Raw genomic sequence first — 243,793 nt, forward strand, 5'->3', positions numbered from 1 at the left:
CTGAGAAGATAGCACAGGAGCTTTACAAAGTGCAAAATGGCAGCTCTGTTCATCAGTCAGAGCAGGAAGATGCAGTCAGCAATGGCACAAAAATTGAAGATGCTAGTTTTAAACGATAAGAACATGTAGCAACAAGCAGAATCAGAAGATTTGGGAGAGTGAATGCAACACCAAGGATTGAAGCAGGGTTTTACCGATTCCGGGGTAATACTCCTGTTATGGGCCAGGGTTTAGAGAACCCCAAAGTGTATCATGGAGTTCACCTGACCCGCAACTTTTAATAGATTGTTGTATGATGAGCACACAGCCCACTCTACAGGTGTGGAACAGCAGAAATGGAAAAGTAATTTTTAAAGCAAAACAATGTTTATTCTATGAACTCAAACTAACCTTTTTGAAACATACAGTGAACATCTTAGCAACCATCAATTCAAATACAACCCCCAAAGAATACAACACTAAGTAATCCTTAATAACTTCCCAAACAACATCCAGAAGACAGAAGAAACACCTTTTAACAGGAGCACATCAGGTTTACATTCACTACTGAAAACATTTATAATTCTGAATTCACCAAATGATCAAGAGATAGTCTTTTCATGGCAGAGAGATCAACAGTACACCTGCTCCAGCAGAGGGCAGTAGAGCAGAGCTGCTGATTGGCTGTTGCAAGGGAAATTTGCATACCTGTGTCGTGGTCACCCGAACTTGAAGGTGTACCTGAGCTAGAGAGCCTAGCTGTTCAAGTGAAGACAAGCATCCAGCAGAGGGCAGTAGAGCAGAGCTGCTGATTGGCTGTTGCAAGGGAAATTTGCATACCTCCGTTGTGGTCACCCGAACTTGAAGGTGTATCTGAGCTAAAGACCCTAGCTGTTCAAGTGAAGACAAGCATCCAGCAGAGGGCAGTAGAGCAGAGCTGCTGATTGGCTGTTGCAAGGGAAATTTGCATACCTCCGTCGTGGTCACCCGAACGTGAAGGTGTACCTGAGCTAGAGACCCTAGCTGGTCAAGTGAAGACAAGCATCCAGCAGAGGGCAGTAGAGCAGAGCTGCTGATTGGCTGTTGCAAGGGAAATTTGCATACCTCTGTCTTGGTCATCCGAACTTGAAGGTGTACCTGAGCTAGAGACCCTAGCTGGTCAAGTGAAGACAAGCATCCAGCAGAGGGCAGTAGAGCAGAGCTGCTGATTGGCTGTTGCAAGGGAAATTTGCCTACCGCCGTCGTGGTCACCCGAACTTGAAGGTATACCTGAGCTACAGACCCTAGCTGTTCAAGTGAAGACAAGCATCCAGCAGAGGGAATTGAGTGGAGCTGCTGATTGGCTGTTGCAAGGGAAATTTGCATACCTCCGTCGTGGTCACCCGAACTTGAAGGTGGTTTGTGAAGGAGCTGTTGTCAAGTGACACTTAAACCCGAAACACTTCTTCAGTGTTTCGCTCCCTACCCCCTCCTCTTACCAAAAAAACCCAACCGCTGTAAAGATCAAGAGGAAGGCTCGAGGGCACGTAGAAGTAGAAAGAAGTTGAACCGTGATGTCACAGCCTGCAGGTAAGGGATTGGCTGGTGACTGGTAAGTAGTTTTTATTTTATTTTCCCTCAGGTGTTATCGTGCAGGGTGCAGATGTCGCTGAGTGAATGCTTGCTGAGAAGGGGAGTGAATAACAGGTAAACTCTTTCTTTCTTTTTCTTCTTTTTATCTAGCGGGGATGGCAGGGAAGGTAGTGCAATGTTCCTCCTGCAGAATGTTTGAAGTGAAGGATGCCGTCAGTGTTCCTGCTGATTTCATCTGTGGGAAGTGCACCCATCTCCAGCTCCTCAGAAACCGCGTTGGGGAACTGGAGCTGGATGAACTTCGGATCATTCGGGAGGCAGAGGTGGTCATAGATAGAAGTTTCAGGGATGTAGTTACTCCGAAGAATAAAGATAGATGGGTGACGGTGAGAGGGGCTGGGAGGAAGCAGTCAGTACAGGGATCCCCTGTGGTCGTTCCCCTAAGTAACAAGTATACCGCTTTGGATACTGTTGGAGGGGGGACGTACCAGGGGTAAGTCATGGGGTGCAGGTCTCTGGCACAGAGTCTGTCCCTGTTGCTCAGAAGGGAAGGGGGGAGAGGAGTAGAGCATTAGTCATTGGAGACTCCATAGTTTGGGGGATAGATAGGAGATTCTGTGGGAACGAGAGAGACTTGCGGTTGGTGTGTTGCCTCCCAGGTGCCAGGGTGCGTGATGTCTCGGATCATGTTTTCGGGATTCTTAAGGGGGAGGGGGAGCAGCCCCAAGTCGTGGTCCACATAGGTACCAACGACATAGGTAGGAAAAGGGATAGGGATGTAAGGCAGGAATTCAGGGAGCTAGGGTGGAAACTTAGATTTAGGACAAACAGAGTTATTATCTCTGGGTTGTTACCCGTGCCACGTGATAGCGAGACGAGGAATAGGGAAAGAGGGGAGTTGAACACGTGGCGACAGGGATGGTTCAGGAGTGAAGGTTTCAGATTTCTGGATAATTGGGACTCGTTCTGGGGTCGGTGGGACCTCTACAAACGGGATGGTCTACACCTGGACCAGAGGGGTACCAATATCCTGGGGGGGGGGGGGAACATTTGCTAATGCTCTTCGGGAGGGTTTAAACTAGTTCAGCAAGGGCTTGGGAACCTGAATTGTAGCTCCAGTATACAGGAGGTTGAGAGTAGTGAGGTCATGAGCAAGGTTTCAAAGTTGCAGGAGTGTACCGGCAGGCAGGAAGGTGGTTTAAAGTGTGTCTTCAATGCCAGGAGCATCTGGAATAAGGTGGGTGAACTTGCGGCATGGGTTGGTACCCGGGACCTCGATGTTGTGGCCATTTCAGAGACATGGATAGAGCAGGGACAGGAATGGTTGTTGCAGGTGCCGGGGTTTAGATATTTTAGTAAGCTCAGGGAAGGTGGTAAAAGAGGGGGAGGGGTGGCATTGTAAGTCAAGGACAGTATTACGGTGGCAGAAAGGACGTTTGATGAGGACTCGTCTACTGAGGTAGTATGGGCTGAGGTTAGAAACAGGAAAGGAGAGGTCACCCTGTTAGGGGTTTTCTATAGGCCTCCGAAAAGTTCCAGAGATGTAGAGGAAAGGATTGCAAAGATGATTCTGGATAGGAGCAAAAGCAACAGGGTAGTTGTTATGAGGGACTTTAACTTTACAAATATTGACAGGAAACGCTATAGTTCGAGTACTTTAGATGGGTCTGTTTTGTCCAATATGTGCAGGAGGGTTTCCTGACACAGTATGTAGATAGGCCAACGAGAGGCGAGGCCGTATTGGATTTGGTACTGGGTAATGAACGAGGACAGGTGTTAGATTTGGAGGTAGGTGAGCACTTTGGTGATAGTGACCACAATTTGCTAACGTTTACTTTAGTGATGGAAAGGGATAGGTATATACCACAGGGCAAGAGTTATATCTGGGGGAAAGGCAATTATGATGCGATGAGGCAAGACTTAGGATGCATCGGATGGCGAGGAAAACTGCAGGGGATGGGCACAATGGTAATGTGGAGCTTGTTCAAGGAACAGCTACTGCGTGTCCTTGATAAGTATGTACCTGTCAGGCAGCGAGGAAGTGGTTGAGCAAGAGAACCGTGGTTTACTAAGGCAGTCGAAACACTTGTCAAGAGGAAGAAGGAGTCTTATGTAAAGATGAGACATGAAGGTTCAGTTAAGGCGCTCGAGAGTTACAAGTTAGCTTGGAAGGACCTAAAGAGAGAGCTAAGAAGAGCCAGGAGAGGACATTAGAAGTCTTTGGCAGGTAGGATCAAGGATAACCCTAAAGCTTTCTATAGATATGTCAGGAATAAAAGAATGACTAGGGTAAGAGTAGGGCCAGTCAAGGACAGTAGTGGGAAGTTGTGCTTGGAGTCTGAGGAGATAGGAGAGATGCTAAATGAATATTTTTTGTCAGGTTTCACACAGGAAAAAGCCAATGTTGTTGAGGAGAATACTGAGATTCAGGCTACTAGACTAGAAGGGCTTGAGGTTCACAAGGAGGAGGTGTTAACAATTCTGGAAAGTGTGAAAATAGATAAGTCCCCTGGGCCGGATGGGATTTATTCTAGGATTCTCTGTGAAGCTAGGAAGGATATTGCTGAGCCTTTGGCTTTGATCTTTAAGTCATCTTTGTCTACAGGAATAGTGCCAGAAGACTGGAGGATAGCAAATGTTGTCCCGTTGTTCAAGCAGGGGAGTAGAGACAACCCCGGTAACTATAGACCAGTGACCCTTACTTCTGTTGTGGGCAAAATCTTGGAAAGGTTTATCAGAGATAGGGTGTATAATTATCTTGAAAGGAATAATTTGATTAGACATAGTCAACACGGTTTTGTGAAGGGTAGGTCATGCCTCACACACCTTATTGAGTTATTTGAGAAGGTGACCAAACAGGTGGATGAGGGTAAAGCAGTTGATGTGGTGTATATGGATTTCAGTAAAGCATTTGATAAGGTTCCCCACGGTAGGCTACTACAGAAAATACGGAAGCATGGGATTCAGGGAGATTTAGCAGTTTGGATCAGAAATTGGCTAGCTGGAAGAAGACAAAGGGTGGTGGTTGATGGGAAATGTTCAGACTGGAGTCCAGTTACTAGTGGTGTACCACAAGGATCTGTTTTGGGGCCACTACTGTTTGTCATTTTTATAAATGACCTGGAGGAGGGCGCAGAAGGATGGGTGAGTAAATTTGCAGATGACACTAAAGTCGGTGGAGTTGTGGACAGTGCGGAAGGATATTACAAGTTACAGAGGGACATAGATAAGCTGCAGCGCTGGGCTGAGAGGTGGCAAATGGAGTTTAATGCAGAAAAGTGTGAGGTGATTCATTTATTAAAGGAATAACAGGAAGACAGACTACTGGGCTAATGGTAAGATTCTTGGCAGTGTGGATGAGCAGAGAGATCTCGGTGTCCATGTACATAGATCCCTGAAAGTTGCCACTCAGGTTGAGAGGGTTGTTAAGAAGGCGTACGGTGTGTTCGCTTTTATTGGTAGAGGGATTGAGTTTTGGAGCCATGGGGTCATGTTGCAGCTGTACAAAACTCTGGTGCGGCCGCATTTGGAGTATTGCGTGCAGTTCTGGTCGCCGCATTATAGGAAGGATGTGGAAGCATTGGAAAGGGTGGAGAGGAGATTTATGAGAATGTTGCCTGGTATGGAGGGACGATCTTATGAGGAAAGGCTGAGGGACTTGAGGTTGTTTTCGTTAGAGAGAAGAAGGTTAAGAGGTGACTTAATTGAGGCATACAAGATGATCAGAGGAATGGATAGGGTGGACAGTGAGAGCCTTTTTCCTCGGATGGTGATGTCTAGCATGAGGGGACATAGCTTTAAATTGAGGGGAGATAGATATAAGACAGATGTCAGAGGTAGGTTCTTTACTCAGAGAGTAGTGAGGGCGTGGAATGCCCTGCTTGCAACAGTAGTGGATTTCGCCAACACTAAGGGCATTCAAATGGTCATTGGATAGACATATGGACGATAAGGGAATAGTGTAGATGGGCTTTAGAGTGGTTTCACAGGTCGGCGCAACATCGAGGGCCGAAGGGCCTGTACTGCGCTGTAATGTTCTATGTTCTATGTTATATGCTCTGTCTGGCTTCAGCTCCAACACTGAAAACGAAACGAAAACACACCCTGCAGCAATCAGCCTAAAACGAAAATAACAAGCTGACAGACAGCCCAGCTCCACCCACACTCTGACATCACTGATAAACACCCTTTTCTTCAAGGTACATTTCTTAAACACCCATTTCTTAAAGGTACTCTCACATGACACTCCCTAGAAACTTGCAGGTTTAAGAAAGCAGAATACTATTCATGCCACAAGGGGCACTTGAGGAACTGGTGTAAGAGCAAGCTGAAGGCAATAGCACATTGCAAGTACACAGTGCAGAAGATTTCCCGACAAATGATTTGAGTGTTCATTCACTGAACAATGTGAAAGGTAGCCCCCATCTCAGTGGTGCTATTGAGGTGGAAGTAGATACGGGGGTATCTGCTACCGTAATAGTATTTGTGAGAAGGGGTTCAGCCTTTGAGTTTAAGGAATCCATCAGCAAAATTGGCAACCTAAATGAGAGAGACCATCAAGATGATGGATATAACCATCGTACCAGTGCAATTTCAGCAGCAATCTGACCAACTCCCACTGATAGCTGTATCAGGCCGAGGACCAAATCTCCTGGGCCACGACTCGCTCAAAAAATTAAATGAAATTGGACAGAAAATTTTAAAATAAAAAAGGAGGCTTCCTCGAATTAATAATGAAGTATGAAAATGTATTTTGCGATGAGCTAGGGAAAATCAAGGACTTGCAGGCAAAGATCCATGTAGATCCAGAGGCAGCCCCATGGCTTTTCAGGGCCAGACCTGTGCCCTATGCCTTGTTTGAAAAGATGTAAGCAAAGAATTAGAACTAGGAATCATCCGGCCAGTCCAATTTTCAGCATGGGCAGCCCTGTGATAAAACCAGACAAGACCATCCACATTTGTGCGGGCTACAAATTGACAGTGAATCAGGCTGCCATGCTAGGCAAGTACAGTATTCCCAAGATAAGAAGATAAGAAGATTTGTATGCAAAGCTGGCTGGAGGCCAATCTTATACGAAGGTAGACATGAGCTATGCTTATCAGCAGCCTGAAGTTCTGTTACAATACCAGGGACCCGGATTCAATTCAGGCCTAGGGTGACTGTGTGGAGTTTGCACTTTGTCCCCGAGTCTGCATGGGTTTCCTCTGGGTGCTCCAGTTTCCTCCCACAGTCCAAAGACGTGCAAGTTAGGTGGATTGGCCATTCCACTTTGTCCCTTTTGTCCAAAAGGGTAGATGGGGTTACTGGGTTACGGGGACAGGGTGGAGGCGTGGGCGTAAGTCAAGTGCTCTTTGCAAGGGCCGGTGCAGACCTGATGGGCTGAATGGCCTCCTTCTGCTCTGTAGGGATTCTATGAATTAAGCACAAGGGTTTGTTTCACGATACACGCCTGCCTTTTGGTGTTGTCAGCTTATGCCATATTCCACAGAACAATGGAAAGTTTGTTGCAAGTATTGCCATATTAATAGCATACCTGGATTGTATATTGATAATGGGATTGATGGAAACTGAGCACCTACCTAACCTGGAAGAAGTGCAAAGATGATTGCAAAAGGCTGGTGTTCACCCCACGAAGGAGAAATGTACTTTTCAGGCCAATGAAGGGGCTTATCTGGGTTGCCGGGTAGATGCACACGCTTTTCACCCCATGGAAGACAAGGTTAGTGCAATAAATGAGGCACCGGCCCATAGAAACCAGGATGAGCAGCATTGGAGCTCGCAAAAATACAGCTGCTCCTGTGCTCACATCACGTGATCCCGAGAGAGAAGCTTTTAACAATGTAAAGCAGTCATTACATTCATCTTGTTTATTGGTGCACTTCGACCCATCCAGAAAATTTGTTTTAACTTGTGATGCCTCTCCTTATGGCTTCGATTCAGTTTTGTCTCATATAATAATAATATTTATTGTCACAAATAGGCTTACATTAACACTGCAATAAAGATACTGTGAAAAGTCCCTCGTCGCTACATTCTGACGCCTGTTATGGTACACGGAGGAAGAATTCAGAATGCCAAATTACCTAACAGCATGTCTTTCGGGACTTGTGGGAGGAAACCGGAGCACCCGACGGAAACCAACGCAGACATGGGGAGAACATGCAGACTCCGCTCAGACAGTGACCCAAACCGGGAATCAAACCTGGGACCCTGGCGCTGTGAAGCAACAGTGCTAACCACTGTGCTACCGTGCCGCCCATGAATGATGGTCTGCAAGACCTATAGGATGTGTCTCCAGAACCTTCTCAGAAGCTGAAAATGTCTATTCTCAGTTTGATAAGGAAGGGTTGGCTGTTGTGTATGGAGTCAAGAAATTCCACCAGTATGTGTATGGAAGGAATTTTACTACTGCAATAGATAACAAGCCACTATTGCATCTTTTTAAGGAAGACAGGCCTATTCCAGTAGCAAGGATTCAGAGTTGAGCATTAATCTTATCAGCATTAATCTTATCAGCATACGAGTATACATTCCAATACTGGCCTGAATCTAAATAGCAAATGCGGTCGCCTACCATTGCCTGAGAGTGTAGCACCCCCTCAGTATCGCAGGAAATTGTGATGCCGCTAAACTTCTTGGATACATTGCCAGCTTTGGCGCAGCAAATCAAGATGTTCACAATGTCTTATGTTTGGTGGCCGAGAGGTTAGTGAAGCGCTGCGATCAGTGCCAATTGCGACACGTTTCCTGCCACGGCCCCATTGTACTTGTGGGAATGGCCTGGTCGGCCATGGGTGGATGTCCACATTGATTATCTGGAGCCAGTTTTGAGCACAATGTTTTTGCCCATTCGAAGTGGACGGAAGTGTTTGAAATGAAGCCTACGATGCCGCATGCTACAGTTGAGAAATTGCTTCAGTGTTTTGCATCCCATGGGATACCTGAACTAATTGTGTTGGATAATGGAACGGCCTTCACGAGTGCTGAATTTCAGAATTTCATCTCCACGAATGGTATAAAGCATATCCAAACTGCACCATACCACCCAGCATCCAATGCACTGGCTGAACGAGCAGTCCATTCCTTCGAAGCAGTCTTAAAAAGCAGGCAGATGCAACTCTGGAAACCAAAATGTCTTGACTTCTGCTAGGATAACTGACAATATGACATTCGACAGCAGAATTATTGACCGGCCCTATCTTAGGACCAGACTAAGTCCGGTGTTGCCGAATTTGCCGGGAAGGGTAGAGCCAGTCAGAGCAGTCAGAAGAAAAGACACCGTTCAAGCAAAGCAGCAAGATCATTTGCAATAGATGAACCAGTTATGTTAGAAATTTCAGCAGCGGATCCATCTGGGTGCCAGGAGTTGTTGTAGCCAAGATAGGACCGCTGTCTTACAAAGTGAATCATAGAATCATAGAATTTACAGTGCAGAAAGAGGTCATTCGGCTCATTGAGTCTGCACCGGTCCTTGGAAAAAGCACTCTAATTAAGCCCACACCTCCACCCTATCCCCTTAACCCAGTAACCCCACCTAACCTTTTTTTTGGACACTATGGGCAATTTAGCATGGCCAATCCATCTAACCTGCACATCTTTGACTGTGGGAGGAAACCGGAGCACCCGGAGGAAACCCACGCAGATACGGGGAGAACGTGCAAACTCGCACAGACAGTGACCCAAGCTGGGAATCTATACACCACTGTGCTACAATGTACAAGGTAGAATTGTCAGGAATCATGTGGACCACTTACGTGGACAAGAGTTGCCCCAGCAACCAGTCATATTACCAACAGGAACCGTTTTGATTGACGGAGTAGTGAAGTATCCAGTCAACCTGTGACAGGACAGCCGGCTGTCACCACAAGGCCGGGTTGCCAGCACCTGAGGAGATATCTGGTGCAGTAGTTTAACTGCTATCATTGCATCAAAGGACTTGCGGGGGTGGGGGGGGGGGGGGGGGGGGGGGGAGGAATGTGGTGTCTGGCCCCTTTAAAGGACGATCAGCTGATAGGGTCACATGACTGAAAAAAACAATCAGGGGACGAGGGTGGGGGAGGGGGTGCACCCTAGCAAGCATGGGCTTTTCACAGAATCACACAGTGCAGAGGAGGCCCTTCAGCCCATCGAGCCTGCACCGACACATGAAATCACCTGACCTACCGACTTAATCCCATTTGCAGGCACTTGGCCCATAGCCTGGAATGTTATGGTGTGCCAAGAGCTCATCCAGATACATTTTAAAGGATGTGAGACAACCCGCCTCTCCACCCTCCCAGGCAGTGCATTCCAGACCCTCATCACCCTCTGGGTAAAAAGGTTTTTCCTCATCCCCCTAATCTTCCTGCCCCTCACCTTGAACTTGTGTCCACTCGTGACTGACCTTTCAACTAAGGGGAACAGCTGCTCCCTATCCACCTTGTTCATGCCTCTCAATCTTGTACACCTCAATGAGGTCGCCCCTCAGTCTTCTCTGCTCCAGAGAAAACAACCCAAGGTTATCCAACCTCCCTTCATAACTTGTTCCATCCCAGTCAACATTCTGGTGAATCTCCTCTGCACCCAACCAGTGCAATCACATCCTTCCCACAATGTGACGATCAGAACTGCATGCAGTACTCCTTAGTTTGATTCCAGACACTGACTGGCAGCCACAAAGTTGCAAAACTCTGCAAGATAGTACAGTTGAGCATCTCTCATCCGAAATGCTTGGGGCCAAGTGTGTATTCTTGGAGGTCGATTTGCAGGATTGAAGGAGCTGGGAGCGAAGTATAGACTGGAGCAGGGGGAAATATTTAGATACATGCAGGTTCGAGACTTTGCCAGAAAGGAGATACAGAGCTTCCCAGTGGAGCCGGCTTCCACATAGCTGGAGGAGGTGCTGACGACAGGGGGACTGGTGGTATCAGTGATTTACGGGTCTATTTTGGAAGAGGAGAAGGTACCGCTGGAAGGGATCAAGGCAAAGTGGGTGTAAGAGTTGTGAGAGGGTATGCAGGAGGGGTTCTGGTGTGAGGTGCTCCGGAGGGTGAACGCCTCCACCTCGTGCGCGAGGTTGGCGTGATACAGCTGAAGGTGGTGTATAGAGTGCACCTTACAAGGGCAAGGATGAGCCTGCTCTTTGAGGGGGTAGAGGATGTGTGTGAACATTGTGGGGGGGGGGGGGGGGTTGCCCGCAAACCACATTCATATATTTTGGTCCTGTCCAAAGCTGGAGGATTACTGGAAGGAGGTTTTTAGGATAATCTCTAAAGTGGTGCACGTGAAACTGGACCCGGGCCCCCGGGAGACCATATTCGGGGTGTCGGACCAGCTGGGGTTGGAAAGGGCTGTGGAGGCAGATGCTGTAGCCTTCGCCTCGTTGATCGCCTGAAGGCGGATCCTGTTGGGATGGAGATCAACCTCTCCACCCTGTGCCCTGGCGTGGCGGGGGAACCTGCTGGAATTCTTGACGCTTGAGAAGGTCAAATTTGAACTGAGTGGAAGGATGGAGGGATTCTACAATTCATGGGCGTTATTCATTATGCACTTACGAGAATTGGATTACATCGAATATTAGGGCGTGGGTGCCGGGAGGGTTGGGGGGAGGGGGACTGTGTATGTGTTAATGGTGATTATATGTGATTCCTGGTTCCTTTTTGTCATTTGTTTATGTTAACATGCGGGCTAATGTTTGGGGGTTTGGTGGGAGGATGGGATCGTTGTTATTGATCTGGGGATTGACATTGTGTTCGTTACTGCTTATTGTTTATTGTTGGGTGTAAATTTGGGAGAAAATGTGAAAAAGGAGTAGAATGAAAATATTTAAAAGAAAAAGAAATGCAACAAGACTGTCGGAGGTCCGTCGCTGAGACTTCATGCATTGAACTTTCTATTCTCACTCCCTAGCCAATTCATAAATATGGGTGTCAGGCTGGAAGTCCAGTATGTTTAATTTAAACAAGGTCCTGCTAATCAGATTGACAAGCAGCAGACATTGTGATATTGAGCGTGGCTTCAGTGACTCTGTCAGTTTGATTTATGTTTTACTGAACAATTTAGTACCAGATGATTAATGACCATGACAGCAGTCCAAATTTGAGCTCACACATTTGTACATCTCTGTTTACCACTATGTTCCTCGTGAATATTTTGCAATATTTTCTTACAGAAGCTATTTGACATGGCAATCTTCGCTGCTTTGTAAACTATTCAATGTACTGCTCTTAGTCCCTGTTGCAATGCTTTTGTATGTGGAACTAATGCCCAGAAATTAGCTACCTTGTGCCTATTTTGCAGGCACTCGGTGATCTATTAAGTCTAGATTCTTATTTCTACCTTCTTTTGTTTTCTCCTCTTTGTTTCTTTGTTCTTGTGCTTGTGAACTTCATTTTACGCCAGTCTTTTTAATTAACTTGATTTATTTCCTGTTGTTCTTATTTTCTTATATTGACTGTTTATCTAAACATACCAGTTCCACCTAATCTAGTATCAATAAAGTAGATTACTCAGTTGGAGGATAGAGGACTCTTTTATCTGTTTAGGAGAGACAGCAAAATACTTAAAATGTCTGCTTTTGAAGATGATCAGTGTACACACTGGTGGTCTCATACCACATCAGGAAACACCCAGCATTAATCTTTGTCAAAATGGTGATGATTACCAGCAGACCACAAGCACACCACTGCTTGGCATTCTTGGCTTTGACCAAAAGTTACTGAGTATCTCTGTTCTAATCTTTTAGGCAGTCCATAAATAGACCAACACTTGTTGAAATATGGTTTTGAAATATGTTGGATTCCAAAGAGTGGAATAATATTTTTAATTAGGGATTTGAGTGTAAGAACGCTTATATATTTAACGATAGTTTGAAAAGTCAGAATAAAGTAGTCTCTTCAACCTTTCAAGATGAATGAAAAGTAGCACTGTAGAGATATGGAATGACTGGAATAGAAACATCAAGTTAAATCTAAGATGGAACACAGGAATGCCTAGGTATACACTAGGAAAATTTTCAAGTTTACATGAGGGAACTAGTCACTCCTTATAATCTGCATGTTTGATCAAGCTTTTGGTCCTATTGGGCACGAGTTAACCAAAAGGTTTCTAAGTGTGGTAGCGAGCAGTAACTGCCGTGAGCTTCCCGACGCTTGGCCCGCAAGGTCGACACCACTATAAAACGTTAATTGGTCCATTTAACGAGGCCCCATAGGCTTCATGCCGCAATTGATGGTCCTGCTGGCTGATTAGCCGGGTCCACACACTCCGGCCCCCTGCAGACAAGGGAGGGCAGCAATTAAACCGATCCTGCACAGTCAACCCCACACAGCTCGCAGCCGTGCCACCAAGAAAACCAGCCCCAAGATTCTGGGATGCTGACCTGGGCAGACTACTGGACGCGCTAGATGCCAGATGGGATGCCTTGTTCCCCCATGGGTCTCGGAGGGTCAGCCACAGGGTGGCCAGTGCCGCCTGGGAGGAAGTTGCAGTGGCCGTCAGCCCAGCAAGTTGGCCTGGAGGATCGGCACCCAGTGTTGCAAGAAAATCAATGACCTCCACTGGGCCGCATGGGTGAATTGGTACCAGATCCTGAGTAGGCACCATGCACGTCCCCTCCCAGCAATGTTCTGTGCCCCGGCCCACCCATGCTCAGCAGTGCTGCACACGCCACCCCCGCCCCCCTCCATATTCCCCATTCCATTCACCTGCATATGGGCCATCTCCCGACCTACCATAGCCTTGAATCCCCCTCCACCAAGCCAACCCCGTGCTGTACAACGCAAGCGCCTCACAATGCCACCTATGTGTACCCGCAAGAGAAGTTGGCCCACAACAGGCGGGAGAGGGCTCAGACGGGCGGCAGGGTGCCAGACAACAGAGTCCTCACCCTGTACGAGGAATGAGCCCCGGAGATTGCTGGGGTGGCCGAGGACAGATCTGTAACAAACGTAGAGGTTGGCGTACAGCACAGAGGTGAGGATCCACTGGCCCCTACCCAGATAACCTGAGTTGTTAATGCCATACGGGATTACCCATCCTTCCCACTGACCACATGTTCATTCTCCCGCAGGATCTCCATCCGACGGTGTCAGCCCATCTGGTCAACCCCCCACCTCCAATGAGAACACCTTGGAGGAGAGCTTTGAGGATACCACCATTGGGTTGGCATTGCGCACCCATGGGCGCTGAGACACCCATCTCCCCCCCTCCAGCCCAACCCAGCCAGGTCACTCCCTCACTGATGGTAACCCACTCCGACCGAGGCTGGCTCCCCCACCTCCCTTTGAGCACCGGGACAGCAACCCCAGTGCCCCCGGGCTCATTGCCTGAGCATGAAGATGGTTACTTACCTCCTCGGGCCCCCGCAGCGTCCCTTCCGCTAGCTTCACGTTTTTAAAAGGAGTGGTAATCGGCGCCTGTGTGACCACTTGCTGGGGAGACCGTTAGATCACTGCAGGCTGTTAGTTAGAGGGCCACTTTCATTAATTGTATGGAGAATGGGCGTAAGTGGTCATTATTGGTTTCTTGCCACGCCAAGGCGAGATCCTGGTTTTGCCAGTGGGATCGGGCCTGTTAGATTGCAAACGCATCGTCGTCCAGCACGTTTGTCGATTTTGGCCTCTCCCCCGATTTAACGGCCTCGCTGCGCTCTTGAATTGGATACTCAAAATTGTTTTTTTGTAAAATAAATTATCTATTTACCTATCTACGCAAGGCGGCACAGTGATTAGCACTGCTTCTTCACAGCGCTGAGGGCCCGGTTCGATTCCGACCTTGGGTGACTGTGTGGAGTTTATACGTTTTCTCCATTTCTGCATGGGTTTTCCCCGGGTGTCACGGTTTCCTCCACAGTCCAAATATGTGCAGGTTAGGTGGATTGGCCATGATAAATTGCCCCTGGAGTGTCCAAAATATTAGGGGGGTGGATACAGTGATAGGATGGGGGAGTGGGCCTATGTGGGGGTGCTCTTTCGGAGAGTAGGTGCAGTCTCTATGGCCCCCCTTCTGCACTGTAGGGATTCTAGGGTTCGATTATATAGTTTGGTGTTAAATTCTGTATGCTGATGTTCCTGGAAGGATGATTTTTTCTACAGTAACTACATTATATAAATGCAAGTTGTTGGTTGATGCATTCTTTTCCTGATAGCCGTCCTGGGTTTCAAAAAGCTGTTGAAAGGTTATGATCGAAGAGAATTAGTGGGTTTGCCTCTTCAACTGTTTTGAGTTGAAAGAGAGGAACTGAAAGCATTAATCCCAGAACTCAGTTATGAATATGTAAGAACCATAGCAGCACATGTGACCATGGGGGACATTTTGTTATGTGACATCCACTGTAGATTTTATTTGTGCAAGGTGAATAATAGATAAATATGCAGGGACACTGCATTTTCCTATCAGCGGGACGACGATGCCAGCGTCTTGGAAATTTGCCCCATCCAATCAAGTAAAGCAGTAATCATTGTTTAGCACCTTAACAGGCAGGAAACTAACCTCTTGACTTTGGGAAGGAACAAATTGTCTGCCAATCCAGATAAGAATGTTCACAGCTCTCTCTGAAACAGCAGCAAGTAAAGGCCTATTTCATTAACATAGGTGTATCACCGTTTCCCCTCTGCTTTTCTCTTCCCATCTGAAGATCATGGGTGGAATTTTACGGTCCAACCGTGGGAGGGTCTGGGTCGCAAAATGCGGCAAGCCACTTAAAAGCTCCACTGGCAGGAGTGGAATATCCTACCGGTGGGAGGGGCTGTAAAATTCCGGAGTAATTTCACACTGGTCCAAAACATGTCGGTGCCATTGTGTTTGTATGTGACCTGGATGAAGGCTTGGGGCAGCTTACAGAGAGTGTAAGAGATGGGGACCTCCAGTGACCTTAGACCCTGGAAGACCACATGCAGCAGTGTGTGGCTGGGTGGGGCATCTGTCACATGGACCCACAAGCTGCAGGGTGGTTCCAGGACGTGGATCCTGGAGCTGCAGGTGGACATTTGAATGAGGCACTGTTTGATGGGGATTATCTGTTTTGGGAGGGTGGGATTAGATGGCGGGGGGGAGAGCAGTAAAGAGGTGGATGGGTGGGTAGTCTAGGAGGGGGCGGGGAAAAGTTGCAGGTGGTAGGGAAAAGAGTGGGCTGCGGTGGGGGTTGTGGAATGGGTGTGGTGGTTTAAGGAGCAGGAAATAGAAAGGTGGGTTCGGCAATGGAGGGTGAAAGGGTTGGTAAAAAGCATATGGAAAAAGCGGATTCTGGGATCGTCAGAATGAGGAGGGGCAAATCTACTGTCATGGAGGTGGGCTCCTCGGGAAGGTAGGAGACATGGGAAGTCACCTGCATCAGATGGAGAGTGTTGGTGGGCTGCAGGCTTACTGTGGAAAGGTCAAATGTTATACCGAGGGGGGGAGGAGTCAATGGTTATGGGGGGCTAGGGTTATGGGGGGAGGTAAAGGTATTGGACTGCACTTCAAATGTAACACAAGCCATGGCCACTCGCAACTAGCCAGTGGACTCGAGGTGGAGATCTTGAGATGCTGGATGGGAGTTGGCGCATCAGAGGTGGGTGGAACTGCAGGTCATCCCAACTGGAGAGCTAAAGGGGAACCCCAGCACATACCATTTACAATGCTAGGCTGTTGGAACCGATGAGAGTGTGAGAGGCAAAGACTCAGCGAGCGCGGGAGGTTTCCTGCACACGGCTCACAAGGCCTCTGGCAAATATCTTTGTCTCCCTGAACATGTATAATTCTGGGGACATAGATGATGTGTGGGTGCTCTGCTACACAGACGAACCAACACGGTTGCGAATGGTACAACTCAGTTTTATTGCTAACATTTATTTACAGTGGTAAACTGGTTACTGAGGTTCGATCGTAACCCTTGAATCTGTGGACCTATTCCTAACACTATCTTGTAGTGGCACTCAGCACTTGGTGGATGTCTGAGTGGCTTGCTATGAGCTCTGTGCCCTGAGCTGTCTCCTGCTGGAATCCTCAGGAAGTGTCGTGTTCCCTGTTTTGTACTGTGTATGCTCTTGCCTGTGATTGGCTGTGGTGTTGTGTGTGTGTTGATTGGTCCGTTGATCTGTCCATCAGTATGTATGTGCTATGATGTTTACCCGAATATCATGACAATAGACACCCCCTGGGATGTCACCCTGAAGATGGAGAGGGGTGGGCGGGGCGCATCGACTTACTGAGTAAAAATCACAATGAAACCATATCAGACCAGGTTAAAGTGAAAGTGTAGTCTATTTAAAAAAACTATATGAACATTGAATAATTACAGTAAACCCGTGAAACCACGTTTGAAATCAGAATTTTGCAGAATTAGAATCTCAGAATTGTTAGGTTGCAGAAGGAAACCATTCAGCCCATCATGTATGCTCAGCCTCTCCAAATGAGCATTGTTTCCATTTAAATAATCATCTAATGGCCACTTGAATGTCTCGATTGAACCTGCCTCCACCACATTTCCAGTCAGAGCATTCCAAATCCCAAACCACTCGTGTGAAAAAATTGTTTTCTCACATCACATTTTCTTCTTTTGTAAATCACTTTAAATCTGTGCCCTCTCGCTCTTGATCCTTTTACAAACAAGAACAGTTTATCTCTTTCGACTCTGTCCAGCCCCATCATGATTTTGAAAACCTCTATCAAATCTCCTCTTGGCATTCTCTCCCAGGAGAACAGTCCCAACTTCTCCAATCTATCCTCATAACTGAAGTTTCCCATCACTGAGCCATTCTTGTAAATCTCTTCTGCATTCTCTCCAATGCATTCGCATCCTTCCGATAGTGTGGTGCCCAGAATTGTACCCAATCATGGAATCATAGAGTCCTTCCAGTACAGAAGGAGGCCGTTCAGCCCAATCAGCCTGCACCGACCCTCCGAAAGGGCACCCTACCTAGGGCCACAAGGGGCAATTTAGCACGGCCAATCCACTTTATCTGCCCATTTTTGGATTGTGGGAGGAAGCCGGAGCACCCAGAGGAAACCCACGCAGACAGCCCCTATTCCAGCTGAGGTGTTATTAGTGTCTTGTATAAGTTCAGCATAACTTCCCTACTCTTGTACTCTATGCCACAATTGATAAAGCCAAGAATACTGTATACTTTATTAACTGGTCTCTCCACCTTTAATGATCTATGCACATATCTATCCAGGTCCTTCTGATCCTGAAGTCTCAAGAATTTTACCACTTATTTTATACTGTCTGCCTATGTTCTTCCTACCTCACACTTCTCCACATTGAACTTCCATCTACTACCTATCTGCCAACTCCATCAATTTGTCTACGCCCTTTTGCAGTTCTACACTATCCTCCTCACAGTTTACAATGCTTCTAAGATTTGTGTCATCCACAAACTTTGAAATTGTCCCCTGTGCACAATGATCTAGATCATTAATATGATATGGGGGTTTAAACTAATGCAGCAGGGGCATGGGAACCTGGATTGTAGTTTTAGGGTAAGGGAGAATGAGAGTATAGAGGTCAGGAGCTCAGATTTGACGTCGCAGGAGGTGGCCAGTGTTCAGGTAGGTGGTTTGAAGTGTGTCTACTTCAATGCCAGGAGTATACGAAATAAGGTAGGGGAACTGGCAGCATGGGTTGGTACCTGGGACTTCGATGTTGTGGCCATTTCGGAGACATGGATAGAGCAGGGACAGGAATGGATGTTGCAGGTTCCGGGGTTTAGGTGTTTTAGTAAGCTCAGAGAAGGAGGCAAAAGAGGGGGAGGTGTGGCGCTGCTAGTCAAGAGCAGTATTACGGTGGCGGAGAGGATGCTAGATGGGGACTCATCTTCCGAGGTAGTATGGGCTGAGGTTAGAAACATGAAAGGAGAGGTCACACTGTTGGGAGTCTTCTATAGGCCTCCAAATAGTTCTAGGGATGTAGAGGAAAGGATGGCGAGATGGATAAGAGCGAAAGTAACAGGGTAGTTATTATGGGAGACTTTAACTTTCCAAATATTGACTGGAAAAGATATAGTTCGAGTACATTAGATGGGTCGTTTTTTGTACAGTGTGTGCAGGAGGGTTTCCTGACACAATATGTTGACAGGCCAACAAGAGGCGAGGCCACATTGGATTTGGTTTTGGGTAATGAACCAGGCCAGGTGTTGGATTTGGAGGTAGGTGAGCACTTTGGGGACAGTGACCACAATTCGGTGACGTTTACGTTAATGATGGAAACGGATAAGTATACACCGCAGGGCAAGAGTTATAGCTGGGGGAAGGGAAATTATGATGCCATTAGACGTGACTTGGGGGGGATAAGGTGGAGAAGTAGGCTGCAAGTGTTGGACACACTGGATAAGTGGAGCTTGTTCAAGGATCAGCTACTGCGTGTTCTTGATAAGTATGTACCGGTCAGGCAGGGAGGAAGGTGCCGAGCGAGGGAACCGTGGTTTACCAAAGAAGTGGAATCTCTTGTTCAGAGGAAGAAGGAGGCCTATGTGAAGATGAGGTGTGAAGTTTCAGTTGGGGCGATGGATAGTTACAAGGTAGCGAGGAAGGATCTAAAGAGAGAGCTAAGACGAGCAAGGAGGGGACATGAGAAGTATTTGGCAGGAAGGATCAAGGAAAACCCAAAAGCTTTCTATAGGTATGTCAGGAATAAGCGAATGACTAGGGAAAGAGTAGGACCAGTCAAGGACAAGGATGGGAAGTTGTGTGTAGAGTCTGAAGAGATAGGCGAGATACTAAATGAATATCTTTCGTCAGTATTCACTCAGGAAAAAGATAATGTTGTGGAGGAGAATGCTGAGCTCCAGGTAAATAGATTAGATCGCATTGAGGTACGTAGGGAAGAGGTGTTGGCAATTCTGGACAGGCTGAAAATAGATAAGTCCCCGGGACCTGATGGGATTTATCCTAGGATTCTCTGGGAGGCCAGGGAAGAGATTGCTGGACCATTGGCTTTGATTTTTATGTCATCATTGGCTACAGGAATAGTGCCAGAGGACTGGAGGATAGCAAATGTGGTCCCTTTGTTCAAAAAGGGGAGCAGAGACAACCCCGGCAACTATAGACCGGTGAGCCTCATGACTGTAGTGGGTAAAGTCTTGGAGGGGATTATAAGAGACAAGATTTATAATCATCTAGATAGGAATAATATGATCAGGGATAGTCAGCATGGCTTTGTGAAGGGTAGGTCATGCCTCACAAACCTTATCTAGTTCTTTGAGAAGGTGACTGAACAGGTAGACGAGGGTAGAGCAGTTGATGTGGTGTATATGGATTTCAGCAAAGCGTTTGATAAGGTTCCCCACGGTAGGCTATTGCAGAAAATACGGAGGCTGGGGATTGAGGGTGATTTAGAGATGTGAATCAGAAATTGGCTAGCTGAAAGAAGACAGAGGGTGGTGGTTGATGGGAAATGTTCAGAATGGAGTTCTGTCACAAGTGGAGTACCACAAGGATCTGTTCTGGGGCCGTTGCTGTTTGTCATTTTTATCAATGACCTAGAGGAAGGCGCAGAAGGGTGGGTGAGTAAATTTGCAGACGATACTAAAGTCGGTGGTGTTGTCGATAGTGTGGAAGGAAGTAGCAGGTTACAGAGGGATATAGATAAGCTGCAGTGCTGGGCTGAGAGGTGGCAAATGGAGTTTAATGTAGAGAAGTGTGAGGTGATTCACTTTGGAAGGAATAACAGGAATGTGGAATATTTGGCTAATGGAAAAGTTCTTGAAAGTGTGGATGAGCAGAGGGATCTAGGTGTCCATGTACATAGATCCCTGAAAGTTGCCACCCAGGTTGATAGGGTTGTGAAGAAGGCCTATGGAGTGTTGGCCTTTATTGGTAGAGGGATTGAGTTCCGGAGTCAGGAGGTCATGTTGCAGCTGTACAGAACTCTGGTACGGCCGCATTTGGAGTATTGCGTACAGTTCTGGTCACCGCATTATAGGAAGGACGTGGAGGCTTTGGAGCGGGTGCAGAGGAGATTTACCAGGATGTTGCCTGGTATGGAGGGAAAATCTTATGAGGAAAGGCTGATGGACTTGAGGTTGTTTTCGTTGGAGAGAAGAAGGTTAAGAGGAGACTTAATAGAGGCATACAAAATAATCAGAGCGTTTGATAGGGTGGACAGTGAGAGCCTTCTCCCGCGGATGGAAATGGCTAGCACGAGAGGACATAGCCTTAAACTGAGGGGTAATAGATATAGGACAGAGGTCAGAGGTAGGTTCTTTACGCAAAGAGTAGTGAGGCCGTGGAATGCCCTACCTGCTACAGTAGTGAACTCGCCAACATTGAGGGCATTTAAAAGTTTATTGGATAAACATATGGATGATAATGGCATAGTGTAGGTTAGATGGCTTTTGTTTCGGTGCAACATCGTGGGCCGAAGGGCCTGTACTGCGCTGTATTGTTCTATGTTCTATGTTCTATATCAAGAAAAGCACGGGTCCCAATACTGACCCCTGGGAAACTCCAATACAAAACTTCCTCCAGCCCGAAAAATATCATTGACCTTTACTCGCTATTTTCCATTATTCTGCCAGTTCCTTATCCATGTTACCACTATCCCTTTTGTTTTATGAGCTATAACTTTTTTTCACAAGTCTGTTATGTGGCACTGTACAGTATGCCTTTTTAAAGTCCATGTACATCACATCAACAGCATTACCCTCATCAACCCTTCCTGTTACTTCTTTATAAACTCCAGCATTTTAGTTAATATGAAATCCATGCTGGCTCTTCCCAATTTCATAATTTTGCATACCCTTCCACTGCGTCTAGGTGCTCCTCCAACCTCCACAGCTGACCACTGTGCCCTGTTCTCCTTGATGATGTTGGTAGGTGTTCTCTGTGTCCTTGAGTCTTGGAAGGCCTTGGCTTACTTTGGGTCTCCTGCTCTGGTGCAGCTGCACCCGCTGCACTTGCAAACAGAGGCTGGGCTGCTGGGGTCACAGACATAGGGTCTTCTGAAGGGGCACAACCCTTGGAGTGTTCTGAGTGGAGATCCCAGGGGTATGTGTCTCTTCCTCTTCCTTCGGGTGCCCGATGACCCTTCCCTGACTCTTTGGGGAGAAGAAGTACCCGGATGGATGAGATGTTCTGCCACTCTCTTGCACAGCCACTGTAAAACCTTGCCCATGGATACCGAAATGGAGTGTATGTTTATGTGCAACTCTTGCAGAAACTGATCATTCTGCTGGACAAGGGTCTCCATGGCATCCGCCACCCTCCCCATGGAGACCTCAATGTTCACAAATGTCAATAACACTTCCTCAGAGAGCAGACGGACAGACTCATGCACCTCACGTGCCACTCTGTTGGGGGACTCCAACAATTCTCTCTGAAGCTGCCCCATCCTCCTTCTGCATCTCAAGCATCTTGTCTAGGACTGCTCCCAGAGGCTCGTCATCTGACTTGGACTTTGCAGGGGCCTCTTTCCCAGACATTTTCCTAGTGCTAGATAGCTTGGCTACCACTGCCTCCTCCTGCTGTGGAAATGTGCCTGTGCGGTGACCACCAGAGTGTCAGACCCTGCCTGAACTAACCAACCAAGGTGTGTGTCTCTGGGTTGGTAGAGGATGCAGGTGACTTTCATGATGGCTCGATAGGTGAAATGTCTTGTTTTCCCTCATCCTCCTTGCTCATCTGCGGGGCTGCCGGATGTGTTGGACTTGGCCTCAGGGTCTGGACTCACCCTCTTCTTGGTGAAACCTCCAATTGCAAGAGGAGAGAGTGAGTGATTGCAAGGGCTGCCTCCAATGTAGCACCGCACACAAGCCTTAGGTTGCCAAGTGCAGCCATAAAGCTTTGTTCCTCGCTGGATGTAGGCCGGATACCTACCTTGCCATCTCCACACACCTGCTCCTGATCCTCTCCTGCCAGCTTGGCAGCCCATTCATCATATGGCACCAGGAGGCATGGCATCTGCTGCGCTAGCTGGTGTTCTCTCGCCAGAACCACACACCCACTTCCACAATATCACCCTATGTGTGACAGGTGTTGCTCTCTTTGGTTGTTTCTAAATATGGCGGTCAATATGGTCACCTTCCTTAATTCTAATTACGTTTGCTTTAGAGTCGCCAGGTATCTTCTTTCGATACTGCCACAAGGTTCAAACCTGAATGCCGATCAAAGAGCCGATACACCAGTTAGTTAGTTCAAAGTCAATCCAATTTTATTTACACACACAGCAATAGCTACCCATGCACGAAATGCTACAGATTAAACTATCACTGCTGCTAAAGTCTATACTTAGCTTCGGGCGCCCACTCAGTCAGAGGAACAATGGCCGTTGTTCGGTTCTGAGGCTGCTGGGGTCGAAGTGGTGGAGGGGAACAGCTAAGGTCGTTCGTCTGGTCGCGAGCGTTGACCTTGGACTTACTTGCTTCTGGTGTAGCTGGTGGACGGGTCTCTCCGCTGTGAGAGCTGATTCCAAGAGAGCGATTCCCTCTTGGGGCCTTCTCCTTATACCCGAAGGGGGCTTCGCGCGCTTTTGGTCGGGCCTTGAACTTGGCCCCAATCAAGTGGGCCATTTCTTGATCATTCGCATTGATCCTGACCAATAAAGGGGCAGGTGCCCTGATGGCTGGGCATGTCCTAGGTGGCCATTGGCCTGCTTTGTTTTCTGTTTTCTGTTTGGGGAACTGGCACCGCGAGGTCTGGGGCCAGATCGGCTACTTAAGTATCTTCCTTTGTTCCCAGAGATGGGCCATCCGTATGCTAATTGGCATACAGTTTCGGACACGTCTGGGAGCTGTTTCTCCAATATGCAGACAGGCTCTGTGCCTGCTTGCTTTCTTAACATTGTCCATTTTTCCCTGCAATCTTTGCAAATGTCCATTTTGTATTCTGGAAGTGGCCATCCCAGATGGCTACACACCCTCCTTGTGATCCTCAACACAAAGCATGAAGGATCAAATTACTGCATCTTCTTCTTTCTCCTCCTAAGTCGGGCACCCATAAGCACTTGATAGGCTCTACACTGCTCTGTCCTATGAATTGCAACTTTTACCTAAATTATTTTATGTACATCCATCATTATAAAATTCTACAATAGCAGCAACATAGGTCTCTGGCTTGGTAGTCAAGCATAGAGTTTTACATTTCTTTATTCAAACGAAACGAACACCACAAAGAAACGGATGTACTTTAATTCACTTAAAGGGGTTGGGGGGTTTGTTGAAGTCCAAAAATAGGGGACCTGAGGGTGTATACTGGGGTGCGGGAAACTTTCCTCCACCATTTATTCAGTCTAAGGGTCTGAATGGCACTGCAGAGTATTGCCAGTACTAACTGTGCTTCCACAACGTAGGACAGGGAATACCAGGTAATGAACTTGTCACACCAGGTCGGTGTATCGGTAACTATCTCGGGGTTTAGTGTATGGCAGGGGTGGGAAACATTCACGGCCTGTGTAGTCGGGATCAGGGGGGTAGCGTCCCTGCGCAACTGGAGGGATCCCGCTAAGATCCAACTGTAGAGCATGATGGTTGTCTTCATCTTTCCTTCTCTGTCTTCTTCTTTTCTTCTTCTGAGGTTCCTGAGGTTCCCGAGTTCTATGGACACAAGCATAATTTCTGTTATTATCTTGTTTAAGATCTTGTCTTTCTGTCTGTCTGTCCTTTTTGCCAATCACCCATTATAATTGGTCACCATCTGTGACTCCCTCATTTTTTTTTTAAACCAAATACTTGGGACAAGACATCCGACAAAAATACTGACACAGTGCGAGCCGTCACGCAGCCTGTGTGATCTACCATCCTAGTGTTTGAGGATGTAAATAGCATCTGGAAGCAACCTAAGGGTTGTCATAAAGAAACAAAAGAGTTTTGAACTTAAAGAGCCAAAATGGGGTGCGTATGGGCCGCGGCGGGTAAGAATGGGTGGAATCCCCGGGTAGGACGGTGACCAGTGCCATATGTGCTATACCCGAGCGTAGCTGACCAGAGGGAGGTCCTCAGGCAGGGCGGGACCAGTGCCGTTTCTCCACTGCCTGAGCGACCGGCAAGAACGGTACGAATATGTGGTCGTCGTGGGGGCTGCCTCTTATGAATCAGAAGAGTAGCTATGATTGGTTGTTCACGGACAAACTTGTTCCATTAACTGCCAGTGGGCGTTAAAAGAGTGGTGGCGTGGGGCCATGAAAACTATAAATGAACAAACAACATTTAACATTCACAATAATGAACAAACATACATTACAAACATGGTGCAGGTTCCATCAGAAAGGACACCGTAACTCACATTTGGCTTGAGGTGTAACTATCATATGGGGTCAGTGCAGTGTGAGCAAAGAAGAGAGGAAGGAGGAGAGAAACAAAGATGAATTGGCATTGCTGAGGTGTTCTTGCCATGAGAAGTCGTGGGTAAGCGCTCACAGTTTGCATGGGGCAGCTGGGACCTTGCAGCTGCTGTGGGTGGTGTTCTGTTTCATATCTGGGGGCTAATCTAGCTGGTGGTGGGGGTCTCCTGCAATCTCGGGCGAAGTGTCCTGACTGCCCACAGATGTAACATGGCCCCTGAGGCATGTAAAGTGGAGCAAGCTCTCTGGAGTATTGCTCCCTTGGGTACGGTTCCCTGGGTGGGGTTTGGGGCTGTTGGTGTCGTTGCTGGTTCAGGGGGCATTTGTGGGCTGATTCCGTTGCTGTTTCAGGGGGGCTTGACATTCTCGTGCGTAATGTCCTAATTGGCCGCAATTATAACACTCCTGGGATTTAGTTTGCTGTGGGCTGTTTCTTCCCTCGTTTGCCCATGCGGGGTTCTGGTGTGTCCTGACTGGATGCATGTTCTCATCTGCCTGCTCTTCCTCTGCTTTGCCATAAGCTGTTTTACCTTGGATGGACTGTTCCCAAGTGTGGGACAATCTTTTCAAAACCCATTTCTCATTGTTGGCCTCGTTTGAGGGATCGTAATTTGCGCAAGCTCTCTGTCCTGCCTCTGTCGCATGAGAGACTAGGATATGGGTCCATTTGGCCATATTATCTGGGGTCAAATAGGCGCGGGCTAATTCTCCAAACACCGCTGTGAAATGTATCCACAAGCATCCAGCAAACGCTGTGGGGTGCTCTGTCTTCTTTTGCCTACACTTGTTTAGGCCTTCTACGGGGTCTCCTCTGTTATAGCCGATCACATCTAGGATCGCTGTGTGCATTTCTTGTAGGGTGCCTCCTCCTACATTCTGTGGGTCGGGAAGGGGTGCCACGACTGAAGGGTCGAGGCTTAAAACCGTGAGCCTCACTTGCTCCTTTTCATCCAGGCCGTACATGGTCGCCTGCTGTTTTACTCTAGCAAAGAACTGGTGGGGGTCCGATGTGGGTAGGAACGGTATAATCTTATCACACGCGTCTCGTAATTGGGTGACGGTTAACGGGGTAGTGTATAGGAAATCTGAGTCTCCTTCTGATGCGGCCCTGCGATTTGTGGTTACAGGGTTCATAGGGGTGCGTTCTGCTTGTGCAGTCGGGGGTTGGGGTGCTTTTCGTTTCTGGGGTTTTTCCTGTGTACATGTCCCATGTACATATCTATAGGCAGTCTCATTTAACTCCTGCCAATCGGGGCCATTTTCATGGTCTAATTGGGGTCCAAACGTACCCTGAAACCCAATCTGAAAAGAAAGCAGAGGTTGCAATTCTGCAATTTGCTTCCGGCACTTTGCGTGATCTACCGAGCTCTGCCTTTGTTCTGTTGTGGAAGTGTGGAGCGCTCGTAGGGCTGCTTTTAAATCGCTGCACTGTTTCTGCAACTGCTCGACCTGTTGTTCGGTTTCCTGTCTTACCAACACCGCACGTTGCGTGTCTTGGTAGGCTTTGTCAAGGCTTTTTACACGTACATAAAAAGCAAGAGGGTAGCCAGGGAAAGGATTGGCCCACTGAAGGGCAGGGGAGGGAATCTATGGAGCCAGAGGAAATGGGAGAGGTACTAAATGAATACTTTCCATCGGTATTCACCAAAGAGAAGGAATTGGTGGAATCGCCTCGGACACCAGAAAGATTGCTCTTCTTCTCTCCACGGCCGGGGACCATGCCATCCACATTTTCAACTCTCTCACCTTTGCAGATGACGACGACAAGACAAAGTTCAAGACGGTTCTCCTCAAATTTAACACTCACTGTAGCGTAGAGGTGAATGAAAGTTTCGAGCGCTACGTGTTCCAGCAGCGTTTTCAGGGTAAGGACGAACCTTTCCAATCCTTTCTAACGCACCTCCGCATCCTTGCGCAGTCTTGCAGCTACGGGCCCACCTCCAACTCCATGATACGCGACCAGATCGTTTTTGGTGTTCAGTCAGACCCCCTACGTCAGCAGCTCCTCAAAGTAAAGCAACTCACCCTAGCGACCGCCATCGAGACCTGTGTCCTACATGAAAATGCCACCAGTTGGTACTCCCATATACAAACGGGAAGGTCCACACGAGGCAGAACGGGTCCAAGTGATTGAGCACCTCCAGGGCCTCAGCCTGGATGAGAGCGGCCATTTCGCGCGTTTTTCGTGGACTCCCGCGCATGTACGCACCAAACGAGGGGACGACGACGTGGAGGAATGTAATGCACAGGTGCGCACCGCGCATGACCGCACTGCGCATGCGCAGTGGCGCAGCGAACGTGCTGACGTCACGACATGCGGCAACTGTGGCTCCGCCCATTTAAAGCGACAATGCCCTGCAAAATCTCGACAATGCCTACAATGTGGAAGACTTGGCCACTATGCTGCCTGCTGTCAAGCAGCTCAGCCTTCCAATTCATATCGCTTCAGCCAGCCTCGCAGGAATGTTCGGGCAATTCAACCCACGGTCACTGAGTCCGATTCCGACCTCCCATACAGCAGTGACACCGAGGACCCAAAGGCGCCTTTTTGAGTCGATGTCGTAACAAAAAACAGGCTGTCCCCGAAGCAAAGACACCAGCCGCTGTCAGTATACAGCATCGATCCAGACGATGAGTGGTGTGCCACCCTGACGGTCAACCGGTCCCAAATACGATTCCGCCTGGACACTGGTGCCTCCGCCAATCTCATGGCGTGGTCTGCTTTCCAAAGTCTTTGTGTCAAACCAACCATCTTCCATCGGCCTGCCAGCCATTGGACTACAATGGCAACATCATTCCTGCTACCGGCTCATGACAACTCGAAGTGACGCACAAGTCACGAAAAGCCATGCTTCCTTTCGAGATTGTGGGCTCCTCGAAGGACTCTCTGCTTGGCGCACAGGCGTGCAAGCTGCTAAACCTCGTTCAAAGAGTTCACTCTCTCCTGATGACACGTCTGCCTTCCAGGATGCTGACTTCAGGGCGCAACTCAACGCCATCATCGACCAGCATCGCGACGTCACGGCATCCCACTCACTGTGATGTTGGACAATGGCTCCTGCTTTGCAAGCCAGGAATGCTCCAACTTTGCCAGGAGGTACAACTTTGTGCATGTGACATCCAGTCCCCTGTACCCACAATCCAATGGCAAAGCGGAGAAGGGCGTCCACATAGTCAAACGGCTCCTCTGCAAGGCTGCCGATGCGGGATCCGACTTCTACCTCGCCCTGCCGTCTATTCACGTCCCAGACCTCGACCACGTTCCAGTCCTTCAACGAATGCAACTGTCTCGTGCACAGCACAAGGCGGCTCATGACTCCCGTGCAGCTGATCTCCTTGCTCTGGCTCCAGATGACAACGTCCGCATCCATCATCCGGATGGTGGCTGGTCTGCAACTGCAGTGGTTCTTCAGCAGGTAGCTCCCCGCTATTTCCTGGTTCGTCTACCAGATGGTTCCATTCTGCGTCATAATCGACGTGCCCTTCGTCTCGTTCCGCGCTCGCTACATGATCCTCCGCCAGTGCCACGCCCTCCTGTTGTCCCTGACCTGGACTATGCGGAGATTCCGGTTACTTTGCATCCTCCTCACTCTGACACAGTCCAGCCCGTTCCTCAGCCGGTGGCTCCTGACCCACCCTTGAGGCGGTCAACCAGAATTTGTCGCCCACCTCAGAGACTTAATTTGTGAACTTTGTGCACTAATGGACTCTCTGGTCTGTTCTGTTCTTCTGTTTAATCATTCAAGTGGTTTGTATATAGTGTTCATCTCGTTATTTGTGCGAGACACTATTTTTTCTGCACCAGGCACCTTCTCATGTAAATAGCTTAGTTTTATGTACATAGTCCTGTAAATATTTCACACACATGTAGTCAGGAACATTCACCACACACTATTTATTGTCACGCAGGCAATTTTTTTTTATATAAAAGGGGGGATGTCATAATATACACCAGTATATCATGGTGCATACACACACTGATGGACACGCAGTGGGACCAATCAACATACACAACACCGCAGCCAATCACCAGTGAGAGCACACGCACTATAAAGACAGGGGGCATCAGAGTTCCTGCTCATTCGAGTAGCAGCTAGCTAGGAGCACAGAGCTCACAGCCTGCAACACAGACATTCACCATGTGCTGAGTGCATTAACTGGTTAGGACAAGGCAAAGGTCTTTAGTTAAAGCTGGTATCGTATTTGTCCACAGTTCAAGTATGTTTAAATAGTTAACCTTTTAATAAAATAGTGTAGCACTACTTCCAGTGTTGGTGACCTGTATGTTATCCAGAACACCCAACACATCAGGGACGATAGTGACGTTTAAGCGGCATCTTGACAAATACATGAATAGGATGGGAATAGAAGGATACGGACCCCGGAAATGTAGAAGATTTTAGACGGGCAGCATGGTCGGCGCAGGCTTGGAGGGCTGAAGGGCCTATTCCGTGCTGTACTTTTCTTTGTTCTTTGTTGAAGGGCCTCCACCACCTAAAGCTCGATCACAGCAGCCAAATTGGGACTACCATGCTGAAGTAAAGGCCTTTGGTCAACGTCTTTGTTATACTTTCAACCTGGACCTTCTCAAAACAGCGTTCATCAATCCATGTTACATTACGTTTGAGGAAGTTCGCTGCCCGGAACTTAGACTGGAAAGAGAGGATATCACATTAAATCTCAAAGACAATCAGCAGTTACTTGAGAAAGGCTCATTGTTTGCAGACACTTACCTCCAAGACTGTTTCAGTAGTACCTATCCAAACTTACCTGTCGATGGAGTTGAAGCATTGACTAGTCACATCACAGGGTCACAGATTGTGTGCCATGTTGCCAGGAACTTAGCTGAGGAAGACTTGATACTAAGTGCAGAGTTCCCAGTACCAGAAGAAAATTTACAAAAGACATTATTTGCTATTGTTGGAGCATTGCTTGAGAGCAGTGGAACTGAAAGAGCCATCTTATTTATTTCATCGAATTTACAGTGCAGAAGGAGGTCATTCGGCCCATTGAGTCTGCACCGGCTCTTGGAAAGAGCACCCTACCCAAGCCCCCACCCCCACCCTATCCCCATAACCCAGTAACCCCACCCAACACTAAAGGCAATTTTGGACACTAAGGGCAATTTTAGCATGGCCAATCTACCTAACCTGCAAATCTTTGGACTGTGGGAGGAAACCGGAGTACCCGGAGGAAACCCACACACACACAGGGAGAACGTGCAGACTCCGCACAGACAGTGACCCAAGCCGGGAATGGAACCTGGGACCCTGGAGCTGTGAAGCAATTGTGCTGACCACTATGCTACCGTGCTGCCCTTTATCCGGGACTTCCTAATTACTTAACTTATTAGTAAGAATCTATTTGAAATCTGGCCTCTTGTTAATCCTATGGGACTATTGGTGGAAGAGCTGAAGAAACGGAATATGTCTTCCTGAATCCAGACTGACCAGGCAGTCTGGAGCCAGCACTCTGCTCCCGGTGTATTTCATTGGACTATATAGTGATGAGCAGCTAATTACAGAAGGACCTGGTGAAACTGTGCTGTCAGCTGAAGAAGAGGCGGTGCGAGCAGCGTTGCGTAAAATCTATGGCTGTACATAAACAGACAACATTGGGGTTATTCAAACTTCACAAAGCAACCTGTGGCGACCAAGGCTCTGAGCGTTTAATGGCTGGACTCGTCCTACGTTGTCATGATATTCAAACACACACATCATGATGGACACACCAACAGACAAATCAGAGCACACAACACCACAACCAATCACACACAAGGACACCAACCACATAAAAGCACGAGCACGACACCTAGTGGACAGTAGGTCTGGGGACAAAGACACGGACAAGACCTGTTACAAGATCACAAACAGGGAATCCCCACGTGCAGAGTATCAAGACAAAACTGTACATAGAAAGTTTAAATAAAATAGCGTTGTACCATATACAACCGTGTTGGCTCATCTGTGTGTCAGAACGCCCAACACCACATGGTACAGGAGTGGATCGATACCTGCCAACTAACCTGCCATTCTGGACATGGACTGCACCGACAAACCGCAGCCGTTGCAAGTCGCAAGAACCTAGGTACCAATTGGAAGCTCTTCAGGCAGCGATTTGACCTGTTTATCCGAGCCAACGAAAAACAGAGTGCCTCGGATGAAACGAATATTGCAATGCTCCTCTTCTACGCAGGTCAGCACGCCCTCGACGTCTTCAACTCACTGGTGTTCGAAGAAGGCGAAAACCAATCCAAGTATGACACGGTCATCCTCAAACTGGACCAGCACTTTAAGGTTGAAGTGAATGAAAGTTTTGAAAGATACCTCTTTCAGCAACGCCTGCAAGGTAAGGAGGAGCTTTTTCAACCCTTTTTGATGCACCTCCGAATTCTAGCGCAGTCCTGCAGTTACGGCAGCACCACAGAGTCCATGATCAGGGACCAGATTGTTTTTGGCGTTGCCTCTAGTGGCCTACGCCAGCAGCTTCTTAAAATAAAAAGCCTCACCTTAGCGTCTGCTGTGGAAGCCTGTGTCCTCCACGAGAATGCAACCTGCCGTTTTGCCCGATTTCAGGCGTCCGAGTTGGCACGGAGGGGGTCCCCAGCCGTCGAATCGGCAAGCCAGGCCGCCCACGACGCCGAACGCATCCAGGCCGTCGATTACTTCCCGACCCACGGCCCGGACGACAGCGGCCGCTTCCCGCGCTTTTCGCGGTCTCCCGCGCTGGTGCGCGCCAAAAATAACGGCCAAATTGAGGGACGCACTGCGCAGGCGCGCCCACCGCAAGATCGCACTGCGCATGCGCAGTGGCGCAACGAACGCCGTGACGTCATGACGTGCGGCAACTGTGGAGCTGCACACTTAAAAGGGCAATGTCCTGCTAAAAACCGACAGTGCCTCAGATGTGGCAAGATGGGCCACTATGCTGCCCACTGTCGTTCGGCTCAACCCATGGATCCTGCACATCCCCGACAATCTCGCAGACAAGTCAGGACCGTCCAGCCCACGCATCAAGACTTCCAGTTAAGTGATGCAGATGACCAGGATGCCGTCCGCGTTTCCGTCATCGATGTCAACAAGGTCAATGCCATCAATCCAGCCGATGAGTGGTGTGCCACCCTGACGGTCAACCCGAACTCGTCGCAAGCCCATTAGACTGGACTTATAATACCGTTCGTATGTCTAACAAGTTACACAATTTTATATGATAACCTGTTGTTGTTTATCGTTCCAGATATCGTCTGACTGGACCACTGTTCAAGTTTTTTTTCTCTTTCGCATTCATGTTCTGTTATGGTACAACCTTGTTCATGTGACGCACCCGACATCGCCCCATGTAAATAGTTACGTCATATGCACATGCTGTACACAACACACACACACTCTTAGATGCACTCACGACGCGATCATATTTATTACCATGTAGGCACATATCTTTGTAAAAAGGGGGGATGTCATGATATTCAAACACACACATCATGATGGACACACCAACAGACAAATCAGAGCACACAACACCACAACCAATCACACACAAGGACACCAACCACATAAAAGCACGAGCACGACACCTAGTGGACAGTAGGTCTGGGGACAAAGACACGGACAAGACCTGTTACAAGATCACAAACAGGGAATCCCCACATGCAGTGTATCAAGACAAAACTGTACATAGAAAGTTTAAATAAAATAGTGTTGTACCATATACAACCGTGTTGGCTCATCTGTGTGTCAGAACGCCCAACACCACATACGTGACATACATCATGCAAGTACTACTTCTGCTATGGGACCCTAACCATTGTGCAAATATTCATCATTTTTCAGCTGTAATAAAGACATTAAAATTCAAACAAAAAAGATTCTTTCTTTTTGGAGCTCATCATTTGACATTTGTTGGGCATGAACTTTTACTAAGCAAGGATTTACTGAATTAAACAGAAGTGCAAAATGGTCAGTCTTGCATTGGAGATATATGAAATTCCCTGTAGGATATTCAGTTTAATTGACCTTATTGGGGCTGAATGTTGGGCCGAGCCTGTAACAGGCAGTCAGTGCAATACCATCTGTTCCGCTGCACCATCCAAGATGAATTTCTACCACAATGAGTACAGCAAATAATCATTCAGATTGGTTATTAATCATTCCATTATGCAAATCTACTGGTATGAAGAGTAGTCTAGAGGGTGAAACCGACACAATAATGGAAAAGGGAGCAATGACTGATGGCAACTCTGTTGTTTATCACAGGTATGAGTCCCAGAACCTAACTGAGAACAAACATAAATTAAATGCCTGCCTGACGTCTTCACCTTCATGTGATCACGAGCAATGGGACTTGTGCTTTAAGCTGCTTATCACATTAGCGTTTCAACATGCGGAGCCAAAACAAGAAGACAATTTATCACTCAGCCCAGTGGCCGTTTAAACGAAAACTCTATTTTCCAAATTACAAGTCACTCCTGATATCTACCAAGCTTATTTCTATATAAACATACCAGATTACCAAGTAACAAGATCTACCGAAATATACTAGATCATTGAGCAACAGATTGGTTTAATTATTACCCAGTAATATCACAGGGCTTAGGTTCTTCTAATCAAGGTGGTTTTGAGCAGAGCTAATAAATGCACAAATATTTGCTGAGAGGAGTTGCTAAATTCACAGACCAAAAGTATCCGCTTTGGGTGCAATCAGTAATCTGGGCACAAATTATGCTCATTCTCAGAAGTTACGTTTTTGTTCAAGTGTCTGTTCAAATTCATTTGCATATTGGCAGTTGTAAAATTTGTCACAAACCAGCTCAAACAGGCAACGTTTTAAAAATTAATTTTTAAAAATGTCATTAAAGGTATTCCTTGTTGCATTTAAGAGTTGTAAGTAACCTAGTATAGTTTTATTGATACAGCTGGAAATGGGTTTAACAAGAATAAGTATTTTTACTCAGAATGTCTCGATCAGCATCTTTGGTAACTCAATTTTAATTAATTTAAAGACTTTAAGAAAACAATACTGGACCACTTATTAATTTCGTTGCTGTATGCTAGTTAGTTTTTGACCACATTTTAACATTTAAAAGCTTTTAAAAGATGCCATTTGGTGCCCTTGCACCAAAAAATATTTGCATTTACATGGGTGGCACGGTGACACAGTGGGTAGCACTGCTCCCTCACAGTGCCAGAGGCCCATGTTCAATTCCGACTGCCTATGCGGAGTTCGCACATTCTCCCAGTGTCTGCGTGGATTTTCTCCGAGTGCTCCGGTTTCCTCCCATAGTTCAAAGATGTGCCTGTTAGGTGGATTGGCCATGATAAATTGCTCCTAAGTGTCCAATGGTTTGCTGGCGTTACGGGGATGGGGTGGGGGATTGGGCCTGGTGCTCTTTCAGAGTGTCGGTGTAGAATGGCCTCCTTTAGTACTGCAGGAATTCTGTGAATTAATGAGTCTCTTCAAAGGGCTGTAAATGGGTGCTTTTAGCAGCAAGTGGCCACAGTAATTATTTTGATCTGGGATGTAGTTGGTTTTGTGAGTGGGGCCAGTTTCCATTGCTATGTTTTTTAAACTAGTGTAACAGGTCATGCGCACTGGGTGTAATTTCTGCTTGAAATTTCTCATTCGTTTGGGCTGATTTGGCCAGACTTGGGCAAATTGCATTGAAAAAAACAGGACCAAAGCACCTAATCACAGTTATCTTTCTAACATTGTCCATCCAGCCATGCAAAAAACATAATAGCCTGCTGGACACATTATTTCAGACTTTTCTAGGTTTTAATTTTAAACTTTTATAATTGAGTTTTAACTTTTATAATTTAGATCAGACCAGCCTATGTCACTGCTCTGAAACCGCACTGACTCTGAGGTGTGTGCCCCAATCATGCCGTCAATGGATCAAGCATCTGTCCCTATTATTCAAATAGACCCATCACCAGGATTAGGGACAGGGCCAAGGTGAGGGCAAACATCATGCCTCATTACACTTTCAGTGGCAAACTGGGGCCCAGTCATGCTGGGGAAAGGGTTTTCCGGATGGGTTTAGGGGGCTAGTTGGGTCAGAAGTTGGGGGGTGGAGAGGGGGAGGGATCCAGTCGGGTCAGGGGATCAGACCAGGTTAGCGATGAGAGTCGGGACTGCGGGTTGGGGGTGTCCTGAGCAGGGATTGGGCTGGGTATTTAAAATTGTTACTCAGAAAAAGTTAGAAGAGGTTTTATTTCTTCTAACTTTTTCTGAGTAACTATGAGCATAGCCCTGGCAGAACCCCCCATAGAAGTTTGTGATTTAAAATTGTTCAGTTGGATGGTTCCCAGCCCAGCACAATTGCCCAGGTGAAGTTAGCACTTCTGGACAATTGCCGCATAAACCCTTACCTGGGATGTTCCAAGAGGGATTCCCCAGAACATATTTGGGGTACCCCCTAAAACTGATGCTGGAGAACCAGGAGGATATGGCCCAAAATGTTTTACATAGACTTACTCAGACTCTACAGCTCAGAGATCGACTACTCAGTCCAAGTGACATTTGCCAGCATTTATGTTATATACAGGCCTCCTCCAACCCCTATTAATTTAATGTTACCGCTGTATCCTATTCCTTTCTCCTTTGTGTGCTAATCTAGCTTCCACTTAAATGCATTTGTGGTGATATGCATATGCACAGTAATGTATATAGTCATCTATTAATGTATATATTTATCTAAACGACCTCCAACCAGCAAGTGGCGACATGGATCCAGTGGTTGGTAGTAAGTCGTACTAGAGGACAGTCACATTAGAAGTAGCTCCAGGAGAATTAATTTATTTGTTACCGTTTGTATTATAGTTTGTTAGTTATCTTTCCGTGTGTTCATTCTGTTCATAAACTATCTTACTAGTCAAAGAACTAGATGTTTTGTGTGCATCTTTACCACGGCCACAACACAGAACACTCACATCTGCCTGTGCACCTAGAGCATCATTCTTGCTACTGGTCTCGACCAAGGGATTAGCTGTTTCTGGATCCCTTGCTGCAATGGCTGCTTCTGGATCTTTTGCTGTCGTAACTGCTTTCATATCGTCTGTTGTAGTAGCTGTCTATGGATATTCTGCTATAATAGCTGTCTCTGGATCATCTGCTGTGAAAGCTGTTTCTGGCTCTTCTGCCATAACAGCTGATTCTGGAGCCTTTGCTGGATTGAGACGTTTTGGTTGATTTATGGTGCTTGCGCTCGAACGCTGTACTGCATGCCCATCAACTGGTGAGGCATCTAATGTCAACCTACTTTTGGATGCTTTCAAAGTTGCAGGCAAGTTTGCGACTTCAGGAATTATCTGCAAACCCTCGCATTCCGCTTTTGTAGCTGGTCAATGTTCTCAACATCAGGCATTACTTCTTCACTTTGTGTTTTAGTCCCAATTAGTGGCTCATCCTCATCTGATATAACGATACATGTTTTGTCAGTTGTTGTAGAACTGCACAAAAATGTATCTATCTGAGCTTGCTGCAAGCCTTTCGATGGACTGGCCTCGAGTACTTGGGAATCCACTGCAGGAACCATTCCATGGGCATATGATAATTCATCGTACTTCTCTGGAGCCAATTTCTCCAAAATGGGGATTATTTCTTCAGTTACCAGTTGGCTGTTCGCAGTTGATTTGCTCTCCACTAATTTGTCTGCTGTTGCAATCTCACTTTCATCCTCTGCACACTCCATCTTCGAACTTTCACACTCATCGTTGTCCTGCCCAGATTGGACGCTACTTGTTATAACCCGTCACTAATTCCAAATAAACTTTCATAGTCTTCTTCTTCTGGATTCTTCACTTTCCTCATCATAATCATCATAATCACCATCATCGTAATCATCATCATCATCATCTGCAATAACTTCTCCTGCTGTGAAGTATACGACTGCTCATGGAATTACGCGTTCATGCAAGAAGAGACCAATTTCAAAGTGCTCCACTTCTCCAGCTTCCACCCTAAACACATTAAAGAAGCCATCCCCGATGGAAAAGCCCTCCGCATACACAGGATCTGCTCAGACGAGGAGGAGCGTAACAGACATCTACAGGCGCAGAAAGATGCCCTCGTACGAATGGGATATGGCACTCGACTCATTGATCGACAGTTCCAATGCGCCACAGCAAAAAACTGCACCGACCTCCTCAGAAGACAAACAGGGGACACAACCGACAGAGTACCCTTCGTCGTCCAGTACTTCCCTGGAGCGGAGAAACTACGACATCTTTTACACTTCCTTCAACACGTCATCGATGAAGATGAACATCTTGCCAAGGTCATCCCCACACCCCCACTACTTGCCTTCAAGCAACCGCGCAACCTCAAACAAATCATTGTTTGCAGCAAACTACCCAGTCTTCAGAATAGCGACCACGACACCACAGAACCCTGACATGGCAATCGCTGCAAGACGTGCCAGATCATCGACATGGGTACCACCATTACACGTGAGAACGCCACCCACCAGGTACGCGGTACATACTCGTGCGCCTTGGCAACGGATGACCGGACATCGCACAACAATCGGCAGGCAGGAATGTTCCCTTCCAGTCGGGGAACACTTCAGCAGTCAAGGGCATTCAGCCTCTGATCTCCGGGTAAGCGTTCTCCAAGGCGGCCTTTAGAACGTGCGACAACGCAAAATCGCCGAGCAGAAACTTATAGCCAAGTTCCGCACACATGAGTACGGCCTCAACCGGGACCTTGGATTCATGTCGCATTACATTCATCCCCCACCATCTGGCCAGGGCTAGCAAAATCCTACCAACTGTCCTGGCTTGAGACAATTCACACCTCTTTAACCTGGGGTTACCCCTATCTCTGGATCTGTAAAGACTTAATTAGCTGCAAATGCTCGCATTCAAAGCATTGTCTTGCATCTTTGACTTTGTCTATATATATGTTTCTGGAACATACCTCTTCATTCACCTGAGGAAGGAGCAGTGCTCCGAAAGTTGTCTTTGAAACAAACCTGTTGGACTTTAACCTGGTGTTGTAAGACTTCTTATTGAATTTCAAAGTCAGCAGTGAGTAAGATTTTAAATGAAGTACAAGAGCAAAGGGATCTTGATGTTCAGATTCACAAACCATGTAAAGGTGGCAGAACACGTAGATAAAAAGACAGAGGCCGGGATTTGGGGCGTGACCGGAAAATCCCAACCTATAAAATATACATTTCAGTCCAGATAGGTTCGGGAATCTGAGTATATGAATTATATAAATACAAATGAAAAGGTGCAGTATAGATTCACCAAGATGTTACCAGCGACCTGGCTTTACTGTTGTGGAGAGAAACATGAGAATTTAGGACATTTTCATGACAACTGAGAAGGCTACATGGTGAAGAATAGAAATCTTCATCACCATGAATGGTTATAATTGGGTAAATAGTGATGATCGGCAAGGGAAGGATGCTAAATCATTGATTTAAGGTAATCACAAATAAATATCTTTACATAGACGAGAGCTAGAATGAGGTATTTACTGCTGGGGCATGGAGCTGTCATTTGATGTCGATTAAATGTAAAGAGCTATCAGAGGCACTACTGGACTAATTTTCCTAATCCTGATCATAGAATCATTGAATCCCTGTAGTGCAGAAGGAGACCATTCGTACATCGAGTCTGCACCGACCCTCTGAAAGAGCACCGTACCCAGGCCCAACCCCCCCCCCCCCCCCCCCCCCAAACCCCGTAACCCCACTGAACCTTTGGACACTAAGGGCAATTTTAGCATGGCCAATCCCTCTAACCTGCACATCTTTAGACTGTGGGAGGAAACCGGAGCACCTGGAGGAAAAGCATGTAGACACATGGAGACACGGGGCAAACGCCACACAGTCACCAAGGCCAGAATTGAACCGGGTACCTGTCACTGTGAGGCAGCAGTACCAGCCACCATGCCGCCCCTTACTCTGTGTGAGGCTGATGCCTTACACATGGTAGTTCCTCGGATGTTTTGGACAACAAAATGGGAATGGATACCTCCTTGTGGGGTACATATTTTATTTCGCCAAATTTGTTAGGCGCATTAAAATTCCACTTAAATGATGTGGAAATGGTGTCAGAATGCCGACTGGATAATTTCCTCAGAATATTGCTGAGTGGACATTTGCCAGGAAAACTGCCCATGGAAATTGTGGATAAACCTTTGGGATCAGCAAAGTTGCAAACTTCAATTACCTCAACGAGGCCGTTGTTCAATTCTTCTTTGGAATAGTTGCACTGTGTGCCTGGGGGCAATTTGCCTGTTGTATCTCACAGCAGCAATCCGGTCAAAATTGTTTTTGGAATATATTTTAAGACCTGCATCTTGTCCCCTATTTGGGGCAAGCATTAAATCCGAGGCGGCAGTCAGTGAGCTGAAGCCAAGAAAAGCCAGTTTGACTGACCTGAGGTAAACCTGGGTGTGTACAGAAAGCCAGCGAGTAAACTTAGGCTTGATTCGGGGGGAAAGGAAATTGTTGCAATGTGTCACTGCTCTTCACCTGAACAATATATCATCGCAAGCTAGCAGATTACTTCTGTGAAACTGGGCTAATAACCAGTTTGGGATGAACCTTGTCTGAGCCAACAACGTTGAAGAGCTTGTCATTTCACAAGGCATGGAAGTTGGTTCAGGATAAAGTTGGGACAGCGCCCAGGACAGGGATTATGGTGACTTGGAGAATTTTAGAGGTAGTATCCCAAAAAAACGATCTTCAATTTAATTTTAAAGGATACAAATTTATTTTGCTAAGGAGGCCATTCAATATTTTGAATGGCTAACATTAACATTCCAATGTGACACTTCCCTTGCTGATCAAGCTTGAGGATTTTTGAAAGTGTAAAATATCAAAGCAAAGTCCAGAGACAATACCATCCAAAACATATATTGCGCTGACAGGGAATCTGTGAGAAGGGCCCAAGCTAATGAACGAATCGTCTGATCAAACTATCACATAATGGGCTGGATTCTCCGTTCTGGAGAGTAAATGTTCCTGCCACAGTAGAATCTCTCCTTCTCTCCGCTGGTGCTAGGTGCAGCACCCAGGAGCGATTTCCTCTCCTTTTCCATGCCTATTAAGCATGGAGCTCACGGGATAGTGTCGGAATTCCGGTATCGGGCCGCCATTTTGAGTCGGCGGCCCAATAGCAAGGTTTGGCGGCTGGCTCCTCTCCCCCTACAACACAAATTCTGTACATCACCACCACGGGCATAATGGGTCACCCACACAGCATGCATGCATGAGGGTGACCCAACATCCCACCCCCACTGACCACCCTCCCCAAGACTTCTCATGAGAACCCCCCATCAGATCCATCAAGCCCTCCACCAGACCACCCCAGCCCCTTTCGGATCCCCCCAACAGAGACTTCCAATAGAAACTCGCAACAGAAACCCACAAAAGAGACCCATCAGAAACCCCCAACAGAGACCCCCAACAGCGACCCTGCATCAGGGACCTCCATCAGAGACCCCTGTCTGAAAACTGAAGAGCAGTCCAGGCAGTAGAGTGAAAAATCACTGCATTTTCACTTACCCTTTCCTAACATCTACTGCCTCAAACAAAAATGTTTAAAGCAACAGTTGTTACAAGTGTTGCAGTTTCAGAGGCTACCTGGAAAACCCAGAGCACTTCAAAGGGCTTGAAATCCCTTGACAGACTTTGAGATGCAAAACTTCCATTCAATTTCACACAACAATGCATTGCATTAACCAGTGATTGTCAGTTTTATTACTCCAGAGACAGCTAAATTGTTTATTGACTTTTCCCTTCACGCTTGAATGCATCTCAATTTCAATGCTATGATGCTAACCACGATGTTTGTAAACACTCTTGCTATGATTGACAGCTCCTCACCACATCAAAAGCTGCTAAGTGTTGACTTCCTCTATTCCACAGCAGGAAGCTGTCATGAAAAAATGAAAATGAAATGAAAATCACTTATTGTCACAAGCAGGCTTCAAATGAAGTTACTGTGAAAAGCCCCTAGTCGCCACATTCTGGCGCCGGTTAGGGGAGGCTGTTACAGGAATCGAACCGTGCTGCTGGCCTGCCTTGGTCTGCTTTCAAAGCCAGTGATTGCAGGGGTGGACAGGATTTGCATTATGGAAGGTAGGGGGGGAGCCTTCTGATATACTTTGGGGAGCACCTCCATTACACACTGATACCCTTGACCCATTGCAGAGTCCACTGCATCAAGACCATGCTTGAAAATACCTGCACCAATCCACATCTGCGTGAATCCTGGCTGAGAGGGTTGGGGCAATACAGGGGCCTGAAAAAGAGGGCTTCCAGCCTGTTAATTGGATGTAAATGGGTGCTCATGACCCCTTTGCATGTTTCCGCTGACACTGGATGTGTAGTTCATTGCCAGTACTGACAGGGGACTGAAGTATCGGAACGGGATTGGCACCCAGCGCCGATTCCGTTTTCTGCCAATGCTCGATTCTCTGCCGGAAACGCAAATCACGATAGGGCAGAGAATCGCGGGTAATAAAAAAAAATCAAGGTTTGCGCCTGACGCTGATTCTGGTGCCATGCTCCGGTCCCTCACTGGCAGCAAAATTGATTTTTGCGTCCCGAGCCGGTGGACCCATGCAAAACCGTCATTTGCGTGGATTTTAATATCATTAGCGGTTTGGACACAGTATGCTCCACCCCTCCGTGATGCTCCACCCCTCTTTTCATCTCTTTTGTTTCGAATGCTATGTGTGTTTAGATACAGAGCCTTTAATTTTGTCCTTTTATTATTTTTGTAGCATCTAGCCTTTATCTATTGATTTACTCTTGGATTTGTACTGTGGTCATTTTAAAATCATACTGCAGTCAAACCTCAGGAAGTCTGTTATTTGTAGTTCAAATCGAGCCAGACTTTCCGACACTGAGAGTGTCTACTGTTGCCTTATATGGGAACATGTGCAGCCCACACCATCAGAGATGGGACACCTGGGGCGGGCTCAGGTGGCCTGTCAAACAATCATCAACCGGACCATTGGCTGCTGGGACCCTCTCCCAAGACCTCATTGGCCAGAAGCCAGAGAAGTTTCTGGAAAGGCGGGGAGGGGGATAAAAGCAGGCACCTCAGAGACACCAGAAGCAGAAGACTAGCAGCAAACACTCGAAGCAAAGACTCAAAGCAAAGACTCAGTGTGTGAGGTGACCCTGACCAGACCAAAAGGAAGCAAGCAAGCAAGAAACAGCCAGCGGGAATGCCTTTTGCAAAGAGGAACCAGAGGGACTCGGGGATCGGATCTACAACTTACCAAACCACCTTTGCGGGTAGTATAGTCAAACCCTGGGTGTTTCTTGTATGTACGGTGGGTAATTTACAAGTTAACTATATTTAATAAAGTGTGTTGCATTATATGCACGTCCATACTTTGATCTATTCATTTTTTAAAATAACGGACAGTGACCCAGAGCCGGGATCGAACCTGGGACCTCAGCGCCGTGAGGCAACGGGGCAATACTTTGTTCTATTCATAAATAAAGGCACCTGGGTAAACTTTAATTAAGGAGCTGTTTGAAGTATCTGAATTGGACAGATGCAACAGTACCCTGTCCCTTCCTTTCAGGGTCTGTTTATCATTTCCCATATTAGTACCTTTCTCACTTGCCTTATCTCTACTCTTTGGTTTACAACATCTTCCCAGATTTGATCCCTCGCCCCCACTGTCTAGTTGAAAACCCATACCACTTCCTTGGTTATGCAGCTTGCTAGAACACCAGCCCCAGCACGATTCAGGTGTAGATCATCCCAACAGTACAGATCCCTCTTTCTCCAATAGCAGTACCAGTGCTCCATGAACTGGAACCCACTTCTCCCATACATTCATTTATCTAATCTTATTTGTCCTGTGCCAATTTGCACATGGCTCAAGTAATAATCCAGATATTGCTACCTTTGAGGTCCTGCTTCTTAATTTAGTGCCTAGCTCCTCACACTGATCATGTAGAACCTCCTTCTACAACCTGCCTATATTGTTGGTACCTACATTGACCACGACCACAGGACCCACTCCCTCCCACTGCCTCGAGCAGGTGTCCGAAACCCTTGCACTGGGCAGGCAACACAGCTGTCTGGACACCATTCTTTGTTGTAGAGAACAGTGTCGATTTCCCCCTTACTCTGCTGTCCCCAACTACCAGGACATGCTCCCCGCTTGAATGGTTTCCTGTACCACAGTGCCATGGTAAGTCAGCTCATTAACCCTGCAGCCCCCACTCTCATCCAAACAAGTTGAAAGAACCTCAAGCCTGTTGGACAATAGCAGAGTCTGACACACGTAGCCCCTTACCTGCCTCTGCTGCAATCACACCCTTCTGCCCCTGACCACCTTCCAAATCAGATGATCCTACCCTAAGGATTGTGACCTCCTCTTGGAACAAAGCATCCAGGTATCACTCACCTTCCCTGATGTGTCGCAGTGTCTGCAGCTCAGCCCCCAATTCTTTTTTTTTTCTAAAATTTAGCGTACCCAATTATTTTTTATCCAATTAAGGGGCAATTTAGCGTGGCCAATCCACCTAACCTGCACATCTTTGGGTTGGGGCGGGGGGGGGGGGGGGGTGCGGGGAGGGGTGAAACCCACGCCAACATGGGGAGAATGTCCACACGGACAGTGACCCAGGGCCGGGATTTGAACCCTGGTCCTCAGCGCCGCAGTCCCAGTGCTAACCACTGCGCCATATGCCGCCCTGTCAGCCTCCAATTCAGTGACTCTGGGCTGAAGCTCCTCAAGCCACAGACACTTCCTGCAGATGTGCTTGCCCTGGATAACACTGGTATTCATGAGCTCCCACATGCTGCAGCCATGGTGCGTCACCTGTCCTGCCATACCTTTTTAAAAAATAGTTTTCATTCTCCTTTTTCACATTTTTTCCTACATTTACACCCACCAACAATAAGCAGTAACAAATATATGTCAATCCCCATATCAATAACAACAATCCCATCCTCCCACCAACCCCCAAACAACTGCCCACATGTTAACATAAACAAGTAACAAAAAGGAATCAGGAATCACCCATAGTCACCATTAACACACACAGTCCCCCTCCCAACCACCCCCCCCCTGCCATTAATGTCCGATGTTATCCAATTCTTGAAAGTGCTCAATGAACAACACCCATGAATTATCAAACCCCTCCATCCTTCCCCTCAGTTCAAACTTAACCTTCTCAAGAGTGAAGAATTCCAACAGGTCTCCCCGCCAAGCCAGGGGAAAGGGTGGAGAAGTTGCTCTCCATCCCAACAGGATCTGCCTTCGGCCGGATAACCACTTTAGAGATTACCCTAAAAACCTCCTTCCAGTAATCCTCCAGGACCAAAATATATGAACGTGATTCACGTGCACCCCCCACCCCCGCACCCCGCAATGTTCACACACATCTTCTACCCCCTCAAAGAGCCAGCTCATCCTCGCCCTCGTAAGGTGCGCTCTATACACCACCTTCAGCTGTATTAGCCCCAACCTCGCACACGGGGTGGAGGCGTTCACTCTCCGGAGCACCTCACACCAGAATCCCTCCTCCATACCCTATCCCAACTCTTCCTCCCACTTTGCTTGATCCCTTCCAGTGGTGCCTTCTCCTCGTCCAAAATAGCACCGTAAACCGCCGGCACTACCCCCTTCTCCAGTCCCCCTGTCGTCAGCACCTCCTCCAGCAATGTGGAGGCCGGCTCCACCGGGAAGCTCTGTATCTCCTTCCTGGCAAAATCTCGAACCTACATGTCACCTGTCCTGCCATATTTACGTGCTTAAATTACCTCATTAATTAATTAAAATATTTATTTTCATTTATATATTATGGGTAGAAGGTAGCGTAGTGGTATTGTCATTGGGCAAGTAATCCAGAGAGCCAGAGTACTCTGGGATCCCAGGTTCAAATCCCGTCACTGCAGATGATGAAATTTGAATTCAATAATAATCTGGAATTAAAAGCCTAGTGATGACCATGAAACCATTGTCGATTGTCGTAAAAGCCCATCTGGTTCACTCGTGTCCTTTAGGGAAGGAAATCTGTCGTCCTTACCTGGTCTGGCCTATATGTGACTCCAAACCCACAGCAACGTGATTGACTCTTACCTGCCCCTCGAGGGCAATTAGGGATGGACAATAAAGGCAGGCCCAGCCTGCGACGGCCACATCCCATGACTGAATTTTAAAAAAATTATTAATCTTATCACACATTCCTGTATTATTTTAAACCTGAGGAATGGAGCATTGCGTGACCACTTACTGGATACTCACCAAACATCTTACTCCACCCCTTGTATGCGAGCAAGAACCAATTCCTACAAGGTGAACAAGTGAGAAATAGCAAAGGAGTGTATCCCGCCCCCCCTCATCACTGAACTCCCTCAGCTCACCAAACTCTCGCACGCCATGGAGGTTGCACTCCATTCCTCTGGCCAAGTTTCCATTAACAGCAGGAGGCTCCCTAGTAATCTGTAAATACTGACACTGTACCAACCTGTGAACACTAACAAAAATTTATGGACTTGGAAATAATACCGAGTATTGACAGAACAGGTTATACCTTACAGAAAATAGAGATAACAAATATATTTCCCAGAATTCAATCCTCAAATACCCTCGTTCTTTAATTGCTGCTTGTTAAGAACAGTAAATTTACAGTTCACCATTGTTTGTACCCCCAGTTCAGTATTTTGAAAATGATACAAATCAGGCATGCAGTTTAAACTGATGCAACATAACATAGAGGCTCATTCACCCATTGAAATAATATTACTTTGAAAATAGATCTATCACTGCTGACTAATTGTAAGAAACTAACTATATCCACATTTTCTTACAGACTACTAGTTACTTGTCAGAAGACCTGAAAATGCTGGCAGTATTCAGTTTGCACATATTTGTGCCTGAAAGCATGCTCAAAGCTTATCTCGTCCACTTCCAAATGCTGTCACCGAATCTACTAAGTTTGCAATCATGGGAATTTGGTCCAAATGTTCCCAGCTAGTAGATCCGACTACGTGGGAACTTTTTGAAATCAATTTCACACTGAACTGCAATTAAACTGCACCCACCCAAACCAGAATGTGGCCCATTGCTTGATCAGCCAACTTTACTCTTGAGTTATACTTCTCGGGCTGAATTCTCCTCATCGCGATGGCAGAAACGCAAATCGTGATCGGGTGGAGAATCACGCGAAATTGAAAAAAACGGATTTGCGCCTGGCGCCGATTCCGATGCCATCCGTCAGACCCTCGCTAGTGGCGATATCGATGTTTATGCCCCACATCGATGGATCCATGCGAAACGGCCATTTGCATGGATTTCAATATCATTAGCGATGCTCCACCCCTCTTAGGTGGAAGTCTTGTGGGCTCAGGGCCTGGGCGCCATAGCTGGGGAGGAGGTGTGGGAGGCTAAAAAACTCTGAAAACCCATCAAAAATTGCTGGGCTTGCAGGGGGGTAGCTGCCCAGGCCGGGGCCAGTAGTGGGGAGCGAAGTATTTTTCCCGGGGTGTTTATGTGTTATAACCTGTTTTGATACATGTTGGTAATAAAAATAAATTTCAAAGAAAAGTAGTGGGGAGCGACTTGGTGCCAAAACCATGGCCTCAGGATGTCCCCCTCAGGGTTGGGGTCGCCTGGCTCAGACCGCGATTGCTGTTATAGTCTGACTTTTAAACACACTCTTTTGGTGCTCGTTACAGTCCCCTGGCTGTTCACTCTGCTGAGTGCTGCTTGTGTCCTTTGAATGGTCATCTGAGAGCCCACCCAGGCCATTCCTCTGGACACTCTCATACCCCAGCTTTTTCATCAAGGGGATGGGTATGGCCAAGCTCAATCAGGAGCCCAGCAGGTGTTGCCACTCCTCAGACGTGCTGCCCCACTGCAGAGGAAGCAGGGGATCAGCATAGCTCCCCTTAACCAGAGGAAAACTGCACCACAGCCTTTGGAGCCCTTTCCGTTCCTCTGTCCCTTTCAGGGCAGAGGCCTCAACAGTGCCCATCCATCACCATCACCAGCCGCTTCCTCCTCTTGAGGTTGGCAGTGCTGACTGCCTCTTCCATCACTTCCAGGTGCTGTTCAGTGGGGCAGGCTTGAGTCTGCGGCCTACCCTGGGTCGAGGATGTCCCTCCACTCCTCACTGGCATGGAGCTGTGGCTCCGCCTCGGACTCCCCACTTCGGGGGGGGGGGGGGGGGGGGGGAGGGGGAGGGGGGGGGGGGCAGGTCCTCTGTGAGCCATCTTCGTAGCTGCAGTGAATGTGTGGTAAATGGAGCACTTAAAACCAGCTCCAGCTGCCAGGCTCTTTAGCATTAACTCTGGCCCCAGCGGTTTGAATGCCCACTGGGACGGGAATTGCACCGAATTCGCGGCAGCAGAGTGGTGGCCAATTAGCATGCCCTGACTCGCTTTCCAAATCGTGCCCCCAACGGGAACGCGAATCGCACACAATTCAGTCCAAGCGTCAACACTTAGGCTCGCAAACAGAGAATCCTGCCCCTCATGCAACATTGCGTATCCAAGATCAATTTGCATTTTGTAAAACTGGAAGTATAACAGTGGTACAATTTGGTATTTATTAAGTTGTCATTTGTTTTATGACAAGCTTTCAATTTTACATGCACAGATTTGAACATTATAACTTCACGTTGCAATTTGCTGCACTTGTTGTTGAAATTATATTTACAACTTGAATTTGAAAACCAAATAAAATTGTTCAATCACTGTAGTTATTGAGCACTTCAGTTCTAATGTATGAATATGCAAAATCTGATTAAATGGACTAAAACTTTTCCACTCATTACACAGAGGAGATTACAGTATCTTGTTTCATTGAAAATACACAGAAATAATTATACCAGACAAGTTGAATTGAGTTCGGACTGATCGCAAGGGATTGAGCATCTCATCAGATTTCTACAAAGCCTCTAGCACCGCTCAGTGGAATGGTTCAGGAGTACACTATTCAGAGCTGGAAGAGCTGGAACACTATTCAGAACTGGAAGACAGTTCAAAGGAAGCAAAATGGTGCGAATGATGGTGATCTGAAATAAATACAGGAAGTGATGGTAAAGCTCAACAGCTCCTAGACCTGCCTGGCTCTGGGATCCATGGGCTTTTGCCTTGGGCCTGCTTGCAGTCCCAGCAGCGCCCACTAATACCCTCTTGGCGAGCCATCATGACCCCCGATTCAAGCCCAACATTTTGAGTCAGTGCTCCAGTTCCAAAGAAAGAGCTGTATTCGACTCAATGAGTTGGTCCTGAAGTTCCTCAGAGTGGCAGTCCCATTGGATTGCTGCTCTGTGCCCAATTATTTACCTCAAGTTTTTTTGATGCTATCTTGCCTGACATTCCAACTCAGGCCGGGTGAGATCCAGGCAGTGCTGAGCATCCCCGTAGCCTTGCATTGAAGTCCAGGAAAGTTGAAGTGAAGAGGCCATGATCCTTTTTTATCCACCAAAAGCTGCCATAAACCAGGTAAGTTTAAAAGCCCATTGAAACTTGACAAGGCAAGGAGAAGGTAAGTGGATAGGATTTGGGAGGTGAGGGCGATCGGAGGTCGGGGAGGTCAAAGATCATGGGAGATCAAAAGTCATGGGGGGTTGGACCGAGCCCAAGGGACTGGTGGGTGGGGGTTTTGGCCTTGGATGGATTATGGGGAGGAGGGTTATGAGCCTTGATGCAAAGAGTATGTTCCAGGAACAGCAGATAAAGCTGTTGGAGACCTTCATGAAAAATGAGAGAATGAAAATCGCTTATTGTCACAAGTAGGCTTCAATGAAGTTACTGTGAAAAGCACCTAGTCGCCACATTCCGCGCCTGTTCGGGGATGCTGGTACGGGAATTGAACCGTGCTGCTGGCCTGCTTTCAAAGCCAGCGATTTAGCCCTGTGCTAAACCAGCCCCTAAACCAGTTCATATCGACAACTCTACCAGCAACAAATCAGTGACTGAATTAAATCAGGAATGCACAGGAATCTGATGAAGAATGTTCTTTGGCCAGAGAGTACTGTGTCAAAGGATGGCCAACATACATGCCACACAATCCTATTCACAGGCTGTACTGTGAACAGAGAGGACAACTTCACGTAGGTTGTGGCTTATTCATCTATGAGGGGAGATTGGTCATTCCGAGAGTTGTGAGACTCGAAATACTACAACAATTACATCAAGGACGTTTGGACATTATAACTTGTTGGGCCAGAGCAAGATAAACTGTTTGGTGGCCAGGCCTCTTAAAGGAGGTGATATCAAACTCTATTACTTGTACTATGTGTCTTCAGGAGACAAGAGAACCATTGATATCATCTTCATGTCCATCAAGAAAATGGGAATGTCTTGGGATGTAGCTCTTTGAGCACAGAGGTAAGATGCTCTTGATGGCAGTCGACTATTACTCCCGATGGATAGAGCCATAGAGGTCCACAGCTCAGAAAATGCCCTTTGACCCATCGCATCTGGACTGGTCAAAAACAACCACCAAACTATTCAAATTCAATTTTCCAGCACTTGGCCCATAGTCTTGTATGCCTTGGAATTGTAAGTGCACCTTTAAATACTTCTTAGATGTTATGAGGGTCTCTACCTCCACCCCCCTTTCAGGCGGTGTGTCCCAGACTCCTACCACACTCTAGATAACGTTTTTCCTCATATCCTCTCTAAACCCCCAAGGGTGAAAAGTTTATCCTGTCTACCCCCCTCATAAATTTATACATAGGGCATATAAGTCAAGCTAGAAATCAAGTGACTGCAGGGTCACACAACTAAAGCAGAGTGTTTGGTGCGATTCGCCCGTAAAAATCGCTAAGTGTCATTTTGGGCGGGTTTCGTAGGGTAATTTGCACCAGCTGCAATAGCACAATCACAATTTGTGCAAAATATTTGCCACACTTAGTGTAAAAAACAAACCCCCATGAGAAACTCGCCGAGCCTGAGTCCCTGGGCATCTGATTCGCCCGACTGGGGGCTCAACAGTTTGCATCTAACAAGGGGGAGTAGCATTTAAATGGACCCTCAACAGTCACTCTCAGTCAAGCCAGGAGGATGGAAGTGCGGAGATCTGCTCCTTGATTTGCGAATGCTAACCTGGCCACCTTCTGGATGCCATGGAGGAGAGGCGGGCACCCTGTACCTCCGAGGGGGTAGGAGACCCAGCAGCACGGTGCCCAATGCCATCTGGGAGGCAGTGGCAGCTGCAATTAGTGCAGACGGCATGAGCAGGAGGACTGTTGTCCAATGTAGAAAGAAGGTGAGTCTCATTCAACATCTGGAGTCGCTTCCTGCTGCAGGTCCCCCAAGAAATGTGAGCATACGAAACCACAGTGACAGACATCATGAACTGCAAGCCCCATCACTCACTGGACACAGACCCAACCCCAATCCCCAACCCTCACCACCACAGAGGTCCAAACTAAATAGCCCCCAATGCAGACTCTTATGAGGATGAGTGTGAGGCGTTAGACAGAAAGACATGAGTCAGCCTTAACCAGAACCAAAGGAGCGCCAGAGTTTTTGACACAGCTAGTGGTCATCACCCTCCTGCTTGAATCATGATTCGCTGACACTGCCAACACAGACACATGGAGTGGGGGAGGGGGATATGGGACAGGGGAACAGGGAGATTGGGGAAGGGGCGATGTGATGGGGGGATGGTGTAGGTCTGATAGGCATACAGTCCCGCCTCAGGCAAATCTGGAGACTATGAGGGCCTCCCTAGCCCTTGCCAGTCGCACCCTTGCCGCTGCCTGTCCTCCATCCTCCGAATCCCCCTTGGGCTCATCCTCCAGCCCCAGGACCAGGAGGTCCTACTCCCCCTTCTCCTCAAATGAGGCCATATGTTCCTCCTCCTCCAGCATGTTACCCCGCTGCTGTGCTAGATTGTGGAGGGCAGAACAGACAACCATTAAACAGCAGACTCTCTCAGGGCTGTATGGCAAATCACCTCCAGAATGTTCCAGGCAGTGGAATCACATTTTCAGCAGCCAGATGCACCTCTCAGTGACAGAATGGGTGGCAGCATGGGCCTCATTATATGGGGTCACCACCTCGATCTCAGGCCTCCGCACTGGCATCATCAGCCAAGTCCTCAATGACATCCCTTGCCGCCCACAAGCCAATCTGTCATCCTGGGGTGGCCCTCGAAGACACCGTGGATCTCCGAGTATTCCAGGATGTAGCTGCCATGCGCTTCCCAGGATAAGGGGCACACACGTCCCTGATCCTGAGATGGTGGGTGCACAAGATTACCCGGTGTTCGCAGGGTGATATGCGTGTCATTGATGGCCCCCTGGACCTGCGGTATCCCAGCGATAGTGGCAAACCTTGCAGTCCAGGCATGTTGGTGGGCCTGATCCAGGTTGAAGGTGATGTCATCAGATGCTTGGGCATATGGAGCATCCATCACCACCCGATGCATCGGTAGACTAATGACTGCGACGTAACATCCAGTCCATAAATCATCCTCTCAGACAGGCCACGTGGTCTTTCGAGGAGGCACTTGAGGGTTCAGGGAGTGTGAAATGTGATCACAACTAACAAGGTTAATCCCTTTTTTGAGATAGCCTTCAGCTGTCAAGCTGAAGAGCTCAAAAGGTTGCTCACAGTCAAAGGGGTGTGAAATGAAATGTGCACACCCAAGTACAAAGGTTAAAAGAAGGCAGACTGCAACATTGAAACCACAGAGCCTACTGGAACCTCAAGGGGGGTGAAATGGACTTTCATAACAGAAGCTGCAGCAGGTGATAGTTTGACAGGACAGACAAGCTGCAGTTGCCATATCTCCACAATGTTTAAAGATGGCTTAAATGCTTCACATCCGCGAATCCACCCCTCCTCACCAAGTCCAGAGGTTACCCCCAACCTGGCCCCCTCCAGTCCCCTGAAAACCCCAACTCCCTTGATGGAGCATCAGCTACGGTGGGCTACTCACCTCCTTGCTTGCCCTCAGTATCCATGGCGCCAGGTCCCCGCTTTTATAGAGGAGTACTAAACAATGCCCGCCTGATCACACCATTGGGAGCATTCGGGTGAATGGCAAATTGTTTGGCGCCTGGCCCAAATCCCATTTGTGCCTGTAGCGCACAAAGACTCCATGAGACGAATATAGTGAAGTCGATGAGGCTTTATTAAGCGTGTCTGTTCCCCAGCAGCCCGATAGTAAACTGGCATGCGGGGGAAGACACCGGCTTCTTATACTTCGCCTTCAGGGCGGAGCTTGAGGTCAACGGCCAACCAGGACCCGGGATCTGTCAGCCAATGACATTAGGGATTCCAGTCCCACATGACCCCCAATACATACTACCACAGTGCCCTCTCCCCCTATTCACTTGACATAGCAGGATCGACGCTGGGCGCAACATGGCCGGAATATTGCACCCTACATCTCTGAATGAGCTATCTGCAACACATGGAATCCCAGAATCTTGAACAAATGACTGCTGTTTGCCAATAAATACTTTAACAAGTTCACGACATCGTATCGATTTGTACATACTACCAAGTCACCAAGCCAACAGTGAAGCTGCAAGGGGAATGCATACTGGGAAGAAGAACAATGACAAACAACTTGCACCTCTGAGCTATCATTCAATTCCACTCCAAAACAGCATGTGAACTCCTCCTGGGAAGATGACTGAGAACCCGACTCCTACAAGAGAGGATGAGTATGGCCCCAGGCAGATGTGAAACTATGACAACCATCACAAAGCATGAAATCTACCAGACCTCCAAACAGGAGAACTCATTTGAATTTGAGACCAAGCTCGCTATGGGCAAGTGGTTGAACGGAAACCACATCCACGGTCCTACTTCATCCAAGCAGATAATGATACATTGAGGCAGAACAGGCATGCACTAGTTTCCACACAGAAGAAATCTTCTACACAGTTGAAGCAGTCATTTACATATTGAACAGAGCAGACATGTTCAATTAATCTACTAATCCAGATAACTGCCTGACCGGTGAACCTGATACATCTATTACTTCTGCAGCTCAGCAAAGTCTGAGAGATCATCCACAGGATTTAAGGGCAGGGTTCTCTCAGCCCGGGGCCTGGCCGGAGAATCGCTCCAGCCTGCGCGAATCGCGCCACACCGCACCAACGCCAGGACTGGAGAATCGCAGAGTGGAGAATCGGCGCCATTGGCGGTTGGTGCGGTGCCGGCCGGGGGCCGCTCTACAGGGCCCCCTCCTGGCGATTTTTGGCCCAGGATGGGCCGAGCGGCCGTAACAAAAACCTGAGTCCCGCAGGCGCCGTTCTAACCTGCTCTTAGTCGGCGTGCAAGGGTCCGGGGGCTGGGGGCCTCCTTCTGCGCCGGCCCCTGTAGCCCTACGCCATGTTGCGTCGGGGCTGGCGCGGAGAAGGGAGCTACTGTGCATGCGCGTGTTGGTGCTGGTGCCACTGCACATGTGCGCGTTGGCGCTGGTACCACTGTGCATGCATGGGCCCTGCGCCGCCCAGTGTGGGTCACTCCAGTGCTGTGCTGGCCCCATGTAGGGGCCAGAATTACTGATACTGAGGCCATGTTGACGCCGTCGGGAAACACAACGGCGTTTACAATGGCGTCAACACTTAGCCTCAGGATCAGAGAATCCCGCCCTAAATCCCTATCTCTCCAAAGGAGCTGAGGACCCATCCAGCTAGACTTTGTGAAATTGTCAAAGGGGTGGTCTCAACAAGATAAAATGTTAGAGACTTGGGATAGATGTAGTATAAGAGGTTAATTCTAACTAAGTGATGTGCTGATGAGATACAGTATATATCATCACAAGAAGATGATCTTCAGTGTCTTATTCTCTCTTGTACAACCCGGTGGTTAAGATGTAGTCACTGTTAGAGATGTTCCAAGAAATGTAGGGCTGGATTTTCCGTCCTGGCAGCCGGCCAATGGGGTTTCCCATTGTGGGCACCCCCACGCCGTCAGGAAATCCGCGAGGTGAGTGCGCTGCCGGCGAAACAGAGGATCCCGCTGATGGAGAATCCAGCCCGTTGTGTTTTCCTTACTTCAGCAGATTCTGTAAATAGTCCATATTAGCACGATTCAATATTATAGTTCTCTCCTCATAAGTTCATAAGACCTAAGAGCAGAATTAGGTCATTCGGGCCATTGAGTCCGCTACGCCATCCGATCATGGCTGATCTCATCCTGGCTTCAACTTAACCATCCTGCCCATTCTCCATAACCCTTCAACCCATTACCAATTAAAAATCTGTCTTACTCCTCCTTAAATTCACTCACTGTCCCAGCATCCATCGCACTCTGGGGCAACAAATTCCACATATTCACAACCCTTTGGGAGAGGTCGTTTCTCCTCAACTCCTTTCTAAATTTGCTACCTCTCATCCTGAGACTAAGACCTCTTCTTCTAGAATTCCTCACACGAGGAAGTATCCACTTCATGTCTTCTTTATCCATACCTTTTATCATCTTGTATACCTCAATTTGATCTCCCCTCATTCTTCTAAACTCTAGAGTGTATAGGCCTAAACTGTTCAATCTCTCTTCATACGACAAACCCCTCATCTCTGGAATCAACCTAATGAATCTCCTCTGAACTGCCTCCAATGCCACTACATTTTTCCTCAAATAAGGGGACCAAAACTGTGCACAGTACTTCAGGTGTGGTCAACCAATGCCTTGTATAGTTGCAATAACACTTCCTTACCTTTATACTCTATTCCTTTAGTTATAAATGCCAACATTCCATTAGCTTTCTTTATTATCTGCTGTACCTGCATGCTAGTTTTCTGCGACTCATGAACGAGGACCCCCAGATCCCTCTGCAACGGAGCACCCCAAAGTCTCTCCCCATTTAGAGAATAAGTTGCCTTCCCATTTTTCTGACCAAAATGTATGACCTTCCACCTATCCACGTTAAACTTCATCTGCCACATTTTGGACCACTCTCCTAACCTAGCTATATCCATTTGTAAAGTTCTTATTTCCTTCTTGCAACTTACTGTCCCACCTATCTGTGTCGTATGCAAATTTGTCGATAGGATCTTCTATCCCTGTGTCCAAGTCATTTATATAGATTGTAAAAAGCTGGGGCCCCAAGTACCAAACTCTGTGACACCCCACTAGATACATCTTGCAATCCAGAAAAAGATCCATTTATCCTGACTCCCTGTCTTCTTTCCGTCAGCCAGTCTTCTATCCAAGCTAATAAATGGCCCCTCCTCCCATGTTGGTTAACCTTGAGTATTAACCTATGAGCGGTACTTTATGAAACGCCTTCCAGAAGTCCAGATATACTACATCTAATGGATCTCCATCATCCACTTTGCTTTTTACGTCTTCCAAAACTCGAGCAAATTAGTCAAACATGATTTTGTCTTCAGAAAAACATGCTGACTCTGATGCATAGCGTTTCCAAATGTCCTGATATTACTTCCTTGATAATTGATTCTAACAATTTCCCAACAACAGATGTTAAACTAACTGGTGTGTAATTTCCCACATTCTGCCTCCTTTTTGAATAAGGCCGTTACGTTAGCATTTTTCCAATCCATTGGCCCCTTTTCATAGGTCCAGATGTGACACAACCCATGACATCTGGCATCCCCAGGAATATTGAGCTTGATGATATGTTCCTACCTTGTGCCCCTCCTCAATTCTAACTTCATCTGAAATGTGACATGATGTGTAAACTGCAGATGGTGTGACCAAGGACCTCTTGTTTTCCACACTACTCTTCTTCCCTTTTCTGATTTTATACTCATAATGCTCATAAAATGTCACCTACCCTGGAACACCAGGAGGTAGCGACTGATGATGAGGTCCCTTCTCATGATTGAACACTTACAGCCAGCAGCTCAGACGCTGACACTGCATACTCAACTGTGTGGATGCTAGCGCAGAGTCAGGATCAGTACTTGGTGAGTCATCAGGCACAAGTAGGCTGCGGCCAGTTGGGTGGGGGTAGCGGGGGGTGGGGGGGGGGGGGGCGCTGGATGGATGCGAGCATGTGCACCCTCATTGGCAAGACCTGCTTCCCTTCACTGTCAAGGTGGAGGACTCTGGCTTGCAACTTGACAGAGGGGCATCATGCGGAGCCTGGAGCCCATTATTTCCACTGTGGATATGGCAGCCAATCCCTGACAGTACAAGCAAACCAAGATGCATCAGCTGGTGGCCCTGTCAAAGAACATGCAGAGGCTACCTAATACGGCAGTATTACATTGGAAGGTCAGACGAAGATCCTGAGATTTATTCTTGCCGCCATGCAGGCTCAAGACTGCAGCTATCAAGAATCCCAGTGCTCAGAGGAACATATAGGCTGTCATGGTGCTCCAGAAATCTGTGCTCCAGCAGATGACTAGGATTGCTGCGGTATTGCCTCAGGGAAGTAACTGACTCCATGCAGTGCAAACCTGCTGTCCTCTCCAAGGGTGTCAGCACTGTGTTCCCACACGACCAGTTCCCTTGCAATTGCAATTGCTAGCCAGCCAGCTCAGACTGCGGCTACCCGTGCTGAGATGATGCAAACTGAAGCTGGGCCCTCAAGGCTCCGCGTTGCTTGAGGGCTTCCTGTAAGATCATCTGCCATCTCCCCCAGTGGAAGCAAGCAGCATTTCACCAGTGCTGCTGCAGCCACTGGGGTAGAACTGTGCAGGACAGACAAACACACACACACAAGAATGACACTAAGGCAAAGCACAAAAGTGAGCAGGTCATTTTTGCTTATATCATTGGGTATGTTAGGTGATGGGGCAGCACGGTAGCACAAGTAGATAGCACTGTGTCTTCACGGCTCCAGGGTCCCAGGTTCGATTCCCGCTTGGGTCACTGTCTGTGCGGAGTCTGCACGTTCTCCCCGTGTCTGCGTGGGTTTCCTCCGGGTGCTCCGATTTCCTCCCACAGTCCAAAGATGTGCAGGTTAGGTGAATTAGCCATGATAAATTGCCTTTAGTGACCAAAAAAATGGTTGGGAGAGGTTATTGAGTTACAGGGATAGGGTGGAAGTGAGGGCTTAAGTGGATCGGTGCAGACTTGATGAGCCGAATGGCCTCCTTCTGCATTGTATGTTCTATGTAAAGCTTAGTTGGTGGCTTTTATTGAAGAATTCTTGCAGGATTGCAGAAAGAAGCTGAAAGAAAACATTTTATACTTCTGGCTTTTTGATCTGTATTCACTGAACAATTCCTGTGGAAAAAAAGGTTACACAATCAGAAAATACAGTGACGAGGTATTTCAGCTTCATCAAACCTTTTAGTTTGTATTTGCACTTTCTATTTGAAGTAATGGGTCAAGATATCTTGCTCCTTAATAACACAGAGCTGAGAAACTATGATAGGAACTATCACTGGTAGCCACCAGGAAGAGACATCAACACACGAGCTATAAAATGTGAATTAATTTGGAGCGTTCCTCACAAGATTGAGCCTCTCTGGATATAAGGTATGGTTTTGCCACCCCGTTGCATTGGGAGCATCGCAGGAGAAACCAAATCGGGCTTTGCGTCGGTCATCCGACCCATGGCACCCGACATGATCTGGATCATGGCCTCGTTGGGCGTGATACAAATAATCATGTTTTAATATGCGTGGCCTATTTGAAGGTACATTCTCCAAGGACGGCATATTTCTAATGTGTGGTCCTACCTTCTGGGAAACTCGCGAGGCGGCTGAGGACTCAGTCCGCGGCCGCCACGGTCGGGGGCGGGCTGTTAGGAGTTCAGGGGGGGGGGCTCATTCGGGAGTGGGCCTTTTTTGTGCGGGCGGCCCAGGTCGGGCGAGCGGCCGATTGGGGGCACTAGTTCCACGGCCCAGGTCCACCATGGAGCATGGCTCGGCCACCGCTGTGAATTTGTGCCCTTTTGACGTCAGTTTTCTTGGCGTAAAAGACAGCTTTCACGATGGCGAGGGGACATAGTCCCGAAAATGGAGAATCCAGCCCATTGTCTCTTGAGTATTTCCCTGCCAGAAGAACGTGTATCGTTTCTCTCCAAGGAATCCATTTGGAGCCAGCCTATTTTCATGTGTTACGATCCCAGTTGATGTTATTACTGGATGGGAAAATCCCAGAATGGAACCCTGGCTCAGAAGAACTTTTATTTTTATAAAACATGGAGGAATAGAGTCACAGGACCTATAATTAGGTTTAACAACAAGGAAAAAACATTTAATTGGATTATATTACAATACGCTTTTACTCCCCCCTTAGTTTAACAATTACACACAGGTTTTAGTATTAATATGGATTACAAAGTACATTTAATCTACAATGGTCTCATTAACAGAAAGCCCATTTTAAGCACACAAGATGACTGTGGAAAAATACACTCTCCACTCTGAATCCCAAGTGATTGGCTGTGGATGTCTCCTCAGAACCCCCAGATGGTTGTCATGTGAGAGTTTCCAAACTCAACTCCCAAAATCACGCTTTAAAATCTTCTCTCATAAGTCTGCTTTCCCTTAGTGGTTTGCATTCCGAATTCCAGACCAGGTTTTCCAAATGACATTTTGAAACAAAGATTCTGCTGCACTTTTAACAGTGAATCCAGTCCAGGATTTTATACCACCCCCTTTTAGGATTCCTTTGCCTTGGCTATCTTTACGCAAGCACTGAAATTCAGCTACCGATTTCCAAAGTTATTTTAATTCACGTTCCACAGGCTGTAGTAAAATCTCATAAACCTGAAAATCACTTCAAATCTTTCTGGCATCTCAGCCTTCTTCTCAGCTCTGTCTGTCTTTTTTACTGAGCAATTCTCTGTTCTAGCACCTTTGACCTTGGATGTATTGGAAACTTCTCCTCATTTCGCTAGTTTCCTTAACTAGCTGCTCTTCAGATCTCTGCATTTGCTTTCTTAACCATGTCTCCATGATATGGCTTTTCTTCTAGCAAAGTAGAGAGAGATATTCCATCTAGAAGCTTATCTACCAACTGCTGCTAGCAGAGTTGTGAGAGCTGTCCTCATTCTCACTACTTATCTTCAACTGCTATCAAATTAATTAAACTAAAACTTAAAAGCTTTTCTACCTTACAAGGGCTCAGTTGCTAAGCAACACCCACATGATTCTGCCTTTTATTTATTCTTCACACCATAGCCCTCTCTAAGCACAATAGAAACGTAGTTGGAACTTAACCAACGCCCACACATACAAACACCTTTGTCAAGTATGAATCTAACTATGGATTTTACCCCTCCAGACACAGAAACATTAAATTAAACCCACTTAAAACTATACTTTATTTCTAATGTTTACCAATGCAAATATAAATACCTTAAAACTACTTTTGTTTTCCTCACACTTGCTCCTAATGTCCACATTGAACTTTAGAAGTTCTTTGGCGATCACAACTGTCTCGCATGTGACATCAACCAGGTCATTGGTAAGACCAGGGTGCATGGTCCTTACATTCCATTGCGTGATTCGAAAAATTGCTGTCTCCTTTGTTGAGTTTGTCTTGCATGGTGCATAGGTTACCAACCCAGCTGCTGAGGGAGGCAGTGGCATAGTTGTATTGTCACTGGACCAATAAACCAGAGACCTAGAGTAATGGTTGGGACCCAGGTTCAAATCTCCACCACTGCAGATGGTGAAATTTGAATTCAATAAAAATTTGGAATCCCTGGTCATTGATCCCTCCACCAAGGGGAAACTGCCTACTCTATCTCTGCCCCATATAATTTTATAATCTCAATCATGTCCGCCCCTCATCCAAGGAAAGCAATCCAAGTCTATCCAATCTCGCTTCATAACTGGACAGGACTGGAACTAATGTCTTGGGGGGTTGTTTGCTAGCGCTGTTGGGGAGGGTTTAAACTAATGTGGCGGGGGATGGGAACCAATTCAGGAAATGGGAGGGTAGTAAAGAGGATAAAAACAAAAGTCAGTAAGGAGAAAAGTGGAAGGCAGAGAAACAGATTGAACTGCATTTATTTCAATGCAAGAGGCATAACGGGCAAGGCAAATGAACTCAGGGCATGGATAGGTACTTGGGACTGGGATATTCTAGCTATTACTGAAACATGGCTAAAGGAGGGGCAGGACTGGCAGCTCAAAGGGTACAGATACTATAGGAAAGATAGACCAGGAGATAGGAGAGGAGGGGGAGTTGCGTTTTTGATTAGGGACAGTATCACGGCAGTGCAGAGAGAGGATATATCTAAGGGTTCGCCCACTGAGTCTATATGGGTAGAACTGAAAAATAAGAAGGGTGAGATCACTTTGATAGGACTGTACTATAGGCCCCCAAATAGTCAGCGGGATATTGAGGAGCAAATATGTAAAGAGATTACAGATAGCTGCTGGAAAAATAGGGTGGTAATAGTTAGGGACTTTAACTTTCCCAACATTAACTGGGACAGGCCATAGCACTAGGGTTTTGGATGGGGAGAAATTTGTCAAGTGTATTCACGGTAAATTCCTCATTCAATATGTGGATGGCTCGACTAGAGAGGGGGCAAAACGTGACCTCTTGGGGAATAAGGAAGGGCAGGTGATGGAAGTGTTAGTGAGGGATCACTTTGGGACCAGTGACCATAATTCCATTAGTTTTAAGATAGCTATGGAGAATGATGGTTCTGGCCCAAAAGTTAAAATTCTAAATTGCGGCAAGTCCAATTTCGAGGGTATTAGGCGGGAACTTTCAGAAATTGATTGGGGATGCCTATTTGCAGGCAAGGGGACAAAGTGGGAGTCTTTCAAAAAGGTGTTAACTAGGGTTCAGGGTGAACACATTCCTCTTAGAGTGAAGGCTAAGGCTGGTAGAAGGAGGGAACCCTGAATGACTCGGGATATTGAGGCCATGGTCAAAATGACGAAGGAGGCATATGACATGCATAGGCAGCTGGGATCAAGTGGTTTCTTGAAGAGTATTGTGCTTGTCGGAGTAGAGTTAAGAGAGAAATCAGGAGGGCAAAAAGGGGACATGAGATTGTCTTGGCAGATAAGGCAAAGAAAAATCCAAAGAGCTTTTACAGATACATAAAGAGGAAAAGGGTGACTAGGGAGAGGATAGGGTCTCTTAAGGATAAATAAGATCATCTATGTGCAGATCCACAAGGGATGGGAGAGGTCCTAAATGAATGTTTCAATATTTACTGTTGAGAAAGGCACGAATGTTAGGGAAATTGGGGAAATAAGAAATGACGTCTTGAGGAGTGTACATATTACAGAGAAGGAGGTGCTGGAGGTATTAAAGCGCATCAAGATAGATAAATCCCCGGGACCTGGTGAAATGTATCTCAGGACGTTGTGGGAGGCTAGGGAGGAAATTGCCGGCCCCCGAGCTGAGATATTTGAATCATCGACAGCCACAGGAGAAGTGCCTGAAGATTGGAGGGTAGCAAATGTTGTGCCCTTGTTTAAGAAGGTCAGTAGGGATAAGCCTTACTTCTGCAGTGGGTAAATTGTTAGAAGGTCTTGTGGGGGACAGGCTCTACAGACATTTAGACAGGCAAGGGCTAATTAGTGAAAGTCAGCATGGCTTTGTAAGGGGAAAGACATGTCTTACCAGTTTTATTGAGTTTTTTGAAGGGGTAACCAAGAATGTAAATGAGGGCAGTGCAGTCAACATTGTCTACATGGACTTTAGCAAGGCCCTTGACTAGGTACCGCATGGTAAGTTGTTGCAAAAGGTTAAATGTCACGGAATCCAGGATGAGGTAGCCAATTAGGTACAAAATTGGCTTGGCAACTGAAGCAAAAGGATGGTTGTGGAGGGCTGGTTTTCAAACTGGGGGCCTGTGACCAGTGATATGCCTCAGGGATTGGTGCTGGGTCCACTGTTATTTGTTATATATATTAATGATTTGGATGAGAATGTAGGAGGCATGGTTAGTAAGTTTGCAGATGACACCACAATTGGTGGCAGAGTGGACAGTGAAAAAGGTTATATAAGATTGCAACAGGATCTTGACCAATTGGGCCAGTGGGCCAATGAATGGCAGATGGAGATTAATTTGGATAAATGTGAGATGATGCATTTTAATGGGTCAAATCAGGGCAGGAACTATTCAGTTAATGGTGTGGAGTTGGGGAGAGTTACTGAACAAAGAGATCTAGGGGTACAGGTTCATAGCTCTTTGAATGTGGAGTTGCAGGTGAACAGGGTGGTGAAGAAGGCATTCAGCATGCTAGGTTTCATTGGTCAGAATATTGAATACAGGAGTTGGAACGTCTTGTTGAAGTTGTACAAGACATTGGTAAGACCACACATGGAATACTGTATTCAGTTCTGGTCACCCTATTGTAGGAAGGATATTGTTAAACTAGAAAGAGTGCAGAAGAGATTTATGAGGATGCTACCAGGACCTGAGTTATAAGAAGAGGCTGGATAGGCTTGTTTTTTTCCCTGGAGCGTAGGAGGCTCAGGGGTGAGCTTATAGAGGTCTATAAAATAATGAGCAGCATAGATAAGGTAGATAGTCAACATCTTTCCCCAAAGGTAGAGGAGCCTAGAACTAGAGGGCATAGGTTTAAGGTGAGAGGGGAGAGATACAAAAGAGACCAGAGAGGAATTTATTTCACACAGAAGGTGGTGAGCATCTGGAGCAAGCTGCCAGAGGCTGTGGTAGAGGTGGGTACATTTTTTTCCTTTGAAAAACAGTGAGAAAATTACTTGGGCAGGGTGGGTTTAGAGGGACATGGGCCAAATACGGGCAAGTGAGACTAGCTTAGTGATAGAAACTGGGCGGCATGGACAAGCTGGGAGGAAGGGCCTGTTTCCATGCTGTAAACATCCATGACTCTATGATTCTATAACTAAAACACCCCAGCCCAGGCAACATTGTGGTAAATCTTCCCTGCACCCTTTCCAGTGCTATCACATCCTTCCTGTAATGTGAATGCCAGAACTGCACACAATTCGCTAGCTGTGGCCTAACCAACATTTTACACTGTTCCAGCATAACCTCCCTGCTCTTAAACTTTATGCCTCGGCTAATGAAAGCATGTACCTTCTTAACCAATGTATCCACCTGCTCTGTTCTTAAGGGAGCGATGTATATGCACACCAAGGTCCCTCTGATCCTCGGTGCTTCCCAGGCTCATGCCGTTTATCATGTATTCCCTTGCCTGGTTTGTCCTGCCCAAGTGCATCACCTCACACTTATCCAGATTGAATTCCATCTGCCACTGCTCAGCCCTTCTGACCAGCCCACCTATTTCCCCCTGTAATGTATGGCTATCCTCTTCACTATTTACACACCACCTATTTTCGTATCATTTGCAAACTTACTGATCAATCCTCCTACATTCATATCTTTTTCAGTTATGAAAACCACAAACAGAAAGGGCCCCAAAACTGGTCCCTCCGGGATTCCGCTGGACACTGGCTTCCAGTCAGAAAAATACCCCTTGCCCATCACCCTCTGCTTTCTGCCACTCAGCCAGTTTTGGATCCAATTCGCCTAATTTCCTTAGATGCCATGGGCTCTTACCTTTGCTATCAGTATCCCATGTGGGACCTTATCAAAAGCATTGTTGATGTTCAAGCAGACTACGTCAAATGTATTTCCCTCATCCACACATCTGATCACCTCTTTGAAAAATTCAATCAAGTTCATCAGACATGACTACCCCTTAACAAAACCATGCTGACTGTTTTTGATTAATCCCTGTCTCTTCAGATGCAGATTAATTCTCCGAATTGCTTCCAGTAATTTCCCCACCACTGAGGTTAGTCTAACTAGTCTGTCGTTTCCAGGTTTATCCCTTCCTCACCTCTTGAATAATGGTACCACAGTGGTTATCATCCCGTCCTCGGGCATCTCTCCTGGGGCCAGAGAGGAATTGAAAATTATTGCCAGCACCTCCGATATTTCCTCCCTTGCCTTGTTGAACAGTCTGGTGTGGCCACCTAAAATGGCTTCCTGCAAAGGATGCTGGGAAAAATGGCTAGGTTCAGGGGCAGACAGGTTGCAGCTTGCAAATAAACAAAGAAGCTGCAGCCCAGACCTTTCTAACAGCCCAGGAAAAAGGTAGTTGAAAGGCCATCCTGGGACAATGGGTTTAAATGGAAATCAACATAAAGTGGCAGACTTGGTGGCATCTGTTTCCTTATTTGGGATGGCCAACATGCCTCGGACACCAACGGACATGGCCCTTCGGGACCTGCCCCGCCATCAAGGTGGTGGATCTTAATTGGACATAACCAATCAGGGTGATCGAGTCCTGATCGATTCATTGGACACTCACCTGGGACTGCCCGAAAGAGCGCGAAGACCCCCAGGGAGAAAAGGTGCCACACAGCCTATCACTCGCTCTCTTGACTGCAGCTTTCGACAGCCACCAACAAAGGTGACCCTTCATCGGCCAAAGAGGAAGACCATCCATGCCATCGATGAAAGGACCAGAGCCAAGAACAAAGATGACCAGCAAGAGACTTCCAACACTGAACTACGGATCCCAGATGAGGCCATATCTGACTGCTACTTGCCAGTCACCTGGAAGTTAAGTTAAGGTCTTTCTTGTGTGCATTAGCTCTGAGTTCAACGTGCAAGTGTGTGTGATTGACTAACATTAACAATTGAGTGATAGTGAATAAAGTATTATTGTACCAAACAACTTGTGATCATTTGTCCATCGTATACGGGTTAAAGACACACTGTGGTTTAGGTACAACACTGGGATACATTTCATCTGACCCAGGATATTTGTCTACTTTTAAGTATGACAGACCACTCAGGATCTCCTCTCTGTCTATGTTAATCTCTTTAATTTTATTTCAGTCTTTCTCCCTGAATTCTATACCCATACTGTCCCTCTCACGAGTGAACGCTGACACAAAGTATTCATTTGAACCCTATCTACATTCTCCAGCTCCACACACAACTTACTACTGTCATCCTTAATGAGTCTTACTCTTTCTCTAGTTAGCCCTTTACCTTTAATGTACTTGTAAACAACTTTGGATTTTTCTTTATTTTATCTGCCAGTATCTTTTCATGTCCCCTTTTTTGTTCTCCTAATTTCCTTTTTAAGTTCCCTCTTTAACATTCTATAAGCCTCTAGGGCTTCTGCTATTTTGATTCCTGGATATCTGCCATAGGCCTCCCTTTTTCTTCTCATCCAATGCTGTATATCCCTCGATATCCAGGGTTCACTGGAGTTGTTGGTCCCACCCTTTTTCTTGATTGGAACATGTTGGCCCTGTACTCTCCCTATTTCTTTCTTGAATGCATCCCACTCTTCTGTCACTGATTTACCTAAAAGTGTCTGCTCCCAGTCCACTCTGGCCAAATCATATCTGATCTTATTAAAATCTGCCTTCCCCAAGTTTAGAACTTTAGACTTCTTGATATGGAGGATATGTACTGGCAGGAGGGGGGCTTACACACTCAGTTCTCTTTTCACAATAGTTTTACTGCTAGTCAATGGTGAGAGCTGAAAGCAAGAGGTGATAAGCAGAGTGACCACCACCAGTAGCCATTATGCTAACACACTTGAGGTATCACAACTGTACTATACATGCACCAGTAACAGAAAGCACCAATAGTCTCAACATCAGATAGACAGAACTAGTCCGGTTCAAATATTGTTTAATTTCCTTGGCACCCCTAATAGAGGAAACATTTTTACTCTGCCTGCCCTATCAAATCCTTTAATCATCTTAAGAAGCTCAATTAGATCATCATGTTCTACACTCAAGAGGATAAAAGCATCCTGCTTTCATAAGGTCTTTTAGATCTGATATAATTCTGGTGAATCTGAATTAATCTCTCAGAAGGTCAATACATTCTTTCTAAGGTGCAAGGTTCAGAGGTGAACAAGACTCTAAATGAGGTAAACCAGAGCTTTCTATAACTGTAACATAAGTTCCACCCTTTTATATTCCAGCCCTCTTGTGATAAAGGCCAACATTTCATTAGCCTTTAACATTATTCTTGTACCTGTCCACTGGCTTTTAGTTATTTTTATATATGGACCAGTAAATTTCTCTATTTCTCCACAGCCATTCACAATTTAGAAAATATTTTGTTCTATGTTTCTCAGGCCCAGAGGGGATAACAACACACTTTCCTGGATAGAACTCCATCTCCCACAATTTTGTTCACTTATTCTATCAATGTGCCTTTGCATCTTTCTGCTCCTATTTATTGTCCTCATTAAAAATCACGATTCAGGACCTGCAAACAGTCGAACACCTTAACTGTTAATTTATTGAGCCATCTGCCTGTTTTGGGTGAGAATGGGAAACATATATAAATGACTGAAAATTGAATTGGGCCCCCAAGGTGCCCAGCAGATTTCTCTTTGCCACTCGCTTGTTTTTTTGGACTTGGAACACAAGACCGATTTTTTTTTAATGATCCTTCCCACAAAGTGTCAGTTTTTCTCAATTGGTAGCAGACGTGCCTCTAAGTTAAAAGTGTGAAGGTTGAAGGTATTTAGCAGCAAATGTCCAGCTCTTGAACTGTTATAATCCCCATGAGGTCTACAGAGTAGAAGCAGTTAGCCTCCCTGTGAGCGTCTTTGAGTAGGTCCTCCTCCGCTGAGGGGCGGAGAGTCCGTGGGACTCTAATAACCAGTAATATAAAGGTCGGACAGGTTTGAAACCAAAACCACAGACCCGGCTGGGATCTGAAGAGTATTAAGAACTAGTTTCTCTTAACCACTCACTTCGGACTACTCTGTGGTCACTAAACTGGCGACGAGGATAAAAGCGGAGCTACTGTCGATGCGGTTGAAATTTATTTTTCCAAGTTGCCGTTATTCAGAAGATTGGGCACGTTTGATGTGGTCATTGAAGATTGAACGCAGTACGCTGAACGGATGCGTTACCTATTTTGGGCAAATGCTATCACCGGTGAAGACTGACAGATGGTAACTGCCTGTTGGGGCCCACACTTATAGGGTGATAAAAAGCTTGACGTATCCTGCCACGCCAGAAACCAAGACTTTTGAAGAACTGGTAATCCTGGTTGCACAACATTATAATCCCAGGCCGTCAGTCATTGTGCAGAGATACTGTTTTAACATTGGGAAGAGGATCCCAGTCGAGTCCGTGATCAAGTTCCTAACACGGTTGAGAAAACTAGCAAATTTTGTGAGTATGGCACTTCACTCTTGGAGATGCTATGAGATCACCTGGACTATGGCATTAATAATAAGGCAACCCAAAGCAAATTATTGGCTCTACAACACGCCGTACAGATTTCGCTACCATGCGAAAGTGCTGAAAAGGGGGTGCAAGATCTCCATGATGTGGAGGTGGGGTAATTACCTTAGAAGCTTTGTCTGTTGGTCTAGGACCGAGGCAACCAGGCATGACACGTCCCCGGAATCAGTAGAAGGGGAGCCCTGGCAATGTGGGATGTGCGGACCGAGGAACCGCAGGGAACATAAATCCCAAAGTAGCCAGCAGCCCCCCAACCCCAGCAGAGGCAGGCGGCAGCCCAGAGCCCGCGTCTTTCACATTGACCAACAAGATGTGGAATGTATGCACTTAAATTGCATAGTGGCTCCCATCAGGATCACCGTGCGAGTCAACGGCCACCCTTTAGAGATGGAACTCGATACAGGTGCTGCACTTTCTGTCATTGGGTGGCAGACATTCGATGGCATATAATCGGAATTCAATAATTACATTGACAAGACATTGAGGTGAGTTTGGCGACTTATAGATCATAGAGATCATAGATCATAGAATTTACAGTGCAGAAGGAGGCCATTCGGCCCATCAAGTCTGCGCCAGCTCCTGGAAAGAGCACACCACTTAAGCCCACACCTCTACCCTATGCCCGTAACCTAGTAACCCCATCTAACCTAAGGGCAATTTAGCATGGCCAATCCACCTATCCCTGCGCACCTTTGGACTGTGGGAGTAAACCAGAGCACCTGGAGGAAACCCACGCAGCCACGGGGAGAACGTACAGACTCCGCACACAGTGACCCAGCCGGGAATCGAACCTGGGACCCTGGAGCTGTGAAGCAACTGTGCTAGCCACTATGCTACCCTGCTGCTCACGGGTGAGCTTCTTGCCATTGCGGGGACCATGAAAACCCAGTGATTTACGGGCAACAGTCGGTAAGACTCCCACTGATTGTGGAAAGGGACTGGAGGCCTCTACGAGGTGCTGGGTAAGTATCCCGAGGTTTTCCAGCCAGGATTAGGGAAAATTAAGAGAACCATAATGAAGATACAGGTGGATCCGGACGCACAGCCGAAATATTTTGGGGCCCGCCCTGTCTCTTATGCGGTAATAGAAAAGGTCAGCACTGAATTACGCCTGCTAGAGGGCCTCAACATTATCCGGCCAGTATGATTCGCCAATTGGACAGTGTCAGTGGTTTCCCTGCTTAAACCGGAGAAGACATTGAAGCTCTGCGGCGACTACAAGCTGATGGTAAATAGGACTCCCAGGCTGGACAGATCCCCGATGCCTCGCATCGAAAAGTTACATACAATGTTGGCTGTCGGTCATTCATTCACAAAATTAGACAGGAGCCATGCTTAGCTACAGCTCAAATTGGACCCCACATCACAGAAATATGTCACTGTCAATATCCACAGGGCATTTATGAATTTAACAGGCTGCCCTTTGGCATATCGTCAGCTTGTGCAATTTTCCACAGGGTCATGGAGAATATACTGCAAGGATAGCCGCATGTGGAAATATATTGCAATGATGCCTTGGTCACTGGGATGTCAGAACAGGAACACCTGAGCAATTAGGATGATGTTCTCCACCGCTTCTCAGAGACAGATGTTTGCTTACAAAGGAAAAAAATGTGTGTTCCACGCAGAGGAAGTAGCTTATCTGGGCTACCGTGTGGACCGAGGTGGGTTGCAACCTGTTAAGAAAACGTGAAGGCTATCCAACAGGACCCTACACTCGAGAGCATGATTGAACTGCATTCCTTCCTCGGGTTACTAATCTACTGTGGATAGTTGATCCCCAGTCTCGCAACTCTGCTGGCACCCCCTCCTACACCTCTTGCGAAAAAACCCCAGGAGTGGGCATGGAGAGCACAACAGCAAGAGACGTTTACAAAAGTCAAGAAGCAGTTGGCCTCATTGGGCTTGCTGATGCATTACAACCCCGCCAAACCACTCATAGTCACATATGACACCTCGCCTTACAGCATTGAAACCGTTTTGTCCCATCACATGGACAATAGCGGACAGCAGCCGATCGCATATGCCCCAGGTGTTGGTCGCGGCAGAGGACAACTATGCGCAGATTGAGAAAGAGGTGTTGGCCGTCGTATTTTCCATTTAAATGTTTTACCAGTATGTGTATGGCCGTCGGTTCATGATCCTTACAGACCACAAGCTGCTATTGGGACTTTTTAAAGAGGACAAAGCAATCCCACCCATCACCTCCATCAGAATACAGAGGTGGGCTCTTCTACTGGCAGCATACGAGTACGCGTTCAAGCATCGACCAGGTACCCAAATCGTGAATGCGGATGCGTTAAGCCGACTGCCATTGCCGATGCACCCTTCATCTCCTCCTCACTCCGATGAAGTGGTAGCCATGTTAAACTTTATGGACACACTGCCGGTTCCGGCATTCCAGATACGGAATGGATGCATGCAGATCCCATTCTGTCCAAAGTCCGCCACATAGTTCTGTACATGGGCCAGCATCAGAAATACCTGAGGAGCTTCAGGCATTTTCAACCTAACTGTCCGAGTTCAGTGTTGAAGGCCGTATCCTGCTGTGGGGAGCGCCTGTCATCGTTCCGAGCAATGGCCAGGGCTCCATTTGCGGGACTTGCATAACGGACATCCAGGTGAGACGAAAATGAAGATGCTTGCCTGCAGCTATGTTTGGTGGCCAGGCCTGGACGCAGAGATAGAGAAGGTGGTCCAAAAATGCAGGGTTTATCAGGAGCAGGGGGCTGGGTTAGCTCAGTTAGCTGGACAGCTGGTTTTTGATGCAGAGCGAGGCCAACAGTGATGGTTCAAGGAAAGCCTTGCCTTATCAACCTTGCCTCTAGCCTGAGGTGTGGTGAGGAATTCACGGGATTTATGAAGGCAAATGGAATATCGCATATCCGTATGGCCCTGTATCACCCAGCTTCGAATAGGCGAGCGGAAAAGATGATGCAAACATTTAAACGGGGGTGAAAAAGCAAACTTCGGGATCGATGAACACTCTGCTGGCCAGATTCCTGTTCTGTTCCTGGACTACACCACATGCTGCAACCAGAATAGCACCGACAGAATGGCTGAAGGGTCTGCAACTACAGACCCATCTCAGTCTTACCTTCCCAGATATTGGCGGACAAGTACGCCGCAGCCAAGAGCAAGAGCCAAGAGCCAAGTGGATCTCAGGAACAGTTCTTCGCCAGACCGGGCCTGTATCGTACCAAGTTCAAACACAAGGTCGTGTCATGAAAAAACACGTCGATCATATCAGAAGCAGGAGGCCAGTGGTACACAGGCTCCTTGGGAGCAGTCAGTTGCTGACCAGCCTACGCCAACTCGTCGAGCCTTGAGAGCATTGCCCCAAGTGGGACAGGATAGAGAGATGTGCGAGGTCATTGATAGGGATTCCGGCTTGGAGATCCTGGCTTCGGAAATGTCCAAAGAGGAACAAGCCATTCAGCAGCCTTCAACAGTACCTCTACCACAGTGTTCGGTGCGGAAATGCCATTCACCATCCAGTCATACACCAGAGGGGCAGCCATGAGTGAAGAGGCACAGACATCCTCCTATTCCACCGTTGTTGGGAGAGTCTTCGGACTTTGTGGGGGGAGAGATGTTATAACCCACATGAGGCTTACAGGATAGGAGTAATTAGCCTCCCCATGAGCCACATTGAGCAGGAGCTCCCCTGCAGAGGGGTGGGGAACCCGAGGGTCTCTAATAACCTGAATGTAAAGGTCAGCCATATTTGACACCAACACCTGAGACCCGGCGGGGTACTGAAGAGTATTGTACATACTATTACTTAGAAATAAAAACTAGTTTCTCTTATCCACTCGCCTCAGACTCATCTGTGGTCATTAAATAAACAAAATAGTAGAAGTAAATTCGCCATGCCGACTTCTGGTGGCGGCCGTGGAGGAGTCGGTCGCACATTTGATAGCACCTGCCTGTGACGGACTTTTGGACCTTTTTCTCCCCGTTTTTTCCCCGGATTTTATGGGATAAATCGGTGAAGAGTGAGACAGTGAGGAGAAATCCCCCTCCGGTGTATGGCGAATTGGACCAGAAGTGACCGTGTGAGAAGACAAAGCCCTATAAGGAGGACGCGAGCAGACCGGTAGCGCGTGAAAGCATGGCGGAGAGCAAGGGCCGCAGGGAGACGGCACAGTGGTCGACGGAGCAGCTGGTGGAGTTTTTTGAAGATTGCTTCGCCAAGCTGAAGAAGGACACGCTGGACCCAATTAAGGCTTCGATTGATCGAGTTGTGCAGAATCAAGAGACCCACGGGAGAGCGATCCAGGAGGTGGAGAAAAAGGTGTCCGAGCACAAGGAGTACATAACCGTGCTGGAGACCAAGGTGGAGATAATGATCGTCCAACAGAAAAGAATGCAGGAGGAGCTGGAGGACCTGGAAAACAGGTCCAGGAGGCAGAATCTTAGAATTGTCGGCCTCCCTGAAGTCAGTGAGGGATTGGATGCGAGGACTTGTGTGACGGACATGTTGGAGAAGCTGCTGGGGGCTGAGGCGTTCCCTCAGCCCCTGGAAGTGGATAGAGCGCACAGAGCCCTCGCGAGGAAGCCCCGAGCGAACGAGCCGCCGAGGGCAATGATGGTACGCTTTCACTGATTCCTGGACAAGGAGCACGTTCTGCGGTGGGCCAATAAGGAACGGAGCAGCAAGTGGGAGAATTGTGAGCTGCGCATTCATCAGGACCTGGGCGCGGATCTGGCCAAGAGGCGAGCTGGGTTTAATCGGGCAAAAACGGCCCTCTTTAAGAAGGGGGTGAAGTTTGGGATGCTGTACCCAGCCCGTCTGTGGGTCACACATGAGGAACAGGACTTCTACTTTGAAACACCAGACGAAGTATGGACTTTTATTAAAGAAAAGAGGCTGGAGGCAAATTAAAAGACACTGAAGCCTTGGAGAAGTACTGTGGGGGCGATTTGTTGTGCTGGGTTGTATGTAGTTGTATGTATGTATAAGTAGTGCTATGTGTAATAAGGGGCTGTTTGGATGGCTAAAGGTAACTTTGTCTTGCAGGGAGCTGGTTAGAGGGGGGTGGGCTTTGGGGTTGGTTCTGTTTTTTGTGTGTTTTTTTTCTAAACTGGCTTTTCCTTCACTGTTTTTTTTCTGATGTTTGTTTAAGGGGGTGGGCAGGTGTTAAGCTGCAGATTGACTTGGGGGGTTGGGTTTCTAGTGTTGTTGCTGCGGGGGGGGGGGGGGGGGGAGCTGCTTTGCTGACAGGGGAGGAACTGTTACTAGGGGACAAATGGGATGTCGGGAACGGCGAGTGCCCGAGGGGGGGTTCGACGAGGCGGAGGGCGCAAGCTAGAGGCTGGCCTTAAAAGGGTGATGGCTAGTCGGCAGGGGGGCGACCAGGCTGATTACATGGAATCAGAGGGCTGAATGGGCCGGTCAAGAGGGCTCGCATGTTTGCGCATTTGAGGGAGCTGAGGCAGATGTGGCAATGCTGCAAGAGACACACCAAAAGGTTACAGACCAGACGAGATTGAGAAAGGGGTGGGTTAGCCAAGTATTCCACTCAGGGTTGGACTCAAAGACCAAGGGGGGTAGCGATCTTGATCAACAAACGAGAGGCATTCGAGGCAGGGAGAATCGTGTCAGGCAAGGGGGGTAGGTACATAATGGTGAGTGGGAAGCTGGAGGGGGTGCGGTTGGTACTCGTGAACATATATGCTCCGAATTGGGACGATGTGGAATTTATGAGGCGGGTTTTAGGTAAGATCCCAGACTTAGAGTCACATAACCTGATCATGGGAGGACACTTTAACACAATCATTGATCCGGAATTGGACCGGTCAAAATCCAGAACAGGGAGGAGGCCAGCTGCGGCAAAGGAATTGAAGGGATTTATGGAACAGATGGGGGGAGTAGGCCCATGGAGGTTTGCACGGCCAAGGGCGAAGGTGTTTTCCTTTTTCTCACATGCCCACAAGGTATACTCTTGCATCGACTTTTTTAATCTGAGCAGGGCGCTAATACCGGCGATGGATGCGGAGAAGGCTTTTGATCGGGTGGAGTGGAATTACCTCTGGGAGGCGCTGGGAAAGTTTGGGTTTGGTGAGGGCTTTATTGACTGGGTGCGGTTGCTCTATCAGGCGCCAGTAATGAGTGTGCGGCCGAACCGGCTGAGGTGGGATACTTTAAACTACACTGAGGGACGAGGCAAGGGTGCAGCCTTTCCCCGTTACTGTTTGCTCTGGCCATAGAGCCATTGGCCATGGCATTAAGAGCGTCTAGGAACTGGAAAGGGCTGGTTCGGGGGTGTGGAGCACTGGGTCTCGCTTTACGCAGATGACCTGCTCTTGTATATTTCAGACCTGTTGGAGGGGATGGGGGAAGTAATGCGAATCCTGGGGGAATTTGGCAATTTTTCAGGGCATAAATTGAACGTGGGGAAAAGCGAGATGTTTGTGATCTAGGCAATAGGACAGGAGAAAAGACCGGGAAAGCTGCTGCTTAGAATGGTAGGGAAGAGCTTTTGGATCTGGGAATCCAGGTGGCCCGGGAATGGGAGGCACTGTGCAAGTTAAACCTATCCCGGCTGGTAGAACAAATGGAAGGGGACTTTAAGAGATGGGACATGCTCCCGCTATCACTGGCAGGGAGGGTACAGACCGTGAAAATGACGGCCCTCCCCAGAGTTCTGTTTGTGCCTCCCCATCTTTATCCCAAGGGCATTTTTCAAGTGGGTGAATAAGGTTATTTTGGGCTTTGTGTGGGCGGGTGAAAACCCCACGAGTGAAGAAAGTGTTGCTGGAGCGCAGTCGGGGGAGGGTCGGTTGGCGCTGCCGAACTTCTACAAACTACTGGCGGCTAATATAGCCATGATCAGGAGGTGGGTAGTGGGGGAGGGGTTGGCATGGGAACTGAAGTTAAAAACTCACCACTATTCTTAGAATTCCCCCTATAACAAAGAAAGGGTCGCTATAATGGTGAACAGGAATTCTCACTCCCCGACTCCGATACAGGCTTCAGTGGGTGCTATTCAGGTCAAACTATATTTTCAAGTTATCCCCCGGTATAACCCATACCTTCACTGAAGAATTTTAGCTACTTACCCTTCAGTAGCATTGATATTCTCGGTCCTGCGTTGCTAAGTAAGTAAAGTAGGCTTATAACCACTGTTTCAGGTTAAAACTTTTAAGTTATTTTTTCTTTTCTTTTTTCTTTTTAAAAGATGCAATCACTATCTTTACAGAAAAGTAAAAAGATCTTGCTTCTGGATCCTTCTTGTTGGTTGAAGGGACCTTCAGACCCAACTTAACAATCAATCTTCTTTTTAAAATCTGGTCTTCTTTAGATGTATTCGCTGATGAGCTTGGTTGCTGTGTCCTATCTTTCCCATGTACCGATCTATGAGAGCTGGCTCTGCTGGCTAACTCTGAGCTGACTCTGAGCTGAATCTGGCTATGCTTTACATTCTAGTCTTCCTTAGATGTATTAGCTATTTTAGCTCGGCTGCTTTGACCTGTCTCTTTCCCATGACCGAGCTGACTGTAATCTGACTTTGCTTCTCCTCTCTCTCTCTCTCTGAGTTCTGCTTTTGGTTCTGGTTCTGTTTGCTACCCCCTTTCTTCGGGTTTATATTCTCTTTCTAACAATTACGTTTTTATGACGTTATTGTAAAGTAACTCTTGATTCTCTTTGATTGTAAAAAGTATCTTTGATCTAAACCTTCTAATCCAACTAAGTATTCATTTTGACATGACTTCATCTCATAGATCTGATTACATTGTTTCCTTTGTGATGTTCAAAATGCTTTGACTTCAAGAGGTGTTACTTTTAATTCTTGTCATTTCTATAGTTTTATTTTCCAATTGTGTCCACAGCTCATAATTTTGACTTTGATTTTGGCTTTGAATTATGTTTCTCGTAGACTGATAGTCTCCAGTTTTCTTTAATTTACCTGGTATTAGCAAATTTTCACACCGAGAATTGTCACTAAATTCAACTGAACCTCATCCATTCTTTTTCAGATGCTTACTAAGATAGTTACTTTCAATGAAGGTGTGAGCCATTGTTTTTGGCTTCATTCAAAATCCTGTTTGTCTTGTTTGCTAAGTCTGCTTGACCAAGGATATCTGCATTTTACACTCCTTCCCTGGCAGCTGCTGTTAACCCTGTGTGGGATCTTTCCCTGTATCCTCTCATGTTTCTCTCAGACCAGATATTGCCAGACTCCCATGTTTCAAATGACACATCTTTCCATATTTTCAATAACAGAACGGATGGAGGCGACGCATGCAAAGAGACCAGTTTGGGACCACTGATAACGGCACCTCTTCCGTTCTCGCCGGCCCGATACTCCACATGTCCGGTGGTGATGGTGGCACTGAGAATCTGGGGGCAATGGAGGAGATATAAGAGAGTGGAGGGAGCATCGGTTTGGGCCCTGATTTATAATAATCATCGGTTTGTACCGGGTAAGCTAGATGGTGGGTTCCGGGGATGGCAAAGGGCAGGAATTAGAAGGATGGGGGATCTATTTATAGATGGGAGCTTTCCCAGCTTGAAAGCTTTGGAGGATAAATTTAAATTGCCAGCAGGGGATGGTTTTAGGTATTTGCAGGTGCGCGACTTCCTGAGAAAACAGGTGCCGACCTTTCTGCTGCTGCCGCCACGGGGGATAGAGGATAGAGTCGTCTCCAGTACCTGGGTGGGAGAGGGGAAGGTTTCAGATATTTACCAGGAGCTTTCGGTGGCGGAGGAATCTTCAGTGGAGGAGCTTAAGGGCAAGTGGGAGGACGAGCTAGGAGGAGAGATAGTGGCGGATCTATGGGCGGATGTCCTAAGCAGGGTTAATACCTCCTTATCATGTGCCAGGCTTAGCCTGATACAATTTAATGTGGTCCACCGGGCACACATGACAGCGGCTAGGATGAATAAGTTCTTCGAGGTAGAGGATAGGTGTGCAAGGTGCGCGGGAAGCCCAGCAAATCATGTCTACATGTTTTGGGCATGTCCGAAGCTTAGAGGGTTTTGGCAGGGTTTTGCTAAGGCAATGTCCACGGTGGTAAAAACACGGGTGGTGCCGAGTCTGGAGGTAGCGATCTTTGGAGTGTTGGAAGAGCCGGGAGTTCAGGGGGCGAAAGAGGCTGACATCTTGGCCTTTGCCTCCCTGGTAGCCCGGAGACGGATCTTGTTAATGTGGAGGGACTCGAAGGCCCCGAGTGTAGAGACCTGGGTTAGTGACATGGTTGGGTTTCTCAGTCTCAAGAAAATAAAGTTCGTCTTAAGAGGGTCAATGGTCGGGTTCACCCGGAGGTGGCAGCCGTTCGTCGACTTTCTCTGGGAAAATTAAAATGTCAGCAGATGCAGTATTCCAAGAGGGTGGGGGGAGAGGGCCGGATTGTTGTTTTATGGTTGGGGTGTGTGAAGATTGGGATAGGGGGGGGAAATGTTTATTATACCATGTTGATGTCATTGTTAATGTTATTTTTATTAAAATTTTCAAATACCTGAATAAAATATTTTTAAAAAGCAAAAGAATTGCCATGCCATTGCCACCAATCAGTGGTGGGATTTGTAAGCAATGGGAAGAGCAGGGGCAAACATTGTTGTAAGAAAGAGGACCATAGAAAATAGGACTTGGGTTTTCATTGGGCCCTGTCTAACCATTAGGTTTTCACTCCCCAAATGTCCCCATTAGCCAGGTACCTCCATTATCACTTCCTGAAAAGTACTCTCACTACCATTTTCATCAGCCTGGTTTATGCTCAAGCATTTAAACATCAAGTTTCCTCATGTTTGCATTACTGAGCAGAAAGCCATAGATTGCAATTGAGTAATTTTCTAAAATGCACTAGATATCGCACATGCTGGTGGCCCTGGTGGTTGGCTAGGAAGCTGTTGGGGGAACTCTGGCCAGATTTTACGTCCATCTCACAACTAATGAGCTGACATCAGGGCTCCTGTCCCTTTAGGTGAGGCACCACCTCCTAAGTGCTGCTGGCTGGGTGATCTTTGTGAGGGCTTTCCAGGATGGAAGGTGTAGTGATCAAAAGATACACAAAGCTCTTTTGAAGAATTAAACTAATTTTATTAACACTACTAAATTTGAGTTTGACACTTATTCTGAAGAGCAAACATTCATGTAAGAATTAAACTACACTCACGAACAGTATCTCTATCTACTAATTATAATTATTATATCTTAACTAACTCTGCAATCTTATCTTCTTGAGCTCTAGTCTAAACTCCTCCCCTCAGCTTAAGCGCAATTCATAGTACTGTCCCTTAGCTCCCTCTAGTGGCTCGGCTTAACATAACATTAACTCTTCACATGCTGTGCATTTGTATAATGTCACACTGGCCAACCAGAGGACAGACATCTTCAGCATCAACCAAGCATTTGATCCACTGCTAGGCCTACACCCAGCTGGGAGATGCAGTGATTAATACAGCAGGATATGCAAGGAGTTGCCAGGGTCAGGCAGGCCCCCTGGGGGTTGGGGAGGGGATGCAGTCAGTGAGAGTGGGAGGTGTGTTGCCATGGGTGGTCATTGTTACAAAGTATTCTCTGTGGATCACAGAAAGCCTAATTAGGAGGGCCCGCTACTGGGTCTGTAGGGAGTCTGTCAAGCTTCACCAGGTGACTGATGTGTTATGTACTCTGGGATAACACAGGCTGCAACTGGATGCAGCTTTGACCAAAAGATACACCAGACCTTGAAGTTAGTTCAATCTGATTTATTGAACCAGTAGCACAGTTAGCACAGTTCTCGATGAGTTTGACTCTCTGCTAGCCTAAGTGGGGTTACTCTGTCTGACTGAACCAGACTAGCTCTTAGCCACTTGCTGGAGGTGTGATACTGTACATACAACCTGACTCACTCTGTAGATGTTCCTCAGTGGAATGAGGTGGAGTGTGAGTGCCTCGTGCCTTTTATAGTGAGATACCATCCCCGAGTGTCCTGCCTGCTCATTGGTCATGTCCTGTTCTCTGTGTTCATTAGCTGCCTGTCTGTATATCATTATCTGCATGTCTGCATATCATGACATCTCCCCTTTTAAAAAAATATTTTGTTGGCACATGGGAACGTACTTACATGTGGTGGCATATATTAACATATTTACAAGCGGTGGCGCATGTGAACATATTTCCCTGTGAAGACAGCTGTCTAATGTGAGAAAACAGAATATAGCAAACAAAACAAATGTTCATAAGTCCAGTCTCTGGGGCTTCCGTCTGATCCTTGTCGACCGCCGGAGAGGTGGTGTTGGAGACGATGGCGCCTTGACAGGCGGAATGGAAGCCTGACTGGTGGCCTCGTAGTTCGAGGTATCAGGAGGTGGCAAACTATTGGACGGAAACGGAGAAGAAAGCAATTGCGGGCAGGCAACTTTGCGCAGTGCCCGTCTGTTTCGTCGCACAACAGAACCATCAGCCATACGTACAACATATGAGTGGGGTGCAGCCTGTCGAACAACGACAGCTGGAGCAGACTAGCCACCATCCAGTATCTTGATCCTAACAGTGTCTGCCGGGGATAACACGGGCAAATCGGTGGCATGAGCATCATAGCCCTGCTTTTGCTGGTTTCGGAGCTGCTGCACCTTCTGCAGCACAGGGAGGTGATCCAGGTTGGGGAAGTGTATGGCTGGAAGTGTCGTCCGCAGGTCCCTGTTCATCAGTAGTTGAGGTGGCGACATGCCAGTGGACATGGGGTCGCCCAGTACGCAAGCAGCGCGAGGTAGATGTCAGAAGCAGAATCCGCGGCCTTGTAGATGAGCTGTTTCACAATGTGCACCCCTTTTTCAACCTTCCCATTGGACTGCGGATAGTGTGGGCTGGAAGTGACATGTTTGAAATGGTATGACTTGGCAAACATAGACCACTCATGGCTGTTGAAGCACGGGCCATTGTCACTCATGACAGTGAGTGGGATACCCTGCCTGGAGAACGTCTCCTTACAGGCCGTGATGATGGTCCGAGACGTGAGGTCTGAAAGCTTCACGACTTCAAGGTAATTGGAGAAATAGTCAATAATCAACACGTAGTCACGACCATTCGCACGAAAGAGGTCGATGCCAACCTTGGACCATGGGGAGGTCTCAATTTCATGCTGCTGGAGTGTCTCCTTGCTCTGCGCTGACTGGAAGCATTGACAGGTTGCACAATTCAGGACCATGTTCGAGATTTCCTGGCTAATACCGGGCCAGTAGATAGCCTGCCTGGCTCTGCGTCTGCACTTCTCGACACCCGGGTGTTCCTCATGGATTTGGCTGAGCACCAATCTCTGGAAACTGAGTGGAATGACAATCCGGTCCAGCTTGAGGAGGATACCATCAATCACCGTCAGGTCGTTCTTTACATTGTAAAATTGAGGGCACTGCCCTTTCTGCCAGCCATTGGCGAGGTGGTGCATGACATGCTGCAAGAGGGTGTCTTTGCCTGTCTCCTCGTGGATACAAACTACCTTCTCATCAGACGGCGGGAGGGTGCTAGCACACAGCTGCACCTGTGATTCAATCTGCCGGATGATTTCCAGCGGTTCACTCGGCAATGTGATGGAGCGGGACAATGCATCAGCGACGATGAGCTCCGTGCCAGGCGTGTACACTAAGTCAAAGTCGTACCTTCTGAGTTTGAGGAGGATGCGCTGCAACCGAGGCGTCATGTCGTTCAGGCCCTTGTGGATAATGTGGACCAGAGGCCTATGAGCCGTCTTGACAGTGAATGTCGGCAGGCCGTAGACATAGTCGTGAAACTTGAGAATTCTAGTGAGAAGACCCAGGCATTCCTTCTCTATTTGCGCATACCTTGTTTCGGGGGCGTCATGGCCCTCGTTGCGTAGGCTACCCGTGCCCAGGATGAAGTGTCATCGCGTTGAAGCAGCACCGCACCAATGCCATCCTGGATCGCATCTGTTGAGATCTTTGTCTCCCTGTCGGGGTCGAAAAATGCCAAGACGGGTGCCGTGGTGAGCTTGACTTTCAGCTCCATCCACTTTGCCTGATGTGCTGCCTTCCACTCAAAGGCAGTGGACTTTTTCACCAGGTTTCCTGGGGGCCATGGTGTGTGAGGCCAGGTTTGGAATGAACTTGCCCAGAAGATTAACCATGCCCAGGAAGTGCAACACCGCCTTCTTGTCTTCAGGGATCTTCATGGCTTCGATGGCCTTGACCTTGTCTGTGTCCGGGCGCACGCCCTGCTGAGAGATCTGGTCACCTAGGAACTTGAGTGTCGACATGCCAAAGCAACATTTGGACCTGTTCAGCTTCAGGCCATTGGCATGGACGCGGCGGAATACCTGCTAGAGACGGGAAACATGCTCTTCAGGGGTCGTGGACCATATGATGATGTCGTCCACGTACACACGAACCCCTTCAATGCCCTCCACCATCTGCTCCATGATGCAATGAAAGATCTCCGATGCCGAGACAATGCCAAACGACATGTGATTACAGCAGTATCTGCCAAACGGTGTGTTGAAGGTGCAGAGCCTTCTGCTGGACTCATCCAGCTGGATTTGCCAAAATCCATGTGATGCATCTAACTTGGTGAAAAACCGTGCATGTGCCATCTCACTGGTGAGTTCCTCCCGCTTTGGGATGGGATAGTGTACACGGATTATGTTCTTATTGAGATCCTTGGGATCAATGCAGATGTGCAGGTCTCCCGAAAGCTTTCTGACACATACCATCGAGCTGACCCAGTCAGTCAGTTCGGTTACCTTGGAAATGATACTCTGTTGCTGAAGATCCTCGAGCTGTGCCTTCAGGCGCTCCCTCAGCGGAGCCGGGACCCGGTTTGGTGCATGGACCACTGGCTTGGCATCCGGTCATAGCAGAATCTTGTATCGATATGGCAGCGTGCCCATCCCGTTGAACACATCCGGATACTGAGCGAGGATGTCGTCAATGCCGGCCTGAAGATCCACATTGGAGGATGTCGTTGTGTAAACCCGCTGCACGAGGTTCAGCTGCTTGCAGGCCTGCGTGCCAAGTAGGGATGGCCCGTCTGGCTTGACGATTTCAAACCGTAACCGAGCATGGGTGCTCCGGTTGGAGACGAGTAGATGGCAGGATCCCAGCGCCATGATGGCATTTCCATTGTAGTCCAGGAGCCTGAAGGCTGCTGGAAGGACCTTGTGGGGGCTTCTTGATGCGTTTGAAATCTGCCTGTGAGAGGAAGTTCGCAGAAGCACCTGTGTCCAGCTTAAACTGGACGGAGCAGTGGTTGACCTGCATCACCGTACGCCATTCGTCCGCAGAATCCACAGCGAGGATGGATTGAATTTGTGATGAGTTGGATGTGGCATATTCACATTTGGTAATGATGCCCACACAGTAGGCGGAGTCCAGGCATTCTTCCTCTGGATCCGTTGTGCTGCCAGGATCAGAATCCTGTAATTGTTGTTGCACACTCTGAACGCGCTGTCGTCGGAATTGGGATCGCTGGCCCCTGACTGGTGGTGCAGACCTGCACAAGGCTGCATAGTGTCCAGGCTTCCCGCAGTTTAAACATCATCTGCCTCTTGCAGGGCAGTGTCCCTTTAAGTGGGCATTGCTGCAGTTCAAGCACTTCATGACGCGGCGTCCTGATGCTCCGCGCCTCGTCGCACATGCGCAGTGCGGGTGTCGGCCGCTTCGCTATCCCGTTCGCATCGTGCATGTGTGGGTCCCCGGAAAAAGCGCGCGTAATGGCCGCTTTCATCAATGCTGAGGCGCTGCATCCGGGAGATGGCCTGCACACTCTCTGCCTCGTGGGAGGCAAGTTTCTAATTTTCAGCCGATTTGTACTGGGCATAGCGATTTTTGGCGTGCTCATGCACTGTGCATGTTTCAATCGCGACTGGCAGGGTCATATGCTTGATTTTCAGTAGCTGCTCTCTCAGAGGATCAGAACTCCAAAAACGATTTGGTCTCTGATCATGGAGTTAGCAATATCACCAAAGTTGCAGGACAGCACTAGCAGGCGGAGGTTAGTTAAGAAGGAGTTGAAAGATTCATCTTTACCTTGTAGACGCTGTTTGAATATGTAGCGCTCAAAGATTTCATTGGTGTCCATTTCACAGTGACTGTCAAACTTGTCCAGGATGGTCTGAAGCTTTGTTTTGCCCTGGCCTTCGGTGAAGTGAAAAGAGTTGAAGAGTTTGATGGCTTGATCACACGCTGATGAGAGGAGAAGCGCGATCCTCCTTGCATCAGACGCACCCACGAGGTCTGAAGCCTCGATGTACAGCAGAAACTTCTGCTTGAATGTCCGCCAGTTGGAACTGAGATTGCCGGAGGTCCTGAGCTGGTGAGGAGCCTGAATCTTCTCCATGTTGCCGGGATACATTCGCTGGTCGTCACGGAATGGACTGAGGTAAACCACCTAGATGAAGCAGTCTCCTGATGTCATGTTGTGTTATGTACTCTGAGATAACACAGGCTGCAACTGGATGCAGCTTTCACCAAAAGATACTCCAGACCTTGAAGCTAGTTCAATCTGATTTATTGAACCAGTAGCACAGTTAGCACAGTTCTCTATGAGTTCAACTCTCTGCTAACCTAAGTGGGGTTACTCTGTCTGACTGAACCAGACTAGCTCTTAGCCACGTGCTGGAGGTGTGATACTGTACATAAACCCTGACTCACTCTGTAGATGTTCATCAGTGGAAAGAGGCGGAGTGTGAGTGCCTCATGCCTTTTATCGTGAGATACCATCCTGAGTATCCTGCCTGCTCATTAGTCATGTCCTGTTCTCTGTGTTCATTAGCTGCCTGTCTGTATATCATTATCTGTATGTCTGCATATCATGACAGCGACCACATGGCAGAGGGTATACCCTCTGCTGAGAAAATACCAACGGTGGCAGGGCGAGGCTCTCAATTGGCACAATTTGCCTCTGGGCAGAAAGGCTGCCCTCCACCTTCACAGCCATTGGCTGAATGCCATGGCAACTGGAATACAATGGGAACTGCACCTCTGTCTTCTCTTGCCATTTATGGCACCGTCCCGCACACTACCTCCAGACCCATAAATTGCAGCCCCCTGTTTGCAGCTGGTGTTCACTTTAATGAGCTTTCTGACTTATATAATCCTTAATTGACACATTTTTAAAATAAACTAATGCATATTTCTTTATAAAACAGTGAAAATTCAACATTTATATAATTTCCATATTTTTATACAAAACAAATGGCTCATGATGATTGAAGAGTGAGTGTTTAAACTGTATATGCAAACACAGACCACATGGGAAAGAAAAACAATTAATTTTCTGCAAAGAAGGCTACGAACGGTTGCCACCTCTGGGCGAACCCTAACAGTGATCCTCTCAAGGTGAACTTGATTTTCTCCAAACAGAGAAAGCTAGCCATGTCGCCATGTCCGATAGCCAGCTCTCCGACTTCGGGGCTTTGAGTCCCTCCAAGCTAATAGTATCCGTCTCCGGGCTGCCAAGGAAGCAAAGGCCAGAACGTCTGCCTCTTTCTCCTCCTGGATTCCCGGGTCTTCTGACACCCCAAAAATCGCCACCTCTGGACTCAGCACCACCCTTGTTTTTAACACCGTGGACATGACGTCCGCAAACCCCTGCCAAAATCCCCTAAGCTTTGGACATGTCCAAAACATGTGGACATGGTTCGCTGGTCATCCCGCACATTTTGTACACCTGTCTTCCACCCCAAAGAATCTGCTCATCCGGGCCACTGTCATGTGAGCCCGGTGAACAACCTTAAATTGTATCAGGCTGAGCCTGGCACATATTGCAGACACATTGACTCTACTCAACGCGCCTGCCCATAGATCATCGTCTATCTCACCTCCCAGCTGCTCCTCCCACTTGCGCTTCAGCTCCTCGGTCTGCGTCTCCTCTGACCCATAAGTTCCTTGTAAATGTCCGAGACGCTCCCTGCTCCTACCCACCCTCTGGAAACTACCCTGTCCTGAATCCCCCTCAGCGGTAGGAGCAGGAAGCTTGAAACCTGTTTACGTAGGAAGTCCCGCACCTGCAGATACCTGAATTTGTTTCCGCTCGCCAACCCAAACTTCTCCTCCAGCGCCCTCAAATTCGGAAAGCTCCCCTCTATAAACATATCCCCCGCCCTCCACCATAACCGGAACCCCCCACCCATACTCCCCAGGGCGAACTGGTGATTATCACAGATTGGGGCCCAATCCGATGCTCCCACTGCTCCCACATGCCACCTCCACTGGCCCCAAACTCTCAGGGCTACTACAACCACTGGGCTGGTGGAGCACCATGCCGGTGGGAACGGTAGAGACGCAGTTAACATCGCCCCGAAACTGGTGCCCTCTCATGAAGCCACCTCCATGCGCACTCATGCCGACCCCTCCCCCACCACCCACTTCCTGATCATGGCTATATTAGCCGCCCAGTAATAATTGCTAAAATTTGGCAGCGCCACCCCGCCCCCACCCCGCTCAAGCATTACCTTCCTTACTCGTGGGGTCTTGCCCGCCCAGACAAAGCCCACGATCACTCTGTTGACCCGCTTAAAAAAGGACCGCGGAATAAAAATGGGGAGACACTGAAATACAAATAGGGGTTCGATTTCAGCCTTAGGTGACTGTCTGTGTGGAGTTCGCACTTTCTCCCCATGTCTGCGTGGATTCCTCCAGGTGCTCCGGTTTCCCCCCTCAGTCCCAAGATGTGCAGGTTAGGTGGATTGACCTTGCTATAAATTGGCCCTTAGTGTGCAGGTTAGATGTGGTTACTGGGTTACGGGGACAGGGCGTGGGAATTGGTCTGGGTAGGGTGCTCTTTCAGTGGTTCAGTACAGACTCGGTGGACCAAATGGCCACCTTCTGCACTGTAGAAATTCTATGATTCTATGAATTTCTGTGAGTAACAGAAAGGCACAATTGTAACATATTTATGTAAATGTATGATTTGCAAAAACTATTTACCAGGATGATACCAGAAATGCTGGGTGTACCTATCAGGAGAGGATGAACAAAACCGGGTCTCTGTCCTTTTGAAAAAGTCTTTAAAAATATGAAATTGTCGGGAGAGGATACGTGCAGAGAGAATGTTTCCACATGTGGGGAAGAGCATAATTAGGGGCTGGTTCAGCACACTGGGCTAAATCGCTGGCTTTTAAAGCAGACCAAGGCAGGCCAGCAGCACGGTTCATTTCCCGTACCAGCCTCCCCGAACAGGCGCTGGAATGTGGCGACTAGGGGCTTTTCACAGTAACCTCATTTGAAGCCTACTTGTGACAATAAGTGATTTTAGGGGCTGGTTTAGCACACAGGGCTAAATCGCTGGCTTTTAAAGCAGACCAAGGCAGGCCAGCAGCACGGTTCAATTCCCGTACCAGCCACCCCGAACAGGTGCCGGAATGTGTCGACTAGGGGCTTTTCACAGTAACTTCATTTGAAGCCTACTTGTGACAATAAGCCATTTTCATTTCAACTAGAGGCCATCAACATGGTAGTGGATCCCAAGAAATGGAATTTGTGGAAAGTCTAAGATGATTTTTTTGGAGCAGCTTGTGACAGAGCCTATTAGGGATCAGGCAATTCTGGTTTTGGTGATGTGTAATGAGGCAGACTTGGTTAGGGAACTTAAGGTGAAGGAACCCTTCGGGAGCAGTGACCATAATATGATAGAATTGACCCTGCAGTTTGAGCGGGAGAAGCTGCAATCAGATGTAACGGTATTACAATTAAATAAAGGTAACTACAAAGACATGAGGGAGGAGCTGGCCAGAGTTGATTGGAAAAGGAGACTAGCAGGGAAGACAATGGAACAGCAATGGCAGGGGGTTTTGGGGGTTATGAGGGAGGCACAACAGCAATTGATGCCAAGGAGGAGGAAACATGCTAAGGGGAGGACAAGGCATCCATGGTTGACGAGGGATGTCAAGGACAGCATAAAGGCTAAAGAAAAAGCATACAAAGTGGCGAGTATTAGCTGGAAACCAGAGGATTGGGAAGCCTTTAAAAGCGAGCAGAGGACTACTAAAAAAGCAATCAGGGGGGAGAAGATGAAGTATGGGTGCAAGCTAGCTAGTAATATAAAGGAAGATAGGAAGAGATTTTTTCAATACATAAAAAGTAAGAGAGAGGCAAAAATAGACATTGGACCACTGGAAAATGTGGTTGGAGAAGTAAGAATAGGAGATAAGGAAATGTCAGATGAACTGAATAGTTACTTTGCATCAGTTTTCATGGTGGACGATACCAGACGGCAGAGGTGTGTGCAGTGACTATTAGTAAGGAGACGATTCTGGGGAAACTGAAAGGTCTGAAGGTGGATAAGTCACCTGGACTGGATGGACTACACTCCAGGGTCCGAAAAGAGATAGCTGAGGAGATTGTGGAGGTATTAGTGATGATCTTTCAGGAATCACTGGAGGCAGGAAGGGTCCCAGAGGACTGGAAGGCGGCTAATGTAACACCAATGTTTAAGAAGGGTGGGAGGCAGAAGATATGAAATTACAGGCTGGTTAGCCTGAGTTTGGTCATTGAACAAAGAACAAAGAACAAAGAAAAGTACAGCACAAGAACAGGCCCTTCGGCCCTCCAAGCCCGTGCCAACTAAACGACAATCTTCTACACTTCTTGGTTCCATATCATAGAATTTACAGTGCAGAAGGAGGCCATTCGGCCCATCGAGTCTGCACCAGCTCTTGGAAAGAGCACCCTACCCAAGGTTAACACCTCCACCCTATCCCCATAACCCAGTAACCCCACCCAACACTAAGGGCAATTTTGGACACTAAGGGCAATTTATCATGGCCAATCCACCTAACATGCACATCTTTGGACTGTGGGAGGAAACCGGAGCACCCGGAGGAAACCCACGCACACACGGGGAGGATGTGCAGACTCCGCACAGGCAGTGACCCAAGCCGGAATCGAACCTGGGACACTGGAGCTGTGAAGCAATTGTGCTATCCACAATGCTACCGTGCTGCCCGGTATCCCTCTGTTCCCATCCTATTCATGTATTTGTCACGATGTCCCTTAAATGTCACTATCGTCCCTGCTTTCACCACCTCCTCCGGCAGCGAGTTCCAGGCACCCACTACCCTCTGTGTAAAAAACTTGCCTCGTACATCTACTTTAAAGCTTGCCCCTCGCACCTTAAATCTATGACCCCTAGTAATTGACCCCTCTACCCTGGGGAAAAGCCTCTGACTATCCACTCTGTCTATGCCCCTCATAATTTTGTAGACCTCTATCAGGTCGCCCCTCAACCTCCGTCATTCCAGTGAGAACAAACCGAGTTTATTCAACCGTTCCTCATAGCTAATACCCTCCATATCAGGCAACATTCTGGTAAATCTCTTCTGCACCCTCTCTAAAGCCTCCACATCCTTCTGGTAGTGTGGCGACCAGAATTGAACACTATACTCCAAGTGTGGCCTAACTAAGGTTCTATACAGCTGCAACATGACTTGCCAATTCTTATACTCAATGCTCCGGCCAATGAAGGCAAGCATGCCGTATGCCTTCTTGACTACCTTCTCCACCTGTGTTGCCCCTTTCAGTGACCTGTGGACCTGTACACCTAGATCTCTCTGACTTTCGATACTCTTGAGGGTTCTACCATTCACTGTATATTCCCTACCTGCATTAGACCTTCCAAAATGCATTACCTCACATTTGTCCGGATTAAACTCCATCTGCCATCTCTCCGCCCAAGTCTCCAAACAATCTAAATCCTGCTGTATCCTCTGACAGTCCTCATCGCTATCCGCAATTCCACCAACCTTTGTGTCGTCTGTAAACTTACTAACCAGACCAGTTACATTTTCCTCCAAATCATTTATATATACTACAAACAGCAAAGGTCCCAGCATTGATCCCTGCGGAACACCACTAGTCACAGCCCTCCAATTAGAAAAGCATCCTTCCATTGCTACTCTCTGCCTTCTATGACCGAGCCAGTTCTGCATCCACCTTGCCAGCTCACCCCTGATCCCGTGTGACTTCATCTTTTGTACTAGTCTACCATGAGGGACCTTGTCAAAGGCCTTACTGAAGTTCATATAGACAACATCCACTGCCCTACCTGCATCAATCATCTTTGTGACCTCTTCGAAAAACTCTATCAAGTTAGTGAGACACGACCTCCCCTTCACAAAACCGTGCTGACTCTCACTAATACGTCCATTTGCTTCCAAATGGGTGTAAATCCTGTCTCGAAGAATTCTCTCCAGTAATTTCCCTACCACTGACGTAAGGCTCACTGGCCTGTAGTTCCCTGGATTATCCTTGCTACCCTTCTTAAACAAAGGAACAACATTGGTTATTCTCCAGTCCTCCGGGACATCACCTGAAGACAGTGAGGATCCAAAGATTTCTGTCAAGGCCTCAGCAATTTCCTCTCTAGCCTCCTTCAGTATTCTGGGGTAGATCCCATCAGGCCCTGGGGACTTATCTACCTTAATATTTTTCAAGACGCCCAACACCTCGTCTTTTTGGATCTCAATGTGACCCAGGTTATCTACACACCCTTCTCCAGACTCAACATCCACCAATTCCTTCTCTTTGGTGAATACTGATGCAAAGTATTCATTTAGTACCTCACCCATTTCCTCTGGCTCCACACATAGATTCCCTTCCCTTATATATCCTTCAGTGGACCAACACTTTCCCTGGCTACCCTTTTGCTTTTTATGTACGTGTAAAAAGCCTTGATTTTCCTTAACCCTATTTGCCAATGACTTTTCGTGACCCCTTCTAGCCCTCCTGACTCCTTGCTTAAGTTCCTTCCTACTTTCCTTATATTCCACACAGGCTTCGTCTGTTCCCAGCCTTTTAGCCCTGACAAATGCCTCCTTTTTCTTTTTGACGAGGCCTACAATATCTCTCGTTATCCAAGGCTCCCGAAAATTGCCGTATTTATCCTTGTTCCTCACAGGAACATGCTGGTCCTGAATTCCTTTCAATTGACACTTGAAAGCCTCCCACATGTCAGATGTTGATTTACCCTCAAACATCCGCCCCTAATCTAGGTTCTTCAGTTCGCGCCTAATATTGTTATAATTAGCCTTCCCCCAATTTAGCACATTCACCCTAGAACCACTCTTATCCTTGTCCACCAGCACTTTAAAACTTACTGAATTGTGGTCACTGTTCCCGAAATGCTCCCCTACTGAAACTTCTACCACCTGGCCGGGCTCATTCCCCAATACCAGGTTCAGTACAGCCCCTTCCCTAGTTGGACTGTCTACGTATTGTTTTAAGAAGCCCTTCTGGATGCTCCTTACAAACTCTGCCCCGTCTAAGCCCCTGACACTAAGTGAGTCCCAGTCAATATTGGGGAAGTTGAAGTCTCCCATCACAACAACCCTGTTGTTTTTACTCTTTTCCAAAATCTGTCTACCTATCTGCTCCTCTATCTCCCGCTGGCTGCTGGGAGGCCTGTAGTAAACCCCCAACATTGTGACTGCACCCTTCTTGTTCCTGATCTCTACCCATATAGCCTCACTGCCCTCTGAGGTGTCCTCCCCTAGTACAGCTGTGATATTCTCCCTAACCAGTAGCGCAACTCTGCCACGCTTTTTACATCCCCCTCTATCCTGCCTGAAACATCTAAGTCCTGGAACGTTTAGCTGCCAATCCTGCCCTTCCCTCAACCAGGTCTCTGTAATGGCAACAACATCATAGTTCCAAGTACTAATGCAAGCTCTAAGTTCATCTGCCTTACCCGTAATACTTCTTGCATTAAAACATATGCACTTCAGGCCACCAGACCCGCTGTGTTCAGCAACTTCTCCCTGTCTGTTCTGCCTCAGAGCCATACTGGCCCTTTTCCCTAGTTCTCCCTCAATGCTCTCACCTTCTGGCTTATTGCTCCCATGCCCACCCCCCTGTCATACTAGTTTAAACCCTCCCATGTGACACTAGCAAACCTCGCGGCCAGAATATTTATGCCTCTCCAGTTTAGATGCAACCCGTCCTTCTTATACAGGTCACACCTGCCCCGGAAGAGCTCCCAGTGGTCCAGGTAATGGAATCCCTCCCTCCTACACCAGCTGTTTAGCCACGTGTTTAGCTGTTCTATCTTCCTATTTCTAGCCTCACTGGCACGTGGCACAGGGAGTAATCCTGAGATTACAACCCTCGAGGTCCTGTCTTTTAACTTTCTGCCTAGCTCCCTGAACTCCTGCTGCAGGACCTCATGCCCCTTCCAGCCTATGTCATTAGTACCAATATGTACAACGGCCTCTGCCTGTTTGCCCTCCCCCTTCAGGATGCCCGCTACCCGTTCGGAGACATCCTGGACCCTGGCACCAGGGAGGCAACATACCATCCTGTAGTCTCTGTCACGTCCACAGAAGCGCCTATCTGTGACCCTGACTATAGAGTCCCCTCTGACTATTGCTCTTCTGCGCTTTGACCCTCCCTTCTGAATATCAGAGCCAGCCGTGGTGCCACTGCTCTGGCTGCTGCTGTTTTCCCCTGATAGGGTATATCCCCCAACAGTATCCAAAGGAGTGTACCTGTTCGAGAGGGGGACAACCACTGGGGATTCCTGCACTGACTGCCTGCTTTTTCTGGTGGTCACCCATTTCTCTGCCTGCACCTTGGGTGTGACCACATTTATATAACTGCTATCTATGACGTTTTCCACCACCTGCTTGCTCCTAAGTGCATCCAACTGCTGCTCCAACCGAACGATGCGGTCTGTGAGGAGCTCCAGTTGGGTGCACTTTCTGCAGATGAAGCCATCCGGGACGCTGGAAGCCTCCCGGACCTGCCGCATCTCACAGTCAGAGCACTGCACCTCTCTAATTGACATTGCGTCAATTAATTAGTAAATTAAATTTAAAAGTTTTTTTTTAAAGTTACTGTTAACTATATGTTTCCTAGCACTAGATTTCTACTATAAATGTGAAAGCTAAATACAGTACTCTCCGATCTCTGGCTTAGATACCCCACTAAATTATAATTAAGTAATTATGTTTAATTAGTTTAACAATGCTTAATTTTTTAAATTTAGTGTAGATTCCCAACCAGCCAATCAAGTCACAGCTTTTCTGTGATGTCGGTTCAGTTTCCCCCCCCTCTCCCTCCCCCTCCCCCTCCCCCCCTCCTCCCCCCCCCCCCCCGACACACACACACACACACACACACAATTTGATAAGGTAATAAAAGTAAAAATGAATAAAAATCACTTACTTACCTTCCGAGGGTCTCAGATGCTCTCTGGTTCTCTCCCTGCAGATTAAAAGTTACAGGCCAGAAGAAAGAGAGAGAACAAAACAGTAGGGAAAAAACACCTTCTCCCACTCTGCACCGAATTACCTCACTGCACCAAATTACCAAGTTCCAAATTCCCACTCTGGATATGTCTCACTCCAGCTGTGTCTCCTTGACTTGCGCAAAGGGTGGTAAGACTTGGTAAGATTTTAGAGTCTGTTATTAAAGATGAGATCGTGAAGTACTTGGAAGTGCATGGTAAAATAGGACTGAGACAGCACAGCTTTGTCAAAGGGAGGTTGTGTCTGACAAATCCGCTAGAGTTCTTTGAGGAGGTAACAAGCAAGTTAGTCAAAGGAGAACCAGTGGACATGATTTATTTAGATTTCCAGAAGGCCTTTGACAGGCTGCCACATAGGAGACTGTTAAATAAGTTAAAAGCCCATGGTGTTAAGGGTAAGATCCTGGCATGATGGAGGATTGGCTGACTGGCCGAAGGCAGAGAGTGGGGATAAAAGGGTCTTTTTTAGGATGGCAGCTGGTGACTAGTGGTGTGCCTCAGGGGTCTGTGCTGGGACCACACCTTTTCACAATATATATTAATGATCTGGAAGAAGGTACTGAAGGCACTGTTGCTAAGTTTGCAGATGATACAAAGATCTGCAGAGGGACAGGTAGTATTGAGGAAGCAAGGGGGCTGAAGAAGGACTGCGGCAAGCTAGGAGAGTGGGCAATGAAGTGGCAAATGAAATACAATGTGGAAAAGTGAGGTTAAGCACTTTGGAAGGAAGAATTTGGGCATAACTATTTTCTAAATGGGGAAATGCTTCGGAAATCAGAAGCACAAAGTGATTTGGGAATCCTTGTTCACGATTCTCTTAAGGTTAATGTGCAGGTTCAGTCGGCAGTTAAGAAGGCAAATGCAATGTTAGCATTCATGTCAAGAGGGCTAGAATACAAGACCAGGGATGTGCTTCTGAGGCTGTATGAGGCTTTGGTCAGACCCCATTTGGAGTGTTGTGAGCAGTTTTGGGCCCCGTATCTAGGGTCCAGAGGAGGTTCACAAGAATGATCCCTGGAATGAAGAACTTATCGTATGAGGAACGGTTGAGGACTCATTGGGGTTTAGAAGGATGAGAGGGGATCTTATTGAAACTTACAAGATACTGCGAGGCCTGGATAGAGTGGACGTGGAGAGCATGTTTCCACTTGTAGGAAAAACTAGAACCAGAGGACACCATCTCAGACTAAAGGGACGATCCTTTAAAACAGAGATGAGGAGGAATTTCTTCAGCCAGAGGGTGGTGAATATGTGGAACTCTTTGCCACAGAAGGCTGTGGAGGCCAATTCACTCAGTGTCTTTAAAACAGAGATAGATAGGTTCATGATTAATAAGGGGATCAGGGGTTATGGGGAGAAGGCTGGAGAATGGGGATGAGAAAATATCAGCTATGATTGAATGGCGGAGCAGACTCGATGGGCTGTGTGGCCTAATTCTGCTCCTATGTCTTATGGTCTTATGGTCTAATATAATTTACCCAAGGGGCACTGTCAGAGTGCCAGGGGGCAATGCCCAGCCTTGTCCTTCAACCCATGGGGCCTTCAGGCACCGTTGCGGCCCCTGATGTGATCATCACAACTGGTTTTCACTTTTCAAAACCAGTAGTGATTCGCGCTGGCGTGATGTTACGCCACCAGGGCGGAGGACACATCATGGGCGGATGTTACGGCGTTAAGCCCATTAGTTATTCAAATTCATGGAAATCGGGTTCACGCCCTTGCTGGTTGTGAACTGACCACCAGAGGGGGTGGGAAAGATCGCAAGGCGAGATCTCACAGGCACAAATCGTGTTTTGGCCCTCTTGCCAGATTTAGTGGCCATAACTGGATTTGCGCCCACAGCGAGCGGGGCTGCCAGATCTCGCCCATTTTGATTCATGTATTTGAATATACTGTATATAATTTGTTATTCTACGTAATTTGCCTGAAATGAACACTTTGGTTTCAATGTCAAATATCTTTCCATTTTTTCTGGACATAGCGAAGGAGCTGTCAAATCCTGACAGGATGGGAAAACACACCTGTCTACTCTTCAGCTCTCATTTTGATGTACAGATTTCTAAGAAATTCTCTGAACTGCACTATGTCAGAATATGCAGATATGAATGTTAATTGTTGAGTTGCAAAAATATCCAGACTGAGCTCAATTTTTTGAGACAGACCAGGGCCTTCATGTAAAAACTTTAACCAAAACATTAAAAGATGTATTGTACATATGTAATCATGTCATTCTAAATTACGTTGGGCTGGATTCTCCGCTGGCGGGATTCTCTGTTGCGTCGGCAGCGCACCCATGCCCGGGGATTTCCCGGCGGTGTGTGGCTGCCCATAATGGGAAATCCCATTGGCCCGCTGCCGGATTGGAGAATCTTTAAAATTTTCTGCTGGGCAATTCTGCTTCAAAATGCCACCCAATGCTCTAAACAAGGAACTAGAGAGTCATCAACTGTCATAGCAGCCATAGAATCCCTACAGTGCACAAGAAGGCCATCCAGCCCATTGAGTCTGTACCAACTCTCTGAAAGAGCACTATTCCTAGACCCACTCCCCTGCCCCAATCCACCTAACCTGCCCATCTTTGGGATATTAATGGGAAAGTACTTACAAAAAAAAAGAACAGAAGAGGCACGACCAGGTGCAAATATAATTAATAAAGAAACACAGACACTGTTGACTCAACTTCTGAATAGAAAAGGCAGGGGACACCATTTTATTTGGCCAAGTATAGATGTTAATTCTTATTCAGCGTGATGCTGTGATGGGTCAGAGAATTGCCGGGGGGCGGCCTGAATCCCGCCCCCGCCGGCTGCCGAATTCTCAGGTGCTGGGGTTTTGGTGGGGGCGAGAATCGGGACTCGCCGGTCAGGGGCCGTTGGCAGCGCCCCCCCCGATGATTCTCCGGCCCGCGATGGGCCGAGTGGCCGCCCGCTTTCGGCCGGACCCGCCGGCGTAAATCACAACAGGTCCTTACCGGCAGGACCTGGCTCCACGGGCGGCCTGCAGAGTCCTTGGGGGGGCCGCAGGGGGATCTGGCCCCGGGGTGTGCCCCCACGGTGGCCTGGCCCGCGATCGGGGCCCACCGATCCACGGGCGGGCCTGTGCCGTGGGGGCACTCTTTCCCTCCGCAACGGCCACTGTCAACCTCCGCCATGGCCGGTGTGGAGAAGAAGCACATGTGCTGGGATGACGCCAGCATACGCTGGCGCTCCCGCGCATGCGCCAACTCGCGCCGCCGGCGGAGGCCCTTCGGTGCCAGTTGGAGTGGTGCCAAGCCCTTCCGCACCGGCTGGCACGGCGCCAAACATTCCGGCGCCAGCCTAGCCCCTGAAGGTGTGGAGGATTCCGGACCTTCGGGGCGGCCCGACGCCGGAGTGGTTCACGCATTCCTCGCCGCCGGATTGGCCCGCTCTGCCTGGTTGCGGAGAATCCCACCCCTGATCTTCAACATCTAATATGTGATGCTTTTAAAAAATAAATTTAGAGTACCCAATTCATTTTTTCCAATTAAGGGGCAATTTATCATGGCCAATCCACCTAGCTTGCATATTTTTGGGTTTTGTGGGCGAAACCCATGCAAACACGGGGAGAACATACAAACTCCACATGGCAGTGACCCAGAGCCGGGATCAAACATTGGACCTCAGCGCCTTGAGGCCGCAGTGCTAACCACTGTGCCACCATGCTGCCCATCTAATATGTGATGCTTGAGATGTGGTGGAATATGTTAGATTCAAAACTTGGATGGACAGAGATAAATGAATGGATGGATAGGTTAGGTAGTGTGCTCAGTAAAACTACTTCATATCTCGATCGTCCTCAACAGGGCAACAACTCTAGCCAAATACATGCCAGACCAGATTACATTCATCAGTTTAAAATTCTGCCGAATATAAGTGTACTAGTTCTGGCTTATGCTTTTGAGCAAGATGACAACATTTACCATAACAGTTTACATGCCTTGGTGGAAGCATTTTGTCTAATTTAGATTTATGTGAAATCTGACAAACAATTCCTTCCTCAATTAGCAAAACGGGGAAAGGATTTACTGGAGTATCAAAGACAACTGGAATTTTTACTTTTTGCCAGTTTCAACAGATCATTTGTTTGGATCTCCTAAAAAATTAGATAACCTACAGGCATGTACAGAGATGCCTAAACTCGAACATTAATTATAATGTTCAGCATTCTGCAGGATGATGTCAAAACATGTTTGTGCAATAGAAACAAATGAAGGACATGTTTTGAACACCAACAGTAAAAAGTATATTAGCCAGAAGTTTAATATGATTGGATTACCATGTTTTATTAATAAAAAGAGATGACGCATGATCCAAGTGTGTAGGGGTTGTTGTTTATTCTGAATTTTTATGCAAACACTCTATTCTTGTTCATGCCTGTCTTTCATTATGTGCTTTGCCTGAAATATTGTGCATGCCATTTAACATTTTCCAGTATATAGGCCAAAGATGATTAATGTGAAAATCTGAATGTGCTCCAAATTTTACACAAGGTACTAAGTTTTGACAATTTATTCTTGCTAACTTTATTGGATACTGCATCATGTTGTAATAGGCAATCCAGAAAAAAAGCAAGCAACAGCAGCCTATTAGAGAGTTAGGTCCGATTGTCAGAGTGTCACTTTTCAGTCAGCTTTTAACATCCCATCATTTGAATCCTGTCTTTTTACCACAACCACATCCTTTGCATGACTGGGATCAGGAGAAAAAAATGTGTGAAGGCAAGGCCAGTAAAATGTGAAAATAGAAGAGCCGTTCATTGAAATCTTGTTATTTAGTGTCCCCATGGTAGCTACCTGCATGCTGGTGCCAAAGATGAATTGTATAATTGTAATTCTTAATAACTTGTAAAGGGCGGGGGGGATTTCTCAACAGTGAATTGTGTGGAGTAGCATGTCAGTCACTGTATACATAAGCTCATGTTGGAGTTTGCGGGGTCCTATTGAGTCACTATGAACCAGATGAAGATTCCTTTTTCACTGCATATCGGTCAAAGCAAAAATAAATCCTATTGCTAACTTTGTGGAAGTCAAAAGTGACTTCATCCGTAACAGTAGATCATTGTCATAGTTAAATGTTTGACTAAGTAATTCCTACCACATCAAAGAGCTCAATATATAATATAAAACATTATCAGCTCGAAATGACTATTCGTTTTGATTCCATTACAGAAATTTAACACTTTCCATTTTAAATGAGCCAATGCCTCTGCCAAAATGACAAGCAAAGGAATATCATTTGAATTAATCATTCATTAAAATCAACATTCATTTCCAAGATTATACCAGTCATCAGCTTATATTTTCTGACGGATTCATAAGATGCACACAGGTTAAAGATCACAAGTTGAAGATGCTTTCACCAATAAAATTCTGTGAGTAAGCTATAACTTTATTCGTTTCCTCCAGATATCCTCTCAAAGTATGGGAATAGTACAGTAAAAAATCACAGCACATTAGTATCAGCTCATTGAATCAGATTTCTCAAGACCTCCTGTGAAACAACAAGGAATCTTTTAAAGACATTCCACTGATAGGTTATAAACATATTATTGAAGTTAGCTATAGATTCTTATAGATGCTATGGGAAGTGGGGAGGGGTGCCTTCTGAGAACTTCCCTCCTGCCTTTAATGCTGACTGCCTAGCAATCCCCTCCTGTGACATCCCCCCCCCACCCCCTCAACCCCCCCCCCCCCCCCCCCCCCCCTCACCCCCCAAGATGACTTACCTTCGCCTGTCCTTCCAGCAGCAATCATGGCCTCCTTGGTGGCACTGCTCAGTACAAGAGCTGCCAGCCTCAGATTGACTGACAGCTCTCGCTAGCAAGACTTCCATTCCGGGTGTCTTGATTTCAGGGGAGGCCTGCCACCAGCCTTTCCACTGCCTGATTTATGTGTGGTTCAGCAGGCCTTCCCAAAAAGAGGCAGCTCGGGTCTCTTTCTGACTCTCCTTCTGTCAGGCGAGGCACACGAGGCTTCGAGATTCAGCCCATCAGTGGGAAGTGCATTGAAATATATGGTGCTATACAAATTCTGTTGACGTCATATATGTTGTTGGTCTCAGCGAACTAGCTTTAAGAGATAAATCTTTTTTAAAAATCTATAACATACTTTATAACCTTGCAAGTCATGTGATTACTATCAATTACAATGAAGAATCTGAAATTTGGGAAACTATCACATAAAAGAAGCACCAATCTATCGACTGCCCTCAGGTAAGGGCATGGAAGTACAAACAGGTTTAAGCTATAATAGCATATGGGTCTATTAAACTGACATAATGTAAATGCATAAAGTATTATTTTGATAAGTACGTGAAGAGCTTTGAAAATACAGCAGAAATTCAATACATGTTATGTAACTGATTTCTTGATGCAATGTATTTCTATCAAAGGAAGCTTACTTAGGAATTAATCTGACCAAAATAATACACTACATGGTTTATTCTTTAATCTTTGGTTCACATTATTGCTTTACTTCCACAATTTCTGTATCGATGGCCTCACCAGCATCATTAGCTAGGAAGATAAGGTGGCTAAAGAAACAAACACCTGTGATTGCTGTTACCCCATAATGAACATCAAGGAATTGTGGAATTGAGGCAATTAGCACACAAATACTCAATACAGTTATACAAAATTCTGTAATTCCCTATTTTGAGGAGTCTTTTAAATAAATTGAGTTATATACTGGTGGATTTTACTCCTACCATTAACTGTTTCATTTAGCACCTCAGTTGAGAACTGCTTTTGTCCATTAAAATGAGACAGTGAGGTTAAGTATCAAGAGTATATGGCCTTTGTTTGTTCTGACTGGAAGTCAAATGCTCAGCTGCCTAAAGTACAATGTTACCATTAAGTGACATGTTTTAAACAATAGTAATATTTGCTGTTCTAGATTGCCATATAGTCATTTTAGATTAAGCAGACTCATGTCCTGAATGGAATTTTCAAGATGTTACATGCATGTTAGCCTTGAGGAATGCCACTGATGGCATTATACTTCATAGGTATAACAATGATAAACAGTAAATCATCGGGAATGAGCTCTCTTGCTGTAGAATCATATGTTAGACCAGAATTTGCTGGGAAAATAATGGCAAGTCAGTAGTATGTAAATTGTCCAGCAATTTGTTGTAAGGAAGAGATACCCCATGCACTGTTCCGTCGTCAGCCTCACAAAATGCGATCTCAAAATCAACTTTTAAGTGAGTTTCAAGAAGTTGCTGTATTTTCACATGAATTATTAATTAAACACAGCTCAGAAAGTTGCATCTGGTACTTAACAGCGTAAGGAGATTTTATAGAAGAGCTTTATGCAATGCCATTTAATCTCACCAGCCAATAAGGGAACAATTGAAATTGTGGATTATCATTTCTGCAGGTTGTAAATTATTAGATTTTTTTTTCAAATCAATCTATTTTAAATTATTTTATTTTGATGTTGTGTCCTTTTTCTTTCTCTCAAACTAATCTTTCTTGCCCACTCTTTTTCTTTCTGTGCCTGATTTGACTTTAATTTGCCATGTTTCCGCCTCCATCATTCCATTTTTCCCCCCTTCAATCCTTAAATATCATTGTTAAAGGAAATATACTGTTGGCCCCATCATTCACCAAGGCCACATGGCATGTGCCACTATCAACTGGCATATATGTCAGTTTTTGAGCTGAAGAGTGAGAGCAAAAGTCGAACATTAGGGCAAAGCTGCCAGATTCTCAATCCTGCAAATTCTGGACCATTGAGTCTCTAGATTGTCCCCTTGCCCGGCAGCTGATCACTGCACGAGTTACAGAAAATATGTTGACAGACGCAAACCTTTGTACAATATCTCACGCCAGAAAATATTACATTTTATAATTGATTTAATATGTGGACTGAAAATAGGGAGATCACGAACGGATGGAAAAGCAACACTGTTAAATGTTAGTCATGTTCGAGCCAAAGGAAAAACTGTTTGGTTTATTTTCATCCAATCCTGGCACAGCTCTGACAGGGTCCAACAAATAATTTTTCCCAACACAAATACAAATTTGAGATTATTCTCAGTTGCTCTTTGTTTCCTTTCCTTGCTTTTACTTTTCTGTGTTTCTTGCCTCTTTTCTTGTGGCTAGATTGATGAGTGCTACACCTTGTGCTTCTATTCAACTGCTATAAGATAAAAGGAAGATAACAAGTTATTCAGTATCTTTATGGGTAAAACAGGAATTACATTTATTCATGCTAGATGCAAAATACTGTAAGGCCATATAAACTTTGAATCTACAGTGTAGGAGTTGCCAGATGTTCAACCCAAAGTGCCGCGTGGATGATCCATCAGCATCACAGATGCCAGTCTTCAGCCAATTCAATTCACTCCACATGATATCAAGAAATGGCTGAAGGCACTGATACTGCAAATGCTATGGGCCCTGATGATATTCCGCCAATAGTCCTGTAGACTTGTGCTCTAGAACTTGCCGCACCCCTAGCCAAGCTGTTCCAGCACAGCTACAACACTGGCATCTACCCGGCAATGTGGAAAATTGCCAAGATAGGTCCTGTACACAATTACCGCCCTATCAGTCTACTCTTGATCATCAGTAAAGTAATGGAAGGGGTCATCAACAGTGCTATCAAGCAGCACATACTTAGTAATAGCCTGCTCATGGAAGCTCAGTTTGAGTTCCGCCAGGCTCATTCAACTCCTAATCTCATTACAAGCTGAATGCCAAAGGTGAGGTAAGAGTGACTCCATTTGACTGAGTATGCTTTAGAAAAGCTGGAGTCAATGGGAAAACAGGGGCGCAATTTAATGGCCTCGTCGCACCTGACTTGGTGTCAGGACAAGGCCTTCGACTCTTGCGAGAAGCCTCTTGCGAGATTTGCGTTGACTCAAAATGCCTCACCAGATTTAATGGAGTCTCACGAGACATCATTGGGCATGATCCAGATCAGCATATTTAAATGAACCATTAGGCTCATTTAAATATGTATTCGCAAGATTCCCTTGGCACTCTGGGACCTAAAGGCATGCCTGGGAGACCTCTCCAGGGCACCATTTAGTACTGTTTTCCACAACTGTTAACCAGTTGTAATGGCATTTGGGGGTGTCTACCAGACCATTAGAGACCACCGAGTGGTCGGGGAATGGCTGGGTGGCACTCTGGGAACTTCCTCTTGCACTCCAGCACCTTGGCACTACTAGTCTGGCACACTGGCATGCCAGTGTGGCACTGCCCAGGGTGCCTGGGTGACCCTGCCAGACTGGCAAGAGCACTGCAGTGTGCCGAGATGGCAGTGCCAGAGTGCCCAGGTGCCAGGTTGGCATTGCCAGGGATTGGGCTTTCGGGGGGGGGCCTTACCAGGTGGTGAAGGGACAAGAGGGTGTTCCTGGGGCCTCCTCATGGTTGGGAGGGGGTCGAAATGGGGGGTCTGAAAGGGGGTGGAAGATCGGGGAAACAAGACAAAAGGGTGCCCCGATCTGTGAGGAGACTTTCCTGCTGGGCTCACCAACAGAAAATGATTCTAAGTGCGACCTAGGTGGAGAGAAACTCCCCAAGGGCAAAAGAAATGGCAAAGTGCCGTTGAATAGCGGGATGTTTCATGGCACTGCAGCAGCCAAGAAGAACCATGCTAAATGCGCCGAAAACCAGAGATTCTCTCCGGTTAAATCGAGCCTCTCGAGTCAGGGGGAAAACTCTCCGCAGGTTGGAGTCATACCTGGCTCAAAGGAAGATGGTTGTGGTGGTTGGAGGTCAATCATCTCAACTCCAGGACATCACTGCAGGAGCTCCTTAGGGTAATGTCCTAGGCCCAACCATCTTCTGCTGCTTCATCAATTACCTCCCTTGCATCATAAGGTCAGAATTGGGGGTGTACGCTGATGATTGCACAATGTTCAGCACCATTTGCGACTCCTCAGATAATGAAGCAGTCCTTGTCCAAATGCAGCAAGACCTGGACAACATCCAGGCTTGCGCTGATAAGTGGCAAATGACATTAATGCTATACAAGTGCCAGACAATGACTATCTCAAAAATAGAGGATCTAACCATCACCCCATGACATTCAATAGCATTACCATCGCTGAATCCCCCACTATCAACATCCTGGGGGTTACCATGGACAAGAAATTGAACTGGACTAGCCATCTCAATACTGTGGCTACCAGAGCAGGTCAAAGGCTAGGAATCCTGCGGTGAGTAATTCACCTCCTGTCCCCCCCAAATCCTATCCACTATCTACAAGGCACAAATCAGGAACGTAATGGAATACTCTCCACTTGCCTGGATGAGTGCAACTCCAACAACACTCAAGAAGCTCGACATCATTCAGAACAAAGCAACCCACTTGATTGCAACCCTTTCCACAAATATTTAATCCCTCCACGACCAGCAAAATTTGGCAGTCATGTGTACTGACTACAAGATGCACTGCAGGAACTCACCAATGTTCCTTAGGCAGCATCTTCCAAACCTACAACCACTACCATCTAGAACGACAAGAGCAGCAGATCATAGAATCATAGAATGCAAATAATACAGTGCTGATGGAGGCCATTTGGCCCACTGATTCTGCACCGACCCCCTGAAAGAATGCTCCAGCCAAGCCCACTCCACCGCCCTATCCCAATAACCCCTTAAATTAACCTACACAACTTTCGACAGGAAGGGGCAATTTTAGCATGGCTAATCCACCTAACCTACATATCTTTGGACTGTGGGAGGAAACCGGAGCATCAAGAGGAAACCCATGCAGACACAGGGAAAATGTGCAAACTCCACACAGTCACCCAAGATCGGATTTGAACCTGGTCCCTGACGCTGTGAGGCAGCAGTGCCTCCCTCCAAGTCATTCACCGTCCTGACGTGGAAATATATCGTCGTTCTTTCACTGTCGCTGGGTCAAAATCCTGGAATTCCCTCGCTAACAGCACTGTGGATATACCTACATATCAGGGACTGCAATGGTTCAAGAAGGCAGCTCACCACCACCTTCTTAAGAAAAACTTGGGATGGACAATAAATGCTGGCCTATCCTCACATCCCGTAGAATATTACATCACAAATGTACAAATTAGGAGCAGGAGTAGGCCGTATGGACGTTTGAGCCTGCACTGCCATTCACCAACATCATGGTTCTTCTAATTATAACCTCAACTCCACATTCCTGCTGACCCCCCAATAGCCTATCACCCTCTGACTCATCAAGAATCTGTCTACCTCTGCTTTAAAAATATTCAAAGATTCCGCTTCCACCACATTTTGATGTGGAGATGCCGGCGTTGGACTGGGATGAGCACAGTACGCTGCAGGAAAGGATGTCCCGAAGCATGGTACATTGGCGAGACCATGCAGACGCTGCGACAACGAATGAACGGACATCGCGCGAAAATTACCAGGCAGGAATGTTCCCTTCCAGTCGGGGAACACTTCAGCAGTCAAGGGCATTCAGCCTCTGATCTCCGGGTAAGCGTTCTCCAAGGCGGCCTTCAGGACGCGCGACAACGCAGAATCGCCGAGCAGAAACTTATAGCCAAGTTCCGCACACATGAGTGCGGCCTCAACCGGGACCTGGGATTCATGTCGCATTACATTCATCCCCCACCATCTGGCTTGCGAAATCCTACCAACTGTCCTGGCTTGACACAATTCACACCTCTTTAACCTGGGGTTACCCCATCTCTGGATCTGTAAAGATTTAATCACCTGCTAATGGTCGCATTCCAAGCATTGTCTGGCATCTTTGAATTTGTCTATATATGTGTTTCTGGAACAGACCTCTTCATTCACCTGAGGAAGGAGCAGCGCTCCGAAAGCTAGTGATATCGAAACAAACCTGTTGGACTTTAACCTGGTGTTGTAAGACTTCGTACTGTGCTCACCACATTTTGAGAAAGAGTTCCATAGACTCACAACCCTCTGAGAGGAAACAAAATTCTCCTCATCTCTGTCCTAAATGGGCAACCTCTTGTTTTTAAACAGTGGTCCCTAGTACTAGATTCTCCCACAAGAGGAAACTCTGCACATTGACCCAGTCAAGACCCTTCATGATCTTATACTTTTCTAGCAAGTTGCCTCTTATTCTTCTAAGCTCCTTCAATTACATTTTTAAAATTCATTGAAATAGATGAGGAAAGTCATGCGTCTTAGTTTGTCCACTGAGAAAAGCCCTGATATCAGGACATTATATTTTGGTGTATTTGTGGCTCAACAGTATGGGTAAGTGTAATGGTGAATAATAGACTAATTTCACCTTGACATTGGCATTTCTCGATCAGAATGATCATAGCCAAGCAAAATAAAACTTGTTGGGTTATCTCTTTGCAAACAAAATGCTTATTCAAACACCTAAGACACACAATACTGCAATCTGTATTTCCACAGCAATCAATCCTCCAGTCAGACAAACAGAAGGGTAGGTTTTAACCCAGGCCTATTTTTGGGCCTTATTCATGTATTCAGGACAAGCTGCACAGCTCGTTCAGCATAAAAAGCACAATTTCCAGACTTCAGCCTCATCAACCGCAGCCTTCAGGTAAATCTCAGGAGGAGGGTTGGTGTGGATTCCATCGCGAGGAGTAAATCACGGTAACAGTGGAGTCTGGGTCGTGCAGCTGCTCTCTCTAGCTCCAGGGGGAAGTTATTTTAATCAAAATGGAAAGAAAATTGACAAAATCCTACGTTTCGTTGGTGGTCGTGTGAGCCTGCGAGCAGTGGGTGCAACATTAGACAGATTGGCGTGTGCTGTACTTTTTTATATGTCAGAAAATGGGAGCAATGTTCGTCAGTGTCAAATACTGCTGAACTCTGGCCAGTTTTTGTGCTGTATTCCCATCATTACTAAGAACTAAATTTAGAATGCTTCTGCTGATTGGGAACTAGTCACGGCAGGATTAAAGAGGAGATGGAATAAATTGACTGCATGAAAAGAGGGACGCTAGGGTGGGGAAGGGAGACTGGACCTGTCTATCCAACCTAGAAGTGCAATGACACATAGGTCTAATGGTACAGATCAGCCAATCAGTTCACTGTGGCAACATCGAAGAGGAGGCGTCTTCAATATATGCAGAATCAAAGACAAGTACTAGACTTATCAACTCAGCTTTAGTATTCTGGCACAGGCCTACTCATATTAGCACAGGAGCAATAAAAGCAGATTGTATGCTATCATGGAGTGTGAATGTGTCAAATCTGTCAGGACCTTTTTTAGTTGTCCTAGGCAACTGCCTAAAACAGGCTATATGCCTCTAATTTCTGTAAATTGAGTTATGGGGTTGGGGTGGTGGTGTGACCATCAATTTACACGAGACGATGAGTAGAAGTGAACAGTGGTTTTAATAAGCTAGATCTGTGCCTGCCTGCGACTGCTCTGTACTGAGTGCCGCCTACAGGCTTACAGGTTTATATACCACCCCCGAGGGGGTGGAGCCACAGGCGGAGCCCATAAGGGCATCAACATAATACAACACAGTACAGTGGTGAATTGTAATAGCATACGTTCACTACATTCACTCCCTGTTAAAAAAGTGAAGTCCAGCGGGGTGAAGTGGGCTCACAGAGCGAATCTGTCCGGTGCCTTGATCGTTCGCCGTGATTGCCTCAGCTCCGGTTTTGCTGCAGGCACGGTTATTGAACTCGTCGCTGCGGGCACGGGTGTTGGGCTCGTTGACTCCGGGAGCGTGTCGTCTGGAGCTTCATCACTGTAGGTCGGCGATGGGGGAAGGGGGGGTGTAGGCCATGTAGGGGCGGGGGCGGTGTTCGGTGTAGGGTGGGGTGGTAGGTGATGGTCACAGGGGAACCAGCGGGTGCCAGATCCCGGAGAGAGACTGTATCTTGTCGGCCGTCGTGGTGCGCCACGTAGGCATACTGAGGGTTGGCGTGAAGGAGCTGGACCCTCTCGACCAGGGGGTCGGACTTATGGCTCCTCATGTGCTTTTGGAGAAGGACAGGCCCCGGTGTTGTCAGCCAGGACGGAAGCGAGACCCCAGAGGTGGATTTCCTGGGGAAGACCAATAGATGGTCGTGAGGGGTTCGTGGCTGTGCAGAGGAATGGCCTAATGGAGTGGAGCGCGTCGGGGAGGACCTCCTGCCAGCGGTAAACTGGGAGACCTCTAGACCGTAGGGCCAGAAGGACGGCCTTCCATACCGTCGCGTTCTCCCTCTCCACCTGTCCGTTTCCCCGAGGGTTGTAGCTGGTAGTCCTGCTCGAGGCAATGCCCTTACCGAGCAGGTGCTGACGCAGCTCGTCGCTCATAAATGAGGAGCCCCGATCACTGTGGACGTAAGTGGGGAATCCGAACAGGGTGAAGATGCTGTGCAGGGCCTTAATGACAGTGGCCGCGGTCATGTCAGGGCATGGGATGGCAAAGGGGAAACAAGAGTACTCGTCAACAACGCTAAGGAAAAACAGGTTGCGGTCAGTGGAGGGGAGGGGCCCTTTGAAATCGACGCTGAGGCGTTCAAAGGGGCGGGATGCCTTCACCAGGTGAGCCTTGTCTGGCCGATAGAAGTGCGGCTTGCACTCCGTGCAGAATTGGCAGTCCCTGGTCATGGCCCTGACCTCCTCGGTGGAGTAGGGCAGGTTGCGGGCCTTGAGGAAGTGGAGAAGCCGGGTGACCCCCGGGTGACAGAGGTCATTGTGGATGGCCCGGAGTCGGTCATCTTGCGCGCTGGCGCATGTGCTGCGGGACAGGGCATCTGGCGGCTCGTTGAGCTTCCCCGGACGATACACAATATCGTAATTATAGGTGGAGAGTTTGATTCCCCACCTCAAGATTTTATAATTCTTGATCTTGCCCCGCTGTGTGTTGTTGAACATAAAGGCTACTGACCGTTGGTCGGTGACGAGGGTAAACCTCCTACTAGCCAGATAGTGCCTCCAATGTCGCACAGCTTCCACAATGGCTGGAGCTTCCTTTTCGACCGAGGAGTGTCGAATCTCCGAGGCGTTGAGGGTACGGGAAAAAAAGGCCACGGGCCTGCCTGCCTGGTTAAGGGTAGCGGCCAGGGCGACATCTGATGTGTCGCTCTCCACCTGGAAGGGGATGGGCTCATGCACCGCGTGCATCCCGGCCTTGGTAATGTCTGCCTTGATGCGGCTGAAGGCCAGGCGGGCCTCAGTCGTCAGGGGAAAGATGGTGGCTTTGATAAGTGTGCGGGCTTTGTCCGCATAGTTGGGGACCCACTGGGCATAATATGAAAAGAACCCGAGGCATCTTTTCAGGGCCTTGGGGCAGTGGGGAAGGGATAGTTGCAGGAGGGGCACATGCAGTCGGGTTCGGGCTCTAGGACTCTGTTTTCCAAGACATAGCCGAGGATGGCTGGTAGGGCTGTGCGGAAAACGCATTTCTCCTTGTTGTAGGTGAGATTAAGGGTTTGGGCGGTTTGGAGGAACTTCTGAAGGTTAGCGTCGTGGTCCTGCTGATCATGGCCGCAGATGGCGATGTTATCCAAGTACAGGAGCGTGGCCCGTAGCCCGTACGGTCCACCATTCGGTCCATCGTTCTTTGGAAGACCGAGACCCCGTTGGTGAAGCTGAAGGGGACCCTGAGGAAGTGGAAGAGGCGGCCGTCTGCCTCAAAGGCCGTGTAGTGGCGATCTTCCAGGCGGATTGGAAGCTGGTGGTATGCGGACTTCAGATCTACCGCGGAGAAAACCCGGTAGTGTGCAATCTGATTCACCATGTCCGCTATACGGGGAAGGGGGTACGCATTGAGTTGCGTGTACCGATTTATGGTCTGGCTGTAGTCTACAACCATCCGGTTCTTTTCCCCGGTCCTGACGACCACCACTTGGCTCTCCAGGCGCTATTACTGGCCTCAATGACCCCCTCCCTCAAGAGCCGCTGGACCTCTGACTTGATAAAAGTCCTGTCCTGGGCACTGTACTGCCTTATCCTGGGTTTACAGTCGGCAGTGAGGATCATGAAGAGCGAGGGTGGGGCGACCTTAAGGGTCGCGAGGCTACATAGGGTGAGGGGGGGTAGGGGCCCACCGAATTTCAGGGTCAGGCTCCTGAAGTTGCACTGGAAGTCCAGTCCTAACAGGAGAGGAGCGCAGAGATGGGGGAGGACATACAGTTTAAAATTGGCGTACTCGGCGCCCTGTATCGCGAGGTTCGCGACACAGTACCCCCGGATCTGCACTGAATGTGATCCGGAAGCAAGGCAGATTGTTTGGGATGCAGGGGAAATCTGGAGAGAACAGTGCCTTACCGTGTCTGGATGTATGAAGCTCTCCGTGCTCCCAGAGTCAAACAGGCAGGGCGTTTCGTGCCCATTGACCCGGACGGTCATCATTAGGTTCTTGAGGTGCTTGGGCCGTGACTGGTCGAGGGTGACAGCGCTAAGCTGCGGGTAGCCGGCGTGGTCGGAGGTAGCGGGGTGGTCCCAAGATGGCGGCCCCCGTCGGTCGCACGTGTCGGGCGGCGTTGAAGATGGCGGCCAAGATGGCGGCCCCCGTCGGTCGCACGTGTCGGGCGGCGTTGAAGATGGCGGCCAAGATGGCGACCCCCATGAGTCGCACGTGTCGGGTAGGGTTAAAGATGGCAGCCTCGACGGATAGCATGAGGCGGATGATGCCTCAGAAGGGGGCAGTACCGGCAGGCACGCAGCCACGCTGCGGGGTCTGCGGGCCTGTGAGTCTGGGAGTCGGGCCTGCGATTTAGAAGCTTTGGGTCGGGCCAAGCAGACTTTGGCAAAATGTCCTTTCTTGCCACAGTCGCTGCAGGTCGCGTTCCGAGCCGGGCAACGCTGCCTGAGGTGCTGGTCCTGACCGCAGAAATAGCAGGGCGGCCCCCCGGGTTGGGCAGGCAGCCTCGCGGCACAGGCCTGGGACACCCTCGGGTCGGGTAACCACGAGGGAATTGCGTGGTCGGAGGGGAAAGCATTTAGGCTCTGGAAAGCTACCTCTAACGAGGTGGATAGTTTTACCGTCTCTTCTAGGTCGAGGGCGCCCTTTTCGAGCAGGCGCTGTCTGACATAGTTGGACCGGACTCCAGCCACATCGGTGTCCCGGATGGCGAGTTCCATATGCTGCGAGGCCATGACGTCCTTATAATTACAGGTTCGAGCTAGTACCCTCAGGTTGCGTAGCTATTCTTCCAGCGATTCCCCGGGGCGTTGATGACGAGTGGTGAGGAGATGCCGCGCGAACACTTCATTTACCGGCCTCACGTAATGTCTCTTCAGGATTGCAACCGTGTCTGCATATGTGGTCGCTTCCTTGATTAGTACGGAGATTCTGTGGCTCACGCGGGCGTGGAGGAGACTCAGCTTCTGTGCTTCGGTGATGGCGGGCAAGGAGGAGGCGGCGAGGTAGGCCTCAAAGCAGCGGAGCCAGTGTGAAAAGATTCCCTTGGCTTCAGCTGCCTGTGGGTCGAGTTCCAGTCAGTCAGGTTTGAGGGCGGCTTCCATTGCGATATTTTAGCGTATTAAATTGATGCGACCATCAACTCACACGAGACGATGAGTAGAAGTGAACAGTGGTTTTAATACGCTAGATCTGTGCCTGCCTGCGACTTCTCTGTACTGAGTGCCGCCTACAGGCTTACAGGTTTATATACCACCCCTGAGGGGGCGGAGTCGCAGGCGGAGCCCACAAGGGCATTCAACATAATACAACACAGTACAGTGGTGAATTGTAATAGCTTACATTCACCACAGGTGGTGTGGGTGGAAGGGGACAATAGTTGTGCAAATAAATGCCTGCCAAAGGGCTCCTTGCCAAAATTACCTTTGTGGATCAGATATGCAGCCTTCCCACTCACAATTCATCAGTGGTCCCACATCCACCAATGAAAGGTATAAAACTTTCCTTTTGTTTTGTTGAAAAAAAACTTGCTTTGGAGCTAGGAAGTGCAGATGTGCTTCCCTGATTCTAGTCATTGTGATCAGCTTCTCTCGCTGGAATCCACACCAATCTCCCTCCTGGGACTTACTTGAGGGCTGTTGTTGGTGAGGCAGAATGCTGGAAATTGAAGAGCCCTGTTTAGTGAGCTGCAGCTTGTCTTCAATAGATATATAATACTAAACAAGGCCCAAACATAGCCCCGAATGAAAATCTACAAACCTCCTCACAAAACTTTGTTTTATTCTTTCCTGGAATGTGACAAGGGCAGCATTCATTGCCTATTCCTAACTGCCCTTGAGAAGGTGGTAGGCCACCTTTTTATACGACTGCAGTCCATCTTGTGCAGGTACATTTATAGTGCTGTAAGAAAGGGAGCCCCAGGATTTTGACCCAGTGACAATGGCAGAACAGCAAGATAGTTTCCGAGCCAGGATGGTGAGTGGGCTGGAAGTGGTGTCATTCCCATGCATCCACTGCCCTTGTCATTCTAGATGATAGAGGTCATGACTTTGGAAGATGCTGCTCAAGGGGGGGTGGTGAGTTGCTACTTGTAATTTTTAGTGCGCCTTAGATGGATTCATGGAGCACAATACCAACTATCTTAGAGCCGAGAGCTGAGGAGACTCAAAGCTAAGTGCACATGATAAGTTTAGATAGAGAGAAGTCAGGTGTGATTGGCAAACAATCATGTTCTATGTTCAGAGACAGGCCAGGAAAGCGTCATAAGGAATAAATGTGCTAATCAAAAGAAATGTGCGCATTCACAAGACTTTTAAGATATGATTATAGATAGAGAGTTGTTACCAACCTGGTGCACTTTGTTACAGTGACACTTTATTACAGATTCCATTTGGTTACTTATTTTGCACAAGGCTGAATCTATGTCAGTAGTTGCAGTGCAGTTGACTTGACTTTTTAGGAATAAAGTCATACAATAAATTGACTGAAGGATCTTTTGTTCCTAAAACACAAAAATAGAAAATATCCTTAGTTTAAAATTTGTTTGGTTTTAATAGCTTCGACACTATGAAACATTTCACTGTTTTCTAACACCTCTCCCTACTGGTCCAACTCCATGAACCCCAAATCTCTCAGTTACAGTCCTACTTGTCTCGATGCAGAAAAAGGGTAGAGTCAGGTGAGATGTCAAAATTTAAAAACATCTCAAACCCCACCTCCCAATCCGTCTGCTTGTGGGTTGAACCGAGGCAGGAGCAGGGGCTGGGCAGCCAACCCACTCCCAGGAGATGGGCTGGCTATTTACAAATTGTAATGAGGGACAGAGCCTAATCATGTTTAAATTGTCTTCCAGAGTGAACACTGGGAAATCAGACATCTGCGATGTGAGATGCCTTTTAGCTTAAGGGAGGCAATGGCCTCCGATGTAATCTCCGCTGCCTTTCCACCTCCAAAATTGGGGGTTAGTTGCCCTTGGATTTGGACATCGACACCCTCCAGGATCAGCAATTGGAACACAGGCCATTCAGAGATCAGAACCCACCTGTCCTTGGGTCAATTGTGGCCTAAGATGGCCAATTAAAGACCACTTAAGGGCCTCATCCCAGCCCTAACAGTATTTTACCTCGGGTAGGAGGAGGTTCATGTACCTGGCAAGCCTGGCAGCTTAGGTAGTATACTGGTGCAAGTGAAGGTAGCGGGAGCCCCATTTGCCGATCTTATAATCACATACAAGACATTCTCCAAAGGTTAACCCTCCCTTTTAACTCTTCCCCTGCCTCTTGAACCTGGCCCCACCCCTTCACCTCCATCACCCATTCACTCCCTCATCAGGATCGCTGAAACTGGGATTACCTGGGCTCCTTGGCGTGGTTGGACTGCCTGTAGGCTGGTGCTGGGATGATAGAACTTCTACAGCTACAGACCATCTGATTGGCCAGAAGCTCCCTAAGGCAGGACATCCTCCTGAGATAGGGCAGAGGTCTCACCTTAAAGCAATTAATGTTGCTCACAGTGTTGCAAATGTTGTGGTTGTGAGCAGGCTCCCCTCACCACTGTATTCATGTGTGTGAGTGTTTGTGGGGCGGGGCATGGAGGGGGGCGGTAGGTGCAGAGAGATTGGAGGCTTGGCAGCCTAGAAAATCCAGCTCTTAATATCCAAGGGCTAGGTTGTCATCTTCAAGGCAGGTAGCAGGAGTAAGGACATTTCCTGGTTTGGTGTGCCCACCTGGGGAATAGTGTCAGCAAAAGCAGAAATTTCATTGCCGTGCGTGGGTGGGGGGAGGGGAGGGTTTTGAATTGCAGTCAGGTCAGCTAACCATGAAAAGAGGTCGGAGCCAGCCGCAGGAGCTGCCGGGTGCCAAGGCAGGCTGTGAGAAAGGCCCCCTTCAGTGCCCTGGGACATGTTCCAGTTATAATAAAAACAGTTAGGCCCATACATGCCAACACATGTCCTTCCACACAACTCCATGATCGTTCATACCCTAATGCCAGGCTATGGCATTTCCATGCACATTCACCCACAGTATTGTACCAATTAACTCTATAGTGGCAATAGGATGTGTTAAACAAAGGTCATTCATAACCATCCACTTTCTTGAAGAAATTTTTTTTCCCGCTGCAGGCCAATATAAGTGTTATAATCCGAACCCTTTAAAGTATAATTAACTGAAATTGCAAGCACTTGGAAACTCTTTTTATTGTGTAAATATAAACATTATGCAATTGACAGAAGAGATCAGAGAGCCAAAGCTGTTAATCAATCAGTACTTTCTCTAGGATTTAGTTGTTTCAACAGTTTATTAGATGCCTGGGCTCTCAGGCTTAGAGAGGTATGGTATATTTTTGGATATTGTCCCAGGAATCCTTTGGAACAGGCCAGGTACTCTTTTGTAGATGTAATGTTCCCTTTGGGACCTCTAAAATTAGACATGAATGTGTGTAAAAAGTGCATATATAATTGGAACTATCAAACTCATTAGAACTGCCAAGAACTGTTATGTTATCAATCATTTTAAATATCTTGCTATCTTGTCCGTTATATATTAGGAGGGGAACAATATCTGCAATATTTTTTTATTTTTTTTAAAGTGCTTGCTTTTTCTCTCTGTTGACATAAGTCTGATGTCAGTCATTACAGGATCTGTGCTGCACGATTGATTTCACAACCTGTCAATATCAAACCTGGGGTACCTATTAGTTCACAGTTTGATTGACAGCTCCATGTGGATGTGAACTCTTTGAAGAGTGACTATGAATACATATGCTTGTTTACATATGGGATGGAGTGAAGTTAATATAGTGAATGGGTTTTTATCAGTGAGAATTTTTTTGTTTGAAATAGGGAACTCATTAATAGACACTTAAAGAACTTTATTTAAACTCAAAATGGACCTGCCGTAGGTGAATACTGGCATGGAAGGTTGAAGTGAAAAAGGTCATGGCTGGGGGTATGGTTGGCATGAATTGGCACTAAGTTGGCATGGGGCAAAAAGGGCCATGGGGTAGATGAAGGGTCATAGGTTGGCTTGGATGGGGCATGGGGAGTGTGTGAGAGGGCGAGAGGCGTGTGAGGGGTGAGGGCTGTTTCTTGCTTTATTCATTTTTTGATATCTTCGACAAAATGTTGAAGCACCATGCAGACTTTCCTCTCAACCTGCCTCTGTACCTGGCAGCCTCCGAACTCTTTCCAGGGTCACCCTAACCCCATTGCTGCATCCCTTCTGCCAATGGATGTGGATGTCTCTGGCAAGACCAGCATTTGTTACCCATCCCTAATTGCCATAGAACTGAATGGCTTGCTAGGGCCATTTCAGAGGACATTTAAGAGTCAACCACATTGTTGTGATTCCCAAAAGATATGTAGGCCTGAACAGCTGGCAGATTTTATTTCCTCAAGGACATTTATGAACTAGATGGGTTTTTTAACACCATTCAATGAGAATTCCATAGTCACCAGATAATATCAATTGAATTCAAATTCTACCATCTGCCATGGTGGGATTTGAACCTATGTCCCAGAGCATTAGTTTGGACTTCTGATTTGCCAGTTCAGTGTCATTACCATCTCCCTCTGACTCTCCGTCAAAGGCATGGGTTGACATGAAGGGAATGAGAAGCCATTGGGGTTGATGGAGGAGCATAGGTTGGCAAGGAGGTTTTGAAGGTTCGTGAGGGTATGGCTGGGAGGCATAGGTTGGATGTGGTTGAAATGATTGGGGCATGGAAAGTCTGAGGGGCGAGTACTGGAAGGCTGTTTTCCATTTCATTGTTTTCTCCACAGTTGAGACAAAATGACATAGCACTGAGTGAGGCCTTTCATCCCAGCCTACCTCCACACCTGATAACCACTGTGCTACCTTCATATTGTTTCCAGTTTCACCCACCACAACTCCTATTTCACCCGTTCCCCCTCGCTGCCCATGAATGAAAATGAATGAAAATCGCTTATTGTCTCAAGTAGGCTTCAAATGAAGTTACTGTGAAAAGCCCCTAGTCGCCACATTCTGGCGCCTGTTCGGGGAGGCTGGTACGGGAATTGAACCGTGCTGCTGGCCTGCCTTGGTCTGCTTTCAAAGCCAGCGAATTAGCCCTGTGCTAAACAGCTCCAGTGGGATGTACCAGGGCAATTTTCCTGGGTCAGGTTTACAGAGCCAGGAATTCTCCTGACTCTGCGCTCTGACCCTGGGTGAGAATTCATGTCTGTGTTCTTAATCAGTTGAATCTTCCTTCAGCTCAGTATCAAATACTGAGATAATTGAATTCAGCTCGTCAATAATGTCAAAGTCCCACCACCAACTACACCAACCTTTCTGGCTAATTCCTTGGACTGAGCCTGATGGCGCACAACCTCAGCTGTTTTCTTGACCCCGTGCTTCATTGTCATGGCAGTCTTTTCATAGCTCTGAAGCATCCCTCGCTTACACTCTACTGCACCCATTATATACCCAATACTCTCACTCATGCCATTAAATCAGTAATCAATTTCTAAATTGCTTTGTACACTAAGCTCTCCACTGCAATCTTTCATAAACTTCCGCTAACCTAATGGCCTAAATTCTCTCCCACATTAAGTCTCCCAACACCTCCATTGTCTCCCTAAGCTCCCATAAACTATTTTAAATCTCATTCTCATATTTAAGTCTCTCCATGGCCATGCCTCACCTATTTGGGAAATCTTCTTTAGCCATTAGGTGCCCAGATTATTGCTTGTCCTCCATCAGGCCCAGCTGTAGACTGATCTTTCGTTCATTGCCTTGGAGTTCTTTTCTTAAAGTACTTTGCCTTACAAACTGTCTCCCTGCCTTCTAAAGCCCTCTGAAATCTTCACTCTTGAACCATCATTTCAGTCTTCTCCCTTTAAAGCAATTTGAGACACTATTTTACAGAAGCAATACCATATCAATCCAAGTTGATCTTTTGGAAATAGAAGTATACATCTATTAAATATCCTAATGCAAATTCCCATGGATAGGTGGTGGAATAGGGTATTGTTACTGGACTAGTAATCCAGAGACCCAACATTACTAGGTTTGAATCCTTGATAATTATAGAATATTGAATTAAGAGTCAAATGATGACCATGACATTGTTAATTGGTTGATCTGGTTTACTAATGGCCTTCAGGGAAGGAATTCCTGCCATCCTTACCTGATCTGGCCTACGTGCGACTCCACATCCACAATCATAGAATAGAATCATAGAATCATAAAATCAGAGAATTTACAGTGCAGAAGGAGGTCATTCAGCTCATCGAGTCTGCACCGGCCCTTGGAAAGAGCTCTCAACATAAGCCCACACCTCCACCCTATCCCTGTAACTCAGTAACCCCACCTATCCTTTTTTGACACTAAGGGCAATTTAGCATGGCCAATCCACCTAACCTGCACATCTTTGGACTGTGGGAGGAAACCGGAGCACCTGGAGGAAACCCAGGCAGACACAGGGAGAATGTACAGACTCCGCTTCGACAGTGACCCAAGCCGGGAATCGAGCCTGGGACCCTGGAGCTGTGAAGCAACAGTGCTAACCACTGTGCTACCGTGCCACCCTGAACAACAGTGCGGTTGACTCTTAAATGCCCTCTGAAATGGCCAATCAGGACACTCAGTTCAAGAGCAATTAGGATGGGCTGTGCTGACCCGGCCCATGTGCACATCCAATGAATTAAAAAATGTTCTTTGCATTTGAAATAAATCACCTGTATGTTTTGATTACAGTATTCAAAAGAATGAATGGAGTTGATAAGTGAGCCAATGCAACGGAAAGCAACTGTTAAACTGTACCTTATTTGATCGACAACTAAACATTTTTGGGTGCTTCAGCATTTCATTCTTTTCAGAGATTCCGGTGATATTTTTCTGCAATCAATGATAGGACAGTGTAAATCTGGTTATTTAATTTAATATTTCATAATGTTCATAAAATCCAAAAACTATGTACATACTAAGCTTCTTAATTCATCAAACATGACTGCTTTATAATTCTCTAGGATGACACCAATCTTGCACTTCTTCCCTTTGCACTTGCATGTGACTGAAGGCATCAGCAGCAACAGCAGAGCAACACTGGTCACAAGCCTGGGACAAACTAGAGGAAAGTAACACAACAAGAAATGGTCATTTTCAAGACAGTACATAATTATCAAGGATTCTAATGCACATACACACACTTGACAGCACAGAAAGAGGCTATTTACCACGTCACGCCAGCGGTGGTGTTAATGCTTCAACTGGAGCTATTTATCCTACTCTCATGTCCCTGCTGTTGTCCTGTAAACTTTTACATTTTTCCTTTTCAAATATTTACCCAATTCCATTTGAAATCTGGCAACGGCTTGCATCCTTACAAAGAAGTTGTGTGGTTATTTTTTAACTTTATGTTGAAAATACAGAGCAGAAAATACGAAGTAGATTAACCACCTTGAAATCCAATCTTTGAACACTACCTTTGCAATGAGTAAAATGAGATTTGAAACCAGTAAACCGCGGTTCTTTTTCATAGGATCCACTTGGAATTTGGATGGTATGCTAACCACAAGATCATAAGGAATAGTAGCAGGAGTAGGCCATTTGGCCCAGCGTACCTGCTCCACCATTCAGTAAGATCATGGTTTATCTGTGGCCATAAATCTACTGTCCTGCACCCCGCACCCCCCCCCCCCCCCACGCCCCCCGGCCCCCAAGCCCCCTCCTCATCTCTGCCTTAAATAGGAGACTCCTTATTCTTAAAGTGTGCCCCCCTCCACCTCAGTTTTAGATTGCCCCACAAGTGGAAATGACCTCTTAGCATCTCCCTGTCAAGCCTTCTCAGAACCTGATGTGTTTTAATAAATGCAACTCTCATTCTTCTAAACTCCAATGAGTATTGACCCAACCTGCGTAACCTTTCCTCATAAGACAATCCCTTCATTGCAGGAATCAGTGCAGTGACCCTTCTCTGAACTGCTTCTCTAAAATAACCTAAGCTTTTTCACTGTATGTATCTGCTTCACTTCTTAATCAAGGCCTCTTCCCATTAATTGGAATAAGATTGTAGAGCCGAATTTCCTTCATGTCCTAAAAAGACCAAATACCTGATCTCATAAAAAGAAAATTACACTGTAACAAGAAAGAAATATTGCCAGTGACATTAGTCAGACTAACATGATCGTATCATAGAATTTACTGTGCAGAAGAAGGCCATTCAGCCCATCGAGTCTGCACCGGCCCTTCAGAAGAGCACCCTACCCAAGCCCATACCACCACCCTATCCCGCTAACACAGTAGCCCCAGCTAACCTTTTTGGATACTAAGGGTAATATAGCACAGCCAATCCACATAACCTGCACTTCTTTGGACTGTGGGAGGAAACCAGAGCACGCGGAGAAAACCCACGCAGACACAGGGAGAACGTGCAGACTCTGCACAGACATTGGCTCAAGCTGGGAATCAAACCTGGGACCCCGGAGATGTGAAGCAACAGTGCTAACCACTGTGCTAAGGTGCCGCCCTATTTATTCAGCTCAATATTCTCAGATAAGCATCAAACGTGTGGCTCAAACCCACGACCCTGGGATTAAGAGTCCCATGTTCTACTGACTGAGCTAGCCAGGCTGGTTTCTCTCCCTATATTAACATGGACATTAATCTAATTGGCTCAATTAAATAGCAGACAATGGAATGTTGTATGAGTGCTTTAAATATTTGCCCAGTAATGTCACAAGTAATAAATCCTCACACTGCTTAAAAAGGGTACATTATTAAAACAAAAAAGCAAGTTCTGTTGTAAACATTAATGTTTAAAACCTAAAGAAATAAAGAGTGTTAGGATCCTAACATGTCAGTAAACTATTTGATCTTTACTTGTCATATTCCATACGTGCTTAGCTATTTCTCATTGTAATACCCAATAAAGAAGAAGAAAACAAGTAAACAGTGTAATTTCCAGTTCATCGCTCCTCTATGAAACAACTTCTCTATGAATCAACTTCTCTATGAAACAACTTCTCTGTGCTCCGGCAGTTAGGGGAAAGCAACAATTGACAAACAGATACATATTGCTGTAAGTAGTTATCCTCCATGAATCAGTGGACATGCTAGATTATTAGAATAACTTGTGGTTTCTTCAATTAGCTCTCATCCTACTATAATATGAATACAATTTGATATATTTGACCAGCCCATCATTGCTTGGAATATGTGAGTGCCAAAGTTCCTTCCTGGGCATCTGAATGGCTGAGTAGATGGTTTGTTACTTCAAGTTCTAGTTGGTCACCCCAGCTCACATCTCCAAAGTTTATTGTGATGGTAATGTCAGAGCTGTGATCTGAGTAGGAAATTGCTGTCATAGCTTCCTGTGCTAGAAGCAGTTGGTACATCACACATTTGCTCCGAATCTCAGGATGTGTGTCAAACAGTCAATCTTCACATGCAAGGTGAAGGACCGAGAATAGCACGTGGTCACAAATTCAGTGAGTTGGGGTAAGATCAAAGAATGTGTCATCTTCTGTTGAGTTTTATAGCAACCATGGGCTTAAAAAGGGATATGTGTTTGTCTAATGCTTTTATTTCAGAATTATAAAAATGAAAAAAATGGCTGAAGATTCACAGTGTACTTTCCCAGGAATTTTCCATCATCATGGAAGTTGGAAAGTGGAAATGGTCGTCACATAAATCCTTCACAGAGCGGTACTTAAGTCCTATCAATGAAATGGATTCATCAAGCAGGCAATGCCAGATTCTGTTATCTATACATAGATCTGAGAATGGAATAGGAATCCTTTGCACCTGTAGTTGAACAGATTGTCTGTACAGCTTTGTGAAATGATAGTGCGGTTGGACACCTGAGGGGTTAACCTCTGGAAAATTGACCTTAATCATATCAATATTTTGGCCATGGTTTCCATTGGGAATCAACATGAAAAACTAATTTCTAAAGCCTTGCCTCGCAACAGCCAGTAAATGTTTATTATAAATATCCCAAATGCATGCAAGTGCTGTATTAAGCAGAAACACAGATTGGTATTCCCACAAGTTAACAGTTAAAATACTCGATTTTTGTTACTATTATTGCATTAATGATAAAAATTATTGAACAATGCAAATCATGCTTGACTATCCTTTTTAAAATGTATTTTATTTGCTCTCAAATTAAAAATGCATTATCCAAAGCTACATACAATTAATGCACCAGAAGTGATTTAAGTAAGTTTACATAAACATATTTGACTCAAGCTGAGTTTCTTACTAAGAAATAATAAGTTGTGCAGTCTGAAAGACATCTGTGTCGTGGATTGTATTTGCTTTCAACTAATGCCAAAAGGCAAAATTTGAATCAGGGAAATAACATTTTTCAACATCGTGCTAACTCTATCCCAATTTACTGTTCTGTTGTGTTATTTTGTTGCTCCAGTTTTGTGGTTTCCCAGTGTCTAGATACACTGTTTGATAAATTATTTGGATAAGCCCAATTTTTACTTGTACAGAGTTCAGTTATTGGGCAGTGTTTGCAAGAACAACTTGGATTGTGTTTATATAGCTGTGGTCAAAACAGACTTGCATTTTTGTCTCAGTGTACATACTGTTACACAGCAGTCAGTGCACAACATAAACACAGAACACTGAAAAAGGCGCAGCATGAAACAACTGAGATACCAAACTTCATTGGCTTCAATATGTTTTCCAATACTGTGAAATCTTTCTATAAAACAATTTATTTGACTTAGTACACAGGAACAGGAGTAGGCCATTCATCCTTTTAAGCCTATTCTGCTATTCGATCATACCATGGCTGATTTATACCTCAACTCCATTTACTCACCATTAATTCATATACTTTGATACACTTACCCAACAAATATCTTTCATTGTCGGTCTTGAAATTTTAATTAACCCAGCATCCAGTCTTTTGGGAGAGAGTTCCAGATATTTGCTACCCTTTCTGTGGAGAAAGTGTTCTAATTTAAAAATTGTGCTCCCGTTGTTCTAGATATCCCCAGAAGAGGAATTGATTTATCTATATCTACCCTATCGATTCCCTGTATAATGTTTAACACCTCAGTTAAATCGGCATTGTAGACTCAAGGGAATACAAGTCAGATTTATGCAACCTGTCTTCATAATTTTATTTTTTTATGCCCTGGTACAATTCTGATAAATCAAAGCTGTACCTTCCATGAGGTCAACATATCTTTCATGAAAAACTGAATGCGGTACTCTAGATGTGAACTAAACAAAGCTTCTCCCTTCCCCACTTTTTATTCCATTCCTTTTGAGATAAAGGCCATCTTTCCATCAGCTCTACTGATTACTTTTGTACCTCTGCACTTTTTATGATTTGGGTAGATGGACACCCAAATCCTTTTGCTCCTCCATAGCTCCTATTCTTACATGATTAAGAAACTTCTGATTTATTTCTCTTGGATTCAAATTGAACGGCCTCCGTTAACTTCACCTGCTACAGTTTGCCCCACTGACATAGTCTGTCTATGCCTCATTGAAACTTCTGCTCCCACTGATAAAACAAACTGCTCTTCCTAACTTAAAGTTATCTCCAACTTTGATATACAACCCTACTGTTTCACCCAAGTCATTAATACAAAAGATGAAAAGTTGAGGCTACGGTACATATTCCGGGGGAACATCAGTTGTCACGTTCTACTAATCAAAGTACATTCGATATATTCTATTATTTGGCTCTTAAATCCTAATTAATTACCAACACATATCACAAGGCTCCTTCAATTCCACATACTTTTAGTTTTGCTAACAATTTCATAGGGAACTTTATTAAATATTTATTTGATGTCTTTAAGTTCATAGCCAATAATAAGAAATAAAGTCAATTCTAGATTACAAGAATGACTTCCAAATCTTAGTGCATAGAAACTCAAGACATTATCAGTTAATCACATGATTTATTTGGCAATATACCCTCAAAATTAAGAACTGAATTGCAATTAAACCTGTAAGATGCAATCACGACATTAGCTCTTAACTCTTTGTTTAAGTTATCACAGAAACTCTAAATGGTTGTCCTCTGGAAAATATAGTAGTACTGTGCAACAATTAAACATATTTTTGAAGTTTTATTTGGAAACTAATGATGATTAACATACTTGATAATGGGGTCAATATGATAGCAATAGAATGTAGCACTGCAGGTGAATTAGATCATAGATCATAGAATTTACAGTGCATAATTTGCATAATTTGCATGTGGTGTAATAAGCAACAGATCACACATGGAGTTTGAGTTGCTGTGGCAGCATGTCCTTTTAACATGCCTGTTGTAATCTGAAGGTGGATGTACTTATACATTAGTTGAATGCCTGACCGGACCTGACTTTGTTCAGCAACTGTTCCGAGTTTGCAGCAACAAAATCTATTTCAGCACCAAGTTTTATACTCCCTGCATTGAGATCAAATTTTGACTGCCAGGATAATGTTCTGCACATCTGTACCTAGACATATCCATTTATATATCCATGCAGTTAAATGTGCACTGAGACTCGCTGTTCACTGATGAATTTTAAACGCGCAGATTTGCAGCAATACAAAATTAGCAGTATATCTGGACCCAAAAATGCCACTGTATCTTTAAATATATAGGGATGGTGTGGATAACACCCTCCCTATGTATAAAGATACTGTGGCATATTTGGATCCAGGTATACTTTTAAAGAGGGAAATTCCAACCATGTGCTTGAAGACAGCATAAAAGATCAGATAAAACAAAACTTTGAATAAACTAAAGCGGAAACTCACAATTAGAAATTAGCTTCATCTGCCTTTAATTTTATGTTGCAGTGTTGTAATTTCTTTGGCAAAAGGCCTTTTTAGTTTAGATTTTTAACTAGAAAGACATGTTTTCCAAACCTACTTTGATTTACATGGATTCCCACATCAAATGCAAACCTGAACTTGCAAGTTACTGATTGAGAGGTACAGGTAGCTCCCAGATTAAATTATCAATCTATAATAAATATACAAGCAAATCACATCCTTCCAAAGAAGAAACTCAATTTCTAAAAGTAAAATTAGACAGAAACTCAATTCCTTTGCTTACCATTTAGCATGGTATACTGAATAATCCACAATACCGTAAATCGAAGGTCAAGAAGTAATTACTGATCATTGTCAAGCTTCTCTGATGCAAAAGTTTCACTTCCACATATCCATGTCCCTTTCACACCAAACATGCAATTATGCAGATCATTGATACATTGATTAATTCTCTTTAGTAAACTTCATGCTGAAGCACCCTTGATCGCTGTTTCGCACTAAGTGCCATGACCAGAGAGACAGAATTGCCTGCTTACCCTCGATTTCATTCAGCTCAAGCTTGATTAACTTCAACAAACTTCCGTGACCGGTTGCCAGACTTTCACTTTCGTCAAATAAAAAAAACTTGCCACCACATTCTTCAACAATTCCTTGGCAAGCATTTAGAATAGTTTATCTGTACTGTAAAACCACCAGTCATGGGTACATTGAAAACTGCTTCTGTCAATTGATCTGATATTTTACCCATTAACTAATCAACACAATCTCACGATTTTAAAAGTTTTAAAAACTGAAAACAACAATATCACATTGGAGTTGAAAACAGGACTGAACATTTAACCATTCAAGTCAAAATATACTGTGTCTTTTTTGATTATGTTTGAGAAATACTGCATTGAACAATGAATTATGTTTGAATTATTGTATATAAAGATTCAAACTTTAAAGTGCAATTGTTATACAATGGCTACATTAAAACTTTTGCCAAACAGTGCAAATTGCTTTTGGGCTTGGACCACCACAGACCCAATACATGTGCACACTAGGATCAAACAGGGCTGCGTCATTGCACCAATGCTCTTCTCCATCTTCCTCACAGCAACACTCCACCCCGCTACCCTGAAGCTCCCCGCTGGAGTGGAGCTAACCTACCGGACAAGCGGGAAACTGTTCAACCTCCGACGCCTCCAGGCCAGAACCAAGATCACCCAGCCTCTGTCATTGAGCTGCAGTACACAGATGATGCCTGTGTGTGCCCGCACTCATAGGCCAAGTTACAAACCATCATCAATGCATTCACCGAGGCGTATGAGAGAATGGGTCTCAGACTAAACATCTGGAAAACAAAGCCCGTTCCTGTCCCCGACCATCAAGATCCACAGTGAGCCCTTGGACAATGTGGATCATTTCCCAAACCTCGGGAGCCTACTCTCAGCGCGAGCAGACATTGACGACGAAATCCAACATCGACTCCAATGCGCCAATGCAGTCTTCAGACGCCTGAGGAACAGAGTGTTTGAAGAAACATGGACAGTATACAGAAGACACCTCAAATCCCTGGGGAGATATCACCAACAAGGCCTCGGAAAACCCTGAAAGTCCACTGGCTGGATAGGCGTACCAATATGAGTGCCCTCTCCTAGGCCAATATCCTCAGTAGCGAGGCCCTGGTCACGCTTGACCAGCTGCAAAAGGCAGGCCACATTGCCCACATGCCCTACACAAGACTCCCAAAACAAGTGCTTTACTCCAAGCTCCACAATGGCAGGCGATCACTAGGAGCGCAGCGGAAAGGCTACAAGGACACTCTGAAAGCCTCCCTAAATAAATGCACTAGAACGCACAAGAAAAGGCGCCAATCACCTTGAGCGTCGTAGGGTGAAGCACATGGAGGCCAAGCGTAAACAGTGGAAGGAGAGTGCAAATGCCAGAGTGTCCCACCCATCCACCTCATCAAACACCACCTGCCAAACCTGTGGCGGAGCCTGCAGATCAAGGATTGGACTATTCACCCTCTGCAGAACCCACCTCCCCGGAGTGGAAGCAAGTTATCCTCGACGTTGAGGAACTGCCCAAGAAGAAAAGACACCTGAACAGAAATGGGATCTATCCCTGCAAGCAGCTCAACTAGTGTTGCGAGGGAGGGGTTAAACTAACTTGGCAGGAGTTGGGCACAAACATGTAGGGCTGGATTCTCCATTATTGGGACTATGCCGCCCTCGCCAGCGTCAAAACGGTGGAGTTTCACGCCAGAAAAAAACGTGTGAAAGGACCACTAATTCCCAGCCCTGCAAGGAGCTAGCAGGGACCTGGTGTAGATCTCGTAGCTTTTGCTGCAGATAAGGACCCCTGCACCTCCAGGTCGGAGGCTGCGCATGGACACGGCGGCCTCCAGCGGCCGCACCGTGCTCCATGGCGGACTCAGACCGCGGAGCTGGACCCAAAAAAGAAACCCCCGATCGGCCGCGTGCACGACTCTCAACGGCTGCACAAACATTTACCAGCCACGTATAAGCCCCCCCCCCCCCCCCCCCACCCTCCGACCAACCCACCCCCGACCAGGGCGGCCGCGGACTGAGTCTGCAGTCGCCACCCGAGTATCCCGACCGGCTGGAGCACATTAGTTCCACGCAGTCGGGACTTCGGCCGGTCATAGGCAGAGAATGACAGAGCGCACCTCTGGCAATGGCCCCAGGTAGGTCCTAGGCGGCCCGCAGATTCGGGGAACCGGCGTCGGTCCCGATTCCTTGCGGGAAAATGGATTCTCCGCCCTGTGCCGGCTGCGATTTCAGCATCGGGGTGCAGTGAATCCAGCCTGTAGTATTAAAACTAGGTGGAGGTAGGACGGGGAGAGAAGGTTATATGTAGAAATAGTAGAATTAGATGGGATTATTGAAAATACAAAGAGGTTAAAGTTAGATTTGGAGTGCATCAGGAATTATGTCATGCCTTGGAGTGGGTACAGAAGGGATTTACTGGAATGTTACTAGGCATGAGAAATTGTTGTTATGCAGAGAGTCTGGAGAAGCTGGGTTGACTCTCCTTCGAGCAGAGACTGTTAAAAGAGGATGTTATGAAGGTGTTCAAAATTATGAACATATTTTATGGAGTAAACAGAAAGAAACTGTTTCCAGTAGCACAAAAGTTGATAAGCAGACAACATAGATATAGAGTGGTTACTGAAAGTGGCAGAGATGGCATGAAGATTTCTCTTTCATGCCGTCGTGATCCAGAATCCAAAAGGGAGCGGAAGCAGATTCAATATTGTTGCAAAGTGGAATTGCAAAATTTTTTAACAGGATGCGTGAATAGAATAGGGGAGCGAGACTAATTTGATACCTCTACCAAAGAGGCAGCACAGGTGTCATGGGCCGAATGTCCTCCTTCTGTGTCAGATTGTTCTATGATATCTGAAAGTAGATAAGCAAATTTAGAACAAAACATTCATGCCATTTAAGCAGATTATGGCTATCTTTAATAAAAGCAAAATCTTCAAGTTTGCCTTCTCATATATTGGTGGTACATGAAAGTGTGCGGAATGAATGCAATTGTGCAACTGCATTTTTGTATTGATCGAGAAAAAAAAAATGCAAGTTTGCTATCCAAATGGCATCAAAAGTGGAAAAGCAACAGCATAACAAAATATTGCTTGGCATTGAAAATGGCAAAGGCTTATTACCTGCAGCACTGATCAACTTGGAGCAGCCCATGGAAATACCAGTTCTGAAGGGAAACATTAGGATGGGAATCTCACTCAGAGACTAGGTGGTGAATTTCTGAATCAATGCAGAAAGTACATATCTGCATATCTTGTGTGGATTTCATATTTTGCTCTGTTACATGAAGTTTTTTTCCAATTTGGAACATGTGGGCTCTCTATACACTTTCACATTTGTTTGGTGTTACATCATCAATCTTATTAATTGTGCATAAAATGTGCACTGCAATTGTTGAAGAGCTGCAATTATAATTCAAAGTGCCTCGGGAAGAACTAACTTATTTGACTTCAGAAGGAAAACTGGTTGTTCTCAAAAAGCCCATATTCCAATCCCAGGACCATATCTTTTTATTAAAACAGTAAAAAATATATACAAGGCTAAACGGTACAGACACTAATTTTGTGTTGGAGAAACAGGGTACCCTCCCTTCAGTATCAACGTACGGGGAGTGGGGGTGGGGTGGGGTTGGATACTCTGATTATTAAAACAGTTCACAACACAGTTGTACAAAAAACAAACAGTACAAGCACTGAACTTTGTGTTGGAGAGACCAGATACCCTCACCTCTGTACCAACAGAAGGGAAAGGAAGGGGGGGGTGGGGGGGAGAGCGGGGAAAGGACGGTAGTGGGGAGGGCCCAATAGGACACTGCCTGAACTATCTACAGAGGCAGAAAAACAAAAGAACCTTCAATTATGATGTGCCAGATTACAGGAGTCCCCCAGAGGGGGTGAGGGGCGACACAGTTTCAGGCACGAGTGAGCCCTGCACCCCACTGCAGAGAGCCTCATGTGCACCCTCCGCAAGAGTTCCAGATTTTGTTTTAGGAGGGCTGGCATTTTACAATCTTAACAGGCAATAATGAAGCATAATTGCTACTTGCTTTCGCATTCATGATGCTCCAGTACTGGCTTGCTCTCCAATAAATATCATGAGGTGGAACATCACTTAATACAAGCACTGTGCATTTAAATGCCAAAGAGGAGCTGGTTCACTTAGTTGGAGATGCAGCATGCTCATTCTGTACACAGCTGCTGGAATCATTTGCTGACAAAGCTGTCTTCCCCCACGGCAATAATATTCAATCACAAGCTGTGGAGTCACTATTGGTGATCGAGCAAGCTATTGGTAGACTGTAAGCATATTGGAAATGTTTCCGACAATGTAACTAGATCCATATTCCATTATTGCTCATAATAATTACATGCAATATTCCACATAACATATGCAGGCTGCATAGGTGAGTGTTCTCTGTATAAAGGTAAAATCACCATAGTCCCAATTGACCATAGGCTGCTTTCCCTTTTGAGGGGGAAGAGCTGACTGATGGTGGTTTAACCTGAGGGTCACCACACCTCAGGTGAGGGGAGAAGTTGAGAAGGTGGGACCTTCATGAATATCTCATCTGATACGGGAATAAGGGGAGGGATTTACTGGCTGATGACCCTGACGGGAAATTCTGGTTTCACGCCGGCGCAAGGGTTTCCCAGGGACGAGGGGCGCGGTCAACGGAAAATCCCATTGACAACGCCGGGACTGGTAAATCTCGTTGGCCAGCTGTCTCTGTCACCGAAAAACACGGGGCAGGCTGGTGGAAAAATCCCGCCCAACGAGTCTGAAGAAGTAACGAGTGGTGCATCAGCCAGGTATATTGCAAGCAGCTAATGTGGATGTATAGGTTGAACTGCAGTATGGTGTCAATATTGTGGTTTAGTTTTGTGACAGGGTAAGATGTGTCCAGTGATTTCTACAAACTGTCTGATATCCTAGTCAACTTTAGCCCATTACACATTGGCCTTCAATGGATCCTCTGATTTGTGACACCTGGGTCTTGGTCAACTTCTAGTGATCCCAAAACAAATTTGCTCTCTTATCTAAACACATATATGTTTTATTCAATTCATGGGATGTGAGTATTATTGGTTGGGCCCACTTTTATTGCCCATCCCTCATATTTGTGACTGAACTTACAGAATCTGGTAAGACAACTTTGGAGTTACTGCTGGATACATGAGAACTGAGCATCTGAAATTAGTAGGGAAGCATTTCTCATGCCAATGCTCTTCTCCATCTTCCTTGCAGCAACATTCCACCCCATCACCCTGAACCTCCCCGCTGGAGTGGAGCTAATCTACCGGACAAGCGGGAAACTGTTCAACCTCCGACGCTTCCAGGCCAGAACCAAGACCACCCCGACATCTGTCATTGAGCTGCAGTACACAGATGATGCCTGTGTGTGTGCACATTCAGAGGCCAAGTTACAAACCATTGTCAACGCATTCACAGAGGTATATGAGAGAATGGGTCTCTGACTAAATATCTGGAAAACAAAGGTTCTCTATCAGCCCTCTACCATGCGAATGCCAATTTAAAATCAATACCTGATATCTCGTAACCAAGTGGTCACCCATTCAACAACATAAAGAAAATCATATCTGTTAGCATAAGGCTATTAATAATAAAACATAAGTATAATATTATTGAGGTTTGCTTTTTTGCTGATCCATATTGCTCAACTTTTCAGTTGGTAGTTTGGTGTTCATTTGATTTGATTAGATTTAGATTTGTCATGTGGACCGAGGTACAGTGAAAAATATTGTTCTGCATACAGTCCAGACAGATCATTCCAATAATGAAAAACATAGGATATACGATAAATACACAATGTAAATACATAGAATTGGACATTGGGTGAAGCATACAGAGTACAGTGCCACTTTAATAGAGAAGATGTGTGGAGAGATCAGTTCAGTCTGCGTCTGGTAACAGCGGGAAGAAGCTGTTTTTGAATCTGTTAGTGGCTGTTCTTAAACTTTTGTAGCTCCTGACTGATGGAAGAGGTTGAAAGAGAGAATAACCTGGGTGGGAGGGGTCTTTAATTATGCTGCCCACTTTCCCAAGGCAGTGGGAGATACAGACAGAGTTGATGGATGGGAGGCGGGTTCGCATGATGGACTGGGCTGTGTTCATTACTCTCTGTAATTTCTTACGGTTTTGGGCCGAGCAGTTGCCATACCAGGCTGTGATACAGCCATATAGGATGCTTTCTATGGTGCATCTGTAAAAATTAGTATGAGTCCATGTGGACATGCCAAGTTTCCTAGCTTCCTGAGGAAGTGTTGTTGTTCTTTCTTGGTTGTAGCGTGGACCAGGACGGATTGGTGGTGACACCTAGGAATTTGAAGCTATCAATCATCTCCATCTCAGCACCATTGATGCAGACAGGGGTGTGTATGTTAATTCACTTCCTGAAGTCAATGACAGCTCCTTAGTTTTCCTGACGTTGAGGGAGAGATTTTTGTTGTTACACCACACAACTAGGTTCTCTATCTCCCTCAGCCTTGCGGGGTCCCGGAATTGAGGGCTATCGTGAAGGAGGTGTTGTTTATCCTTATTGATTCATTCTGAACGTTGCTTCGACACCCTGGGCAAGTGGGCGGTCAATTCCAGCCCCACTCAACACTGACTGCTTCTAGGACAAATACACCATCAGATTCAACTTCAAAGCTGTGTTAATCCTGATATCTAAAGGCACATTGTCCACCTCCTGTTGCAGGCATGGATAGAGGATGCTTCTTCTTTGTCCTTGCCCAATATGCCAGCCAATGCACTTCCAGTCCACCATTTTAGAGCTTTGAGTTTCAGCACTGCTCCCTTCTAGGCTTAAGAGGCTACCGTAATATGGATTTAGCATCATTATTGTCATGGACAGAGATAGAACAAGAGTAGAGTTCTAAATTGGGAGGGGGACACCAATATCACAAAGCTAAGAGGTGAGCTGGCAAGAGTGGACTGGATAAAGCTATTAGAAGGAGAAACTGTCAAAGTAGTGGGAGGCATTCAAAGGTGAAATTATATAGGCAGTGTGGACGTGCCCCCAACAAAAAAAGGTTAGCACTGCCAAATCTAGAGCTCCCTGGTTATCCAGAAGCACACAGGCCATAATAAAGCAGAAAAAAAGAAAGCGGAGGAGTCACAAAAGACTTAATATTGTAGAGAGCCTAGAGGAGTATAGAAAGTACTCGGGTGAAGAAGAAAATAGATATTAGGAAGGCAAAGAGAATACAAAAAACTATTGGCAGGTAAAATCCAAATAAATGCTCAAAGTTTTACCAATACATTATGTGCAAGAGGATAACATAAGGATAAGGTAGGGCCTATCAGAGATGTACATGGTAATTATGCATTGATTCAGAAGATATGGGTTGGGTTTTCAATGAATACTTTGTCTCAATCTTCACCAAGGAGAGGGATGATTCAGACATTCCTGTTAATGATGTGTGAAAAATAAGCATAGTGAGAAATGAAGGACTGGATCCCTAAATAACCAGGGCCAGATGAATTGCATCTCAGGCTGTTGAAGGAAGCCAGGGAGGAAATAGTGGATACTATCCCAATCCTCACTGTATACAGGTGAGGTACCAGAGGATTGGAGATCTACAAACATTATACCATTATTTAAAAAGGGTGCCAGGGATAGTCCAGAAAACTATAGGCCGGTCAGTCTGACTTCAGTGGTGAGCAGATTATGAGAATCAATTCTGAGACAGAATAAACTAGAATCACAGAATAGAAGCCCGACAGTGCAGTGCATTCGGCCCATCGTGTCTGCACCAACCCTCCGAGAGGGCACCCTACCTAGGTCCACTCCCCCATCTTATTCCCCTAACCCTACCAAACCTACACACCCCTGGACACTAAGGGTGAATTTAGCGTGGCCAATCTGCCTAAGCTGCACATCTTTGGACTGTGGGAGGAAACCAGAGCACCTAGAAGAAACCCACACAGACTCTGGGAGAACGTGCAAATTCCAGTCATCCAAGGCAGGAATTGAACCTGGATCCCTGGCAGTGAGGCAGCAGTGGGAACCACTGTGCCAACCCAAACTGTCATTTAGAAAGGCACAGATTGATCAGGGATAGTCAGCATGGTTGTGATTGCATCTTACTAACCTAATGAGCAAGATTGGCAAAGGCCAATGGCACGTGGGTAAAGTGGCACTGGGCCTACAACAGCAATGTTGGTTTTCCTTGCTGCATCATAGAATTTACAGTGCTGAAGGAGGCCATTTGGCCCATCGGATCTGCACTGGCCCTTGGAAAGAGGTATAGTGCAGCAATTAGTGCCAAAAACTTTCAGCCATGGGTTCTACGCCATATATTTAAAAAATATATATATTTTATTGAAGCACTTGTAATTTTCAGTTTACAGTTTAACACTTTAACATTCCTTAAACAACCGCTCGGGCCGACGCACGCAAAAAAACGAAAAACATCCCCTCCTACCCTCGCCCTATTTCCTAATTACCCGTGCACTAAGTTCCCTGTCCTTATCTTACACTACCATGCCTCCCATTTTCCTCCCCCCCCCCCCCCCCAGCCTTACCGCTGATGTTCAATTTTTCTTGAAGTTGATGAACGGCTGCCACCTCTGGGTGAACCCGTGAATTAATCCTCTCAAGGCTAACTTAATCTTTTCCAGCCTAAGAAACCCTGCCATGTTGCTGATCCACACTCCTGACTTTGGAGGTTCGGAGTCTCTCCATCCCAGCAAAATCCATCTCCGGGGGCCACTAGGGAGAACGCCAAAACATCAGCCTCCCCCCCCGGATTGTCCGATAGCCTAAATATTGCCAATTCTGGACTCGGAGACACCCTCCCTTCCAGGACCTCTGACATAACGTCCACAAATCCCTGCCAGAATCCCCTCAACTTCGGGCATGCCCAGAACGTCTGTACATGATTCGCCGGGCTTCCCCCAGTGTCCACACCTGTCCTCCACTTCCTCAAAAAACCTGCTCATCCGGGCTACCGTCATGTGAGCCCTATGAACCACCTTGAACTGGATCAGGCTAAGTCCGGCACAAGGCGAGGATGAATTAACTCTCTTCAAAGCCTTTTCCCATAATTCGATTTCCAACTCGCCTCCCAGCTCCTCTTCCCACTTCCCGATAGGGACTCCTTCAACTCCTTATATATTGCCGAGACCCTCCCCTCCCCAACCCCCATTTTTGACATCACCTTATCCTGTAGTCCCCTCAGGGGGAGGCGAGGAAAGCTTGGAACCTGCCTCCGGACAAGGTCCCTTACCTGTAGGTACCAAAACCCGTTCCCACCCGGCATCTCAAACTCCTCCTCTAATGCCTCCAGGCTCGGGAAACCCGCCTGAATGAGGAGATCCCCAAATCTCTCAATTCCTGCCCGCTGCCATCTCCTAAAACCCCCCCGTAACAAAACGGTGATTGTCACAGATCGGTGCCCCCTCCATTCTCATGTGCTGCCTCCATTGTCCCCACACCCTCAGGCCTGCCACGACTACTGGGCTTGTGGAGTACCGAGCCGGCGAGATGGGCAGGGGTGCCATCAATAAAGCCTCCCAAACTCGTACCCTTACAGGATGCCGCCTCTACTCGCCCCAAAACTGACCTCTCCCCCACTACCCACTTCCTGACCATCGAAATGTTGGCCGCCCAGTAATAATTAATAAAACTCAGGAGGGCCAAGCCCCCCTCCCCGCGGCCCCGTTCCCAGAGTGCCTCCTTCACCCTCGGAGTTTTACCAACCCCCACAAAACCCGAGATCGCCGCAGTTTCCTAAAAAAGGCCTTCGGGACAAAATCGGGAGACATTGAAAAAGAAACAGCAGTCTCGGGAGGACTGTCCTCTTCACCGTCTGCACACTCCCAGCCAGTGTCAGTGGGAGCATGTCCAACCTGCCGAAATCCCTTTTCATCTCCTCGACCGCTTTACCCAGATTTAACTTGTGGAGCTGTCCCCAATCCTTAACCACCTGGATCCCCAGATACCTAAAGCTCCTCCCCACCACCTTAAAAGATAACTCCCTCAGTCTCCTTTCCAGCCCCCGTGCCTGAATCGCAAACACCTCGCTCTTTCCCGTTTAACTTGTAGCCTGAGAACCGCTCAAATTCTTCGTGTCTCCATAATTCCAGCCACCCCCTCCCCCCCCCCCCCCCCACAGCGGGCCTGTGATATAAAGCAGTGAATCGTCCAAGTAGAGCGAGACCATGTGCTCCACCTCACCCCTCTATCCCTCACCAACCATTCAATGACCCAAGGGCCATTGCCAAGAGCTCTATGGCCAGGGTAAACAGTAGTGGGGAGAGTGGGCATCCCTCTCTTGTCGCCATACAGAGACTAAAATATTCTGACTGGACCCGGTGGTTCTTACATTCGCTACCGGAGCTTGGTATAGCAACCAGCCCTAATCCACAAATCTCTGCCCAAACCTGCCTAAAATATCACGATAGGTGTGGCCAACATCTTTGCCAGCAATTTGTTTCTACTCATTAGCTAGCAGGTGGCCCGATTCACCTGCCCCGCCATCACCTAAGCACTGCAATCATCGGGCACCACACTTGAAGGCTGTCCCAGCAACACACCAACCACATTTCGTAAGTCACTAGGAAGTGATGTCTGTCAAGAAATCCACCTCCAATTTTTCAGACACCTTCCTGGAGTGACTGCACAATCCTGGCCTATCACTCTGCAGATTTATCTTCAGAGGGAATAAGAGATGATTGTGCCCAAGCAGTGTTGACGTACTATTCAGATGGTTGTCCCGAATCTACATCGTTAGTGTTGTTGCTTCCCTCACTTTCATTAGATTGTTGTGGCTGATCCCTCCAGAAACAACATTGGATGCAGAATTCACTGTACAAAGACCTTCAAATGCATTTGAGCAAATAAACCAGTTCCATGCAATTCATCATAAAACTGGCATCTTAAGATTTCTGCACTCTCGCGCTTCGGAGCAGCTCAATAGCAACACACTCCTGCATCATTCTTTTAAATTATTACACTTGTATTTAGCTACAAATTTTAGCGTAAATGTGCATGCAATGACTATGTATGAAAATAACATTCTGAATTGCTAGCAGGCCCTTGATTCAGTCTTCATTTCAAATGGTTCCACAACCATTCACAGAAAATGATCTACCACGTAATTTAGGAAAAGTTAATTGCATATAGAAATCATGACTGCTGCAACTGGAAGGCAGCATCAAAATGCCTATCCTCAAATTCAATACAATTTGACTTCTACTTTGGATAGCATAATTTCATGTCAATATCCTGAATTAAATACTTGAAGTCAGAGATGAAATAATTTATATGGAGTCCCATTTTCGCTTTGAACTTTATTAAAAAGTATTCAGACTGAATAGGCTTACAAGTCCTTTTACAGGTAACATGGTAATTTAAACAACTTGCTCGGACAACAAATACATATATATGATTTTTTCTGGACATTTATACACATTTCCTATAGCAACCCATTTAATATCATACTTTCTATCCTCTCTAACAGTTAACAGCTATGACATTACAACCAGCATCAAATTATCAGTTTAAAAAAAATATAGTATTCACTGGTTAATAAAAGTAGGATCTTGCTCATTTTGTTTATGGTATTGTACACAACATAGAAATCATGCCACCCAGGAAAAAAATCTTGGATAAATTACATGTAACTAAAACAATGCAGATACAGATTTCTGCACTGAAGTACAAATCTATTCCAAAAAATAAAAAAAAATGTTTAGACACACCAAGATCTTCAAACAGAATTTCAAAATGTATTTTTGATTTGAGCAGCGACAAGCATAAGAATCTCTCCAATCTTTCTTTGCCAGTTCTTGATATCTTTTGATACTTCACACCATAACTCTCCGTGTCTTGGCTCTGCATTTTCACATCGCCGTTTCACATCCTCATGCTGTTCCTGTATAGGGAAAAGAAGTGCATTTGAACCTTTGATTTATTTTGTTGAAAAAGCCACTCAAATATGATACACGATACGTGCGGCCTTACTTGAAAGTTGTCATTGAATCACAGAACAGTTTTGACCCAACACTATGCAGCAGTAGGTATTTTGAGAGCTAGATTTTGGTTTGCTCTGAAAGGGGCGTTTTGGATTACAGCTATCCAACGTTAAACAGAAGAACATTGAAATGCAAAGTTATGCACCCTGTATCTCAAATTCACCAAAATCCATTTACAGAATCAGGGATCACTAGCTATTTAGAATTGGATTTTTATGTACACCATTCATATTTTACATTGTTACGATGCAGGATCATAAGACCATAAGGTATAGGAGCAGAATTAGGCCATTTAAGGTGGACCCAGACCCATTGGTGGCGGTATTTGGGGTTTCAGAGAAGCCGGAGCTCATGGAGAGGAGGAAGGCCGCTGTCCTGGCCTTTGGCTCTCTGATTGCACGGTGGTGAATTTTGCTGGAGTGGCGGTCGGCATCGCCACCGGGGGTAGCAGCTTGGTTGGATGACCTGTACGACTTCCTGTGATTAGAGAAGATAAAGTATGAGTTAAGGGGCTCTTCAGGGGGGTTTGAGGAAAGATGGGGGATGTTTGCGACTGTGTTTGAGGGGCTGTTCGTCGCAGAGGGGTGGGGCTAGGGTGAAAAGGGGAAAAATCTGTTGATAGTTGGGAACTATGTTGCCCGGGGTGATTGTTCACTGTAACCTGTTTTGATACATGTTTGTAATAAAATACATTAAAAAAAAAAGAATTTGGCCGTTTAGCCCAATGAGTGTTCTCCGCAATTCAATCATGGCTGATATGTTTCTCATCCGCATTCCCCAACCTCCACCCCTCATTAATGAAGAACCCACCTATCTTTGTCTTAAAGGCACTCAGTGATTTGGTCCCCTTCTGCCAGTCAACCAATCCTCCATCCATGCCAGTAACACCATGGGCTCTTATCTTATTTAGCAGCCTCCTGTATGGTACCTTGTTAAAGGCCTTCTGGAAATCCAAATAGATTATATCCACTGGTTCTCCTTTGGCTAACTTCCTTGTTACATCCTCAAAGAACAGATTTGTCAGACAGAACTCCGCCCTATTTTACCACGCACTTCCAAATATTCTGCAATCTCATCCTTAATAATGGACTCTAAAATCTTACCAATAACCAAAGACAGGTTAATCCGGCCCATAATTTCCCGTCTTCTGCCTCCCTTCCTTCTTAAACAGGGGTATTACATTAGCCATTTTCCAGTCCTCTGGGACCTTCCCCGACTCCAGTGATTCCTGAAAGATCACCACTAATGCCTCCACAATCTCCTCAGCTATCCCTTTCAGAACCCTGGAGTGTAGTCCATCTGGTCCAGGTGATTTATCCACCCGTCAGACCTTTCAGCTTCCCCAGCACCTTCTTCTTAGTGATCATCACTCAATTAACTCTGACCCTGACTATCGAAGCTCTGGTATGCCACTCGTGTCGCCCATCGTGAAGACTGATGCAAAGTACCTATTTAAGTTCCTCTGCCATTTCTTTGTTCCCCATTACTTCTCTAGTCTCATTTTCCAGTGATACACACTTCTCCAGCCTCATTTTCCAGTGGTCCAATGTCCATTCTTGCCTCTCTCTTACCTTTTATATATTGAAAAAAACCTCTTGGAACCTTCTTTTATATTACTAGATAGCTTACACTCATATTTCATCTTCTACCACCTTATTGCTTTTTTTAGTTGTCCTCTGCTTGCTTTTAAATCCTCTGGCTTCACACTAATCCTAGCTCTTTCTTTTATGCTGTCCCTGATTTCCCTCACCAGCCAAGGTTGCCTCGCCCTCCCCTCAGCATGTTCCTTCTCCTTGGGATGAATTTCTATTGCCCCTCCCATATATCGCCCCAAAACCCCTGCCATTGTTGTTACACTATCTTCCTTGCTAGGCTCCCCTTCCAATCAGCTCTGGCCAGCTCCTCCCTCATATCTAAAACCATTACATCGGATTCCAGCTTCACCCTCTTGATCTGCAGGGTGAATTCTATAATTTTGTGGTCACTGCCCCCTACCAGCTCCTTCACCTAAGATCCATAATCAACTCTGTCTCATTACACATCATCAAATCTAGAATTACCTGCTCCCTAGTGCTCCAAAAAGCCATATAAATAGACATTCCACAAACTCCCTTTCACTGCCAACCTGATTTCCCTAGACAACCTGCATATTGAAGTTCCCAATGAGTATTGTAATATCGCCTTTCTTACATGCCTTTTCTATCTCCTGATTTATTTTCTGCCCCACATCCGGACTACTGCCAAGAGGCCTGTACATAACTCCCATCAGGGTCCTTTTTCCTTTGCGATTCCTCAATTCTACCCACACACATTCTGCACCTTACCTACTTCTTGCTACCAATTTAATTTGTTACTAACTATGCAACCCCAAACCCTCTGCCCATCTGCCTGTCCCTTTGATAGGACACATATCCTCGGATATTTAGATCCCAGCCCTGATCCCCTTGCAACATCGCGGTGATGCCTACAACATCGTACCTGCCAATTTCAATGTGTGCTACAAGCTCATTTAGCTTGTTTTGTATACTGCGTGCATTTAGGTACAACACCTCAATCCTGCATTGACCGCTCCCCTTCTCATAGTTATCCCATTATCTGCTGTGCCTGAAGTTAGATATCTGATACTTTCCATACTCCGTTCCATTACTTGTTCTTGAAACTTTACTGACCTCTCCTGAGCCCTCCTCCCAACTAGTTTAAAGTCCTCATCATTAACCTACATTCCTACCTTCTACTTTCACTTTCATTTTCTAATTCTCCATTAAACTGAACCTGCCTCCGATCCCATTTAGTTTAAGCCCATCTATGACATGAACCCGGGTCCCCAGAGTGTTACCCTTGGTGTTTACTAGTCCAACAACTGCAATAAACTATTATGCAAAATTGTCCTTTTAATATTGTTATATTATTATATTGTTATAATATTTTTAGAATTGTATTGTTTTGGGGTTGGTTTTCATTGCCCCAAACAATCTCAAAGAAAGGAGGGACGCAAACTTTATTATAAATTTTCAAAGGGCCATTGTAAATCAAACACTCCCCTGCACCTTCACTGTTGCATGTTTCAAATTTATCAAACAAAAAGATTCAGGATTCAGTTCAGCCAAAGACTCAGCTTCATTGCAAGCCGATCTTTTAAAGAGAAGTTGCCAATATATCTTCTCAGTGTTTTTTAAAAAAAGGTACATTCTCTTGAATTTACGAGGTTCATTTCCTCAACCGTGAAACATTTGGGAATTGAGTAGTGAATCCAAAGAGAAATGACCCAAAACAACAACCTTTGTTGGTAAATACATCTCTACAAGTTTTTCCAGAAAATTAAACCCACCAACCTAGTCAGATCAATCTGACAGTAGAACCTCTCATTCCGTACAAACATTAACATTTAAAATAGGAATTGTTAAATTGGCATTGAACGACAGTACACAGGGCAGTCACCGAAGTTAAACATACCAAAGTGCTGCCACGTGACTCACGCGGCTCTCCGGAGGGCCAGTGGAAAGCTACAAAAGAAATCTTGCGACAGTTCTGGGACTAAATGTTGATCATCTTAAACCCCACCCCCCCATCTTTACCCTCTCCAGCACAGTCATGAGATCTCTTTTGTTGTTTCCCCAGGTGAAGCCGCGTGACGCTCAGTGGCTATTTTCTTTAGCTCCCTAACCCACTCGCTCACTTCCAACTTGCAGCTCCTGTCTGGAAAGGGAGGAAACAATTTAAAATGGAACAGGGGTCTACTGTATTGTTCAGTATCCTCATTGTTCAGTAGGTGGTTACAGCCTTTAAAAAAAAAAGTAACATCAATGTTTTCTAAATCTCTTGACTGATTTTTCATATTGGAAGAGCAACGGCTGCAAGTCAGTTAAGCAGTGAGCATTGCCAGCTCTGATGCGCGTCAGAGAAGCAGATTTGTTTTTGTCACAACGTGCATAATGTGTGAAGAAAGCCTGGATGAGCCGAAAAGGTTGTGCTAGGGACGCTGGAAGAGTTAAACAGGAAAGAAAATGAAGATTTAAGTGTTAACCCTGTTTACAGCCTTGACAAAATATTAGATGGATTTTAAAGACTTACACTAAGGATGGAGACCAACAAAGCTTCCACGAGCAGTAATTAGCCTGTGTAAAGTTTGTTCATCTCTTTCAGCTCTCGAACATCTGACGATTATCTTATGCGACTCTTGGATTTTCTAAGGCAGGCCACCCCTGCTTATACTGTTTATGCCAAATATACTATTTATTCTGCACACAGTTGACAATATGATTGCTGTGAATTTTCTAAAAGAAATGTTTTTCAGGTTTAATAAAAATGGTGAACATTGCATTGGTGCAATTACATAGATACATAGAACATAGTGCAGAAGGAGGCCATTCGGCCCATTGAGTCTGCACCGACCCACTTAAGTTCTCACTTCCATCCTATCCCCGTAACCCAATAACCCCTCCTAACCTTTTTGGCTACTATGGGCAATTTATCGTGGCCAATCCACCTAACCTGCACGTCTTTGGACTGTGCGAGAAAACCGGAGCACCCGGAGAAAACCCATGCAAACACGGGGAGAATGTGCAGACTCCGCACAGACAGTGACCCAGCGGGGAATCGAACCTGGCACCCTGGCGCTGTGAAGCCACAGTGCTATCCACTTGTGCTACCGTGCTGCATTACTAACCCTAACCCTAACAATTCCTGCTTAAGATTGAAGATTCCCGACTAATGTCTATTCCTGAATGTTTATGTTCAAACATATTATTTATTACATGGTTATAGATAAATATTAAAACCCCACTGGAGACCATATACTACCTTCATTTTTTAGTCCATTGCACCACTGCTATGTACTTTCACCTGCACTTCTGCAGTGCTTGAGAACCACTCCTTTTGCTATCAGATTAATGATCCCTGCCCCGCCCTTCTCTTAAACTTCCAAGAACTTTCTCTGGGGACTGGGGACTTCAGCACTTATTTAATTGTACGAAAACCTATTCTACGAAATTGTACCATGTATGCACAACATCTACCCTATCCACCCCGCACCTGCAAAACATCATACAGGAAAACATGCACAACTTACTAACATGGGAGTGTGTGCGCGCATGTGTGTAAGGAATGTTCAGTTAATTATTCTCAATTTGGTAAGCCATACTTTTGTACGAATACAAGTTTAGTGCATTTTCACCATACTTTCAAGCCTCTATCCTTAAGGCAAACTGATTTCCATATCCTATTTTCTCAGTATTACATAACCAAAAGGCTCTTTTGAATGGATAATATAGTAACTTATTGACAAGTTTTTGGACTTCCCCATTGGTTTATTTCCCCCATACATGCAATTTACCATGATCCAGTCCTGAAGACGGGCAAGTATCCAGTTTTAGCACATGGCTTGTGAAATCACTTAACAATCCACCAATGCAAGGCTCTCAAAAATATATAATGCTGACCCCTAATGAGATTCAAACATGATAATGAAAATATAAACTCAGGTATTTCTTTCTTTGTAATGCAGATTACAAAATTCTTCAGTTCACATGTTGATGACTACTTATCAGTTACCTCAGTACCATGCTGCAGCTCAAATTTGTAAAACAGAGCCCAAGCATCTCCAAGATCAGGATCAATTTTTACAGTTCTGTGGAACCACTCTCTGGCCTTGGTTATTTTGCGTTCACTCCAAAACAGCCTGAAATAAAAGGAAAGAAATATTGGAAAAGAGAAACGTATTGGTTGCCATAAAGAGAAGATTCTGCCTTTCTAAACATTTTGTATCCATCTTTCAAAAACAAGGTCATTAGTGAATACATACATGTATGAATACCTAAAAAAAACTGGGAATTGCGCAATTGATTTAGAAGTACTTAATGCACAGAAGCTGTATGAACTTCAAGGAATGCCAGAATTAATTATGAGAGCATTCCAAAGCAACGATACATGAAATGTGCACGTTTCAAATTGATGGATTTGTCTTCATTTAAATTATCTTATAATTAAAATTTTTGGCATCATGTTATTTTTATTCCTCTAAATTATTGGACAAGCCATTTTTTAACCCCCCCTCCCCGCTCAACCTTTCCTCCTAATGCATTGAATACACACTAGAAGTGATAAGTTTCAAGGAAACTTTTTTTTCTTTAAAACATTTTTTTTTTTTTTTTTTTTTTAAAAAAGAGTACCCAATTAATTTTTTCCAATTAAGGGGCAATTTAGCGTGGCCAATCCACCAAACCTGCACATCTTTGGATTGTGGGGGCGAAATCTACACAAACTCAGGGATAATGTGCAAATTCCACACGGCCAGTGACCCAGAGTTGGGATCGAACCTGGAAGCTTGGCGCTGTGAGGCAGCAATGCTAACCATTGCGCTGCCCATGTTTCAAGGAAACTTAACTGAAATAGTTATAATCAATTCAAAGAAAAATTATGCTGGATGTATTAAATGTTGATTTTACAATTCTTACCTCATACTACTCGAGTTCCATTTACACTACATGTTCAGAGACTGTGCTAATTTTACTTTGAAGTGTGCAAGCAGAAATGCAGTCCAACAAGACTCCAGATTGAAGTGCCTGCTGCAGGAATCATGCTCAATTTTATTCTGGGATCAAGTCAATCCCCACTTCCAGGTTTAGGCTATGTTTATGCAAGAAGCAACACTGAAGTGAATTGGTTCACTTTGCAGCAATGCTAACTGGGACAATTAGAAACTTCTATACGTCATTACTACTACATTCAAGCAAAATAATTAAAATGGTAACTTACTTTGCCACTGCTAGGAGGACATGAGGATCATGCTCACATTTCTTCAGCGCATCTACGCTTTTGGTCTTTCTTTGTGGTCTTGCTTCCAGGAAAACGGCCTCAGCCCAAAGAATACCTAAAATTAAAACACTTGCGATATTTATTGGAACAATGCAAATCCTTTATAACTAATAGAAACAAAATATATTCATATTACAGCTCAGTTTCCTATTGCACAACTCACTGGTATTCTAGGACCAGTGAGGTTTGAGGTGTTTATCATGGTCTTATTACTGTCTAAATGTGACTTGATACAGCCTTCACTGTATAAAAGAGTAAACTACCAAAGCAACCATTTGATCCAAGCCTGTAATATACTTACTTTTCAAATATTTAACAGAACATATAATTTAGTTTGCTTTGGAAACAGAAATCAAGCAGGTTGTATAATTGGATGGACAATCTGATGGCGTCTGTTTGGCAAGCTTGGAGGTGAAAATTTAGCCAACTGCTTACCTCCCCAAAACATCTGCAGTTACTCACATTTTAAACTAAGCAATGGTACGATCTCCTAATATAAATTCGCAGCTTCTGCTGGAGATGTTTCCATCCACTGTGCATGATTATAAAAGGGATTTTCCCCCTACCCCTTATTTACATTGCGAATTTGTAGTTTTTGCTGTAAACTATCCGTGCTAGGCGACATATTTATCGAGCTGTCATTCGCAATGTTTCAGGCTTGGCAGTGCCCTGAGCTCAAAAGCCCATTGTCAACATCAAGGTCGCTATAAAGCCTGCCTCCTCTGGTTCAATTTTAACATAATTGTTACAATAATTATGTAACATTTTACAAACATATACAATTTTTTCCACTTGTGCCTCAACCTAAAAAATTCTGCCTTATGGTATACATGTAATGGACTGTTACAATAAATTCTGTGTGCTGCTCTGTTCTGCATAAAATGCAAAGAAACTACCACTTCCATGAAGCATCATAAATACATAATGCTGGAATATATGTCAAGAGCAGGCAGAGGTTAAATTTCAGAGGTGGGCCCACCTCTGGCTTGCTGCACTTTAATTTTTTTCGGGAGATGGCCTTTTAATTAGGAGGTGGGAATTCAGTCTGGCTCCAGAAAGAAGTGCTGGATCAGAGCTGCCAGCCAACCAGCATAATGGTCAATGCCACTATTTCAGGAGGCCTGGGAGGAAAAGTAATCATGGATGCCTGCAGACATAGGATCTGAGGGTGTCTGGGTTACCAGGTCGCAGTGAGAGAAGACATGTTGGGAAGGGCAGTGAGACAAAGCTGCAGTGGATGCAAGGAGATAAAACTGTGGGACGGTATGGCTCGCAGGTGCTTTAATTGGCCCAGGGACACTTGGGAAGGAGGCACCGCACCTTTCACTGACCAATAGTCCATAGAATTAAATATGCCAAGCTACATATTGGGCACAGGTCTGTCCCACTGGCCATTAAATTGGAGCAGTGGTGGGATGATGTCCTTAACCGGGCAATTAATGTCCAGATAAATGGCCTAAATTGGGCCACGGGCAGGTCGTCCACCCGTCCCCCTTCCGCTAATGCTGAACCCCTGCTCGGGAGAGATTTTTCTTAGAGGTCTTATCAAGACCTCTAAGATAATTTGCACGGCTCTCGTAATTAAAATCTTTGGGACATCTATCAAGGACTACCTTGCAGGATTCCACAAGATCAATCCAAGCAATACATCAGTCAATTCACTGATGCAGGAATGAATCTCAATATAAGCAGTGTTCCATTTGTGCTCTGTACAAAGCATTAGAAGTCAAATTTGTGTCAATACACAGCCTTGAAGTTACTCTGTCAGTATGTAGAATGGAACATCAGTGGGGTAGCACCCCTACGTCGGAACCAGAAACTCTGGGTTTGAGTCGCACCCCAGGACTTGATGGCAAAGGAAGGTGCGTTCATAGAGCAGCCAACAGGTCGAGTACCAACCTGAAAATCCTTCCAGCACGCCAATGGCTGGTGGTACGAACAGGAGAGACTACTGGTGAAACTGAATGTACAGCATAGAAATATACAAACTGTCAAAGAATAACATGATCTGCATAATAGGTTAAATTTTGTGACTGAAACAATGGTGCATCAGTGTTCACACAATCATTTAAGTAAAAGTGGGCAGCAACTTCTGGTGAATGCATACATGAGGTTGAACACAAAAAAATTCAGAAGCTGCTTTCAAAAGTTACCATGCTGCGCCAGAAGCTAAGTGATACTAGTATGTCACTGAGAAGGTCAGCGTACAAACGCATGAAATGGCATCAGATTGCTGTACTTACATGAACTATACCCACTAAACGCCCCAGAAAAATATAAGGTTTTGTCTATTCCAGTGTAAGTGAACTCTTAATGGCAGGATAAACCTTAATTGCTGCCACTGAAAATTAACTTTTACAAATCTCAAGTTTCATTCTTTCAAATATTATTGCTTTTTTTTTTTAAATTAAGAAGCTTTTTCTCCATCTCTTATGTTCTCTCTCAATCCCATCTTTATTCATTTTGTAGTATAGAACATGAATATTGCTGAAAAAAAAAGATTAGTTTTTGAAGCTTTTTGAATTGCACTCCTAGGATAGGTGCAAGAATATCAAATGTTAAAGGGACCAAAAATGTATACTGTATGATAAAAGTGTGTTTTTTGGTTGGCAAGTCGACTCTGATTGATTGGTCGAGGCATTGCCCTGGAGAATGCGCCAGGAAACCATTGTCCCCCTACAGTTTTGTTTAATTTAAGAAAAAGCACAATGCCTGGATATGTTCCTCTTGTCTGCAAAGGGCAGGTCTCTGCATATGAATATACGTAACCTCTAGCATGCATAAGTGAGTTACATTGCAAGCCTAACTGATGATCTTAAATTGGCAGTTTGTGTAATTCTTAGCACACTTGAGATTGTTCAGCTAATGCTATCCTATTATGGAACCAGTTGAAAAGTTAGACATTATGTTCTGAGTTTTGCAAGCACAAGCTGGTTGAGTATGGTCAGTATTGTGTCTATTGTAAACAGCCAAAGGGACATGCTGTTTGGTAAGAATCACCAGCTTGGGAGAGGTACAGCCCATGTACCTGCATCGTACCAGCACTAAAATTCATATACCACATACTTATTTGTAGTACACATGGCAAACAACTTGAAAGGCACAAACTACAATATTATCTGAAAGATTTTGATGCCTCTGATGGAAGGCATGAGTTACTCTCATGAAATTGGAAATATTTTGGTTGGGCCCCTCCATCTTCCCATTTTAAGCTCTTCACCATCATGAACTTTTGAAGGCCCATTGACAACCTGAATCAGAAAGAACACAAAGTTGTGTGTTCATCAGCACCTCAGCTAAAAACACACAAAGTGACAAGCAGTTTGAATACATGTTACTGATAGGATTTTCTGCACTGTAGGCATGCTATGATTCAAATTCTGGGTTTAATCTTTTTTCAAAAATGTTTCCAAAGAAAGGGCAATTTAGCATGGCCAATCCACCTATCCTGCACATCTTTGGATTGTGGGGTGAGACCCACACAGACACAGGGAGAATGTGAAAACTCCACATGGACAGTGATCCAGGGCCAGGATCAAACCAGGGTCCTTGGTGCCATGAGGCCGCAGTGCTAACCACTGCTCTGCTCCACCGTGCCATCCCAGGGTTTAATCTTAATAAATTAATTCACCAACTAAACCTAAATTGCAACATACAGAGAAATCAATTTTAAACACGAACAAATGTTCAGCCACCAATTTAAAAAAAAAAACTAAATATTCACCCGTTGACAGGTTTTTGCTTCCCAAGCATCAAGTTAAATAAAAATTGGCCTCCGCCTTAGAAGCCCCAAATGGGTCGCTACCTGTACAACCTTTTGAATGTGACAGCGATTTTGATTGATCACCATAAATACCTTGCTTCACTCGTATTGAATTACACGCAGGAAAAGTAAACCAATTTCCCAGAGAAAAGGAAAGAAAACCATTTAGAATGCACTTGGGTGTAACCAGCCATACTACTTAATGACAAGGCAAAGTGGACATAATTACCAAACAGGGAAGCACAGGCCGAAATATAAACTAAATTAATTCATGAGGAACATTTTTTGTATTTTTCCAAAAAAATCTAATTATTGCAATGACTAAAACTCGAACCTTCATACTGTGTAAATTGTGCATTAATGCGTCTTTACTTAAAAACATGCTACCATTTCCTGCATGTAGAATCTCATTTTAACGGTCAATTAGCTCAGTAGGCTAATAGTTAGGGTACTGTGCAAAGTAATGCCAACACTGTGGGTTCAACCCCAGTACAGGCTGAGGCAATTCCTGCTGTGTACCTCTGTGCCTTGCCCCACAATGATATCATGGCATAAGCCATGACTAGCAACATCTGGTCAATGACGGTGCTCATGAAGGGAGAGAAAATGTAATTTGCTTTGCTGCAGTCAAATTCTGAAGTCTTTCTGCACATTGTGCAACCAGCTGGGACAGCTACTTTTAAACAGTTTTAAATGTGAGGCTTTTTGACAAGACATCATTTCAAATACTCAATGTTGAATGGAAATCAAAGATCACTGCAATTACTTACCAGTCCAAACTGGAGCACCACTGAAAAACTGCAAAACCCACCATTTTCTAAATACAAGGTGACTTCAATATACTCAATGATAGTGCACCCATATCTCTCTGGGACAAGGAATTCCAAAGGTTCACAAACTGTGATGGAGAAACCTCGTTCTAACCTCGCTCTATTCGGGCTGCACGGTAGCACAAGTAGATAGCACTGCGGCTTCACAGCGCCAGGGTCCCAGGTTCGATTCCCCGCTGGGTCAGTGTCTGTGTGGAGTCTGCATGTTCTCCCCGTGCCTGCGTGGGTTTCCTCCGGGTGCTCCGGTTTCCTCCCACAGTCCAAAGACGTGCAGGTTAGGTGGATTGGCCATGATGAATTGCCCTTAGTGTCCAAAAAGGTTAGGAGGGGTTATTGGGTTACGGGGATAGGGTGGAAGTGAGGGCTTAAGTGGGTCGGTGCAGACTCGATGGGCCGAATGGCCTCCTTCTGCACTGTATGTTCTATGCTCTAAATAGCTGATCACTTTTTCTGGAGACCGAGACCTCGAATTCTTGACACCCCATTCAATTCTCACAGCATCTAAACTGTCAAGCTGTTGAATTTTACGTCCTCTCCTCACAGGACAATGTCATGCTCTCAGAAACCAATCCAGTGAACCTTTGTTGCACTTTAAGGTAAATATATCTGTCCTGAAGTAAAGTGAGCAAAAATGCACACAAAGTTCTATACAATTGCAGCAAAGCCTCTTTGCTCTTATATTCCAATCCCGTTGAAATAAAAGTCAGTACATTATTTGCTAATTGCTTGCTCTGCCTGTATGTGAACTATGTATGTTGTGTAGAGGGATTCAGAGATCCTTCTGAATGACAGTTGCCAGTCTCTCACCATACAAAAAAAAATCTGCTTTTTACTTCTTGTACCAAAGTGCTTTTGAATCTGGGGACCTTCTGCATCTGAGGCGAACATGATAACCACAACTACAGACACACTGCCTTTTAATGTCACATTTTTTCACATCATCTGCCAGATTTTTGCCCACTCACTTAACCAATCTAAATGTTTTTGCAGCTGCTCTACTTCCACCTCACAGCTTATTTTCACACCTAAGTTTGTATCATCAATACACTTGGTTCCCTTATCCAAGTCATGAATGTAGATTATAAATAGCTGAGGCTCAAGCAATGAAACCAGCTTTACTCCACTAGTGTTTCTGTCCATTAAACAATTCTAAATCCAAGCTAATATCCCAATGCCATGAGCCCTATTAACCTCTTGTGCAGCAACATATCAAATGTTGTATGAAAATCTAAATACCGATCCACTGGTTCCCCTTGTTCGAACTACCAGCTACATGTACTAGTTACAAAAAAATGTATTGTAACCTTGATTAGTGTCACAAGTAGGCTTACATTAACACTGCAATGAAGTTGTGAAAATCTCCTCGTCGCCACACTCCTGCGCTTGTTCGGGTTACACGGAGGGAAACCAGAGCGCCCAGACGAAACCCACGCAGACACGGGGAGATCGTGCACACTTCGCACAGACAGTGACCCAAGCCAGGAATTGAACCAGAGTCCCTGGCGCTGTAAAGCAACAGTGCTAACCACTGTGTAACCATACGGCCGAACAAAATTCAACTGTCCTATAATTATAACAATAGATTTTAGCATTTTCCTATTAACGGTGTCAGGCTAATTAGTGTATAGTTCCCTATTTTCTCTCTTTCTCCATTCTTGAACACGGGGGTCGCATTTGCTACCTACCATTCCAGAAAGATCATTCTAGAATCTAGGGAATTCTGTGATTTAAAAAACAATGCATACAGTATCTCTGTTAAAACACCAAGGTGTAAGCCATCATGTCCAAGGAATTCCCAGCTTTTAGTCCCATTAATTTCTCCAGTAGTATTTCTTTACTAATACTAATGTCTACAAGTCCTTCTCACAGTGGAACATGAATTCAGCAGCAGGAAGGGCTCCCAACCAGTGCTATTTAAAGTGACTAACTACTTAAATGTTAGGGGCTGGTTGATTTATTTTAACAATTCTATCAATGCTTGGCTTTTTCTGATTGATGTTTCATGTTGCAAACATTACAGGGACTGGTGTGGCAGGTGAAAGACTTTTTGCTGACTTCAAAGCTTCTGCACAAACCACTTGCTCTCAGATATGGCTGCACAAACAGGCATTCCCTTGCAAAACATCATGGAAGAATGAACAGAAATCATACAGATTAGGACAAGTTCATGGAAGAGAGAGGTGGAGGAGGGAAGTGGGATTCTAAGCAGGTCTTATCTGCTCGAGGAACAAGTTTCTTACCTGAATCTCAACCAGGAACAAGGCATATGATGTCTGCACTTCAGCAAGGATGTCCACACTGATGTCTGCCACCTGCTGCAGCCACAATTGCAACCTCTTGCATAGAACATACAGTGCAGAAGGAGGCCATTCGGCCCATCGAGTCTGCACCGACCCACTTAAGGCCCGACTTCCACCCTGTCCCCGTAACCGAATAACCCCATCTAACCTTTTTGGTCACTAAGGGCAATTTATCATGGCCAATCCACCTAACGTGCAAGTCTCTGGACTGTGGGAGGAAACCGGAGCACTCAAAGGAAACCCACGCAGACACGGGGAGAACGTGCAGACTACACACAGACAGTGACCCAGCGGGGAATCGAACCTGGGACCCTGGCACGGTGAAGCCACAGTGCTATCCACTTGTGCAACCATGCTGCCTTAGTACATAGTATTCCAGTGACAGGCAATTAACTTTTGCACACTTGGTTCTTTAAAGGCTGAAAGTCATATGACCACACAAAATGTAACAAAACGGATAGCTGTATGCTATCCGGTACTACTGAGGTAGTAAAACAGGGACAGAAATAAAAGGCAGTAAGGGGGAAAGTGTAAGGCAGAGAAGCCATAGTCAAAAATCAAAAAGGATGACAGTACAAGGTACAGTGACTGAGGGGAGCTCAGTGAATAGGACCAGGAATACTAAAAGAAATAAAACGGGAAGTGAAAACATTAATGGTAAGCGACGCGGCAGGTTGTTACAGGAAGATATGGGTTCAACGACAAGGAAAATTAGGAGAAAGGTTAAGAGGAAATATAACTTAGGAGAGGTTACTGATCGAGGTGTTAAGATTCAGAAAAGAGGTAAAAAAGCCAACATAAGTGTACTTTACCTGAATGCTCGTAGTATTCGGAATAAGGTAAATGAGTTGATGGCGCAAATCATCGTGAATGACTATGATTTAGTGGCCATTACTGAAACATGGTTAAAGGATGGTCACGACTGGGAGTTAAATATCCGAGGGTATCAAACCTTTCGGAAGGACAGAGTGGATGGTAAGGGAGGTGGTGTAGCTCTGTTATTTAAGGATGACATCCGGGCAACAGTAAGGGATGACATCGGTACTATGGAGGATAAGGTTGAATCCATTTGGGTGGAAATCAGGAATAGTAAGGCGAAAAAGTCACTGATAGGAATAATCTATAGGCCACCAAATAGTAACATTATGGTGGGGCAGGCAATAAACAAAGATTTAACAGATGCATGTAGAAATGGTACAGCAGTTATCATGGGGGATTTTAATCTACATGTCGATTGGTTTAACCAGGTCGGTCAAGGCAGCCTTGAGGAGGAGTTTATAGAATGTATCCGCGATAGTTTCCTAGAACAGTATATGTAATGGAACCTACGCGGGAACAAGCGGTCCTAGATCTGTTCCTGTGTAATGAGACAGGATTGATTCAGGATCTCATAGTTAGAGATCCTCTCGGAAGGAGCGATCACAATATGGTGGAATTTAAAATATAGATGGAGGGTGAGAAGGTAAAATCAAGCACTAGAGTTTTGTGCTTAAACAAAGGAGATTACAATGGGATGAGAGAAGAACTAGCTAAGGTAGACTGGGAGCAAAGACTTTATGGTGAAACAGTTGAGGAACAGTGGAGAACCTTCCAAGTGATTTTTCACAGTGCTCAGCAAAGGTTTATACCAACAAAAAGGAAGGGCGGTAAAAAGAGGGAAAATCGACCGTAGATATCTAAGGAAATAAGGGAGAGTATCAAATTGAAGGAAAAAACATACAAAGTAGCAAAGATCAGTGGGAGACTAGAGGACTGGGAAATCTTTAGGGGGCAACAGAAAGCTACTAAAAAAGCTATAAAGAAGAGTAAGATAGATTATGAGAGTAAACTTGCTCAGAATATAAAAACAGATAGTAAAAGTTTCTACAAATACATAAAACAAAAAAGAATGGCTAAGGTAAATATTGGTCCTTTAGAGGATGAAAAGGGAGATTTAGTAATGGAGATGAGGAAATGGCTGAGGAACTGAACAGGTTTTTTGGGTCGGTCTTCACAGTGGAAGACACAAATAACATGCCAGTGACTGATGGAAATGAGGCTATGACAGGTGAGGACCTTGAGAGGATTGTTATCACCAAGGAGGTAGTGATGGGCAAGCTAATGGGGCTAAAGGTAGACAAGTCTCCTTTACCCGATGGAATGCATCCCAGAGTGCTAAAAGAGATGGCTAGGGAAATTGCAAATGCACTAGTGATAATTTACCAAAATTCACTAGACTCTGGGGTGGTCCCGGCGGATTGGAAATTAGCAAACGTGACATCACTGTTTAAGAAAGGAGGTAGGCAGAAAGCGGGTAATTATAGGCCAGTGAGCTTAACTTCGGTAGTAGGGAAGATGCTGGAATCTATCATCAAGGAAGAAATAGCGAGGCATCTGGATGGAAATTGTCCCATTGGACAGACGCAGCATGGGTTCATAAAGGGCAGGTCGTGCCCAACTAATTTAGTGGAATTTATTGAGGACATTAACAGTGCGGTAGATAACGGGGAGCCAATGGATGTGGCATATCTGGATTTCCAGAAAGCCTTTGACAAGATGCCACACAAAAGGTTGTTGCATAAGATAAAGATGCATGGCATTAAGGGGAAAGTAGTAGCATGGATAGAGGATTGGTTAATTAATAGAAAGCAAAGAGTGGGGATTAATGGGTGTTTCTCTGGTTGGCAATCAGTAGCTAGTGGTGTCCCTCAGGGATCAGTGTTGGGCCCACAACTGTTCACAATTTACATAGATGATTTGGAGTTGGGGACCAAGGGCAATGTGTCCAAGTTTGCAGACGACACTAAGATAAGTGGTAAAGTGAAAAGTGCAGAGGATACTAGACGTCTGCAGAGGGATTTGGATAGGCTAAGTGAATGGGCTAGGGTCTGGCAGATGGAATACAATGTTGACAAATGTGAGGTTATCCATTTTGGTAGGAATAACAGCAAAAGGGATTATTATTTAAATGATAAAATATTAAAACATGCTGCTGTGCAGAGAGACCTGGGTGTGCTAGTGCATGAGTCGCAAAAAGTTGGTTTTCAGGTGCAACAGGTGATTAAGAAGGCAAATGGAATTTTGTCCTTCATTGCTAGAGGGATGGAGTTTAAGACTAGGGAGGTTCTGCTGCAATTGTATAAGGTGTTAGTGAGGCCACACCTGGAGTAGTGTTCAGTTTTGGTCTCCTTACTTGAGAAAGGACGTACTGACACTGGAGGGTGTGCAGAAGAGATTCACTAGGTTAATCCCAGAGCTGAAGGGGTTGGATTACGAGGAGAGGTTGAGTAGACTGGGACTGTACTCGTTGGAATTTAGAAGGATGAGGGGGATCTTATAGAAACATAAAAGATTATGAAGGGAATAGATAGGATAGATGCGGGCAGGTTGTTTCCACTGGCGGGTGTAAGCAGAACTAGGGGGCATAGCCTCAAAATAAGGGGTAGTAGATTTAGGACTGAGTTTAGGGGGAACTTCTTCACCCAAAGTGTTGTGAATCTATGGAATTCCTTGCCCAGTGAAGCAGTAGAGGCTCATTCATTAAATGTTTTTAAGATAAAGACAGATAGTTTTTTGAAGAATAAAGGGATTAAGGGTTATGGTGTTCGGGCCGGAAAGTGGAGCTGAGTCCACAAAAGATCAGCCATGATCTCATTGAATGGTGGAGCAGGCTCGAGGGGCCAGATGGCCTACTCCTGCTCCTAGTTCTTATGTTCTTATGCTGATCCAATGCTTCAACTGCCCAGACCAATCTGGAGGAGCCCTGCACTCGGCAGAATGGATGCCAAATTCAGGAATGTATGTTACATGCTATGCAGCCTTGCCATCATGAGGGGATGGCCCTTGCAACCAATCATGCAGCGAGCCACTGGGGAGCACGAGGGAAGATGAAAAACAGGAACGGATGAGGCTATTAAAATGGCCCTTTCCTGACTGGGTTGTCCATGATACAACTAACTATGATAACAGAAACACAGCTTCAACACCCCACTTACCAACAATCCCACACATTACCTTCCCTGTCATTGAACCGCCTCATAGCATCTGCCTGCCCGCAATGCAAAAATAACTAAAATACTCCAAACCAAATTTATGAAATCATGTCATTTTGTATACAGAAATCAACTAATCTCTCGTGTGCACTATTTTAATGCCCATCTTATGTGCCTTTTCCTTTCCTAATGGCCGTCCTCACACAGTGCTCTACCAGTGTCTACAGCATGCTGGTGGGAAGCTGCGGATTTCCACTAGCGAAGACTGCAGATGGCTTTGGAATGGAACATGGAATCTTGAGCAGCTCTAGACTCAGAAGGCCCACATGAAGACTGCACCATTTCGGCTTAGGTGACAGCAGTCTAGGTTGGTTGGCTGGCAGGCAATAGATGATGACTGGTGGAATATGAGGATGATTATTGTCTTCCTGAGAAAAGACAGCATGTTTCTATCCCATAGAGCCGTGGCTATTTCCTCTGGTGCGGTGCCGCAGCAATTCTATTAACCTGTTTGATGACAGATCGCTTGTGCTGTTGTGACACACCTTTTGTACACTGTAATCACAACCATGATGAAAGCAGTCTGTGCTGGCACAGTTGGTGCTGTAACATTGGATTTCACACAAGTATGTGAATGGAGTTGGCCACCACTTCCATCTGGAAAAGGATGGGCTCAAAATCTTGTGCCATGTTGGTGCTGACTGCGCCAGCCCCTGGACGTTGACCACAGGCTTCCCAATGCACCGGGCATTTTGTTATGCATACCTTTGGCATTCTTCCACAGGATGCCCTATTAAGTACTCATTTGAGTTTTCTTCAGCGAATTCACATCATTGACTTCTGGCAATTTGGCACCTGCACCATCTTTGTACCCTGTTCTGGCTGTTGCCCAGCTGAGCCTTGTGGTTCATCATGTGCAGTTTCTGTCTAAGATCCATGCCGTTCCAGTATGGGCTGATGGCTGAGCATAAAGTGGTGGCATTGTATCTTTATCATAATTCCCTTTTTGGGTGTTTTGCCACTGCGTTCAGGTTACACTCTGAGGTGTCGGAATCAAAAAAAGACACAAAGGTAATGCTGTGATGCAGGGATCAAAGGGGTGGGAAAATAAGAGGTGTACGCTTACACCTTTGAGTGTGTGGGCGAAGGATTAGGTACTAGATAGTGCAGTCACAAAAAGTATACAGGTATAGTGGGTAATCAAGACTAAAGGAATGCTCTCTTTTATTCAGAGAGGAATTGAACATAAAAGTAAGGATGTTATGCTTCAGTTATACAGGGCAAGACCACATCTTGAATACTGTGTGCAGGTTTGGTCTCCTTATTTAACGAAGGATAGAAATGCGTTGTGGTTCAGAGAAGGGTTACCAGATTGATACCTGGAATGAACAGATTGTCTTTTGAGGAAAGGTTGGATAGGCTAGGTATGTTTCCACAGGAGTTTGGAAGAGTGAGAGGTGAATTTATTGAAGTACGTAAGATCCTGAATGATCGTGATAAGTTGGATATGGAAAGAATGTCCCGTCTTGTGGGCGCGTCCAAAAAAAGGGGGCACAGTTTTAAAATTAGGGGATCCTTTTAGGTCAGAAATGAGAAGAACCTTTTTCTCTGAGGGCTGTGAGACTTTGGAACTCTGCCTCAGTAGGCAGTGGATGGAGGGTAACTGAATATTTTTAAGGCAGAAGTAGATAAATTTGTGTCACACAAGGGATCCAAAGTTTATCAGTTGTAAATGAGAATGTGGAACTAGAGACATTAACAGGTCAGCCCTAATCTTATTGAATGGTAAAACAGGCTCAAGGGACCAAATGCCTATTTTGTATGCCTGCATGACATAATCATCAATGGTGAGCTCTCCCGCTGGCCATAGATTTAGCAACGTGCATCTCAACAATGGCTAGCAGTTGTTTCTTCACAGGTGTCAGGACATCCAGATGTCTCAATTCCCAACCCCCACCCTGGTTGGCTCCTGCTGCTCTGCTTGTGTGGCACCTTGTCCTTCAGGAGAGCAAAGTACAACAATGACTATGGTGCAATAGCTTGGGTGATGTGGAATGGCTTGGGTGAAATGGAAGTACCAAGCTGTTTGTCTGCTTTATAACTGAAATATTTGAAATGAACTCACCAGAACTGGAACATTCTTGAAGAGCCTTTGCCATTAATGTATTGTCACGGGTGACCAGCAGGCAGTACTTTTTAAAAAAATATAAATTTAAAGTACCCAATTATTTTTTTCCCAATTAAGGGGCAATTTAGCATGGCCAATCCACCTACCCTGCACATCTTTTGGGTTGTGGGGGTGAAAACCACGCAGACATGGGGAAAATGTGCAAACTCCACACGGACAGTGACCCAGGACCAGGATTCGAACCCGGGTCCGCAGCGCCATAGGCAGCAGTGCTAATCACTGTGCCACCTTGCTGCCCTCGCAGGAAGCACTTATATGGTTTGAGATGTGGATATAAGACTTGCAGCAAGCTAAGCACACAAGGCAAGGAAAAGCTTATGACTGCTAAGTACGAGTTGTGATTGAGATTGTTGGCGAGTGATAAGAGATGTGATACGTTGAACAATATCAGAGGATAGTGGTGCAGGAAGTAGGGTATGGCATGTGATCTACTTACTATGATCATTGAAATGAGATCACTGGCCTTCTTGCAGTACAGCATCTAGGTTGTTGCTGCGTAACACTTGGCATTGACCGCCAGTTATCTGTCGCCACTGTCTTTGCAGCACATCCAGAGGGCCTCCTTCAGGAAATTTCTCCTACTTTCCACCTCCTCCACCAAGACCTCCATTGCAGTTCTGAAAACTCAGAGGTCCACCCTCCCCCATGTTGTGCAATTCTTCAATGTCTCCCAGATCATACTCATTTCCTGTACAACTGCCAGCATCTGCTCCAGCCACAATGCACCGCGCCCCTTTGAGGTGAGGCTAATTTAAGCAGCACAGGCTAGCTTTTTTTTTATAAATAATATTTTATTGAAAATTTTTGGTCAACCAACACAGTACATTGTGTATCCTTTACACAACATTGTAACAATACAGATAATAATGACCTTTTTTTAATTTAAACAAAAACAACAACAAATAAATAAATATTAAATAACAAAAAATAAAACTAGCCCTAATTGGCAACTGCCTGGTCTCAGGCCACCCCCCCCCCCATCCCCCCCCCCCATCCCCCCCCCCCCCCCCATCCCTCCTCCCCCCCCCCATCCCTCCCCCCCCCATCCCTCCTCCCCCCCCCATCCCCCCATCCCCCCCCCCCCCCCCAATCCCTCCTCCCCCCCCCCCCCCCCCCCCCCCACCCCATCAAGTCCTGGGCCGCTGCTGCTGCCTACTTTGTTCTCTCCCATCTATCCTTCCGCAAGATATTCGACGAACGGTTGCCACCGCCTAGTAAACCCTTGAGCCGACCCCCTTAGGACGAACTTAATCCGCTCTAACTTTATGAACCCCGCCATATCATTTATCCAGGTCTCCACCCCCGGGGGCTTGGCTTCTTTCCACATTAGCAATATTCTGCGCCGGGCTACTAGGGACGCAAAGGCCAAAACATCGGCCTCTTTCGCCTCCTGCACTCCCGGCTCTTGTGCAACCCCAAATATAGCCAACCCCCAGCTTGGTTCGACCCGGACTCCTACTACTTTCGAAAGCACCTTTGTCACCCCCATCCAAAACCCCTGAAGTGCCGGGCGTGACCAAAACATATGGGTATGATTCGCTGGGCTTCTCGAGCACCTCGCACACCTATCCTCCACCCCAAAAAATTTACTGAGCCGTGTTCCAGTCATATGTGCCCTGTGTAATACCTTAAACTGAATCAGGCTTAGCCTGGCGCACGAGGACGACGAGTTTACTCTGTTTAGGGCATCTGCCCACATCCCCTCCTCAATCTCCTCCCCTAGCTCTTCTTCCCATTTCCCTTTTAGTTCGTCCATCATAGTCTCCCCTTCGTCTCTCATTTCCCTATATATATCCGACACCTTACCGTCCCCCACCCATTTCTTTGAGATGACTCTGTCCTGCACCTCTTGTGTTGGGAGCTGCGGGAATTCCCTCACCTGTTGCCTCGCAAAAGCCCTCAATTGCATGTACCTGAATGCATTCCCTTGGGGCAACCCATATTTCTCGGTCAGCGCTCCCAGACTCGCAAACTTCCCATCCACAAATAGATCTTTCAATTGCGTTATACCTGCTCTTTGCCACATTCCATATCCCCCATCCATTCCCCCCGGGGCAAACCTATGGTTGTTTCTTATCGGGGACCCCCCCAGTGCTCCGGTCTTTCCCCTATGTCGTCTCCACTGTCCCCAAATCTTCAGTGTAGCTACCACCACCGGACTCGTGGTATAGTTCCTTGGTGAGAACGGCAATGGGGCTGTCACCATAGCCTGCAGGCTGGTCCCCCTACAGGACGCCCTCTCTAATCTCTTCCACGCCGCTCCTTCCTCCTCTCCCATCCACTTACTCACCATTGAAATATTAGCGGCCCAATAATACTCACTTAGGCTCGGTAGTGCCAGCCCCCCCCTATCCCTACTACGCTGTAAGAATCCCTTCCTCACTCTCGGAGTCTTCCCGGCCCAAACAAAACCCATGATACTCTTTTCTATCCTTTTGAAAAAAGCCTTCGTGATCACCACCGGGAGACACTGAAACACAAAGAGGAATCTCGGGAGGACCACCATCTTAACCGCCTGCACCCTCCCTGCCATTGACAATGCTACCATATCCCATCTCTTGAAATCCTCCTCCATCTGTTCCACCAATCGCGTCAAATTTAGCCTGTGCAATGTGCCCCAATTCTTAGCTATCTGGATCGCTAGGTAACGAAAGTCTCTTGTTACCTTCCTCAACGGTAGGTCTTCTATTTCTCTACTCTGCTCCCCTGGATGCACCACAAACAGCTCACTCTTCCCCATGTTCAATTTATACCCTGAAAAATCCCCAAACTCCCCAAGTATCCGCATTATTTCTGGCATCCCCTCCACTGGATCCGCCACATATAGTAGCAGATCATCCGCATATAAAGATACCCGGTGTTCTTCTCCTCCCCTAAGTATTCCCCTCCATCTCTTGGAACCTCTCAGCGCTATCGCCAGGGGCTCAATCGCCAGTGCAAACAGTAATGGGGACAGAGGACATCCCTGCCTTGTCCCTCTATGGAGCCGAAAATATGCCGATCCCCGTCCATTCGTGACCACACTCGCCACTGGGGCCTTATACAACAGCTGCACCCATCTAACATACCCCTCTCCGAACCCAAATCTCCTCAACACCTCCCACAGATAATCCCACTCCACTCTATCAAATGCTTTCTCGGCATCCATCGCCACTACTATCTCCGTTTCACCCTCTGGTGGGGCCATCATCATTACCCCTAACAACCTCCGTATGTTCGTGTTCAGCTGTCTCCCCTTCACAAACCCAGTTTGGTCCTCATGAACCACCCCCGGGACACATTCCTCTATTCTCATTGCCATTACCTTGGCCAGGACCTTGGCATCTACATTGAGGAGGGAGATTGGTCTGTAGGACCCGCATTGTAGCGGATCCTTTTCCTTCTTTAAAAGAAGCAATATCGTTGCTTCTGACATAGTCGGGGGCAGTTGTCCCCTTTCCTTTGCCTCGTTAAAGGTCCTCGTCAGTAGCGGGGCGAGCAAGTCCAAATATTTTCTGTAAAATTCAACTGGGAATCCGTCCGGTCCCGGGGCCTTTCCCGTCTGCATGTTCCTAATTCCTTTCACCACTTCTTCTACCGTGATCTGTGCTCCCAATCCCATCCTTTCCTGCTCTTCCACCTTGGGAATTTCCAGCCGATCCAAAAACTCCATCATTCTCTCCCTCCCATCCGGGGGTTGAGCTTCATACAATTTTTTATAAAATGTCTTGAACACTTTCATTCACTCTCTCCGCTCCCCGCTCCGTCTCTCCATCTTCGTCTCTCACCCCCCCTATTTCCCTCGCTGCTCCCCTTTTCCTCAATTGGTGTGCCAGCAATCTGCTTGCCTTCTCTCCATATTCATACTGTACACCCTGCGCCTTCCTCCATTGTGCCTCTGCAGTGCCTGTAGTCAGCAAGTCAAATTCCACATGCAGCCTTTGCCTTTCCCTATACAGTCCCTCCTCCGGTGCTTCCGCATACTGTCTGTCCACCCTCAAAAGTTCTTGCAGCAACCGCTCCCATTCCTTACTCTCCTGCTTCCCTTTATGTGTCCTTATTGATATCAGCTCCCCCCTAACCACCGCCTTCAACGCCTCCCAGACCACTCCCACCTGAACCTCCCCATTGTCATTGAGTTCCAAGTACTTTTCAATGCATCCCCTCACCCTTAAGCACACCCCCTCATCCGCCATTAGTCCCATGTCCATTCTCCAGGGTGGACGCCCTCTTGTTTCCTCCCCTATCTCCAAGTCTACCCAGTGTGGGGCATGATCCGAAATTGCTATAGCCGTATATTCCGTTCCCCTCACCCTCGGGATCAATGCCCTACCCAACACAAAAAAGTCTATGCGTGAATAGACTTTATGGACATAGGAGAAAAACGAGAACTCCTTACTCCTAGGTCTACTGAATCTCCACGGGTCCACCCCTCCCATCTGCTCCATAAAGTCCTTAAGCACCTTGGCTGCTGCCGGCCTCCTACCAGTCCTGGACTTCGACCTATCCAGCCTTGGTTCCAACACCGTGTTGAAGTCTCCCCCCATTATCAGCTTTCCGGGCTCTAGGTCTGGGATGCGTCCTTGCATTCGCCTCATAAAATTGGCATCGTCCCAATTCGGGGCATACACGTTTACCAACACCACCATCTCTCCCTGTAATTTGCCACTCACCATCACGTATCTGCCCCCGTTATCCGCCACTATAGTCTTTGCCTCGAACATTACCCGCTTCCCCACTAATATAGCCACCCCCCTGTTTTTCGCATCCAGCCCCGAATGGAACACCTGCCCTACCCATCCTTTGCGCAACCTAACCTGATCTATCAGTTTCAGGTGCGTTTCCTGTAACATGACCACATCTGCTTTAAGTTTCTTAAGGTGTGCGAGTACTCGTGCCCTCTTTATCGGCCCGTTAAGCCCCCTCACGTTCCACGTGATCAGCCGAGTTGGGGGGCTTCCCACCCCCCCCCCCTTGCCGGTTAGCCATCATCTTTTTCCAGCTTCTCGCCCAGTTCCCACGCAGCTGTATTTCTCCCAGACGGTGCCCCCCCGCCAATCCTTTCCCGTACCCACTCCCCCCTTTCCCCAGCAGCAGCAACCCAGTAATTCCCCCCTCTCCCCCCCCCCCCGCTAGACCCCCCGCTAGCGTAATTACTCCCCCCATGTTGCTCCCAGAAGTCAGCAAACTCTGGCTGACCTCGGCTTCCCCCCGTGATCACGGCTCGCCCCGTGCGGCGCCCCCTCCTTCCTGCTTCTCTATTCCCGCCATAATTATTATAGCGCGGGAACCAAGCCCGCGCTTCTCCCTCGGCCCCGCCTCCCATGGCCAACGCCCCATCTCCTCTCCCTCCCCACCTCCCCCCATCACCACCTGTGGGAGAAAGAAAAGTTACCATACCGCAGGATTAATCATACAATCCCTCTTCGCCCCCCCCCCACTCGTCCCACCACTTTGTCCAAACGTTCATTTTCGTAGTCCAATCATTCCAATTTTTCTTCTACAGTAAAAGTCCACGCTTCATCCGCCGTCTCAAAGTAGTGGTGCCTCCCTTGATATGTGACCCACAGTCTCGCCGGCTGCAGCATTCCAAACTTTATCTTTTTTTTGTGAAGTACCGCTTTGGCCCGATTAAAGCTCGCCCTCCTTCTCGCCACCTCCGCACTCCAATCCTGGTAGACGCGGATCACCGCGTTCTCCCATTTACTGCACCGAGTTTTCTTCGCCCATCTAAGGACCATTTCTCTATCCTTAAAACGGAGAAATCTCACCACTATGGCTCTGGGAGCTTCTCCTGCTCTCGATCCTCGCACCATAACTCGGTATGCTCCCTCCACCTCCAACGGACCCGTCGGGGCCTCCACTCCCATTAACGAGTGCAGCATCGTGCTCACATATGCCCCGACGTCCGCCCCCTCCACACCTTCAGGAAGGCCAAGAATCCTCAAGTTGTTCCTCCTTGTGTTGTTTTCCAGTGCCTCCAAACTCTCCACAGATCGTTTCTGGTGTGCCTCCTGTATCTCCGACTTCACCACCAGGCCCTGTATATCGTTTTCATTCTCTGCTGCTTTCGCCTTCACGACCCGAAGCTCCTGCTCCTGGGTCTTTTGTTCCTCTTTCAGCCCTTCAATCGCCTGTAATATCGGGGCCAACAACTCTTTCTTCATTTCCTTTTTTATCTCCTCCACGCAGCGTTTTAAAAACTCTTGTTGTTCAGGGCCCCATATGAAACTGCCACCTTCCGACGCCATCTTGGTTTCTGCTTGCCTTCCTTGCCGTTGTTCCAAAGGATCCGCTGCAATCCGGCCACTTTCCTCTCCTTTTTCCATCCGTGTCCAGGGGGAACACCCTTCTGGTTTACCGCACGGTGTTTTCAGCCGTTAAAATTGCCGTTGGGGCTCCTATCAAGAGCCCAAAAGTCCGTTCCACCGGGAGCTGCCGAAACGTGCGACTTAGCTGGTCATCGCCGCACCCGGAAGTTGCACAGGCTAGCTTTAAGCAGTGTTGGCACATTACATGTTTTGTCTTCCTGCTGACAAATGCAGCCAACCAGCACTGTGCTGAATGATGGAAATGAGCAGGCAGCATGAAGTTGACTCTCTGCCTTGCATTGCATTGAACTGGTGGGGGGTGGGGGGAACCACGCTTTGGGGACTATCCAAATTTAGCTCTCATTGAATTCAACAGCTATGTCAATTATTTAAGCAGCAAGCTGTTTTTTGGTCTCTGATGTATGTTATATGAATTTGTTAAGTCAAGAAAAAAAAACCTTAAATACCAAAAGGTGACCAATTTGAATGCAAGCTTTGATTAGTAAATGGAAGTATCGAGCAGTTTGTCTGCTTTATAACTGAAATATTTGAAATGAACTCACCAGAACTGGAACATTCTTGAAGAGCCTTTGCCATTAATGTATTGGAAATATTTTTCAGTCCAGCCCTATATTCCAGTCTTACAGATTCCAACCTGAGGCATAATAGAAATTTGCAAGTTATTTCAGTATACTAACATCCAAAAAACCAAAAGCTACTTAAGTAAATGAAATGAATGGAGCAATCCGCAACACTTAGTCAGAGAAGCAGATGTGATTTTATTGGTCAAGCAAGTCTGTGTGTGCCCTGCTTTCATCTGAACTTTATTAAAAGGAACAATTATAAAGGATTTCATGTGCCTTTTTCTCAAAACAGGTGTATATTTCTCACAGACACTTGCTAATTGTAATGCGGTATGTTACTAATTAAAGCATTGCATGTTTTTTCCCATACCATAATTCCGGATTTTGTGGATTTTTCAGCCGTGCTTTTTCTAAAATGGCTCTTGCTCTTGTAAGATTACCAGCTTTCTCTTCAAGTCTGGATAGAAGCAACCAAAGGGGACTGGAATGCGGACATTTCTTTAACTGTTCAGACAAAATAGGCAATACAAAACAATTTAATGAAATATAATATCTATATAGAAGCAATGTCAGATTAAATTAGCAGAATTTATAGAAAATTATTTCTAAGGGAGAGTCGGTTTATGTGTGACTTGGGAGTTAAGAAAAAGGGAAGCGGCGAATTGAATCTGTTTATGTAGTTAAGAGATTTTCTTTAAATGCTCACAATCTGTTAGATCATTGTACATTTAACGGCCACAAAATGTACATACCCCTTGGTTGTAAGATTCACGGGCTTTCTCTATATTTTCAACTTGGTCTTCAATTTGACCCTTCATCATCCATAGTTTTGGGAAGTCTTCATAATGTTTCAATGCTTCATCACACAACTCCCGAGCTCGAGTTATGTCTCCCAACACCCACTCTAATTTCACAGATTTCATGAATACCTATAACATACAGAAGAAAAACAGTAATTGCTACTTTACCTGGAGTGGGGCAGCAAAGAAAAGTTGAATAATACATTCCATATACTTGCCAATTAGAGACTAATGTAATACAGGCTGTAATTACATCCATCTGTAATCCCCCCATAAAAAACATTTCTCAATCTCTTCCCCTATTTTTGTTGGGTGGGCGAGAAATGGATGCAACTAAGTTGTCATTGGATAATAGCAAAATATTAGTGAAGGTAGTTATTTCTGATACAAAGGAAATTGTGCATTAAAATCAATTGCACTTGATTGCTACACTAGTTAAGTCCCCAAACAAGTTACAACAAGCAGCATGTCAGGTCACAAACAAGATCAGAGAATACTGGAAATATACAGGAAGTCCATCAGTATCTACAAAGAGCTGTAACCTGTAAAAACTCAAATATGTCTCATTTCAAACATTTGTATTTCCAGTACTTTCCATTTTTATTTCCCATTTTCCATTTTTAAAAGTCAGGACAGAAGACTGGCTGAATCTTTAAATTAGCTTCCCTGATGCATAATAGACAAATACATTACACAGAGTGATATTAAGTTTGACACTTGCTTCGCTAAGTCCACTGCTTTCAGCTGAGACAATGGTGAGGATTATCCCAGTCTATGCCACAATAGAGTCAATACTTAAACAAAAAAAAAATCAATTATGAAATAAATTGCTACTCCCTGAACGATACTGTAGTTTGGATAGGTTGAAGCAAATATGCCATTCTTCAATCTTGAGCTTCTTAACTGAATTATAAATGGCTTCTGATTGAATTATAAATGGCTTTCAGCATCAGCTTTTAGCTAAACCCTGTTTTTAAAAAATTAAATAAAATTCCTCCCACATTTGGTGTTACTGCTCTTTATAAGTTAATAAAATTATTTGAGAATGGAACATTGAACAGTTTGAATCACAAATGGAGTGCAGGACCTGATGATGTTAACCTCCCATCTGGATTGGTTTGGTTAATTAAGTGGACACAGAAGTGTTCTTGCTCAACACAGCTATAATGTCACAAAAATAGGCATATGAATCAAGAGCTCGGATGGCATGTTAAATGGCATTGTGCTTGAAATAAAACAGAAAAAAGCTACAAATGTCTGTGACTAGGCTGTTAAGATTGTTGGCTTGGTGTTGCCAAGCACTGAAAGAAAGCAAATGAAATGTTTGAATGATTAGTTAAATCTAAAGAAAGGATCTTAAATTTGTATCAAGCCTTAGGTGAAACTTAATGCAGTTGCTTCAATTTTTGAGTCTGTGTTACAGGAAAATGTTGAATTATTGCAGGGAGTCATAGACATGGAATTTACAGTGCAGAAGGAGGCCATTTGGCCCATCGAGTCCGCACCGGCAAGACCAACACACCCAAGCACACACCTCCACCCTATTCCCACAACCCAGTAACCCCACCTAGCCTTTATGAACACTACGGGCAATTTAGTATGGCCAATCCACCTAACCTGCACATCTTTGGACTGTGGGAGGAAACCGGAGCACCCGGAGGAAGCCCACGCAGACACGGGGAGAACGTGCAGACTCCGCATAGACAGTGACCCAAGCTGGCAATCGAACTTGGGACCCTGGAGCTGTGATGCAAATGTGCTTACCACTGTGCTACCGTGCAAAGGGTCAAAAGGCAAAATTGATCCCTACATTAAGGGGGCTAAAGTATAAAGGACCTGTAATATTTGAAATGAAAATGTAACTTTTTAATATTTAGAAATGTGTTTCTGAATATGGCCAATAATAGCGAGGCCAGCATCAATTGTCCATTTCCCAGTGAGTGGCGGTGCCCCGCCTTCTTGAACTGCTGCAATCCACGTGGCTGGTGCACGTATTCCTATCGTGCAATTAGGTAAAGGGTTGCAGAATGGGGACCCAGCAAAGATGAAGGAACAGTAATATATCCCCAAATCAGGACTGTGCAAGACTTGCAACTGCCAAGGTTTCCATGCTCCTAAAGATCTTGTCCTTTAGGTAGTGCCTTAAGGTGATGTCAAAGGAGGCTAGTTGCTGCAGAGCATTCTGCACATTAAAAAAAAATTGTTCTTGGGATGCAAACATTGCTGACAAAGCCAGCATTTATTGCTCATCCCCAATTGCCCGAGAAGATGGTAGTGAGCCCTATTTTTAGGCAGTTCTTTAGGGTTGAGGATGATTTGCTTCCACATCATAAATTAGTTCTCAGATGATTGAAGAATCCAATACACGACCTACATGTGTAAAACCATGTGTAAAAATGTTAAAAAGACAAGTCTAAAGGCACTGTATCTGAATGCACAGAGCATTTGCAATAAGGTAGACAGATTAACAACACAAATTAGTATACATGGGTACAATATGATTGCGATCATCAAGATATGGCTGCATGGTGACCAAGGCTGGGAACTGAATATCCAAGGGTATTTGATATTTAGGAAGGACACGTGAAAAGGGAAAGGAGACGGAGTGGTGTTGTTAGTCAAGGTTGGAATCAGGGCAACAGTGAGAGAGGATATTGGCTCAGAAAATCTAGATGTAGTATCAGCCTGGGTGGAGCGAAGAGGCAACAAGGGGCAGAAAACATTAGTGAAAGTTGTCTATAGGCTTCCAAACAGTAGTGATAAGGCAGGGGCTGGCATTAAATAGGAAATTAGAGTTGCACGTATCAAAGGTCCTTACAGTAATCATGGGTGACTTTAATCAAAGGGGATGGCTAATCGGCAGGGGGCGGAGCACTTTGCCCCCCAACTAGGCGGATCATCTGGAATGTCCGGGGGTTAAATGGGCCTGTAAAAAGGGCACGTGTGTTTGTGCACCTGAGGGGACTGAAGGCGGACGTGGTAATGCTGCACGAGACGCACCTTAGAGTAGTGGACCAGGTCAGGTTGAGAAAGGCTGGATTAGTCAGGTTTTCCACTCGGGGCTGGATACAAAGACTAGAGGGGTTGCGATTTTGATTAACAAGCGGGTGACATTTGAGGTGGGAAGAATAGTCTCGGATGTGGGAGGTCAATATATCATGGTTAGCGACAAGCTGCAGGGGATGAAGATAGTGCTGGTCAATGTATGTGCGCCGGTCAATGTATGTGCGCCAAATTGGGTTGACGGGGATTTTACAAAGAGGGTGCTAGGGAAGATTCCTGACCTGGACTCGCACAAGCTGATTATGGGAGGGGATTTTAATATGGTTAATGATCCAGGCCTGGACCGGTCATGCTCGAGAATGGGCAGGGTGCCAAAGAACGGGCAGGGTGCCAGCAATGGCAAAGGAGCTGAAAGGGTTAATGGAGCAGATGGGGAGGGTGGACCATGGAGATTTAGGCAGCCGAGGGTGAAGGAATTTTCTTTTTCCTCCCACGTACATAAGGTATATTCCCGGATCGATTTATTTGTATTGGGTAGGGCCCTACTGGCTGGGGTGGTGAACACGGGGTACTCGCCGATTACGATCTCGGACCATGCTACGCATTGGGTGGACCTGCAAGTTAGTATGGATAGCAAGCAGCGCCCGCAATGGAGGTTGGATGTAGGGCTATTGGCGGATGAAGCAGTGTGCGAGAGGCTGAGGAAGTGCATGCTGAATTACCTGCAGCTAAATGATACGGGGGATGTCTCAGCAGTGGTGTTCTGGGAAGCGCTGAAGGCAGTTGTGAGAGGAGAGCTGATCTCGATCCGGGCCCACAGGGACAGGACGGATAGGGCAGAAACAGACCGACTGGTAAAAGAGATTCTACGAGTTGATAGGAGATATGCGGAGGCTCCAGAGGAAGGGCTTTGAAGGGAACGCCGGAGGATATAGGCGGAATTTGGTTTGTTAACCACCGGGAGGGCAGTGGAACAGCTCAGAAAGGCGAAGGGGGCGATTCACGAACACGGTGAGAAGGCCATCAGGATGCTTGCACAGCAGCTCAGAAAGAGGGAGGCAGCTAGAGAAATAGGGAAAGTTATTGACGGGGATGGGAACTTAGTTGGGGACTCGGTGGGGTGAGCAAGGCCTTTTGGGACTTTTATAGCAGGTTGTATCGGTCAGAACCCCCTGCGGGGCCGGAGGGGATGATGCACTTCTTGGGTGGGCTGACTTTCCCGAAGGTGGATGGGGAGCTTGTAGAAGGGCTGGGGGGCCCCGATCAGGCTGGAGGCGATAGTGGAGGGTCTGAGGGCCATGCAGTCGGGTAAGGCCCCGGGACCGGATGGGTACCCAGCCGAGTTCTATAAAAAGTTCTCCGGAATATTGGGGCCGGTGCTGATAAAGGTCTTTAACGAGGCTAAGGAAAGATGATGTCACAGGCCTTGATCTCGCTCATCCTGAAACGGGACAAGGACCCGGAGCTATGTGGGTCTTACAGGCCGATTTTGTTGTTGAACGTAGATGCCAAACTTCTGGCCAAATGTTTGACTTCTAGGATTGAGGACTGTGTACCGGACGTTATTGTGGAGGATCAGATGGGCTTCGTTAAGGGTAGGCAGCTGGTGGCCAATGTAAGAAGGCTGCTAAACGTGATCATGATGCCCCCGTAAAGTAGGGAGGTTGAGGTAGTGGTTGTGGTGGATGCGGAGAAAGCCTTTGACCGGGTTGAGTGGGATTATTTATGGGAGGTGCTGGAGCGGTTCGGTTTTGGGAGGGGCTTTATTGACTGGGTTAGGTTGCTGTACCGGGCTCCAGTTGCAACTGTACGGACAAACAGGACGACTTCGGACTATTTTAGACTGCACCGGGGGACGAGACAGGGATGCCCCCTCTCCCCACTGCTGTTTGCGCTGGCGATAGCGCCGCTGGCAATTGCTCTGAGGGCCTCAAGGGGCTGGTCTGGGAAGAGGGGGGGGGAAAGCACAGGGTCTCGCTGTATGCGGATGACCTATTATTGTATGTCTCAGACCCAATGGAGGGGGTGGAACAAATTATGGGAATTTTAGGGGAATTCGGCCGGTTTTTGGGGTATAAGCTCAATATGGGGAAGAGCGAGATGTTTGTGGTCCAGGCGAGAAGTTAGGAGAGGAGACTGGGGGAACCGCCGTTCAGAGTGGTAGGGGACAGCTCCAGGTACCTGGGAATCCAAGTGGCGAGGGATTGGGACAGGTTACATGAATTGAACTTGGCCCGGTTGGAGGATCAGATGAAGCAGGATTTCCGGAGATGGGATGCACTCCCGTTGTCTCTGGCGGGCAGAGTTCAATCGGTAAAAATGACGGTCCTCCCGAGATTCCTATTCGTTTTCCAATGCCTCCCCATCTTCATCCCATGGTCCTTTTTTAAGTGGATCAATAAGATTATTTGTGGGCTGTGTGTGGGGGGGGCAAGTCCCTGCGAGCGAAGAGGGCAATGCGCGAGCGGGGGGATGGAGGGCTGGCGCTGCCGAATTTCAGCAATTACTACTGGGTGGCTAATATAGCCATGGTGAGGAGGTGGCTGGTGGGGGGTAGCCGGCGTGGGTGCGCATGAAGGCGACTTCATGCAAGGGCACACGTCTGGGGGCATTGGTAACAGCGCCACTGCCGTTCCCACCGGCGCGATACTCCACTAGTCCAGTGGTGGTGACAGCCCTGACAGTCGGGGGCAGTGGAGGAGACATGGGAGCAGAGGGGGCATCAGTATGGTCCCCAATCTGCGATAATCACCGGTTTGCCCCGGGGAGGATGGACGGGGGGGGGGTTCCGAATTTGGCGGAGAGCGGGGAACGAGAGGATGGGGGACTTGTTTATAGAAGGAAGCTTCCCGAGTATAAGGGCGCTGGAGGAGAAGTTTGCATTGGTGGGGGGAAATGAATTTCGATATTTACAGGTGCAGGACTTTCTGCGGAGGCAGGTGACAACCTTCCCACTCCTGCCACTAAGGGGGTTCAGGATAGGGTGGTTTCGAGAGGATGGATAGGAGGGGAGCGTCTCGGACATATATAAAGAGCTTATGGGTTTGGAGGAGACGCAGACTGAGGAGCTGAAGCAAAAGTGGGAGCAGCTGGGGGGAGAGATAGAGGAGGGCCTTTGGGCGGACACATTGGGTTGGGTCATCGCGACGGCAACATGTGCCAGGCTCAGCCTGATCCAATTTAAGGTCGTTAACCGGGCTCACGAGTGGCCCGGATGAGTGTATTCTTTGGGGTGGAGGATACGTGTGTGAAGTGTGCGGGGGGGGGGGGGGGGGGGGGGCAGTGAACCATGTTCATATGCTCTGGGCATGTCCAAAACTGAGGGGACATTGGCAGGGGTTTGCCGACGCCATGTCCACGGTATTAAATACGAGGGTGACAATGAGTCCAGAGGTGGCGATTTTTGAGGTGTCGCAGGATCCGGGAATCCAGGAGAAGAGGCAGATGTTCTGGCCTTTACTTCCCTGGTAGTCCGGAGGCGAATATTACTGGCATGGAGGGACCCAAAGCCCCCGAAATCGGAGACCTGGCTTTCGGACATAGCTGGCTTCCTCTGCCTGGAGAAAATTAAGTTCGCCATGAGAGGGTCTCTGTTAGGGTTTGCACGGAGGTGGCAACCATTCGTCGACTTTTCTCAGAGAATTAATCGTCAACAGATTGGGGGGGGGGGGGGGGGGGGGGGGGGAGCGAGGGGATTAGGCTAGCGTAGATTAGGGGGGTAAGCAATGGTAGGATTTGTGGGAGAGGGAGGCGGTATTTGCACTATTTTAATATTTTCCTGGTTATGTACATTGTTGATTTTGTTGCTGTTACAATGCCAAAGAAATACCTCAATAAAATGTGTATTAAAAAAAAAAATGGGTGACTTTAATCTACATGTAGATCGGGCAAACCTACAATTCGATTGGGCAGATGAATTCCTGGAGGGTGTACAACAAGGTTTTTTAGACCAGCAAGTTGAGTAACACTAGGCAACATGCTATCTTAGATTTGGCATCATTAGAAAGGTTATAACTAATAATCTTGTTGTTTGGGGCCCTTTAGGGAAAGGTGATCATAACATGATAGAATTCTTCATCATTTGGATGGAAAGTGAGGAAGTCTGATCTGAAACTAGGGTCCTAAATCTAAACAAAGGAAACCATGAAGGTTTGAGGTGTGAGTTAGCGAGGATAGACTTGGCGAACTTCATTAAAAGGCATGACGGTAGATAGGCAATGGCTAGTATTTAAGGAACGAATGTATGCTTTGAAACAATTGTATATTCCTTTCTAGTTGAAAAACACAAGAAAAAGAGCCCAACCATGGCTTACAAAATAGTTTAAAGATAGTATTAGATCCACAGCGGAGTCAAATAAAGTTGCGAGAAAAAGTAGCAAGTTTGATGATTGAGAACTGTTCAGAATTCAGCAAAGGAGGTCAAAGAGATTGATTAAGGGGGAAAAAAATAGAGTGCAAGTGTAAACTTTAAAAAAATAAATTTAGAGTACCCAATTCATTTTTTCCAATTAAGGGGCAATTTAGTGTGGTCAATCCACCTACCCTACACATCTTTGGGTTGTGGAGGCGAAGCCCACACAAACACGGGGAGAATGTGCAAACTCCACATGGACAGTGACCCAGAGCCAAGATCGAACCTGGGACCTCGGCGTCGTGAGACTACTCACGGCGCCACCGTGCTGCCTGCAAGAGTAAACTTGAAAGTAACATAAAAATTGACTCTCAAAGCTTCTATAAATATCTAAAAAGATTAGTGAAAAAAATGTAGGAAAATAGTGCTGGAAAATTAATGGGACTAAAAGCCGATAATTCCCAGGCCTGACAATTTACATCTATGGTCAATGCACGGGGTTATGGGGATAGGTCGAGGGAGTGGACCTAGGTTGAGTGCTCTTTCGGAGAGTCAGTGCAGACTAAATGGGCCGATTGGTCTCCTTTTGCACTGAAGGGATTCTATGGTATAGCCTGGTTCGCCTTTCAGTAGTAGAGAATATGCTAGTCTATTATAAAGGATGCGATAATAGAACACTCAGAAAATATCAACAGGATTAGACAAAGTCAACATAGATTTATGAAAGGGAAATCACGTTTGACAAATGGAGAGTTTTTTTGAGGATATAACTGAGGATATAACTAGATAAGGGAAAACTAGTGGATATGGTGTATTTGGATTTTCAGAAAGCTTGTGATAAAACGTGAATGTGCAAAATGAAAGCACTTGGGATTGGGGCTTACATTTTAAGCATGGTTTGAGAATAGGTTAGCAAACAGGAAGCAGAGAATAGGAATAAATGGGTCTTTTTTGAAGTGGCAGGCAGTGACTTAGTGGAGTTTGCAGGATCAGTGCTTGGGCCCCAGCTATTCATAATATAGATCAGTGATTCGGATGAGGGAACCAAAAGTAATATTTCCAAGTTTTAAAAAAAACGCATTTTATTCAAACTTGTATCAAAGTAGGTTACAGCAAATAAACACCCCGGGAAACATTCTTCCCAACAATCAACTATACAGCTTGTACAGGTTTTTCTCCTTTTTCACCCCCCCCTCCCCATCACCCACCCCCCTCCAACGAACAGCTCCTCAAACACGGTCACAAACATACCCCACCTTTTCTCAAACTCCCCTGCTGAGCCCCTTAACTCATACTTTATCTTCTCTAACCGCTGGAAGTCGTACAGGTCACCCAACCATGCTGCTACCCCCGGTGGCGATGCCAACTGCCACTCCAGCAAAATTCGTTGCCGTGCAATCAGAGAAGCGAAGGCTATGACATCGGCCTTCCTCTTCTCCATGAGCTCCGGCTTCTCTGAAACCCCAAATATCGCCACCAACCCGTCCAGAATCTTCCCAATTTTTCACAACCCCAAAACATATGCGCATGATTCGCTGGCCCCTGCCCACATCTCTCACACTCATCTGCTACCCCCTGAAAGAACCCACTCATTCTCGCCCGAGTCATATGCACCTTGGGCACCATCTTAAACTGTATCAGGCTCATCCTTGCACAAGAAGAGGTCCCGTTTACCCTTCGCAGTGCCTCACTCCATACTCCCCAATTGATCTCCATTCTCAAAACCCGGCTTCCCATTTCTCCTTGATCTTCACCACCCGCTCGCCTCCCTGCTCTGCCAGCCACTTATATATCTCCCCAATTCTTCCCTCCCCTTCCACATCCGGAAGCAGCAGACACTCCAGCAGGGTGTATCCCAGCAATCTAGGAACCCCTTCCAGACCTTTTGTGCAACGTCCCTAACCTGTAGTTACCTGAACTCACTACCCCTTGGCAGCTCTCCCCTCTCCCGTAGCTATTTCCAAGTTTGTTGATGACATAAAACTTGGTGTGGAAGTAGTGGTGGGGAGGATGCTAAAATGCTTCAAGCTGATTTAGACAAGTTGAGCGAGTGGGTAAATACAGGGCAGATGCAGTATGTGCAGAATGTGGATAAATGTGAAGTTATCTACTTCGGATGGAGAAACAAAATGGCAGAGTATTATTTAAATGGTGATAGATTGGGAAAGATTGATGTAAAAAGGGACCTGGGTATTCTAGTACACCAGTCACTGAAAGTAAGCATGCAGGTACAGCAAGCAGTTGGGAAGGCAAATGTCTGTTGGCCTTCATTGCAAGAGGACTTGAGTGCAGGAGCAAGGATGATTACTGCAGTTGTACAAGTCATTGGTGAGACCACACCTGGATTAAAGTGTGCAATTTTGGTCTCCCTATCTAAGAAAGGATATACTTGCCAAAGAGAGAATGCAGCGAAGGTTCACAAGACTGATTCATGACTGGCAGGATTTTCATACGAGGAGAGGTTGGGTTGACTGGGCATGCAGTCACTGAAATTTAGAAGAATGAGGAGGCATCTAATTGAAATGGATAAAATTCTGACAGGACTGGATGCAGGAATGTGGTTTCCCTTGACTGGGGTCAAGAAATGAGGTGAAGAGAAAAACGGCAATTACTGCGGATGCTGGAATCTGAAACGAAAGAGAAAATGCTGGAAAACCTCAGCAGGTCTTGCAGCATCTTTAGGGAGAGAAAAGAGCTAACGTTTCGAGTCCAATGACGCTTTGTCAAAACAGCTTTGACAAAGAGTCATTGGACTCGAAACGTTAGCTCTTTTCTCTCCCTACAGATGCTGCCAGTCCCGCTCAGATTTTCCAGCATTTTCTCTTTCGTTTGAGGTGAAGAGTAACCTCTTCACTCAAGAGGGTGACAAACTGGTGGAATTTTCCACCACAGAAGACTGTGGGGGCACGCCACTGAATATATTTAAGAAAACAATAGATTTCTAAACTCTAAAGGTGTCAAGGGATATAGAGTCATAGAATCCTACAGAAGGAGGCCATTCAGCCCATGAAGTCTGTATCGACCCTCTGAAAGAGCACCCTATGTCGGCCCAAACCCCACCCTATCTCCATAACCCCTAGGGGCAATTTAACATGTTCCGATCCATCTAATCTGCACACTGCCCTATGTTTAAGTCTCTGTTACAGGTAGGGCAAGTGTTTGGAGAAGCGGGTGGGTGGGGTTCCTGGGTTACCACACGTTCCATTAGCCGGCGACGTTTGACTTCAGATTTCTTTCAGCGATGAAACACGAGTTGTTCAGCTCCTTCCTTAATGCTTTTTCTCCACTTTGGACCGTCTTGGGCTAGGGATTCCCAGGTGTTGGTGGGGATGTTGCATTTTTTCAAGGAGGCTCCAAGGGTTTCCTTGAAGTGTTTCCACTGCCCTCCTGGGGTTTACTTGCTGTGTTGAAGCTCCCAGTGGAGCGCTTGTCTTGGAGTCTGACATCAGGCATGCAAAGGATGTGGCCCACCAACAAAGCTGAGAGTGCGTGGTCAATGCTTTAATCCTGGGGATGTTAGACAGAGCTAGAACACTGACGTCGGTGTGCCTATCCTGCCAATTGACTTGTAGGATTTTGATGGGTCAGGTACGTCAGGTAGTACAGGGACTTGCTGTGCCTATTTAACATAGCACAGGTCGCTGAGCAATATAGGAGGGTGCGTCTCATTACTACTCTGTAGACCATGAACTTGGTGCCAAGTGAGAGGTCTTGGTCTTTAAACACCCCCTTCCTCAGGCGACCAAAGGCTGTACTGGCACACTGAAGGCAGTGTTGAACCTCGTCGTTGATATCTGCCCTCATTGACAGTAAGCTCCCAAGGAGTGGAAAATGGTCCCTGTTGTCCAAGGCCTCAATTTTGATAACCGGAGTGAGTAGTACCATGTGGCTGGGGCAGGTTGTTAGAGGACCTTTGTCTTACAATTGTTTAGTGTAACGCCCATGCTCTCGTATGCCTTGATGAAGGTGTTGACGATGGCTTGGAGCTCAGTCTTGGAGTGTGCACAAACGTAAGCATTATCTGCATAATGTAGTTCAATGATAGAGGATGGGACGACCTTGGAGCGGGCTTGCAGGTACCGAGTTTGAACAGATTCCGGTTTGTCTGTAGTTTAGGTCCACCCCAGTGGGGAGCTGGCTGAGGGTGAGATGGAGGATCGCAACAAGGAAGAGAGAGAAAACACAGCCTTGCTTGACCACAGTAAGAATGTGAATTGGGTCTGTGGTGGATCCATTGGTCAGGATCACGGCTTGTATGTTATTGTGGAGCAGGAAGAGAATGGCAACAAACGTTTGGGGGCCAGCCGAAACGGAGCAGGACGCTCCATAATCCCTTGCAGTTGACAGTGTCGAAGGCCTTTGTGAGGTCAAAGGTAACCATGCACAAGTGTTGGTGCTGTTCTCTGCATTTCTCTTGTAGTTGCCTAGCAATGAAGATCATGTCCGTTGTGCCCATAGTGGGCGGACTCAGGGAGGAGCTCTTCAGCCACAGGGAGACGGTGATTAAGGAGGACTCTTGCGATGACCTTCATTGGGGCCCCATACCCAGTACCTCTCCCATCACCCATGGCACCTTCCCACCCAGAAGGTGTAACACCTGCCCCTTTACCTCTTCCATGCTTAACATCCCAGGCCCAAAACACTCATTCCAGGTTAAGCAGCGTCTCACTTGCACCTCTTTCAATTTGGTCTATTGCATTCGCTGCACCCAATGTGGTCTCCTCTATATCGGAGACCAAAAACAGACTGGGTGATCGCTTTGCTAAGCATCTTCGGTCTGTGCGCATTCAGGACCCTGACCTTCCCGTTACTTGTCTTTTTAACACAAGACCCTGCTCCCATGCCCGCCCTTTACTTGCTGCAATGTTCCAGTGAAGCTCAACACGAACTGGAGGAACAACATCTCATCTTCCGGTTAGGCACGCTACTGCCTTCCGGTCTCAACATCGAATTCAACAACTTCAGATGGTTAGCTCTACCCCACCTCAACCCATTTGTTTTCGTCCCATTTCATTTTAACTGTCTTTTGCCATTTCTTTCTTTCTTGTCTCTCTTAATATATATTTAACCTCCCCCCCCCCCCCCCACCCATCTTACCTCACCCTTTCTCCTCTTTGTTTCCCTTTCCCACCCCCCACATCTACAGTTCACCCTCTGATGTTAGTTTCTCTGCTGTTTGTCCTTTCACATCTTTTGTTCTCTCTGGGGACTGCCATTAGCACTCTTTCCCCTTGGCGTCTGTGGCCATTAGCACCTGGGTTTCTGTGGCTATGACTCATCTTTCATTCTCACTCCACAGTATAAATATTTCCCACTTTCTCTGTCTGTTAGCTTTGACAAAGAGTCATCGGACTCAAAACATTAGCTCTTTTCTCTCCCTACAGATGCTGCCAGACCTGCTGAGATTTTCCAGCATTTTCTCTTTCCTTGCATAATTAAGCCTTGTAGGAGAAAAAATACTCTGCAAAAGTTGAGAGAATTGGAGCTGACCAAACAGTAACCCAGTTATTAATATAATTATGATTTTAATATATGTTAGAGAGTTTACTTCAATTAATTCCATAGTTTTGAAAGTTAGTAAATATACTATACAATATTCATTTAAAGCAAAGAAATAGGTTATGCACTTGTCATAGATGCTTCCATCCCAAGCAATACTGATTATATCAAGTTTAACTGTTAAATGCTCTAAGTTTACTTACTCTTGCAGTAGGAGCACTGCTCCTAGCTTTAGCCAGGAGTCTTCGCGCTCTTTCATATTCATTGTTCTCAGACTCTAGCTTAACTGCAGCCAGCCAAATCTCTTCACTGTTAGGGTTAGCCTATTACAGGAAAAAAATGCATGATCACCAAAAGTGTATTTACTGAAAAAATCAAAACCAATGTTTCACTTGAACTTGCGGGTTGAACTTTATCGAAGTATTTCACGGCACAACAAAATGAATTCCATTAATCCAATGCTCATTACATCTTTCTGAAGTGGCTCAAAGGGCTTTACATGCAATTGCCATGGAATGGTAGGACTACTATATATTCAAAATCAACTTTTACAAATGTAATATCCAACAGCCATGTAATGGTGTAGATTGCAAGCGGCAGGGGGTGGGAAGAGAGAGAGAGCGCAAGAGGATCTTGGCCAGAGCACCAGAACATTCTGCTTTTGAACCTTTGGCATCCTGCTGAATCACAAGTAGCCTCAGTTTTATGCCTTCGCTGAAAGATGACACCTCACTGGCGGCAACATAGATCATGTGCTCTAGGCCTGGAATGGAGTTTGTTCCCATACTGTCTAACTTTGAAAGTGCACTACTAACTCATCCAACCTGCCATCCACTGTATTTTTATTATTGCTCTCTAATGCATGTATAATACATCAAAATTATGCAATTCAATAATCTTCAGAGGTACAAAAATTAAACTTTTATTCATCCAAATCAAAAATGCCTCCAATGCTAGAACGACCTGTATATCTCTGAATTTACACAATTTCTTGTATGCTCCCACAAGGTGACTACTAAAATGAAACACAGATCCAATTCCAGCTCTCCCAGCAGTCAGGAAGTCCGGTCTGTCCCACCTTCCTACTTGGAAGATGGAGTTTGGACAATGCAGGTACCAGTAGAGGAATGGGAGAAGTGAAAGAGAGGAATGAGGGAGAAAAAAAGACAAAAACAAAGTAAAAGCTATTGGGAAAAATTATTGAAACCGAATTATATCAACTTTTGATGCAAGGTCACCAAACTGAAATGTAACTGTTCCTCTCTCTAGATGTTGCCTGACCTGTTGCATCTTCCAGTACTTTTTGCTTCTTTTTCAGTTTTACATGCAGCCACAGTATTTTACTTTTTCTATTATTGTTGTGAGTACAATGTATGTCAGTAGGAAATTCAAAGCAGTCTCAAACTCTCAGCAAAGAACATAAACTTCATTTATACAGACCTGAAAAGCAAGTGCGAGAATGCTTCTAGCTGCAGGCACATCTCCAGCTAACCATTTGGACTTAGCCCCCATTAACCAAAGGACTTCTGCTTTTGGGCAGTGAGCCACAGCTCTCTGTAAAAGGGCCTCCAAAGATTCCCTGAAATAAAATAAGATAATTTCATATAACTATGATTAAACATGGCTCACATGGTCAATCCAAGCAAGCATCTATTGTATTTAAGCTGGATACAAGTGTAATGATTGGCAGTCGTTACAGCTTCACATCTTTAGATTTATTTGAAATTTTTTTTAAAAAGGCAAAATATTATGCAACTACATCACATCACCATGCAAGACATTTCACAACAGAGTTGGCTCACATTTACTTTATTACTGTCCAGATACATAAATTAACAAAAATATTATTGCAGTATGAATCCTTTCCCAAATAGTGCACATTATTCATCAGAAAGGTCTTACAGTTGCAAACTCAAAGTTGATGGGCAAAATTTCAAGCGCACAGGAAATGGCAGCGAATGTTTGGGTGCTGTGTTTACTTAGAATGCCTTCCACGATTAAGTTCAAGGAAGCAAGAGGCTCCTTACAATGCTCCTGGCGGTGAACCAGCTGGGAAATTTGGAAGGCTGTGACAAACTGCACTTCAGTGTAGACGACCTGGTTCATGACATGAGATTTGCCACTGCACACCAGGAGTGCTATTGAATTGAGTCAAAGGCAACTTTAAGGCGATTTTAGAAACAGGCATAATAAGACAAGCGAAAGAGAAAAGCGAATGCAAGAATTCTTCTAGCTGCAGGCACGTCCTGGACTTAGCCCCCATTAATCAAAGGACTTGAAATTCTGCCTGTGTGAACTTCAAATTTCTTTTAAACTACTTTGTATTTTTTCTTCTTTATTCACTGACAAGACCAGCATTTGTTGCCTGACCTGAACTGCCCTTGAACTAAGTTAGATCATTTCAGAGGGCAGTGGGTCCTGAGTCACATACCAGGTAAGGAAGGCAGATTTCCTTCCCTAAGGACATCAGCGACCAAGATGGGTTCTTACAGCAATCAATGGTCAAGGTCACCGCTATTGAGAACAGCTTTCATTCCAAATGTTATGATTTGAATTTAAATTCCAGCAGCTCCATGGTGAGATTTGCCTGGGACTTTGGATTACTAGTTAGTGACATTAAGGGCAGCACAGTGGTCAACACTGCTGCCTCAGTGCCAGGGACCCGGGTTCAATTCCGGTCTTGGGTGACTGTGTGGAATTTGCACTTTCTCCCAGTGTGTGTGTGGAGTTTCCTCCAGGTGCTGCAGTTTCCTCCCACAGTCCAAAGTAATGCAGGTTAGGTACATTACACTCCATCCTAAATTGCCCTCAAGTGTCCAAAGATGTGCAGGTTAGATGGGGTTATGGGGATAGGGTGGGGGATTGGGCCTAGATAGGGTGCTCTTTCAGAGGGTTGGTGCAAACTCGATGGGACGAATGGCCTCCTTCCACACTGTCGGAATTTGATGGTACCACTATCTCCCCTGTCTAATCTACTCAAAGTAGAATTCAAATGAAGAAAAATACAAAATAGTGGAATTTAAACCAAATTTCCATCTTGAGAAGAGAAGTGGGGCACTAAGATAAAACTACCATATTTAATATAATGAAGAACTGCACCACAATGTTTAAGTGCTTGTGCAAAATTTAGAGCCACAGAATTCTGGTCTTATAGATGTTTTAAGTGTAATCAAACTTACTCCAACCAGGATATGTGACAGCAGCTTACTCCTAGCAACCAGAACCAATGCCTGAATAATAGAATTATCCCCCAAAAACAGAAGTTCTTGTATCAATACAAGAATGTCATTTTGTAATCATTTTTGCCAGACATGATAATGCCATAATCATACCTGGTGCCATAATTCTTTTCAAAGTAGGCAGCTCTCAACCATACACTCTTTTTGCTTGGGAAGACTTGGAGTGAGTGTGCATAGATTGCTCTTGCACATTCAAGTGCTCCATGGGAAATGCACTGAGGAACGAAGCAGAATTAAACATGGAAGTAAGTAAATTGAATGACAATCTCACATAACTAAGAGGAAAACAAACAGGCATTGACATGTTTATAAAGCTAGAAGTTCAAACTGTTTTGAATGTGAAGAAACAAATGCAATTTCAGTTGCTATGCTCCGATTACATTTAGCATTGATGGCACTTTGGTCACAGGGTAAATGGTAAATTACAGGGTGTTTGCTACTGAGTTTATTTCCTGTGTCTGGAAAAAAACTTGCAAAATTATACATAGGCCGGAATTCTCTGGCTGTAGGGATTCTCTGTTCCCGCTAGCAGTGCACTCCCACCTGCTGGTTTCCCAGCGGCGTGGGGTGGCTTCAATGGGAAATCCCATTGACAAGTGGCAGGAAGATAGAATTCCGCCGCTGGCGAATGGTGCCCCACTGAGAGACACGCAGCTGGAGGGACCGGAGAATTCAGCCCATTGCCTTTCAAGCCTTCACATGACCCAAAGCACTTTTATAGTGTAGGAATCATAGCTGTCGATTTGCACATTGAAATACCATGGGTTCTTACATATCTAACCTTAGAAAGCAGACAGTGCCTCAGTTTAAACAACTCATCCAAAACCATCCAGTATTGCACGGTTAGTTTAATTGTTTGTGCTCATATTTCTGGAGTGGAACTTGAACTCATGACCTTCTGACTCAGAGGCAAGGTGCTACCAATTGAACAAGGCCTTTGAAGCAGCTTTCTGTAGCAAATTTAGATTAAACACAATTACTATCGAGGCATACGGGTTAGATATACTAAGGAAGGTGTAATTCACCGATGTCGCACTGCAGATGGAGTTTAACCCTGAAAAGTGTGAGGTTGTCCATTTTGGAAGGACAAATATGAATGTGAAATACAGGGTTAACGGTAGGGTTCTTGGCAATGTGGAGGAGCAGAGAGATCTTGGGGTCTATGTTCATAGATCTTTGAAAGTTTCCACTCAAGTGGATAGAGTTGTGCAGAAGGCCTATGGTGTGCTAGCGTTCATTAGCAGAGGGATTGAATTTAAGAGCCGTGAGGTAATAATACAGCTGTACACAACCTTGGTAAGGCCACATTTGGAGCACTGTGCAGTTCTGGTCGCCTCATTTTGGGAAGGATGTGGAAGCTTTGGAAAAGGTGCAAAGAAGATTTACCAGGATGTTGCTTGGAATGGAGAGTAGGTTTCACGAAGAAAGGTTGAGGGTGCTAGGCCTGTTCTTAGAACGGAGAAGGACGAAGGGCGACTTGATAGAGGTTTATAAGATGATCGGGGAATAAATAGAGTAGACAGTCAGAGACTTTTTCCTCGGGTGGAACAAACCATTACAAGGGGACATAAATTGAAGGTAAATGGTGGAAGATATAGGGGGGATGTCAGAGGTAGGTTCTTTACCCAGAGAGTAGTGGGGGAATGGAATGCACTGCCTGTGGAAGTAGTTGAGTCAGAAACATTAGGAACCTTCAAGCGGCTATTAGATAGGTACATTGATTACGGTAGAATGCTGGGGTGTAGATTGATTTATTCTTAATCTAGGACAAACGTTCGGCACAACATCGTGGGCCGAAGGGCCTGTTCTGTGCTGTATTTTCTATGCTCTATGCTGTGCAATCGTAGCAGTTTACAGCTGTAATACAGTAGAAGGGTCACTTATAAAGAATGGTTTTAACTGGGCAAGTTTTTAAGTTACGAAAAATAAAGTGACTATAAAATACTTAGCTGAACTGTTAATGGGTAAATCTACAAACAGTAGGACATAGTCAAAGTAGTACTTGTTAGGATAAAACACCTGCACATGCACATAAAAGGCAAAGGTTTGAATTGTGCAGTTACGTGGCCATAGTCATCAATTGAAGTAGAGACAGTATCAAGCTAAAAGATTAGGCTTACAAAATGTAAAGAAATGTGGAAATCCAGCAGATACAGCTACAGAGCAACGAGATACAAAGAAACTAACGAGGGGCAAAAACAATATGAAAATAAACTTGGTAAGGGGTTGAGTACATTAAAAGTAGACCATAATGGACAATAAAGAAACGGTAACTTGAAACGAGTGCTTTGTCTGTTCTCCTCGGGAGCACATTTGGTAAATTGCTGTCTTGAGTATAGTTTTTCAATAAAAATATTCTCTGCACTTACGCTTTCTGCATCCTCCATCCATGCATGCTTCCGGTCTTCCTCTTCAACACCAATTCCAATAACTGCACGAATAATGGCCTGACAGGTAGCAACACTTCCTGCTCTATCACATTCTTCAGCATCCTGCAAAAGAAGTAAAACTCTGTGAGCAGCATTAAAGGGTTAAATCAACCAAAATTCATATTATAGAAACAGAATCAGTTTTGTAGGATGAAGAATTCTTAACCGAAAGCTGTTTTAAATAGAGTGAATTTTTACTTGTCATTAAATTGCATTTCAAACCAACAACATTGCCAATAAATGTGCTTGTATATTTATTTAGAACACTGTTTATGGCACACAATCCCCTACCCATTTAGTCACTCAAATAGTTGACACAAACTCAGGAGAAAGCCAATTTGTTGAGCATCAGGGTACAATTTGTCCAAAGTTATTTTAAGTTTCTTAGAGAATTCCACAGCAAACTCTCTCTGCAAATTTCTGGCATACAAGCAAAGAGGTATTCTGGAGAGAACAGGTAGAAAACTTAAGGTAGGACCATGCTGATATATCAGAGTATTTTAGTTAAAGCCTAACCGATCAGTAAAATTACGAAAATGCATTAGGAGTAGCAATGTTCCTAAAATGGGTTCGTCCAATAAATGGGATATTTCTAATCAACAGAGTTTCCATATAAATGATCGAGCAAGCTCATGTTAGTCCTCATTTTACAAATGCCAGTTGACCACTTACCACATTGACGTAGAAATGGTCAATAACCAACGAAGGAAAGCACTTTGATTGGGAAGGAGCTACAAGTTATTTTCAAGCACTCACATAAAGGCGGCATACAAAGGGACTATTGGCCAAGTTCCTCAGGGTAGTGTCCTAGGCCCAACCATCTTCAGCTGCTTCATCAATGATCTCCCTTCTATCATAAGGTCAGAAGTGGGATGTCTGCGAATGACTGCACAATGTTCAGCACCATTCTCGACTCCTCAGGTAATTAAGCAGTTCATGTCCAAATGCAGCAAGACCTGGACAATATCCAGATTCCGGCTGACAAGTGGCAAGTTACATTCGTGCCACGCAAGTGCCAGACAACGACCATCTCCTACAAGACAGGATTTAACAACTGCCCCATGACGTTCGATGGCCTTACCATCCCGGAGTCCCCCACATTCAACATTCTGGGGGTTACCATTGATCAGAACAGAAATGGACTAGCTACTTTAATACTGTGGCTACCAGGGCAGGTCAAAGGCTAGGAATCCTACGGCGAGTAACTCAGCTCCCCCCCCCCCCCCCCCCCCACCGCCGCCGCCCCCCCCCCCCCCCCCCCACTTCCACCCAAGACGGTCCAAGGCACGAATCAGAAGTGTAATGGAGTAGGGCAGCACTGTGGTTAACACTGCTGCCTCACGGTGCTGAGGTCCCAGGTTCGATCCCGGCTCTGGGTCACTGTCTGTGTGGAGTTTGCACACTCCCCCCATGTTTGCATGGGTTTCACCCCCACAACCCAAAGATGTGCAGGGTAGGTGTCTTGGCCACGTTAAATTGCCCCTCAATTGGAGAAAATTAATTGGGCACTCTAAATTTAAAAAAAATTTTTTTTTAAAGGAGTGTAATGGAATATTATCCACTTGCCTGGATGAATGCGGCTCGAACAACACTCAAGAAGCTTGACACCTCCAAGACAGAGCAGCCCGCTCGATTGCTCCCCCTTCCACAAACATTCAAACCCTCCACCATCGACTAACAGTGGCAGCCGTATGTACCATCTACAAGATGCACTGCAGTAACTCACCAAGGTTCTTTAGACAACACCTTTCAAACCCACAACCACTAACATCTAGAAGGATACGAGCAGCAGATACTTGGGAACCCCACCACCTGGAGGTTCCCTCTAAGCCACGCAGCACCCTGACTTGGAAATATATCGCTGTTCCTTCACTGTCGTTGGGGCAACATCCTGGAACTCCCTCCGTAATAGCACCTACACCTCAAGGACTGCAGCAGTTCAAAAAGGCAGCTCACCACCATCTTCTAAAGGGCAACTAGGGATGGGCTAACCAGCGACACCCACATCCGGAAAAGAATTTTAAAAAATTCTCCATCTTCGGCATTAATTATTTTCAGTCTCCCTCCCACACTGTCATGTTACCATTTAATCACGGAGGTGTATACCTGGACCACTTTACAGGGTACTGTGGAGAATACAACAGACAGTTATTGATCTGAATTTTGCAATCAACAGTGAAGCAACCGTGCTCATCACGGATCTCAACGAACCTCGTTGAGACCCAATGATCTCTATGGTGATAACGTCAATGCTGTCAACTGGTTACAGCATAGTTTAAGGGGGATTGCCAGGGTTGAGCAGCAGTGATGTCATCAAGCTGTCCAAGCAGCTAACTACAGTAAGAAAAAATTCTCACAGCCATATTTTCAATGTAATATGATTTTGAGATATTAAATAACTTTGCCAAGCTGAGTTGGTATTGGTTTCTTGTTTTGTACAAGTCACATGAGCAGGAAAGAAAAGCTACTAATTACCAAATCGTTTTTAAAAAATTGTAAACGAAGCGAAACAAGGATTGGGATATAAACATGGGCCGAAGGTAAAAGTTGAAATAACATTAATTTTTTTAAAAAGTCTAGTTTAGTAAATCTAGTTGTAATAGAAACATTAAACGACAATTCAAATACTTTGCAGGGCCAGATTGGTTGTTCAACAGTATTCAAATTCTCAGATCATTGTTAAAAATCCAGTTGCACCTCAAAAGAACAAGGTTTAACTTTTTTTAACGGGGATTTGAACAGCAACATGAGAGCATAAAAGGGGAAAACCTTGTCAGATCAACTGATTTCTGGCTCTTTGCATGTATGCTAAATCTCAAATTTACTGTCAGATTCAGAGGGGAAATGATGGCAAACATGGAGCTCATTGTCAAAAACACTAAGTTCCAGGCCTTTATTCTGAAAGCCTGTGAGATGGTATGGAGATGTCAGGTGCTAGAGTTACATCAGTCATTCCACTCTCCACTGAACAACTTGTATTTATGTAGCACCTTTACATAGGAATGTCCCACGGTATATATCACAGCAGCAGACAGAAACCAATACCAACTCAGCTTGGCAAGTTATTTAATATCTCAAAATCATATTACAGGGGCTGGTTTTGCACAGTGGGCTAAGACAGCTGGATTGTAATGCAGAACAAGACCAGCAGCGCGGGTTCAATTCCCGTTCCAGCCTCCCCGAACAGACGCTGGAATGTGGCGACCAGGGGCTTTTCACAGTAACTTCATTGAAGCCTACTTGTGACAATAAGTGATTATTATTATTAGAAACAAACATGAGGACAAGTAATTAAAGCCTTGGTCAAATGGGTATGGTTGAAGCAGTGTTTTCAACAAGGGAAGACGGGTGAAAAGGTGAAGAATATTTGGAGGGAATTCCAGACCATATTTTCAATGTAATATGATTTTGAGATATTAAATAACTTTGCCAAGCTGAGTTGGTATTGGTTTCTTGTTTTGTACAAGTCACATGAAAGTAGTAAACAACCAGAACATTTGCATTACTGCAGCCAAAGTGCACACTGTCCTGTAAGAGACATATTATTAAAAAGATAAGACACAATACATTTATTATACTTGAAACGATTACATTGCTGCAGCTTTAGTCCCAGCTAAAAACAATTGCTAGAGTTTATAGAGAAAACTGTGGATAGAGTTGGATTAAGACTGTAATTGAAACAACTGATCCTGGTGGCCATAATTTCCCACTAAGCCAGCACTTGCCAAAGTGAGAGACGCAACCCCTATTGGGGTCACAGAAACGGTGGATGCTGCACCTGCAAAGTAACTTTCTGCAATTTGTACATGAGGACATCCAGATCCCTCTGCACCAAAACATTTGTAAATTTCTCTCCATTTAAATTGCCTTTTTATTCCTCTGACCAATGAGAGCAATGGAGCTGATGGGTGGGCGGATGGCCTCATAAACATTATGCCGGCTGCAAACCCGGAAGAAGCTACCAGTCATGCATTTTCAGCAAGTACGTTCAGAGTTTCTTCCAGTATCAGGTCCGGATTAACGTCTGCCATCTTTATGGGAGGAAATGTGCAGCATTTGCAAGGCCACCATCTCTATAGGAGATGAAGTGCAGCAGAGCAAGTGTGCAGTCATTCTGGGCCAAGAAGTAACCCTAACCCCTCAGTCCTCTGTCACCGAGGAACATGGAGAGCTTAACTGAAGATGTTAGCAAATTAAAAAACAGATTTTCATATTTATATGGTGTATAATGCTGATTTCCAATGAATAAATTTTAAAAGTATATGAATGGTACTATACTGTTTAATAGCAGTTTTGTTCTTGTTAGCATCTGGGGTCACATTAATCTTCAAATGTTAAAATAGGGTTACATTGGAAAACAGTTTGGGAAGCGTTGCTCTAAAATGTCTGCACATGTACACAAGTTAGCCCTTTTAAATAACTGCACACTTTAAAGAAATTGCTCGTACACCATTAGTGGGAGTGCTACTGGTGGCATTGTTTTTGCGTCAAGTAAAAGTGACTTATGAATGGCAAAGAAACAAAATCATTCTCTGAGCCAAGAATGCCATATCTGGAGCCATGCATCACCACCACTGCACAATGCAGCAACTGCCTTCCTTCCTGACATGGTATAACCAGGATGAGCATCAAATGACAAGATTAGCACTTAACTTCAGGGATATTACTGACTACCTCAACGTTAATGGGACAAGGTTTCGTAATACTAAATCCTTGCACTGCAATCTGCAAGCAAGATTGTACTCGCCGCTGAGTAGCCTGCAACAATATCAGCGTTATACTCAATGGGAAATCAGCAAAAGGAATTTACTTTTTCTTGAGGGAATATTCAACTTGGTAAAAGAAAATAAATGGTTTTCTTTGCACACAAACTTTAACGTGTGCACTTGAAAATTCGCCAGCATTTAATATCTTAAGAGAAAAAGGCAAACAATGGAGATGTACTACATTTACTGCTACTCCTTTGCTAAAGATTTTGATGTGTTGTGTGTTCTGGATCACAAACAGGTCACCAACACTGGAAGTGGTGCAACTCTATTTTATTATAAGGTTAACTATATTCACATACTTGAACTGTGGGTAAATGCAATACCAGCTTTAACTGTTGACCCTTGCCTAGTCCTAGGTGATGCACTCAGCACATGGTGAATGTCGGTGTTGCAGGCTGTGAGCTCTGTACTCCGAGCTGGCTGCTACTAGAATGCGCGGGAACTCTCCTGTCCCCTGTCTTTATAGTGCGTGTGCTCTCACTGGTGATTGGCTGCGGTGTTGTGTATGCTGAATGGTCCCACTGCATGTCCATCAGTGTGTGTGTGCGTGTCTGCACCATAATAGACTGGTGTATATTGTGACAGATTTTTTAAAAGATGTTTCTACCTCTTCATTCTATGACCGGGCATTAAAGATTCCAATTATTAAATGTAAATGGATGATCTGCTATGAAGACATGTACCACTGAAACAAACAGTTGGATTGATGAAATTGAATAAAGAAAATTCAGTAATTGTTATTGCACCATTTAAGTATATCGAGAGTCGCAGATGATGCCGTTGCAGGTCAGACTATTTGAACAATTGTATATCCTTCTCCCGAACAACTGAGGATCAAACACACCATTTGCAACCTTGATGTCATACGTGGTCCAAGATGAGCTTCCAGTCATAGAACATAGAACAATACAGCGCAGTACAGGCCCTTCGGCCCACGATGTTGCACCGAAACAAAAGCCATCTAACCTACACTATGCCATTATCATCCATGTTTATTCAATAAACTTTTAAATGCCCTCAATGTTGGCGAGTTCACTACTGTAGCAGGTAGGGCATTCCATGGCCTCACTACTCTTTGCGTAAAGAACCTACCTCTGACCTCTGTCCTATATCTATTACCCCTCAGTTTAAAGCTATGTCCCCTCGTGCCAGCTATTTCCATCCGCAGGAGAAGGCTCTCACTGTCCACCCTATCCAACCCCCTGATCATTTTGTATGCCTCTATTAAGTCTCCTCTTAACCTTCTTCTCTCCAACGAAAACAACCTCAAGTCCATCAGCCTTTCCTCATAAGATTTTCCCTCCATACCAGGCAACATCCTGGTAAATCTCCTCTGCACCCGCTCCAAAGCCTCCACGTCCTTCCTATAATGCGGTGACCAGAACTGTACGCAATACTCCAAATGCGGCCGTACCAGAGTTCTGTACAGCTGCAACATGACCTCCTGACTCCAGAACTCAATCCCTCTACCAATAAAGGCCAACACTCCATAGGCCTTCTTCACAACCCTATCAACCTGGGTGGCAACTTTCAGGGATCTATGTACATGGACACCTAGATCCCTCTGCTCATCCACACTTTCAAGAACTTTACCATTAGCCAAATATTCCACATTCCTGTTATTCCTTCCAAAGTGAATCATCTCTACATTAAACTCCATTTGCTACCTCTCAGCCCAGCTCTGCAGCTTATCTATATCCCTCTGTAACCTGCTACATCCTTCCACACTATCGACAACACCACCGACTTTAGTATAGTCTGCAAATTTACTCACCCACCCTTCTGCGCCTTCCTCTAGGTCATTGATAAAAATGACAAACAGCAACGGCCCCAGAACAGATCCTTGTGGTACTCCACTTGTGACTGTACTCCATTCTGAACATTTCCCATCAACCACCACCCTCTGTCTTCTTTCAGCTAGCCAATTTCTGATCCACATCTCTAAATCACCCTCAATCCCCAGCCTCCGTATTTTCTGCAATAGCCTACCGTGGGGAACCTTATCAAACGCTTTGCTGAAATCCATATACACCACATCAACTGCTCTACCCTCATCTACCTGTTCAGTCACCTTCTCAAAGAACTCAATAAGGTTTGTGAGGCATGACCTACCCTTCACAAAGCCATGCTGACTATCCCTGATCATATTATTCCTATCTAGATGATTATAAATCTTGTCTCTTATAATCCCCTCCAAGACTTTACCCACTACAGACGTGAGGCTCACCGGTCTATAGTTGCCGGGTTTGTCTCTGCTCCCCTTTTTGAACAAAGGGACCACATTTGCTGTCCTCCAGTCCTCTGGCACTATTCCTGTAGCCAATGATGACATAAAAATCAAAGCCAAAGGTCCAGCAATCTCTTCCCTGGCCTCCCAGAGAATCCTAGGATAAATCCCATCAGGTCCCGGGGACTTATCTATTTTCAGCCTGTCCAGAATTGCCAACATCTCTTCCCTACATACCTCAATGCCATCTATTCTATTAGCCTGGGGCTCAGCATTCTCCTCCACAACATTATCTTTTTCCTGAGTGAATACTGACGAAAAATATTCATTTAGTATCTCGCCTATCTCTTCAGACTCCACACACAATTTCCCATCCCTGTCCTTGACTGGTCCTACTCTTTCCCTAGTCATTCGCTTATTCATGTATTTGCACCATAACTAAGACTGCCTACTTCCATCTCCGTACCTAGCTTGACTCATGTTAAATACTCCATAAAAGTAATTACACAATCCCAGCAGGGAGCCACACTTGTAGGCAGCACAGCCAGCAAATCTGAGCCACAATGGTGTACCTCCTTCAACAAGTTAGCACCCATCAAGCATGGCCTCCCCATGTGTAGCACTGGAATAGAATTAGCCTGCATCCGTATTTCCATATTTTAAGTGGGAAGACATAGTAGGGCTGCAAAGAAAAAATGCAATTATTGGACAACCAGCTTCTCAACTAAATGTGTGCAGATTCAGAAGATTTTGTCAAAAACGTTCTAACAGCAGCGGTCTATCACTGACACGCCAACTGGCTAGAAGAACATATACTTACGTTTATGCCTTATCCTACGATAAGCAATAGGTAAATACACATTTTTTGGTGGTGAATTACAAAGGAAAGTTGGGCAGCACACAAAAGAGAAACTCCTGCAGTGCTTCAAATGGTGCCATAGAACCTTTTATTCCAGACATACAATGGCTTGGTTTTGCATTTCACCCAAAAGATACTTTGGATAATGCAGTGCTCCCTCTGCATGCCAATGAAGGTGGTGTGTTCAAGTTCCGGAGTGAAGCCTGTACCCACTTCCCCATCATTCAAGTATAAGAGTGTGAAAAAATGAAATGCAGCACCAATTAAAATGTGAATACTGCTCACAATGACTGCATTCAAATCCTACAGCAGCACTATGCCAGGTAGTACATTACATTAATCATGTATTCATTCCAGTAAAAGTGTCCCAAAACAAAACATTTACCTACAATAGAAGTAGTCCGACGATCTCATAGCCGCAATATTAAGAAAGAACCGGTCAGGTTGGCTGCTACATTTACACTCCATCTCATTTTCAGCTCCAGTGAAATCAATTGAGCACAATAGGGCAGTATATAAATCAAATGACTGACCCAAATGCACCTTGCTCCTATTAGGTCAAATTCAGGGCTACAGCTTCATAATTTAAGTGGTGTGTTAACTTTAAATTAGAAACCAGAGAAGTAATACCATTTTGGTTGGTTGTATTCAGGTTATTACTGAGAACTGCAGTTATTACTGAGAAATGAATGGAATCATAGATCACGGCATCGAAACAAGCAAAACCTCGGCAAAATCCTACACTCCCACACATTAGCAGTCGCCATTAACCTAAAGCCACAATTACAAATGGAAGAATCATGGAAACTGGTCACTAAAAAGGGCAGCACAGTAGTTAGCACAGTTGCTTCACAGCTCCAGGGTCCCAGGTTCAATTCCCGGCTTCTTCACTGTCTGTGCGGAGTCTGCACATTCTCCCCGTGTCTGCGTGGGTATCCTCCGGGTGCTCCGGTTCCCTCCCACAGTGCAAAGATGTGCAGGTTAGGTGGATTGGCTACGCTAAATTGCCCTTTGTGTCCAAAAAGGCTAAGTGGGGTTACTAGGTTCCAGGGAGGTTGGGGTGTGGGGCTTGGGTAGGGTGCTCTTTCAAAGGGCTGGTGCAGACTCGATGGGCCAAATGGCCTCCTTCAGCACTGTAAATTCTATGGTTCTATGAAAATACTGACAAAATCCTGGAATCCGCCATGACAAAATAAAATTGAACTTGTTCAGGTTACCATAAACCTTTGTTATGCTGAAACACCAAGAACGGGATTTTCCACCCAACCTGCTGTTGTATCACGGTGGCGGAGGCAGCCTGCTATTGGCCAGCTGCAGGATTTGCTGGTTCCACCATTGTCAACAGGGTTTCCCCACTGAGTGCACCCCTCGCCGCCAGGAGACACGTGGCAGAGGTGCGTCGGCAGCGGAACTGGAAGTTCCCACCGGTGAGAACAGCCGGAACGTTTCGGCAAAAGACAAATTTGTGGAACACCAGAAATTCCAGAGAAGGAAATCGGCATAAGATAGAGAGCAAAAACACTCAACACCCAGCAAACTAGAATATGTTATGCTAAACTCATCTGCTTCAAAATAGGAAAGTTAATATCAAAAGCAAAATGTTATATTTGTTCAGCATATACACACAGCTGATTTTGGCATACATCTGGGGGTTCAAGACAGTTGCCAATGGTAGGTCATGTTTTGTACATTCAAACTGATGTACTTCAAAATGCTGCTTCATACCTCCCTATTAAAGCATCCAATATACATCCAGAACACAGGGCTGTTCAATCCTAGAGAAAGCAAGAAATCAAGAGCGTAGGCAAGTAAAGAAACACAAGGGTTATATGAAGGCAAGTTAACTCAGCTTCCTGCGGTGCTTAACAAAAATGTCTGTCCAACTTAAGCCAACAAAAGGTTTGAAAGCGCGATAAAGACATTTGGACAATTCACATTTTCACCAGTGCTAGGAACACTTCAAGCAAGAACAGTGTTACAAGACGGATCTATACTTGGTCATGAAAGGATTCAGAAGTCTGAAGAAAACATATGAAACAAAGAAAATATGACGGCATAGGCACAGAATAGATGAGAGTGGAGAGATGAGTGAACACTATTTTCCATTATATTTATAAATTAAATCTTATAATGCAACTTGCCCTCTTGTTATTGCACCATTTAGGTATATCGAGAGTCGCAGATGATGCCGTTGCAGGTCAGACTATTTGAACAATTGTATATCCTTCTCCCGAACAACTGAGGATCAAACACACCATTTGCAACCTTGATGTCATATGTGGTCCAAGATGAGCTTCCAGTCATGTATTTGCACCATAACTAAGACTGCCTACTTCCATCTCCGTACCTAGCTTGACTCCACCCCGTCTCAGCTTATCAGTTGTTGAAACCATCATCCACATCTGTCACCTCCAGACTGAACTATTGCAATACACGCCTGGCCAGGCTCTCGTATTTCACCCTCCATAAACTTGAAGTCAACCAAAATTCCGCTGCCCACGTTCTAACGCTCCCCAAATTCCATCACTCACTGACCTACAGGTTTAAAAAAATGCCTCGATTTAAAAAAAAATTGATTTTCAATTCTCTTCACCGCCTCACCCATTCCTACTTCTGTAATCCTCTGCAGCTGTGAAACCCTCACATCTGCACTCCTCTAATTCTGGTCTCTTGAGTGCCCTTTACTGTTAATTGCCCCAGTATTTGTGGTCGCTTCTTTGACTGCCAAGACCTTAGGTTCAGGAATTCCTGCAGCCTCTCATGCATCCGCACCCTTCTTTATCCCTTTAATATGTTGGATATGTTCCTCGAAACCTACCTCTTTGATCAAGCAATTGATCCTCTGCCCTAATATCTCAGATGTGGAGATGCCGGCGATGGACTGGGGTGAGCACAGTAAGAACTCTTACAACACCAGGTTAAAGTCCACCATGTTTCAAATCACGAGCTTTCGGAGCATTGCTCCTTCCTCAGGTGAATGAAGAGGTATGTTCCAGAAAATATATATATATATATACATATATATATATATATATATATATATATATATAGACAAAGTCAAAGATGCAAGACAATGCTTTGAATGCAAGCATTTGCAGCTAATTCAGTCTTTACAGATCCAGAGATAGGGGTAACCCCAGGTTAAAGAGGTGTGAATTGTCTCAAGCCAGGACAGTTGGTAGGATTTCGCAAGCCCAGGCCAGATGGTGGGGGAACTTGTTGTCGAAGGTGAAGACGTTGTGATCCAGAATGAAGCGGATGAGTTGCAGAATTGCGAAGGAGAAGACACCTTCGACAACAAGACGTCTTCACCTTCGACAACAAGTCCAATCTCCAGACACAATTCTGCAACTCATCCGCTTCATTCTGGATCACAACGTCTTCACCTTCGACAACAAGTACTCCCCGCGTTGGAGATCTCTACTGCCTCCCGAAAATACACAGGGCCAACACACCAGGCCGTCCTATCATATCAGGCAATGGGACCCTGTGTGAGAACCTCTTTGGCTACATCGAGGGCATCTTGAAACCCACCGTACAAGGAACGCCCGCCCAGCTTCTGTCGTGACACAACAGACTTCCTACAGAAACATCCACTTCATTCTGGATCACAACGTCTTCACCTTCGACAACAAGTTCTTCATCCAGACGCACGGAATAGCCATGGGGACCAAATTCGCACCTCAATATGCCAGCATCTTCATGCACAAATTTGAACAAGACCTCCTCACCGCACAGGACCTTCAACCGACGTTATACACCAGATACATTGATGACATTTCTTTCCTTTGGACCCACGGCGAAGAATCACTGAAAAGACTACACAATCACATCAATAAGTTCCATCCCACCATCAGACTCACCATGGACTACTCTCCAAAATCGGTTGCATTCTTGGACACACTCATCTCCATCAAGGATGGTCACCTCAGCACTTCGCTTTACCGCAAGCCCACGGATAACCTCACGATGCTCCACTTCTCCAGCTTTCCACCCTAAACACATTAAAGAAGCCATCCCCTATGGACAAGCTCTCCATATACACAGGATCCGCTCAGACGAGGAGGAGCGTAACAGACATCTACAGATGCGGAAAGATGCCCTCGTACGAACGGGATATGGCGCTCGACTCATCGATCGAAGTTCCAACGCGCCACAGCAAAAAAACCGCACCGACCTCCTAAGATAAACACGGGACACAACCGACAGGGTACCCTTCGTTGTCCAGTACTTCCCAGGAACGGAGAAACTATGACATCTTCTCTGTCATAATATCCACTCATGTATATAATGAGATGCAGACAGGCAGTGATTGACACACAGGATAACCAATGAACACACACGACACAGAACAACCAATCACCAGGCAGGGCACTACCACTATAAAACACACTTGGCATTATGACTCTCCCTCTTCTCACAGGATACAGCTACCAAGATAGTTACGAGTGCACAAGGCCGTGAGCACCGTCCCCATGTGACAGAGAGCTAGTCTGGTCAAGTCAGTCAGAGGTTATCAGTTTAGATTAATCGAGTGTCAACCCACAGCAGATTATGTACAGCAACCAGCAGGTTCAATAAAACAGTGTTGGACCATCTCCTGTGTCAGAAGCCAGTTTCTAGTCTCACTACATCCAGTTGCAGTCAATGTTAAACCAACTCAGATAACACATCATGGTACCAGGGAACTATTAACTCTATCGAACCTACCTCGAGTGAATCTGCAACGACCAGCAAGCAACCATCCAGCGGCATGGAAAAGATCCAGCACCCTCCGCAACTCCGGCGGCAACTGGAAGGTCTTCAAACAGAAGTTCCTCCTGTATATCGAGGCCTCCGACCTCGAGGCAGCATCAGATGCCAGGAAGATCGCGCTGTTCCTGTCGACTGCGGGGATCACGCCATCCACATCTTTAACTCGCTCATGTTTGCCGATGTCGAAGACAAGACGAAGTTCAAGACAGTTCTGCTGAAATTCAACAGCCACTGTGAAGTCGAGGTGAATGAGGGCTTTGAACGGTACATCTTCCAACAGAGGCTTCAGGGTGAGGATGAACCTTTTCAGTCCTTCTTGACCCATCTCCGCATCCTAGTGCAGTCATGTAATTATGACTCGACGGTGATTCCATGATCCGGGATCAGATCGTTTTCGGGGTCCAGTCCAACTCCCTGCGGGAGCAGTTATTCAAAATCAAACAGTTGACCCTCTCCATCGCCATCGAAACGTGCGTTGTCCATGAGCGTGCCAGAAATCATTACTCCCGCATCAGGGCGGCAGAAACTGCAAAACTGGCCTCCCACGAGGCAGAAAGGGTGCAGACCATCGCTAAAATGCAAGGCCTGAGCATCGAGGAGTGTGGCTGTTTCGTGCACATTTCCCGGGTCCCTACGCATGCACGCCACAACCGGGAGGATGAGGAGGCCGAAGACCCTACTGCTCATGTGCGAACGCGCTTACGTCAGCGTCATGACGTGTCCAAATTGTGGCTCCGCCCATTTAAAGCGGCAATGTCCAGCCAAAGGCAGGCGATGTCTACAGTGTGGAAAGCCTGGGCATTATGCGGCCCTCTGCAGGTCCGCTCCACTGAGCAACAGCCAGCGATCCCAGCTGCAGCGCATGCAGGATTCTGATCCCGAAAGCCAGACGGACCCCGATGCTGACTGCCTTGAGTCTCCATATCAGGTGGGCATCATCACCACATGCGAGCTGGTCTCCACCGCGCCTGCAAACCGCCTTTCAATCCTGAGTGTGGATCCTGATGACGAGTGGTGTGCTGTCATCACGGTCAGCCAGTGTCGCATTCGATTCAAATTGGACACTGGCGCGTCTGCGAATCTCATATCACAGTCAGACCTCGGCAGCATCTGAAACCAACCTAGCATTCTTCCACCAGCCTGCCAGCTCCTTGACTACAATGGCAATGCCATAGCTGCCAGTGGATCGTGTCAGTAAGGTGTATCTCACAAGGCAACGTTAAGATTAGAGATCGTCCGGCCTGACAAGGCATCCCTGTTCAGTGCTCGCGCATGCAAACTCCTAAATCTGGTCCAGCGAGTCCATGCCATGTCCTCTACACCTGCGACCGCCTCGCCCAAAGCGAACCTACAGGCTGAGATAGATGACATTCTCACGCAATACCACAATGTGTTTGATGGGATAGGCACACTCCCATATCGCTACAAGATACTACTCAAGCCGAATGCCACCCCAGTCATCCATGCACCACGCCGGGAGCCAGCTCCTCTCAAGGATCGTCTGAAAACACAGCTACGAGAGCTTCAAGACAAGGGTATCATTTCAAAGGTCACGGAACCAACAGACTGGATCAGCTCCATGGTCTGCGTCAAGAAACCCTCTGGTGAACTCCGCATTTGCATCGATCCCAAAGACCTGAATCACAACATCATGCGAGAGCACTACCCGATCCCGAAGCAAGAAGAATTAACCTGTGAGATGGCTCATGCCAAATTTTTCACCAAGCTGGACGCCTCACGTAGTTTCTGGCAGATACAGCTGGACGAGTCCAGTAGGAAGCTGTGCACATTTAACACTCCGTTTGGCAGGTATTGCTACAACCGCATGCCTTTCGATATAATTTCAGCTTCTGAAGTCTTTCATCGAATAATGGAGCAAATGATGGAGGGCATCGAGGGGGTGCGAGGCTATGTGGACGACGTGATCATCTGGTGCACAACGCCCGAGGATCACATCGCTCGCCTCAGACAGGTTTTCCAGAGGATCCACGAAAATGGCCTCCAGCTCAACAGGGCCAAATGCTCATTTGGTCGGTCCGCTATCAAGTTTCTGGGTGACCACATTTCACAGCAGGGTGTGCAACCTGATGCTGACAAGGTACTGGCAATCAATGCCATGAAGACCCCAGAGGACAAAAAGATGGTCCTACGTTTCCTTGGGATGGTAAATTTTCTCAGAAAATTCATTCCTAACATGGCATCCCACACCACAGCCCCCCTGGCATCTCGTAAAAAAGTCCAGTGTTCCAGTGGCTTCCCGCACATCAAGTGGAGTGGCTTGAGCTGAAGGCGATGCTCTCCACAACCCCAGTACTGGCGCTCTTTGACCCGACCAAGGATACCAAGATATCCACAGACGCAAGCCAGGACGGCATTGGTGCAGTGCTCCTCCAGAGACGACTCCTCGTCCTGGGCTCCAGTGGCATATGCATCCAGGGCCATGACTCCGACCGAACAACGGTATGCCCAGATCGAAAGAGAGTGCTTGGGTCTCCTGACAGGAATAGTCAAGTTTCATGACTACGTATACGGTCTGCCAAAGTTCACGGTGGAAACAGACCACAAGCCTTTAGTCCACGTAATCCAGAAGGATTTAAATGATATGACACCTCGGCTGCAGCGAATTCTTCTTCGTCTCCGCCTATATGACTTAGAACTACACACCGGGTAGCGGATCATCGCGGATGCCCTACCCTGATCCATCACCACGCCGTGTGAACAGGGCGACTTCATTCACCACATTGAGGCACAGATACAGTTGTGAGCCAGCAACTTCCCAGCCACTGATGAACGAGTTGTCCAAATGCGTGAAGAAACTGCCAAAGATCCTCTACTGCAGCGTGTGATGCAACACCTCGCCCATGGCTGGCAAAAGGGGCAGTGCCCCCAGTTCTTCAACGTTAAGGACGAGTTAACGGTTGTTGACGGGACCCTTCTTAAACTGGATAGAGTCGTCATTCCCCAAAGCATGCAAACCATGGTGCTCAGACAGATCCATGAGGGTCACCTTGGGGTCGAGAAATGTCGACGCAGAGCTCGGCAGGCAGTTTACTGGCCTGGCATCAGCCAGGACATTGCCAACACGGTCCTCAACTGCACAACATGCCAGAAATTCCAACCATCACAGCCCAAGGAAACACTGCAACAGCACGAGATTGTGACCTCTCCGTGGTCCAAGGTGGGGATAGACCTCTTCCACGCAAATGGGCGTGATTACGTGTTTTTAGTCGACTACTTCTCCAGCTACCCGGAAGTGGTGAAACTGTCGGACCTCACGTCCAAGTCAGCCATCAAAGCCTGCAAGGAGACGTTTGCCAGGCACGGGATACCACTCACAGTAATGAGTGACAATGGTCCATGTTTCTACAGCCAAGAGTGGTCCGACTTTGCACGAGCCAACCACTTCAGGCATATCACATCCAGTCCCCATTACCCACAATCAAACGGGAAGGCCGAGAATGGGGGTCCATATTGTCAAGCGGCTGCTTTACAAGGCTGCAGACTCAGCCTCTGATTTTAACCTGGCGCTGTTGGCATACAGGGCAACCCCTGTCGACTGGTTTGTCTCCGGCGCAGCTGCTCATGAACCGCAACCTGCGGACGACTGTTCCAGCCATCCATGTTCCAGACCTTGACCACCTCATGGTGCTGCAGAAAGTGCAGCGATCCAGGGACCAGCAGAAGATCACGTATGATGCGCGTGCCACTGATCTGCCTGCGCTGGCTCCAAAAAATGTTGTTCGCGTCCAGTTGCCTGAGGGCGGCTGGTCAACCCCAGCTGTTGTCGTCAGACAGGCCGCCCCACGTCTTTCGTTGTTAAAATGGCTGATGGCTCCATTCTATGGCGCAACAGGAGGGCGCTGCGCAAAGTTGCCTGCCCACCACCTGACCGCACTTCTCTGCATGTCATCATGCCACCTCAGGACATCTCGCACCACGTGGCCACCGATCTGGCAGCAATCCCGCCTGTCCACGAGGACACCGATCTGGCAGCAATCCCACCTGTCCAGGTGCCGGCGTCCCCCCCCTCCACCTGAGGCGATCGACAAGAATTCGTCGCCCACCACAAAGACTGATCTATAGACTTGAATCCTGTAAATTCTGTTCAGTTTGCTCTGTATCTGCATGATAGACACCTTCCCATGTACATATGTTCATTCACTCACCGCTTGTACATAGTCATACATGTATATACAGCCACATTCCAAAATTTATTTCAAAAAGGGGAGATGTCATAATATCCACTTATGTATATAATGAAATGCAGACAAGCAGTGATTGACACACAGGATAACTAATGAACACACACGACACAGAACAACCAATCACCAGACAGGACACTACCACTATAAAACACACTAGGTATTAAGACTCTCACTCTTCTCACAGGATACAGCTACAGAGATAGTTAGAGTGCTCAAGGCCGTAAGCACCGTCTCCATGTGACAGAGAGCTAGTCTGGTCAAGCCAGTCAGAGATTATCAGTTTAGATTAATAGAGTGTCAACCCACAGCAGATTATGTACAGCAACCAGCAGGTTCAATAAAACAGTGTTGGACCATCTCCTGTGTCGGAAGCCTGTTTCTAGTCTCACAGCATCCAGTTGCAGTCAATGTTAAACTAACTCAGATAACACATCATTCTTCACAGCCTTCAACACGTCATCGATGAAGATGAACATCTTGCCAAGGTCATCCCCACACCCCCACTACTTGCCTTCAAACAACCGCGCAACCTCAAACAAACCATTGTTTGTAGCAAACTACCCAGCCTTCAGAACAGCTACCATGACACCACACAACCTTGCCATAGCAATCTCTGCAAGACATGTCAGATCATCGACATGGGACAATACACATGAGAACACCACCCACTAGGTACGCGGTACATACTTGTGCGACTCAGCCAACGTTGTGTAGCTCATAGGCTGCAGGAAAGCTTGTCCAGAAGCATGGTATATTCGCAAGACCATGCAGTCGCTGCGACAACGGATGAACGAACATCGCCAGACAGGAATGTTCCCTTCCAGTCGGGGAACACTTCAGCAGTCAAGGACATTCAGCCTCTGATCTCCGGGTTAGCGTTCTCCAAGGCGGCCTTCAGGACGCCCGACAACACAAAATCGGCGAGCAGAAAGTTATAGCCAAGTTCCGCACACGAGTGCGGCCTCAGCTGGGACCTTGGATTCATGTTGCATTATATTCATCCCCCATCATCTGGCCTGGGCTTGCGAAATCCTACCAACTGTTCTGGCTTGAGACAATTCACACCTCTTTAACCTGGGGTTACCTCTATGCCTGGATCTGTAAAGACTTAATTAGCTGCAAATGCTCATATTCAAAGCATTGTCTTGCATCTTTGACTGTCTATATTTATGTTTCTGGAACATACCTCTTCATTCACCTGAGGAAGGAGCAATACCCCGAAAGCTCGCAATTTGAAACAAACCTGTTGGACTTTAACTTGGTGTTGTAAGACTTCTTACTAATATCTCAGTATGCGGTTCCGTGTCAAAGTTTTCTTTATAAACACTTGCAAAACATCTTAGGACATTTTGTACTTATCTACCACTTTTACCATTGCAGGTTGCTGTTGCTGTAATTGGAAGTAAAAAAAAGTGGGTACGGCTGCCTAGTGGGCATGGCAGTCAACCAGAAACTCACAATGAGCACAAATCCCACCAATTGTGAAAATAAATGCAATAAATCTGACAATGTGTGGGGCAGCACGAGAGAAATTGGCCACAAATGCAGCCAGATTGCACAAAAAACTCAATGCGCTTCAAAGAAGAGACCTTCCATTCCTACACAGTCTAGCCTAAGTGTGACCTCAACCTTACACAAGATGGTTAACTCTTAATGCTTTCAGTGCAATTAGGCTGGGTGTTAAATACTGCCTTGCTAGCGTAACCCATATTCCAAAAGAAAACAAAAGAACAGTATTTATTTTATTAATTCAGATAAAAATGGATATTTGATTTTTAAAAGAGTACCCAATTCATTTTTTCCAATTAAGGGGCAATTTAGCATGGCCAATCCACCTACCCTGCATGTTGTGGGGGCGAAACCCACGCAAACACAGGAAGGATGTGCAAACTCCACACGGACAGCCAGGATCGGACCTGGCGCCGTGAGGCAGCAAAAAAAAAAAAAAAACGAAATTTGTATGTAAAACTTGAAGTCATCCCTAAATCATAAAATAGGACAAATATAGAAATTACCTTAGCAGACTAGTACTTAATTATGCAACACTCCAATATCCACTGTTTGAATGGACAGTAACCCATTCATTTCAAATAGGTGCTTCCACTAAAATAGCAGACAGAGCAATGTCATACAAGCACAAAACAAACTGATTAATATCAAAAATAGTAATTTCTCAGACTTATAATTACAAGAACTTACATTATTATTATAATATTGTTGTGTTTTTAGTACAAGTTCAGTTAACGCAATATAATCTAGCACTGTACCAACCAGAATACTCTAGTAATAGGAATTTATGACAGCGCAATATTTTTAAAATAAAGGCCAGTTACTTTCAATGTTCAGATAACAGACTCTTTAAAAAAACTATTAATAACAGTAATTACAAATCTGCATATGTTCTTGGGCTTTACATTGAAAATATTAAGTTGTTGGGTCAGTTTTGCCTATTGTGCCTGAAGAAAGGTAGAGCAACTGTTAGTGAAACTGACAACTCAATTTTTTTTTTTTTAAAAGCCGGTCTGTCTGATGTTATGGTGTCAGTTTTGGTGTTAGCTTAGTCTTCAGCTGTGGTGGTTTTACCGTGTTGCCCTGCTGTGCTTGAGCCCTTGACCACCCAGTTGCTTCCCTTCTTCCCTGAACTTCAGCACCTTGCATCTGAAGTAATGCAATTCTCTGTTAACCACCATTTTGATCAGCTAACAACCATCAATTCCTGGAGCATGCTGGATAACAAAGATTTTACTGCACTACAAAACAATTGCCCCAAATTATTTGCAAATTTGGATGACACAAACTACTTTATTCAGTTTGGGTAATAAAATCTGATGAAATTTATCAATGAGGACAAATCATAAAATTCACAATGTCGTTGCATGGTTACAATACATTGATGAATTAAAGCATAGTTTTAAAAGCAACTCCAAAGAATGCTGAAACTAAACCATGGTGATGTCCTATAAAAAAAATTGTAATGCTCAAAACATCCAATGACTTCCATAACATCTGGAGGAAGTTCACTAGCGAGTCAGAAACGAAGCAAACATTTTACCATCAAATGTGTCTTTGATCAACTGAAGCAGTGAGCCAAATCTAAAAGCATGACAATCAGTTCTGCACGCAATTGACAGGGAGTGACAAACTTTACATTTCTTTATGTTTAAATAAAATTATACTAGCTTCAAATTACAGTACAGGTCCATTCGGCCTAGAATTGTAAAGTCATTTAAACAGGTTTCTAAATATTCAAGTTATTGGGTACTACCCTCAGAGGTTACACCAGCATATAGGACAGTTTCCAACAGACAAACTAAAAACTGCCTGAGAAGGCAACCAAAGTTAGTCATCTTAACATTTCTCACCACACTAGCACACATAATATTTTAGTTTAGACAGCAGTAGCTTAGGTCATGAGCTTCTAAACAGCCAATCAAATCTTTTGGATGCAATTTGGTTGCCATATTGATCTGCAGAGTGAAGCACTTTGGGGAACACAATAGGCACTGAAGTATTTTTATTTTCTTACTTTGAAATATTTCTTAATAACAGAAATTACTTCCATATTCTCTACAGCCTCTGCCCATGGCTCACGCAAAGGAATTATGTGAGAAATGAGCATCGGAAAAACCTATTAAAACTTAAAACTAGGCAATAACTACTGAAGCTTGCACAGCAAAATGATGCTTAGAAAATTACCTCTGCACAGGAAAATCCCCAACCCCATTACACTGTCACCTGCAAAGTCAAGTTCACAAATTCATTTGCAGTTAATGGTGTACAGTGCAAAGGGATGGTGTTCCTCGATCATTTTACTAATTATGAAACAGTATTTGTGATTTGGCAAAATAAAAAAAACAATTGCAATGATTCTGTGCATTTAAGCCTAGTTTAGTTTTTGACAGCACACATGAAAATATTCAATGTGGTAGAAGGATTTTGGTAAAAAAGGATTCTGCGAGTCCTGATATATACTAAACATTAAAAAATCCAAGAGAAAATATCTCAAAATATATATATTTTAAATCTCATGACATTTGATGGCGTCTTGCTTCCCTTTTAGCAAGGCTTTGTACTTAAGTTACCTTCCAACATTTAACCTGGGGAAATGTGAGAACGGTTTGCTCTTACCCACCTTAAACACCATTAGCTTTTAAGTGTTATCTCCAATATCACATCTGCAGTTTCTTAATACCTGAAATGTTATGATCACTACTTGCATGCAGCATGTTATGCTCAGAAACATACAATGGTAGACGGCCATTAACTTTTTGTTTAGGTTTCCTACATTGTATCAGATTCAACTGACTTAACAGAATACAGCTAGTGATTCAACTCAATTGAAAAGGTCTGCCTGGTACCAGCGTTAAGTCGGGCAATTACCTGAATCCACTGTTCGCGATTAATTTCCACTCCATTAGCTCTAAGTGAAGTAATAGCTCTGTCAATGATTTTTTCCACCATCTGAGTATTTCCATTAGCCTCTTCTAGTTTTGCTGCAGTAATCCAAATATGCCTGTCTGTTGGGATGTTTTCTCTTGCTTTGTTGAGCACTTTCCGAGCATTCTCATAGGTTTCCAATCTGGCTAAAGCAAGCCAAAGCTATAACAGAAAAACAATTTCAACTTCAGATTCACAACTGTAAAACTTGTGTGTTTAAGAAGACTATGAGTGGGATTTTCAAGACACCCTCCCCCCAGCGTTTCAGCGACGGCAGAGGCAGCTTGCCATTGGCGCGATCCTCCGGTCCTGCCGATGTGCGTGGCTCGCCCATCCTGCAACTGGGGAACCTGCCACAAGGGGGTCACCTTCGGATCTGAAAATCTTGCGACTGGAAGGGCCAGAAATCCTACCCATTACCTCCTTAATTTGGGTACCCACTACATAGAATATAAAGAATCACTGTTCTATCTTTAAAAAAAAAATCAGGACTTACTTCAACACTTGTAGGGCAGCATTCAACAGCTCTACTGAGCATAATCCGTGCATCTTCAGGTTCCTCCAATTCAACTGCTGCTTTCCACAAACGCACTGAATTTGGCACATGTTCCAGCGCTGAAGAAAACAAAATCATTTTATTTTACTGAGCCATGTGATATTCCTAGACTAAATAGGTATAACATAAAACTGCTACTGGAAATACACAGATCACCCAGCGTCTGTAAAGGGAAAAAACAATTTTAGTTTTCTCCTTGGTTGCACTAAATTCTCTCCCTCCGTCTACGAGTTGGGCGCGGCGCACGGTCACTCTGGTCGAAGCCAAGGGCGAATGAGCCACCGAGGGATGTGATCGTCTGCTTCCACAGCTATCAGATGAAGGAGCACGCGGAAATGGGCGAAGCTAAAATGAAAGATAATGTTGGACGGTGGTGGTATAAGTATACACCAGGATCTCACGGCAGAGCTGGCGAGAAGGCAGGCGGCCTTTGGTCGGGCGAAGGCGGTGTTGCATAAAAGCAAGGCGAGGTTTGGGGTGGTCTACCCAGTGAAGCTGAGAGTCACACAAAGTCCAGAGACAACTATTTTGAGATGGCGGAGGAGACAGAGGTAGTCATGAAAGCTGAAGGACTGGGACTGAACAGAGTTTGGACTTTGATGGCGATAAGATTTTTTCTTTTACTTTTTGTTTTTTGCATTGTTGCTGTTTTTACTCTCCATTTTTTTCTTTTTCTTTTTTGTTAAGTGGTGTTTGAGAAGGGGTGGTTTGGGGTTTATCAGTTGAGATTTGTTGCTTTTGGGTTTGGGGGATTAGGGTGCTGGGAGTTTGGTGGGGGAGCTAGGGTGCTGGATAGTTCTCACTATATGGGGGGAGGAGGCTCCAGCTGGGGCCACCGTGCTAGCAGACGCAAGTAGGCTCGAGAATGGGAGCAAGGTGGGGGGGAAAGGGACCAAGGCCATTGGAAAGTTTATGGACAGGTCTCGATGGTCCTGGGAGGTGCGAATGGTTGGGGGAGGGGGTAATACTGGGGTGAGTTGGTTGAGCAAGGAAATGGCTGGTGGGTTTCTGGAAAGGGGGAGGGGAGGCAGGTGGTTGCCAGTGACTAGGGGTAGAACTGGGTCCCACTTGCTGGGCGAGGTCAGGTGTAGTGGGTTTGACTGACAGAAGGGCGGGTGTGTGTGTGAGCGGTAAGACCTCCCCCCCCCCCCCCCCCCCCCCCCCCCGCTGACGTGGAACGTGCAAGGGTCGGGGGGAGCAGTGAAGCGAGCAAGAGTTTTCTTGCATTTGGAGATTTTGAAAGACGACTTGGTGGTGCTGTTGCAAGAGGGTGAAGGTGTTGGCAGTTAGGTTAGAGGAATGCCTCCCGAAGGTGATTGGGGAAGAGCAGACAGGGGTTGTGAGGGGCAGACAGTTGCCGTCTAATGTGCGGCACCTGTTGAATGTGGTGCTTTCTCTGGCTGAAGGGAAAAAGTTGGAGTTGGTGGTGGCACTGGATGCAGAGAAGGCATTTGATTGCGTGGAGTGAAGCTAATTGTTTGCAGTGTTGGAGAGGTTTGGGATTGAGGTCTGGGTAAAACTGTTGCATCAGGACCAGATGGTGAGTGTGCAAGTAAACGAGATGAATTCAGGGTACTTTCCTCTGCAGGTGCCCCATGCTCCCCCCCTTCTGCTCGCACTGGCAATAGGGCCCTTTGCCATTGCGCTGAGGTGCTCAGATAAATGGAGGGGGATAGTGAAGGGGGGGGGGGGGCATAGGGTGTCCCTGTACACTGATGATCTGTTGTGTATCTCCAATCCAGGCTCGTCAGCGGGGGATATAATGGGACTGCTTAGGAAATTTGAGGCGTTTTCAGGCTACAAGTTAAATTTGGGAAAAAGCAAGTGTTTTGTGGTATCTTCACCAGGGGCAGGAGTTGGGGTGGGGGTATGCCATTTTGGGTGGCAACAACCCACTTTAGGTATCTGGCAGTGCAGGTGGCTCGGGACTGGGGTCAGCTGCGTAAGTTGAACTTCGTAAGTTTGGTGGGCAGTTACGGTGGATTTGCGGAGGTGGGATAGCCTTCCCTCATCGTTGGCAGGCCGGGTGCAGGTGGATAAGTTGGACATTTTGCCATGGTTTTTATTCTTGTTTCAGTGCCCGCTGGTCTTTCTGCAAAAAATGTTTTTAATGGGGGTCGAGAGGCTGATTTTGTCGACTATGAACGCTGAGAAGGCACGGGGCTGAAGTAGGAAGACGGAGGCTTTGTGGGTGAAGATGGAGGCATGTTTTTGTAAGGGGTTGAGGTTGTGTGCATTGGCAATGGCGCCGCTTCAGTTTGCTCAGGGGAGGTTTCATAGAATTTACAGTGAAGAAGGAGGTCATTCAGCCCATCGAGTCTGCACCGGCTCTTGGAAAGAGCACCCAACCCAAGTTCAACACCGCCACCCTATCCCCATAACCCAGCAACCCCACCCAACACTAAGGGCAATTTTGGACACTAAGGGCAATTTATCATGGCTAATCCACCTAACCTGCACATCTTTGGACTGTGGGAGGAAACCGGAGCACCCGGAGGAAACCCACGCACACACGGGGAGGATGTGTAGACTCCACACAGACAGTGACCCAAGCCGGAATTGAACCTGGGACCCTGGAGCTGTGAAGCAATTGTGCTATCCACAAGGCTACCGTGCCACCCTAGGTGTGCAGGGAGTCCGGTGGTAACGGCCAGGCTGAAAATACGTAGGCAGTTTCGGCAGCACTTTCACGTTGGGTGCAGGGTCAAAGTTGATTTGGGGGCACCATGGGATTGAGCCTGGGAGCACGGATGCGAGGTTTCGGAAATGGGAGGAGAGAGGGGTGGGGAAATAAAGGATCTGTTCCCAGGAGAACAGTTTGCGAGTCTGGAGGAGTTGGGGGTGAAATTTGGGGTGCCACGAGGGGACGTTTTCCGGTACATGCAGTTGCGGGATTTTGTGATGGTCTGTAAGACCTTTCCAATAGCACCACCCTCCTCGTTGCTGAGGTTGAGAGTTGTCGTCGTCTCCGCGATTAATGGGAGGATTTTGGAGGAGGACATGGCGTCACTGAAGGGGGTTACAGCCAAGTGGGAAGAAGAGCTGGGGTTGGCGCTGGAGGAGGGACTGTGGAGTGAGGTGCTGCGGAGGAGGAATGTCTCAACCTCTTGTTCGTGGCTGGGGTTGATACAGCTAAAGGTAATGCACAGAGTGCACCTTTATGAAGTAGAGGATGAGCCGGTTGTTTGAGGGGGTGGAGGATATTTGTGAGCAGTGTGGGAGGGGCCCAGCCAATCATGTATACATGCTCTGGTCCTGTCCGAAGTTGGGAGATGTTTTGGGGGCCAGCGTACAGCACCATGTCGGCAATTCTTATATGTGGACTTGGAGCCCAGTTCCCTGGGGGCCATATTCGGGGTGTCGGGCTTACCGGATTTGCAGATGGGAATGGAGACAGATGTTTTAGCCTTCGCCTCGTTGCCTTGGTATGGCTGGGGGGATCTAATGGAAATCTTGTATTTGGAGAAGGTGAAATTTGCTCTGAGGGGGTGAGTGAGAGATTCCAAATAGATGAGGTGTTGGTTGCCGCCAACTGCTAGGGAGGTGGTTTGTTTTATTTTGGGTTGGTTGTATTTTGTAAATGTTGTGTGTGTGGTGTGTTTAATTGTTAAAATTTGAAAAAATATATATTTTTCTAAATAAATAAATGAATTGGATCAATTTTAACAGAACTACCAAAGCCGAAAGATCAACAGATACCAAATAAACTATTGTACAGGAAGAAATAATTTTTACTGTAGAGATTGGTTCTATTTTGTAGCCAATGAATTTCTTCATCACCAAATTTTGAATCTATGCTAAATAATTGGAAAAAGTAAATGCATAAACTACTTGAAAAAGGTCGCACATTTGGTGGCTCCTGTTTCGGTCGGACTTTTGGACCTTTTCCCCTGACTTTTTTGCGCTTTTGAGCACGGAACTGGAAAGCAATAGTACTCAGGCACTGGACCCATACAGAATTGTATGGACCTAAGAAGCCGGCGGGACCGTAAACAGCAGAAGAAGTGGACGAGTAAGGGCACAGTGGAGGCTGTGAGAGACCAGCATGGCTGGTGTTCAGAGCAAGGAGCCGACAGCCCAGCCCACAATGGAGCAGCTGCTGCAGACTATGCAGGAGGGCTTTTTGGCTTTGAAGCGTGACAACTTGGAGCCGCTTCAGAAGTCGATTGATTGGATGGGAAAAAAGGCTGGATGATCAGGCTGAGAAGCTCCAGCAGTTGGAGAAGTCAGTGGAGGAACAGGTTGACTTTCAAACGGGGGCGGATGTGGAAATTCGGAAGCTGAGGGACCAGCAAAAAGTGCTTCTGGAAAGGCTGGAGGACCTGGACAACAGATCTCGCCGGCAGAATGTGAGAATCGTGGGCCTCCCGGAGGGGGCAGAGGGGCTAGACGCTGCCGCATATGTAGAGGGTATGTTTCAGAAGTTGCTGGGGAACGAGGAGTTCCCGCGCCTGCCGGTGGTGGACGGGGCACACAGAGTGCAGGTGAGGCAGCTGCGACAAGGGGGTCCCCCACGAGCGATGGTGGTACGCTTTCACAGGTACCTGGACAAGGAACGGGTGCTGCAATGGGCAAAGAGCACACAAAGCTGTATTTGGGACAATACCACCCTCCGTGTGTACCAGGATTTGAGCGCGGAGGTGGCCAGGAGGAGGGGAGGCTACAGGCAGGTGAAGGAGATACTGTATAAAAACAAGGTGAAATTCGGCTGCTTTATCCGGCGCGACTGTGGGTTACGTATAAGTGTCAGCACCACTATTTCGAGGAACCCGAAGAGGCGATGGACTTTGTTAAGAAGCAAGGGCTGGCCCTGAGCTGAGGACGTTTGGACTCATGTTAGAGCTTTTAAGTATATGTGGTGTCTCTCCCGTTTTGGGACGTATCCTTTTTTTGTTTGTTTTTTGCGTGGTGTGCCTGAATGTTTCCTGTTTGGGCTCTTTGCTTATTTGGAGTTTGGCTCGGGGGGGAATTAATAAAGAAAACAGTTCAAAGGGTTGGGTTAAAATGGAAGCTTCAGGGGAACTTTGTGCAATTTTTTTCTGTGTCTGTATGGGAAGGACTGAAGAGTGCCTGTTAATTCTTATCTCTTTTCTTCTTGTTTAACTTGAATTGTGCTATTGTGGGGGTTGTTTATGACTTGCATAGAGTGTTTGCTTAAGTAGGGCTGATCTGGGGAAGTGGTGTGGAGGGGTCGGGGGTCGGGATGACTGGGAATAATCGGTGGGAGACGGGCTGGAGCCGAGGCTGGGAGCCCCAGGCTAGCTGAGTGCAGAGGGCGCGTGTGTTCGCGCATCTGCAGGTTCTGAAGGCGGACATAGTCTTGTTGCAGGAGACGCACCTGAAAGTGGCAGACCAGGTTAGGTTATGGAAGGGCTGAGTCAGTCAGGTCTTTTCATTCGGGGCTTGATTCTAAGACGAGGGGGGTTGCGATCCTGATTAATAAAAGGGTGCAATTTGAGGCGGAGAGCACAGTCGTGGATGGGAATGGCAGGTTCATTATGGTGAGGGGTAAGCTCGAAGGGATGAGAGTAGTCCTGGTCAGTGTGTATGCCCCTAATTGGGACAACATGGATTTTATTAGGAGGACGTTAATACGGTCCTGGACCCGAGCCTGGACCGGTCATGCTCAAGAACAGGCAGGTTGCCAGCGATGGCAAAGGAACTGAGAGGGTTCATGGAGAAAATGGGGGGAGCAGATCTGTGGAGATTTAGCCGGCCGACGGCGAGGGAGTTCTCGTACTACTCCCACGTACACAAGGTGTATTCCCGAATTGACTACTTTTTGTGAGTAGAGACCTGCTGGCCGGAATGGTGGGGGCAGAATATTCGGCAATTGCCATATCGGACCATGCTCCGCACTGGGTAGACCTGCAGTTTTGTAAGGACAGCTTTCAGCACCCACCATGGAGGCTGGAAGTTGGACTACTTGCAGACGAGGCGGTGTGCGAGAGGCTGAGGAAATGCATGCAGAATTGCCTGCAGGTGAACAATTCTGGAGACGTCTCGGCAGCGGTGCTCTGGGAGGCACTGAAGGCAGTGGTGAGAGGGGAGCTGATTTCAATCCGGGCATACAGGGACAGGACAGATAGGGCAGAGACGGACCGACTGATTAAGGAAATTCTATGGACGGACAGGAGTTACACGGAATCCCCGAGGCCAGAGTTTCTCAGGAAACGACAGAGGCTGCAGGCCGAATTTGGGGTGCTGACTACAGGCAAGGCTGTAGAGCAGCTTAGAGAGGTAAAAGGCGCGATTTATGAGCATGGGGAGAAGGCCAGTAAAATGCTTGCGCAGCAACTGAGGAAGAGGGAAGCGGCTAGGGAAATAGGGAGGGTAGTGGATGGGGAAGGTAATCAAGTGGGTGATCCAGCAGGCCTGAACATAGTCTTTAGGGACTTTTATAGGAAGCTGTACACTTCGGAACCACCTGGGGGACCGGGAGGGATGAGGCGATTCTTGGACGGACTGACCTTCCCAAGAGTGGGGAGGGGGTTGGTGGATGGACTGGGGTCCCTGGTCAGGATCGAAGAGGTGTTGGGGGGCCTGAAGGTCATGCAGTCGGGTAAGGCCCCGGGGCAGGACGGGTATCCGGTGGAGTTTTACAAAAAATTTGCAGGGATAGTGGGGCCGGTGCTGGTCAGGGTCTTTAACGAGGCAAGAGACAGAGGGAGTTTACCCCCGACGATGTCGCAGGCCACCATCTCGCTCATTCTGAAACGGGATCAGGACCCGGAGGCCTGTGGGTCATACAGGCCGATCTCTTTGATTAACGTAGACGGCAAGTTACTGGCCAAGATTTTGGTGACCAGAATTGAGGACTGTGTACCAGATGTAATTGTGGAGGACCAAACCGAGTTTGTAAAGGGGAGGCAGCTGGTGGCCAACATAAGAAGGCTGCAACAACGTGATTATGATGCCCCTGGAGAGTAGGGAGGTAGAGATAGTCGTAGCCGTGGATGCTGAAAAGGCTTTTGACCAGGTCGAGTGGGATTATCTGTGGGAGGTACTAGGGAGGTTCGGGTTTGGAGGGGGGGGGTTCATCGACTGGGTTAGGCTATTGTATCAGGCCCCGGAGGCAAGTGTAAGAACGAACAGGACGAAATCGGACTACTTTAGACTGCACCGTGGGACAAGACAGGGCTGCCCTCTCTCCCCACTGCTGTTTGCACTGGCCATAGAGCCGCTGGCAATTGCACTGAGAGCTTCTAGGGGCTGGTCCGGGGGGGGGGGGGGGGGGGGGTATTGTGGCAACCCTGAGGGAATTTGGCCGGTTCTCCGGATACAATCTGAACATGGCTAAGAGAGAGTTGTTTGTAATTCAGGCGAGGGGGAAGGAGAGTAGGCTGAAGGGGTTGCCGTTCAGGCTAGTGGGGGAGAGTTTCCGATATTTGGGGATTCAAGTGGCACGGGACTGGGGCAGGTTGCATAGGCTCAACCTGTCCCGACTGGTGGAACGAGTGACGGAGGAGGTCCGGAGGTGGGATACGCTCCCGTTGTCATTGGCGGGGAGGGCGCAGACTGTTAAGATGACGATTCTCCCGTGGTTCTTGTTTGTTTTTCAGTGTCTCCCCATCTTTATCCCGCGGTCCTTCTTTAAGGGGCTGAATAAAATTATCCTGGGATTTGTATGGGCAGGGAACAGAGGCGAAGGGTGGCTGGCGTTGCCAAACATCAGCAACTATTATTGGGCGGCCAACATAGCGATGATAAGGAAATGGATGGTGGGTGCGGGGTCGGTTTGGGAGCGGATGGAGGCTGCTTCGTGCAGGGACACTAGCTTAGAAGCCCTGGTCACGGCGCCTCTGCCGCTTTCGCCGGCACGGTACTCCACCAGCCCGATAGTGGTGGCGGCTCTTCGGATCTGGGGCCAGTGGAGGAGGCATGTAGGGGAGGTAAGAGCATCGGTGTGGACCCCAATATCAGGCCACCACCGATTTACCCCAGGTAACATGGACGGGGGTTGGGGGGGGGGGGGGGGTATCGACTGTGGAGGAGGGCAGGGATTGTGAGGATGGGGGATCTGTTCCTGGAAGGGAGCTTTCCGAGCACGAGGGCGCTGGAGGAGAAGTTTGGGCTGACGAGAGGGATTGACTTTAGATACTTACAGGTGAGTGATTTTGTACGCAGACTGGTACAGTCCTTCCCACGTCTCCCGCTGAAGGGGAGGCAGGACAGGGTAGATTCTAGGGGAGAGGTGGGAGAGGATTGAGTTTCAGACGTCTACAAGGAGCGAATGAGAGCTGAGGATACGCAGACCGAGGACCTGAAGCTTAAGTGGGAGGGGGAGCTCGGGGGGTGGGGGGGGGGGGGAGCTGGAGACGGTAATCGGGCAGAAGCCCTGAGCAGAGTAAACGCGACCGCAACATGCGCCAGGCTCAGCCTGATCCAGTTTAAGGTCGTGCACCGGGCCCACATGACGGTGGCCCAGATGAGCAGATTCTTCGGGCTGGAGGACAAGTGTGCGAGATGCACCGGAGGGCCAGCTAACCATGTACACATGTTCTGGTCGTGCCCTAAACTCGGGGGGGGTATTGGCAGGGATTCGCAGATGTCATGTCTCGGGTGTTGAAAACTGGGGTGGTAATGAGCCCGGAGGTGGCAATCTTTGGGGTTTCGGAGGACCCGGGAGTCCAGGAAGAAAGGGAGGCCAATATTCTGGCCTTTGCTTCCCTGGTAGCCCGGCGACGAATACTGTTAGCATGGAGGGACTCAAAGCCCCCGAGGGCTGAGGTATGGCTATCGGACATGGCGAGCTTTCTTGGCCTAGAGAAAGTCAAGTTCGCCTTGAGAGGTTCGCTACTAGGGTTCGCCCGAAAGTGGCAGCCATTTATTGACTTCTTCACAGAGGAGTAAACATCAGCAGGGGGGGAGCTAGGGTAGAATAGAGTAGGGGGATATTGAGGAAGGTCCGTGCGTGAACAGAGCCGTGGTTTGTAGTATGTTTCATGTGTAATTTGTGTCTTGACTTCTTTTTTTATTTGTACTGTACAACGTCATTTTTTCTGTATGCCTAAAATACCTCAATAAAATGGTTTGTTAAAAAAAAAGTAGTAAAGGCTTAAACTACTATTTAGCCAAGTTTCAGGAATCAACAGATCCTAATTGTTCTGTAGGTTAAAAACAATGCTTCAGATATGTGAAAGCAATGTAGCCAAAACAAACATTAAAAATTTAAAGTAATTTTGAATCTTTCATTTAATGTTTTGTCTCGTCTTTAAAACAATGTTGAATGTACCATGACACCTGGTAACATTTAGTAATTAAATGCCATCTTAACTATTAGAACGCAAGCTTACATTTGTCTGATCAAATTTGTTAAAGATACAACTGAAGCCGTCGTCACTAATTGTGCATACTTTTAGATTAATAAAACTCACCAAACACAAGAAATTAGATAGAAATCAGTTTATGGAAGCATTTGAACTTATAAATGATGTGCCTACCAGTTGCACTTTCAAAAACAAAGTACACCATGAAAATCTTCTTCGCAAAAACAAATTATCTCACTTCCATTAAAACAAAATCAAAAACAAACATTTCCTGTGTGGTGTGGCTGGGCTTTGTTACTACTAATTTAAAAAGTTCCTTTGTGTCACTACAAAATCACAAACCCTGCACCATCTGAAAGCAAAGAAGGACCATCCTCTGAACTTTAGAAAAATCAAAACGTTGATGACCAAAACTGAAAAATAAAACATCCATTTCCCCAGAATACAGCACACATAGTATCCAATACAATTCTAATTACAAATGAATGCAGTCAATTCTCCTAAAAGTTCTAGATAAGATTTAAAATCTGTCTAATTGGTTCTGAGATCACCCCACTGATAACTTTCCTAATATGATGTGGGACAGTGCCAGAAACTGACACAATTCACAGAAGGGAAAAAAAACCTCAGAAAAGGCAGTTTTGCCAACCCAGGCAATTGATCATTTTCCAATTTTGTGTTTCTTCAAGCTAAATTTAAATGTTACATAGTGCTTTAGCAGTAAAATACAACTTTAAATGACCTGCCTTTCAAATTTACATTGCAACGTGAAGTGGATTAATGTTGACAAGACTGAAGGAAAACAATGAAAGCATTTAAATTTTATTGGAGAATTTTATTTTGTCCATATTTGTTCATGATGTGAGCACTACTGGCAAGGTCAGTATTTGTTACCCATCTACAATACAACTGAATGTCTTGCCAGCCCATTTCAGAGGACAGTTAAGAGTCAGCCAGATTGCTGTGGGTCTGAAGCCACATGTAGACCAGACCAGGCAAGGATGGTAGATTTTCATCCCTAAAGAACATTAGCAAACCAGACGGGTTTTTACAACAATTCAATTATCCATAGTCCCCATTACTGAGGCTAACTTCTGTTTTTGTTCCAGATTTATTAATTAACTGAACTTAAATTCCACCAACTGCCACAGACGGTTTTGATTCAGATATCCAATATTAGTTTGAACCTCTGCATTATTCGCCCACACTGCCGCATTACCACGATATGGAGATGCCGGCGTTGGACTGGGGTGAGCACAGACTTCTTACAACACCAGGTTAAAGTCCAACATTACCACCACACTGCCGCAGTTGCAAGACAGGAGTCCAAATTCAATTTTGGCAGGGGTGCAAAACAGATGGTAACGGACTGGTCTGTTACACATTCTACAGATTTTTTTTTTCATTGGCAATTTTTTACAATTTCTCCATGGGACATCCTTTTGATCTTTGACAGAAATTGGCTATTCAGTGCCTGTGTCAACAGCTGTTGTGGGGAACGACATCCATGAAGAAACATGTAGAAAATGGCTAATGATTTTGGAAAGGAGCCTTACTGCTAACAAAGAAAACACTTGCTACCTGTTTCTCTTCAGTTATTTGGTGGATTTTGTTTTTAAAAGTACAGGTGCATAGACCAAAATGTTTAATTGTAAACTTGGTACTCACCTTTCCTCAAAACTCGTTTCTTGGCTCTAATGTCTGTTTCCAATTCTGCAGCGCGTATGTATATACGAACAGACTGTGGCAGGTGTCTGACAGCATTTGCTACCACTGCTTTAGCTGTATCACCAGGCTGCAATCGGGCTGCTTCCAACCAAACATCTTCACTCTAGAAATGCACAATATTGGAAAAACACACTAACTTGGGTTTACTTTTATGCAACTTAAATTATTTTATGGCTATGATTGCCTTCACTGACGGACAGCACGGTGGCGCAGTGCTTAGCGCTGCTGTCTCACGACACCGAGGTCCCAAGTTTGATCCCGGCCCTGGGTCACTGCCCGTGTGGAGTTTGGACATTCTCCCTGTGTCTGCGCGGGTTTCACCCCCACAACCCAAAGATGTGCAGGGTAGGTGAATTGGCCACGCTAAATTGCCCCATAATTGGAAAAAATGCATTGGGTACTGTAAAAAAAAAAATTTTTTTTAATTATTGCCTTTACTGACAGGCAGCAATTTTCACAGCCCTCTAACAACTGAATCTTTAACTCGTCCATCTCCTTCTCCCAAGTGGTCAGTGGCAAACCTTTTGGCCAGCTTGGCCCTGTGTTCTGGAATTTTCTTTCTTATCCTACATCATACTATATTCCCTCCCCATGTTCAAAATTTACCACTTCAACAAAGTATTTAAGACCTCTCCTTGCACTTTCTCTGTTTATTTCTCTTGCCTTTTGTGACACACTTTAGAATGTTCAGCTATGTTAAAGATGCATTACGTGCAAATTGCTGTGCCTTTTAAAAATCAGCATAAAAGCAGCCCTGATTTTGCAAGAGATCACTGCAAGGAAGAGAGGAGAAATAAATTCCAGCAAAGCTTAGAGAAAAATGAATCACAGGAACAAACAGTCTCAATAAGAGTCTAATGATGGCCATGAAACCATTGATTGTCGTAAAAAAACACCTGGTTCACTAATGCCCTTTAGGGAAGGAAAGCTGCCTTCCTCACCTGGTCTGGCCTCCATGTGACCCCAGTCCACAGCAATGTGGTTGACTCTTAAATGCCACTCATTTTGAGGGCTATTAGGGACGGGCAACAAATGCTGGCCGTACCTGCAACGCCCACATTCCATGAAAGAATAAAGAACAACAAAAATGAAGTTTACCCTCAGTACAAGAGCCTGGAGAATTGAAGGTGGCAAGGGAACCTCAAAATTAGTAAGAGCCCTAGTTAGAGTGAAAATAGAGACAGCAGGATAGGCATTTATTTGAAAATGAAAAATTATGGATATATAAAACTACAGAAAGATACTGCAACTTCTTGACTCAACCGACATGTCAAGCTATCAAAGAATGTATGCACTACATTCTTTATACACTATTAGAGAATGAAATACATGCTATATGATGAAATACAATCTGCTAAAACAATTTGATCGGCTTGGTGACACAGTGGTTAGGACTGCTGCCTCACAGCTCCAGGGACCCGGGTTCAATACCGGCCTCGGGTGACTGTCTGTGTGGAGTTTGAACTTTCTCCCAGTGTCTGCGTGGGATTCTGCTGAGTGCTGCGGTTTCCTCCCATAGTCCAAAGATGTGCAGGTTAGGTGGATTGGCCATGCTAAATTGCCCCTTAGCACCCAAAAGGTTTAGGTGGGGATTACTGCAATTGGGTGAAGGTTTATGCTTAAGTAGGGTGTTCTTTCCAAAGGCCGGTGCAGACACGAAAACACGATGGGCCAAATGGCCTCCTTCTGCACCGTAGGGATTCTATGATATGGAATAAAGATCTCATTGAATTAAATATTTGCAAGAAAAGCACATTCAATACACAACATCAAGCCACCTGAAAACACAGAATACCTTTGGGCACATCTCTGTTCCTTTCATAATTAGATTCCTGGCCACCTGCAGTTTGCCCGTTACTTCCTCAAGTCTTGCAGATGCAATCCATGCTGGGGGATGATGAGGGTTGGTCTCACGTACTGACTTGAGTAGCAATCTGGCCTTTTTAATGTCACTGTTACAAGAACATAATATTTAACTGTAAACAGATATTTTGCAAACCATTAAACACATTTTGACAAAGTACCACTGAAAAGAAATCACAACGGCAAGGGCTTCAGGTCTTATAGCACAATGCGTTACACAGTTGGATGTCTCATGATCGTCAAAGGTGGGTGCGAGGTGGGGAGTGGGTGTTAAGATTTAGTTTTAAATAAATTTGGGCCTTACCAACAAAGCTATTGTTGTTAATCAGTGTAATATGCCTGTAATATGCCAGAATTCTGGGATAAGTTGCTGGCTAGGTACGTGACTTCAAGCACAAGTCTCCAACACTTAACGTCAGTGTTGGAGGCATTCTCAATCAGTCTGGGCAGCCTAATTCTGCCCACCAGAATTTAAAATCTCCCAGGTAAATACTGTACATGTATGCAAGTCGGAACTTTTTCTGGGTCCCAGCCTTCAACAATGATGAACCTTCCAACTTTTGCCACTGTTGCAACCAGAAAATCCAGGCAAAAGCTGCTATTAAGAAATACATGATTTTTCTCAGGTTTACATGATCATACGTCAGTGAATGTGAAGAAACCTTTCAACACTGAAATAATTATTAACATCATTTCAGGTTTACCCTCCAAACTGGGATTTTCCTTCTTTCCAGGAAGGGTAGAAAATAAATCCAAAAAGTCTGAATTTTTATTATACAGTACTTGAATGAATGGTTACTTTAAATACTGAAATCGTAAATGGAAAATACGTGTACAGTAACCAGCGTGTACAGGAATTTGGTATAAGCATCTGAGCTCTTGTATTCCGTACAACATATGCTACTCGCTACAAGTGTAATTTATTTACACTGCCAAGATGTTGCAACCTTAATTCCTAGCCACTTACTTTATATCTCCACCATGTGTTGGAATCATAGAATTCAAGTCAGTCAGATAGCCTTTCGGGTCAACAACAGTTTGTCCACTGACGGAATCAGACACCTCAAAAGAAGCATAACAGTTAAATGCATTTACATCATCCAAAAATAATCCATGTAAATTCTTAGAAATATTTTTAAGGATACATCTTCTTTAATGCTGTAAATATTTAGTCACATCATTAACCAGACTGTCATTCACCTACTTGGCTCAGTCTCATGTCCATCAAGGTGTTTCGAGCTTGACCAATTTTTCTCATGTCCAATTCTCCTGATCCAGGCGTCATCAGACCTGGCGTCATTCCCCCTGGATATGGTGAATTCAAGCCACCAGGGTACGGCGATGTCAAGCCAGAAAATTGCTACAATTAAAACATCACATATCAAACTCTGGACTGGAGTATCGTGAAGAATAAACAACTGTAATAACAAATCCAATCTTTTCTGTTCAAATAACACCATGTTTTTCTCTGCTGAAAACAAAAGTGAAATAAAATTTGGTTTAATATATCATATCCCATTTCAGGCTGTCAGATTTAATTTTAATTTAATTTAAATTAAATCTATTTTTTAAACTGAAAAATACCCAACTGAAAGTCAGAAATACACTTGATGTTCAGCAACTCACTGACAAAACTGTCAATTGATAAACCATTCGTGGAAATAAAATTGTTAGGTACAAGACAACGTTTCTAATTTCGAGATTGCACAACCCATTCACTCAGTTAAAGGACAATCTTACAATTATGATACTTTATCTCATCCTGACACCAATCAAAGCCCTTAACATGTGTTTAATTACTTCCCAACACACACTCCCCGATTTGTGTCTTGTAGATGACGGACAGGCTTTGGGGGGTCAGGAGGTGAGTTACGCAGGGTAGGATTCCTAGCCTTTGCTCTGTCCTGGTAGCCACAGTATTAATATGGCTAGTTCAGTTCAGTTTCTGATCAATGGTAACCCCAGGATATTGATTGTGGGGATTCAGCGATGATAATGCAATTGAATGTCGAGTGGCAGTGGTTAGATTGGATTGGATTTGTTTATTGTCACGTGTACCGAGGTACAGTGAAAGTATTTTTCTGCGAGCAGCTCAACAGATCATTAAATACACGAAAAGGAAATAAAAGAAAATACATAATAGGGCGACACAACATATACAATATAACTACATAAGCACTGGCATCGGATGAAGCATACAGGGGGTAGTGTTAATGAGGTCAGTCCATAAGAGGCTCATTTAGGAGTCTGGTGACAGTGGGGAAGAAGCTGTTTTTGAGTCTGTTTGTGCGTGTTCTCAGACTTCTTTATCTCCTGCCCGATGGAAGAAGTTGGAAGAGTGAGTAAGCCGGGTGGGAGGGATCTTTGATTATGCTGCCCGCTTTCCCCAGGCAGCGGGAGGTGTAGATGGGGTCAATGGATGGGAGGCAGGTTCTTGTGATGGACTGGGCGGTGTTCACGACTCTCTGAAGTTTCTTGCGGTCCTGGGCCGAGCAGTTGCCATACCAGGCTGTGATGCAGCCCGATAGGATGCTTTCCATGGTGCATCTGTAAAAGTTGGTAAGGGTTAATGTGGACATGCCGAATTTCCTTAGTTTCCTGAGGAAGTATAGGCGCTGTTGTGCTTTCTTGGTGATAGCGTCGACGTGGGTGGACCAGGACAGATTTTTGGAGATGTGCACCTCTCGGAATTTGAAACTGCTAACCATCTCCACCTCGGCCCCGTTGATGCTGACAGGGGTGTGTACAGTACTTTGCTTCCTGAAGTCAATGACCAGCTCTTTAGTTTTGCTGGCATTGAGGGAGATTGTTGTCACTGCTCCACTCCACTAGGTTCTCTATCTCCCGCCTGTATTATGACTTGTCGTTATTAGAGATCTGGCCCACTATGGTCGTATCGTCAGCAAACTTGTAGATGGAGTTGGAACCAAATTTTTGCCACGCAGTCATGTGTGTACAGGGATAGAATAGGGGGCTAAGTACGCAGCCTTGCGGGGCCCCGGTGTTGAGTACTATTGTGGAGGTGGTGTTGTTGTTCATTTTTACTGATTGTGGTCTGTTGGTCAGGAAATCGAGGATCCAGTTGCAGAGTGGGGAGCCAAGTCCTAGATCCTCGCTTGTAGGAGATGGATATTGCCTGTCACTGGTGTGGCGCTAATGTAACTTGCCTTTTGCCAGCCCAAGCCTGGATATTGTCCAGGTCTTGCTGCATTTGGACATGGACTGCTTTATTATCGGAGGAATCGCTAATGGTGCTGAACATTGTGCAGTCATCCGCAAACATCCCCACTTCTGACCTTATGAAGGAAAGGAGGTCATTGATGAAGAGGCTGAAGATGGTTGGGCCTAGGACACTACCCTGAGGAACGCCTGCAATAATGTCCTGGAGCTGAGATGATCGACCACAACCATCTTCCTTTGTGCCAGGTATGACTCCAACCAGCAGTAAGTTCCCCCCACAATTCCCATTGACTCCAGTTTTCTGAGGGCTCCTTGATGTCATACTCGGTCAAATGCTGCCTCGATGTCAAGAGCAGTCACCCTCACCTCACCTCTGGCATTCAGCTCTTTTGTCCATATATGAACCACGGCTGTAATGATGTCAGGAGCTAAGTGAGCTTGGCGGAACCCAAATTGAGCGTCCGTGAATAGGTTATTACTGAGTGCCACTTGATAGCCTGTTGATGACTCCTTCCATCACTTTGCTGATGGAGAGTAGACTGATAGGTCGGTGATTAGCATGATTGGATTTGTCCTCTTTCTTGTGTACAGGACACACCTGGGCAATTTTCCACATTGCCGGGTAGATGCCAGTGTTGTAGCTGTACTGGAACAGCTTGGCTAGGGGTGCTGCAAGTTCTGGAGCACGTCTTCAGTGATATTACCTGGATATTGTCCGAGCTCATAGCCTTTGCAGTATCCAGCACCTTCAGTTGGAGGAAAATGTAACTGGTCTGATTAGTAAGTTTGCGGACGACACAAAGGTTGGTGGAATTGTGGATAGCGATGAGGACTGTCAGAGAATACAGCAGGATTTAGTTTGTTTGGAGACTTGGGCGGTGAGATGGCAGATGGAGTTTAATCCGGACAAATGTGAGGCAATGCATTTTGGAAGGTCTAATACAGGTAGGGAATATACAGTCAATGGTAGAACCTTCAAGAGTATTGACAGTCAGAGAGATCTTGGTGTACAGGTCCACAGGTTACTGAAAGGGGCCACACAGGTGGAGAAGGTCGTCAAGAAGGCATATGGCATGCTTGCCTTCATTGGCCAGGGCACTGAGTATAAAAATTTGCAAGTCATGTTGCAGCTGTATAGAACCTTAGTTAGGCCACACTTGGAATACAGTGTTCAATTCTGGTTGCCACACTACCAGAAGGAAGAAGTGGAGGCTTTAGAGAGGGTGCAGAAGAGATTTAACAGGATGTTGCCTGGTATGGAGGGCATTAGCTTTGAGGCAACGTTGAATAAACTTGGTTTGTTCTCACTGGAACGAAGGAGGTTAAGGGACGACCTGATAAAGGTCTACAAAATTATGAGGGGCATAGACACAGTGGATAGTCAAGAGATTTTTTCCCAGGGTAGAGGGGTCAATTACTAGGGGGCATTGGTTTAAGGTGCAAGGGGCAAGGTTTAGAGATGTACAAGGTAGGTTTTTTTTACACAGAGGGTAGTGGGTGCCTGGAACTCGCTGCCGGAGGAGGTGGTGGAAGCAGGGACGATAGTGATGTTTAAGGGGCATCTTGACAAATACATGAATAGGATGGGAATAGAGGGATACGGACCCCGGAAGTGTAGAAGATTTTAGTTTAGACGGGCAGCATGGTTGGCGCAGGCGTGGAGGGCCGAAGGGCCTGTTCCTGTGCTGTACTTTTCTTTGTTCTTTGTTTTCTTCATATCACTTGGGAGTGAATCATATAGGCTGAAGATTGGTATCTGTGATGCTGAGGACCTCCGGAGTTCGACATAGATCATCCACTCGGCTATTCTGGCTGAAGATTGATGCAAATGCCTTAGCCTGGTCTTTTGCACATAAGTGCTGGGCTCCTCCATCAATTGAGGATGGGGATATTTGTGGTGCCTCGTCCTCCAGTGAGTTATTTAATTGTCAACCACCATTCACGGCTGGATATGGCAGGACTACAGAGCTTAGATCTGAGGCATTTGTTGTGCAATCGCTTAGCTCTATCTATTACTTGCTGCTTATGCTATTTGGCACACAAGTAGTCCCCTGTTGTAGCTTCACCAGGTTGCACCTCATTTTTCGGAATGCCTGATGTTGCTCCTGGCATGCCCTCCTGCACTCTTTGTTGAACCAGGGTTGATCCCCTGGCTTGGTAGTAATGGGAGAGTGGTGGATATGCCAGGCCACGAAGTTGCAGATTGTGGTTGAATACAATTCTGCTGCTGCTGATGGCCCACACCACCTCATGGATGTTCAGTCTTGAGTTGCTAGATCTGTTTTAAGTCTATCCCATTTAGTTCAGTGGTAGTGCCACACAACAGTGGAGGGTATCCTCAATGTGAAGACGGGACTTTGTCTCCACAAGGGCTGTGTGGTGGTTGGTGGAGGGTATCCTCAATGTGAAGACGGGACTTTGTCTCCACAAGAGCTGTGTGGTGGTCACTTCTACCGATACTGTAATGGACAGGTGTATCTGCAGCAGGCAGATTGGTGAGGATGAGGTCAAGTATGTTTTTCCCTCTTGTTGGTTCCTGCACCAGCTGCTGCAGTCCCAGTCTTGTAGCTGTGTCCTTTATGACCTGGTCAACTCGGTCTGTAGTGGTACTACCGAACCACTCTTGGTGATGGATATTGAGGTCCCCCACCCAAAGCATATTCTGCGCCCTTGCCATCTTCAGTGCTTCCTCCAAGTGGTATTCAATCAGGAATACTGATTCATCAGTTGATAGTGGCCGGTACGTGATAATCAGCAGGGGGTTTCATTCCCATGTTTAACCTGCAGCCTTGAGACTTCATGGGGTCCAGAGTTGACATTGAGGACTCCCAGGGCAATTCCCTCCCGACTGTATACCACTGCGCCAAACTGGGTTTGTCCTGCTGTTGAGACAGGACAGACCCAGGAGTGGTGATAATGGTGCCTGGGACATTGTAAGATGTTTCTGTGAGTATGACTATGTTGCTGTTGCTCTCCCAACTTTGGCACAAGGCCCCAGGTGTTAGTAAGGAGGACTTTGCAGGGTCAGCAGGGCTGGGTTTGCTGTGGCTCTGGAGTCACATGTAGGCCAGACCAGGTAAGGATGGCAGATTTCCTTCTCTAAAGGACATTAGTGAACCAGATGGGTTTTTACAACAATCAACAATAGTTTCATGATCATTCGACTTTTATTTTCAGGTATTTTATGGAGTTTAAATTCCATCATCTGACCCTGATCATTACCCTGGGTCTCTGGTTTACTAGTCCAGCGACAATTCCACTATGCCCCCTCCTCCTGTATAATTCTATGATTATACTGCTTAGATGGGCTTTTTGGTTGGCATGTCTCCGTACCGTAGATTCTATGATTATGAATAGTGGTGTCTGGTTCGGTGTGGTTACCTGGCTCGGCTCAGAATGACTTTCGAGGGAGAGAGCTATTTGCTTGATGAGCCGGGAGAGACAGACTCCTTTGTTGGGCACTGCGTGACTAAGGTTTTGGGTGTTGGGAATGGGCATGCTGAATTGTTGGGGTTCCATGTTTATTCTTGCATTTGTTGGGGTTGACTTTTTATAGTTTGGGTTTAGATTTGGAGTTTTGTTCTGTTTGTTATATTAGGAGCGCATAGTATATTAGGATGCATTGGGAACGCATTCAACTCTTTGATTTATTTTACAATGTCAATTGGCTTATGGCTCAGGTAGCAATTCAGCTATTAACTCTATGATTCTGTTTTAGCTCCTAGCTGCTCATACTAAGTCAGTAGAACTGCTTTCTTAGTCCTAACTCTGTCATTGGTACCCATGTGCACCATGATAGCTGGATCCTGCCCCTCCCACCCCAAGTTCCTCTTCAGGATAGAGATGATCTTCCCCCTGGCACCAGGCAACATAGCTTTCAGAATCCACACTCAAAAATCCTATCTATCCTGCTAACTAGCTGTCACCTACTACAACTACATTCCTTTCTACTCTCTCAACTTGGTGCTGTGACCCCATTCGCTTGTCCACCCCGCAGTCCCCATTCGTCCACGAAAGCTGCAAGAACCTCAAACCATTTGGACAATTGCAGTGGCAATTTACATTTGCTAAAGCAAGCCAAAATGGTCTTGGTTTAACACCTCATGCAAAACATTGCACCCACCCAACCCCCCAAATAAATGCAGCACTCCCTCAGCACTACATTGAAATGCCAGCCTTGATTATATTTTAAGTCTTGCTGTCTTGAACCCAGTGCTGGCCGACTCAGATACACGGGTACTGCGAATTGAACTAAACTAAGTTATTCAAAGTTCCAAACATTATACTTGTGTAAATTTTACATAATCAATTTGAATCACATCTGTTACTGTACCATGACTCAAGCCAGCCACTAGCTGTCACTTATTTGATCCTCCCCACCCCCCAAGTATTTGTATACGTATATGTCTGCGTGGACATGTCCCGCAATATGCAGAAAACCAGTGCGCCTTTACGAGAAATGACATGCTACTCCCAAGTTCCTTTGATAATTACAATTAATACAATGCAACCAATTGGCAAATGCCAAAAATGCTAATACTTGCACTGCCATCTGGTGGTTAAGTAAAATTACACAACAAAAAAAACAGTAAGATTTCTGCACTGAAGTACATTCAAATAATAATAATGATCGTTATTAGTGTCACAAGTAGGCTTACATTAACAGTGCAATGAAGTTACTGTGAAAATCCCCTAGTCGCCACGTTCCGGCACCTGTTCGGGTACACCGAGGGAAAATTCAGAATGTCCAATTCAGCTAACAGCACGTCTTTTGGGACTTGAGAGAGGAAACCGGAGCATCCAGGGGAAACACATGCAGATCAGGGAGAACGTGCGGACTCCGCACAAGCAGTGACCCAAGCCGGGAATCGAACCCGAGTCCCTGGCGCTGTGAGGCAACAGTGCGAACACCTGTGCTGCCTTGCTGCCCAAAGTAAACGCTTACAGGCTTAATGCATCATTTTAAAATACACTTTTGGGATGTGGGCATGACTGGCAATTATTGCCCATCCTTTGCTGTCCTTGTGAAGGTGGTGGGCAATTGCTGAGCCCATATGGAAAAGGTTCATAGTGCAAACCAAAATAAAAATTAGCCTTTGATTATTTTCGGTACCTGGCTTGGCATTTTAATTGTGTGTACCTGGACCCCTAAATCTCTTTGGACCTCCGCTGCTTCTAGCCTTCCACCATTTCAAAAATATCCAATTTTAACCCTTTTAGGTCCAACAAGAAAGAGGGAGGTTAGTGTTAGATTAGCATAGTGGTGATGTACTGTTAATCCAGAGGTCCATGCTAATGTCCTGAGGACATGGTGGAATTTAAAATAAAATAAAATCTGGAACTGAAAGCTAGACCATTACAATTTCACTGATTGCCATGAAAAATAAACATCTGTTTCATTAGTGTCCTTTAAGGGACGTAATTTGCCATCTTCACCTGGTCCGATTCCAAGTCCACAGTAATGCGATTGACTTGGCATAGCAAGCCGCTCATTAAAAAGGGCAATTAGGTAAGGGTAAGTTTTTGTTTTTGTCCTTGCTAGTGGCACCACATTCACGAAAGAATAAAAAACCACACTTGTTCCCGCAGTAAAATCCATTTACCACAGTTTCGCCCATTCATTTAATCTATTAATAGTGCTTTGTAATTTTATGCTTCAGTGACACCGATTACAATATCTCCATTCTTGTGTCACTGGCAATTTTGGACATGTGGCTTTCTCACCCACTGTCTAAATGAATAGTTGAGGCCCCCAACATAGGTCCTTGTGGGGCATCCTGCAAATTAGAATACTGGCCCATCATTCCTAATTTGTCACCCTGAGCCAATAATCTGACTTCAATTCCAGAGCACCATTTTCAGCTAACAGATTACTAGGAGGGATTTCATCAAATGCCTTCTCGTAGTTTATATAAATAATATTCAAATACATTCACCTGCCCAATTTTTCATCAGGTTTGCCAGATATGATCTACCCAAGCTGGCACTCGGCTGGAGACTTTCAAGGTGTCCAGTCATTTTATCCTAATTTGTAGACTTCAGCAACGTCCCTAAAACAAGTGTTAAGCTACCTGATTTATCTAGTTTCGCTCGGTTATCTTTTTAAAATAGCAGTGACTATACGCTTTTCCAATCTAAAGGAATAGTTCCTAAAATTAGAGAACTTCAAAACGTTTTAATTAAACCATCTACAATGCTCTCAGCTACTTCCTTTAAAACCCTGCGACCGGAAACCAGCTGATCCTGGGACTGTCATTTTTGAGTGCTATTAATTTTTTTCCATACTGCTATTTTACTTCGGTTAATTTTGTTGGGTCTCTGTCCTTGATTCAATAATGTGTTTACCTAGGATAGCTGACAGGAAGTAATTATTCAACATTTTCCTCCATTTCCATATAATTGGCATCACCGTCATCAGTTTTCAAGCAGCCAAAATTGCTTCTGACCAACCTCGTTCTTTTTAAAAAATATATATTTAATCGAATTTTTCAACAAACCACCCCCCCAACCCCAACAAAAAGAGCACAACAATCTGAATTTATACATTGGATTTCCCCCATATAACAATAACCCCCCATATAACATTTAAAAACACAAATAGGGGAAAAAAAACACCTTCACCCAAACGCCACCCCAAAAGAAACCCCCCCCCTCCCTTGGGCTGCTGCTGCTGACCTCCTCCTAACGCTCTGCGAGATAGTCGAGGAACGGTTGCTACTGCCTGAGGAACTCTTGCACAGACCCTCACTAGGCAAACTTTATCCTCTCCAGCTTGATGAACCCTGCCATGTCATTGATCCAAGCTTCCATACTAGGGGGCTTTGAATCTTTCCACAGTAACAAAATCCTCCGCCGGGCTACCAGGGACGCAAAGGCCAGAATACCGGCCTCTTTCGCCTCCTGCACCCCCGGCTCGTCCAATACCCCAAATAATGCTAATCCCCAGCTCAGCTTGACCCGGGCGTTCACCATCTTGGACATAGTCCTTGCAAAGCCCCTCCAAAAGCCATCCAGCGCCGGGCACGACCAGAACATATGGACGTGGTTTGTCAGGCTCCCCGAGCACCTCCCACATCTGTCCTCCACCCCAAAGAACCTACTCAACCTCGCCCCTGTCACATGTGCTCTGTGAGTAACTTTGAACTGTATTAGACTGAGCCTGGCGCAAGAGGAGGAAGAATTAACCCTACTCAGGGCATCAGCCCACAGACCCTCATCTATCTCCTCCCCAAGCTCCTCCTACCACTTGCCCTTTAACTCCTCCACCGAGGCCTCCTCCTCTTCCTTCAGCTCCTGGTAAATCGCCGAAACCTTGCCTTCTCCAACCCATACACCCGAAATCACCCTATCCTGAATCCCATGTGCCGGAAGCAGCGGGAATTCCCTCACCTGCCGCCTCACAAACGCCCTCACTTGCATGTACTTGAAAGCGCTTCCCGGGGGTAGCCCAAACTTCTCCTCCAGCGCCTCCAGGCTCGCAAACGTCCCATCGATGAACAGGACCCCTATTCTTCTAATCCCTGCCCGATGCCAGCTCCGAAACCCCCCCATCCATCCTTCCCGGGACGAACCGAAGGTTTTCCCGAATCGGGGACCAAACCGAGGCTCCGTCCTCGCCCATGTCACCTCCACTGCCCCCAGATCTTCAGTGTCGCTGCCACCACCGGACACGTGGTGTACCTTGTCGGCGAGAGCGGCAGTGGTGCCGTCACCAGCGCCCTCTGGCTCGTGCCCACAGGACGCCATCTCTAGTCTCTTCCACGCCGCCACCTCTCCCTCCATTACCCACTTACGGATCATCGCCACATTGGCTACCCAATAATAGCCACACAAATTCGGCTGCGCCAGCCCTCTGTCCCTGCTCCGCTCCAGAAACACTCTCTTCACCCTCGGGCTCTTATTAGCCCACACAAATCCCATGATGCTCCTGCTTAACCATTTGAAAAAGGCCTTGGGGATCAAAATGGGAAGGCACTGGAACACAAAGGGAAACCTCGGGAGGACCGTCATTTTGACCGACTGCACCCTACCCGCTAGTGAGTGGCAGCATATCCCATCTTTTAAAATCCTCCTCCATCTGCTCCACAAACTGCATCAAATTGAGCTTGTGCAAGGCTCCCCAACTCCTAGCTACCTGGATCCCTAGGTACCGAAAGCTCCTTTCCGCCCTCTTCAGCGGTAGCTCGTCTATCCCCGTTCCCTGGTCCCCTGAATGCACCACAAAGAGCTCACTCTTCCCTACGTTGCGTTTATACCCCGAAAAGTCCCCAAACTCCCCAAGGATCCGCATGACCTCCGCCATCCCCTCCACTGGATCCGCAACATACAACAACAGGTCATCGACATACAATGACACCCGGTGTTCCTCTCCCCCCCGGACCAATCCCCTCCATTTCCTGGACTCCCTCAGTGCCATGGCCAGCGGCTCAATTGCCAGTGCAAACAACAAGGGGGATAAGGGGCACCCCTGCCTCGTCCCCCGGTACAGCCAAAAGCACTCCGACCTCCGCCGGTATGTAGCCACACTCGCCACCGGGGCTCTATATAGCAGCCTGACCCAACTGATGAACCCCTCCCCAAACCCAAACCTCCGCAACACTTCCCAAAGATACTCCCACTCCACCTGATCAAAGGCATTCTCCGCGTCCATAGCTGCCACTACCTCCGCTTCCCCCTCCACCGAGGGCATCATAATCACATTGAGAAGCCTCCGCACATTTGTATTTAGCTGCCTACCCTTCACAAATCCAGTCTGGTCCTCATGAATCACCCCCGGGACAGTCCTCAATTCTCGTAGCCAGCACCTTCGCGTCAACATTGAGGAGTGAGATCGGTCTATTCGACCCACATTGCAATGGATCCTTGTCCCGCTTCAAGATCAAAGAAATCAGCACCCTGGACATTGTCGGGGGCAAGGTTCCCCCCCCCCGCCTCGCCTTATTAAAAGTCCTCACTAGCAACGGGCCCAGCAGGTCCACGTATTTCCTGTAAAATTCAACCGGGAACCCATTCGGCCCCGGGGCCTTCCCCACCTGCATGCTCCCCAATCCTTTAACCAGCTCCTCCAGCCCGATCGGCGCCCCCAAACCAGCCACCTCCTCCATCCTCGGGAACCTCAGCTGATCCAGGAATGGTCGCTTCCCCTCCTCCCCCGCTGGGGGCTCAGACCTGTACAGGTCCACAAAGTCCCTAAATACCTCATTTATTCTCACCGCAATCCGCACCGTATTCCCCCCTCTATCCCTAACTTCACCAATCTCCCTCGCTACCTCCCTCTTACGAAGATGATGTGCCAGCATCTGTCTCGCCTTCTCCCCATACTCATACACCGCCCCCTGCGCTTTCCTCCACTGTGCCTCTGCTTTCCCCGTGGTCAACATGTCGAATTCCATCTGGAGGTTCCGTCGCTCCCCAAGTAGCCCCCCTCGGGGGCCTCTGCATACCTCCTGTCCACCCTTAAAATCTCCCCCACCAGCCGCTCCCTCTCCTCTCTCTTCTCCCTGTGGTCCTTAATGGAGATGAGCTCTCCCCTGACCACCGCCTTCAACGCCTCCCAGACTACCCCCACCTGCACCTCCCATTGTCGTTGGCCTCCAAGTATCTTTCAATGCACCCCCGCACCCGCCCGCACACCCCCTCATCCGCCAACAGTCCCACATTGAGGCGCCACAGCGGGCGCTGGGTCCCTCTCCTCCCCCAACTCCAGCTCCACCCAATGCGGGGCGTGGTCCGAGATGGCTCTGGCCGAATATTCCGTTCCCTCCACTTTCGGGATTACGCCCTACTCAAAATGAGAAAATCTATCCGGGAGTAGGCTCTATGGACGTGGGGAAAGGAGGAAAATTCCCTGGCCAGCGGCCTGGCAAACCTCCATGGATCCACTCCCCCCACCTGGTCCATAAATCCCCTGAGCACCTTGGCCGCAGCCGGCCTCTTACTCGTCCTGGACCTAGAACGGTCCAGTGCTGGGTCCAGCACCATGTTAAAGTCCCCCCCCATTATCAAGCTTCCTACCTCCAGATCCGGAATCCGACCCAGCATGTGTTTCATAAATCCGGCATCATCCCAACTCGGGGCATATACATTCACCAGTACCATCCGCACACCCTGCAACCTACCACTCACTATCGACCTCCATTATCCACTACAATATACACAGTGCCTCGAACGACACCCGCTTCCCCACCAGTATTGCAACCCCTCTGTTCTTCGCATCCAGCCCTGAATGAAAGACCTGCCCTACCCATCCCTTTCTCAGCCTAACCTGATCTGCCACCTTCAGATGCATCTCCTGGAGCATAACCACGTCTGCCTTCAGTCTCTTTAAGTGCGCGAACACCTGGGCCCTCTTGAGCCGCCCGTTCAGGCCCCTCACATTCCAAGTTATCAGACGGATCGGGGGGCTCCCACCACCCCCCCCGCCTACCAGCCATCTCCTTTTCTAGGTCAGCCACGTGCCTGCGCCTCCCGCACCCTCCAGTCCCCCAGGCGGCGGACTCCCGCCCCGACTATCTCTCCTACTTCCAGCTCCCCTTTGGCCAATGCAGCAGCAACCCAGTCCCCCCCCCCTCCCCCCCCGAGATCATCTAGCCATTTTGCTCCCCCCATGACACTCCCGTAAGTCAGCTGACTCCTGCAGACCCCGGCCTCTCCCGCCATTCCATCGACACCCCAGTGTGAGAATCCCCCCACCCCTTGGCAGTCAGTGCGCGCTCCTCTCCAGCACCGCCCTTCCCACCCGGCCCCGCCCCCATCCTTCCTAACACGGGAAAAAGCCCGCACTTTGCAGCCTTACCCCAACTCCCCATCCCCAGGCCTCCACTCCACCTCTTCCTCCACGGGGCTCTGCCCCTCCAACACCGACGCCCACACTCTCCCACAGCCCCCACATCAAATCCATTCACCCATCCCCACCCAGCACCAAAATAAAAAGAACATTCCCCAAACACAGTAAACATCCCCCACGACAAACCCTCAGTTTGAGTCCAACTTTTCAGTCTGGATAAAGTTCCATGCCTCATCAGGCGTTTCAAAATAGTGGTGCCGATCTTGGAACATGACCCACAATCGCGCTGGCTGCAACATCTCGAACTTCACCCCCTTCCGATGGAGCACCGCCTTAGCCCAGTTAAAACCAGCCCTTTTCTTAGCCACCTCCGAACTCCAGTCCTGGTTAAATTTGGATCTCCGCTCTTTTTTGGCCCATCTCAGGACACATTCTCTGTCCATAAAGCGGTGGAACCTCACCACTACAGCCCTTGACGGCTCGTTGGCTTTGGGTCTCCTTGCCAGGATCCAATGAGCACCATCCAGCTCCAGGGGCCTCGGGAAAGCTCTCGCGCCCATCAGCAAATTGATGGGCCCCTCCAGTCCTTCAGGGAGACCCAGAATCTGAAGATTCTTCCTCCTCGACCTATTCTCCAGGTCCTCAAATTTTTCCGCCCACCTCTTGTGCAGCACCTCGTGCGCCTCCACTGCCAGGCCCAAGATCTCGTCCTCGTTCTCCGAGGCTTTTTGCCGCACCTCCCGGATCGCCGCCCCTTGGGCCTTCTGGGTCTCCACAAGCTTCTCAATCGCCGCCTTCATTGGCGCCAGCATTTCTGTCTTCAGCTCTTCAAAGCAGCGTTTGAGAAACTCCTGCTGCTCCTGCGACCACTGCGCCCATGCTGCTTGGTCTCCACCCGCCGCCATCTTGCTTTTTCTCCCTCGCACTTTCCGCTGCACCACGATCACTTCTTTTAACCGCTCCACTCCTGGTCCAATCCATAAAATGTCAGGGGGACCTTGCTGTCACCTTCCCACACTGGAAGCCGTCGAACAAAGTCCGTTCCCGGCGGGAGCTGCCGAACGTGCGACCTACCTAGGCATAGCCGCAACCGGAAGTCAGACCAACCTCTTTCTTTAATGTAATTATACAAAATTGTGATGTTGAAATCCCTTGCCAGTTTCTTTTCATGCTCCTTTTTGTAGCTCTTATCATGCTGCTTTCTGTATCTTTCCCATTCACAAGGATGTGTTTTCTTTGTAATTGTGTTTTTTCTTTTAGTTTTATGCTTTAATGCACACATCCCATGTCCATTGAAGCATAATTCAGCACTATAATGATACAATTTATCCGCTGACTTTTTCAAGAAATAATCGGCAATTTTCTCTGTTTCACATCTATTATAACATCCATAGAACAATGATCCATCTCCATCAAGTTGTGATTAGATCTCTTAGTGTGAAAAATATTATAAAATACACAAGAATAATCAGTCATGAAGTCACAATGCTAGCCAATAAATTTGCTATCCTTCAGCTTTGGATATCCTTGTTTATCTGAATAGTGATAGGTTTTATATTTGGTACACTACCGTTTGTCTGGGATCCACAGATGTGTGTTGCTCTCCAGTTTGCAAATGTTTGGCAAAGAAACTATCTGGTACAGGTGTCAATTTCTCATAGCGAGGATTTCGCTGACGTTTGTTACGGGCATCCCCAACTTCCGGAATACTCAACCATTCTTCTTCTGTAACTTCTGACAGTTTTCTCTGAAGGGATATTTTTAAAATGAGTTAGATCAACATTGTTAAAAATGGTAATATAATTTACTTACAAATGAGGAGATACCAGTGCATTAGACTCCAGACACATTAAGTGACAAACTGATAAAACACTGTTCCACATTTACTATACTTCATCTGGGTTCTCAATTTCAACCATGCCACCTGAAGCTGAGGCAAACAAAATTTCCCACAGAAGTAAAGGAGGGCCCATCTGGACTCTTGGCCACCGAACTCAGGGTCTTAGCTAAGATGTTCCATGTGCAGGGAATTCAATTGAGAACCGAAAGAAAGAAAAATCTTAAAGAGATGGAGTTTTATGCTGAAAGCCAAGAGAACTCACCTTCAGATCAGAAAACTGTTGCTGGATTTTTGGACGTTCCATACGGTACTTTTCAATTTCTTCCTTTTCACGCTGTTCCCTGTTTACAGAGAATGCAATTTTAAATTTAAAATGAACTAACATGAATAGAAAACATCTACCCTCAATTTTTATCATTAAACAGGTTGAAACAAATTTCCAACAACTACTTCCAAGAAATGATAGTGCAAAGAGAATATGCTCAAAATTTGGTCTCTGAAATCAAATCTTATTCGAAACTTTCTTTGCATTTAATTTTTACAGGGAATTTTTAATGTAATTAACAGTATACATGCAAGGTTAATAGTAAGGAGAGATACACCATAAATCAAAGGCAGGAATCGAGAAAGTTTCAGACCAACTGTATTGTAATCTTTCTTGCTAGGTTGGTCCATTGTTTAAAACACAACATCTGCTCATCCATTGATCAATTTTGTGTCTTGTCTGCAGGGATTTTGTCAACGTTAATCTTTTCGAAGGAAACTTAACCACTCCAAACAAGATAGTGCCATTAACAAAAAGAACATGTCACTTAAATAAGAACATAAGAACTAGAAGCAGGAGTAGGCCACCTGGCCCCTCGAGCCTGCTCCACCATTCAATGAGATCATGGCTGATCTTTTGTGGACTCAGCTCCACTTTCCGGCCCGAACACCATAACCCTTAATCCCTTTATTCTTCAAAAAACTATCTATCTTTATCTTAAAAACATTTAATAAAAGGAGCCTATACTGCTTCACTGGGCAAGGAATTCCATAGATTCACAACCCTTTGGGTGAAGAAGTTCCCCCTAAACTCAGTCCTCAATCTACTTCCCTTTATTTTGAGGCTATGCCCCCTAGTTCTGCTTTCACCCGCCAGTGGAAACAACCTGCCCGCATCTATCCTATCTATTCCCTTCATAATTTTATATGTTTCTATAAAATCCCCTCTCATCCTTCTAAATTCCAACGACTACAGTCCCAGTCTACTCAACCTCTCCTCGTAATCCAAACCCTTCAGCTCTGGGATTAACCTGGTGAATCTCCTCTGCACACCCTCCAGTGCCAGTACGTCCTTTCTCACGTAAGGAGACCAAAACTGAACACAATACTCCAGGTGTGGCCTCACTAACACCTGATACAATTGCAGCTCCCTAGTCTTAAACTCCATCCCTCTAGCAATGAAGGACAAAATTCCATTTGCCTTCTTAATCACCTGTTGCACCTGTAAAACAACTTTTTGCGACTCATGCACTAGCACACCCAGGTCTCTCTGCACAGCAGCATGTTTTAATATTTTATCATTTAAATAATAATCCCTTTTGCTGTTATTCCTACCAAAATGGATAACCTCACATTTGTCAACATTGTATTCCATCTGCCAGACCCTAGCCCATTCACTTAGCCTATCCAAATCCCTCTGCAGACTTCCAGTATCCTCTGCACTTTTTGCTTTACCACTCATCTTAGTGTTGTCTGCAAACTTGGACACATTGCCCTTGGTCCCCAACTCAAAATCATCTATGTAAATTGTGGAACAGTTGTGGGCCCAACACTGATCCCCGAGGGACACCACTAGCTACTGATTGCCAACCAGAGAAACACCCATTAATACCCACTCTTTGCTTTCTATTAATTAACCAATCGTCTATCCATGCTACTACTTTCCCCTTAATGCCATGCATCTTTATCTTATGCAGCAACCTTTTGTGTGGCACCTTGTCAAAGGCTTTCTGGAAATCCAGATACACCACATCCATTGGTTCCCTGTTATCTACCGCACTGGTAATGTCCTCAAAAAATTCCACTAAATTAGTTAGGCACGACCTGCCCTTTATGAACCCATGCTGCGTCTGCCCAATGGGACAATTTCCATTCAGATGCCTCGCTATTTCTTCCTTGATGATAGATTCCAGCATCTTCCCTACTACCGAAGTCAAGCTCACTGGCCTATAATTACCCGCTTTCTGCCTACCTCCTTTTTTAAACAGTGGTGTCACGTTTGCTAATTTTCAATCCGCCGGGACCACCCCAGAGTCTAGTGAATTTTGGTAAATTATCATTAGTGCATTTGCAATTTCCCTAGCCATCTCTTTTAGCACTCTGGGATGCATTCCATCAGGGCCAGGAGACTGGTCTACCGTTAGCCCCATTAACTTGCCCATCACTACCTCCTTAGTGATAACAATCATCTCAAGGTCCTCACCTGTCATAGCCTTATTTCTGTCAGTCACTGGCATGTTATTTGTGTCTTCCACTGTGAAGACCGACCCAAAAAACCTGTTCAGTTCCTCAGCCATTTCCTCATCTCCCATTATTAAATCTCCCTTCTCATCCTCTAAAGGACCAATATTTACCTTAGCCACTCTTTATTGTTTTATATATTTGTGGAGACTTTTACGATCTGTTTTTATATTCTGAGCAAGTTTACTCTCATAATCTATCTTACTCTTCTTTATAGCTTTTTTAGTACCTTTCTGTTGCCCCCTAAAGATTTCCCAGTCCTCTAGTCTCCCACTAATCTTTGCCACTTTGCATGCTTTTTCCTGCAATGTGATACTCTCCCTTATATTTCCTTAGATATCCACGGTCGATTTTCCCTCTTTCTACCATCCTTCCCTTTTTGTTGGTATAAACCTTTGCTGAGCACTGTGAAAAATCGCTTGGAAGGTTCTCCACTGTTTCACCATAAAGTCTTTGCTCCCAGTCTACCTTAGCTAGTTTTTCTCTCATCCCATTGTAATCTCCTTTGTTTAAGCACAAAACACTAGTGCTTGATTTTACCTTCTCACCCTCCATCTGTATTTTAAATTCCACCATATTGTGATCACTCCTTCCGAGAGGATCCCTAACTATGAGACCCTGAATCAATCCTGTCTCATTTACACAGGACCAGATCTAGGACCGCTTGTTCCCTCGTAGGTTCCATTGCATACTGTTCTAGGAAACTATCGCGGATACATTCTACAAACTCCTCCTCAAGGCTGCCTTGACCGACCTGGTTAAATCAATCGACATGTAGATTAAAATCCCCCATGATAACTGTTGTACCATTTCTACATGCATCAGTTATTTCTTTGTTTATTGCCTGCCCCACCATAATGTTACTATTTGGTGGCCTATAGACTACTCCTATCAATGACTTTTTCGCCTTACTATTCCTGATTTCCACCCAAATGGATTCAACCTTATCCTCCATAGCACCGATGTCATCCCTTACTGTTGCCCGGATGTCATCCTTAAATAACAGAGCTACACCACCTCCCTTACCATCCACTCGGTCCTTCCGAATAGTTTGATACCCTCGGATATTTAACTCCCAGTCGTGACCATCCTTTAACCATGTTTCAGTAATGGCCACTAAATCATAGCCATTCACGATGATTTGCGCCATCAACTCATTTACCTTATTCCGAATACTACGAGCATTCAGGTAAAGTACACTTATGTTGGTTTTTTTTACCTCTGTTTTGAATCTTAACAGCTCGATCAGTAACCTCTCCTAAATTATATTTCCTCTTAACTTTTCTCCTAATTTTCCTTGTCGTTGAACCCATATCTTCATGTAACAACCTGCCGCGTCGTTTACCATTAATGTTTTCACTTCCCGTTTTATTCCTTTTAGTATTCCTGGTCCTATTCACTGAGCTCCCCTCAGTCACTGTACCTTGTACTGTCGCCCTTTTTGATTTTTGACTGTGGCTTCTCTGCCTTACACTTTCCCCCTTACTGCCTTTTGTTTCTGTCCCTGTTTTACTACCTTCCAACTTCCTGCATCGGTTCCCATCCCGCTGCCACATTAGTTTAAACTCTCCCCAACAGCCCTAGCAAACGCCCCCCCCAGATGAAGAAAGCTGGGAGAAGGGGCAAGTGGAGCTGGTATGGACTAGTTGGGTCAAATGGTCTGTTTCTGTGCTGTCAGTGCTAGATGAATTCATACCTTCTATCTTTCCTTCTTTCGTCCATTCTCTTATCCAACGCAGCATAGATTGCATCAGCCTCTTCATCATCTTTTTCATATGGTCCACTTGAGAACAAACTTCCAGCATATCCATTAAACTTAAAAAGAAAATTATATTTTGGAGATATTAAAGTTAAGTGACGATAATCAGAAAACAAGGGCATTACGTTTTGTGGTTTACTTGAAAAATGGAATGTATAATGCTTCCACTTAAGTACATCAGTGCCGATAAAAAATGGGATTGAATCTTTACTCAAACATAGAATTAAAAACCATCCAGAATACAAATATATATTTTTTAAAGTCATCATGGATTCCAATAGGCAAAGTCATGTTTGATCTACCTTATTGAATTATTTGAAAAAGTAACAGAACGAGTAGATAAGGGTAATGCTGTAGATGCAATATGAAAACAAAATATTGCAAAAGCTAAAAATCTAAAATAAAAACAGATTGTGGGAAATGCAACAGCAATTACAGGTCAGACAGCACCTGTGAAGAGAGAAACAAATTCAACGCTTCAGGTCACAGCAGTGTTGCAAGGTTCCAGTCACTGCCCCATCTCTTCCATTTGAAAAAAAAGTCTTTGATAAGGATTGCAGACTCACGTTTACTGCCAGTGAATGTGAAAATATGGGCACCATGGCAGAATGGATAGCATGTTGTCTACAGAAAAGACTGGAAGGAGTTATTCAGAGTAGCAAAAAGCAGCAAGTGGGGTTTTTACAGGTACTTTGCATAAACAATTTGGGACTTGAGAATCAGCAGCCAAACTTCAAAATTTGCAGACGACACCAAATTGGGGAGGATGCGGGTACAGTTAATTCTGAGAAGACAGTGACAAAATACAAGATTTTAATAAACCTGCAGATCAACCATCTAAATGGTAAATATATTTCAATAAGGTGGGAGGTGGTGAAAAGTTTAAGAATAAGGAGGTCACATATTCTTTGGAAAATAAGAGTTTAAATTGAGAAGACAAGCAGAGGATCAGGCAGTAGAGATTCACAAATCACCAAAGACCCAATAGAGGGCTTTAAAATTTGAGAGGGTAAACAGAATAAAACAATGAATGTAATCAATTTTGGGAGAAAGCATTCTAAAGAGACCAGGTGAGACAATGGAGAGATCAAAGGGAAATAACGTATTTAAGGAGATAAGGAAATCTATGTTGGGAGTGGGGGGTAGCGGTTTAGACCTCCCAGCAGGAATAGCTGGTCAGAACTCCAGAAAGAATGGCCAAAACCAGACCTGAAGAACCAGTTGCTATTAGCCTCAAGAGGACACAAGAGAAAACAAAGTCACCATGTACTAAAGATTACTTAGATTCTATCGATTTTAAAATCTGTAAGGAGTTGCTGAACAGAAAAGGGGAAAGTTAGCTCCGAAGATAGTTAAATAAAAATCTTTTGGAACTATTTTAAAGTACTGTTTACAGTGTGAAGCCATTTTTGTGTTTTTATGTAGTTCTATTCGATTAATTTTTTCTTTTTCTTTTAGTAAACATATGCATTACAATAAAATTACCACAAGTAGCTGGGGGCATCATTTGCAGGTTTCAGAACCCATGCTACACAGATTGCAAAAACGTTTTGGCAGCTGTTTCAAGTTTGCCTTCCAGGGTTTGAGCAGCTCAGAATTTGCCATCGGCCATGCCATACTAAATTCTATGTAAATCTGGCTGTTTCAAAATACAGTAAATGGCAGCAATATTTGAAAGACTGGAAAGCACAGAAGATCAAAAGTTAGAAGTGATTTTACACAAGTGACAGCAAGTAAAAGGCTAACTATCGAACAAAAGCAAAATTAACACTTGCAAATAGCATACCAGAGCATTCAGAAATATGTCTTTCTTGTCATAACTTCTCAATTTCTTTTCAATTACTGAGGCAGTAATAATATTTTTTAACATAAACATTAAATACAGATAATACCGTTTTATCACCTCATCATAGTTGGTGTCATTCAAATCTTCATCATCGTCATCTGCCTGGTTCTTTTTCATTTGATCGCCAACAGTTCTTTTTCCTGGGGGAGCATGACGGTCATCAACTGGGTCATTGGCATCACGAGCAGGACCAATATCAGAACGTGTTGTGAAACCAGTAGCACTGGACCAAGTACAAGATTTAAATGAACAACCAGATCACAAAATAATGTTAAATTTACAATAAACCCACAGTGGAGCAGTATTAGCATTAGCTTTTCTTCCTTTGGATGCAAAGTCAACCAGTATCTTCACAAAGATAATTTCATCATTGATTTTGCCTTGGGTGGTCAACACAGGTGCATTATACCATAAGCTTCTTTTGCCTGACAAAAGTAATGTTTATCTTTTGGGGGAGATTTTGTATTTGTAATTTTATTTCAACTTGAAATTGTCTTCTACATAACTTAGAAAATCCTAATCTCATGTTTTCATTAATAGTTGCATGCTTTTTAAATATTGTCAGTAAACCTATCCCATGCTGAGCACCCATCCGCTTTCTGCAATATTATTTAATGCAGCTAAATCAAAACTGCACACAACCTGGTTATCCAACTCATGAAATCCATGCAACACGATCCAATTTATGCTTTTATCAATGTATGTTATTAAAAATATTGCAATGGGTGCACTCTCCTTTTTCAAATCTTGTCACAATTTCTGATCACGACAACACTTCTGTTCCAATTTTGCTTTTGCTATGTGATTTGCCATGTTAATGTTGCTGCAGGCACTATGGATAATTGGTGCCGCTTTGGTCCAAGTATCTCGATACAGTGTTGCTGGAATAAAACTCATCTACTGTCTCTGGGCTGTTTACTGGTATTTATTCTTTTTTTCATTTTTTTCTGTAGTAATCTTGCCCAGATATTCAGAAAGTGGCATTCTTAATACTGTTGCTTCACTGATGGATAATCCTATAGTCAAATTAAATATTCTCTAATTAACGAGAATATGAATTAAATACTATGTACTCTAAGTGATCCAAGGACAAAGAGTCTGGAAGGTCAGTCTCCAAATTAAAACAAATTATCTGCATTTCCATGGAAGGGATCTTTTGTCCGTACCTCGTTTCAAATTCATAAATGTCATCAACCTAAAGCAAAAATCTAACCCATTGCTTCATCTTTAATAGAACTCCAACCTTGGGTATTGAGCCATGGCTGGAAGTACAACTGAAATACTGAGTTTCGCTGTGGGCATCAAACCTGAGCAAGCCTTGTAAAGTATAAAGCACAAATTTACAAGAATTATACCAAATTGCAACGGTTTAAAGGCAGACACTTTAATTGGTTAGGGAACGGTACAATGTTTGAGGTGTTGTATTTCAGGTAGACATTAAACCGAGGATTCATCTACCCTCCTCATTTGAATGCAAAATAATAATAATAATAGCTTATTGTCACAAGTAGGCTGCAATAAAGTTACTGCAAAAAGCCCCTAGTCGCCACATTCCAGCGCCTGTTCGGGGAGGCCGGTACAGGAATTGAACCCACGCTGCTGCCTTGTTCTGCATCACAAGACAGCTATTTAGCCCAGTGTGCGAAACCAGCCCCTAAATATCTCATGGCACCATTTCAACAAAAGCTGAGGGATGTATGTATCTCAGGTGTCTTGGTCAACATTTATTTCTCAGACAAATAATCTGTTTTAATGATTATCACACTGCTGTTTGTGGAAGAGTGCTGTGCACAATTTGGCTGTCGCATTTCTTACGTTCTGACTCTGCTTCAAAAGATTGCAATTTACGAATTAAATTGAAATTTACACCAAAATGTCCAAAATAATTTCATTAACATACACAGGAAGTCAAAAACAAGTTCCAGTAAACAGAAATACTTGGTGCTCAAAGAAAGCAATGAACTAAGACTATATTTGAGACCCTTGCAATGAATGTAAATTGAAGTCTGAAGTCCTAGAATTCTGTATTTCAACATCTCAGCCTCTTTATCATCCTTGAAGGATGCTCCTTACGTCTACCCCTTTGAACAAGCTTTTGGTTATCTAATCTAATATTTCATGTGGTTTGATGGCATTTATTGTTTTATATTATGAAGCACATTTGGACCTCGTATTGTGAAATGTGCTTTATCAATACACATTTTATTGTTGAACTGACAACATACATACAAATCTTTCATCCAAAATTATTCTTATTTAGCTGCTCTCATGATGATCATGGGTAAAGGCACTACCCCACATTGCGCTATGTCACAGGGACCAGAATTTTCCAAATACCATCCCTGCATTGGCTGATCAAAGTAGAGGAAACAATTGGATACTATAAAATTCAGCACGTATCGACCAAGACATTAGTCTCCTCATATGGGACTGACTGGACAGGTAATGAATTAAATCATATTTTTAATAGAAATTCTCACATGGGATGTGGGCATCGCTGGCTAGGCCAGTATTTTCTACCAATCCCCAATTGCCCTTGAGAAGGTGCTGATGAACTGCCTTCTTGAGCTGCTGCTGTTCAAGTGGTATTGGTAAACCATAAGTGCTGTTAGGGAGGGAATTCCATAATCTGAAGAGATTGTGAACGAATGACGATATAGCTCCAAATCAGGAGTGTGCGGCTTGGAGGGGAACTTGCAGGTCCTGGTGTTCTCATGCATCTGGTGCCCTCGTCCTTCCAGGTGGTAGAGATTGCGGGTTTGGAAGGAGACTTTGACTTTGCAATGAACCTTGCAGATGGTACATACTGCTGCCAGTGCCTTGTTGGTGAAAGGAGGGAATGTTTGTGGATGGGGTGTCAATCAAGCGGGAAGCCTTGTATTTAATAGTGCCAAGCTTAGAGTGTTGATGGAACTACACTCATTCAGGCAAGTGGAGAGTATTCCCGTACCGGCCTCCCCGAACAGGTGCCGGAATGTGGCGACTAGGGGCTTTTCACAGTAACTTCATTGAAACCTACTTATGACAATAAGCGATTATTATTCCATCACACTCTTGACTTGTGCCCTGTAGATGGTTGACAGGCTTTGGGGAAATCAGGTGGTGGGTTGCCCTCTGCAAATTCCCAGCATCTGACCTGCCCTTGTAGCCAGTGTTTATATGGCTGGTCCAGTTCAGTTTCTGGTCAATGGCAACCCCAGGATGGGGGATTCTGTGATGGTATTGTCATTAAATGTCATGGGGAGATAGCTGGATTCACTATTTTTGGAGATGCCCATTGCGTGGCGCAAATTTTACTTGCCACTTATCAGCCCAAGCCTGAACGTTGTCGAGGTCTTATTGCATATGGGCATAGACTGCTTCAGTAACTGAGTTACAAAATGCACTGAACATCTGCAAACAGTCCCACTTCTGACCTTATAATGCAGGGAAGGTAATTAATGAAGCAACTGAAGATGGTTGGACACTATCTTGAGGAATTCAAGCTGTGATGTTCTGCGACTGAGATGATGTGACTGCCAACAATCACCTTTCCTGGTGCTAGCTATGGCTCCAACTAACCATAGTGGAGGGTTTTTCCCTGATTCGGAGAGCTGTCTCATAAGAGTAATCAGGTAACTGCCTGATCGTCATACTCAGAACCATACCTTACAGATACTCTCCCAGACACCACCATCACTGGGTATGTCCTGTCCCACCAGCAGGACATACCCGATAGAAGTGGCAGCACATTTGTATACAGCTGGGAGGGAGTTCCTTTGGGAATCCTCAAAATTGACTCTGGTATTCATGAAATCTCATGACTCTGGTCAAACATGGGCAAGGAAATCTCCCATTGATTATCAAACACCATCTACCCTCAGCTGATGAATGACTACCCCTTCATCTTGTACAGCATTTGGGAGGAACACTGAACATGGTAAGGACACCGAATGTACTCGGTGGGCAACCTCAACATCTGTTACCAAGAGTGGCTCAGTAGCACCACAATGGATCAAGATGGTTGGCTCCTAAACAACATAGCTCTTAGACTGGGTCTGCAGCAGGTGGTGAGCAAACCAACAAGAGGGGAAAAACATACTGAGCTCATCCTCACCAATCTACCTGCTGCAGATGCACCTGCCTATGATAGTATTGGTAGGAGTGACCTCCTCACAAACCTTTTAGAGGAAAAGTACCACCTTCGTATTGTGGATAGCCTCCATCTTGCTCTAGCATTACGACCATGCTACTTCGAACAGATTTAGCAACTCAAAATTGGGCATCCATGAGGCGCTATGAGCCATCAGCCTCCTGGCCCAACAGATCCCCACTCTACCATTACCCCATGCCAGGGGTTCAAGGAAGAGTGCAGCACCAGGCATACCTAAAAATATGGTGGCAATCTGCTTAAGCTACACCACAGGACAACTTGAATACCAAACAGTATAAGCAGCAAGTAATAAACAAAGCTATGCAACTCCAAAACCAATAGATCAGATCTAAGCTCTGCAGCCCTGCCACATCCAGCCATAAATGGTGGTGGACAATTAAAGAACCCACTGGAGGAGGATGCTCCGCAAATATCCCCATCCACAAAAGAGCCACAAAGGACCCTGGAGCTGTGAAGCAATTGTGCTATCCACAATGCTACCGTGCTGCCCACTACAGCTTTCAAATCCACTGTCATTATCCTTCTCCTCAAAAAAGGCTTCTTGTGACCCTCTGTAATTTCTCAAATGCCACACTATTTCCAGCTTCCCTTTCAGTGCCCATGAATGTGTTGAAAGCAAATTTCTGCGGATCATAGAATTTACAGTGCAGAAGGAGGCCATTCAGCCCATCAAGTTCCCTGTTATGGGCAGACACATCTGCGACTAGATTGGTGAGGACGGGTTCAAGGAAGCTTTTCCCTTTTGGTGGTTCCTTCATCAGCTACCGCAGACCCAGTCTAACAGCTGTGCCCTTTAGGAGGACTCAGCCAGCTCGGTCAGTAGGGGTGCTCATCATTCTTGGTAATGGACATTGAAGCCCCCACACAGAGGATATTCTGTGCTCTTGCCACCCCCAGTGCTTTCTCCAAATGCTGTTCAACATGGAGGGATATTGATCCATTAACTGAGGAAAGCTGTAGGTGGCAATCAGGTTTCCTTACCACTGCTTGACTCGGTGCCCTGAGATTTCATGGGGTCCAGAGTCAATGTTGAGAACTCCCAGAGCACCTCCCTTCAGGCTGCATACCAGAATGATGGGGGTGTCTGGGAGGTATGATTTTGTGATAACGACTGTCAGACTGTTGCTTGTCTGGCCTATGGGACAGCTCTCCCAATTTTGGTACAATCCCCTAGATGTTAGTAAGCTGGGTTTGCTGTTGTCTACTTCAATACCAGGCGATTTGTCGAGTTGCATCCCTTGTTGCAGGTCTTGTGGCAGTTTGATACAACTGAGTCTTGCTAGGCAATTTCAGAGAACGTTTAAGCATATTATGGTCGGTCTGGAGTCACATGTTGGCCAGATTATAGATTCCCTTCTCTAAAGGACATTAGTGAACTAGATATGTTTATATGACAATTGATTATGGTTTCATGGTCACTATTAGATCATAGAATTTACAGTGCAGAAAGAGGCCATTCGGCCCATCATGTCTGTACCAGCCCTTGGAAAGAGCACCCTACCCAAGCCCACCCGATTCTCATAATGCAGCAACCCCACCCCACCTTTTGGACACTAAGGGCAATTTAGCATGGCCAATCCACCTAACCTGCACATCTTTGGACTGTGGGAGGAAACCGGACCACCCGGAGGAAACCCACATAGACGCAGGGAGAACGTGCAGACTCCGCACTGACAGTGACCCAAGCCGGAATCGATCCTGGGGCCCTGGAGCTGTGAAGCAACTGTGTTAACCACTATGTTACCGTGCTGCCCCAGATGAACTGGGTTTAAATTCCACCAGGTGTCATGTGGGATGTGAAACCGTGAGCATTAACCTGGGTCTCTGGATTACCAGTATGCTGACATTACCCCGACCACCCCATTATGTTAATTTATATTTGTACAGGACTTAATTGCATCAATGACCTGTTGGAAAAACTGCCTGACCCAACATTTCAGGCCTCCTTTAGGGTCAGAACTTTAGTCCTGAAACTGATGCGCAATATGCCTTTGATGCAGGTGCAACATGTTCCACTTTCTAACTCCCTGAAGTCCATACAGCCTATGGTCCCAGCTGCAAAGTGTGAGCACACGATAGGATGGGATTGGATCTGTTTGATCACCCAGTTGAGCATCCAGTTGTATTCATGAGGAATGGAGCACTGGGCCAGGCACCCAAATGCATTAGCCAAAATGAGGGTCCATAGTGGCATTTCGACATATAGCTCATAGCGTGCATCAAAGATGACCTTTCAGGGCCTGCCTGGACAGTGGACGGTTTACCTTCCTTGCGGTAAGCACTTGTCCCGCAGCTGTCGGTGTGTTTGTTTGAGTCTTAGCCACGCAGGAAAAGCAGAAACTGGCGATTACACTCACCCTCTGCCCAAGCCTGGCACATAGCCCAGCGGTGCCGGCATGCCAAGAAACGGCTTCTTCTTCTTGTTGAGGGTCCCGGTGAGGGACGGGCCCCCCGAGGCCATCCCGGTCGGTGCTGCTGCAGCGGCCGCCATCTTGGATGCTGTCCCAGCAGCCTCTGCGTCTGCCGGCTTGGGGGGGGGGGCACGTGACCGCCTCATTAGCATATCCCAGCGCCTCATTTACGTGCGGCCGGCCTCATTAACATAACGGAGCAGCTCGAGGGGCTGCGCAGTCGCACAGCAACACAACGGTTAATCTTTCCAATTGAGCACAAATTACAGAGGATTGAAAGGCCGTTCAGCCCATCTCAGGTCAACCAGTCAGGATGAAGACCCTAAAAGGGACCTCAAAAAGTGACCCAGTCGTTTTACTCCCAAATTGAGTCTGCCAGAATCTTGTTTTCATATTTGCACTTTCGGACCGAGCTGTGAGGAAAAATACTTTTTCACTAGTTTGGGTCTGGAATTCACTCCCTGGAAGTGTGGGGGAGGCAGGTTCAGTTGGGGCGTTCAAGAGGGCATTCGATGATTACTTGAATCGAATCACTGCAGTCGGTACGAGGAAAAGGCACCGTGAATGGCACTAAGTCATGATGGGCGGCACGGTGGTTAGCACTGTTGCTTCACAACACCAGGTTCGATTCGACAGGTTTGGGTCACTGTCTGTGCGGAGTCTGCACGTTCGCCCCGTTTCTATGCGGCTTTTCTCCCGTTTCTCCGGTTTCCTCCCACAAGTCCCGAAAGACGTGCTTGTTAGGTGAATTGGACATTCCGAATTCTTCCTCTGTGTACCCGAAGTACCGAAATGTGGCGACTAGTGGATTTTCACAGTAACTTCATTGCAGTGTTCATGTAAGCCTACATGTGACAATAATAAAAATTATTATTGTGCTCGTTTGGAGAACTGGTGCAGACACGATGGACCAAATGGCCTTCTGTGCTGTAACAATTCTGTCAATATTCTGCCAT

The 243,793-nt window shown here is 46.0% G+C and overlaps 1 protein-coding gene and 1 pseudogene across 1 annotated transcript; one reads left to right on the plus strand and one right to left on the minus strand.

Annotated features, from left to right (window-relative positions):
• The first annotated feature begins 6,284 nt into the window (after positions 1 to 6,284).
• On the plus strand, positions 6,285 to 30,389 carry LOC140428907 (large ribosomal subunit protein mL44 pseudogene; annotated as a pseudogene).
• Positions 30,390 to 132,930: 102,541 nt separating this feature from the next.
• Positions 132,931 to 242,955, minus strand: prpf6 (PRP6 pre-mRNA processing factor 6 homolog (S. cerevisiae)). Its single transcript, XM_072514866.1, has 21 exons — positions 242,784 to 242,955; positions 236,331 to 236,496; positions 234,365 to 234,483; positions 230,426 to 230,504; positions 229,894 to 230,070; positions 215,562 to 215,717; positions 215,325 to 215,419; positions 214,290 to 214,446; positions 212,435 to 212,597; positions 201,438 to 201,556; positions 200,885 to 201,103; positions 179,630 to 179,752; positions 177,354 to 177,475; positions 175,462 to 175,600; positions 174,225 to 174,344; positions 161,121 to 161,297; positions 160,739 to 160,872; positions 160,348 to 160,439; positions 140,383 to 140,497; positions 139,180 to 139,306; positions 132,931 to 133,529 (listed from the first exon to the last, which is right to left on the minus strand). The coding sequence occupies exons 1-21, from the start codon at positions 242,915 to 242,917 to the stop codon at positions 133,377 to 133,379; spliced, it is 2,886 nt and encodes a 961-aa protein (XP_072370967.1). The 5' UTR covers positions 242,918 to 242,955; the 3' UTR covers positions 132,931 to 133,376.
• Positions 242,956 to 243,793: the final 838 nt, after the last annotated feature.

The sequence above is a fragment of the Scyliorhinus torazame genome, chromosome 8 (genome assembly GCF_047496885.1).
Source record: "Scyliorhinus torazame isolate Kashiwa2021f chromosome 8, sScyTor2.1, whole genome shotgun sequence".
In the NCBI taxonomy this organism is placed as follows: domain Eukaryota; kingdom Metazoa; phylum Chordata; class Chondrichthyes; order Carcharhiniformes; family Scyliorhinidae; genus Scyliorhinus; species Scyliorhinus torazame.

Excerpts from the sequence above, each read along its gene's own strand:
- prpf6 (XM_072514866.1), bottom strand. The coding sequence starts at position 242,917 with ATGGCGGCCGCTGCAGCAGCACCGACCGGGATGGCCTCGGGGGGCCCG. Across the intron at positions 212,598-214,289 it reads GAACAGAGATGTGCCCAAAG|AGTGAAGATGTTTGGTTGGA; the intron begins GTATTCTGTGTT and ends GTGCATTTCTAG. Across the intron at positions 175,601-177,353 it reads GAAAAGAATTATGGCACCAG|GGAATCTTTGGAGGCCCTTT; the intron begins GTATGATTATGG and ends ATTTTATTTCAG.